At 38.6% G+C, this 288,358-nt stretch overlaps 1 protein-coding gene across 3 annotated transcripts; it reads left to right on the plus strand.

Annotated features, from left to right (window-relative positions):
• The first annotated feature begins 40,349 nt into the window (after positions 1 to 40,349).
• On the plus strand, positions 40,350 to 226,913 carry LOC149156811 (uncharacterized). 3 transcript variants are annotated; one of them, XM_089438616.1, is made up of 15 exons: positions 40,350 to 40,495; positions 56,209 to 56,645; positions 56,928 to 57,171; positions 57,519 to 57,820; positions 148,499 to 148,678; positions 149,314 to 150,111; positions 150,286 to 150,326; positions 150,467 to 150,529; positions 150,732 to 150,820; positions 171,913 to 172,623; positions 172,879 to 172,953; positions 185,150 to 185,220; positions 185,543 to 185,600; positions 200,486 to 200,729; positions 225,898 to 226,913. In XM_089438616.1, exons 2-15 carry the CDS (start codon positions 56,218 to 56,220, stop codon positions 226,593 to 226,595), a joined length of 4,002 nt encoding a protein of 1,333 aa, XP_089294742.1. In that variant the 5' UTR covers positions 40,350 to 40,495; positions 56,209 to 56,217; the 3' UTR covers positions 226,596 to 226,913. The 3 variants fall into 3 exon arrangements, with proteins under 3 accessions (XP_089294742.1, XP_089294741.1, XP_089294743.1); XM_089438615.1 differs by having other exon boundaries at positions 150,229 to 150,326; positions 225,898 to 226,912; XM_089438617.1 differs by lacking the exon at positions 148,499 to 148,678 and having other exon boundaries at positions 150,229 to 150,326; positions 225,898 to 226,912.
• Positions 226,914 to 288,358: the final 61,445 nt, after the last annotated feature.

Genomic DNA, 288,358 nt, shown 5'->3' on the forward strand with positions numbered 1-288,358 from the left:
TCCAAGAGGTTGGGTACCTCAAGGATCTTGCCCCTCCTCCTTGGGACAATCAATCCACATCACCCCACCTCCTACCTGGAGGTATGGATGCATGCGATCCCTCAGCCCACCTGGCTCGAAGTTTCCCCCTACTGGAGGTCTCTGGATGAGTAGATGTCTCTACTCCATCTCCACACAGCTTCCCCTGTTGTGGCTCCTCCACAACCTCCTGAAGTTGCTGCACCAATCGTGGCTCCTCCACAATCGTCTGAGACTTCTTCTGGCTCTGCATGTTGAGAGGTAATATACGCTCCCTCTCAACCACCAAGTCTCCATCAGTTGCCTTGCTGCTCAAGGCTTTGCATGCATCTTGAACCTCAAGAGCATACAGGTTCTTGACCCGTGAACCAATCTGCTTCACCTGTCTAGTGATGATGTGTCTAAGGAAAACCTTTCCCTTAGTAAAGACCACATCATATCCTCTGTCTTCCAACATCGCGATCGACACCAAGTTTCTCTTCAGTCCTGGTACATACTTGACATCGGTCAAGGTAAGGCGAGCTCCATGCTCCCTCTGAAAAATAACCGTGCCTACACCTGAGACACTATACTTCTCATCATTACCCATCCCTATGAGTATCTGGAGATCTTTCTCCTCCAAAGTACTGAACAAACTTTTGTCACCGGTCATGTGGAAAGAAGCTCCACTGTCAAGAAACCAACCACTTCCCATCATGGATGAAACCATGCATGCGAAGAGTGTGAAGTCCAACTCAAACTGTGAAGCAAGTGAGGTTGCCTCACCTTCAGATCCTTCCCCGGATCCCTTCTTGGACTTCTTCTTTGGGCAATTAGTAGCATAATGACCCAACTCATGACAACGAAAGCATCTCACCTTCGCCTTGTCAACCTTCTTCCCATCATTGGAAGAACTGGATTCGGAAAGAGAAACCTTCCCCTTCCCCTTCCTCGCCTTACTCGCTAAGGCACAGTTCTCCTCATCCTGCATGGATGAAGAACCGTCTCTGGTGCTCCGCCTGATCTCCTCCTGCACAAGATCCGACCAAAGTCTCTCCCATCCTGGCAATTTCTCCCGACCATTGACAGAGTCCTGATAGGAATGCCAACTCTTAGGAAGGTCAAGGAGTCCTAGACTCACCATCCTCATCATCAACAGTAACCCCCACACTTCCCAGCTCATCTCGACACTGAGTGAACCTCGTGAGATACTGGGGCATACTATCTCCATTCTCGAACTGAATGTTTCTGAGTTTTATCTCTTGCTTTGGAATTAAATTCGAATTCCACCAGCTCAAAACTCAACGGCTTCCGATCTAGAATTCGTGAGAACAAAATAGTAGATTTGATGATCAATCCTCGCTTGATATCCTGTAAAAATCTCTTCTACAAATCAAGCTGCTCCGATACCATGTAGAAACATTTTCTACAATTATCTAGCTCTGATACCATGTAGAAATTTTGAATAATATGACACATATTCAACAGAGATTATCCTAATCATACAATTTAAGCGGAACATGTATAATACATAATCTCCTCTACGTTGATCATCAAATTACAGAAGCAGAAACATCCACAGGCACACATAGAAGCATCAATCAAACTCATAAACACAGTATGTATCCCGGGGAAAGCATCTCGCTAAAAACCCCACACTATCTGTATATTATATTGATTGAATCATGTAACAATACAAAGCATAATACTTCTCACAAGTATCTCCACCTGTTACACACAATACAGCTCAGATTTGATCTCCAAATCTCTCCCGCTGCTTGCCTGCCTCCACTGCTCAAACCTGCTCGAGAACTAATGAGAATTGCTTCCCAAACTCGATTTTACACTGCAAAATAGTCACCCACACTATGTTGGACGTGAGCAACAGCTATAATATCATGAAGATACGTGAGCAAACTCATTGGCATACTCAATCCTTTGATTGTGCAAATCATCATGCACAGCTATAGTCACAACTGATAGCAATCTGATCCTCTAACACCTGTCCCTGCTGAACTGAACATGCACTGACATGCAACTGAGTTAACTGATGTATTCTATAGTTGCATTATGAGTTAATAACTTGTGAATTAATTAATAACTAATTCACCCAACTCATCTTTAGTCTATTGATCAGTTAGACTAAATACAACCAGTTTAACAAAGCTAAACTGAACACAACTCCATCAACTGTACCTCCAGTCCACTAAACTCAACTCACTTGAGTTCTAACTGAAGTCATGCATGCAACAACTCAACTGACTCATAAGAAAAACGAATTTCCTTCTGACAGCTGCATGTGCCACTTCCATAGCTCAAACTGAAGTGCTCCAAGAGAATAAGATTAAGTTTATAGTCCAAATATTATTGTGAGATAATAATATTTGACTTTTCTATTTTTGACTTTGATCACTCACACTGTGATCACTCACACTGTAATCACTCACACTGTGATCACTCACACTTTCATCAAAAATAGAAGTCCATCTATTTTTCCCAACTTGATCAATCATCCATAGACATGATCCATATGTCTAAAAATAGACATAGTCTAAAAATAGACTTGCGCCAAAAATAGCCTGCGGGCCCACTTAGTGAAGGCGACTCTTTTCACTAAGCTCCATCATCTTGTTGCACTCTCAACAAGCATTTCTTGTTGCACACTTTTCAACAGTGTGTTGTCTATTTATTTCAGTTGATGATCTCTAGATGGTTGAGATTGTATTTGTGTTTATTTCAATATTTATATGGTTAAATAGCTTGTTCAGTAATTAAACAAGTAGGTGAAATAAACCAGATAATACAAAAATATTTCTAACGGGTTAGACTTAGAGATTTCAACACCTCTTAGCCGTTGATCTAATCCTCCCATCCTAAGTGGTTCTCAAGCCTAGATTGGTGAATGGATAAGATTTCCTAAACTACCACACTCTCCTATAAATCTATAGTTGTCTACAACACGAGGGTTGACTTTTAGAGACTAATAATACCCTCATGTTATTGCCTTGAACCTAAGAGAGTTATCATCTTAATGCATTAGGGTGACATTGAGGTGTGCTTTGTGACAAGGCAAGACAAGTCAACTTGGGGAGATCTCTACAAGATCAACTACTATTCTTGGTTGTAAACTCTTTCCTATTCACCTTAATACAAAGAGTATATCATTTTCCTATATGTGTGATGTTATGTTTACATTCATATATTTCATTGCTTTGTTGATCCACTGAATAGAATGATACGATAATCCTACATAGATTTCATAGATCTTTGGCTTGTGTTGATTTTAATTACAGGTTCTAATTATAGCAATCAGAGCTACGATTGGAGCTTACAAGCCGAGAGGAGAGATGAGATTGCGACAGATTCCAAGTCAGCCTCTTTCCATTCTTCAATTTCTCTAAGGGAACTTTATATTCTTTGCTTTATGTTTTTCTAGATCAGGCCAATAGGTTTAGGGAAGATACTTTTGTCCACAGTTGTAAATTTTGCATAACAAATTGGCGGCCCCACTGGGGATCGATTCATTTCCTTTGTGGTTTCCTTGACCTTATCCCTTGTTACACCTCTTGAACAAACCTCCAATGCCTCACTCAGTCTAAATTGACCCTAGGAAGAATTTTCATTGAGTTGCATTTGATTTTTTGTGTGTCGGAAACTGGATTTCCCTTAATTTGTGCTCCCCCTAGTCTGCTAACAGAGCATTGTAGCGCTCTCTGGCCTTGTCTGCACCTGCATTGCGTAGCACTAGTAACCTATCTACACCTACACCAACCCCTATTTTATGCAAAAGTTTCCTTTTTATGCTTTGCTCTCTGATTAACTTGGTTCCAAATAGTCCTCCTTGTGTCCCTTAGTGTGTCTTAGTCTCTCAGAAACCTTCATCTTGTTTTCTTTTGGTTTTGAGTGCCTTTGATAAGAATTTGTTTATATTTTGCTTTGTTCTTGTCATTAGGTCATTAGAAAACTAATTGCTTGATCATTGGGTTGCTTGAAGGAATTGGTGTTTCAGTCATCATTTTGAATAATTTCTTTTATCAGTGATTAGGCAAATATCTTAGTTTTCATCTGAAAATTAAGTGGAATTGAAAATAAAAATCTTATGCATCATGCATTGCATCTAGAGTTTTGTGAGTGAAATTAGAATTAGGAACATTGCATTAGAGGAATTGCTTAACAATCTTGTTTGTTGCACATTCTTTGTTCTCTTCCCTCCCATAGATAAATTTTCTTTCAAAAGAGAAGTTTCATTTCATCATGCTAGCTTGCATTTTAGGATATTCAAGTGAAATTAGTGGTGAGCCTTGAAAACCGACACTTAAATTCAAGATAAACTTTAAAATTTATTGAATCAATCTTAAAGAGCATTTGAAACTTAACGACACGCATAGAGGTCTATGCTAGAGACGTTATCCAACGTCTTTAAACATAGAAGCTGTCATTTTTTTCCAACCTTACATTTCGGAGATGATATCTCATTCCACGTATGTAATTGTATCAAATCGTTCTCCACATACCTTAGGGTATATCGAATGGCGCTCCACGCATGAGAAGTATATGGGAACGCTCTCATCGAATAGTTACGTATTAGAAAACACTACTACATACTGCTCTTCCATGTACTGTCGAGTATATTTTGGAAGTCCACCATAGATTGTTATCCTCACTATAGGTAACTGATTCGGTCGCCTTGTACAATGTGATACACTGAATACATCATTCAAGGAGATTGCATGCACGTACATAAATCCTTGGTTTACCGAGGTGGTATATTGTAGTTCATAGTGACCTGGTAATCCTTTCTGCATAGTTTACCCCTTTTATCTTTATTTTGTGTCTTTAATTTATAAAATCAATTAATTAACCATATAACAACATCTTCCTTGTGGCACAACTCCTTAGTGGATCTTAGGTTGAGACTAATGGAAACAGTTCCTAAGTCTACCACTCAAGGGAACTCCTCTAACGAGAATCCTATTCCTTTTCCTCCTTTTGGAAATATTAGTGCTCCTTATATGGCAACATTGTCCCTTCCCATATTTACCATTGATTTTCCAGTTTGGTTGTTTTCGACCACTATGATCCTGAATGTCCAAATTGCTCCTCAACCAAGTTCTTCTCCACCTGAACAACATCAACCTCGAGTTGATCCTAAAGTTGACCCTTTACCTTCTTCGTCTATTGTTTCTTCATTCTTTTATTCCTCCTCACCTAGTCAAAGTCTTGATTCTAGTAACTAGGAGGCTAAGAATAAGAAGAAAAGGATGAAGGAGAGGAAGCAAAATAAGCGGGGGGGAAACCAAACAACCATTGATATCCATGCAATTAGTATGGAGGAACCTTCCAATCATCCCCGGATAGTTAAATTCCCTTACAAGTTATGTAAGGGTGACCACCTTCTTAGAGATTTCCTAGCTATTAGAAGTGTCGTCCATGGGATCATATCTACCTTTATCATCAGCCTTTGGAGATCATGTTGGTGATAAACCATCAACTAGTGATAGCAAGGTCCAGGAAAAAAGGGTAAAGTTAAGTTTCCCTATAAGTTATGTGAAGGGAATCATCCTATTCACCTTTGTCCTTATATGCATGAAAGCCTCAAAAGTGTTGGAAGACCTTACATCTTCTTAGCTTTGACTCCCGGATGGTTATCGAAAGCTTTCCCCTAATCCTCCACTAGTTGATGAAATGATTTATCAGAATCCGTCTCGTGTCAATCCCACTTTCTCTGAACATGAATCCCATGAGTTCGTTCCCAACAAACCATCAAATGAGAAAATCGTTGACTCAAGTCCACCTTCATTTGATTGTACCGTTCCCATAGTGAGTTCACTCCATACCTCTCACGTTCTTCTCATTTGTTCAGATTCTAATGAATAAGGGGGTGATCCTCTCATTCCTATGACATAGGCAGGCAATCCTCCCATTCCCATGGCACAGGGAGGAAATCCTTTCGTTTCTACGACACAAGGGACTAGTTCTCTCATTCCCACGACACAAGGGGGCAGTTCTCCTTTCCCACTACACAAGAGGGTAGTTCTGTCATTCCCACGACACCCCCTCCAAGTAGTTTGGTCACTTCCTTTGATTGGATTCAACTGGTAGGATAGTGGCAGGATATCATCTTCCTCCTTACATGCCTTTCCAGATCATAGTACAAGATTATAATATGCTCGTACCTGGCACAATCATATATGATGGTGCATCTGTTAGTATTTTGTCCTCAACTACTTGGAAAACTTTCGATTCTTCGTAATTTGTGCCCGTTACCCAGAATTTGTTGGACTTTGACAGAGGAACCAATCAACCATTAGGGATCCTTCCTCAATTTCCTATTACTTCGGGTGGAGATACTATATATATCAATGCAATGGTAGTCCAAGGCCCTTTGGATTTTAATTTACTTCTTGGGCATGATTATGTTTATGACATGGGAGCTCTTGTCTCTTCACTCTTTCATGTGATATGTTTCCCACATGAAGGAAGAATCGTAACCATTGATGTTATGAAAACAACTAACAAAAAGATAGAAAAGATAGATCAACAACTTAGAAATCAACCTCTTCGAGGGGGCAACCTCCTTTACATTACACAAATGAACAATTCTTGGATGATACAAATGACAAAACCTCTTTTCTATATATAAGAGTCTAAGGGGTCACAATATAACCAAAGCCGACCTAACAATAATAATATAAGGGCACAAAATAACAATAGTGGGCTTCTATGGGGCACAATAATAACAATATGGGGACAATAGGGGCACAACAATAACAATAAGGGAGACAATGACAATAATAATGGGGGAATCACTAGTATTATAGGGACCTAACATGCCCCTCTCCTTCAAAAAAGTGTTCTCCTCAATGCTTAAGTAGTTCTGGATTCTTCTGTATAAAATTATCGTCCTCCCATGTGGAATCTTCAACGAGTAAATTCTTCCACTTGATGAGATACTTTGAAATTGATCGATTTCGTAGTTGTCGAGTTCTTGTTTCTTTGACTGCTTCAGGTTCCAATATGATTTTTCCTTCCTCATCAATTTCTGGAAATATTGTTTGAACTGGTATCTTGTCACCTATAACCTTCTTTAAGAATGAAACATGGAAAATTGGGTGCACTCGGGAAGCTGCAGGAAACTCCAATTTGTATGCCATAGTACCTATCTTTTGCAACACCTTGTACGAACCATAATACTTTGGTGATAATTTATTATCCTTCTTAGCTTGCTTGAGGGACATTTGTTTATATGGTTGTAGCCATAGGAATACCCAATCACCTACATCAAAACTTCTTGTGCTGCAATGTTGATCTTCTTGTTGTTTCATTCTATTATGCGCTAAGGTGAGGTTATCCTTTAAGAGTTGGAGAACTTTTTGTTGATGCTCGATGTGATCTTCCACTGCTTGAACCTTAGAATTTTCTAATAAATATGATGTGATGGATGATGGATGACATCCATAAAGTGCCATAATGGGGTCATTTTTGTTGCAGTATGGAAGGAAGTGTTATACCACCATTCAGCCAGAGGCAACCATTTGACCCATTGTGTCTGTTTATAGATACAAAGAAACGAAGATATCCTTCCAAACATTTGTTTACTATCTCAATTTTCCCATTAGATTGAGGATGATAAGATTAGCTATGAGCTAACTAAGTACCAAAACAAGAAAATGATTTGTCCAATTTTTTTTAGTGAAAATGGGATCTCTGTCGCTTACAATAATCTTTGTGTTTCCATGTAGCTTTTGAATGGTTTCCATAAATCCAGTAAAATTGTACTCAATTTAAATGGATGAGATAATGCACAAAAGTGTGCATACTTGGTAAGCCTGTCAACTACCACCATGATAACACTCTTTCCTTCGGACTTGGGTAAACCTGTGATAAAATCCATTGAACCTCCTCCCAACTTTGGCTTGGAATGGATAAAGGTTGTAATAGACATGGGGTCTTAAGTGTTTCAATTTTATTTTGCTCGCAAACCAAACATTTCGCCACAAACTTTTGAATATCTGATTTAAGTCCATCCAAAAAAATCCTTCTTACCCTGTGGTAAGTTCATAGAAATCCTGAGTACCCTCCTAAGGGAGAGGTGTGCAATTCCCTAAGAATCTTTTGTTTGACTGGGGAATTCTTATTGGGATCTTGTTGTAACTTTTGAATGAGTGCCCACACTTCTTCGTCATTCTTCCATTCATCCCTTGCTTTGTTTATCCAGTTTGGTTGGATAATAGAAATGGTGCAAAGAAATTCTTCCACATCCCCATCCTTTCTTGAGAGTGCATCTGCCACAACATTTTGATTCCCTTTTTTGTAGATGATTTCAAAGTCATAACCCAACATCTCTGTGACCCATTTTTGTTGCTCTTATAAAGATAATCTTAGTTCTAAAAAGTATTTAAGATTATCATGATCTGTTTTTACCTTGAAGTGTCTTCCCATTAGGTAGGGTTTCCATTTCTTAAGTGCATGTAGTATTGCCAACATTACCTTCTCATAAATAGATTTGTGTAAATACTTTCCTTTGATTGTACGACTTTCAAAAGCAATGGGTCTTTCTCCTTGCATTAAAACAATACCAGTTCAATTTCTTGAGGCATCACATTCCACAATAAAGGTTTTTGTGAAGTCTGGTGTAGCTAAGACCGGTGCTTGGCACATTACCTCTTTAAGATGTTCAAAGGCCTTCGTTGCTTCTCGAGTCCATGAAAATGCATCATTCGTCAATAATATTGTTAGAGGTGTTGTTATTCTCCCATAATTCTTAACAAACTTGTGATAATACCGTATCAACCAGAGAAATCCTCGTAGATGCTTTATGATTGTGGGGATTTTCCATTCATTAATGGTTTTAATTTTGCTAGGCTCTACCTTACACCTTCATGAGATACAATATGACCCAGATATTCCACCTCTTGTACTTTAAAGAAACATTTGGAGCTTTTTGCATATAATTATTTCTCCTCCAATAGTTTGAGCACCATGTCAACATGTTGAACATGATCCTTCTAAGACAAGTTGTAGATTAGTATATCATCAAAAAATAATAACACAAATTTTCTAAGGAAGGGTTTGAAAATGGAATTCAACAAACCTTGAAATGTAGAAGGTGCATTGGTAAGGCCAAAAGGAATGACCAAAAATTCATAATGACCCTCATGAGTTCTAAATGTTGTTTTTGGAATGTCTTCAGTCTTCATTCTGATTTGATGATATCATGAACGAAGATCAAACTTGGTGAACTAAATTGATCCATGCAATTCATCAATGACAGGAATGTGGAATTTATCTTTAATAGTGAGCTTGTTGAGCTCCCTATAATCTATACATATGTGCCATGATCCATCCTTCTTATGAAACAATACTACTGGAGTAGAGAAAGAACTTTGACTAGGTTGAATTATATGAGCCTCTAGCAATTCTGCAACCATACGTTCAATTTCACTCTTTTGGGCATAGGGATATCTGTAAGGCCTTATGTTTGGAGGAATAATTCCTGGAATCAAATGAATAGCATGATCATGATCACGAATAGGTGGGAGGCCTTTGGGAGTCTCAAATACCTTGGAATGATTGTCCAAGACTTTTGGGAGATCTGGAGAAATAGATGATTTTGATATGGAAACCTATAGTGAACATAATTATGCAATTATGCCTTGTTGTTCTTTCTTTATAAGCTTTGTCATTCCGTTAGAGCTGATTATCTTTCCCGGTTTCCTTGCGATACCCCTTAATTCAACTTCCTTTCCTTCTCAAGAAAATTTCATGAAAAGTTATTGAAAATTAAAAGATATTGTACCCAAGGATTGTAGCCATTGGACTCCTAGTACAACATCAAAACCACCCATTGGAATGGAAAGCATTGGGCTATTCAATACATATTATCCCATGGCACTTTCCTGAGCAATTTATGGTTTCTCCACTTGCAACCATCATTTGACACTCTGGTGCTGGATATAGGAAGCAATTCAATTCCTTGGCTCTCTTACAATGAATAAAATTATGAGTACTGCCCGAATCAATCAACATTATTACCTTTTTCTTCTTGATATGCCCTTCTATCTTGGTAGTTTGAGAAGTGGTGATTCTGGCCAATGCATTACAAGATATGGTTGGATTCATTTCTTCTTTCTCTAGGGTTTGTTCCTGGTTTATATCCTCTTCTTTTGACGTTTCTTGTTCCTTTTCTTCCTCCTCTTCACAATCTATGTAAAATAATTTCTTCTCAGCACACTTATGACCTTTAGTGTATTTTCTATCACAATTGTAACAAAGCCCTTTTGCTCTTTTTTCTTCCAATTGTTGTGGTGTCAACCTTGTAGGTTGTGGATGGCTAGGGGCAACAACACTTCCATCTTTATGATTGTGAGTGGTAGGCTTCCTTGTTGCCATAATTTTGCTTTCCATTTTTCTTGCCAACCTGAATGCCTTCTCCAATGAATCAGGTTCCCAAAGGCAAACCTCATGTTGGATGTTATCCTTTAAGTCTCTATGAACACATCAATCCTATGATCCTCTGAAATATCTTTTACCCTTATATTCAATTTTTGGAAGTCCTCAATGTGCTCCATCATTGAACCCTTTTGTTTGAGATTTATCAATTGGCTAAAAAACGTGTTGCATTTTGTATCCTCATAATGTGCTATCACTTCATCCGTAAAAATAGCCCAAATGACAATTTATTTACAAGAGAAAAGCCATCGATACCATACAAATTGATTTGGTTCCAAATATAAAGTTGCAATGCGTACCTTTTGTGTGTTTTGCACATTATGGAGATCGAAAAATTGCTCCATCTGTAGTATCCATGATACAGGATCCTTGCCATCAAACTTCCTCATATCGATCTTTGGAACATGGTGGTTCTTCGATCCAACGTTAGAGTCTATGAAATCATGATTAACATTTATTTTGTTCTCATCATGAGTTTCCTTTACTACCCTTTCGCCATTAGTAAACATTTCTTGTAGAAACTTTGTCAAATCTATCTTCAAATCTTCCATATTAGCTTCCACGCCTTTCTTTAAATCATCCATCTTAGATTCCATGCCATCCATCTTAGCTTCCACGCCATCCATCTTAGCTTCCACGTCATTCATCTTAGCTTCTACGCCTTTCTTTAAACCATCCATCTTATCTTCCACGCCATACATCTTAGCTTCTACGTCTTTCTTTAAACCATCCATCTTAGCTTCCATGCCATACATCTTAGCTTCTACGTCTTTCTTTAAACCATCCATCTTAGCTTCTATTACTTTTTGTGCGAGTGAAATTTGTTGCACTTGGTCTCGTAATTTTGATATATCATGTTGCATTTCTTCCTCTTCTTCATGAGTCATGCTATAGATTTCAGGTTTCTTACTAGGTGTTTCCATTTTCTTTCTTCGGGGCATCAATAACTGATAATAATGCTTCACTATGCCATTTGAATTCCTTCAAACTAATTGTTCAAACCAAACTTATGCAAAAAAAAAAAAAAACAAACTACACACCTTTTTTCACTTTGTAGGAGCTCGATATTGAATCTATTGTATCTCTATAATTTTGGATCTCCAAGACCTGAAACTGCTTCTTGTGGTAACCCTCTGAGCACTCTTTCTAACCCCGCAAGTCTAATCAAGATTCGATTCTCCAATGAAGAGTTATGCCAAATCTCCCACGATGACCTGATTATAGACTAGTTCAGTAGAGCGAGCTTGTATGAAGTGCTACGTGTCACTGTTTTGACCTTAGGATCTGAAATTGATACATATAAAACTATAGTATGTCCTCTTTCTATAACCTCTTACGGAAGTTCAATCTGATGCTCAAAAAAAAAATTATGACGATTTTCCCCAGGTCACCTATTTGAGATATAATTCGGGATCCTGTAAAAACCCTAACTTCCTTGGATCATATCTCCTAAAATATAGCGAGACAAGATCTGAAATTTGGACTTGAGGTTCAAAGAGATTTTGACTCAAATGGGTTTTTGTTTTCGCTTTTGAAAAATCTCAGAAAAAAGTTATAGCGAAAATTCCACGATAACCTGTTTGGAGCAGTGAAACCTTAGAATCCAAGCTCTGATACCAAATGTTATGAAACAAACTCACAAAAAGATAGAAAAGATAGATCAACGACTTAGAAATCAACCTCTTCGAGGGGGAAACCTCCTTTACATTACACAAATGAACAATTCTTGGATGATACAAATGACAAAACCTCCTCTCTATATATAGGAGTCTAAGGGTCACAATATAACCAAAACCGACTTAACAATAATAATATAAGGGCACAAAAATAACAATAGTGGGTTTCTATGGGGCACAATAATAACAATATGGGGACAATAGGGGCACAACAATAACAATAAGGGATACAATGATAATAGTAACGGGGGAATCACTAGTATTATAGGGACCAAACAATTGACCAACTTTCATTCATTGGTCCTAATTTGACTCATAATCAACCAGCTTCGCTACATGGTCCTAATATGCAAGTGGTATATTCCCCGCAACAAGTCAATTATGTGGAAACCTGTCTCATGCCCACACCTATTGATGAAGATGAATCGTTCATTGTTTTCTCAACTTCTTTTGATCTAGATCCAGTAGATGATATGGTGCATCATTTTCTAGGGGCATTGGGGCCTGATATTTCCATTGGATCCCTTGATATGGATTCCTTTTAGTCCTCCCATTTGATGAGAACCTCTTGGAATCGATGATATGGGCCATGAACAACGTCCCCAGAGTAGAGTTCTTTTATTGTGTCAAACTCGTTAACAAATGAAACAAGGTGTCAGAGCATAGTTATTTTTCTTGTGTCAAGCTCGTTAAAAAATGAAACAAGGTTCCATGAGCAGAGTTCTTTTCTTGTGTCAAGCTCGTTAAAAAATGAAACAAGGTATCTGAGTAGAGTTCCTTTTCTTGTGCCAGCGAAACAAGGTTGTGGAGCATAGTCCCTTTTTTGTGTCAAGCTCGTTAAAAATGAAACAAATTCCCTTGAGCATAGTTCTTTTCTTGTGTCAAATTCGTTAAAAAAATAAAAAAATCCCCTTTCAGTTTGAGACTTTGATTAGATCTCGTAAATTCCCAGTCGATTCTTTCACTTAATATCGTAAATGAACCTTCATTCCATCCACTTATTAGTAACCAATAGTCTACTTAGGTGAATGAAATGAATCTTGGGGGGCATGTGCCTAGAATTGAGTCATTATGTTGGGAGCATGCAAACTTATTTCAAGCATAGTTTTCCTTTGTTTCAAGCTTGTGTAAAAATGAAACCATTTCCAAGCATAATTTCTCATGTTTTGAGATTGTGTAAAATATGAAACCATTCTCATCCTATCCTTTGTGATTGCTATTTTTATCAACTTGATTCTACCAGATGAGCCTTATTTTTCTCATTCCATCGTCACCATCTACTTGGTTAATCATGCACTTTCACTTGGTTTTTTCACCCTTTCCTGAGGAAAAACTGCAATGAGTTGTATTATTAGCCAACCTTTTGACCTTTGCGTGTTTTGAGCAGTTCCATCATCACTGGAACGAGTTGCTAGCATTTATAGCACTCATTCCTCCAGGAGGAGTCCTCTTTCAGCTCTTTTCACACTCCCAAAATATGAAAAGAATTTTGAGCACTTGACTTTTCGAACTCGTTAAATTAAATAAAAAGACGTTTACTCAATATAAGTTTAACCCTTTTCTAAACTGAGCTACACTATCTACGAAAAAGGAATACCTTAGTCAAATATGGCTAAGAGGTTCTCTTGAGTAGTGTTTTATGCCTTTTTAGACTCAAGAGACAATTTTACGAAAAGGAACCTTTGGATTTTTTTTCACCTCTTTTTCAAACTCTCTAAACATGAAAAAAGAGCCGAGTTAGACCTTCGCTCGACTCAAAAAAACATAAAAAAAAATGATGGAATCGTCGAACATGATGGACTGAACCACTCGTTCTTAGTGTTCGTTAAAGATACTCAGAGGGATTCAACCGAAGGATGAACTTACAGATCAAGCATATGTTATCCTTCTCAAGATTTTTTAAAAAATGAAGAGGTACCAACCATAAATGGATGGGCAAATTTGGAAAATGGGATACTCCACCTATTATGGTAGTGAGTCACTCTTGAACATGACACTCTTCCACTTCATCTTCGTGGCTGTTGGGTTGGGAAATCTTCTTGTTTTTGGTTCATCACACCATTTCAAAGCCTTCGTTTTCAGTTTTGGGTCAATGCTACCAACTCCATTCAATGTCGTCGATGTGTTCAAGAGAAGTCATTTAGTTAATATCTGCTACGATACTCTTAATACTTCATTCCATGTCTGTCGTTCCTGAACCAGTTTCAAATTAATGTCATTATGTCTCAGATCACGATACCTATTTCTTGTCGTTGATGGGAGATACATCAAGGCCTTCCTGCGATGGGTCGCTTCCTATCGACATCAACTCATTATCCAGGAAGTTGACTTAGAAGCTCTTCCTTCGGTACCTTGGAGTGTACATCAATGACAAGTTTCCTCACTCTTGACAACAAGTTTACATCATTGGCCTTCGACCAAAAAATTCTATGTGGTGTCCGACTTCAACTCATTCATTCACACCATATTGATTGTACTGATGTACCTTGAGATCCATTTAACGACTTAATCATTGGTTAGTGATCATATGGTGTCTAATATGTTCAACTCCAACTCCTTTATTCGCATGGTTAGACTCATATATCGTATGATCGAGTGAATGAGATAAAATACCCTGGATCAAGTTCCATCCATCCGGGTTGCAATTTCAGGATTAATGCAAGATTACAAAGCATGATGGCTATGATCATACATTCAACCAATCATGGATTTGAACTTCATCATTAGTGGACATGACTTCTTGATCATTGTACATGTCATGTTAGCTTATGTGTTAAGCATGCGTATGCCTCCCTCAACAAAGATATCACAATAAAATGTATTGCAACAGATGATCCTGTATAGTTGTTCTTGATCCGAACTTGTCACAAGGTAAATCATTTCAGTCATCAGCCAATGTTTATGACTTTGCGCTTTAGGGGGCAATCTATTATAGGCCATTTTTCCGCATCTGGTCAATAGGCCTGCAAACCAGATCAATCAACATCCGTGAACACTTTGTCATCATCCCTACGCAAAGCCCTAAGCATGACTCTCCCAAATCCCTTAGTTTCTAGGAATAACTGCCTCAAATCAATGCTTTTAAGGCCTAACACACCCTGGCCCTTTAAGGACCTACGTTCAATAGTAGGTTGCTCATTCATGCACTAGCGCTAATCAACAACAGGTTATCCCTTGTTGGGGGTGCGTTGATTCTAGAAATTTGGGAAAATTAAAAATAATTCCGAAGGTTCCTCTTCTAGAAGCTTCCATGAGTTGTTACAACCATTTATCTTGGATAAGAACTTCGAATCCTATCTGATCCTACCTTGAAGATTTCACCTCTTATCCCTTGAGCTCATCCTCCCATCAAGAGTGTATCTCAAGCCTATATTGGTAAATGGATAAGAATTCCTAAACTATCAAACTCTCCTATAAATCTATAGCCATCTACAACATAAGGGTTAGCTTTTGGAGACTAATCATACCCTCATGTTGTTGCCTTGAACCTAAGAGAGTTATCATCTTAATGCATTAGGGTGACATTGAGTTGTGCTTTGTGACAAGGAAGGACAAGTCAACTTGGGGAGATCTCTACAAGATCAACTACTATTCTTGGTTGTAAACTCTCTCCTATTCATTTTAATACAAATAGTATATTGTTTTCCTATATGTGCGATGTTACATTTGCATTCATATATTTCAATGCTTTATTGATCCATTGAATATAGTGATTGGATAATGCTAAATAGATGTCGTAGATCTTTGGCTTGTTTTGATTGTATGTGCAGGTTGTAATTATAGCAATTAGAGCTATGATTGGAGCTTACAAGTAGAGAGGAGAGAATAGCTTACGACAGATCCCAAGTAAGCCTCTTTCGATTCTTCAATTTATCTAAGGGGAATTTATATTCTTTGCTTTATGTTGTTCTAGACCAGGCCACTAGGTCTAAGGAAGATACTTTTGGCCGCAATCATAAATTCTGCATAACAAGGAGCATCCCCTACTGTTGTAAGAAGAGTCAAAACAATTTGGACTTATTTATTGAAGCATCAAGAGGTTCTCTCAACAAACATAAAAGCAACATTTATGGTTGGAATACTCCCCTCAATACCCTCGATGTATTTTCAAATTCTGGAGGTTCCTTGCAAATATGATTGGACCCATTTTAAATACTTAGGAATGCCCATTTAAAAAAATAAACATGAAAGTTGTGGTATGGGAAGAGATCATAGGAAATATGAAAAAAATATGCAATACTAGGGAACATAATGGATAAACCTGGCAGTTAAGGTAATTTTGATTAAATTAGTATTATCAACTCTTCCCATTTATCAGTATGCAGTTCTGCAAGCACTTGTCAATGTCCAAAAACAAATTGAATTTCTCTTAAGAAATTTCCTGTGGTAGGGAGGCAAAACCAAAACAAAAGAAATACAATCTTCTTAGCTAGAAGAAGGTCACAACCTCAAATGAAAGAGGGGGAATTGGCATAAAGCAACCAACACTCATGAATATAGATTTGGGAGTGAAGATCCTATGGAGATTAATTAATGAAGGACCAACCTGGTGGAAAATGATAATTGAAGGGAAATATTTGAACACCTCTCGCCAATACCTTCTCCATTATCATATCCCTTTTAGGCCTAGCTCTCTGATATGGAATTTGTGTAAAAAGGCCCTCCCTCTCATCAAATCTCACACATCCAAAATTCTGAGAGGTGGAAATGGAATAAATATCTGGGAAGACAACATTCTCAATAGACTTAACCTCTCTACCATTTCAAAAATCCAACAACTTAAGAACTAGTGTATAAGGAAACACATAACAAAGTTAACTCAAATATATTCTTGGGATCCAAATGATTTAATATGGAAAGAATGGAAGCCACCTCCTTTTCCAGCAAGGCTCTCTCAATAATGGAACACATTAGTCAAGCATCTCAAAGGCACAACCCTTGTCCAAATCACAACACAAGATGGGTTCAAGTGGAATCTAATAGGGAAGTATTATACATCAAGAGCAAGGTCAACAATGCCCTCTAGGAAGAGCAAGGTCAACAACCCATATGGGATTTCTGGAAGATAGTCTGGAAAGCAGAAATGTTTCCCAAAATCAAACTTTTCACCTGGACTCTCCTCAGGGGGAAATATTAACTACAGAAAGTCTAAAGAAGCACAACATATTTGGCCCCTCAAGATGCCCCTTTTGCATAAATTCCAAAGAGACAATCCATCATTTGTTCTTCTCCTACCCCTTTGCCTAAATGTGTTGGAAATATGTGATCTAGTCCCTTTCGGTCCAATGAAACTTCACCCTGAGCTTGGCTAATTTTTTCACTCATTTGAACACAATCTACCCTCTCACACTCAAAAAGGAAAATATGGTCAAGTGCTTTTGGTTCAACCTCCCAACCTTCCTCTATTGGAAACTCTGGCTAGATATAAACACAAGCGTCTTTGAGAGTAAAAAACAAAATAAAAGGAAGATAATGGCCAAAGTTTGGGGCCTCGCCATTGAAGCAATTTTATCAAAAGGAAATAATAAAAGAGATCTCTAGACATTGCAGGAGATAGAAGTCAAGTGGTTCCAATTGTATTGGACAAAATTCCTCAAAGCACCCAAAACCCCTAAAAAAATCCTCCTCTCCTCCAAAAATAGAAAATAAGACTTAACAAATTCAAATTTAGGCAATGGTTAACTTATTAGAAGAGAGTTTACTCTTCTTCGATGGTGCTTCAAAAAACAATTCGTGAAGAGATGGGGCAGGGAGAATTATCATTGCACCAAAAGGAGACGAACATGTTTCTTTTGAATGGGACCTCGAAGAAGAGTCAAACAATAGGGCTGAAGCATATGGTCTCCTCCTAGGTGTCTCAATCCTCAGATAGCTCCATATCTGAGATCTAATCGTCCTAGGCATCACCTTGTTGTCGTTGATAAGACCTATCTACTTTAAGACCAAATGACAAATCCAATGCCAACATTCCCAGAATTAATGATAACCCTTTGATCTTTGTAGATCAAGCTCCCCCTCTCTCATCAGATACTATTCGACAAGAAGGACAATTCAATCTGAAAAAAAAAAACCCCATGCCATCCACCTCTTGGATCATGTGCTGAGATCCTAATCTCTTGAATGCATTGCATGGTGCGACTCCTATAACCTCCAAATCAATAAATCTCCTCCTTTGTTTTTTATTCCCCTCGAACTTGTGCAACTCCCTTCCTATTTCCCCTCCCCAATCCCCCTCGACATGTGTCTCCTTTTGACTAGTGATCTATATGCAATGGATCCAGCTGAAAATTTTAACGCCTCTTGTAACCAATGCAGGTCTCTCAAGGCAGAGATGGATCAAACTAAAGAAATCCAAGAAAAATGGATCCAAGAATACATTAAATCCTTCAACACAGAGATCAAGTACTTGTAGGCCAATGCAAACTCAATCAGAGAGGCGATCAATCAAACCAACCAACATTGTTTCCACATTGAAAAAACAATCTCATCTCTTCGAGAGGTCATCGATGCACACCATGGGCGCATTGGAACGTTGGAGTACAACTTTTTTTTGTTGGACAGAAATAATGCAGGAAATTCAAAGTCCAACAATGCCTATAACAACCAAAACCAGGGAGAGGAGCGCTCTATCAACAAGTAACACCAAGAAAAAAAATCATCACATCCAAGAAGCACTGCCATACTTCCATGTAAAATTGTAACAAGCAATGAAGTGTACATATATCTTACTTATTAAACAATTTGTAAGAAACTACTCAAACAATGCAATAAGAATAGATAGTCTCCATATTGTAACAAGCATTTTTGCAATGGGTACTTTTCAATCAAGTTGCCTCCTCCTTATGTATTGTTAAACAACACAAAAGTAATGGGCATAATATGAAATATGATATACATTTATAATACATCATTATGACCGTTGATTCATATTCCAAGGTATCTTGGACTCCAGTCACTGTTCACATTCCTCCACACCAACCCTTAGTGGATTATTTGTCCAATATTTATCACTGTATGAAAGCCTCTCTAACCCTATTGCTTTGGAATTAATATAAAAATAATTGTTTTCGTTAATTTTTTTATAAAAGGAAAATATATAAGTTAAACATATATACATTTAAAAAGACATGGAACAAGATTCTTAATCATGAGATTTATCTTCACTTTACCATGGAGATACTTAACTTGTAAATAGCCTTTGTTACAATACCATGGCATATCAATACCACATGCAAAACAAACCATAACTCACTTTTTTAATTAATAAATTTAATAAAAATGGTGAAAAGGGCATAACAACTTTCTAGATAAATCTCAACTATTAAATTGTGTGTATTATTATGAGTATTTTAAAACATTCAAGGGAAGCTAAATCCCTATGATCCACCAAATAATTATTGTGTTATGGTAGAGATGTTGTAACTTAATGTCATGTTTAACATTTTGACTAAGTCAATTACATAAAACTAAAAATTAAATTAAATGAAAAAAAATTAATGTAATGTAATTTAAGCATTTCAACTCAGTGAAAAAAAACCTTATAAAAATAAAATGGTAATAAAAATAAAAATGACACATGGTAGTCACCCATGTTATTCATGTAGAATATAGCCTATTTAAAGGGGGAAATTAAACCAACCTAGATCCATCTTAACTCCGGATCTACCGAGAATTAGCAAGTGTTTTGGGCAAATTTAGTGTTCTTCAAACGCCTAACCCTCTAGACCTAGTAGCTAGCCTAGAAACACAGACAAAGTAATTCATTGCTTTTCCTATAGTTAACAGATAAGAGAAAGAAGAACAAAGGTACCAACTTGTAACTTTTGCTCGATCCCTCTCTCCTTTGACCGATTTTTCCACTCCTTTCCGTACTTAACTCGCTTGGAAAGTACCTGCACACAAGCTGAGACAGAAACCCATCAAAGCATACAATAATGATGATCTGTTAACTAAACATGTCTTTGAATCAAGAATACGATATACATCATATAAACACATGAATGGAAAAAGATGAAAATTCTTTATTAATAGAAGGAAAGATTACAACCCATGTAGATGCATGCTCGATTCAGTGTCATCCTTCCAACTTCAAACCCCTCTCTCCTCATGAAGCAACAATTTGACATCATCTCAATACTCTTGCAAATCTCACTCAAACAACATTTCCTTAGCTCAAGAAGTTCCAACCTAGACCAGCCTTTGAATGCTTGGTCCATTTATAGCTGAATGGAGGAGGTTAAGCCATTAATGGTCCTCATCAATGCTTTGCCAAAAATGGGAAGTGATTCCATGGAGGAAGGGATAATGGATTAAGGTTCATTCATCCTCTTCCTCATCCAAATATGAGCTCCATCCATCTGGAAACTTCCAGAAGAATCCATTAGATGAGGAATCCAATGGATTCATTTCAAAAATTTGATGAATCTCACTCAACGTGGGTGAAACAAAGGCTAGGTGCGATGCATAACACCCATACAGTGTAGTTCCTGCAATGCATTGCAGCCTAATAAAGGGCCAACTACGCTAATCTATCTAGGGGCACTTTTTGGATGAATGGTGCCATGAAACTCTTGGGAGGCAAGCATGATGTAGGATGACTTCATTAGGGAATGAAAGCAACTAAATTAGGGATTGATGGACCCTAATAATACAGATCTAGAAGCTGGGGTTGATGTGCCCAAATTGACCTGTAACAGTTGACCCCAAAAGCATGAAGTCAAAAATTAAAATGTCGAGTGAGATGCTTTACCACTTGGAGAGAAGGTTTCGAAACTGAAGGAGACATGCATCAGTTACAATACAAATATCATGATACTATTTTTCTCACAATTTTTTAGCTGAGGGAAGGCATACCCATGCTCAGCTTTATAAACTTTCATTGCATGTATAAATATTGTCGTCTACAAATGTAGACCCATGAGTGGATGACCATGAATGTAAGGCCATTATACATTTGATATAGTACTCCTGAAAATATATTGCAGCCCGGATGGATGAAACTAGATCCGGGGTCTTCAATCTCGTCCAATCTTTCACTTAAGTACAAGTCTAACCATGTGAATAGATGATCTGAAGTCGAACATGGAGAGACATCGTCTGATTACTAGCCAATGATGTAAATCATTAACAGACGCGAGAGGAATCACCAATAATGATAATGACCCTCAAGGTACTGCAATACATTCCGCATGGTGTGAGTAAATGATTTGATGTCGAACACCATACGAAGTCTTTCGATTGAAGGCCAGTGATGTCAACCTATCGTCAGAAGTGAGAAACCTGCCATTGATGTATGCAAGCCTCAAGGTACTGAAGGGGTGTTTCTAAGTCAACTTCTTGGATGATGTGTTGATGTTGATAAGAAGCGACTCGTCGCAGGAGGGCCTTGGCGTATCCCACATCAACAACACGAAACAAGGTAAATGATTTTTGGAGATGAAACATCGACTGATGACACAAGGTTCAGGAATGGCGGACATGAAAATGAAGGTTTATTGTATTTCAAAGGATGGAGTTTTGAACTGAATGACTTCTCTTGAACATATCGGCGACACTGAAGTGAATTGGTAGCATTGACCCAAAACAAAGTGATGGATGGTATGATAGACCAACGGTGTGATAACCGTCAAGTTGAATGACCCAACCCACATAGTCACGGTGATGAGGTGAAAATGTCATGTTCAAGAGCGACCTGCTACCATAAAATGTTCCCATCTTTTTCCTATTTTCCCTAGTCATTTCTGACCAGTTGCTCTTTATTTTTAATCAAGCTTACAGAGGATAACATATGCTTGTTGTATAATTTCACCCTTCGGGTGAATCCATCGCTATTTGATGTTTTAATGAGTCTAGCGAAGGTGAAACTCAGTCTTGTCTAGATGGACAAGTTTGTCGCTATTAAATGTTTTTTAACGAGTTTAATGACAAAGATAACTCGGTCCTTTTCATGTTTAGAGAGTTTGAAAAGGGACTAAAAGAAAACTCCACAAGTTCTTTTTCGTATATTTGTCTCTCAAGCCCGAAAAAGCATAAAACAATACAAGAGAGAACCTATTGATCATGTTTGACCAACGAGTACCTTTTTCGTAGTTAATCTGTCTCAGCTCAAAGAAGGGGTAAAACTATACTGAGTAGATATCGATTCTAATCCATTAACGAGATAAAAACGGCAAGTGCTCGGCAACCTTTTCATGTTTAGAGAGTCTGAAAAGAGCTTAAAGAGGACTCCAAGGGGGTTCCTTTTTCATTTTTAACAAAGCTCGAAAAAGTGATAAAAGTTTGCTTTGTGGTCAAAGATGTTCAATTTACACGTAAGCACATCATAACTGCTTGCCAGTTGTTAATCCTGCTCAAGATACCATCAAAAGATTAAACAATACATGTTCATGGATTAAATAAATGAAAACCAATGTTTACTCGATTAATGTGCAAGAAATAAACATAAAAACTGGTTCTTACCATTCATTTTCACCATCTCGTTTTTACCTTCTGATCTCTGGAGTAGTCTTTCCCGAAGTTCACCAGTTGATTGTGGAGGATTGAAGGGATCATTCCTTGTGTTGTTTGGACCAGGTAGGAACTAACTCGGTTCTCTTTCATTTCATTTATCTCCTGTTTTAGTCAAGAACATTTTAGGGTTTTGAGGTCCCTAGGGTTTCTTTTTCCAATTCAGGAATTTGAAATGGTAATCATATGGAGAGAACGAGAGCATGAAGAACAAGATATCATAACCTTGAGTAATTAGGGAACAATCGAGGCCCTAATAAATTGTGGATTGCTCAAGTATTTTAAGCTATCCAACATGCGGCAGCAGATGGATCTTCTACAATTTCTTATTTAATCATGGGATCCAACCGATCAAACTTTTCACATTCGAGACAAATAAATCCCTTTTACCATCGATGACATATACTTCCTAACTGGACTATCAAGGTGGGGTGCCCCCATTTCACTAATAGGTCTTGTCCACGGAGGTAGACCGATGAAAGATTATGTGCGATAGTTCTGTAGGCAAGGTGCTCAGCCTAGCAGAGATGGAAAGATACTTATCAAGGATGTTAGTGATTTACCGCTAAGGACGATCCTTTTTACCATTGCCAGAGTGGCTGGCAGTTCTGCACTTCATTTGGCCACCAAATCATACATGCAGTATGCCTTAGAATGTTTAGAGCCAAAAGTATTCAACTGGTGTGGGGTTGTCCTTTCATCTGTGAAAGAGCAACTGACCAAGGTGAAAAAAGGAAAGATCAAAAATTTCAGCTATGGATCAATCGTGATTTCTTTTGCCTTGGAGAGAATACCTCTCTTGTAGCCACAACTCATTTCATTGGTTGTATCTGGACCAAGAAACCCACGGATGCAGAGGTGGACAGATCTAATGGCTAGGCATGGTGCCCATTCTTCGATTGTATTTACCTCTACATTCTTTGAATGGTTCAATCGACAGGAGATGACCTTCACAGAATATCCATATTCAGGAATGGATTTCTGTGGCGATCCAGATTTACCACTACTAGCTGGAGCAATGTGGGGTGCTATTGGTAAACTGTTTGACCAAGTGTTTTTAATTTTTAAAGTTTTTGCATTTTTTGTGTTTTTTATTAACTCCAAGACTAAACAAAATCAATTTTTTATGTACATAGATATCAGACTTGTTCAACCTGTGGGAAACCCACGAGATGTAGCTGGACCAGCACAGAGATCTGTAGGGAGAGCGATTCTCTGAGACTTGGATTTGGTCGAGACTCTGGATGAATTGCAAAATCACATAGAGGGTTTAACCCTGGGTATTCTGGATATCCGGATCGAGGAGCTACCTATGCAATTGCAATGCCACACCATCGGTGTGCCGGGTCATTGGATGAGACTTTTGCGAACGATAGCATAGGTAGTGAACTACTATCATGAGCACCACTAGTTTACTAAGATACCATTTCTGCATACATTTTAGTTTTTGGGTTAGATGACCCATTTTCGTCTTGGACACAAACTGTTTATAAAAAAAATTTACAATTTACTTTCAGGGTTTTATTATGGTTGAGTGATACAATCTTATTCAACTGATGATGCTAATTGAAAATATTTACTTTACATGTGTTGCAAATGTCTATTTAACACATAATTTGCAAGAGAGTCGGTTAATGTGTTTAGACTTCTAGAAATATGGTGATATTGAATAAACTCAAAATACCTTTCCAAAATATGAACTCTAAGGAACATACGATGAATTGTTGGGTTTCGGACAGTATAAACGCCAGTAACTTGTATCACAACGAGATGTGAGTCCAGCGTAATGATGATTCGGCGAATGCCAAGTGAAATGGCATCAGAGAGAAGTTCAATCAACGCGCTATACTCAGCGATATTGTTTGTTGATCAACCAATACAAATCCCTCTAAAACTCATTAACTCGTCGCTCGGAGCGAAAATGGCCCATGTTGCAAAAGATAGGTTTTGCGTGCTACGACTAGCACCATCGGCATAACCAAAACATGGTTTAGAAAAGTTTGACATCTGCAATAAATGAAAATTGGATTACTTAACCAAATAAAAACCATAAAAGAAACACACTCACACATGCAATCCAAGCATATTTACATGAGTTTTACCATACTTAATTAAGCATAGTAACGTTTTACATACAACCCATTTCTAGGCTTAGACAATGGAATTCTGTCATAATCTACTAACTCATAGGTACCTTTCGTCAAAACGCGCTTAACAATATAAGGGCCCATCCAAAGTGGTTCGAATTTTCCTGCACCAATTTTATCTGACTCCTGATCGTAAAGCAAGACCAGGTCACCTTCTGAGAAGACTCGAGGCTTGACATTTTGATCATATTGCGCCTTTACCCGTTTCTTATGTGCTTTGTTAGCCAATGCGCATCACGATGGGTTTCATCCAGATGGATTAATTCCAAGAAATGTGCTTCTTCCTCAAAAGTGTTAGGTAGCAGGTCAATTGCAAGTTTGAGTGACGAAATTTCACATTGAATCAGCAAGACTGCTTCCAAACCATACACCAGCTGAAAGGGTGTGAATCCGATAGCATTTCTCACTGAGGTTCGATATGCCCACAAAGCCGAGTACAGGATTAAATGCCAATTTCTTTTGTGAACTCCAATCATTCGTTGTAACATGTGCTTAAGGACCTTGTTGATAGCCTCAACTTGTCCATTAGCTTGCGGATAATATGGAGTAGAACTATCATGTGACAATCCTAATTTGGCAGCTAACTCAACCATCATGTGATTACGAAAATGCAACCCATGATCTGTAACTATGGCCTGTGGTACACCAAACCTGGCAACCATGTGGTTGAAGAAAAATAACGCAATCTTTTCACCTTTGTTGTTTGATGTAGGCATCACCTCGGCCCATCTGGTAAAATAGTCAACAACGACTATTATATACCCATGCCCCCCAGTCGAGGTGGGGTTACATGTCATGAAATCAATGCCCCATTTAGCAAATGGTCCAACAACAACTACTGGATGCAAAGGTGCAGGTGGTAGTCTAGCTTTCCGATCGAATATTTGACATGCATGACAACTTCTGACGGCAATTATGCAATCTTTGAATATTGTTGGCCAAAAGTATCCAACACGGATAATTCTCTGTGCTGTTGCATATCTGGACAAATGTCCACCACACACACCTGAATGACATTCATTCAAATATTTCTCGGCCTCCTCATGAGTGAGGCACCTACGTAAAACTGTATCAATACCATGACGATAAAGTGTATCACCAATAATCAAATAATTTTTAGCTTGGTATCGAATAAGTCGTTGTTGAGACTGAGAGGTATCGAGATGGAAAGCTTGGGTCTGGAGATAGATTAGTATATCTCCATACCATGAATCACTTGATGAAATGAGAAACAAAGACTCATCCACGATTGATGTTTCTGATGTTGAATCGTTGGAGGATGAGGAAAGATCGGAACGTAGTTCGACAAATACAAGAGATTTCTTTGACTTAGATTTAACGAATTCCAAATCAAATTCATGCAATATAACTATCCACTTCGATTATTTTCCCCCCAGCAATTGACGTGACAAAATTTATGTCATAGGGTTGCAATCAGAGATAACTGGAGTTTTACGCAGGAGTATATAGTGACGAAACCTCTGCATAGCTTGAACAGACGCCAAAGCTAACTTTTCCACATAAGAATATTTTCTTTTTGTATCATTGAGATTACGACTCAAATAATATACAGGATGTTCTATTCCATCTTCTTCTTGGACTAAAACCTTTCCGATGGTTGTATCTGTAGCGGCGAGATACAAGTAATAGCCTTGTTGATAGTTTGGGGCATACATTAATGATGCTCTAATAAGGGAATCTTTAAGAGCACTAGAGGAAGCTTACACAACCTGATCCCAATGGAAGGGTACCTCTTTCTTCAACAGACGTCTAAAACCTTTAGCCATTTCAACATAATTTGGAATAAACCTCCTCAGAAAGTTTGCCTTCCCTTGAAGTTCTTGTAACTCTAATAAATTCGATGGTGGAGGCAAGTCAAGTATTGACTGAACCTTAGTTGGATCGAGTCGAAATTCATCTTTTGAGACCACGAATCCAAGCAATTGACCAGAGCCAACACAAAACACACATTTGTGCAGATTGAGTCTTATTTTGTAGTGTCGGCACTGTAAAAATATTGCTCTAAGATGTTGCGGGTGATCAGTCCGCTTTCGTGAATGAGCAGACAAATCATCAAGATATGGTTGTACAATGTTCTTAATTTCATGGAAGGCATAATTAATTTCCCTCTAAAATGTAGCCCCTACATTCTTCAAACCAAAAGGTAGCTTTCTATACACGAATGTGCCCCAGGGACAAATAAATGCAGTTTTTGACTGATCCTCTGGGCGGATATTGATTTGATTATAGCCGGAAAATCCATCCATGAATGAAAAGATTTCACATCCGGCACATTCGTCAATAATCTGGTTGATGAAGGGTGTAGGATAATTGTCTTTTGGACATGCTTTATTTACATCCCAGTAATCAACACACACTTGGATTTTCCCTTGTTTTTTCATCACAGGAACAATATTTGATACCCAATCAGTAAGAGGTAGAAGGTAAATGAAGCCATCACGCAAAAAATTTCAACCTCTGTCTTAATGGTAGCAACTTTCTTTGGATATACAGGTCAAAGCCGCTGTCGTACTGGTTTGACATTAGGGTACATTTTGATCTGTTGTTCAACAATGCTTGAACCAATGCCTAGCATCTCCTTGTAAGACCATGAAAATACATCTCCAAATTCACGAAACAGAGCACAGTAAATATCGAGTTCCAAAGGAGAACAAGATTTTTTGACGTGAATGTTTTCTACAACGTTAGGCTTGGTCGAAATGTCTATAGAAATGGTTTCTTCTATGTTAGACAAATTATGCTCAGAATCTACCGAATCTATTCTAACAGAATTCGAAAAGAAATCTTCAATCGAAGAGTGTACTAGTTCATCTGAATAATCTTCCTTGGAATCTGGAAGAAGGGAACGATGATGATAATCTTCCTAAGGTTCTTCTCCTATCATCATTGATTGGATGATTTCCTCATCTGTAGAATATATACAAGCAAAAGGATCGAAAGAAGTACCATATTTAGGAGAACAATCTACCCATACAATTGGGGATTGTGGATCTAGAAATGTCGCACAAGCAAGAAAAATTGATTGCTATACGAGTTTGATGGGACTTAGCGGCATAACCTCAACAAAACTCTCGTCTTCAACACTATTGGTGATCCTCTTTAAATCAGATGAGGTAGAGAATAACATATTACATGTCTCAACTCTCGCAACTTCTAATGTTCCAGATGATGGAGGAAGTGTGAAAGTACCCATTAAGGAGGGATCTTTAAAAATACCTACACCAACAGATTGAAGTGAAAGTGGGGGTCCGTTAACAAACGGAATGCTTCCCATAACTTGAGAACTAGAGGCAAAAAATGAGGTTTGGTTGATAACTGTTATTCCATCTTTATGAGGAAATGAAATCGTACGAAATCACTTGGAAACAACAACAACCATAACATAAACCCATGGTCATCCAAGTAAAATGTTGTAATCAAGGGGTCCATCAACCACCTCAATCTCAACAGTTACCGTTTTGCCCCCTAGTTCTACTTGCAAGTTATTCAAAATCCCACATGAAGTATAAGTTCTTCCATCTAAAGCCTTCAATGTGTTTGGTGATCTCAACAATGTAGGTGACCCTTGTGTTTTCCAGCAGCTCATTGACATAACACAAGTAGAGGCTCCCTCATCTATGATCGTTCGATGAATATTCTTGTTGAGAGCTTTAACCTGAATTAGAAGAGCTAATTGAGCTGGTAACTGTGGTGTATATCTCGAGTGATTAAAAACCACAAGATTAGAATCCACTGGATCTATTCCACCTATTGTTGACAATAAAGCCTGCTTCTGGGAGGGGAAATTTTGTAATACCTCAAGCATCAACATAGCAGAAGGATACTAAGCAAGATCTTCTACTATGTTATAATTTTGAGCAGCTCGAGCTCGAGGGTTAAACATTGATTTATGCAGAACTCCCTTAGGTGGCTTTATTGTTAACTCTGGTGCAATGGACAGTGGAATGTTTTCCGATGCGGTCAAAGTCGAAGAACCAGGTTGATCAATGGCCTGATTATTTGACGACGATGGCGGATTACCATAATCTTTACTATGTGTTTGAACCAAAATCTCATCTTTAGGTTTTGCGATGGATAACATTAATAGATGGGATGTGGAAGCATTTTCAATTGCAACCATATTGGTATCTGGGTTCAAAAACGGATCTGTCAACACTGCGGATGCGGTAGAAGTTTTTAACAACGTAGAAACTTTCGAGCGATGAGGACAATCTCTTGTAAAATGCTTGTCATTACATATTAGGCATGGATAATGAGGTTTCTTTTCCGGATTAGAGGAATTAGATGATTTCTCTTAAGGAGGGTTTTCAGTTTTCTTCTTATTTTTCCCTTTCTTCTTGCTTCCTGGTTGCTTTTGATTCTTACCTTTGTCAGATGACACAACATTAATCTCGGAAGCAGGAACCTCAAGTGCATTTATAGTTTGATTTGTGGCAAGTGATTGACCAAATGGTCTACTCGCCGTTTGCGTGCTCAAGGAACCGATCACACCGTCTCCGGCATGAGAGTCTTTATTCGATGATGGAGGTGGAATGGATTGATTCAGGCGCGGTGCATGTGGAATTTTGTCATAGAGCGTACCAGATTGCGTGTAAATTAAATCCAAGTATTGGGCACGAGCAATCACTTGCTCTTCTGTAACAACCCCTCCTTTAGCCACATCCTCAATGATGGATGCAAATAAGGACTTAATGAACCACTCAACTAAAAGATGATAAGGAACATAGGTTTTAACCATGCGACGATGACGATGCCACTCATGAATATGATCTGATATGTGAGTAGAAGTCGTTTGTTTAAAGTTGGTCAAAATTTCCATTCCAGTTTCATATCTGATGGGTAACTGGAAGTGGGTCAAAAAGGTAGTGGCTAAATGGGTGAAATTACTAAAAGAAGATCTCAACAATTCAATATACCACTTAACAGTCGAACCAGTAAGCGCCCTTCGGAAAAGACAGAGTCTTACCGAATCATAATTCAAGGAGTTCTAAGAACACCATAAACGATAAGTCATAACATGATTTGATGGGTCTTCTCCAGGATTTCCATTAAACATTGGAATATTAGAAGGCAACTTATGAGGAATTATCGGCCACCATGGAGCATACAAAATCGGATCATTGGTAAGCCGATTTAAATCTGGTAATTCTAGAGTTGCCACAAATGGTAACTGCCAATTCAAATCAGGTTGAGCATATCCAGGATAGGATGGAATTGCTTGTGCCATAGGCCTTTGCATACCCGCATAAGGCAAATATCCTTGATAGGGCAGTGGGACATATCCGGTATATGGATTAAAACCAGGTTGACCTTGCATTTGTCCGTAACCGAGTTGGGCTTGATACACAGGACCCTGATACGCTTGATATTGTCCTTGCCCAGGCTGAGCTTGGAAAGCAGGCCCATACTGAGGTTGGATATTCTGAAAAGGAGGCTGTGGATATTGTGGCTGCCAAGGTTGTTGGGGTATCGGTTGTGAAGTTTGATATTGCCCCCCAACGCCAGTTTGACCAGGCTGAGAATAAACTAAACCTGTAGCAACTTGAGTCACTCCAAATAATGGAACACTAACCTGAGGTAATTGTACCCCAGAAACAAGCGGTTGTTGCATAACAACCTGAGAAGTTTGGGTTTGCTGACTCGAAACTTGTGGTTGCGAGGTAGCAGAACTAACTTGCATAGGTTGAGATACAACAGGTTGAGCTTGTATCTGTGGTTCCATAGTTACGACAGGTTGGGTCGATATAATCGGCTCAGTTTGCATAGGTTGTGTTGGATACACAAGCCTTGGTTGTGGTGGCATAGTTGGCTGCCACTGACAGACTCTCATTTCAGGCTGACCTGGATACAGTGGGACATAACCATAGGGTTGTCCTCCTTGATAGGGAGGATGCGGTGAATAGGCATACTGCTGACCATATGGTGGCAGTCTAGTGTTAAGAGGATATATAGGTCTTTGTTCACCGAATTGCCCAGTTTGATACTGGTAAGCAGGATCAAACTGTTGTCCTTGATAAGAAGAACCAGGTAAAATTCCTGATGACGACATGGGTGATGACCATGGCAAAGAAGAAACCCCTGAGTGGATTCCAGACATAGACTGGTAACCAGCCGGGACGGACGGTTGTCCATATAAATGTGACTCAGGTGTGGTAGTAAACATCGAAGAAGTAGCAGCAAAGGATTCTGCCGCAGCTGCATCAGATGAAACAGTCTGGGATGTTTGCGGTTATTCTTCCATGGTTAACTGACCCAAAAGTTTACCTAATGAATTAAGTGGGATCCTCATAGGCAACAACAGAACGAGGAAAAGATTAAGAATAAAGATACAAATCAGGTCCAAAATGATGTGGAGTCCTGGGGGTAGAATCTTCCTCAGCTTCTTCCTCTACAACAATTAATCCAGGTGGAAAGATTTCATTGTCAGGTCCGAAAAAAACTTTTGGTGTTAAAGATGGAGTTTCAGGAACTACAGATGACTAAGGTATTTCAGTAACAACTTTGGAATGTTCAAGGTCAAAGTCCAGATGTTCTGGTAAAAGAACTTCAGTTTCGAGGGAAGGTTCGTGAACAATTTCAGTTTCAACTGTTATAGGTTCCGGATCAAATTCCAATTGAACAGGTTCAAGTTTTGAAGTGATTTCTAGTTGATTAACTTCAAGTTGTGGATCAACTTCAATTACTTGTTCACTTGTTTCCGTTATAGTGGCCTGAGGTAGTTGAGTAACTTCTTCTTGTGTAACAGATGTACCAAAAATAGTTGGAGTAACTTGAGGCTCAGTACTAGCCGTGATAGGCAGCTCTAGTAATTTAGATGAAGTACCAGACTCAGTTTGACGAGTCTGCCTTGACCGGATTGGTGTCGCTTCCGGTGGCAAGGGCGGTTTGCTCGTAACTCTCCTCGAATGACGGAGTGGAGGTTGATCTTCCTCCAGAATTGTTGATTGTTCTTATCAACCTAAACTCAACTAAGGAATAAGGATTTTATTCGCGGTCAATCAACTTTTACGACACTAGAACATAACTTTGCTTTTTCATTTTTAAAGAGTCGAGAAAAAACAAAAGATGACTCTAGTCGCTTTCGATGTTTAATGAGCCTGAAAGGACAAGTGCTCAGATGGACCTTTTCTTTTAAGGAGTCGAAAAGGAACGAAAGTGACTGCTCTGGAGATACTAGACAAGAGGGTTTACCAAAATAATCACAAAACTGCAATATACACCTTGGTGGTAAATGAAAGATAAATTACCAAGGATTTACCATACGGTAGTCAGTATTCCTGAATGTTGTGTTCGGTGCATTGTGATCAGTAAGCCGGTAGACTCAGCTTCCTAGGGATAAAGGATTTCAACCTATTGGGGTCTCCCACTATATACTCGACGATACAGGGAGCTCATGTCCATACTAGTACTTATCGAATTAGAGAGGAGGAATCACCCAACCTTAATGAAAACGAAAACCACTAGGTTTTAAGACGGCGGAACACGTCTCTAGCCTAGACACCTCTAGATGTTTGTGTTAAGCTCCAATGCGTTATTAGGTTAATTGATGTAAATTTTAGGTTGATCTTGCTTAAAATTTGCCTTTGAGGGTTCACCACAAGATGTTTTCCGAAATTCCTAAGAATGCAACTAGAATGAGAAGCACTCTTTCCATTTGTTTTCAACAATGAAAATCCTAGCTATGAGGGATAGAGCATACATGTAATTTTGGATCAAACAACAAAGAGCACAAACTAATGCAATTCCCTAAACCATTCCATTTGAACACAAAAACTCAAACTCTAAAATGCAATTGCATGTATTTCTTTTTCTTTTTAGTTCCTCTTAATGTGAATGATGCAATAAGAAAAACTAATGCACAAACAATTAAGAAATCCTTTTTCACAAAAAATGTCGATTTATGACAATTTCTCTTAAAGGGAAAGGAAGACTAAACGACACTTTCATCTTTTAAATAAATGAATATTTTCAACACTTTAAACAAAAATATGAATCAAATGCACAAATAGGTCAATCGATTATTTATGAAGGAAGACTTTACGACACTTCGTTTTTGACAAAACAATCGATCGAAACTACTTTTTGACAATGGATTACAAATAATAAAACAAATACATAAAAAAAAAATCAACAATCCAGTCTACATCGGGTTGAAACAAGGAAACAAAGACTGTTTTAAGAGACAAAACCTCATCTATATCCAACAAGCAATTCAAACAAATGAAAACTGACTAAAGGTTTCAGTTCCTGGATGGGAAAACTGATCCTAAAGGGATCAACGCAGGCCAGAGTTAGGGACAGTGCGCTGAATCGCATAGAATCTTTGTAGAAGGTGCAATGCAGTGCACTGTGTCAGTTACAGAGGTGCGTTGATTACAGAATGACAATTTTATACTCAAAACTGACTCAATTTTCAGTGAATTGAACTTGAATTCGATGAATAGCAGAAGGTATAGTATGTCAAAGTGTTTTAAGAGATTGATAAGCTACTATAAGGGATAGGATCGCTCCCCAGTGGAGTCGCCATTTTGTTTTGGGCAATTTTAGTGTTCTTCAAATGCCTAACCCTCTAGACCTAGTAGCTAGTCTAGAAACAACAGACAAAGTAATTCATCGCTTTTCCTATAGTTAATAGATAAGAGAAAGAAGAACAAAGGTACCAACCTGTAACTTTCGCTCGATCCCTCTCTCCTTTGACCGATTTCACCACTCCTTTTCTTACTTAACTCGATTGGAAAGTACCTGCACACAAGTCGAGATAGAAACCCATCAAAGCATAAAATAATGACGATCTGTTAACTAAACATATCATTCAATCACGAATACGATATACATCATATAAACACATGAATGGAAAAAAAATGAGATTTCTTTATTAATAGAAGGAAAGATTACAACCCATGTAGATGCATGCTCGATTCAGTGTCATCCTTCCAGCTTCAAACCCTTCTCTCCTCATGAAGTAACAATTTGAAATCATCTCAATACTCTTGCAAATCTCACTCAAACAACATTTCCTTAGCTCAAGAAGTTCCAACCTAGACCAACCTTTGAATGCTTGGTCCATTTATAGCTGAATGGAGGAGGTTAAGCCATTAATGGCCCTCATGAATGCTTTTCCAAAAATGGGAAGTGGTTCCATGGAGGAAGGGATAATGGATTAAGGTTCATTCATCCTCTTCCTCATCCAAAAGCGAGCTCCATCAATCTAGAAACTTCCAGAAGCATCCATTAGATGAGGAATCCAATGGATTCATTTCAAAAATCGATGAATCTCGCTCAGCGCAGGAGAAACAAAGGCTAGGTGCGATGCATAGCACCCAGACAGTGTAGTTCCTGCAATGCATTGTAGCCTGATAAAGGGCCAACTGTGTTGATCTCTCTATTGGCACTTTTTGGATGAATGGTGACATGAAACTCTTGGGAGGCAAGCATAATGTAGGTTAACTTCATTAGGGAATGAAAACAACTGAATTAGGGATTGATGGACCCTAATAATACGGATCTGGAAGCTGGGGTTGATGTGCCCAAATTGACCTGTAACAGCAGGAATCAAATCTCTTGAGATGAAAACCTCTTTTAGAGTGAAAAAAGATTTAATCCCTCTTGGTGCTTAGTAGATCCAGAGTACGGGAGGGATCAAATCTTTGGAGATGCAAACCTCTTTTATAGAGTGAAAAGAGATTTGATCCCTCTCGACACTCGATAGATCCAGAGTTAACATCCAGTATGGTAGAGATGTAATGTAATATAATGTTCTATAAACAATTTTCCTTAGTCAAAATAAAAATAAAATTAAATAAAATTAAAGAAATTAATATTATATTTATCAATAAAACATTTTTACTTGGAACCAAATAAAACTAAAAAAAGAAATATAAAATTAATAATTATTTAAGACTTGTCTAAGTAGGCGACAGTTTCGCCCAACTACAATTTCGCCCAAATGATAATTTCCTCACCAGAATCCATTGATTTTTTTTTTTTTTTTTTTTGAGGGTGAGAGTGTTTGAATTGTTTTTTTAATGTTGTAAATGGATTTGACACCCTCAAGAACCTCTGGAGCACCTAAATTTTGAAACTGACACTTGTAACTTGAATTTCCAAAAATTATAATTAATAAATAAACTAACCTAGATCCATCTTAACCTAGGATGTACTAAAGGTCCACACGGATCAAATCCCTTGATATGCAAACATCTTTTAGAGTGAAAAGAGATTTGATCCTTTCGACGCTTGGTAGATATGGAGTTAGGATGGATCTAGGTTGGTTGATAATTGCGTCGAAAGGTGTTCTCCAACCTGATATGATAGATATATTGTAATGTAAAGTAATGTCATGTAAAGTTTAAACATTTTAACTTGGCCAAATAAAATAAAAATAATTATTAATTATAATTACTAATAAAACATTTTGATTAGGTCAACTTACATAAAAATATATAAAAAATAATAAAAAAATAATAATCATGTTTATAATTATCATTAATAAATAAACTAACTTATATCTATTTTAACTCTAGATCTATGAAGTGTTTAGAGAGATCAAAACAAGGTAAACCCAAGCCAAAGCAAGGAGAAATTGAAGCTATTCCAACAAACAGAGAAGAGAGTAGTAAGGACACGTACAACACCACAACCTCTCCGTTGTTATGGTTGTCAAAGCTCTATGTAAGCGAACTCATAAACATGAAAAAAGAATCAAGTATATTGAGATAAAGGGGCAACATGAAGAACTCAAATTAAAAGAAAATTTGAAAACTAGTCAAAAGCTCGAAAGGGAAAATAAGGTTCTCAAAGAGCATGTAATAAACTTACAAAACAATATGGAAAGAGGGAAACAAGAGTTGATCACACTAAAACAAGAGGTAGAGCAAACAAAGGCAATAGAAGACAAAGACACAGGGATAGGTAAAATTGGCAAAGCAAATCAGATGGAAGAGTTTCAATCAACAATTGCAATCATAGAAATGAGAGAAAACGAACTAAAGCAACAAATAGAAGAAGCTAAATCTTGGGCCCAGGTGGTAAAGGAACCGATAGTTGAGCAAAAAGAAACCATTGAGAAACAAATCAAGAGACAAATAAGAGAATAAAAAGATAGGCAAGATAAGGCCAGAAACATCATTATCAAAGGCCTGAGAAACTATGGAGAAAAAGGAAGAACAAATATTCTAGCAAGGGATTTTCTCAAGGAAAAGTTGAACTTGATAGGTTATATTCAACAAGCAAATATGATTGGTAGAAAAACATAAAATGGAAGGGATAGGTGTGTCAGAGTTTCATTAAGGGGCATAGTAGACAAGTTGGATATCCTAAAGAATAGGGGGCCACTTAGAGGCACCCATATTTACTTATATTATGACTTGACATTTGAACGCCAAGACAAGCGAGGGAGGGAATGAGAGAAAGTGAAATCGACAAGAGAAGCAGGAAAATGGGTGTGGCTGAAAAATGGGAAAGCCCAAGTTAGCGAGCGCTTAACAAATAAAAAATAGGGATGCAGGGCTCCCCGGGAGCATCTAAACATGGTGAGTTTGAATTGTAGAGGCTACCCATGGAGGAGAGTACCGGGATTGGGGCCCATAGCAGAAGGGAAAGACATCATTATCCTTATGGAAACCCATGAGCATGAGGGTTGCAGGGTTCCAGAATTCGAAGGGTACAATAAAATTTCAGTGTGGAACGAAGAGACTAGTACAAGGAAAGGACGTGGAGCGATCACTGTTCTAATAAGGGATGGGTGGAGTGGAATAGTGAAATTGGAAAAAGTGGATCCAAATAAGCAATTTATACGGCTAAATATAAGAGACAACAAAGTTACATTCAGATTGGCAGCGTGTTACTTTACCCCACAAAACTCGAAGTTCTACAAGAAGACAAAGCTAGATAAAGAAGACCCTTATGTTGCTTTAAAAAGAGATATTTCTGCTTTCAGGAGCTTAGGAGAAATAACTCTAATTGGTGATTTTAATGTGAGGATGACAAAAAATCAATGTATTTAGTATGGAAGTGATGATAATTTGGACAACAATCCTCCTTGGTTAGAAATGAATGAAGAGAACATGTGGAAAAGGACTTCCTAGGATGGGAATGGGAGTGTGTCATAGTTTGGCGCTGAGTTGCTAGGCTTATGTAGCCTATATGACATTGTAATTTGCAATGACATGAAATCTTCACCAACATTTGGGGGCATCACATGTAAAACATAGAATGATCAAAGTGTGGTGGACTATGTATTCTCAGAGCTTTGTTTGCAATTTGTTAGAGTTCAATATTGAGGCGTGTCCTATTGAGATGAATTCTGACCATATGCCTCTTTGTATCAAGTTAGGCATACACACAAGGGAGATACAAGAAGGGCAGACCCAACAAGGTCATAAGAAAGTGCATGCAATTGGAAAAATCCTCATAAATCAAGAAAACCAAGAGTTATTTGTTGCTACTCTAAAACAACACTTTCAGTGGGAAAAAAACAAAATAGAAAACAAGGAAGACAATGCAGAAATAGAATGCATTAGCGAAAAAATATTGATCCCTCTAATCCACAAAGTTTTAAAGGTGTACAAAAGACAGCGGCCTAAGAAAAGGATCTCGAACACTTTCCCAACTAATCCCTGGTATGATGAAGAGTTTAAGGCTGTTAAAAGGTCCCTTAAGGAGAAGGAGAGAAACAAGGAAAGCAAGAAAGAGTATAAAAATTTGATAAAAACAAAAAAAGAAATTTATGTAACTTCAAGGAGGAATGAATTAATCTCCTTGGGAAAGCACAATCCCAAAGGATTCTGGCGTGAACTACTCAGATATTCATTGGTTGGAATATGCAAAACTCCTCTATGAAAGAAAACAAGAGAAAAGTATCCCCCTCGTAATCACCACTACAATCGAGCTATTTTCAATGGATGATGTCAAGCGTGGTATAAAAAAGTTAGCAAGTGGTAAAGCCCAAGACATTGATGGGCTACAGGTAGAATTTTTAAAATGGGGTGCTTAGATCTTGGCCCCAATCATCAAAAGGATCTTCAACAACATCACACAAGGCAATTTTCCAGTTGATTGGACAACAAGTGTTGCTATCCCTCTTTACAAAAGTGGAGACATTGATAATCCCTCTAATTACCACACAATTATGGTCAATCATCTTCTTGTAAAACTATTTGGGAGCATGACGGAGTGTAGAATCAACATTTGGGCAGAAAAAAAGGTAAAAGAGCTAAAGAACAGGCTGGTTTTAGGCCAAGAAACTCTACAGTTGATCATTGCATCACTCTTAGGCACTTTATTGAATAAGTATGGGACATTCAGGGGGGGAATCCTTTTGTTGCTTTGTTGATTTCAAAAAAGCGTTTGACACTGTTCCTAGATATAAGATTTGGAGAGGAATGGAAGAGTTTGGAATCCCAAGTGAATATAGGGTTGTTGTCCATAAGTTGTATGAGAAGGTTAGTGCTAAAATCAAAACTAAAGAGGGTTTTTCATAATTCTTTAGTAGTGATATTGTGGTCAAGTAGGGGTGTCCCCTTTCCTCCACTCTATTTGGTTTATATATTGATAAGTTAGAAGAATGGCCAAACAACACCAATGGAGAGGGGATTCAATTAGTGAGTTTCGTGGTGAAGCTACTTTTGTATGCTGATGATCTTATCCTAATTGCAAAATTTTCTCAAGGTTTGAGAGATAATTTGAAGGCCTTAAAGCTTTTCTGTCAAGAGGTTGGGATGTAAGTAAACACTAGCAAAACCAAAGTCATGATCTTCTCTTTAAAGAAGAAAAAGCAACAGGTTAGCTTTATATTTGAGGAAAATCCTTGGAGATAATGGAAGAATACAAGTACCTAGGAATTGATTTTTCACAACAAGCTCAGTTGGGAGACATGCATAACTAAAATGATACAAGGGGGATGGAGAGCTTCTTACCTCCTTCAGAACAGATGTAGGAAAGCAAAATTGTGGGACTGGAAAACCAAGAAAAATCTTTTTGGAGTGTTGGTTACCCCGGTTGTCCTCTATGGATGTGAAGTTTGGGGGAGCAATATGTCAAATCACAAGTGGAGACAACTAGAAATATTTCAAAATCACTTAATCATTAGTAACCTCAAAGTCAAGTCAACTTGTCTCATATGAGATCTTGTTAGCGGAGGTTGGAATGTTCCCAATGGCTTCAACAATAATTCGTTTGTTAAGTTATTTGAAAAAGGTGGAAAGCATGGATGAACACCGTTGGCCCAAGATGATTGTTGCAGAGGAGCTAAAGCGTAGGAAGAAAACTTGGAGGAAGCAAAATGACAAGTGGATGAGCAAATGGGGAATAAATTGGTAAGATTGTCCTAACTCTAAAGAGGAGATAAAAAAGTGGGTACTTGAAAAATTTAGGACTACCATGTGGGAGAAATAGGTTGGAAGAAAAAAATCGATATATGTCAAAAATTTCAACCCATCGAAGTCGCATGATGAAAATACTTATTTGAGCGCCGCAATCAAGGGAAAGGCTAAATTTTAATAGCACAGTTGAAGATCAAATCTCACCATCTTAGGTGCGTAACAGGTAGATGGATAACTCCTAAGGAAGAGTGGGAAGAAAGAACATGCATCTTTTGTAGGAAAGGAGTAGTTGAAACTGAATGACACTTCATCATGGAATGTCCGGCTTATGAGGACATTCGTAATCGGCTTGAAAATAATCTAAAGGTGGACAGTCTGAGCACTCTGTTCGAGGAAGCAAGGCTTCACAAAACTGCAAATTTCTTGATCAAGATTCATGGCAAAGGGAAACTTGAGATTGTGATGTTTTGTTTGGCTTGGAATATAGGTCCCTTAGACCATTGGGTCTCATGGACGTCAGTAAAATTCATTCAATTCAATTCAATCTTTTTTCACTTAAAAAATGTTTGTATCTTAAGAAATTTGATCATTTTAGATGCATAATAAATTTTGAATTAAGAAAGAAAGAAAGAAATTATTTTAACATCCACAATGCTAAAGATAGCCTATGGGACAGATTGCTTCTTCATCTGCTTGATGTATTCGACCCTTTTTTTCTGAAGCTTCACAATAAATGCTCCCAGCTTCTCGACAAACCCCTCGCTAAATAGATTATCCCAAGAGCTAGCTGCCAACATATCTGCATAACTTGCCCTTTTGTCTTTGAAGGCCTCACAATCTAAAATGAAATGTTTTTCTGTTTCCACTTTTCCGGAAGAACAAAAAATGCATACCCTTTCCTTCCACACTTCCTTTGGCCTTTTCCAATGCCTTGTTTCACAACAGAGTTGATGAGAATTAGTCCTTTATTGAACAATAAAAATTTTAAATTAAATTTCTAGAAATCCTATTCCAAAATCAAACAAATTGATAATATTATAAATTCAAAGCTTAAAAACTTTTCCTACCTTTATGTTATAGAAAAATGTATTTTCAAATATGTGGTTAATTATATATATTAAAATAAATAGTTTCATGGTCCGCCAATATCGCTGGGACAAAATGATAAACAAAAATTCAAAACGCTGACTCTCCATGTCTAACCGCTTAAACCCGGGAAAAAACAAACACTACTCCAACATAGAGGCCCTCGTTGATTAATAAATAATAAGATCGTTGTAAGTAAACAGTGTTGTTAGCATTAAGCTAATAAGTGTGATTGGCTTTGAATTTGGAGTTGAACGCGCTTTTTTCTCGTGCAGGACTGTCGCTTCAGGTGCAAAATTTTTAAATTCTTTACTGATTACATTTCAAAAGTTTGGTTTTGGGGCCTTTATTTCTAACCCTCGTAGATCGTCGAGTCTGCTGTACTGTTTTTTCTATCTGTGAATTTTGAAAATTTGGACACAGTGGGCCCTAGAAATGCCAACGCCCATTCCATTCTCAATTTGAGCTGCATGCTGCGTCACAGTTTTAACTTTCAGCTGAGTTAAAAAAATTGATGATCATACTTTTTATATCATCAAATGAGGCCCCAGTTTGCTCGTTTTTATTTCGGGTCGACGCCCTCGAAGAACACACTACCCAATTTCTCAGTTGAGGCCCTCGTTCTGTGTTTGATAACGTCTATTGTTTCTGTATTTCAAGCCCTTTAAAGGAGAACCCTTCAAAAAGAGTTTAATCCGTCTTTGGCATTATCCCGAAATGTCCATTGCGTGCCTGAACTTTTATTATCTACTAAAATTATCCTTACGGCTTGTTACTATTCACAAGTGTTTCGATACCATGCTCGTTCCAGAAATTCTGCCAAGTGTTTCGATACCATGTTCGTTCCAGAAAATCTGCCAAGTGTTTCGATAACAAGTGTAGTGTTTCGATACCATGTTATTACGGAAGGTAATAACACAACACCGTGAGAACACCGTGGCCGGATACATGTAAAGTGACTATGTGAGTCACGCTTAACCTGGTTGAGCTGTCTGTGCAGTTGTTGCTTGATGCTGGTGGTCCGATCTATCCATCAGAGCTGTGAATCAAAGAAAACAAATATGCCCATAACATGGCAATAGGTTCTCAGGGGATTTAACTTGAGTTTCTGTGAAAAAAGTTCACTCGAGTTGCCCTCACGTGAGCAAAAAAATATGCAGGTCTCAAGAAGGGGTGGGCTCTTGTTCACGATAAGTTCATAATGTCATGTGAGTGCCGTAACCCATGTGAGCAAACAAAATTGCAGGTCTCAAGGAGTAGAAGTGGTGGGTTCCTGTTCATGATATGGTCATATAGAGATGTACTCATGTCTAGGTGCAATAAGTTCAACCCTACCTCCAGGTGTCCTCATGATTCCAGGGAAAGACTTGGCCAATGGTGTGAATCTCCCTCCAACCCTGACATTAAGGAGACCACTAGGTAGACTTGGGTTCTTAATATATGCATATGGTATTCACCCTCGAAAGCCACACCTCTTGGTGCCTCACGACTACGTTAATGTATTGGTTAAAGCTTACTGGGATGAAACCTTGGAACATTGAACTGTGGTCTGAAACTCTCTGCTCCCCACCGTTAGCCCCAAGTCTGTTGGGCAAGCACTAAATCGATTTTTTTCATTAATAATAAATGTGTGCTGTCACCCTTAACCTCTTATTACTGCTTATCTTAGGTTAGGTTATCCTTGCAGTTTATTATTATTCTTACAATTTTTGACATTATCTTTGCACCAAAAATGCAATCTTAATAATAATTATGACACTATTTGTGCCTTAGTTTTGTTTTGCAAGGCTTGTTATCGTGGGCTATTTTAAGCATGGCCATTCTTAAGCTCATCACTATCACTTTAGGTCGCAATTTGACTTAACTCTGTATGTGTGTGTACGTGAGAGAGAGATTACAAGCTACCTAGCTATATTTCTAGGTATCAAAAAGTTAAATTGAAAGACTTGATCCCAACAAAATATAATTTTTTAAATTCTTTATCCCTATTTTTTATTTTTCTTTGTCTTTGGTTTATATTTTAAGAGTTTGATACTGAAACTTTGATAGATGAGTTCCTTGCATCACTAGGTTTGCAATTTTTGGATCTCCCATTCCAGAGTCTTCTTCCCCAAGTGAAGAATTTTGCAGTTACATATTCTTGGGAGTTTCCTATTTGCCAACAGATAGCCTAAAAGATGCGTATTGAATTTTGATAGGGTCTTCTTGATTTACTGAGGTAATGATACGTAAATCCACTTCCCCCCAGTGTCTCTCTCTCCTGCTGGTGATCAACTGTTGCTCTGGGAAATCTATCGTCTGGCTCTCCGGGCTCCCACTCCGACCCTTGCCTCTAAAACTCGACTTCTCCTCAGCAAATACGGATCTCCCTCTAAAGCTTTGCATTGCCTTTTTGCACTGCGTCAACCTCTCTGTGGAGTACATTGTCTCTCTGATATGCACTCCTCGGATCAGGAAAACTTCCTCTGGTCTACTATCCCTGCCCCTCTCTCACTGCAAGAAATCAATTCGAATCTCTCTCTGGCAACTGCTGTGTTGCTATCTTTAGAAATTCAATCTCTGATCTCTTACTCGATGAGTTTTCCAAATGCCCATCAAGCCTCCTCTTATAATCCTTCTGTTGAGAACCAACAACCCAGATTAGATTCTAATCAATGGCTTAGACCAATTTGGCTTGATCCTCGTCTTCTTCTAGAAGTTTCACCTACAATTTGATTAATACCGTTTAATTATTTTAATTCCCTAAGTTTAGACTTAGGCCTCGATTAAAAATAATTAATTATTTTAATAAAATTAATTTTGGGTGGAATTTCCCAAAATGATTTCTGGGTATTGTGGAATACATGTTTCCAAGCCTCCCTGCAAATTTTGAGGCTTAGATCACTTTCGATACTACCAGAAATCAACACTCCCTCTTAGCGAGGAATGTGCTTTAGTAATGCAACTTGCTAAAGCATCACCCTTCTTTATAACATCTTCCTCTGCATCGCTGATGTTTGACATTGCTGCCCACCAACTTCTGCGCAAATGCTGCATTTGTACTGCAGTTGACATTGCGACTGCCAACACTACATCTGTACTGCAACCCTCATGGATTCTACATCTGTGTTGTTGCTGGCATTGCTACTGCCAACACTGCAACCTTCTCCAACTGTTGCTTCTATTGCATCAACAACGGAAAAACATCCAAAATAACTGAACAGGTGTTCAGCATGATACATTTGTTGCTGGAGTTCTGACTGCTGCTAGTCTCTGCGCTGACCCTTTGAAGCCTCTGCGTTGTTGCTGACTCTGCACTGTGCCAACTGCACTGCTGCCAGCTCTGCTCTGTGCTGCTCAGTCTCTAGCGCTCCTAGCCACTATAACTGTCACTCCGACACTCCCTTGCACCAACTGACACTGGTTCATCTTGCTACTTTTGATCTGGGCTCCCATAGCAAGGTATTGATCCAAGAGGTGGACTTCCTCAAGGATCCTACCATCTGCAGTTCTTTCAAACTACAGTTCTATATCACCCCACCTCTGGGCAATCATGGCAAACTCCTCCTCGATCTATGTGGATGCAGCCTTCGGATCATGCTTCTCGTCTTTGTCCTTCTTCTTGAGAGGACATTGTGTAGCGTAGTGACCAAGTTCACCACACCGGAAGCACTTGATTTTCAAAACATCTTTCTTCTTCTTCCGTTGCTCCTGCTGCCCCTTAGATGCGAGGGTTGCATTCTCATCCTCCTCCTTTGGCTTCGTCCCACTGCTGCTGCTGCTACTATCAAGTTTGCACTTGACTAAGTCTCTCCTCATCTCTTCTTGCTGAAGAGCGGCCCACATCCCTTCCCAATCTGGCAATCTCTCTCTGCCCAGGATACTCTGGACAAACACTTGCCATTCTTTTGAGACTAAGTTCAGGGCCAACCTCACCATCTCGGTAGGCTGAGGTGTTGACCCCACAGCTGCCAACGAGTCTCGGATCTCCTGAAGCTTCGTAAGGAATGGATCAATGTGTTTCCCCTTCTGTATCTACATGGATCTCACCTTCCGCTCCAAGTACATCTTCCGTTGCTCGGAAGATCCTTCATACAACGTGGCCAAGGCTTCCCACATCTGTCTGGCAGTATCCTTGTCGGCAATGTGACATACTACATGATCCCTCACTCCGTCAAGGATCAACCTCTTGGCCTTCGCCATCTTTGCCTTTTACTTCTTGAGCGGATCTGGATCCGGAGGTACAACTACCACACTATTGACGTAAGTTTTGAGATCGTGCTCATCTAGAAGGCATGAGATCCTTGCCTTCCATATCACATAGTTGAATGCACCCTCCAATCGATCCTGATCTCGCAACCCACTAGTTGCCATCTCTGCCAACGAAATGTCGAACTGTCTCCTTTCTCCTTTGTGCTGCTGTTGGGCTAGCCTACGCACTCCTTGCTGGAGTTAGTAGATCTGATGCTGCTCAGCAAATGAAAATTCAGACTTCTTGGCTGGAAGTCCTCTGAGGAATAATTCCCTCAATAGTGTCTCTCTTCTTCTTTTTGACGTTTTTCTGCCCCAGCAATTGCTGTATAAAACTGCGTCACACCAGAAACCTCCTCTTTGCTGAAGCTTCTGCGCTGCTCCCTCTGACATTGGCAAGCTTCGATCTGGAAGTCTTACCTCTCCGTCGACTCACTCAGAGAGAGACCTTACTCAAATTTTGCCCTTCTGGCCTAGATTGCGCAATCCCTCCGGGGATTCGATTTGTTGCCTGCGCAGCACTTCGATCCTCCTCCTCTTCAGCGCCAGGTTCTTCCAGCTTTGCTCTCTTGCTTCACCTGCAACTCTAATACCATGTGAAAATTTGGAAGATTCAAATTTCTACTGCAGCAACTGATTAAGTTCCTTTTATTTGTTAATCACTGAACAAATTATTTGCTGCTTCCTACAACATATACCAAAACTAATACACTACAACCTTCACCAATTAAAATTATATACGGAAACAAGTAGCAGGAAAGAAATACACAACACATACACAATTATTTTTGGACAAATGTCCCCGGAGAAACCCAATGTGGGAAAACCAGTGCAGCAGCTGAGGGTTGTATTATTAAGCAGTAGTAATCTGAGTACAAATCCATGGATGCTTCAGAACTAGAAATCCATGCAGAGAAAATTACTGACAAACATCTAGTGAGAAAATTCTCACTTCCACCGATGATCCGACACTAACCATAGCTCGAGACTTTACGTCAGCCTACGTAGTTCTGCGTCAGCCTGCTAGGACCAATGTCTCTCTCTCCTGCTGCTGATCAACTGATGCTCTGGGAAATCGATCTTCTAGCTCTTCGAGCTCCCACTCCGGCCCATGCCTCTGAAAGTCGACTTCTCCTCAACAAATACGGATCTCCCTCTGAAGCTTTGCGCTGCCTCTCTGCACTGCGCCAACCTCTCTGTGGAGTACACTATCTCTCTGGTATGCACTCCTCGGATCAGTGAAACTTCCTCTGGTCTAATATCCCTGCCCCTCTCTGACTGCAAGAAATCACTTCAAATCTCTCCCTGGCAACTGCTGCGCTGCTCTCTTCAGAGATTCAATCTCTGATCTCTTACTCGATGTGTTTTTCAAATGCCCATCAAGCCTCCTCTTATAATCCTTTTGTTGAGAACCAACGACCCATATTAGATTCTAATCAATGGCTTAGATCATTTTTGCTTGATCCTCGTCTTCTTCTAGAAGTTTCACCTACACTTTGATTAATACCCTTTAATTATTTTAATTCCCTAAGTTTAGACTTAGGCTTCCATTAAAATTAATTAATTATTTTAATAAAATTGATTTCAGGTGGAATTTCCCAAAACAATTTCTGGGTATTGTGGAATTCATGTGTCCAAACCTCCCTGCAAATTTTGAGGCTTAGAGCATATCCGATTCTACCAGAAATCAACAGTTCTACCATTCTTCACTACTTCACAATAATGTGACAACAACCTCAAATTGTAGGGCAACCAAGCTTTCTACTTGGTCCGCTTTTAGGCTTTTTCTCTCCACACTGTGGATCATGTTGTAGGTGCTCCAACACCTCTCTACAGAAGAAGCGTTAACAACTTGTGAAAGCATCCTCATTGCAATTTATGTAGATGTCTGGTAGAAGAGCCATACATGTTCCACCATTTGATAGAATTCGTCCTATCTCGATCTTTAGTTGCATGTTGGTTAGCAAAGACTCCATGTTCACTGATATACTTGCTTAGTTTACTTCATACTTGAGCACACTCCTTTTCATTAGGGACCAACTTATCTAATGCAAATATATACTCATTCTGTACCCTTGGATATATGTGTGGTTTTGTCCACTTCCCATGCCTAGGTGTTGGCCAACCAAGACGGAGAATAATATTTGGGTGTGAGGACGAATGCTAGGGCATGGACTGGAACATTTAGATTATCCCACCTTTTTACCACTTGTTTATGAATACAATCATACACTATCACATCTCTTGGCTCAATAATATCTTTGATTTGGCCTAGGATGTTGTCCATTTGCTCATACACCTCATTAATCATCATGTGATCTATATTTGCAAAACCAAATATTATATAAATGGGCTTGGTGTGTTGTAGAACATACTTAACCCGTGCCCAAAATTGACCATCAAGAATTATGCCTTTCATCTCTTGAAATTCATGTGTGTTAGATGTAGATGCAACCTTCTCTTTCAAATCTTGCCATGAATCACTTGAGACTGTACTGTCCAATACCTCTATTTTCTTGAGAAGGAGCATGACAGTGAGGTGATAGCTAGCAAATTTGGTCTTTGCTACCTTTGGTAGTTGTAAGAGTGATTGTGGAAAATACTAAGATTCACTGGAACGGATACGACAAATTTTCAAAAAATCTGGATACGATACAACAAGGAAATGGCACACACACACATATATATATAACAAAATAAGAATTTCATATTACCATTCATCTTTCAGAATCTATATTCTATATCTAAAAATACATAATCAATTATCATCTATCATCATCATCAATTCAAGAATCAACATAAACATTGTCATCATCATTAATGATTATTATAACATTCATGATTCTTGATTCAACATTTCATCAAGTTTCTATTTCAAATTTCAATCATCAACGAACATGTTACAACATCATTACCAAAATTAATAATGCATGCTACATAGTACAAAGTACAAAATGAACTATGATTGGTAGTCTACTATCATTATTCATAATTCATATGGCATATTATGGTATTCAATATTCATTGCTCAAAAGTTTAAAAGTTAAAACTAAAACACCATCATAAATTACATTTACATATCATCAAATATGTCTATAACTTCATTCCTGTTACTAAGAACCACATCATCTCCAAAAGTGGGAGCATTGCTGTCATGTCCACTTGAAGATCCACCTATTGGTGCCTCCTCATCAAACAAAGTCATATGAGGCCTGGAATTCAACGTCATATCCAAGTCAGGCAACTCTAGTTCCACATCCCATAGTCTGGTGGCTCCAAATTTGTATTCGTCTTTCTTGTGTGACAAAAGGCTAAGGTTTGAATGAACATACACTAGTTCCTCAGCCTTCTTAGAGCTCAATCTGTTTCACTTCGTTGAATGGATGAAGCCATATGTACTCCAGTTCCTTTCTGTTGAAGAGGAATTAGCAACCTGTGACAAGATCCCGATGGCCAGTTTTTGGATATGTGGAAGTTCCCCACCATAGTAGTTCCACCAATCAATTGGACTTAACTTAGTCTTGTCCCGCATACAATCAATATCAAAATCCCAACCCTCTGATCCCACAAAATGAACAAACTCTGCACGAATCTGAATCCCAATTTCAGAATCTACAAAAAGCTTTCTAAAAGCCTTTTTAAATCCTTGTGAGACTTTTGGGTCTTTGCTTCATGCGGTTCTTTCTGGATCACTTAGCAACTTTGTAGCATAATATTTTGGATTCATTGCATAGGCCAAAAGGTGCAATGGGGTGGTCATCTTGTTCCACCTTTTGGTCAATATGTCTTTTACTTCTCTATAAAAGAATTCATCTGGGTCCTTCTCCTTGGCATTTATAACCACCTTTATCTTCTCTATCATGGAATCAATGCCCTCATACAAATCTGCCAAATTAGGCATATTTGTGTCACCCATGTTGGAGTGAATCCACAATTGGCTTAGTAAATGCTAAGAGGTATTCCACCCTATCCCACCGTTCATCATCGACAACCAACATTTTCACTATTTGTGCTCTATCAGATTGGGATTGCCTCCATTGATTCCAAAGGGAACTGCATACCATTGATTGTGATGCTTCTTTCAACTGCATAAGCCTTGTTAAGACTATTATGTGAGAAGCAAAACGAGTTTCGACAACTTGCAAGTGTCAAATTGCCAATGTTTCAACTTTTAATAAATTAAAAATCATAATTTGATTGAATAACTATTATGATTCACGAAACATGACATTTGAGAATCTGATTTACATATTTGAATTTAGAATCATAGAAATTAGAATTTATGAAATAAATTTTAAAGTTTAGGTACCTTAAGGAGCTCTAACTTCGCAAATTCCTTGTAGATGCCTTGGGACATGTGGTGGCTTGTGATGAAGGCTTGAATTTCTTTTGCCTCAAAAATAACTCGGATCCACTCAATTTGATTCCCCATCTTGCTCAACATGAGGTTCAATGAGTGTACAACACAAGGGGTCCAAAAGATGTGCTGATATTTGGTTTCAATAATTAGGCCTGCTGCTCTACACACCGTTGCATTGTCAGTTATTACTTGGACAACATTATTTGGCCTCACCATTTCAATTACTTCAATCAAGATGTCAACAATGAATTGGTAATCTTTCAATTGCCCCTCACAATCTACTGCTTTCAAAAACATAGCCCCCTTTGGGCTCTGAGCAATCACATTGATCAAAGGCCTATTCCTTTGATCTTTACCTCCATTAGAAATGATGGGCACCCCTCAAATGTGCCATGAATTACGAATGGGGCTTAATTTAGCCTCCAAATCTAACTTCTTAGCACTCAACATTATGGTCCGAATCTTCTCATATCCAGGGCTTTTGTACCCTTTTGGGCTTCATTCACTGCTTTTATCATCTTTGCCCAGTAAGGAGATCACACAAGGTTAAAGATAAGACCATTGCATAAATGCATTGACCTATAGCTGCATCTGCCGTCTCTCGAGCATCATTATTAAAACTCCTTTCAAGTAGTCCCAAATTAGACCACTCTGAACCAACAATTCCATGAGAAGGAAGTGGAGGCTTTGATGAAGATGCTTCCAACCTTGTTGGTTGTTTTAATTGAGAGGCGGGATTTGCCTCATTTGCTTTAGCATCTGCTTCGTCTTGTTCTTTCTGATATTTTGCAAGTTTTTACTTGCTTAAACCATTTCCATTTGTTCCATTCTCTTTAGGTGGGCCACTGCATATTCAAACCCAATTGCCTTTTAACCCAAGTAAATGTGTTTTAACCTGGGTGCATGATCCCTTATACTCCTTTTTACGCTCACTGCGAACCCATGCCAATGACCCCACTCCTTGGATCTTCCCAACAATAGTTACATATTTCCAAAGTGGTGACTTTGGATCAACTTTAGGGGCAGATTCAATTTCATGCTCCACTTCCTCTGCCACATGAATGGATGAACTTGAAGTTGCCTTGATGATGATGTAAATGAAACTGCAAAATAAAATTGACAAATATGTATTTCAAAACAAGTTACAAGCCTTGAAAAAGAACATTCATTATCAAAACTAGTGATTGGAGTCTGGACATGTAATCTATGTGACTTATTCACTATGTCTCAATGTCTCATTCTCTAGAGCTGCTTTCTGGTCCATGTCAATACCAAAGTGAAACATAGGCCATTATTTATCATAAATTGGATCATTTTGTTATTTGCTTGACACCTTAATGCCTTGGAAAGTGTTATGTTAAGGTGTTGATGTTTGGTCATACTAAGCTCACAATTTTGGAAGGAATCTGATGACCTCTTTCACCATTTACTTCTGGGTACTATTTATGACATGAGAAATACAAAGATTCTAATTCATTAGATATTGAGGTGCAAGTTTTTATGGTTTTCTAAATCCATAATTAAGGACTATTTTTAAAGGCTTAATTAACACTTAACATTAGTATATTTTATATATTTGGGACAAGGCCCAATCATACCTCTTCCTCAATGATACTAAAGAAATAAAATCAGAATACTCAATATGTTGGAGAATCTAAATATTTAGTATCCTTATTATATGGGGAGTCATGATAAAAATTGAATAAAATGGATATGATTTATTACATGTCAAATATATGGCTGCAGTGATTTTGGCTAAACACTAAGGGCTCGATATTAGGGCTTGGTCCATTTTGTGGTCTAGGCTATATTTTTGAAGAATATATGGTATGTGCAAGTTGGTCATTGCTCAGAGGAACACAATCAATCTTAACATGAATAAGCATAGTGTCTAGGAATGTTCTTTCTCAGTGGTTGGTGGAAGTGGGATAGCTTCACACATTGCAGTTTTAGTGTTTTTGAGTAAAAGTTGGATTCCTGGGAATCATTTTGACAAACCAAACCTTCTATAATTTTTTCCAACAGCCCCACGCATAATTTTTTTTTGTGACCGCAGAGTCGATGGAATTGAAAATTTCTTTGGGCATGTAATTATGAAACGACTCTTATTGACAAATTCTAGAAGCACCCCCTCCCCCCAACCGGTACCCTGTATAAAAATTTGATACAAAAACAAAATAAACATTTATTGCTCCTTAAACGACAACCAAATTGATCATTAATGGAAACCTTTATTGCAGATTGCTTAAGCCTTATCTGCTATCCTTTACATTCTTTTTACAAACACAAGCTTTTCATGGACTTTGAATGTTGAAACACAAAATTACATGAGTCATATTTACTATATGGCTAAAGGCTTTTTGCTCATTAAAGACATAACAACTATTGTTATTGCTATACCGCTCGAACATGGCATAGAGAAGCTTAGTGTCATACATGTGGTCCTGTGCTATATGGGTCAAACACTCCACTGAACAACAAGTTGCAACGTCTCCGGGGCTCCCACAGTTGAGCCTTGGCTCAGTGTAGTCTCCGTCATCTGACTCTCCACTGAACAGAGACACGCCGATGACTCCCATAGTTGGCTCATGGGCTCACTCTAGAGTCCACACTCATAGTGGGCGACTCCTCTAGTGAATATGATAAGAAGACAATTGGTAAATCTAAAAGTTACGTTGACTCATAAAATAACACAAAGTGAAAACAAAATAGAAAAACCGTTCCCGACGACCAAGAAATCGTGAAACGTATTTCACTTTGGCGGATCCGTTTTGGGAAATTGAGATACGTTTTTTTTTTCTTTTTCTTTTTTTGGCCAGATTTGTTTCTGGAAATGGTGAAACATATTCAAATTCACTGGAAATGGAGGATTTTTACCAAAAAATGCCATAAAAATGTTTCTAAATGTTGACTTTCTGTTTCCGAAATTTTGAAACGCAACAAATATGTATCTAAGCCGTTTTTCTGACGTTTCGTACCAGTTTCAGGATCCGAAATGACGAACAACGTTTTGGGGAAGTTTGACCAACGTTTCTGGTAACTTAGGAAAAATATGGTGGGCCATGCTATGATTGGTAATAAATTTTACGATTCTCTTCCCTTTCTTACACAATGTACCAATTCATTTATAATCATGGTCCTTCCTCTTAATAATATATGCATTAAGAGGTTCAATGTGTGAACCAAACACCTCGACCAAAATATGCTAGGGTACATATCCTCAATGATTGTTCTTATTGCCTTCCAATTAGCAGTGTTATAATTTCTCAGTGATGACTTGAATGACATGGTGCAACCCAATATCTTGTATCGTTTTAATCAAGGGTTCTGCAATATTAATACTAGTCTTGTAATGATCTAAGTAGTCATGGGCTGAAAGGAAGATTGCACTATTGGTAGACACACAAAGAATAGTTATCAATGGCTTGCCTCTAACATTTATCCAATCATTGGATTCAATGAATACTCCATATTCAGTCCAATCATTTGTAAATTGTTCTAGAGCACTCTAGATGTTAGCTATTTCCTTATCAAGTCTTATGGTTCTGGTTCTGTCATACCTAGGGCTTCCTTTAGGGGCATTGTTGATCGCTGATACCATTTCACGCTAATAGGGTGAGCGAAGAATAGTGAATGGTATGATACATGCATAGAGAAACCTAAATTTACATCATCCCTACAACCTTGGTCAAAGAGATCTAATATTGTTCTGTTCTCTAAATGCACAAGTGAGAATCCACTAGCACAGGAGCACGGGGATTGACCATTGAACATTCTATGTGAGCTTGAGGTCTTAGATTCAACCCTTGATTTTTTGAATTGGTTTTGTGTGGTTTCCTCTTCCTTCTTGTATTTGTTTCTATCTTTCACTAGCACTTGGTCATAGGTTTTGACTCCTATGGTCTAACCTTCATCATGTGGCATAATCCCACAATGATGCTTTCTCATGTTGTTTGTGAACCCGTGTAAGATTTATGATATTTGGGGCATAGAGATTGTGTGTTCCGCTTCCTTTCCCTCCCCCAAGCTTTGCCACATACTTCCACAAGGGTTTTGGAGTCTCTTCATGTTTCTGCTAGTCATCATTGTTAGTGTTGATTTGGGGTAGCATCGAATGTGCTCTAGCCACGAAATTTGGTGGAGAGGTTGGGGCACATGAGATCTTCAATACCCAGAAAGGGTTTGGATAGATTCTAAACAGATCAGGAGATATTAAAATAATTAATATTTTTAATGGAGTCCCTAAGTTTAAGCTTAGGGAAAATAAAATATTAATGTGTATTAATATGAATCTGTGTTAGAGTGGTCCAAAAGACATGGATCAAACCAGATCTAATCTTAGATGTTGGTTAGGGACTTAATCTCGGCCGTTGAGATGTCAATGGGAAAAGTATAAGAGGAGGCTTGACAGTCACTTGGAGACTACACTAGATGATCAGTCATTATATTCTCTAGAGCGGGGTTTGCTAAGAGAGATAGAATCAGTGATCGGGAGAGCAGCTGAGGGGCATTGCGTATAGAGAAACAGAGAAGGCAGAGATTGTACCGGGAGAGCAGCGCAGCAGCTAAAGAGGGTGTCGCAGAGCCAACAAGGGCTCACGCAGGGCCATGCAGAGGCAGCCAAGTGCTGTGCAGAGCACCAGAGGGGCCAGAGTGGCTGACGCAGAGGCTCCTAGAGCTGACATAGGGCCTCCTGGGGTTGATGCAGGGCCAGCGTTGGGCTAGGAGTGGTTGATGCAGCCCAGATTGGGCAGACGATGGGGTTGCAAAGCAGTTTTGTGCTGAGGAATTGTTGGAAGGGTTTTCCGGGGTTTCAGCCAGGAGATTTCTCTCAAACTTGAGGTATAGATGCTAAGGAAATTCTCTGTTGGGTAGACTAGTTTTGACACCCAGATTGTACTATGATATTGCTTAATAAGAAAACCCTCAGATAGCTGCACCGGTTTTCCCACATTGGGTTTTTCCGGGCACATTGGTCCAAAAATAATGGTGTCATGTGGTGTGTTTGTTCTTGTTTCTTTTAGTTGTTGATCTGTAATATGTTGAGCATGCACTGGTGTTTATTTTCAGTATTTACTTTATAAATAACTTGTTAAAGAAAAATAACAAGTAGGTAGGAATAAATCAGAAAAAGTGCATGAAGGGTTTCTAAACTAAGTAAACTTAGAAACTTCAATAGTTAGTTTCATCATCATCATACTCTTCCATTTCTTCCTCCTCTCCATAGTATGTGCTGCCTGCTTCTAGTTCTTCCTCATCATCACTACTATTTTGGCTTCCCAACACCACTATCATAATAAAAATGGAACCAAAAGGATACACCACATACCCATCATACTTCTTGAATCTTGAAAATAAATTGCTTCCCGGAATAGAATGATGGAGAAGGAGAAATGGGAAAGAGTAGGAGAAAAGAACTTTCAAGCATTCAACATAGTAATATAGTAGGCTACAACACATGGAAAAAAACAAAAAAAAAACAAAAGTGGGCTTTACAGCCTACCTCTTCAGCTTTCCAATGGTGGTTGAATGTAACTATGGCAGCCTTTAATCTCCCTTCCAAGCTCTCACAAATGACAGGCTTCAATCTCCCTTCCAAGCGCTCACAAATGTGTTCGTCAACAACTAGCAAGCAGCCCACTCAAAGCCCTAGCAAAGATGAGTGAGATGAGAAATAAAATGAGTGCTTTATCCACCAAGGAATCCTAGCCATAACTAAACCAACTTTTTGGATCCTTGTCTTGGTTCCTGCAAGCAAGGAAAATGCTCAAATTCACTCTCATGCACGGGATCAATCAGGGAATATTCGGGTACCCTTTTTTAAGCTCCTGGGAGTGTGTTCCGAAAATCTTTCTTAGAAAGAACTGTTTAGGAAGCATGCTCTTGAGGGCATTTTCTGAATGCTCCCTCTGGAAGTGAAATTCAGGGGTGAAGATGGGGAGGTTGGTTGCTCCCTCCCTGCGTAGTTCCTTATTCTTAAAGCAATGTTTTAGTACTTCTGTTATGAATTTCTCTAATATGTTGAGGTTTTTGGTTGATCAGGTTAATGCATTATGTCACATTTAGTTCAGCCTGTGCTTTTTGGTCATGGGTGTTGAACTCTGACTGTTCGACATGTAAGGGGATATGGATTATTGAGGTAGAAAGTGGGATCCTCTACAAGATGATTGCTGGCTATGTTGAAACACGAAATTTCATCTGCCCATACACTTATTATTTCCTCCCAAATCTGAACATCTGTTTCAACTTTACAAAAGTGACCATTCGAGGGCATAAAAAGCATTCATTGCATTGTTCTTTAGGTAAAAGTGGAATCAAGCTGGCACCAGCTACTGATTATGCTATTTTTCCAATTCATGGGATTACCCGAAAAACAGTAAATAAAATAATCAAAGAGCGTTACAAATGAATAATTCAACTAAGAACACAATACCCTTATTCTCAAAGACACAAACTAAACTTAACCGAGACAATGCATCCTTACATCTATTCTGTTCCCCATAAGATTGCATCTCAGTCCTTCAAATAGGGAACTTTGCCCAACAATTTTCTAAATATAGCTCCTTCTAAAACCCAGACTTCTAAACATAACTGTTATCACTACACTGACTGCTTGTTAATATCCATATATCGAAAAACAAAAAAATTCTTTTATTAGCATGTCAAAAGCAGACCCCTAAAAGAAAAAAACTTTTTTATTTTGCAATTTCTTTCTATAAAAGCATGCGTTTGCATCATTTGGTTAACTAGAAAATACTAATAAAATCCTTATGGTATGTGTACAAAATGTTATATTGTTTTGGCTAAATTATTTCTCTTTTTGTAATCCACCAGTTTGTTGATTTATGTGCTGCTAACAGATATGGATGGGAGAAATGTTCATATATTCTTTTTATTCTTAAAATGGGCTTTATAGATAACCATCATAGGCAGTACACCACAGTCTGCTTTTGCATTTCAGTGATTTCAATAATTGATGTTGACTTTTTGCATGTGCGAGACTATTCTTACAGAATAAATTGTAAGATGATGGCAATAAGGGCCTGGTTTCAAATGACTAGATGCATTTGGTTCATGGTGATACTGGATTATGTGAAAGTGTCATGATACGGGATTATGTGAAAGTTCATCAGTGTTTGGTGATAAGTCATCGTGTGGAAGTTTAACAGTATCATTGGCATTAAACGTTTTTCGTAGCAAACCCTCTGCTTTAATTATATACTTTTCAGGATCTTTGGTTTCCATATTGCATGTGATGCATGTCATTGATAGATTTCAGTGATCCATTATTGCAGCATTTCCTAATTATTACTGTCATTTGTTCTGGAGTTAAAGAGATGCTTGGGGGAATACATGGAATGAGGCATCCATGATTTCCTGATTATTATTAAGTGTTTTGACTTTTTGAACAGCTAAGCATAATGTCTTCCAACCTGACATCTGAGCAAACCTCCAGCAACCAAGATAGATCCAAATTGTTTGCTGGTTATTCAAATGGACAACGAAATCATTTCTCAAGTTCTTCCAATCTGGGTAGGTCAGGGAGTTTTCGTGGAAATCAGCAAGAAAACCGGATTACAACTGCAGGAACCATTCTGCCTGTTCAATCTATGCCATCACATACAGAACCCTTGCCACTTTCACAGGTTCTATCCTTGAATATATTGTCTCTTGATGATCAGAAAGATGGACATAAGGTGGAGTTGAGAAGGTTAATAAATGCTCTGATTGGCCCACCTACAAAAGTTTCATCTTTTGGGAAAGTTCAGGCAAAGTCTCTTGCTTCCCTGGGACCTGATGAGCTCAAACAACTCAAGGAAAGCATCAGTGAGGGCCATATAAGAGCAAGGTGATGGGTTTCTTTCCATAATGATTCAAAGTTTCAAAGACGTAGCAATTTTGAAATCAGCACATATTTTCTTCACCTTATTTAGATTGCTTCCTTTGAATATCAGTTTATTTGTTCCTCATCTTTTATACCAGTGAAACTTAATAATAATGGGAACAATGATCTTTGGGCTTTAGCAACACATCGACACACAATTATTTTAATTTCAGAGACTGTAGTCTGCTCATGTCAAATTCAAGTTATAAACAAGAATGTCTACGTTTATTTTTTCCTCTGCATCAGGGGGCGTGTGAAATTTCTGGATGAAGCCATTACAAAATTGGATAAATTCAGATCTTCCCTGCTATCAAGAAGGCGGTCTCAACCAAAAATCTTGGCAACTGGGCGACCAAACAATCCAGGGCCTACTTCCTCCCAAAACCAAGCCAGTTCAAATTCTACAGATGTGGGGTCTCATATAACAGAAGATAGAAACAAAATGGCAGTACCTAATAAGCGACTTCGTACATCAGTTGCAGACATCCGGGTGTGTATTGATCATTTCTTTGTCAAATTTCTTTTATTGTGCCTCTTTATACCCCCCAAATTGCATTTTTGTCTTTTTTGGGGAAGAGTTTCTTCTCTTTTGTACACACTTGTCTGCCCTATCATCCTTACACCAAATAGTATCTTTATGTCTCTGTTTCTCTAGGAGATTTTTTCTCCTGTTCTTTATTTCCTTCATTACTGCTGGTTCATGTTTACCTTCTTTGAAGAGCATGTATTGGTGGTTATTATTGTTTGCTTCCTGTTAGACATTTTGAAATGTCCTAATGTTGGAATAGTGCTATTATTGGCTTTTGATGACATTTTCTGATTCCTAAATGTTTTCAGTTGGCAGGATGTCTCAACAATGCTAATTTGCCCAGACCATCTGGATTACCAGATCATGGAAGAGATTTTTTAAAGCCCAGAAACTCCAGTTTGAGCCAGACAGAACGTAAGGATTGTGTGCTACCTCCTGGAAAAGGATGTTGGGAAAAGCTAAAAATGAAAGGCAAGCGTTCTGGAATCAAGACAGATATTTCTTCAACTTCAGTGATCAACAAACCTGAAGACCAGGAGCATAAATTAGGTGTTCTACGTAACAGTAATAATGAGAACCAAGCAAGGGCAAGTGAAAACCCTCGTTTCAGGTATTATTTCTAATGTGCCATAGACAAAGTGAGCTGATTTATGATTCTAGCTTGGCTTTCTTAGTAGTTTATCTTTGTTGAATTATGCCAAACCAATGGTTTTGGTGGCATATGTTTGTGTTTATATCATTTGTAGTTTTTTGTATTCTCATGGATATCTGTTTTGAAGTTCTATGGAATTCCATCTAGGAATCTATCTTTCTTTCTTGAAATACATATCCTGCAGAAACCCACCTGGCACTCCCCTCATTTTGGGGATGGTATCCAAGGTAAACCAGATTTGGGAGAAGCTCAAGGCTTTGTAAACACAGAGCTCAAGGCTGTTACGACATATACTCATTAAGAGCTCAATCTGTCACTTACAGGAATTGAAATTGGGTAGAGAAGATAACATACCTCACAACTGTACAGGTTAACCCAACTGATGTCTAGGAACCTACGTTATTACCAGCATGCAAAATATTTAGAGACTATCTATTGTTGACATAGTGAAATGGTTTGCTTTGACAAACATTAAGGCATTTTATTTTTTGCATAAAAAGTTGCAGGAATTTTTTTTCCTTTCCATGTAATTCATTTTTTGTGGACAACCACTGGGCACTTCCTCTCATTCTGAGGATGGTACACAAGGTAAACTGGAAAGTTAGGCAATGCCTGTCAGTAGAGTCCAGCAGTTCCACTCGACGGGTTTGTGGCAGTACCAGAAAAACTTCTTTTACCAAATCACATTTTTGGTTCAATTTTGAACAAAAAGCTGTGAACAGATACCATAAATCAATTTTATACAATATGGAGGGAAGGAGGGTATATAAGTCACATTTTAAGCTGTGTCCTTTTGCACTAGAAATCCTGTTTACATTTTTTTTCCTTTTTTTTTTTGTTTCTAAACAGTATTTTTCCAGGTTTTATACATTGTGGGGCCCCATCAACAATGAATCATAAAAAGACCAAGGAAAGAAAAGAAAGGTTTAGCCTTTCCATATAGGGAAATGTAGGAAATGTCTGGAAAAATACAAATGTTTTCTATCCATTTCTGCACTCTCTGTACCAGAAACGTTTCTTGCCTCCAAATGGCTACAAATTACTGTTTAAGTTACATAGGGTTTAATATTATATGAAATTTTTGCTAGTGAACAGATACCATGAATCAATTTTATACAATATGGAGGGAAGGAGGGTACATAAGTCACATTTTAAGATGTGTCCTTTTGCATTAGAAATCCTGTTGTTTACATTTTTTTTTTCCTTTTTTTGTTTCTAAACATTTTTTTTCCAGGTTTTATACATTGTGGGGCCCCATCCACAATGAATCGTAAAAAGACCAAGGAAAGAAAAGAAGGGTTTAGCCTTTCCATATAGGGAAATGTACGAAATGTCTGGAAAAATACAAATGTTTTCTATCCATTTCTGCACCCTCTGTACCAGAAACGTTTCTTGCCTCGAAATGCCTACCACTCACTGTTTAGGTTACATAGGGTTTAATATTATATGAAATTTTTGCTAGTGAACAGATGCAATGAATCAATTTTATACAATATGGAGGGAAGGAGGGTACATAAGTCACATTTTAAGCTGTCTCCTTTTGCATTAGAAATCCTGTTGTTTACATTTTTTTTCCTTTTTTTGTTTCTAAATGTTGGACACCTAATCCTAAATGGGTTAGTGTGGAAGCAAAGTAGTCCAAGAGACCTTGGGATGTGAAACCCAACGGTCACAACATGTACTATAAATGTGAATCTCTTGTTAATAAAAATCGTATTGTCATGTTATATCTTTCATATTTCTCTTGCTGCCCATGTGTGTTTAACATGGTATCAAAGCATGCGTATTCCTGCCCTGCATAATTAATTTGAGCCATTTGTTTTATGGCCTTTCTGTGCAGTTTATTTCTGCCATGAACTTCATGAATATTGCTTCAGCTAAATTTTAGCTGCAACCTGTTAATACCGCTGCTGGTGTCTGCTCTCCATATAGAAGCGCCTCCATACTCCTGACACTGCCTACGTTGCTCCTCCATATAATTAGCTGCTCCTGACACTGCATGCGCTAGCTCTTGAGAATTTTTTGCCTGAAATCTGCTGCTGACTGACATCTCTGACCTCTGCTCTCTGGTGGCCTATGTAGGTTGTGGCTCTCTTCTGCATTACCTGCGCCCTCTGTCTTTTACAGTCCTGACCCTTGAAATTAGACCTGCGCTCTCTGGCTGTCGTGACTGTTTATAAACGTTTCATAAAATAAGCGTTGTCCATAAACGTTTGTTGTTCTGTCCATAAACGTTTGCTGTTGCGACATCTCTCCTGTCAAGAACCGAAATCCGAAACGATGGCACGTCTTCCGCCCTCACTGTCTTTCCGCAGACCTCAATTTTCAAGAATCGTTTTTCAAATCATCCACAGCCAAAGCAACTGTGCTCTTGCAGCCCCTTCCTCGGTCGAGAACTTCTGTTTTCCGTGTTGATGCGATGAGATGCGAGGCGAGTTGAACTTTAGACGCGGTGGTGCTGCTTCTAATCTTTCATTGGATTGAATCGGAGAATATCCACATTCCAAACCCTTTTTCATGTCTTTAATCATTTTATGAAAAGTTGCAGATAATTTATGCCTGGAGCTAGCTGTTAGTGGTTCTAATACACATCGACTTGTAGGACATTCTGTATCAATCCTTTGATATTGTATGCCATCGTTATCATCATAACTGTTGTGTTTTTTCTGAAAGTGGCAATGGCATGGATGGCCTCACTGCTACCTGCATTGATGATTTCTCTTGGACAGCATGATCACGTTGGATTTGATATTGTTTTATACCCAGTTCATCAGAGATAGCAACAGAAAGCTCCACGTATTTTCTAATCGGTTTAGCTTGTAAGGAAAATGTTCTGGCGTCAACAGCAGGGTCCGAACCGGTGCGGGCGAAACCTGAATTATCATTTCCAGACTATGCAATTTGCATTGTCTTGACATTGCATACGTTGTATATGGAGACCTAGATGTGGTTTTAGGTATGTTGACTTTTCTTGAAGGCCTAAATACGTTGGAACAAGTTCTTATCGGGGACTGAAAACAATGAATTGTGTATGCGTTGAATGCCTTGGTGCGGTGTGAATCCTGCATTCATTAATATATTCGTTAATCCTAATGCAGTCATATAAAAACCTGTGTATCTGTTCTTTCTTGCCCCGTGTTCATGGTTGTGTTGAATTTTCTGCCGCTCCTGCGCGTTGAGCTCCAAAAAATAAAAAAATCGGTTCATATTTTTATGATTGTATCAGCGCAGAGGCATTAAGGTTAAGTCTTGGAATGGTGTTGGTTCATGTGCATTGAAAGGAGTAGTAGTTTATCTTTGTGTGCTAAATGTTGAGACTTTGACTGGCCGTGGTATACATCGAACAAATTTTCAAGGACTGTGTTGAATGGTATGGTTGTGTACAACTCTTATGTGCATTAAACCGTCATTTACATGTTGTTTGCTTTTCGTCGCTGAGCCATTGGAATGGTCAAATGTTGCTACCTTAATTAACATACCGATTTTCTTCAAAAGCGAAGGCGTTGGGGTTGAAAGAAATTTAGTTATGCACGTTTAATCATCAAAACAACAAAGCCAATGTTGATCATGAAAATGTTGAAGAAAGTCCATGCATTCATCCCAAGAAGCATTGAATGACAGATCTCAGAAAATCATTTAAATTTTGGTAAAGGAATCTACACAGGGCAGAGACACGAGCTATCACTATAGCTATAGTTGCTCCAAGTTTCCAGTCCTTCATAGGCTTGGAATCGCTGGTAACTTTGGGCAAATTGATCAAGATCTCAAGTTGAGGAAAAGAAGACATTGTCTGTCCGTAGTTCATTTGGAGTCAAAGGGATTATTGATAAAGGGACGTGGACTTGTCCTATAGCGAATCATGAACTAGTTGCAGAGTGGCACCTCTGGTAGCAGCGTACATCACTACAAATATCTTCATGCAATTATTACATAAAGTTGAAGTGGACTATTGTTTTCTTTGAAGAAAGTGGAAAGATCAGAGAATTGTGTTATAATTGTGAAGTATTGATAGCCATCATTTAGTGAAGGAGTATTTGAAGGATCCAAGCAAGTTTGCAGTTGCTGCTGCCCTAGTTGTGGTATTAAAACTCATTATAGTATTTGTCTACATATATATGCATTGATTCCTTGATTCATTTGCTGTACATTTATAAAGGATATTGTTGCGTACTGTGAGTGGGTATTACTTTTCTGCACTGAGTAGTAGTTGTGATCAGCTTTTAAGGTGTAAATCTGACATTGAAAAAAAAATGGCTAAGATCAGTGAAGTATTAGAGTTCCTCAAAACTCTCATATTGTCTACAAATCATGAAACATTAAAAGTCAACAAAGTTTCTCTCACAGACATTCAAGTCTTTCTACAAAATGCATAAGAGAATATTGAGTTTTTGCAGCTTGAGAGAAATCTACAGCAGTGGAGTCATCATTCTGAACTTGTTTTTGTTCAGAAGATTGAAATAGACTCCCATAAACAGCAAGACAATAATGTTACAGTTCATTCAGATTTAGTACCCCATAAAGCAGCAGTTGTACATGCAGATGCAGAAACTCAGTCTGCGATTCCCAAGCCCATTATCAGACCTTGGGAACAGCTTGTCCACAACAAGCACAGAACTGGTCTTGGCTATGACAAGGACTTGTCCTTTCATATTCCAGACTACTCCAAGCCCATTCAGTTTTAGAGTGCTGGATTCATTCATGACAGTTCCCCTGCTCCTCATGACAGTTCATCTCTAGCTGTTCCAGATTCTGTCCCTCTTCCACAGCAACAACAACAACAACAGATCGTGAAATGCCAACACTGTGACCGAGTTGGCCATTTGAAAGATCACTGTTTTGATCTTCATCCATGTAAGCACTGTCATAAAACCAATCATTCTTCACACAGATGCTTCAGAAATAAACGTCCTGCAAGAACAAAGATTCATCTTGGATGGATCGCTTCTTGGCAATGGGCATCAATAACCAAGAAGATATTCCAGTCACATGTCAGAACATGTTCCAGAGTATTGAACAGTCTTGCAGTTGAGTTTTCTCCATCATCTCACCTTGTATCTGACAGGGGGGAAATGATCGTCATCTACAAGCTTCAAAGTCACATCAGTGAGCCTAAGCCACAACCTGCCATACCAGATTCAGAGTTGTAGCCAGAGACAAAGATGCCCGTGAACATGCCTTCAGTTGGTAATCTTGGACACTCCCTCTAGCAGAAGACTTCAGCTTCTTGCCAGTTTTGGAAGAATTCCAGGAACACAATTGAGAACACTTCCTCTAGCAGAAGACACCAACTTCTTGCCAGATTTGGAAGAGTTCCAGGAATTGCATTAAGCATTCCAGAGTTGTTGGTCATCCTTAAACCATCACAGGTTGAGACTTCCCTTTTTAGGTTGAAGTTCTCCCTTTTATGCGGGGTGAGACCTCCCTTTATTGGTTGAAGGTTTCCCTCTTCAAAACAATAGGAGCACTTCCCCTAGCAGAAGACTTCAGCTTCTTGCCAGTTTTGGAAGAGATCCGGGAACTGCACTAAGCGTTCCAGTGTTGGTGGTCATCCTTAAACCACCGCTCTTTATACCAACATTTCAAAGAGCACATTCAACCTAGTGCTGCCATGCATTTTTGCACATTTTGTATTACAACTCTCTTCTTGGACTCATACATAACCCTTTAGATTAAGGGGGGAATGTTGGACACCTAATCCTAATGGGTTAGTGTGGAAGCTGAATAGACAAAGTAGTCCAAGAGACCTTGGGATGTGAAACCCAACGGTTACAACATGTACTATAAATGTAAATCTTTTGTTAATAAAAATCGTATTGTCATGTTTTATCTTTCATATTTCTCTTGCTGCCCATGTGCGTTTAACACTAAACATTTTTTTTCCAGGTTTTATACATCGTGGGGCCCCATCCACAATGAATAATAAAAAGACCAAGGAAAGAAAAGAAGGGTTTAGCCTTTCCACATAGGGAAATGTAGGAAACATCTGGAAAAATACAAATGTTTTCTATCCATTTCTGCACTCTCTGTACCAGAAATGTTTCTTGCCTCGAAATGGCTACAAATTACTGTTTAAGTTACATAGGGTTTAATATTATATGAAATTTTTGCTAGTCAGAGCCTGATGTTTAATATAAATCTCAACACTGTTCATTGTTTATGACCCAACAACACATTATGATACTCATAGTTTTAAAACTTGGAACTGATTTTGATTTGGTCACCTATCAACTTGGTTTCGATTCAGACTTGGATTGTTTGGGATTCAATGAACTGGTTTCTAAAGAATGCATAAATTAATTAAATTTTAAATGAAAAAAATATTTGGGTGATTCCAGACCATTATAGACAAGATGCAAAGTTAGCTCATCTATATACCATGTAAGGGTGACTATATCGAAATGGCATCAAGTGCAATACATATTAGCAACAAAATACATAATCACTGAGGCTCTAAATGTCCTCTAGAGTCCAAAGCTACTAGGCCACTGGCCTACTAAAAATCAGTGATCAACATGATCACTCATCAAACTCATTTGATGTGGGAGCTTAATCTGAGGGTTAGGGCACAGAACAACCAACTAGATCGTTTGTAACCCCTAGGGAGGCAATGCTCATTGTTAACACCAGAGTTGCTTTTGTAAGTCTTAGCGTCAGTTTCAGGCATTTGTTAATCGATATCATTGAAGGTGAGCAAATTTCCGAGTTCACCATTTGACATCAATGGTTCGTGAGTATGTTAGTCATATAGGTACATGGTTTCAGAGTTTTGTTCCAGCCTTACCCATTCTAGAGTTATATGAGTTTTCATGACTCAATGGTGTTCAGATCAGTGTTTCAGTGGAGTAGCATATCCTCTGCTATTATCAGCAAAGTTTTCAGTTTAAGCTTCCAATATTTTATTTATAGCAATTTTTCCCAGCATATGGTCTGTGAGCTGCTTGGCTGCTTCACGATGGGACCAGTTAGTTCAGACTAGTTTGTACTGGTTTACAAACCAATCCATCAGTCTGGGTTGTTCACTGGGTTGATCCTTGGCCCTATCCCACCGGCCAGTTTGATGGGTTTTGGTTTGGACTAGGCTGGTTTTTAAAACCATGATGATACTATTATGCATAGTTCATACTGTTGAAAATTGTAACTAGGTTTGGTCTTCATTATGATGTAATTGTAATCGTGACATTGTATATTCTTTATAAAGAAAGAAAAAATGAAAGAAAGAGAAATTTTATTTTATTTTGGAGTATGAGTTTCATACTCAAGTTCGAGTCAAAAGCATGTTCTTCATGCTTTAGGTCTTCTAGGTATTTCTAGGGTAAAGAATAATTTTGGTCATATGTTATAGTCCCATTCAGACTCATTGTAATGAAGAAAATTATATATTCTATCAAGAAAAAGTCATGGATAAGCCCAAGACCAAGTCGGCCCAATAGCAAGATCAAGTCGGCCTAAAGGAGGGCTATTTGACCCTCAAAAAAGGCTATATAAAGGAGTGCAATTCGACTCATTTGGTCAATCATCTCAAGCAAGTTCGATTTGCAATAACGAAGGAGAAGAAGAGTAGCTACGAGGTCGAAGAGGAGCCAAGGTTGAAATTTGTCAAAGAAGTCTTTCTCTCTTGTCTTGCTAGGGTTTGTGAAGTTGCTAGTTACAGGAGGTTGAATTTTTGTCGCAGTTATAGGGGCCCGAAGTTGCAGGGCCAAAATTTTGTTGCAGGGGTCGAAGCTGCAGTAGAAATGTAGTAGTATTGAAGATCTGGAAGTTGTCTTGAAGAAGATTTTGCTGGGGGCTTGCTTTGGGCTTGGAGGGTTTATTGGTTTGGGTCTTTGGGTCTTGGAAGTCTCTTTCGTAAGCAAATTCTAAAGAAGAAGATAAACATTTTTTTTTCGGGTTTTCCCCTTGGAGGGGTTTTGCCCTGGCTTGGATCCTATATCTTGTGTACTTTGTATATTTGTGATCTTTTTGAATTGGTAATTGCTTGATGACATTAATCATATAAGTAATAAAAGAGCAACTAACATCACAAGTAATTATCAAGCCAAGGAAAATAAGTTATAATCATCAAGTCTCCGTATTTTCCAACATGGTATTAGAGCTAAGGTTCAAGGACATTGAAGATCACAAATTTGTTGACTCTATGTCAAGGGCTATGAAGAATGGTTTCAATTTTCTTAGAAATCTCACTATCTCCATAAAGAACTACATAATGAAGATCATCTCCAAGCTAGCAAAGGAATTAGTAGAAGGAAGTATGTTCTCTGCTTTATTTGAAACCTTCAAGGACGAGAATGTATGGGTTATCGACAGTGGTGCCTCTAGACATATGATAGGAGAATGCAGTCAACCTTAGACCTTGTTAAAGGGAAATTCATCTCACTCAATTGAACTTGGAGACAACAAGAGCTATGTAGTGAAAGGCATTGGATCTACATCATTGGAGCTCGAGTCAGGAGGAAACAATCACCTCAACAACATCTTATATGTTCCAGGTTTGAAGAAAAACTTACTGTCTATTTGTTGTCTAGATGATAAGGGTGATAGAGTTGCTTTTGTTGATGGGAAGGTTTTGGTTTGGGGTAAGGGCTCTAGTATTAATGAAGCAAGAATGATTGGGGTTCGTGAGGGAGAATTTTATTGACTCTATACATCTCTAGTTCAAGCCCTAGTTCACTTAGAAGTGAGCCCCTCCGAACTATGTCATAGAAGATATGGACATCTTCATTTTAATATTTTGCCATCTCTAAATCAAATGGTCAATGGCATCCCCGAAATAAAGGAATATCATGAAGGAACTTGTAAGGGATGTTACTAGGCAAGAATGTAGAGAAACCATTTGCAAGTAGCGAATCTAGATCTAAGGAAATTTTAGATCTCATACACTCATATTTATGTGAACCAATGACAATCAAGTCTCTTGGTGGGCATCAATACTATGTAACCGTCATTGATGATTACTCAAGGAAGACTTGGTTATTGAGCCGAGAGGCTCATTCTACAACCCAGTGTGAAGGCGATGTGCAAGTATGTCCATCCCTCTTAAATATAAAAATAAAATATTCTCTAAATAGAAAAGCAATGTTGGCTATAATAAAAATAAAATATGCTATGCATATTTAATTAGTTGCCCATATGACCTAATATAGTTTCGTGTAAAATAATTAGAAGTAAAAAAAATTGTGCAAGTAAGATTTTTAACACGTAATATCAACTTCATATATATCTATACATAGAAAAAATTTTAAAAGTTTTTTTTTTAATGTTGTATAGAATGAAATATCCAATGTGGGTTATGAATAAAATATTTAATATGAATTAATATTGACGTATACTTAAAAATATATTAATAACAAAAAATGCTATTTTAATGTGCACTGATAAAATGGCTCAATGCACATGTTATGTAATCTCTATAACATTCAAAAAATAATTTAAACATTAAAAAATTACACATTGTTTTTTGCACTCTAAAATAAGTTTTGAAAAATTGTACTATTGAAGAATGTTTCAGAGCTATGCTGCATGATCAGGATATCCCCCAATTCCTATGGGTAGAGGCATGTATGACAACTGTTTACTTGCAGAATCGAAGTCCTCATAAGATCCTCAACAATATGACTCCGGAGGAAGCATTTACATGAAAGAAGCCAAGTGTGGATCATTGTGGATCATCTTTGTATATTTGGGTGTCCTGTATATATTCATGTGCCCAATGATAAAAGGAAGAAGTTAGATCCTACCAATATAAGGGGCATCTTTTTTGGGTACAATGCTTCATCTAAAGCATACAAAATCTATATCAAGGAGTATCGTCGAATTGAGGTAAGAAGAGATGTCATCTTTGATGAAAGCATAACTTACAAGAAATTGAAGGATGTTCCAGTTGACTCTGATGAAGAAGAAGTTCCTATCTTTGATGATATCTCTAGGGACAATGATGGTCAAGAACCAGGACCATCTCAAGAAGATGCTGAAGGTCCTTGTGAACCTATACAACAAGTAATTATTCCAGAAAATCGGAAGAGGTCTGTTTGGTTAAAAACCACTCTTCAAGAGGTAGAAGGACATACAACATCAGGGAAATCCAGGGAAAGTAAGAGACCAAAGAGGTATTCTAGATATGCTGCATACATGACAAAGCTGATTGAGATAGAACCTTCGTCTCGTGAGGATGCAACTAAGCATCAAGAATAGAGAAATGCAATGCAGGAAGAATACCGGTCCATAATGAAGAATGATGTATGGGAGATTGTCCCTAGGCCAATTGACAAGTCAATAGTCACTTCAAAATGGATTTATAAGATAAAGCATGCTGTAGATGGGAGCATCGATAAATATAAAGTAAGGTTTGTAGCAAGGGGCTTTTCACAAAAGGAAGGGATTGATTATTAGGAAACCTTTGCTCCCATAGCTAGGTATACAACAATAAGATCACTTGTCTTGTTGGCTGCTTCCATGGGATGGAGCATCCATCAAATGGATGTTAAGACAACTTTCTTGAATGGGACCATTGATGAGGAAGTCTATATTAAGAAGCCTCAAGGATTTGAAATAAATCATAGGGAGGCTTATGTCTACAGGATGAAGAAGGCTCTATATGGCTTAAAGCAAGCATTGAGAGCATATTATGCAAGAATGGACGCATACCTCTTGAGATTTCGTTTTACCAAGAGTTCTGAAAATCCAAACCTATATACAAAGGTGGTCCAGGGGGAGCTAGTTATTATACTCTTGTATGTGGATGATATACTCGTCACAGGTGTAGAACATCAAATTTAGGAATGCAAGAGGCAGTTAGCAGCCGAGTTTGATATGAAGGATCTCAGAGTTATGCATTATTACTTGGGCCTAGAATTATGGCAACCGCCGGGAGAGATATATCTTGGTCAGGGTAAATATGTGATCAAACCTATGATGACTCCTATGATTACAAATTTGAAAAGGTTGTGGAGTTTAGAGTCTAGTTCGGTAGATCCCACTTGCTACAGAAAATTGATTGGGTCCTTGATGTATATGGTGAATACTAGATGGAAATTTGTTTTACAATAAATGTCCTCACTCAGTTATAGATGGAGCCAAAACATGATCATTGGATTGCAGCTAAGCATATCCTAAGGTACTTGCGTGGGACCATACATCACTCTCTCAAGTATATTGGGAATGAAATTCAACTTTTAGGATATACAAATTCAGATAGGGGAGGCAGATAGGGGAGGCAGTGAGACAGATGGAAGAAGCACAATGGGAGGATGTTTTAGCCTTGGATCTTCCATGGTTTCATGGATGAGCAGAAAGCAAGATACAGTTGCTTTGAGTAGTATTGAAGCTGAATATGTTGTTGCTAGTGAGGTCTATCGGGAAGCAGTTTTGCTCAGGAGGTTGTTATCAAAATTATTCGAAGGATTGCTCAGCCCTACATGGATACATTGTGATAATCAAAGTTGCATAAGGTTGACTGAAGACTCGGTCTTCCGTGCTAAGATGAAGCATATAAATAACAAGTACCACTACACCAGAAGCTTGGTACGAAATGGGGTTGTGGAGCTGCTCTATCTACCTATAGATGAACAGGTAGCTGACATATTGACTAAAGCGTTACGAAACAAGAAGTTTGAGTACCTGAGAGTCAAGCTTGGCTTGGTAGATATCTCTTCCCTAGTTGAGAGGGAGCGATATTAGATTGTTCTGACTTTATGAGTCAAGCATTGGACTAGGACTAACAACTGTAAGTCTTAGTGAAGGCCATAAAGAAAGAATGGAGTTCGAAGAATTGGATAAGCATCTAGATGGGAACTTCTTATGGATTGAAGAATCCAAGGAAAGAAGTTGATGATTGATGCTCTTTGAAGATGAGGTAGGGAATCCAAGATAAGAGTAGTCGAAGAGGACCGATATTCTTTGAGGACCCAAGTTTTGGGAATCCAAGATAAGAATAGTCCTAAAAGGACATACCTTGTAGACATCCGGATGGGGTATGTGCCTTGAGAGGTAGTGTGGCAGCTCACATAAAGCCTCCTAGCATAATGCTCATAACTAAGGATGAGGTTGTCCAAGTTGATGCCTTCTGGGACAATGCTGGTTATGATATGTATAGATGCATGACAAAAGGATGGCTTATCAAAATGCTTCAAGATTGAGATTCTGTGTACCATGAATACATCCCTAGTTAAGAGGGAGTGTTGAAAATTGTAACTATGTTGGTTCAGTCTTCATTATGATGTAATTGCTATCATGACATTCTATATTCCTTGTAAAGAAAGAAAAAATGAAAGAAAGAGAAATTACATTCTATTTTGGATTATGGGTTTCATACTCAAGTTTGAGTCAAAAGCATGTTCTTTGTGCTTTTAGGTCTTCTAGGTCTTTCTAGGATAAAGAATAATTTTGGTCATGTATTATAGTCCCATTCAAACTCATTCTAATGAAGACAAATATTTATTTTATCAAGAAAAAGCCATGGATAAGCCCAAGACCAAGTTGGCCCAAGAGCAAGATCAAGTCGGCCTAAAGGAGGGCTGTTCGGCCCTTAAGGAAGGCTATATAAAGCAATGCTATTTGGCTCATTTGGTCAATCATCTTGAGCAAGTTCGATATGCAATAGCGAAGAAGAATAAGAGCAGCTGAGGTCGAAATTTGTCAAAGAAGTTTTTCTCTCTTGTCTCGCTAGGGTTTGTGAAGCTGTCAGTTGCAGGAGGTTGAAATTCTGTAGCAGTTGCAGGGGGCCGAAGTTGCAAGGGTCGAAGTTGCAGTTGTAGTGTAGCAGTATCGAAGATCTAGAAGCTTTCTTGAAGAAGATTTTGCTGGTGGATGGATTGGGGCTTGAAGGGTTTGTTGGCTCGAGTCTTTGTGTCTTGGAAGTCTCTTTTGTAAGCAGATTCTAAAGAAGAAGATAATCATTTTTTTCATGTTTTCTCCTTGGAGGGGTTTTGCCTTGGCTTGGAGCCTATATCTTGTTTACTCTGTCTATTTGTGATCTTCTTGTTCTGGTAATTGCTTGATGAACATAATCAAGGAAGTAATAAAAGAACAACTAACATCACAAGTAATTATCAAGTTGAGGAAAATAAGTTAAAATCATAAAGTCAATGTTGAAGGAAATGTAACTAGGCTAGGTCTTCATAAATATGATTTTGATATTTTATATTATTTGTCAATGAGTTTCTTGCTCATTGAAAATAGGTCAAGCACATTTTGAAGTGCTTCTAGAGAGTCAAAGTCAAAATGTATTTATGATAAGACCCTTTGAGGGCATGTTACATCATGTATGTCAATGTACAAGGTCACGGGAACACCTCCAAGATAAGTCAAATCCTCTCCTAGCATCAATGAAGTCTCCAAGCAACAAAACAATGGATAAAAGATGGATTTTAGTGTAACTGTCATGTCGGCCTAGACGACAGTCAAGTCAACTTAAAGAGGAGGGAGAAACCTCTATTTATAGAGGCTGTCCACTCCTCATACAACGTACAACTTCACTTTGAAATCCACAAGCAAGAAGAGGGCTAAAAGGACGAAGAGAAGACAAGAATGAAGGCTACAAGGGCAACATAAAATGAAGACTGAAAAACGAAGTAAAGGAGGACATTTCTGAAGCAACTACAGTCACACGTGCGAGGTCAAGGAAGGTTTGACTGCGGCCATAGCAACAGAAAAGTATAGGTCAACATATCTCACTGTTTTGGGTGCAAACAAGGTCTACTAGGCCTCTCCCTACAAGCGAAGGAGAAGCTCTCATATACGAAAGAAGAAGGACCAAGATTGAAGTAAGGGACCGTTTTCTAGGGTAGAAAACAGTCACATGTGCGAGAATCAGGACTCTGTATGCAGTCATAATAGCCCTACATTCAAGCTAGTTGATTGGTGGAAAGAAGAAAGGAGTCATCATAAGAAGAAGGGTCTCATTAATAGTGTCTTCTCTAGAGAAAAGTGCAACAAGGTTACTAACAAGTTGAAAGGAGAACGAAGTGCTACGGAGCAAAGTGCCGAAAGACAGAAGTCCATGTGTCGAAAGTTATAGTGTAGAAAGAGGAAGGATTTGACCTATGCTTGGTGGATATCCTAGTCAAGGGTCTAGGGTTTGGCAATTGTTCAAATAAGAAGCTTCAATAAGAGAAAACTTACCAAGGGTTTTCCTCTCAATAGTGGAGATGGTTTGTCCTTGGCAGAGAGCCAAACTTTGTGTTCTTGTTATTTTGTTTTGGTAGAAATTTGATGAAGTACACACATATGCACTAATAAGAAGAGGAAGAAGCATAAGCTAACAAGAGAAGTAAAAAGACTCCACAAATTGTTATCAAGTAACGAATCACACTACACTACTTTGCCCTAGATTCTTAAACATGGTTTCAGAGCGTTAGGTGACACATCAAAGAAAGGAAAACTCAAGAACACTCATCAAGGGGAAGCATTTGCAAAGTTGAAGCATCAAGCCTAGAAGTCTCAATCACTTCAAGGACAAGAAGGGTCTACAATCCATCATTCACCAAGGAGGTCTACAAAGCTAGAAGAAGAGCCTTACATAAAGGCACCTACAAAGAAGAGCAGATTGGAGCAGGACCTACATCAAGCTACAAGTCATCAAGCAAATCTCATCATCAAGCAAGTCCACTTGAAGAAGGCAACTTGAAGAGCATCAAGATCCAGGGAAGACAAGCCACCAAGCCTTCAAGGAGGAAGCAATTCCATTACATCTCAAAATCTATCAAGTAAGTACATGTCCCCTTCTGAATATATATCAATGTCTTTTTGCAAGGAAAGCAATAAATTGGTAGGTACCAATAACTTTCTTGCATGGAAGAAGAGGACTGATCTACTACTCAAGGAGAATGAACTCCTAGAGCATGTCAAAGGGAATATCACTATCCTTGCTAAGGAGCAGACTCAAGCCTTAGCCAAGTACAATAAGGATGAGACAAGAGCTCAAAGGATTCTGATAGAAAGACTCTCTCATTCCTTATGTCTCCAAGTTTGAGACATCCAAAGAAATTTATGATAAGCTAGTAGAGCTATTCTCGATATCCACAACTAGAGAAGTAATATCTCTGAGGAATGAATTGTACAAGATGAAGATAACAAAGGAAGGAATAGCTCCCTACTTCATGAAAATCTCTGAAATGAGAGATCAACTTCACGAGCTTGGGGAAGTCATGTCTGACAGAGAAATGACAAATGTTGTACTCAATGCTCTACCTGAGGAGTGGGGAAACTTCACATCAAGCATTTATGCCAAGAAGGAAGCAACCACTCTCAGTGAAATGTGGTCTCTATGAGGAAACCAGACTTAAGGCAAAAGAAGATGTGGGATCAAAGGAGCAAGCATTTGCTACCATGGCTAAAAGAAAAAACAACAAAGATATGTCCAAGATCCAATGTTTTGGATGCCAAGAATATGGACACTACAAAAGGAATTATCCTAAGCTTAAGGAGGACAACAATAACAAAAGGAAGAGGGAAGAAGCTCACATAACTCAAGAGATCAAAGAAGAAGGAAAGAAGCAAAAGAAGGAAGATCCTCCGGATCTCTACTATGACTAGGTTAAACTCTTTACTTCTAGATTTCTTTCAAAGTTTTGAGTAGAATAGGAGAATGTAGGAATAAATTAGATTGCATGGCTAGAATAACCCTCTAGAATCTAGCAACATAATGTACATAGAGTTCTAGACACTCATTGTAGCATTTGTGATAAGAACAAAAATGCATAAGTAGAAATATCTTCTAGAATATAGGAGCATGGAAAATATAGCTCAAGATATTCGTGTAGAAGAAGCATACCTAGTATAAGACCTCATATATGATGAAAGAAAATTTATCATGATAAGAATCTTAGAAAACCTACATCATCAAAAAGAAAGGAAACGTTTGTAAGGCAAGGATCTTTAAGATCCTACGAAAGAATCTTCAAAAGAAGGTTCATGGACCAAAGCAAATGTCTCATTGGGAATCCCATTCATGGGATTCAAGAAAAGGATTATATGCAGGCAAGCTAAGATGAAGCAAGAAGGGCCACACCAAAGGATGATCAAAGGAGAATCAAGATGAGGTATGTATGCATTAAAGTTTAGTCATGTTATCATTTGTGTATTATTGAGTCACGAGTATAGTTCTATAACATGATCAAGCATGAAAGAATCTCTTTCACCAAGAACATGCTCGAAGGCATGTACCATAATGCAATGAAGGTCAACAAAAGAATATGCTCACATAAGGAGCATAAGATTGCTGACTAAGAAGCAAGAAGAAATGCTGACAAGTCCAGAAAGCAAACAATGAAGGAATGCTCTCACAAGAAGCATTAGATGGTTGACCTATCTATTTGAAAAGAAGCAAATGAAGAAAGAGATCAAGCATGTGAAGAACAACATGATCACCAAGAATCACTATTTGACAAAATGCCTTGAAAGATATCTCCTGAAAGAAAGTAGGACAACTTCGATAAAGGAAGAAAGGACCCTTGACACCTATGAAGACCTTGAAGATATAAAGGTGTAGATAACTGATTCTAGTCTACAGAGATGTCGTGATGAAGAAGCCATCCAACAAAAGAAAAAGCAATGTTGAAGCAATATCAAGATGAAGTCATGATGTGCTACTAGGTCAAAGCATGTAACCTAGCAAGTACTATGAAGCATCCATGAGAAGAGTATTCCGAAGCATGGACTAGATGACAAAGGAGTAGCCAAGATGACAAGAAAACCTGATAGTCACTTTCCACAAAGCAATGACATGACAAACCAAGAAGGAAAGTGATCGATGGATGGTGCCCTACCTAGAAAAAGTTCGAACAAAGACTTCATGACATCGAGAAAGGAAGGAGATCAAGCAGCCGAAGGACCCACGAAGAAGAAGTTGTTGATGAAAGAAAGAGTCTCAGTTAAGAGGGAGCTTTGATAGGTCCCTGATCAAGAGAGAGTTTTTGGATCACCCCTTATTACAAAGGAGTGACAATTGTGTTTTCCATTTCATGGGTCATGCAGTAGACCAGGACTAACAATTGTAAGTCTAGATGAAGGCCATGAATGGAAATGTAGACACAAGATAGACACAACATTTTTGTCTTCACGTGGGAAGAAAGAATGTGAGGATTAGGTAATCATCTAGCACCCAATACTTTTTGAGGATGTGTAGGGCATCCAAGACAAGAGTAGGCAAGAGGACCGATATTCTTTGAGGGTTGGGAACCCAAGATAAGAATAGTCCTAGAAGGTCATACTCGGAGAACACCCGGGTGGGTATGTACCTTGAGAGACAATGATGAAGGTGTCTATAAATCATTGGTCTCGCTAGCATTGTAGCTCATGGTCTCGTAAAGAGATGGAGCTGTTAATCAAGTCCTTGCACTATGACAATGCTGATGGATATGATGCTATAACAGATGGATTGCTAATCCGGTTTCTCTTATGTGAATTCTTCAAAATTGAAAATTGCCAAACACCTTATAATGTTGTATGAATACCTCCCTAGTTAAGAGGGAGTGTTGAAGGAAATGTAACTAGGCTAGGTCTTCATAAATATAATTTTGATATTTTATATTATTTGTCAATGAGTTTCTTGCTCGTTGAAAATAGGTCAAGCACATTTTGAAGTGCTTCTAGAGAGTCAAAGTCAAAATGTAATTATGATAAGACCCTTTGAGGGCATGTTACATCATGTATCATGGGAACACCTCCAAGATAAGTCAAATCCTCTCCTAGCATCAACGAAGTCTCCAAGCAGCAAAACGATGGATAAAAGATGAATTTTAGTGTAACTGTCATGTCAGCGTAGAGGACAGTCAAGTCGGCCTAAAGAGGTGTGATAAACCTCTATTTATAGAGGCTATCCACTCCTCATACAATGTACAACTTCACTTTGAAATCCGCAAGCAAGAAGAGGGCTAAAAAGGACGAAGAGAAGACAAGGATGAAGGCTACAAGGGCAGCATAATAAGAAGACAGAACAACGAAGTAAAGGAGGACATTTCTGAAGCAACTACAGTCACACGTGCGAGGTCAAGGAAGGTCTGACTGCGACCATAGCAATAGAAAAGTATAGGTCAACATATCTCATTGTTTTGGGTGCAAACAAGGTCTACTAGGCCTCTCTCTACAAGCAAAGGAGAAGCTCTCATATACGAAGGAAGAAGGACCAAGATCAAAGTAGAAGGGATTGTTTTCTAGGGCAGAAAACAGTCACACGTGCGAGAATCAGAACTCTGTATGTAGTCATAACAACCCTACATCCAAGCTAGTTGATTGGTGGAAAGAAGAAAGGAGTCATCATAAGAAGAAGGGTCTCATCAATAGTGTCTTCTCTAGAGAAAAGTGCAACAAGGTTACTAACAAGTTGAAAGGAGAATCAAGTGCTAAGGAGCAAAGTGCCAGAAGACAGAAGTCCATGTGCCGAAAGTTATAGCGCAAAAAGAGGAAGGGTTTGACCTATGCTTGGAGGATATCCTAGTCAAGGGTCTAGGGTTTGGCAGTTGTTCAAATAAGAAGCTTCAATAAGAGAAAACTTAGCAAGGGTTTTCCTCTCAAGAGTGGAGAGGTTTTGTCCTAGGCAGAGAGCCAAACTTTGTGTTCTTGTTATTTTGTTTTGGTAGCAGTTTGATGAAGTACACACATATGCACTAATAAGAAGAAGAAGCATAAGCTAACAAGAAAAGTAAAAAGACTCCACAAATTGTTATCAAGTAACGAAGAATCACACTACACTAGTTTGCCCTAGATTCTTCAACAGTCTCCATATTTTCCAACACATACCATAGTCTATAGGTTTACGCATTGCCACCCACTTGTTGTAATACTTTTTGCTTCTGATTGTGCCATTGTTTATCATGGTGAATCAATGATTTTGATTATCCTAATTATTGGAAGGAGATTGAATTTATTTTCTACTTTTTTGTTGTATGGTGGTTAGGACCTGAAAAACAACTAATTATCTGTGCAACCTCTTATTGTAATCACTAATTATCTATAAAATAGATAGTTTATAATCAAAGTATATGATTACTTGGTTAACAAAATTTATTAGTACTTATGCTGACAATATGATGAAATGGCCATTATTGGAAAATGAAACTAAAGGTACATAATGACTTGTTAGTGTCGTGTTTTAAATCTATAGATTTTCCCTTACCTACTTACATATCAAGTTTATATAGTCCAAATAATACCATTGAAAAGAAAATAAATAATGTCCATGCATATATGGAGATTCAATAAAAGAAGAATATGATGTGATATCAGACACATAAGTCCAACACATATATAGCCGACCTTTCGTTGTTAAAATGAAAATACCCCTTATATCTATTTTTTTTGTTGACAAGGGAATCGACAACTGGGGTAGCCTCGTAACTCACTTAACACGAAGTCGATTCTGGCTGCTACCACAATAACCCCTGGGAGACTGCGCCCGCCCCTCTCGACAGCTCCGGGTTAGTCGGGGGGATTTGAACTCGTGACCTTCAGTACGGAGCCCGCCTTTCTAACGAACTTCACTGCAATGTGATTACCAACTCGCCTACCCTCGTGGGGCTAAAAATACCCCTTATATCTAGATTCTCTAGCTATTTATCAAATAAAAGTGGTTACAACCCTTCAACAGTAATTTAGAAAATACTTGTCAATTTCCAACCCATATGCAACCAAGTTAATAATAGTTCAAATAGAGAATGTATGCTTCATTGCATGAGGCATGTAGTAAGGGTCCATCTCCAAGGCTTAGGTGTTGGATTTCTCCTCTCATATTGTGTAATTTCCTCTTCTGATTAATTGCCCAAGGGAGGACAATGTAGCCTATCCAACCTCGTAGGCTATAGTCATTCATAAAGGGGGAAACCCCATTACTCAATGTTATTGGGATAACGTTGGGTAACTTGGGTAATTGGAGGAAAACTTGTGGAAGAAGCCAAATTTAGGGCAAAATGGAGGGAAACTTGTTAGCCCCTCAAAATATAATTAGGAGGGAGGACCCCAAAGGGAATCTATAAAAAAAGAGAGAGGAGAATCATTTTTCTCGTCATGGATTGCTGATCTTTTTGATTTTTGAGTTGAGGGTCTTGAGGGTTTAAAGATCCCTTTTATTTCTGATTGGTTTTGATGGTGAAATATTCCACCCTAGCCGATCCCTTCTCGCTACTATGCTTAGCATAATTGTTTGAAGCATCATTCATCTGTGTATGGAAATCAAGGGTCCCGAGTGAGTAAATCCATGGCAGCAAGGCTCTGTGGTATTGTTAAGCAGTGCAAGACTGTTTTGAAGCAGCATAGGTCAGTTCAAGGGGTTGCTGAAGCAACGACTCACCCTTTGACGTTTCCAAAAAGAATCCTGTGGCAACGTGCTAATTCTAGTGTTGGATTTGGACATTGAAACCACTGTGACATTATTTGAGGTTGAATTTGAGGCTCAGTTGATAGCAACGAGGGTTTTGTACTTCTATCTATGAAAACGACCCACCTTGAGGGCATTTTCGTTGGTATCGTAGACTGAGAAGACCAAATTTTGAGGCAACATGATTGATTTAGGCACTGTTTTGTGCAGTAAGGGCCTCTGAGGGCACCTTGAGTTTGAGACACCTATTCTAGGAAGCGAGGTACCATTCTGTGGTCGTGGCCACCCCATAAGTCTTGCGCAGGGTAGTAAATTCTCATTAAAGCAACATCTGAGCAACGAAGCAGAGTTAGGCAATGAGGGTTGAAGGAGGCAACTTGAAGTAGTGATGACCCTATCAAAGCAACAATAAAGGCCTTAGGCACCTTTGGAAAACAACGAGACCTATCAAGGTTCTTATGGGCCACAACAAGATGTGATTAGGCTTTCTGACAAGTAATGAAAGAACCAAATAGGAACATCCTCAGGGGCAGCCAAATCCATTAGAGTGTTTTCTAAGGGAGTAAGTGAATCAAACATTTTGTAAGTTGATTAGTTTATTTGTGTTGCAGTGTTGCTGATAGGGAAACTGGTGTTGTAATCCTTGCTACTGTTTATAAATTGTTGAGTGTTGTAAAACAAACTCTGTTGGTGTAACAACCCTAAGAGTGAGACTATGAGACTTGTAACTTGATGTGTATAGTTGTTATTGTTGAAAGTCTTCTACCTGTTTATATTGTTGTGCATTCAATTTCATCTTGGTTGAATTGAAAAAGGGATATTGTGATACTGGTACAAATTTGTCATATGTTCTTTTAACTCTAAGGGTAAATTCTCCTAAGGAATATTACATCTTGTAGGCGAAGACAATTAAGTTCTATGCACTGAAAATATAAACAAGGTAAGCATGCGATGCGAGGGTTTTGGCGATAACAACTATAATGTTCTCACTTAAAGGCCCAAACTATACACAAAGAATGTAAGAGCATACAAACATTGAATTATTCTTTTCGTCAATTTCCCTTAGTATAAAGTCAGAAACCATCGATAGGATCCACATTTTAGGATTTGGTCTCCTGGGAAGTTTGAGTATTTGCCTTTAGGAATCTACATGTAGTGTAATGTTCCTTTTTCTGGTGTTCCTTATGACATGTTTAGGATGGGCTTTCAGAGTTGGGGGCAGACAGGTCACAAGTGCAAGTTGGTGTCATTAGCGAGCCCAGGGGCTTTTGGAGGGGTGTTGAGGAGATTTTGTGAGGTCTGATGGCATTCGCTTGGTCTAGTCCATCATCCACACAATTGTCCTTTCGTTCCAAAGCATCCTGACAACTTTCAGAAAACAGACTTATTATTGGGCCTGACTCAATTAATTACACTTAAGGTGGCATTCTGGGAGGAATACTTGACATAACACCTTAGTGTAATAGCTCGTTGGATCAGAACGAGAAGATCTACATGATGGGTTGGTTAGATGTGAGTTTCAGTGACCTGAGGAGACATGGTGGCCAATTTTCCCTTTTCCCGCATGAAAAAGAATATTTAATTAAAATAAAAGAGAGAAAAGTGCTCCATGATTAAAATAATCATAAAATAGGAGGTTTTAGAGGGGTCCATCAGATCTATAAAAGAGGAGGAGGAAGCCATTGGAGGACACCTTGGATTTGATATTTCTTCTTGTATGAGAGGTTGGGAACTTGGTTCTCTACTTTCTTGGTAGCCCCAGGACAGAAACCCTCGGGTGATTTAGTGAGATTGGGTGAGCACCCATCCCCTTGGTGAATTCATCTAGAATTCACAGGAGAGCTTAGCAGTGGGAGTCAGTTCAGTTTGGGAGGCCGATGCATTGCATCAGATAATCTTGGAGGCCAGCGTTCATCTCAGCTATTTTGGTTGTATATGCATGTAATCCTAGTTCATCCATTATAATAAAAGCTAAGAATTTTCCTGTTCATTGTGTCATTGGATTGTAGTGCTCTGTTTGTTTTATTTTACATGGCAATCTTCTGTTGAATGAATGATAATTTAATGAAGAAATTTGGGTTGAGTTCAATTTCTGCAAATTTAGCAAAATATCCTGTTTGGGACATTACATGTAGGTTCCCTATTCTCTTAGTACCACCTTTTGGGTCTCCTATATTAGACTTTTTTGTCGGAGTCAAAATGTAGAAGCAATACTACTTCCTATAGCCTAGGAGACTCATAACGATATTAAATTCCACTTATAGATCTAAGATTCAAGTCAACATTACAAGGTGTAGTGAGTAACTCTAGGAATTTTTGTAGCAAAACTTTCCATGCACAAGAAGATGGAATGAACATGAGAAGAGCCAAGAGTATGAAGAGAAATGCAACATCGAAATGTGCATGTCTCACCACTTGTATTGTGAGTTGATAATGCAACTATCTTAAAAGCAAAATGATTCATAGCTTAGTTTCTAAACCATATTCATTGATTTACTTCTCTTGTCTAGACTCTAATGTTGAAAATAGTAGCGAGAAAATGATTCCTTGATTTGTGCCCTAATTCAAGGAGTCAAATTCGAGTTCCTTCTTGTGCATGATCGAGTTCCTAAAAAATAGGAGATTCCTATAAATTAGGACGAGCTCCTAAAATTTAGGAATGTCCCTAAAAATTAGGGATGTCCCTAAAAATTAGGACGAGTTAGGTTGCATTTAATTGATGTGTTGAAATTGAAAGTCGATTTTTTTGATTTTCTAGTGTGAGTTGATTGAGGAAAACAAAAGTGATTGAGTTTCAAGTGGTTGACTTGAAATAGGACGAGTTGCATGAGCAATTAACTCATGATAACTCAATCAATCGCAAAATCATTCCTTAATTAGAAAACTCACTAATTTTAACCATTTGAAGTACTTTTAGAAGGAGGAACGAAGGCACAAGTTTAATCATTGTTTTGCTGAGCACGAGTTGGTGAGACCAAGCAATAGAAAACATGAATTTGTGCCTAGAGCTTGTGAGAGAAATAGTATGCAAGAGAAGCTTGTGCATAGGCTGGTAGAGGGCATCAGAGATCAAGAGTCTTTCAAGGTTTTCAAGCAGGAAAGATAAGTGTGTCTTTCAGATTGAAACAATTGTATTTTTGTAAGAGATCAATTGCTTAGTTTTTTCTATCGATAAAATTCTCTTCAAGTAGAGGGTTTTCCCAGTTGGGTTCACTAGACACTTCTTGTTTTTGAATTGTGTGATTATGTTTATTTCTGTTCCTATTCCGCTGCAAAATAAGTAGAGAAATTCTGTGTCTATATGAAAAGAAATTAGATCTCAGATTGTTCATATTTGCAGTTGCAGAATTTCATGGAGCTTCTAAACCTAATTAGTGAAAAGCATGTTTGTCCAAAAATAATGAGGTACATATAGCATAGACTACTTGGAAGCGAAAAATATCCCTTAAAGCATTGAATATTGCATCAACCATTGATGATTGTTTAACATATAACAAGCATATCAATTAAATGCCATTTTCCATGGGATGAGCAACTCTTGTAGACGGAGACCCCTAATATGAATATAATTGCTAACTGGGTTGTGTCAATTGATAATTGTTCACCTAGACTTGTCCATGTTAAATGTCTCTACTAGTGTGTGCCCATTATGTTCGATAACAATTTAATGAAAATGTGTTTATGCAGTCCCCTTTTTAATGGATTGACTATCTACATATAACCACAATTACATGACCAGGGCTCTATAATGACTTGAGAAATCTTTTGGGTTATTTGATATTATCTCCTTCAGTAACTCTTTAAGGTGTTTGGGTAAATCATTTGTTGGATCATGTGGGAAGTGATACCTTTTGAATTGTACTTTAGTAATAAAAGTTCTAATCCACAAGGTACAAGCCAAGAAGAAAGTACTAGTACAATCACCATTGTCACCTAACTAAAGCCATGAGGGAACAATTAACATGGTCACTACTGTAAGTAACCTATTGCCTTCACTTTAGGCTGGCTCTCCTCTAGCTCAAGTGGGGCATTCCCTAGTAGGATTGCTTGTAATGTCCTCTACAAATAGAGGGCTTATGGAAGATGTAATAGCCTATCTAACATTGTAGGCTATAGTCTTGTTAAAGGTGTAAAACCCAATTTTTTCGTATGTGGGTGTAACATTGGGAAAAATTGGGTCGGTTGGGGCTAAATTAAGGGTTGCACACACATTATTGGATGCCTTGAAAAAAATCTACAAATAGAAGAGGGTTGAGATCAAATGGAGCATTAGTGTGTGGATCAAATCATTTGTTTCTTGAGCATTAACTTGGAGGGTTTTAAGACCCCTTTTTCTTGTCAATTTCAGTGGTGAAAGATTCCACTCTAGTTGACGCCATTCTATCTTTTCTCTCTGTTCTGGCACAGGAGGACTTCTGGAAGGGTAATGAAATACTGTTGATTTTGGATCCTTGTTTTGGCATAGGAATACCAATCTGGAAGGGCAACAAAACTCTATTTTAATTCTTTGTTCTGGCATAGGACAATCATCTAGAGGTAACAAAGTTTTTCTATCTTGTTTCCCTTGCTTTGGCCACAAGAAGCCCTCCAATTAAATCAACGTGTTCTAACGAAAATCTGTTAGAGTTTGCTTATGTCTTGAGGCAGGGTTTTTGGATAGATCAAAGTTTTGTGAGGGAAAATTGAAGGAGACGTCATCCCTAAAGCCGAGTTTGATCCATTCGGAGGGGCATAGAGCTAAGAAACCCCCCTTGCTTGAGTCATCCTAAGGATTTCAGAGGCTCTACTGTGGGACAAAATCCCTTTTTGTAGTTTTCATAGGAGCCTAGGTTGATCTTAAGGCTCTATGAAGAACATGAAGACTTAATAGACCTCGCTATAGGTGGAAATAGGCCTTGGAGGCTGGATGGAGCAGTTAAAACCTTCGTTGTTGTTGGAGGCAGGGTTTGGTGGTTAGACAAAACACTCTCTGAAGGTGAAGTTCGAAATCTCAACGAGCAGGGACTGAGCATCACGTCTACTTGGTTAGATTAGTAGCAAAGTAGACAAGGTTTTGATCTGTAGTTAGCTTTTCATTTTCTCTAGTCAGGTTCTAATTTCACAATATTGTTAAAGCTGTAAAAGGGTCGAATTATATTTGATTTCCAGTTTTTGAAAAACATTTGAAATTTATGTAGATTGGTGAGATTATATGAGCATCGAATCTCAATTAAGAAGTGTATTTGTTTGGATGAATAGTAATGTTGTGTTGAATGGTTGATTGTGAATGCTAAAAATTACATTATGTGTTGGCGTTGTTTATTTATGAATTGCAAAGGAAATTGTTGCACAAAACCTAGCTGTGAAAGTAAATCTAGGGAAATTACCCTAGTCTGTTACATTGCTAAAGCTAAGTAATGAGGCATAAAGTGATATGAAAGTAACTTTAGTAAAACGATGCATTTATGGTATTTTAGGATATAAAAGAGGCGATGGGAGGAAATATAGATTAGTGCTAAATGCAACAAGGGCAATGGGGTCATGGGGAATTTGAAGGGGCTTATTTTATTATGTATTGGAAATGGAATTAGGGCCAAAGCTCTCAATGATTCCACATTAATCATGCTGTAATTTAATGCATAAATTATAGTTGGAAGGGGCCCAAAAGGATCAACCTTCAATTAGTTACACCAACTATACACTAGTAATTGAATCAATAACTTTGCTAGTGATTTTAGAGGATAGAAAAGAAAACAAGCTTGACATGTACTCTTGAGTCCTGCTCTGTTAGATTGGAAAGAAATTGTTGGGTTGATGTCATATGACGAGGTGCCCCACTTCCCACATACCACTCATTTCTCAGAATTGTGCTTGTAGAAAGACATGATACCAATGAGAATTATTTCTTAAACTTGGCAACAAATTTATTCATTTGAGTTTTTACTAACATTGCTACCTACTTCTACTGATGCTTCCTTTTTCCCTTCATTTATGGAAATTGTTATGCATACTGTCTGGACTTATGAAAAATAAAGCACTTGATTTTACTCAAGTCTTTCTTTCCTGAATGTGAGGTTGACTCCTCACTCTTTCCCTTTCCCTTGCTAGAACCTTTTACTTTTCCCTTCTTTGTCTAACTAAATAGGGCTAGGTTCTCATCACTACCCTTCTTGGTGGCCTTTGACTCCATTTGAATCTCCTCCTGGATGCAATCATTACATAATATTTCTAAATTTGTAAGTTTCTTGCTAGCAAGAAGGCCTCGGAAAAATGGTTCCCACAAAACTAGGAATCCATTTAGTGCTATGTTCACTAATTCGATGTCTTCCATCTTCTCCTCGACTACTTGTTGATCCTAGTTAGTTCCACTATAACTGGGAGTCAACCACCAACCCACAACCAACCCACATCATCAAGATGGATGACCTAGACACAAAGCGCTGACTGATTGAGTTACCATCATAGTCCGTTGTAGATTGGTGCAATGATTCTTCATAGTACGGGGCTTGAGACATTACACGAGAGATTTTTACAATTTGGAGGAGATTGAGTAGCCGCATGGCACATGCATTGCTACGAAGATCATCTTCATCACTTCAGGATTCCAGTGTATACTCACATGTGACATGCAAACACTTTCAGTTTTAGTTGAGTTTTCATGCATGCATTCTGTTGCGTGGTGATTTTGATACCAACTTCGGATTTCTTTTGGAATTCCAGATCCAGTGGTGGTATTGCATGCAACATGCATGTATTTTTAGTAGTTTCTGGTATGGCTCCATATGGCTCGCATGTGACATGCATGCAACATGCAACAAATTCAAACAGTTCTGAGACACATGCATGGGTATGGGATAATGCATGCATATTTAGACAACACTGGTGGACTCCCCATGAAATTTTGAGTTTGAGTATCATGTTGTATACATGCATGACAATTCGAGATTGCATGCATGAGTGACACATGGTCCCACGCACGGGTAACGTGTGGTGCTCTGCATGGATGAGAGGCTTCCAAATGGTGCCTCATGCATGGGAAATGGATGCATAAAACAAACAATAAAATAAAAAGGAGGGAACCTACCCTAACTCAACTAAATTCCCACATACATGGCACCCTCTCCACATGCATGCCACCGTGCCGTCACTTCACTTTCAAATAGGGTGCACTTCATTTGCATAACCACCTCTGTTTCTTAAGAGGGCGCCTTGCCACCTAACTACTCTTAGCCCCTAGTTCACTCAACTCCCCCACGCCACATCTCACTGATTCACTCCACATCTCACTCACTCTAGCCTCTATTCGCTTCACTTAACTCAACCATCATGCATGAAGAAGGGGGGTGCCCCCTATGGCTCCAAAAAACTATAAATACGAGTTCTCTCTTCCCCATTCATCATTAGAAATTATTTGGCATTCTCCTATACTTCTATCTTTTTCTTGTCTTCGCTATTGTACGAAAGGAAGATCTTCGTTACCAGTTTGTAATCGACTATCATGGTTGGCTGCAACCTTTTGGAAAGTTATGAATAGATATTGGTTTGGTTCTTAGCTATTGCGATCTCCTATATTGTTGGTAACATTTTGTTGAATTTCGTGCATTGTATAGATTAAACGCTTTTCTTAAATTTCTCCTTCATTCGAACATATCACATTTAATATTTGAATATCTTTTAAATTTTTGTTCACAAAATCAAAATTTCAATCAATCTAGGATCTTAGTTTTAGTTTTAGGTTTTTTTGTTGGGGTTAGATTTTTTTTTTGTAAGCTTGGTAGGACTCTGCAATTTTCATGTCCATTACTCACCCCGCTACGGGGGAAGGGTAGCCCAAGATTTGAACCCAAGACTTCCGGTTCGGTGAGACTTCATTTCCACGGCCAGTGCCACTTGAGCTACCCCATGTGGACTTAAATTTTTTTTTTGGTAGGTAAGCACCCACGGGGGATTTGAATTGGTGACCTATCGCAAGGAGTGCCTTAACAATGCACCCATTCACCATCAATCCAAAGCCCCATGGGCCTGTTGGGGTTAGAGTTTTTAAGTTCCAAGTGTAGATGACTTTATTTTTGCAAATAAAAATTGGAAAATGTAGAAATTTCTGTTTTCCCACCCCGGTTTTCAGTTTCTCCTTATTTCTCCCATGTAGTTAAATGCCCATTCCCATAACCATACATTTAACAGACTGAAAAAAATAAATATTGCTGAAAACACAAATTCTGGAAATTTTTCAGAATGTTGAAATTGCAGAATTAAAAATCAGCAATCAAAAACAGCCATTAAAACGCTGATATTTTTGGTCAACTTGACCCTGAAAAACCCCCTACAACTCTTGGGGAAAACCAGTTTGAGAGCTCTTCTTTATTTCTGAAAATTGTCTTTTTACAGTGAGAATTATTCAACAAAAAATCAGCAAACAAATTTACAACTTATCTCCTTTCCCGTGCCTCACAGCAATCTGGAAATTACAGCAAACAGGACAACAATAAATGCTGTACGACCTCCGTTTTGTGTGCAGAAAAATCAGCAAACTGCTCTTCGATTTTTGTGCAAAAATCTGCCTTTCACTATGTGCTGAATCAGCTGTACAAATCTGCTCAACTGCTGCCTTGGAATGTGTGCCAAGCTGCTGTCTCCTTCTCCTCTCTGCTCAGAAATCTCTCTTGCTCTCTTGCTCTCATTCTCCCAATCTGCTCATGAAAGAATGAATGACCTTTTCCTCCTTTTCCTCCTTTAATATAACTCCAAGTGACTTTTGGGTGATCCAAGTGACTTTTGGGTGATCTCTAAATCCAATGGCTGAAATAGATTTAAATCAATGGCTGAGATTAAATGCTCATTTAAATCTCACTTTCTATTTTTTAATTCACCCCACTTTAATAAAGACCCACTTAGTCATTTATTTCCAAAGTCACTTTTCCTTTCTAATTTTTCATTTACTTTAAAATTAGACTTAGTAACTTTATCACTTAAAGTCACTTTTAAATTAGATTTAACTTTATAAAATTATAAAGTCACTTTAGGAGAAAAATTAAATTCTTTTGGACACTTTTCCCTAGGCCAAAGATCAAAGCCTTAGGGAACCACCTGTCCTCCGGTACCAAATTTCAACACTCCCTCTTACCGAGGAAGGTGTTCCTCACCACACCGATCTTGTCTCTGAAGTAGACATGCTTGCCCCGTGGTAAGGCTTTGGTAAGAATATCTGTAACCTGCTCATCAGTGGAAATATACTCAAGCTTCACAACTCCCTTCTGAACATAGTCTCTGATGAAATGATATCTGATCCCGATATGCTTTGACCTGTCATGAAATACTGGATTCTCCGTGAGTTTAATGCAACTCTGATTATCACAGTAAATCACTGAAGGTCTCAACGGCTGACCAAATAAGCCAAACAACATCTTGCGAAGCCAGATGGCCTCACAACTAGCTAGACTGGCTGCCATATACTCTGCTTCCGCTGAACTCAGTGCTACTGACTGCTGCTTCCGGCTGAACCATGACACTACTGCTGAACCCAACCCAAAACAACACCCTGAAGTGCTCTTCCTATCAGAAGCACAACCTGCCCAATCAGAATCAGTGTATCCTGCCAATCTCACTCCATCTCCCTGCCTGTAGTCCAGACCATAATCCACTGTCCCCTGCAAATACCGCAAAATGTGTTTTGCAGCCACCCAGTGAACCTTCCTAGGCTCACACATAAACTGACTCATCGTGTTGACTGCAAAACAGATATCTGGTCTAGTGTTGACCAAATACATCAAGGAACCAATCAACTGCCTGTACAATGTGGGATCCACCAACTCGGAATCCGAAGCATGAAGCTTCTTCCAGTTGGTGATCATCGATGTCGACATGGGTCTACAATCCTCCATGTGGAATCTGCTAAGGATGTCCACAATATACTTCCCCTGCCCCAGGAAGAAATGCCCCTCCTCCTGCCACACCTCCAAACCCAAAAAGTAATGCATCAAGCCGATGTCCTTCATCTCAAACTCCGCCGCAAGATCTCTCTTGCAGTGCTCTATGAGTCTCTCTACACCTGTAATGATCAAGTCATCCACATACAGCACCAGAATGAGAGGCTCCTCACCAATCACAATAAAGTAAAGGTTCGGATCTGCCTCACTCTTTGTGAAACCCATCCCCTGCAAGTATGCATCTATCCTGGAGTACCAAGCTCTGGGAGCTTGCTTCAGGCCATAAAGGGCCTTCTTCAGTCTGCACACATGGGACTCCTTCCCATGCACCTCAAAGCCCTGTGGCTGCTCAATGTACAACTCCTCCTGTATGAAGCCATTGAGAAATGCGGTCTTCACATCCATCTGGTGGATCTTCCAACCCATCTCTGCTGCTATCGATATAATGGAGCGGATCGAAGTATATCGAGCCACGGGAGCGAAGGTCTCCTCATAATCAACTCCCTCTACTTGGGAGAACCCTCTAGCCACAAACCTCGCTTTGAATTTCTCAATGCTGCCATCTGCAGCATGCTTTACCTTGTAAAGCCATCTGGAAGTAACCACGGATTTGCCCTCAGGCCTCGGCACCACCTCCCAAACATCATTCTTCATGATAGAAGAATACTCCTCCTGCATGGCCTCTCTCCAGACCTGCTGGCTAGCTGCCTCCTCATAGCTAGAAGGCTCAGAGTCAAGGATGCTGGTAACCATCGCCATATAGCTACAGAACCTCTCAGGTGGTCTACTCTCTCTGACCGGCCTCTTCGGCTCAGCAACAGATGTGGCATCTCTCAAGGTGTCCTGAAGCCACTTGGGCTTCCTCTTCCCTGAGCATGCTTCTCCCATAGGAGAATGAAACTCCTCCTCCTCATCACCATCAGTAGCCTGAACTCCTGACTGTCTGTCTGCTGTCCTCCTGCCTGCACCTGAACCTGTAGAAGCTGAGGTACCGTGTGAACTGTCCATCAGTGGACTCCCTAGTGAACTGCTCTGTGAACTGCTCTGCATGCTGCCCGGAGCACCACCCCTCTGGCTCGGCGAGCCACTGCTCACTGATGGACCTGACATCCTCATAGATGTACCTCCGGATCCTCCTGATCCCTGCCCACTGGATCCCTGCGACTGACTCAACTGCTGCTGAGGGTCTGGCTGATCCAGATACTCTAACTCCCGTGACCTCCTAAAGGCCCTGTCCTCCTCGAACTTCACATCCCGTCTGACAACAACTCTCCTCTGTGCAGGAATGTAAATCCGAAAGGCCTTTGAGGTCTCACTGTAGCCCACAAAGATACCCTTCTCTGCGGTGGGCTCTAGTTTGGTCCTCTTCTCCTTGGGTATATAGGAGTATGTAATGCATCCAAAGATATGAAGATGACCAATATCAGGCTTCTTCCCAGAGAAAGCCTCCTCCGGGGTCATGTGCCCCAAGGCACGATGCGGACTCCTGTTCTGCAAGTAAACAACTGTGTTGCAGGCCTCTGCCCACAAGAACAATGGCAACCCCTGATCATATATCATGGCTTTGGCAGCCCCTATGATGGATCTGTTCTTCCTCTCCGCAACCCCGTTCTGCTGGGGGTTGTAAGGAACAGTGAACTCCCTCCTAATGCCTGCCTCCACACAATAATCAACAAACTCTCCAAGGGTGTACTCTCCTCCATTGTCCGACCTCAGGGACTTGATCTTTCGACCTGTCTGAGTCTCCACAAGAGCTCTGAACTCCTGAAACCGCTTGAAGACCTCACTCTTGGTCTTCAAGAAATAAATCCAGGTCCTCCTGGAGTGATCATCAATGAATAAGACATAGTACTCATATCAACTCAAGGAAACATGAGACATCCGACCGCTCACATCGGAATGAATCAAATCAAGTATCCTCGTCGCTCTGCTGTCACTGCTGGGAAAAGGGGATTTGGCAAACTTGCCCTTCGCACAACCTCTGCAAGTATCAAAGTGATCAGTACTGAAATCTGGCACACCTGTAGTGATCTCCCGCAATGTCCTCAAGGCTCCATGATACATATGTCCCATCCTGCGGTGCCAAATCTCACACAACTCAGAACTGCTAGCTCTGCTGTCGTTTCTACTGCTCAATGCCAAAAGGGGCTGAAATGCAAACTTGTACACCTTTGCATGGCGTACACCTATCACTCTAGCTGAATCAGCTGGAGTGCCCCTGGGATACATCAACACCTGTCCTCCCCTGAACAGTACCTCATATCCTCTGTCCTCCAAAGCTGAGACGGATATCAGGTTCTTCCTCATCCCTGGCACATAAAGAACCTCTGACACCTTCAAGGGAGGTTTGGACTCCCTCTGAAATGTCATTGTCCCCACCCTGACTGCTCTAACAACTCTGTCATCACCGAGTACTACCTCAATATCAATGCCACTCTCTGAAAGCTCTGAGAAGTACTCACGGACTCCTGTCATGTGACGTGAAGCCCCACTGTCCACATACCAAATACCTGTAGATGCTCCGCTAATCGAGGGAAAAGCATGCTCCCTCTAAACCTGTGTGGCAGGTGATCCTGCACTAGAGGACTCACACGTAGTGAACGCAAACTCTCGGTCAAAACGACCAGCAAAGTCCTCAATCTCTGCTGAAGCTGCCACGTCCTGGTTCTTCCCCTTCTTCTTCTTCTCCGGACACACAACTGCATAGTGTCCCATCTTTTGACAATTCCAACACTTCACCTTGGAATAGTCCTTCTGTGTGTTCCCCTGTTTACCTTTACCTTTGCCTTTGCCCCCACCACCACTTGTGGAAGCCTGCTTCTTCCCTTTGCCTTTCTTGCCTCCTGCCACCAGTGCTACGTCCTCATCCTGCTCAACTGGCTTGGCTGCCCCAAGCTGTCCTTTCCTGATCTCTGTCTGAATACAATCATCCCAAAACCTCTCCGACGTGGGAAGGGTCTCACGTGCACAAACCCCATCAACAAAGTTCAACCATGAACGGGGGAGGCCATTCACTGCAATACGCACCAACTCAGTGGATGGAATGGCCTCTCCAACCGCTGCCAACTCATCTCTCGCATTGGTAATCTTTGTGAGATATCCAGCTGCACTATCATTCCCCATCTTAATGTTCTTCAGCTTCTCCTTCAGGACCATCTTCCGGTTCTCATTGGTACTCTGGTAGAGATTGGACAAAGCTGTCCACATCTCATGGGCATTGCTCTTTCCTCTCACATGAGGAATGCAATGGTCTTTGATTCCGTCTAGAATCAGCCTCTTACCCTTATTGTTCTTCTTTTTATACTCAGCCAACTAAGTAACATCAGTGGGCACAACAACAGGGTTCTGTGCGGTATGCACCATGATATCCCAGACTTCTGCCTCCTCAAAGATACTCTGCATTCTCTCCTTCCAAACACTGTAATTTGTATGCCCATCCAACCTATCCTCCACCCTCAATCCCAATGACATCCTGCTGTCCTAAAACTGAAAAATAACACTGCTGTAGTAAAGATAAAACTGTTGTTTATGAAAAAATCAGCTTGCTGGAATTTTCTGAGTGAAAAATCAGCAACTGTAATTTTTCCTTTTGCTGTCCCAAACTGCCCTTCAGCACTCAAGCTCTGATACCATGTAGAAATTTCTGTTTTCCCACCCCGGTTTTCAGTTTCTCCTTATTTCTCCCATGTAGTTAAATGCCCATTCCCATAACCATACATTTAACAGACTGAAAAAAATAAATATTGCTGAAAACACAAATTCTGGAAATTTTTCAGAATGCTGGAAATTGCAGAATTAAAAATCAGCAAATCAAAAACAGCCATTAAAACACATTAAAACACTGATATTTTTGGTCAACTTGACTCTGAAAAACCCCCTACAACTCTTGGGGAAAACCAGTTTGAGAGCTCTTCTTTATTTCTGAAAATTGTCTTTTTACAGTGAGAATTATTCAGCAAAAAATCAGCAAGCAAATTTACAACTTATCTCCTTTCCCGTGCCTCACAACAATCTGGAAATTACAGCAAACAGGACAGCAATAAATGCTGTACGACCTCCGTTTTGTGTGCAGAAAAATCAGCAAACTGCTCCTCGATTTTTGTGCAAAAATCTGCCTTTCACTATGTGCTGAATCAGCTGTACAAATCTGCTCAACTGCTGCCTTGGAATGTGTGCCAAGCTGCTGTTTCCTTCTCCTCCCTGCTCAAAAATCTCTCTTGCTCTCCTTCTCCCAATCTGCTCATGAAAGAATGAATGACCTTTTCCTCCTTTAATATAACTCCAAGTGACTTTTGGGTGATCCAAGTGACTTTTGGGTGATCTCTAAATCCAATGGCTGAGATTAAATGCTCATTTAAATCTCACTTTCTATTTTTTAATTCACCCCACTTTAATAAAGACCCACTTAGTCATTTATTTCCAAAGTCACTTTTCCTTTCTAATTTTTCATTTACTTTAAAATTAGAATTAGTAACTTTATCACTTAAAGTCACTTTTAAATTAGATTTAACTTTATAAAATTATAAAGTCACTTTAGGAGAAAAATTAAATTCTTTTGGACACTTTTCCCTAGGCCAAAGATCAAAGCCTTAGGGAACCACCTGTCCTCCGGTACCAAATTTCAACAGAAAATGCTAATTATTGTAGCTAGTTCTCTTTTGATTTTGGGAATAAAATACTTTGCTGTAGCATTATTTTGCACCAGGTGAAGGTGAGAGAAGCAAAGTATGATTTTTTCAGCCATGTGAAATGCTAACTTGGCATCCCATTGACAAATTCCAATTATTGGCCTAGATTCCTTATTTCGAGAGGACCAAAATTGACCTTTGAAGCATTGGATTTGGATAAGGGAAAGTGGATGTTTGAAGTGAAACCCACAATGGCACATTTTATTAGGTCGATCTAGAGTCAAATTGCCCCATAAAAGTTGCATATAATTACAAGTGACCTCAAGCTCATTTGGATATCATCATGACATCATTTTCTTCTTCTTTTGGAGGTTTGTTCTATCTGAAATCGAAGGTTGAACAGGAAGTGTGAAGGTTGAACAGGAAGTGTGAAGCTGTCACGGGAAGTTCGAAGGTTGAACAGACAGTGCGAAGGTTGAACAGGAAGTGTGAAGGTTGAACAAGAAGTGTGCGGGTATCTTTGATTGCTATTGACTTTGACCATAATTGCAGATTTGACAATTTGCTAGATTTGACTTTTGGGATAATCTTTTGGAACATTGGATATTGGTTTTGTTGTATGGTTAAAGATTTGACTATGACATCATTGTTGATGAAATGGATCATTGTACTCTTTGTTGAACATTTGAAGACAATCTAATAGAAGAAGAATTTTGAAAGGGTTTCCCCCCTTGTGGGGTTTTTCCCCAGTCTTTGACCTATCGGTGTCTCTTGTTGATGAGTTGATTGTCTCCTATTTGTCATTGTTTTTACTGTTCTATCGTCATTTACTATTGATCATTGGAAGATGTAATTATTGTTAAAAAAATTACTTATTGAAGAAGTTAATTGGGCTAAAAGTATTTGACATAGCATAGAGCAGTGTAAAATTAACATGAAATACTACTGTGGTATTTTTTTGGGGCAATTTTATTGAGATCATCCAAGTCTACATGTTTTGTTGATCCTACGTTTGAATAGGGAATCCTCCCTTGACTTGTAAGAATGTAAACGGAGAAGGGGCTTATCAAGTGACCATAGGGTGAGCCTCTTATTTGTTTCACATTTGTCATACTTTATTTGCCAAACTCGTTATTTTAGGGTGAAGGAAGATGTGACAACACCACTGCAAGTTGATTATGAATTTGTGTGATCTTAATCAGGTAACTGGTAAAGGTCAAATCTGGTTATCTCTGTGAAGTTGAGTATGTTTCACAAGATCATCTTCCTATTAATGTGTTAAATTTCCTGTGAACCTAGCGCCTAACATTCTATTAAGTATTAACCTAGTAGATTGTGATCTACTAAATAAATGCACAACTAATTTCTTAACATAATCAGTTGAAGCAAAATTACAAAACCAATCTCAATCACAAGTGATAGAAACAAATTTTGTCCAATCAATAATGCTTCATTAAATTCAAACTTACTTGGGCTCTTATCATGGGATAATGGCCCAACTAAGGAAACTATAGATACAATATGCCTTGGATTTGATCCAACATATTAGGCCTTGGATCTATCCTTGATCTCCTTGGTTGATTTGGATCTCCAACGTTGCACGTCTACACTTCCTTGGACCTGACACACTAGAATGGAAGTCCTTCACTACTCTCCACTGAGATGGTTCTCTCAATGTCTTGTGCTGTTGTATGGTGTGTCTTTCTCCTCTCCTTAGCCTTGCGTTTATAACTTTACATTGAGCTAAATCTCTAACTCCAATTTTGAGAGTGATTGATGGCCAATATAAGATCTCACCTCACTTGCGATCAATGGCTAAGATTAAAACCTAATCCGTAAAGTAAATTGCTTTACCTTTCTAAGTTACTTTAACTCAATTAGCCAACATAATTAATTATGTGCTTTTCCTAAGTTAAATGTAGGAGAAGTTACATTAGCAACTTGCACACACTTAAGCAATGGTCCTAAGGAGATCTTTGGGTGACTTTTGAATGCCTTGACATTTATGCCCATGGAAAAGTATCTTCTTGAGCCACAAACATCAACGCTCCTAAGTTGAAGATAGGAGAAGCTACATTAGAAACTTGCTCACTCTTAAGAAAGGGTCCTAAGGAGATCTTTGGGTGACTTTTGCATTCCTTAACACTTATGCCCATGCAGAAATATCTTCCCAAGCTGCAAACATCAACACACCGTCTTAGCGATTGAGGTTCTTCTGCCCCTTGGAATCGACTTCGATCGTGGAACTACATCTATTGCCATGACTGCTCCCTTTGAGTTGGAAGCCTTCCTTGTCACCTAGTTTGAAATTGTCCTTGAAGACATGATCCCTTTGGATTTGATCCCAGAAGCCTCTTGCTCTTGAACATCTTGTAAGGTCATCTCATACCAAGAGACCTAGATAGACTTGGAAGGATTTCCTAATTGCTCCTCTCCACTTGAACTTCAAGGCTAACTCCCTTTGAACTACTTAACCTTTAAAGCTTCTCGCTCCTTGTTCTCTGTCACTGCTATGCTTTGTTCCATTGCTCGAATAGGTTGGCCCTTTAGCCTATAAATGGTTTTCTCCCAAACGCCAATGGTGTGGCCCTCATTAGAGTTAGATCACATGGGTTTGATTAGTGCTTTCCATCCTGAAATACTACATACAACACCTTCTCTATCATAGATATTGAGGGCGAACTTCACTTGAGTTTTGGCACCCAGTGTACATCCTTGGCAAGTTGGAATATCATTGTTCCAACCCCATTCACTGCATGTTTGGTATCAACACCAAACTCCACATGCAATTTGAGTCCCACTTGGTTATGCTGTCAAACATCTCTCGTGCCCCTGTCATATGTTGTGTGGCTGCACTGCCTAATACCCACACACCAACTAGTAAGTGTAGGAATTTACAGGGTAAGTTCCTCAGAAAGAACACCAAAAGGACACCGCTCACAACCAGATCACAGATCAATACACCAATATTTTTGACGTGGTTAAAACCCTCAAAGAGGGAAACAGTCCATGGCCTGAGCCAACGCGGCCACTTCAGGCAATTTATTAATCAAAGAATGAAAATTTACATAAGCTTATCTCATGCACGGATTACACTACAAATGACCCTCCATGCGCTTTAAATAGAATTCATGGACCAATCGGGTGTCAAGCCACGGATCAAGTGTCGGTAATACCAAGGAGAGAATGAACCGTCGGATCACTACATATCGTGACCGTCGGATTGTAAGTTACAAAATGTACAACGGTAAAGAAACACACTTTACCTAACTCTATACCTAACTCTACACTAGACCAAGTTGTACTTAACTATTTCCTATGTGTCGGAATATCCTAACATCCCCCCTTAAGAACAACTTGGGATAGGATTGAAGGATTTACAAATATGACACAATAGGAGAAGGAAGGAGGCACTAGAGCCTATCCCCCCTTAGTGACAACTTCCTGAACTCCAACCATAAATCGAAGTTTAGTGAACTTCGCCTCTGTGAGAGCCTTTGTGAAGATGTCTGCAACTTGATCATCTGTTGAACAATATTGCACTTCAAGAACATGGTCGTGAATGAGCTTTCTGATGAAGTGCATGTGCAGTTCAATGTGTTTGTTGCGCTGATGTTGGATTGGATCTTTGCATAGCTGAATGGCACTTTGATTATCACACCAAAGTGTAGTCGGATGCTGCTGTTTAAAGCCAAACTCTGACAGGATCTGACGAAGCCACAAGGCTTCCTTACTAGTTTCTACGGCACCACGATACTCTGCTTCTGCTGATGAAAGAGAAATGGCACCCTGTTTCTTGCAAGCACATGTAATAGGTGCTGAACCAAGAGTGAACACATAACCGGCAGTAGACTTCCGATCATCAGGGTCACCAGCCCAATCAGAATCAGTGAAACCAACCAATGGAGGAGCTGCTTCGGCACTGTAATGAATCCCAAACTGAACTGTACCTCGAACATAACAAAGTATTCTTTTAGCTGCTTTTCAATGACTTTCACGGGGGTTTTGCATAAACCGAGCAACAAGGCCAACAACAAAGGAAAGGTCAGGACGAGTATGGGTTAAATATAAGAGTTTTCCTACAAGTTGACGGTATAATGTAGCATCAACTTCAGGAGAAGTACAAGTGATTGAGAGTTTGACTCCAGACTGAAAGGGAGAAGGGGCTGGCTTACAGTCTTCCATGTGAAAATGACGTAGAATATCACAAGCATACTTGGACTGGGAAAGGGAAATACCCTCCTTGGATTGCAAGACTTGAAGACCGAGAAAATAGTGTAAGTGTCCTAAGTCTGTCATTTCAAATTTCCTTTTGAGGCTAGACTTCACATGGTTTATAAGGTTGGGATCACTACCAGTAAGGATAAGATCATCAACATAAAGAACAAGGATGATAAGAGAGTTGCCCACTTTCTTGGTGTAGACAGTATTGTCAGAATGACACCTAGAAAAGCCAGATTCTAAAAGAAAGCTATCCATTTTGGCATACCAAGCCCGAGGAGCTTGCTTGAGACCATAAAGGGATTTCTTAAGTCGACAAACAAGGCTGGAGTCTGTTTGTATGAAGCCAATGGGTTGTTCCATATAGATTTCTTCATGCAAGTCCCCATGCAAGAAGGCAGATTTAACATCCATCTGATGGAATTCCCATTTGAAAGAGGCAGCAAGGGAAAGAACAAGGCGGATAGAGTTCATTTTGGCAACAGGGGAGAAGGTTTCAGTGTAGTCAATGCCTTCAACCTGTGAAAAGCCCTTAGCAACAAGACGAGCTTTATGTTTATCAACTTTCCCATCTAGTCCATACTTGGTTCTGTAAACCCATTTGCATCTAACAAGTTTTCGTCCCTTTGGTAAAGGAACAAGATCCCATGTATCATTTGCCAACAATGAATGATATTCTTCATTCATAGCTGCTTCCCAATCTGGATGGCCTGAAGCTTTTGCAAAGGTGTCAGGATCATAATTTACTGGAGCTTGAGCCAGTAAAGAAGAGGCTCTCTCGAACTGAGAACGTGTGCGTCGCTGATCTGTAGGATCACCGGCAAGATCACCTGCTGCATCTCGAGTAGCACGAACCCATTTTGGAAGCTCAGGAGCTGAAGGAGGATCCTGAGATGGTGGGGGAGGATTGCCATCCTCACTTTCATCATCTGAAGAAGAAATGTTTTCAAAGGTAGAAGAGATAGGGAGAGGTGGCACATCCGCCGGAGTAGGCTCACAGGCTGATATATTTTCATCAAATTTTACATCTCTTCTAATGATAACATTTTTGGACTTAAATGGAATAAGTCTATAGCCTTTGACATCTTCAGAATATCCAACAAAAGTACATTTTTCACTCTTAGGTTCTAAAGCTTTATGCTTTTCATCTGGAATATGGGCCCACGCTTCACTTCCAAAAACACGAAAGTGACTTACATCTAGTTTGATTGAGCTCCATGCTTCTTTTGGAGTGATATTCTTTAAAGCCTTAGTAAGAGTGCGATTTATTATGTAATTTGCACAGTTAATTGCTTCTGCCCAAAAACTAAGACCAAGTCCTTTAGATTGTAGCATACAATTAGCCATTTCCTTTAAGGTGCGATTCTTCCTTTCAGCTACACCATTTTGTTGTGGAGTATATGGAACAGTATGTTGCATTTGAATTCCATTCTCAGTGCAATAGTTGATGAATGTGTTTTTAACATATTCTCCGCCATTATCAGATCTTAACTTAAGAATTTGATGTCCAGATTGTTTTTCAACAAAGGCCTTGAAGGCCAAAAAAGTGTTAAATACTTCACTCTTGAGTTTTAAGAAGTATACCCAAGTTCGTCTGGAGAAATCATCAATGAAAGTTAAGAAATACTTGCAACCAGAGAATGACACAACTGGAAGTGGACCACATAAATCACTATGCACAAGCTGTAAAGGGGCTGAGGCGTGCCAAGAGGCACGTTTTTCAAAACTGTCCCGATGATGTTTTCCGAGTACACATTCGGAACAAACACCATCTCTGCAAGATACCATAGGAAGACCTGTCACCATATTTTCTTTACATAGATGCTGAAGGGAGCGATAGTTTAAGTGACCAAATCGCTCATGCCAAAGTTTGCTCACTTCATCGTTATGAGCAACAAATACTGAGGGAAGATTTGATGACCCAAAGTTGTGAAACTTATACAACCTTGTAGAATCATCAGCAATGCCAGTAGCCAAAATCTGTTTAGGATCTTTTAAGTCCTTGATTACAACATCATGAGGTGAAAATTCAACGATTTTACCTTCACCTGAATGAGTTATCTGATATACAGATAGAAGGTTGCAGGATAAGGTTGGAACACATAATACATCATTAAACTGACCATTGTCTAGATGAACAATTCCAGTCCCTACAACATTAAGAGATCTATCATCACCAACATATATATTTTTGGTGTTACAATCATTTAAAGAAGAAAACATGGCTTTGTTTTTGGCCATGTGATAAGAAGCTCCAGAATCAATGAGCCACTCATGAGAATGAGAAGAAGAAGATACATTTAATGCATAGCCAGACCGAGATGCTTGACAACCACATGCAGAAAGTGCCATTCCTGAAGATGAAGTTGAAGTTGAAGATTGCCCCAAATGGATGTTATGCTTCTTCATTGCTGCTTCCAAGGCTTCCATCTTCTTAAAGCATTTTGATTCTAAGTGCCCATCTCGATTACAAAAATTGCAATGTCTATCAGTCTTCTTTCCTTTGTTTTTATTTGTCTTATCATTTTGTTGAAATGATTTTTCATTTTGGGGCTGAAATTGCTTAGGACCCTTGTTTGGTTTAGGACCATTCTTTTTAGGATATGACTTCTTAGGATTCTTTGAATTTGGTTGCTGCTGGGCGGCTAACGCTTTCTTGGAAGAGTTTCCAAGATTAAGAAGACCAAGGTGTAAGAGTTTTTCTTGTTCTCTTATTAGAGAATCACAAAAAGAGTCAAAGGAAGGGGGCTTGTAGTCTTTTCCTTGAGAAATGAAGGCCTCTCTTGTAGAATGGAAGGCGGAAACAAATACAGAGTAGGCTGGTCCCAACTTAGTAAGGATGGAATAAATAAGGTTACTATCTTCTTTCTTAACCTTAACACCTTCCAAAAGATATCTAAGGGTCTTGAACTTAGACAAGAAATCTTCAATGCAAGAAAAATTATTAGGGTCCAATGTAGGAACTCATTTTCAAGTTGATGGGCTCTAATTTCATTTTTAATCCCAAAAACTTTATTGATTTGTTCCATTGCTTCATGAGGAGTTTCAAGTTCTGCAATATGGAATCTAAGATCTGGAGAAATAAACATCCCTATCAAACCACGTGCTTGATCTTGTCTATTTTCCCATTTAGCAGCCTTGTCTTCATCTTTCGGTTTCTTTTCTTGGCCTGTGGCTATTCGGTAGAGACCTTTACTTCTAAGTAAATCCTCCATGTAGGACAACCATTGGAAGTGGTTGGTGCTGTCAAGGGTAACTTGGTATTGACTTTCCATTTCAGCAGAAACTGAAGCTGAAGATGCTGAAAGTAAGTGTTCCAATGGATAGATCTCGAAAAATTAGGCTGGTTTAAAAAAACGGCTCTGAAAAAGGCTTCCGGATGAAGAAGTTATGGCTTTTTGAAAAAAAGTTGTTGAAGTTGCCGACGAAGTGCGGGAATGTGCGGAAATGAAAAAGTCCGCCCCACAAAATGGAGACTTGAACCCAAGACCTCTAGTCTCTTAAGATAGCTTTGAACCAATTGATATATACAAAAAATTTGAGAGAGAGAGAGAGAGAGAGAGCGAGAGGGGGGGGGGGCTTGGGTTGCGTGCTTGCTTTGAGAAAGCTCTTTTTCCCTACAAAACAAAAAAACACAAAACCCAACACGGACATGCAAAGAAAACGAACCTTACGGCTCGAAGTTAGCTTTACCCAAGAAACTAAATATTTTGAAAAATGAACCTTGCGGCTCAAAGTTAGCTTTAGCCGGAAAACTAAATATTTTTCTCAATGTTTCTGATTTTCCGAGATCACACTAAGGTGCAGGGAAAAGAGCATACGCATGAGAAAAATCCTTCATTTCTGTTTCTGATTTGCCTAGATCGCACAGAGTCGCAGGGCAAAGAGCATACGCAGAAATGAAAGGTATAGATCCGGTTAAAAAAAAGCTAAATAAACCGAAACCGAAATAAACAGAGAGAAAATAACAGTAAACTGCAAATAAACACTGTATACCTCCAGATCTTAAAAATGACGCAGCTAGGGCTACCGGAAACCTTTTCGCGTGAAACGAAAAGGGTTCCTCGCTGGAACAGATGCTCCGAACACAACAGAGCAGTCCTCTCGGCCCGAAAGCAGTCAGAAATAGCAGATCTAGGAAACGGCAGTGGGATGCAGTTCTACCGGCTTCAGATTTGGATCACCAACGAACGCGGCCCTCAAATAGCTCTGATACCATGTAGGAATTTACAGGGTAAGTTCCTCAGAAAGAACACCAAAAGGACACCACTTACAACCAGATCACAGATCAATACACCAGTATTTTTGACGTGGTTAAAACCCTCAAAGAGGGAAACAGTCCACGGCCTGAGCCAACGCGGCCACTTCAGGCAATTTATTAATCAAAGAATGAAAATTTACATAAGCTTCTCTCATGCACGGATTACACTACAAATGACCCTCCATGCGCTTTAAATAGAATTCATGGACCAATCGGGTGTCAAGCCACGGATCAAGTGTCGGTAATACCGAGGAGAGAATGAACCGTCGGATCGTGACCGTTGGATTGTAAGTTACAAAATGTACAACGGTAAAGAAACACACTTTACCTAACTCTATACCTAACTCTACACTAGACCAAGTTGTACTTAACTATTTCCTATGTGTCGGAATATCCTAACAGTAAGGTGCTTGAAGAAAGGTAGGAAGCAATTGTGAACTTAGTTTCAAACTTCCTAGCAAACTTTTCTTGAGATTTTTCTGAAACATCTATAGTTGAGTACATACCCTTTCCACCCTACTTCTTTGGACACTACGAAGCATACTGTCCAATCTTGTGATAGGCAAAACACTTGACCTTAGTCAAGTCCTTCTTCTTCTTTGCTTGTGAGGTTGACTCCTCACTCCTCTTGCTTGAACCTTTTCCTGTGCTTTTCATTGCTTGACTGACAAGAGAAAGGTTCTCCCCATCCTCCCTCTTACACTGTCTTCTAGACAATGGCTCCTCCCAAATTTCCTTCTAAGTGAATTCATCCCATTGTCTATGCCAATCAGGTAGTTTCTCTCGTGCAAGAACACCTGTCACAAAGGTAGCCCATTTTTTTGTGAACTCGCTCCAGACTATCCTTACAAGCTCCTCAGTTGACACGACTAAATCAACAACTCCAAGCTTATCTCAAACATGTTGATTCCTAGTGAGATATGATGACACCATGTCTAATTCAATCTTTTTGTTGTTCCTTAACTTTTCCCTCAACACCAATTTTAGTTCTAGTTATCACTCTGGTATAAACTCATCATAATGGTCCACATCTCATTGGCACTCTTCTTTCCTAATATGTGAGGGATTACATAATCCTTCACTGAATCCATGATGATATGTTTGGCTTTCACATCCTTCAAATTATGGGCGGTTAGTGTTGTAGCATCTATAGGAGGTATAACTTGAGTTTTTGCAAACTCGCATAGACTATTCTCTATGAGAATCAACGCTATTCTCTTCTTCTATGGACTGAAGTTATAGGTGCCCTAAAACTCGTCCTGAAACCTCATACCGATTGTTGCCATCTCCAAATCAAAAAATCAATTGAAAGGTTTCTCTTCACACCCTTGATTGGTATGTATTCTCCCTCTCTCCCTCTGAGGGTTGACGTCTGCCAATCAGACTGATTGCAAACTACTCAACCCTGTACACATGTTGCATTGGTTTGGCTACTATCTGATATGTTCCTCCAACACAACACCTCACATCCACTCTGACGCCTTTTGTGATGACTGCTTTGCCGACCTATAATGTTGTGCTCGTGTTTTGTACTCATGGTTTAGCTACTGCTGGATTTATCAACATCTAACTGATGCCTCCACTGTCCCGTTGGCTTGTATAATGCTGTACACCCTACAACCTCTGTTGGCTTGACTGTTGTGTGTGGCTGGCACTAGTGCTAGTCTACTGCCCCTACAACCACATGCCAATTGTTGCTGGTTGGGTCCATTGGTTAAGGCCCCACACGACGTCCGTGTAGTTGCCACAACTTGGACCATGCCGGCTTAACACCTCTTGGCTCGAGCTGCCTCTTGTGCTGTGATACATTTATGGTTTTGCGGGCTTGATTTTGCTGGCCCAACTGGCCTATGTAGGTGGCCTGGCCCTCCTCCACATACTCCACGAAATTTTGTTGTAGCTGTCATCCCACTACTTTTCACCTTGCACAGTTTTCATATCAGCAGATTGACCCAACATCCGCTCGCGGATTGTTGTTGCAGTTCTGTTCATTCTTTGTTGCCTACCATGAATCTCAGCTATTGTCCCTTGCTAAACTCTCGTGTCTCTCAACTTGTTACGCCTAGCTAGGTGCTGCTTGGCAATTGGGTGGGTTCTGACGGCCTATGCAATGGGCTGTTGGCTGGTCCCTCTCATGAGTTCTGCAATCGCTCAACCCTTTTTAATTTTTATTTTTTCAAACTTTTTCCTAGCTGCTGTATAGTCGTATGGATTTTTTTTTTGTTTCTTTCTTTGGTACCATTCTCAACAGTGCCATATGTTGTATGACCTTCTTTACTCGCAAATAAAATTTTACAACTTGTACAATCACGATTGGACCTGGTTCTGATGAACCTTGTACGAATTTGGCTTCTTGTGTAATTTAGTGATCAATTTTTGGAGTTTATGGCTCAGATACAAAATGTTAAATTTCTTGTGAACCTGGTAATCGACATTTTATTAACCTAGTAAATTGTAGATCTATTGAATAATTGCACGAATGAGTTCATAACATAATTAGCGGAAGCAAAATTACACAACCAATCTCAATCATAGGTGACACAAACAAATTCTGCCCAATCAACAGTTCATTAAATCTAGCTCCCATCCTGGGATGATTGTGTTGGAATCTGGTTGTCATGGATGTCAACCCAAGCAACAACCAGAAGAAGCCCTACTTATGAAGTAAATGACAAGGAAGATCGGTGTTTGTGCCAGTAAGGCCAACATCATTTGATTGTCCTCGTTGTGACAATTCCAATGGTATGTGGCACGCCACTTAACTCTTCACAGTTGAAAAGATACGTCTCGTCAAAGTTGGAGCCCCCATTGTGTGGTTAAAGTGCCCCAAAATGAGATGATAAAGGTAGCTTAATGTCTGGTTAAATATTGGCTTTATATTCAAGAAAATTTGATTAAATTATTTGGGTCTTATCAGCCCTCAAAATAAGGATTTTTCTAGTCCAAAATTGGCTTGCTAAGGAGGTTCATATCAGGGATTTTTTATTATGAAAATAATTCAAAAATAGTGATCAGGTTGGCGCAGTCAGAATGTAAATTTGAAATTTGAAATCATTGTTTTTTTGGGTCAAGTCAGCTCCATGAATTAGGGGATGTTGGCCCCCTTTATGGCTCCTCTTTCTACTATAAATTGAGGACTTGGTCCCTCCTCAGATCATAAAAAACGATCATCTTTCTAAGTATTTTTTGTCTGATCTTGTGAGGGCTTGCATTACCTTGCCTATCTATGAGAGTAAGGCCAAATTTTGAAGAGGCTTCATGGTGCAATTTTCTCTGGTAAATTTGTTGGCAAAGAGAATTTTGGACGACTGTTGAAGATTAAATCTGCATATCTATGTTCATCTTTTGTTTGGCTTTTCGTTGGTTTTCTAAGGCTCAGATCTGTCATTTCCTGAGGCCCATTTCGGTCTGCCTAAGGCCACCATCTGAGGCACTGTTTTATGAAGTGTTGGGCTATCTATGAGATTATTTTCGGTCTCCTTTTGAGCAGTTCCAAGGCCGAATTCAGGGTCTGTTCAGAGGTTTAATCTTTGGCCTCCTTAAGGCCTGTTCTGTGGACAAATTTCTGAGGTTCTTGTGGTAGCATTGAAGTCGGATTAGAGGACTATGTAAGGATAATGTGCATCTTGCTTGAGGGCCTAGTCCGAAGCTCATCTTGGCCCCCCTTTCTATGACAGATTCAAGGGACATTTTTGGTCGCTATGAGTAGGAAAAAGCTGAGGCTCTTTGGCCCTGTTGGAGAAGATCCCTGAGGCTCATTTCAGATTGGTTGGAGTAGGTTAAAGGCCATCTCCGAGGCCTATTTCGTGCCTATCTTTAGGCCTAATTTGGCACATCTTCAAGGCATTATTCAGAGGCATTTCAGTGGCAGATCTTCGCTCCTCCTTCACGCAGTTTCTGGTTTGATTAAAGGAAAATTCCATGGCATAACCAAGTTGTATTTTCAGAGGCTGTTTGAGGTACCTTTCGCATTGGTTTTGAGGCATACTTTTGTCCTCTTTCTAAGGCAAATCATTGACTTGTTTAAGGTATTCTTAAGATGGAATTTAGGGTGCATTCTGAGGCTGATCTCAAGTCTGTTTAGAGCACTTTCTTTGTCTTATTTTAGGGCTTCCTAGACAGACGCTATCAGAAGCCTAATTCCCTTGGGGAAAATTATTGAATGTTGAGGCAACTCTACATCTTCTAGTAATATTTCTTGCTAAACAGAGATCAATGGATGAAGAAGTCGGAGCCCTCCTTGAAGGACATACCCCAGGACAAGGTTCCAAGTAGATCAAAGATCCAAATTGAAGCAAACAGTTTTAATAGAAAGCTAAATCAATGACTGTAAGTTTGAAGTTCTTCATCTTATGTGGTATGATCCTTTCAATTAATTAAGGTATGAGGTAGAGTTCTATGTTTGTTTTTGTATATTGAAAATTGAAGTTTGAAAAGCAGTCTTGAAGATTGAGAGCAATATTATATAAATCGGACAACAATAAGGGTTGTTTAAATATCTTTGTAAGTGGGTCATTGTCCCTTCTACGGGATCCCATAGAGTTCTAAGTTTGTTTTTGTATATTGAAAATTGAAGTTTGAAAAGCAGTCTTGAAGATTGAGAGCAATATTATATAAAACAGACAACAGTAAGGGTTGTTTAAATATCTTTGTAAGTGGGTCATTGTCCCTGCTATGGGATCCCACAATTATTTTTCAGGGTGGTTGGGTGGCGCAAGGCGGAGAGTGAAGTTTCCCTCAGGTTGGAGCTTGAAAATACTTTAGGGTGGCAGGGTGGTGCTAGAGCAAGTTGGAACTTGCAAGGTGTTGGAGCATCCTTTCGGGAGTTGGAGCTTCTTGATAAAAATAATGCTTTTCTAGAGTACTAGGAAGTTGGGACTTTCCCTTCAATTGGAGTTAACAAATGTTGTACTTATAAGTTATATTAGAAAAATGTTTGGTGGTTTTTCTCCCGGAAGGGTTTCCATCTAAAAATTTCTTGTGTATTGTTCTTGTGATGTGATGCTGATTTATGTTTTTATCTGATGTTAATGAAATTTAATGCCATGAATATTTAAGGTTTATCTAATTGAAGTGAAATACTAATTTCCCCCCCCTTAGTATTTCCAACAATTGGCATCAGAGCAGGTTCCTTCACAAGCAATCTAACCATTGGAAGGAAGATCATGGATTGCAGCAAAATGGAATTCCACTGTTTGATGGACAAAGCTATGCATTTTGGAGTCGAAGGATGAGAGCATATGTGTAAGCTCAGGGATTTGATATCTAGCACTTTTTAATAAGTGGATACAAGGAACTTTCTGCTCCTCCAATAGATGATGCCGATAAGAAGCTTTATGAAAGTAATGCAAAAACCATAAATGCTATTTTAAGTGGTCTAACTGGTTCAGTTTATGTTAAAGTAATGCATTGCACATTTGCAAAAGAAGTTTGGGATATGCTTCAAAGCATATATGAGGGAGATAAGAAAGTCGAGGTGGCCAAACTTGAGACCTTCAGAGGACAATTTGAGTAGCTGAAAATGAATGAAGACAAAAATATTGCAGCTTATTTTCTCTGTGTTGATGAAATAGTAAACACCATGAAAGGATTGGGAGAACCAAACATGGTAATTGTTAGAAAGATACTGAGATCTCTTCCAATGAGATTTGACTTTAAAAGTTTAAAGTCTCAGTTCTAGAAGAATGATCAAACTTAGAAATTGTCAGCATGGATGAGCTACATGGTGTTGGAAATACTGAGAAGGGGGGTGACTCAATATTTTCTTTCAATTGTGATTATTACCAGTTTAATTCTTCACAATTTAAATAGAGAAATGTATAAGTATAATTTTATTGAATAAAATATAAATACAATATAAATGTGTTCCAAGCTCCAACTTGGTTTTGATGAGGCTCCGACCTCTAGGGCTTTGACCCTCTCATATCAAGGCACCGACCTTGGATTTAGGAGCACCAACTCCAAGGACACCAATCCTTCCAATTTTGAGGCATCAACCCCAAGGGCTCCGACCCTATCTTTCAAGATGAATTAGGTGAAAAGATTGTCCTCCCACTCTATCTTCAGCTTCCTTCTTAGCTCGGCCTTCGTCTTCTACATCACCTTCTGCGTCAGCCAGACCTTCGGCTTTATCTTCTTTCGTTGGATCTTTCGGCTTCATCTTCTTCTGTTGGACCTTTTGGCTTCCTTTTTCTTTCGCTGAACCTTTCGGCTTCCTTCTTTCAATTTTTCCTTCGACTTCCTCTATCTCTTCAAGTTCACGAGTTGTGAACTTCTTTATGTTCTATTTGTTGCCCGAGGTAGATACTCAGCATTGAAGCGTTTTAACTCATTTTTATACGAGTTTCACCAATGACCAAAGGACACGTCTATTGGAGTCCGACTTGTATATTAAAAATATATATTGGAGAGTCTTTTATCCATAGACTTGATTATTCACGGAAATCCATATAAGCGCTGCTATAACCATATGGAGGTCCCACATACTACGTCATTACCTTTAATCGCAATCACAACTTCATGAAAAATCGAAGTTATTCCTTTAATCCCGCAAACGAACGTTGGTCCCACCTGAATGCACAGGACCGGACCCCAAATAAAATTAAACCCGTGTCCATAAACTTCTTGGGTCCACTCAGTCCCAAGTCCTATCGGATTAATTCTCCATCGTTGATCTCATAATTAATCCGACGGTTGTTGATCCACTCGATCAACAAACCCAATTGCTGATCCTCCACCGTTTGATCAAGGCGTGCTAGATCCAATGGTTCACAATGATATCGACCAAGGAACTTGCGCGACGCTTAACTGCCTTTGCAGAGCCGATAAGGATTATAAATCCTTGATCTATAAAAGTTCAGGTTCGTTTTTAGATTTAATGTCTGATCACTTTATGACCCGATAACCATTGGATATACGAGGTCATCAAATCTACGGCCTGCGGGTCTTCAACTAGCACACGGGCTAAAATAGAGATCGACGGCTAGGATTTGAAGGTGAGATCGACGTAAGCGTTGACTGTGATGTAAGCGTTTGAACATCCGTACACTCCTATAACTCTATTTATGCTCCTCCGCTGTTTTCTTCCTTTCGGTTCTTCTTGGGCATATATTACATGTGATACTTCCAATATGGCTCCTCCGATGTTTTCTTCTTTACTCCTTTGTTATCGTTGTTTGCTCTTTGTTCTTTTGATAACTCTTACCCTTGGGCATATGCGATAACCTGCTTCTCTTGCTCCGATGACTTGCTTCTTTGATGGCTTTCGATAAACTCTTCATCTTACTCTTTGGCTTCACGATGGCTTCTCCTCTTTGGCTTCTTGCTCCTGTTGCTTCACGGATCTACTGCTTCTATTCTGTCTGTATATATATCAAACTTTCATCACTATGGTGAAACCCTGGGCAATCATGTATCAAAGAATTTGCCATCACAAACACTGCTATATTGACATCAATGACAACCTAGATTAACACATAGAATACTTACAACATACGAAATGAGAACAGAATAGGAGAACCCATGTAAAAGAGAAACAAATTTTACAACATCTAAGAAGTAAGGGAAGAACAAGAAATAGTCAAAGCCAAGCATCAGTTGCAGTTGTAGCGAGATCTCAGATGATGAAGTAGGTAATTTTGTGAGGAATTTGAAGAGAGGAACCGACAAGTACAAAGGTATGCTCCTCTTGAAGTGTTTTAATTGTGGTGAAATTGGTCATTTAACTTCAAAATGTCCTTATGCAAAGTGTTTAGGTAATGATGAAGAAGACGTTCCTAAGAAGGTAAAGAAAAATAAAAAACGATACAAGAAACAAGGTAAAAAGAAAGTCCTCAAGAAAATTATTTATTCAAAAAAAGACAATTCTTCATTTGATGAAGATAGCGACAACAACAATGACAGTGACTTAGGAAGAGTGTTATTTATGGAAACGAACAACTGAAAGGAATTCCCTAAAGATAATGAAGAAGAAAACGAGGTGGACCATGAAAGAGAACTGGTTAGTGCTTTCAAGGATCTAAAGGTAGAAAGAAAGAACATCAAGGCATTAGAAAAGGAGTTGAGCGAACTAAAAGAACATTCTAAAGTCTCATCAAGAAGGAGAAGAATCAAAGAAGATCATCATCAACTTGAAAGTCAATTTAGAGGAAGCCAGAAAGATTGAAGAAACACACAAAAACCAGCTAGAAGAAAATGCCAGGGAAAATTTGGAAGCAAAGATAGTCTGTCTAAGAAAGGAAACTCAAAAGAAAAATGTCCATCAGAATTTGGTTAACAACACCAAAATATTGGATGAAGTTATTAGCAATTAAAGGTCATTCGATGACAAATTTGGATTAGGATATAAGCGAACCTATGTTGAGAAGGGTTTGAGCTCCACGATGACAGGAAATGAATTCAAGAAGAAAAGTTATGCAAATAAAATCAAGGGTCTTATCAAGAAGGAGGAATGCATGCCCTCAGAAGAGAAGGATCAAGATCAAAAGACACAAAATCAACAACCAACAATGAAGAAAACTCAAGAGGAAGGTTTTTGGAGAGTTGCCCCACATAGAAGATCTCCTCAGTATCAAAGTATCTTCCTTGGTGTGCGTTATTCTTACAACAATTTTGGGCACAAAGATGTGGATTCTAAAGCTTATTCTAGGAATAGAAGCAACATTGGAAGTTATTATAGGAATTATTATCCTAGAAAACTTTGGGAAGTTTACAACCAAAGTTATAACATGTTTGGATCTTTAAGTAATGAAGTGGAGTGTTACAACTGCAACAATTTTGGACATATAACAAAAGATTGCAGGTTGAAGTTTGAACACTCCTCCAAAGGAGCCAAAGCATGGTTCAAATGTTCCTCCAAAAGAGCCTTCAAAAGTTTGGAAGAAGGATGAAAGTTGTGCGATTGCTTTATGAGCTTAAAGCAAGAAAAGTGTTTGGTATGTTGACAGTGTCTGTTTAACACATATGATGGGGGGAAAATACAAATTTATATCTCTGCAAAAGGAAGAGGATGGAATGGTTTCATTTGGAAATGATGGTTTAGCCAAGGTTTTAGGAAAGGGTATTGTCAAGCTTGGAAGCAAGAATGCCATGGCAGAAGATGTTTTGCTCATTGAAAATATGAACCATAACCTACTAAGTGTTAGTCAAATGTGTGATCGACACATGCTTTTATTTGACTCAAAGAAATGTGAAATAAGAAGGGAGAAATTAGGAATATTAGTGGCAACAACATCAAGCACCACAAATACCATATACACCTTGGATGGAATTGGAAAAGAAAGTTTCTTTTTTGCAAAGGAGGATGAAAGTTGGCTTTGGCACAAGAGAATGGGTCAGATGCACTTTGATAATCTAGTCAAAATCAACAAAAAGGAAGCAACAAGAGAGATGCCGAAAATTTCAAAACCAACAAGCATCATGTGTAAGCATTGCCAACATGGAAAACATACAAGGGTTGAGTTCAGGGCCAGGGAACACTACTTAAAACCATTAGAGTTGGTACACACCGACCTATTTGGACCGATGACAACTAAAAGATTGGAAGGTGAACAATACTTCATGCTGTTTACCGATGATTACACTAGACTTTCGAGAGTGAGTTTTATGAAGAAAAATTCAAAAGCATTTGAATGCTTCAGAAATTACAAAGAGATGTTTAAAAATAAAATTGATTTGAAAATAAAGTGCCTAAAATCAGATAATGGAGGATAATTCACGTCTAAAGAATTCCAACACTTTTGCGAAGAAAATAGAATAAAAAGATAATTCTCGACATAGATGAAGGTATATTTGTTGGATACTCAAGCAAAAGCAAGGCATACAAATGCTCTAATATAAGACTCAACAAGATAGTGGAAAGCATAAATGCAACAATTGATGAAATGCACAAGCAAAAGACCAAGCAGGGAATCACATCTTCAAAGGAGAAAGAAGTAGAAGAACCAGGGCAAGAAGGAAGAATAAAATAAGAAGAACAATTAGAAGAAGAGCCAACTGCCAACTAGGAAGAAACAAAAGATAATCAACAAGAACCTTCTAAAACTCCTAAATGATGGTATCAAAAGAATCATCCATCAGAGCAGATCATTGATGATATGAATGCAAGAATGGGAACCAAAAGAAGTCAACAAATACACATGCCAGAACAAGGACATCTTGCACTATTATCCACAGTTGAGCCAGGAAGCTTTGAAGAAGGTAGTCATGATGAACACTGGATCAAAGCCATGGAAGAAGAACTGGATAAGATTGAAAATAATGAAAAATGGGAATTGGTTCCAAGACCTAGTGATAAAAATGTCATTGGTACAAAATAGGTCTTCAAGAAAAAGTTGAACGAAGATGGACAGTAACCAGGAACAAAGCAAAATTGGTATGTAAAGGGTATGTGCAAATTGAAGGGATAGATTTCGAAGAGACATTTGCACTTGTTGCTAGGATGGAAGCTATTAAGATGTTCTTGGTGTATGCTTGCTTGAAAAAGATTAAGGTATACCAAATGGACGTCAAAGCAACTAGAAGGATTTTTGCTTACAAAAAAGAAAGACAATGTGTGTAGGTTGAAGAAAGATTTATATTCTTTCAAGCAAGCTCCTAGAGCTTGGTATGCACATCTAGATAGGTATTTACAACAACAGGGATTCAAAAGAGGAAGTGCCGATAGCAACTTATATATAAAGATCGAATGAGACAACTTGACCATCATTGAAGTATATGTGGATGATATCATATTTGGAAGTGCCGATTGCAGGTTGAGTAAGAAGTTTGCCAACGATATGTAGAGTGAGATTGAGATGTCCTTGGTGAGTTGACTTTCTTCTTGGGACTCCAAATATCTTAGGAAGATGATGGAATATTCATCTCTCAAACCAAGTACATTAAAGAAATGTTGAAGAGGTTCCAAATGGAAGATTGTAAACCAATTAACACTCCCATGGTGAGTAGTTGCAAGCTAAGCAAGGACGATGAATCCAAGGAAGCAGATTAGAGATTGTACATATCAATGATTGGCAATGTATTGTATGTGACAGCTTTGAGACCAGATGTGATGCAGGCAATTGGACAAGTGTCAAGATTCTAAGCCACACCAAAAGAATTCCATGTTATTGCAGTGAAAAGGATCTTTGGATATCTCAAGGGAGCAACAGATTTTGGACTATTTTATCCGAAAGGGAATGAATTGACTATGATAGTTTATACAGATGCAGATTGAGCAGACAATGTTGATTATCGTAAAAGCACTAGTGGAGTAGCCTTCTATCTAGGTGATTCTCCTGTATCATGGTTGAGCAGGAAGCAGTCTTCAATATCCTTTTCCACAATAGAAGAAGAATATATAGCCGCAACATGATGTTGTACTCAAGTCCTCTAGATGAAGCAAACTCTGTAGGATCTGCAAGTGAAGTTTGATGCGACCATTTTGATATTCTATGAGAACACCAATGTCACAAGTCTCTCCAAGAATCGTGTAATGCATTAAAAAACGAAACATATTCCTATTTGATATCACTTTTTTTGAGAACAGGTTGTAGAGAATAATATCAAGGTAAATTAAACTGGGACAAAGGATCAAATGGCTAACATCTTCACCAAATCTCCACCACGAGAGACATTTGAATATCTTTGGCAGAGTCTTGGGATTATGCCAAGTACAAATTGATATGCATTCCATAATGCCAAGCAGACATGGGGAGAAAAACATATTGCAGGTTGTTAGAGGAAGATATTTTTTCAAAGGGAGTCACCCTTTGCCATAGATATCAAAGGGGGAGAGAAGTCAGGAGAGGATGACCAGATGCAGGGAGATAGGGGGAGCAATAGGCGCAGGGAGAGTAGGTGTGTTGCCATCAATGCCAAAGGGGGAGAGTGTTGGAATCTGGTCGTCATTGATGTCAACCAAAGTAACAACCAAGAGAAGCCCCACTTTTGGTGAAGTAAATGACAAGGAAGATCAATGTTTGTGCCAACAAGGCCATCAACATTTGATTGTCCTCGTCGTGTAGATTCCAACAGTAGGTGGCACGCCACACAACTCCTCACGGTTTGAGGAGATATGTCTCGTCAAAATTGGAGATCCATTGTGTTGTCAAAGTGACCCAAAATGAGACGATAAAGACAACTTAATGTTCGGTTAAATATTGGATTTATATTCAAGCAAATTTGATTAAATTATATGGGTCTTATCAACCCTCAAAAAAAGATTGTTCTAGTTCAAAATTAGCTTGCTAAGGATGGTCGTATCAAGGGTTTTTGTTAAGAAGATAATTCAAAAATAGTGATAAGGTTGGCTCAGTTAGATGTAAATTTGAAATTTGAAATTATTGATTTTTTTTTTGGGGTCATGTCGACTCCATGAAATAGGGCATGTCAGCCCACTTTATGCCCCCTCTTTCCACTATAAATTAAGGGCTTGGTTCCTCCTCAGATCATCAAAAACACTCATCTTTCTAAGTATTTTTCGTCTGATCATCCGTGGCCCTGCATTGTCACACACATATATGAGAGTAAGGCTGAATTTTGAAGAGGTTTCATGGTACAATTTTCTTTGGTAAATTCGTTTGGCAAAGACAAAATTTTGGAGGAATGTTGAAGATTAAATTTGGGCTTCTATGTTTATCTTTTGCTTGTCTTTTCGTTGATTTTCTGAGATTCGAATTTGTTCTTTTCTGAGGCCCATTTCAGTCTTCCTAATGCCACCATTTGACGCACGGTTCTGTGAAGTGTTGGGCTGTCTCTGAGATTATTTTTGGCCTCCTTTTGAGCAATTCCAAGGCCGATTTCAAGATTTATTCAGAGGTGTATTCTTTGGCCTCCCTAACGTTTGTTCCATGGAGAAATTTTTGAGGCTCTTGTGGTAGCATTGAGGCCAGATTAGAGGACTATCTAAGAAGGATGTGCAACTTGCTTGAAAGTTGAGGGCCTAGCCAGAGGCTCATCTCGGCCCTCCTTTCTATGACATATTCAAGGGTCTTTTTTGGTCTCTGTGACTAGGGTAGAGCTGAGGCTCTTCGATCCTGTTGGAGAACCTCCTTGAGGCTCATTTTCGACTGGTTGGAGCAAGTTAAAGCCATCTTTGAGGCCTATTTTGGGCTTGTTTGGCACATCTTTAAGACAAAAATCTAAGGCTTTTTTGGGCAGATCTTCGATCCTCCTTCAGGCGATTTCTAGATTGATTAAGGGAAAACTCCATGGCATAACCAAGTTGTAATTTTATAGGTTGTTTGAGGTACCTTTCACATTGATTATGAGGTAGAATTTTGTCCTTTTTCTAAGGAAAATAATTGACTTGTTTAAGGAACTCCTAATACAAAATTTAAGGGGGCATTTTGAGGCTGATCTCAAGTCCGTTCAGACTCCAAAGCACTTTCTTGGTCTTATTTTAGGGCTTCCTAGACAAACCTTATTAGAAGCCTAATTCCGCTAGGGCAGATTATTGAATGTTGAGGCAACTCTACATCTTCCAGTAATCTTTCTTGTAGAATAGAGATTAATGGATAAAGTCTGAGCCTTCCTTGAAGGACAAACTTGAGGACAAGGTTCCGAGCAGATCGAATATCTAGAGTGAAGCACACAGTTTGAATAAAAGGTTAAATCAGTGACTGTAAGTTTGAAGTTATTCATCTTATGTGGCATGGTCCTTTCAGTTAATTGAGGTATGAGGTAGAGTTCTATGCTTGTTTTTGTATATTGAAAATTGAAGTTTGAAAAGTAGTCTTGAAGATTGAGAGCAGTATTGCATAAATTAGACAATAGTAAGGGTTGATTAAATATCTTTGTAAGTGGGTCATTATCCTTGGTACTAGAGCTCACAATTATTTCTTTATTTTCAGGGTGGTTGGTTGGTGCAAGGTGGAGAGTGGAGTCTCCCTCAGGTTGGAGCCTGAAAATACTTCAGGGTGGCAAGGTGGTGCTAGGGCAAGTTGGAGCTTGCAAGGTGTTGGAGCTGATAAAACCAGGGCATTGAAGCGTCCTTCCAGTTGGAGCTGGTAAAACTAGGGTGTTGGAGCATCCTTTTAGGAGTTGGATCTTCCTGATAAATATAATGCTTTTCTAGAGTACTAGGAAGTTGGAACTTTCCTTTTAGTTGGAGCTGACAAATATTGTACTCATAAATTATATTAGAAAATCGTTCATGGTTTTTCTCTCGGAAGGGTTTCCACCAAAACATTTCTTGTGTACTTTACTTGTGATGTGATGCTGATTTATGTTTTGATCTAATGCTAATGACATTTAATGCTTTGATAATTTAAGACTTTACTTTACTTGTGATGTGATGCTGATTTATGTTTTGATCTAATGCTAATGACATTTAATGCTTTGATAATTTAAGACTTATATAATTGAAGTGAATTACTGATTCCCTCCCCAATCCCCCCTCTTAGTATTTGCAACAGATGGTCCAATTGAGAAAATTACAGATATAATAGCTCTAGATTTGATCCAATAGATCAGGCCCTAGATCTATCCTTGATCTCCTTGGCTGATCTGGATTACCAATATTGTACTTCTGCACTTCCTTACACCAGATACACTAGAATGGAAGTCCTTCTCCATTCTCCACTAAGATGCCTCTCTCAATATCTTGCCTTGCTGTATGTTGTGTCTTTCTTCTCTTCTTACCTTTGCTTTTATAACTTTGCATTGAGCTAAATCCCTATCCCTAGTCTCCAAAAGATTGATGGTTGAGATTAGATCTCACTAATCAATGAATGAATTGAATTGATTTACAATGAGCAATGAAGCTCAATAAATAATACAAATGTATTTACAGAAACAACAAGTTTCTACTAAGAAACAGAAACAACAAGTTTCTAATAAGAAACTGCTAATAAGATCATAGATGATCTTATCCGAATAAAATACATAAATGAGCATTAAACACTAAAATAGCATTATTCTAATACCCTCCCTTAATGCTCAATCTATTTACAACACCTATAGACCCTCTGAATTTTACAAACTTATCAGGACCAAGGGGCTTGGTGAAGATGTCTGCTAGCTGCTTCGTTGTGGGAACATACAACAACTGAATGGATCCGTCTTCAACAAGCTGCCGAATGTAGTGACAATGGGTTTCCACATGCTTTGTTCGTTCATGGAAAACTGGATTCTTGGCAAGTTTGAGCACTCCTTGATTATCACAGAACAAGGGAGTAGGACCTGCTTGGGAAACATGCATATCCACAAGCATACGTCGAAGCCAAACTGCCTCACAAGATGCCTTAACTGCTCCCCGATACTCTGCTTCTGCAAGGAGAGAGCCACTGCCTGCTACTTCTTACTAGTCCATGTGACAGCACTGGATCCCGGACTAAACACATACCCAGTTGTAGATTTATGATCATCAACCGAACTTGCCCAGTCAGAATCTGTGTAACCACTGAGTGTAGGATCTGAACTCCGAGTGTACAGAAGTCCATAATCAGGAGTGCCACCCACATAATGCAGCACACATTTTGCTGCTATCCAATGATCAGCCTTAGGAGCTGTCATGAAGCGTGAAATGTAGCTCACTGCAAAACTAATATCAGGTCTAGTGGCAGTAAGGTAGATGAGGCTGCCCACTAATTGCATGAATAAAGATTCATCCACAAGTGGCGAGGATGGTTGAGCTGAAAGTTTGAGCCCTGGTTCCATAGGAGTTGTGGCAGGTTTGCAATCCTGCATTCTAAACCTGTCCACAAGACTTCTGGCATACTTGGACTGAGAGAGAAAGATGTTGTTCTTAGTCTGCCAGACTTCAACCCCCAAAGAGTAATGAAGAAGTCCCAAATCTGTCATATCAAAAGTGCTGCACAAATCCTGTTTGATCCCGTGGATCAAATGTGCTGAACTGCCAGTAATGATAAGGTCATACACATAGACGACCACAAACAGAATATCATCACCAATATGCTTGATATAACGGTTTGCATCAGATGAACTCCGCTAAAAGCCATGATCTGTTAGGTACTTATCAATTTTCATGTACCAAGTCTGAGGGGCTTGTTTCAGACCATAGAGTGCTTTGACTAATCTACAGACTTTCTGTTCTTGACCGGCAACCTTGAATCTTGGAGGCTGTGTCATGTAGACTTATTCCTGTAAGTCACCATTCAGAAAAGCACTCTTTACATCCATCTGATGGACGTTCTAACTGAACTGAGTTGCTAAGGCAAGGACGAGTGTATGGTACTCATCTTGGCTATAGGAGCAAAGGTCTCCTCATAGTCTATGCCTTCCTTTTTTGAGAACCCTCGAGCAACAAGGTGAGCCTTATACCTGTCTGGGGTTCCGTCAGCTTTGTATTTCACTTTATACACCCATTTGCAACTAATGGGCTTCTTCCCTGTAGGAAGATCAGAAAGGGTCCAAGTGTGATTCTTCTGAAGACTTTGGAATTTAGCTTCCACAGCCTATTCCCACTCAGGTATACCCTTAGCCTCTGAATAGGTTTGAGGCTCAAAAACACTATGTAGGTTAGCCATAAGAGCAAAATTTACTGTAGGCTGCTGTTTGCTCTTATTTCTGGAAGTTCTACCTTCAAGGAGCTCATTATCCCGGAGATCACCAATAGTTTTAGCCCACCATTTAGGCCGAAGAGTAGAAGAACCAATATCTGGAGTAGGTGGAGGAGGCTCAGGAACAACAGGAGCAGCGAGAGGAGGATTATTTTCCGGAGGGAACTCAGGTAGTGCATCATCAAATACTGATGCTGCATCATCCCTCCCATCAGGTGGACCTAACGGAAGAAGAACACTGTGAGGCTGATCCTCAGAACACTGCTCAGAAGGAGGGGACTGAAAGAACCCTCTATCTTCATCAAATACTACGTCCCGACTGAAGATAAGACGATCAATGTCTATATCTATCAACTTATAGGCCTTGTGGTGATCACTGTACCCTGTCATCATGAGTTTCTGGCTTTTGGAATCCAACTTAGAGTGCTTAGCAATTGGAATACAAACATATGCAACTGAGCCAAACACTTTTGAGGTGATTGATCTTAGGCTTACGGCCAGACCAAACCTCTTCTGGAGTCTTTCCCTTAACAATCTAAGTAGGTGATCGGTTAAGAAGATAGACAGCAGTAAACACTGCTTCAGCCCAAAATTTGTTCGGAACACTCCTGTGTTGTAACATGGAACGAGCCATTTCAACAACCGTACGGTTGCGACGTTCTAAAACACTGTTCTGCTGAGGAGTGTAGGGTGTAGTTAACTGGCGTTTGATGCCATGGGTATTACAGAAGTTGGAGAAAGCAGAAGAACAAAATCCCCCCCCCCTGTTATCTGTCCTAAGAGTTATGATACTACAACTAGACTCTTTTTCAACTAAGGACTTAAACTTCTGAAAGATACTAAATACATCAAATTTATGTTTTAGAAAGTACACCCACATCTTTCTACTGAAGTCATCTACAATAAGCAAAAACTATTTGCAACTAGTAATTGAAGATATATTTATAGGACCACAAATATCAACATGAATTAACTGGAGTACCTTAGATGCGCACCAAGATTCTCCATCCTTGAACGAAGATCGATGTTGCTTGCCAGCTTGACAGGTGCCGCACACTCCCAAATGCTGAGTCCTTATATCAGGTAACCCTGACACAAGTCCCTCCCGAGATAGCTGAGAGAGATACTGAATATTTTGATGCCCATATCTCTGATGCCACAAAGTGATGATGGGAGAAACACGAGATGCTAAAGCCACTTCTGGAGAATCACCAGTGTCAAGAAGCCTGTATAGGCCATGATCCTCTAGGCCAACAGCAACCGTAAGACGAGTTTCCCTGTCAATAATGGAGCACTTGTGCGCAATGAACACCACATTGAGCTGAGGAGAGTTCCTCATAATCTGGCTAATAGACAGCATATTAAGTTCCATACCAGGAACATAGTACACATTCAGGAAGATGAGTGTGCGCCCATCTGACTAGATCTGAACTGTACCTCTGCCAACCACTGTGTACTCCTCACCTCCGTCGAATATCACGAAATCACTGAAAGATGAGAAGTCAGTAGACTAGTCACGCCTGTGAGAGAAATGACGTGATGCAACACAATCAATGTACCAGGCAGAAAATGGGGCATGATCTGAGGACCTCTTAGCCATAAAGGCGTAAAAGGCAGATTCCTTCCGCTCGGAATGTTCTGCAACATTCGCTTTTTGATGAGACCCTTCCTACTTCTTCTGTTCAGAAGCAATCCTCTGTCGGCAATATTTCTTCATGTGGCTGAACTTGTGACAGTAATTACACTACACATTTTTCTCCTTAGCAGGATCAGAAGGAGAACAACTGATTCTTTAGAAAGAAAGCTCTACTCTTGTTAGATGTCTCGTGCAATTCCTTCAAATGTTGCCAAATTTCGGCAGTTGTCTTGCCGAAAGGAATCTGTGGTAACTGATCATCAATCACAGAGAGTTTGAGAAGCATAATAGCCTCTCGATTTCGATCATCAAACTTATCTTGATTTGCACCAGGTGTACCAAGACTGAGCTCTTTGCCCAAAACGAGCTGGTTAAGACGCCTATATTAAAAAATGGTCAACATTCTCTGTTTCCAAATGTTATAATTGGTGCCATTAAAGCACTGTCTGCTTTCCAAGATCAGGTTGGTTAGCGAGGCCATCTGCACGTTTCCCAAGACACAGAAAACAACAAAGGAGTCCAGCACGGATTTCAATGCAGATGCCGGCTGATCCGGACAAAATCTGATAGGTGCTGGTGCAATATGAAATAGAACCAGAAATCGTTCTGAGAAGCTTAGGCAAGGAGAAACTTGGAGGATAATTGCATGCCCAGAAACTAACGTGTATGCAAAAAATCTATGTTTTTTGAAGAACCAAAAACATATACTGAGAGATTGATACGGGCAGGCGTGGGCAAAATTTGAAAGTCAGAGCTACCAGAATTGTCAGGGGCAAATTGGGAGCGATACCAGACGTAATTGAGAGCAACGAGACCAATCCCTCGCAAAAAACTTGACCAACGATCGAATTACGGCAATGGCAGACGTCCAATTATATTGACATTTCCGGCCGCTGCAAAAACAGGCACCGACTGCACGTGTAATCCGAGACTTATCCTCTCGGCATCGCGAGCCGCCTTGTCCAAGTGCAAGAGATACTGATTCCTCGGATGATAAATCGCCCGCAGGAGCCTCTTGACCCTCTCTCCATCACCGTCAGATCCCGATATCAGATACGCCAGTCTGGACGCAGCAGGTATCCCGTCCACGCTGGATTCGAATTTGAATATGAGCTTGCGTGGCGGCACCTCCGGGCGGCGGGAGTACTACGTGGGTCACAAGGGCAACGCCAAAACTCCAAGCAGAATCCGACCTCGAAGCAACAGGCACCAACGAACGTTGTCTCACCACCACCACCAGCAGATCGAGGTTTTCTGGGCCAACCAGATGCAGGAAATCGAGCACGCTGTCGATTTCAGAAATCACAGTCTCCTTCTCGCGAGAATCAAGACGATAATGAAGTCAGATGATGAGAATGTCAGGATGATATTTGCGGAGACTCCCGTGGTGTTTGCCAAGGTCTGCTTCGAAATCCCAAATCGCAAACTAACTCGCACCCGTGCTCTGATACCATAATCAATGAATGAATTGAATTGATTTGCAATGAGCAATGAAGCTCAATAAATAATACAAATGTATTTATAGAAACAAGTTTCTACTAAGAAACAGAAACAACAAGTTTCTAATAAGAAACTGCTAATAAGATCACAAACCATCTTATCCGAATAAAATACATAAATGAGCATTAAACACTAAAATAGCATTATTTTAATACTCACCTCACAATCAATGGTTGAGATTAAAACATTATCACTAAAATTAATTACTTTACTTTTCCTAAGTTAGTTTTAGCTCAATTAGCCAACTTAATTAATTATGTGCTTTTCCTAAGTTGAACTTAGGCTAAGTTATATTAGCAACTTGCTTACACTTGAGCAAGTGTCCTAAGGAGATCTTTGGGCGACTTCTGTATGCCTATTTAGTTAGGCTTGTACAAAAGCACTGACCCGAGCTACGAACATCAATATGATGTTCTTACTCTAGTAAACGCTTACTAGTTTGTTGAAGATCTCCTTAGGAGTATTCTTCTAAGGTATTTGAGGGATCAAGTGATCTTTAGTGGCATCCATGATTATCCACTTGGCTTTCACCTCCTGATTATTGTGGGTTGCCGACTATTGTTGATTCATCAGTGGTGTCAACACATCTATCACATTGTCTTAGAAATCATTCTCTTCCAACAAGAGAATAAACATGACCTTCCAAGATAGAAAATTAGAGGCACCATTTAATCTGTCCTCAAACCTAAGACTAGGTGATGCCATCCCTGAAAGCACACAAACTACTACTCTTCAATAATTTAATCAAAGTAACTTTGATACGATGTAAATTTTTGAAATCCTAGGTGATTGCTGTCCTATGTTTCTTTATAAACTTAATAATAGAAATAAAAAAATATTATGGCCATGCATCAATCACAAAAATGGCTAGAAAATTCAACCAAAATATAAAACATGAAACACAATCTATCCTTCAAATCAGCTCATCATTAATGACTCAAAACTTACAAGGACACCTCAAAAATGAGTATTTTTGCTTACTGAATGAGAAAACTGCAAAACAATTATGAGAAACTTGTGGTATGACTCTCTCGGCATGACTATATAGACTATATGAACTACTCGTATGGATGTATGGATTCGTATGGTTTGTCTGTACTATTGTACGAAATTCACTATGCATATAGATTTGTAGCCTATAATGATTGCTGGGTTGCTCTTCTAACCGTTGCACTGTTTTCTCCTTTCCTAGACCTCTTTCTTTGCCTTCGAATGAAATTGTTCTTGTGAAGAACCAATGTGTCTTTTCCTTTTAGTTTGTCCTTCCTTTATAGTTTTAGTGGATGATCTATTTTTAAGATTGCTCCTAGTCTAAGTCATGCATGAAATACATTTTTAGACTCGTTTTTTTTTACTAAAGTGAATTAAAAAGTAGAATTATCTTTTCCAAAATACTTTTATAAAAATCTCAAACTACTTGTATGTTCATAGTGAGCATGTGTGAAGGTTTCTATCCAAGCTATAATTCTCAACGAGGATGACCTAGCTTATGTCCTCACCAACCTCACGGTTGGGAGTTAGAGTGCATCTTTTCTTGATATAAATTCCAAGAGCTCCCCCCTTCTCCTAGTATTCTTAGAGTGTAGGAGATGATAAACTATGGCTATGGTATTTGTCTCGATTTTACTCATTTCTTTTGAATTCTTAGGTGGTTTCCTCCTCCTGCTATGATGACCCCCTTCCTTTATCTCTACTAGAGCTTCAAAAATCAGCTTGGTAGGACTATATTCGATATTTATCAAAGCTTATCTTTGTTCTTGTTACCTTGCATGTCAGTAGGGGTACATGAAAGCTTTTGCAACATTTTATCACCACCATTGTAAGCCCAAGGTCACAAGTCAAAGCATTATATAAACCGTGTTGAATTTCCATGAAATTCTGCAACTATTGTAGTGAACGAATCTGAAACTAATCGTTGCACCAAGACACAATTTCTCTACCAATTTGCAGTGTAATAGAACATAAATACGATCACACGATACAAAAAACACAAAATTTTCTAAGGAACCCAATTGGGAAAGCCCTCTGATAGTTGTAGAAATTTTATTGACAAAGTCTAAGCAAATAGAATTATTACAAAGCAAATCGTTTCTCTGGAGAACAAACTCATTCTCCTTGCTAGTACTTAGCTCAAAACCTTGCTTGTAAGAACCCTATCCTTAGCTCCTAAATCCCTATGTTGGCCCTAGAAAGTTCCTCCTATTTCCTACCTTGTAGGAGGCTTTTATTTTCGAGGAATTTCTCCTAATTCCTAGCCCACACCAACAAGAATTTTCTCTGCCAAAACACTGCGTATAGGCCTCTCCTTCACGCTCTTCCTAACTCGGTTGGCTCACACACAAAGCTTGTGCTCACTATTGTCTTGTCTGTCACAAAAACAATGATCCAATTTTGTGCCTTCGTCCTCCTTATAAGCAATTCACATCAGCTAAATCTGGCAAGTTTATTTTGGAACTCGGAGTTGTGATTGCTAAGTTAACTGAGTCTAACTGACTCATGTAACTCGTCTTGCCTCAAATAGAAACTGAAGCTCACTTGCTTGTCCTTTTCCAAAGATAAGTCGCACTGGTAGACAAACGAATTGAGCCTCCAACTGCTGTGCTTAAGTCAAACTGCTCTATGACTCATCCTAATTTATAGGAACTCATCCTAACTTATAGGAATTTGTGCATGCTAAAGGATTGCTTGTGGTCTCTTTGACTAAGGCACAAGTCAAAGAAGACCATACTCGTTACTATTTTCAACACGTGAAGTTTTGTATTAAGTATCCCATGCCTATGTCCCATTTTTTAGTCTGTATCTTGTTGTCTTTGTTCGACCATGGATAGTCCCTTGTAGTTCACTTGGGCCGCATCTCGCCCTATATAGGATTGGAAATTCTTAGGCAATCTTACTTGAGGACTCATAGTTTTGTGGGACGTTGCTTCTGTAGGGGTGATCGCTGTTATATGGTCCAGTCTAGCCAATGTCAAGGTGCATTGTTGAAATTTGATGACTTAAAAAAAGTTTCTTGCAAGCCAAACTTGGTTTTAATTTTACCTTATCACTCCGATTCAGTTAAATGCCCTTTCCCATAAACATACATTCAACATATACAATTCTAGAAATGAAATTTCCAGATTAAAAGACATGGGACTGCCAACACATGTTGAAAATAAATATGGACATAACCAGACCAGCAACACATAAAAATACATATAGGTTTTTGGTCAACTTAGACCTAGGCAAAACCCCTTCAATCTTCTCTGGGGAGAACCTATTAGAGAGCTCTTCAAATTTATTTGTCTTTCAAGTTCAGGAAAAATACATTTACAGGAAAAACAAAACAAAAAAAAATACAACTTATCTCTTCAGCCCAAAACTCCTTGAAAACTGTGCCCACTTTGCCTTGATTTCCATGCCCACTCGAAGCTGAAAATATGTACTGTATGGATACAATAGTGCATACTGTACTGTACAGACTTCTTTACTGATGTACGAACTTTTTTTTCAATTTTTTTTCAAAAACTTCTCTCAAACAGCGTGCAGCTCATATCATTCCATGTTGTTCGTAACTTCGTACTGTACCTTCTGCTGTCTTCTATGCCTTGATTTCCATGCCCAACTTTCCCCAGAAATCACTCCTTCAGCTTGCTGCAACAAATTTCTCCTTCAAAACTTTTCTCCAGCTCTCAGCCTCCTTTCTCCAATCTGCTCATGAAGAATGAATGCTGTCTCTCTTTTCTTTTCCCCCTTTTGTTTCCCTAACTGACTTTTGGGCAACCCTAAGATCTAATGGCTCAAATTCATTTTGATCAAGGGATGAGAATAAATGTGCATTTAATTCTTACTTTCTATTTTTTAACTCACCCATTAAATAAAGTATCTACATTGTACTTTATGTCTAAAGTCACTTTTCACTTTATAATTTAACATTGACTTTACCACTTATAAAGTCACTTTCACTTTATAAAGTCACACTTAGGAAAATAATTATTTTTGGACACTTTTCCCTATGTAGAGACTAACCCATGGGAAACCACTTGCCCAACGTACATTAAAAATCAACACTCCCTCTTACCAAGGAAAGTGCTTCTCACCACACCCATTTTGTCCCTGGAATGGACATGCTTGCCTCTTGGCAAGGACTTCGTGAAAACATCGGCCACCTGCTCATCTATTGATATATACTCCAGCTTCACTGCCCCCTTCTGAACATAGTCCCTGATGAAATGATATCCGATGTCAATGTATTTTGATCTGTCATGAAACGCTGGCTCCTCCATGAGTTTAATGCAAGTTTGATTATCACAGTGAATAACCGTCGGTCTCAGCTCCTGGTCAAATAGGCCATACAACAACTTGTGAAGCCAAATGGCCTCACAATTAGCCTGACTAACAGCCATATACTCAGCCTCAGAAGAGCTCAAAGCAACTGACTTTTTCTTTCGATTGAACCACAACACAACTGCCGAACCCAATCCGAAGCAACACCCTGAAGTGCTTTTCCTGTCAAAAGCACAACTTGCCCAATTTGAATCTCTGTAACCTGCCAACCTCACTCCATCTCCCCGCCTATAGTCCAGACCATAATCAACAATCCCCTACACGTAGCGAAGCATGTGGTTTGTAGCTACCCAGTGCACCTTCCAGGGCTCAACCATGAACTAGCTAAGTGTGTTCATTGCAAAGCATATATCTGGCCTAGTGTTGACCAGATACATCAAGGACCCAATAAGTTGCCTATACAATCTGGGATCCACCAAACTAGAATATGAAGCATGAAGCTTCTTCCAGTTGGTGATCATAGGTGTAGACATGGGTCTACAATCTGTGATGTGAAATCTGCTCAACACATCCACAACATACTACCCCTGCCCTAGAAAGATATGCCCCTCCTCCTGCCACACCTCAAGCGCCAAAAAGTAATGCATCAACCCAATGTCCTTCATCTCGAACTCCATAGCAAGATCCTCCTTGCAACCACTAATCAGTCTCTTTGCCCCAGTAATGAACAAGTCATAAACATACAACACAAGAATGAGTGGATCATCCCCTACAACAATGTAGTATAGGTTTAGATTTGCATCACTCTTTGTGAAACCCATGTGTTGCAAGTAAGTATCAATCCTCGAATAGCAAGCTCTCGGAGCTTGCTTAAGTACGTAGAGTGCTCGCCTCAACCGGCATACATGGGTCTCTCGCCCAAGTACCTCAAAGCCCTGTGGCTGCTCAACATACACCTCCTCCTCTATAACTCCGTTCAGAAATGCGGTCTTCACATCCATCTGATGGATCTGCCAACCCATTTCTGCAGCAATAGAAATAAGGGACCGGATAGAAGTGTACTGAGCTACGGGAGCGAAGGTCTCATTACAGTAAACTCCCTATATCTGTGAGAACCCTCTAGCCACAAACCCCACCTTGAACTTCTCAATGCTGCCATCCACAACATGCTTGATCTTGTAGAGCCACCTGGAAGTCACAACTGACTTGCCCTCAGGCCTAGGCACCACTTCCCAGACATTGTTATTAATGATAAAGGCATACTCCTCCACCATAGCCTCTCTCCATACTTCCTGGCTGGCAGCCTCCTCATAGCTAGTAGGCTTAGAATCAACAATGCTGGTAGCCTTGGCTGCATAACTACAAAACTGCTTAGGTGGCACACTCTCCCTGTTCACCCTCTTCGGAGGACCAATGGACTCCGCTTCCTTCAAGGTGTCTTGAAGCCACTTGGGCCTCCTCTTCCCTGGAGAAGCTTCCCCATAGGGAACCTCATCCTTTGCCACCTAGTCTGGTGAACCTGAAGGTTTTACAACTGACCGTGGTGTGCCTGTACCCAACAACTGTCCTCGAAGAACCTGTACTGGCACCAATGCCTATGTCAGCTGAAGTGCCATGTGAACTTTGTACCAATGGAATCCCTAAAGAAGTGCTCGGTGAAATTGCCACTGGTGCCCCAGATGTCACTGACATTGAAGTACCTCCTGTACCAGTCGATCCAGAACCCTGAGGTCTTGCTCCCTGTACCTGACCTCCCTGCTGAGGAGAAGTCTGTGACTCTCTCTCATCATACTCCCGTGATCTCCGATAGGTCCTCTCCTCCTTGAACTTCTCATCCCTTCTAATTACCACTCTCCGTTTAGAAGGAATGAAGATTCAGTAGGCCTTCGAAGTCTCGCTGTAACCCATAAAGATGACCTTCTCTGCCACAGGTTCCATCTTCGTCCTCTGCTCCTTGGGGATATAAGAATATGTGAGACATCCAAAGATACGAAGATGTCCCACGTGAGGCTTCTCTCCAGTGAAAGCCTTCTCTGGAGTCATATTCCCCAATACTCTGTGAGGACTCTTGTTCTGAAGATAAACATCAGTATTGCAGGCTCAACCCACAAAAACAAAGTCAACCCTTGATTATGAATCATCGCTCTAGCAGCCCCAACAATAGCTTTGTTCTTCCTTTCAGACACCTCATTCTACTGGGGGTTGTAAGGAACTGTGAACTCTCTCCTAATGCCCTCTTGTGCACAGAAGTCAGAAAACCCACCATCAGTGTACTCACTGCCATTGTCTGACCTCAAGACTCGAATCTTCCTACTTGTCTGCTTTTCCACAAGAGCTTTGAAATCTTTAAAGCGACTGAAGACCTCACCCTTGGTCTTCAGGAAATATATCCAAGTACTACTAGAGTAGTCATCAACGAATATAACATAATACTCATAACCACCTAAAGACACATGAGACATACGACCATTAACATCAGTATGAATCAAGTCTAGTATATCTATAGATCTTGTTATAAATCTGACCTGAAAATATATGACAATACAAATATACCCAAGAAATAACAAGATCTGAATATAGAAATGATTCACTTTATTAATCAAACCCTTAAGGTAGGGCAACACCATACATTCACTCCTTAAGGAAAGAGAACACTCCACACGCCATATGCCTGTTCATACAATAATCCTTGACATCTCTCAATGGGGAGTCTTCTAGTCTCTATATAGGCCTCATACATACAATACCATGGGTCATTACCATGGTTACATTATTGTTAACTACTTGTGGTCCCTTACATGATACAGGTTAACCATTTTATTTATTACTATGGCCCATCCCGTTATTACATTATTCCCTTGGGTACCTCCTTATGTACCCCATACTATCCCCCCTAGGTATACTACATTCCACCCCCTTAAACATGTTTCGTCCCCGAAACATAAGAATAACACAAATAATGAGATCTACTCAAAAGAGTAGTCCACTGGTACCATGCATGTGCATCTAGCTATCCAAGAGAAAGGTGAACCCTCGATTTAGCTGGTGCCTCGCTCCCTTGAGATGGAAGTTGATCCCGACGGTTCTTCTGTGTTGATGTGGAGCAGGTGGATCGTCGCCCCTCTCTATTTGTCATGCAGGGGTTTTTGTCCCTGTGGCTAATTTGTTGCCATCGTGTTGGTTGTTTTCTTGCGGGGTGATGTGGGTGGTGATATGCTGAAGTTTTAACCAACAGTGTATCTTTCTTTAATTCACCACCTAATGGAGCCTGATTGGTATCTGGTAAATGTTGTGGCGTTTTCTGTTGTTGCTTATCTTCCAATATTACTTCAACCATGGATTCCTCATCTGATGTATCCGTACCTGTAACATTTTCTGCTTCAGCCTCCTTGGACTCTACCTGTTTTTCTTGTACTTGGTTTGATGTTTGTGTTTGGTTGTCGACCATCAAGGGCTCATCATCTGATGTGTCAGTCCCTGGAACATCTTCTGCTTTAGCCTCCGTGGACTCTACCTATTTATTGATGGAAATATCTTGTAATGTAATTTTCTTCTTTTTATACTAGAGCTTCAGGAATTTCTTCTGCACATTAATATTGATAGTACCCACAGATTCCATCCAAGGGTATCCCAAAACAACATCCACATTAGCCATATCTGAAGCATAAAAATCAGAATGCAATACATACTTGTCCATAGAAATCTTCAAATTTTTATAAACTTGAACATTCTCATTATCAATCTGTGTAGTTTTAATGTGTTTTGCTGGAACTTGCAGTTTTTTTGCCAAATTAACACTTATAAGATTTTGCTTGCAACTAGGATTTATAGACACAATGATCTTATCCTTCTGAATATATCTATGAACTTGTAATAATGAGATACCATCAGAAAATAGCCCCTTACAAGTCTCATTCCCCTGTTTTCTAGCATGAGACCATTTTTCTAAAATGATTTCTTCTATTTTTTCATGAGGAAGTCGCAACACTGAATTGTCAAGTGAGTACCACCATTTAGCAGCCTCATCTTTTATATTAAATAGTAGGCAACTTGTCCAAAATTGTTTGCGTCGAGACTTGTGATATTTTATAAATTCTTCAATAGTAGGACCCTTATCGTTCCCTGTAAAAAATTCCTTGCTAGAAGCCATGAAGAGGGTTTTTGAAAAAATTCACTTATTTGGCGAAAATTTGAAATGGCCACAATTTAGTCAATATTGCTTAGAATCCCTATTATGACCCGTTTTCGGAAATGGAACAACCATTTTGCATCTTCCCGTGTGATAGAAATCTCGATTTAGACACTGGAATTTCAGATTCGCACTGCAACTGTACTGCTGTCACAAAAAATTCTGAAAAAAGAACTGATTTTAAATCAGCGATATCTCCCTCATCCGGACTCCGATTTGACTGATTTTTTTTTTGAAATTGGGTATTTTTTGCAAATAACCCAAATCTATAATTAGATTTTGCAAATTTTGCACCAGAACGTACAGATCTGATCTGCAAACTCGCCGCCCCGAAAAAATGTCTGCAACACCGCTGATTTTTAAATCAGCGATATCTCCCTCATCCAGACTCTGATTCTGCCGATTTTTTTTTTCAAATTGGGTATTTTTTTTGCAAAGAACCCAAATGTTCAATTATATTCTGCAATTTTTGCCACAGAACAGAGAGTGCGTGCTTCAGAATAGAGGAGGTCGTGCGAGTTAGCCAGAATGCAGATCTGGGCAACAAATTGACTTCCAGTTGTCGGAGATAGGTGTCGGAGAAAGTATGAGTTATCCAGTGTGAGTTGCAAAGCGAAGGGTCCCAACTAGGGACTAGGCTTGAAAGGAGATAGTTGGGCACCAAATCCATGTGGAGGATGAGCTTGATACTCCAATGTGGTAGATGGGCAGGCTACATTGAGGAGTCCATCTCATCGATCATCACCTGGCTATGGGGTCCCACAATATTCAGTAGTAGGATGGATCAGTGGCAGTTGATGCAGTCAGTACTAGAGTGACAGCTGCAAACTAGTAGTAGTTAGATACTGAGGAGCATAATGCAGTGTTGGCAACAAAGCAATTGGCTCAGTAACAAATCCAGCAACAATGCAGATTTTTAAGGGACAATGTAGATGCTAGTAGCAGTCAGAGACTCAGGAGATAAATGCATCATACTGAACACAATTGATTCGGTATTTTGGATGTTTCTCAGTTGCAGTAGTTGCAATTGCAACAATAACATATGAGAGGTAGTTGCAATGCAAATGCAGACTTCGCAGCAATATGGCAGTGTCAGCAGCAACACAAATGCAACATCATAGTTGCACAGTGGTTGGTGGGTAGTATGGCCAAACATCATTAGCGTGACAGGAGGTGATATAGAGATAGGGCGTTGTGGCAGGATGTGCAGCACTAGAGAGAACACATTCCTCACTAAGAGGGAGTGTTAGTTTTTGTATCATCAGATGTGTTCTAGCCACAAAATTTGGTGGAGGCTAGAATACATGAGATCTTCAAAACCCAGAAATCCTTTTTGGAAATCCCACCTAGAGATAGCTTAATTAAATTATTAACCAGTTTTAAAATATTTCCTAAGTCTAAACTTAGGGAATATAGTCAATTAATCAGAATTAATTAAGTCAAGGTGCGGATCATCTAGAAACTCACATGGATTGACTCCAAGATGATCCTAGCCCTTGATTAAGATTTAATCTTGGTCGTTGGTGCTCCAACAATGGATTATAAGAGGAAGTTGATGGGAACTTGGAGAACACACTTGAGAACACGAGAAGTTCGATTTCCTTGGCAGATCGATTTCTAGAGTATCAACAGTTAGATGCTGGATATCCAAAGATTGAAGCAGTGAGTGAGGGGCAGGGACAATGATCCAGAGGAAGTTTTCCAGATCCGGAGAGGCAACAACAAGTGATAGAAGTGGTCCACGTAGACGTAACGCAAAGTTTGCGCATAAGCTGACACAGAGCAGTGCGATTTAGCTGAGGAGGAGGTCGATTCAGTTTCCAGAGGCCGGGAAAGTCTTCCAGAGTGCTAGAGAGTCACTTCCAGCAGTAGAGGCAGGCTAGATGGCTTGCTCAGAGGCAGATTCAAGCCACACGTGTGAGAGGCGGCACATAAGGGCTCACACTAGGGTTTGGACAACCAGTTTTTCTGTAGAAGCCAGTGCCGGGATTGCTTGTGGGGTGAAAATTTTCTATCTAATTATTTTTGTTAGATACTTGCTAAGTGGATTTCCAGTTGAGAATCTATAGATTGTATTCAGATTTCACTACTGCTTAATAATAAAAACCCTCAAATGCTGCACCAGTTTTCCCACATTGGAGTTTTCCTGGGACATTTATCCAAAACAACATTGTTAATTTTTATGTGTGTGTGTGCTAGTATTTTCTCAGTTCAACTGCTATTTATTTCAACAATTTTTATTTGTGAAGGTTGCAATGTGTTTATTTTGATGTTGTCGTAGCAATAAAATGAATAATTAATTTATTAGTTAGAAGAAATAATACCAGCTGCTGCGATATGATTCCAATTTTCGGAATTTTCACAGTGCCTTGTCCATTAGGCAATCGAGTCCTTTTTCTGCAAAGTACAACTGAGTAGGTAATATCTAGTTACAACTTGTTAAAACTTGGTTAATAGGTCAAGCAGGTTTCCAGGTGGAAGAATAGGGGTAGCATTGGGAAGAATGATGCACGCATTATGTGAAAAGTGGTTTGCTCAACAAGAGGAAAAAACCCATGTTTTAGATTTTCCAAATCCTCAAGGGCATTAGAGATCATCCCCTTTCGCTCAATGACTTGATAGGACAAGTTTCTAGGTGACATAACAGGGTAGATTTTGATAGAATTTGACATGTAATATGTCAAAATTGGCTTACAAATAGGAGGAACAAAGCATGTCTCAGTTTCTTCAAATTCCTAGGGACGTTAGAGATCCAACACTAGGCTTGATGATGTGGCAACAAAAGGCATAATTTGGGAAAACAAAGAAAGACCCACATGAAATCAGGTTGAGTTACAACAAATCTAGGTGGCGGAATTGGCAAATTCATTAAGGTGTTGGAGAACTAGAAAGAGGTGGTCAAGTTCAAGTCAGTAAAAGAAAAATTCAATTCAAACTAGCCATTGGACAAGTCTATTAACCGTTAGAGGGTTTACCTAACCATTGGAGACTTCATATATCGAGTAGTTGAATAATGGACCAAGAAAGTAGCCGTTAGAAGATTGAGTCGAATTTCCTCCAAGGTGAATAAGTGGAACATTGAGCCACTATTATGTACTATTTTTCTTCTTTGACCATATTGGGCCATTAGCAAAGAGATTCATGGACCAAATTGGGAAATCAAATGAAGTCAACCCCTGGGGGGGGGGGCACATTAAAAATTGTAAAGAATTAGTTTTTGAAAAAATTTACTAAGTCTTCAACTTGTGGATGACTAGTAAAACAATATTTTGAGGTGGAGTCCAACCAGCTGTTAGCCAATCTTTATCTAGCCATTGCAAATTGTTCTACAAAGGCTAACCTCTTGTCATTGTATTGTTGTTGTTGGCATATGAGATTTGTGCCATCGAATAATAAAAGAGCTAACTTTTGCGAACCATTGTCTATAATTTTTATATACATTATGTGGAGTGGTTTTTATGTTCATTTTTTTCTTGTTCATATGCTATTGGGGTTTACTCAAATAATTCAATAATAAGGAAAATCACACAGAGGCCAATATGTTGTGCCATTGAGGGGCTACATCGATGGCATGCTAGGGGGCCAACCCCACTTGGCCTTTTTGTTTTTTATCGGATCAATCGAAGTGACTGAACCATTCCATAGTGGAGTTCAAATAGTTCAGGACTTTGTCTTCATCTTCACACATTATCTAAAGACCCTAGATGCCACATTGGAGGCACCACTCCTAGCTAGGTTCGAACCTTATTAAGGGTATTAAGTCAATAGTGGGGGCAACTTCTCTTTGAGACAAAACCAACTCTCTCAATTTATCAAGCAAGGGCGAGGTAAGTTGGGTACAGGTATTAACTCAACAACCATTTTTTCTCTAAAAATTCGAAATGCTTTCTTTTAAGCATTAGTTTGTGATTTATTGCTTGCTGGTTTCTTCATCTCTTTATCTATTTCACAAGCTTTACCTTGGGGAAATTGATTAAAATTGCTAGAGTTGACCAAGGATAGTCACAAGAAATGTTATATTCACATTTTACGCTTGTACATAGTTGAATTATCTTGCAGATTTAAGGATTTATTGGCCATAGCAGATATGATCTGCAACAAAGATAGAGATTTCAACGCTTTTTTCGAGTAAGTTACACTTTTATAAATCTCTTCCTTAACTCTCCTTTCTAATATTGCTTATTTCACTATTTAAAGTTGAGTTTATTTAATTTCCAACTACATTTAAAATTAAAATTAAAATTTGGAAATTCTTGGGCCATTTTGCTGAGGAGAGTTTCACCAAAATTGTTGAAAAATAAATTTTCAGCTTGCTGGAAATTGGCTTTTTTAGCTGTCATAGGTTGAGGATAGTCCTCATAAACCTCTATTTTTATCCTCAAGCCTCTCCCCCGGTAGACATAAAATCTAGAAGTGCTGAGGCACTTGCAGGGTGGCTGATTTGGGCTTAACAGGTTGATGTCTCTGTTTTTATGCAGACTTTACAGTTTGTTTTTACATAACATCGAGCTATTTTGACCCATAAGTCTTTATATGGTGGAAACATAATTACATATTTGGTTAGACTCTAGAGTAAATTTTGTAGACAAAAATAGACTAATTACATTCTATATTTTGAATTTTCTGTATTTTGGTACTTTTAAATCCCCTGTTTAGTTTTTTATGTACAGTGACATTAAAAGCCAGCTAGACAGTTTGGGAGATTAACAGTTCCACTCCAAGTGACCCTATCTAATGCATTGATCTTATTTGGGACTGTTGATTTGGGGTAGCATCAGATGTACTCTAGCCACAAAATTTGGTGGAGAGGTTAGGGCACATGAGATCTGCAATACCCATAAAGGGTTTGGGCAGATTCTAAACAGTTTGGGAGATATTAAAATAATTAATATTTTTAATGGATTCCCTAAGTCTATACTTAGGGAAATTAAAATATTAATGTGAATTAATATAAAACTGTGTTAGAATGGTCTAAAAGACATGGATCAGGCCAGATCTAATCTTAGCCATCGATTAGGGACTTAATCTCGGCCGTTGGTATGTCAACGAGAAAAGTATAAGAGGAGGCTTGAGGTTCACTTGGAGAACACACCAGAGTGATCAGTCATTCTATTCTCTAGAGTGGGGTTTGCTAAGAGAGATATAATCAGTGATCAGTTGCAGCGAGGGGCAGTGAGTACGAGGCAGAGAGGCAGGGATAGTGCCGAGAGACCAGTGCAGAAGCAAAAAGAGGCAGATGCAGAGCTAGAGGGAGCCATGCAGAGGCATCAAAGACTGCGTAGAGCCAGAAGGGCTTGCGTCATGCACGCAAAGGTTGCAAGAGTGACGCAGAGAGCCAGAGAGGCTGCGCAGAGCTTCAATAGGTTAACGCAGAGGGTTTCAGGCTGACGTAGAGGCCAACAGGGCTGACACTGAGCTTCAGATTGTGCTGGAGAGGGATTTTGTGGAACAGGATTTGCGAATACTTGTTTCTGAAGAGAGGTATTGCTGCCAGGTTTTTTATCTCTGTTGGGTTAGCTAGTTTGGCACTCAATGTACTCAGAAAAGAGCTGCTTAATAATAAAGCCCTCAGATAGCTGCACTGATTTTCCCGCATTGGGTTTTTCCGGGGACATTAGTCCAAAAATAACAATGTCATTTGTGTGCTTGTTTCTGTTTCCTTCAACGGATGATCTGTAATGTGTTAAGCATGCACTTGTATTTATTTTCAGTATTTACATGGTAAATAACTTGTTAATAAATAAAACAAGTAGGTAGGAATAAATCAGTAAAGTGCATGGAGGGTTTCTAACTAGTAGACTTAGAAATTCCAACAAAGACTCCTCCCTTGACCATTTAGGAGGTTATTGGGGATAAATAGTGGGTGCTTGGGGTGGTGTGACAATGGGTTGCTGGTCTGCATGTGCCCATCTGGCAGATTGCTAGGACCTTAGCAATCCTGCTAATTGGATCGGTAACAATTTCCTAGTTTGGTCTCACCAAATCAACCAAGCTCGACTAACTCGCTAACTAGATTCTACCAAATCAAACTATGCTAAATCCTACAGACTGTGCCAAGAGTATTCAACGAGGGAAGTCACATTGATTGGTTTGGCCAACCTCCTCAAACTTTCTAGATATTAAGTTCTGTGATCAATAGAGTTGGATGGGTTTATCTCATTATGCAAAATGATGATGTTTAGGTTATTCTGTGTTTCTTGGATGTGTATCTCATGTTGGTTGATATGACTGGTGATACCTTTCTGTAGTATGGCAGGTGCCATCTTATGCTTCTCTATCATCTCATTCGGGAACTTCATTATTCTAATGTTGGTGAGTACAGTCATTCTAATATCTAAATTCTTATGATTCGTTCATTTTAGTGCCCACCTGAAGTGCACTTCAGATGGAAGTGCTCAGGGAGCGACCTTGGGAGTGGCCTCCTACAAAAAAAATCACTCCCTAGCTTTTCTTCTCAACAAAGAATTTGCAAAGACGTCCCAAACACAATTTTTTTCAAAGAAACAAGAATTTTTGAGTGGAGCAACCTAATATTCAAGCCTATGGCCTTAGTATTGATATGCAATTCATGGTAATGTTAAATTCTTAAAGTAAAATTGTAATGACCCATCTTGAGTTATAGGGAGAATAAAAATATTAGCATGCATACGAGGCATACATATGATAGCTACATATGCATGCATCACATGCACTGCAATAGTATATATACTAACCAATGTTTTAAAAACCATAACCGGTGACTGGACCGGTGCGCCTAATTAGCCGGGTTACCGACCGAAACCAGTCGAATCGGGACTGGTTAGGTTTAAACGAATCGGTTTTAGAAAAATACATTAAATAATTAATTTTTAATGAAACAAAACTATTTTTAAGATTTAAAACCATGATTCCAAGCCAATAGAGACAAAATATGCAAAGTTTGCTCAATTATATACCATGTAAAGGTGAATATATGAGAATGGCACCGAGTGCAATACATATCATCGACAAAATAGTAAAATACGTAAGCAATGAGGCTCTAAATGGCCTATAAAGTCCAAAAACAATGCTGCAAGCTATGAGGCCATTGGCCTACTACAAGTCTACGGTGTACACATGATCAGTCATCAAGTTCATCACCACTACTAGACATAGGATCATCATCAAGAGCTACATAGACATCATCTGGTTCAGAGTCTGAGGATGCCTCAACCTGATCTGCGACCTCATTAACAATGCCACCAATAACAATAGAAGTGGACCTAATGGAAGCACGAGTTTGTCGACCTACAAGACTAGTGCCTTCCATTGGTTCTTTTCCTTTCCTTGATGCCGCTACTGAACTTGGTTCTGATGCTACCACAAAATCTGCTTCATCCCCCGCTAATGCCATGTCGATATCAAAATCAGCCTCAAACATAGGATCTTCAGTCTCCTCCACCCGTTCTGATGTTGAATCATTATCATCCAACACAATGGGATCTAGATTAGGTGTTTTGTTCATCATTTGGTTCCTCCTTAGTCAAAGGTTGTGTTGCACGAAAACAAGATCATTTAACCATTTTTGTTCCAAACGGTTTCTGTTCTTCGTGTGTATGCACTCAAAAACAGGCCGATTGCACTCACAACCTGAAGCACTGCAAGTTTCATTGAGGACTCTAATTGCAAACCTTTGCAATTGAGGACACTGGCCACCAAATGACTCCCACCAATGTGCTGCAAAGAAAAAGACATTAATTAGTAGTTTTAATTTGAATTGTAAAGAACGTAAACAATTTTAACTTGAAAAAAAACAAATTGGAAATTGGAATTGCTTACTTGGTTGATCAACATCTCTTGCCATCTTTGCCAAAGGTACCACCTGCCATATTGAAAACAGTAAGTTGTCTATGTATTTCCAACTGGTCTGCATGGGTAGGGACCATGCGCTCTAAGCAATCAACCAATCTGGCTCTGACCTCCCCATCCTGCAGATCTCCTAGCCAATCTTTATAATGATACTTTGGGTTCAAAAAATGCCCAACTACATGTATAGGACGATGGAGTTGATTGTTCCATCTGTTATCAATGATCTCCCATTTACGACCATATTTAGCTAACTTGTCCTTGTAGGCTGCCCATATCTGCTCCTTTTCCTGATCCATAGCCTCATAAATGTAGCCCATGGCCAATTTTTCCCCATCCACCATCCTTAGCACCTTTACAAGGGGCTCGGTAATTTCACAAGCTCTACAGACCTTTTCCAAAAATAATTGTCAAACACTTTCTTTTTGGTGTCTTTCCCATCTTGTCTACGAGCCCACCGAGATTTAGACCTTTCATCAGAAGAAAAACATTTTCTGCAAGTTTTTATGTTTACCTTTGAGACATTGCAATGTGAGGAATCGAGTTGCAAATCTCGTAATTGCAGGCCTAACAAGCCCTTTGCCCCTAATGTTTTTCCTCATTAGGTTCAATACCCATGAGTGGTTGTAAATTTATTTTGTAATGCACTTGGCATGCTCTACAATGTTTTTTAACCACTCCACTTTGCCTATGTCCTCAAGCATGAGGTCTATGCAATGTGAAACACATGGAGTCCAAAATGTGGTCCTATATTTGGACTCAAGCATCTTTCCAGCAAGAACATAGTTTGAGGCATTATCGGTGATGACTTGCATAACATTTTGCTCCCCAACTTCCTAAATAATGTCATCCAAAAGCTCAAATAGAAGGGCTGCATCCTTCACCTTATCAGATGCATCAACTGATTTCAAAAACATGATTCCTTGAGGGCAAGAAACAAGGAAATTAATGATAGTGCGGTTCTTTCCATTGGTCCATCCATCTGACATGATGGAACAACCTGTTTTGAGCCATGAATCTTTAAACTCAACCAAATACTCATCAATGGAAGATATATCTTTTTGCAAAAGAGCTCCCCTCAAGTCATGCATACTAGGGCCTTTGAAGCCCTTTCTTGCAACTATAACAGATCCCCACATAGCTTGGTAATAAGGTGAGCGAGCAGCATTAACTGGGATATCTGAATCATACCACCATCTAGCAATGTATTGATGAGAAGTTTCTTTGCATTGTTTTTTTCCAATGTTGATCTAAAGTGGGTTGACGACTTGGCTGGGAGGAAGTGGGATTAGAAGAGGCAATGTTGGCAGAAGATGAGAAATAACTTTGGATGTTTGTTCTCTTTGTTCCTTTTGATGGTTGGCCAAATGAAGGATGAACATAGTGAAAGGGTTCATTGGTGGAAGGGATAGAAGAGGAGTCTTGAATCTCATAATCATCATACCCACTCTCTTTCATGGCTTCTAATAATTCCCTCTTCCTTGCAATGTCATCTTGGATGGCCTTCTCCCTAGCCTTATCCTCATAAAACTTTTCAAGCTTGGAAATGTATTCTGCCCTAATAGGACCTAACACTGCATTTGGTGCATCACATGGCTTTACTTGGCCTCTTACCCCAGCCAAGTGTTGTTTCAATCTAAGAATACCCCCACCTCCAATAGATTTATGGCATAATTTGCATATCATTTTTCCATCAATTACATCACAATGAGCCCATGCACTGTCTTGTCCTTTTGGAGCCATGTTTGCTTGAAATAATTACAATTTGCAAAGAAATCTTCCATTTAAAAAAAAAATTACAGCTAAGAAACATGGAATACCAAAGCTAAATTTAGGAAAACAAATGCACATGTAGGCTACAAAATTTGATAGCATAGAACTAGAGATTTGATAGCATAAACGATAGAAGTTAGAAGTTTATAAATTTATAACACATAAAAAAATTTAATACATGGACAACGGTCAAATGAGGATTTTTCAAGTGAAAATCCTTACCTGGAAATGAAAACTAGCTTCCTTAGCCTCCTCTTGGAGATGCCAACTCCATTGACAGCTACAAACTATCTCCAAAATAGCTCCAACTCCAACTCCAAGCCTCCAAGTTGACTACTCCAACAAAAACTCAACACGCTCCAAGCTCCCAAGCAAACTCACAAACACTCCAAATAAGATGTGTGAGAAAAATGAGAGGGAGAAGGGCCTCTTAAAGGCTTGGAGAGGGTGTTTTTGGAGGGAAAGGACCCTTACTTTCCCTCCAAAAACCCTAAACCACCTTGGATAAGTCGCTGCGTGGGTCCTTCGCGGCCGTGGCAGTTAACCGACCGGTTAGGGCTCAAAACAGGTGAAATGACCTTGCTGACTAGGTTTTTCAGCTTGTTCGGACTGGTGGCCTTGCTGACCGGCCGATTTTAAAAACACTGATACTAACCTATTACAAAAAAATTTGTCAAGTAAAAAACAATCGAACTAATTATTGAAAATTCTAAGTGAACACCTAACTCAAAATATATATGTTGAATACATTTAGTAAGGTACTTAATGCGTGTATCGCTATCATAATATATATAACTATACAACAGAGAGGATAAAGGCGATGTGTTTTATAAATAGCAAGGGAAGTACAAATAATTATAATATATATTAATTATTATACAAATTAAAAATAAAAGAATTATAATATATAATAATTATTATACAAACAAAGTGGGAAATGATAATATACACATACTGTACAAACTACAAGGATTTATAACAAATGATATACAATAAAAAGGCATTGACGTAAACAAATCACCAAAATATTAACAAATAATGGATTATAATAGTTCAAACTTCAAACTAATCCCTTGAATACGTGTAAGTACCTCTACATTCCTGGCTATCATTGTTAAAGCCAAATCTATGAATATCAGAGGTAGGGGGATTAGTGACCACCTCAGAGCACCTTAAAAGGCCATTGCACAACAATGGCAAGGGGGGAGAAAAATGGGGATTCTTGAACAAGGGACCATGAAAGGAGAATTTTAAGGATGGAATTGACTGAGAAATCAAGATTTGAGTATTGTTCTTGGGGTTTTGGGCACGGGTGCTAGAATTCTTCAATTTCAAAGTCTTCTAGATCTAGGAACCAGATAAGTTGATCCTAGATAGGCAAGGTGGATTCGGTTGGTTTTGTAGTAGGAGCATGAACATTAACAAACCGAAAATGCCTTCAAACGAGATTTTCAGGTAAGTACTTGTAAATGAATTCTTAAATTTAGAATATTTGGTTAAATTGCAAAATTAGGGCATCCATAATTGATGTTAAATTCTTAAATTTAGGTTCCCCGGTTAACTTCCAATTAGGGTATTAGAAAAAGGATGAAACTTTTACTTAAATTTTTAACATTACCATGAAATGAATTAGGATGTTCAAGTGGTTCCGACCTCATTGGATTTCATATGGAGAAAGTAGAATTTTAGATCTCACTCAAAATCCAACAAACTTATCAAATTTTCAAGATTTAAGGGTTGGGGGGATTGCAATATTTCGATTGGATTTTGTCATGTACTAGGGTATAAAACTCGTTGAGCCGAGAGACTCATTCTACAACCCAGTATGAGGGGATGTGTAAGTTTGTCCGTCTATCCGTTGAGTTGACACGTGTCCTTTTAAAATAAAAATAAAATTTACACTCTAAATAGAAAAATAATGTCGACTATAATAAAAAAATGAATATGTTGTAAAGTAATTAGAAGTAAAAGAAATGTGAGTAAGATGCTTAAACCTTACTATTTAAATAAACTATTCGAAGATCTATGTTAACTAATTTATGTCGATATTAACTTCATATATATGATTATCTATAGAAATTTTTTTGTTAAAGTTGAATATTTTAATGTTGTATATAAAATAATTTTCAATGTGGGTTATCAATAAAATATTTTAATACCAATTAATATTGAGATATACTTAAAAATATATTAATAATAATAAACCAATTTAATTTGTCTTGATAAAATGTCAATTATGTAAAATATTTTAATGTCAATTATGTATATATTATATATTGTTTTAAAAAAGTTCTGTATATATTGTTTTAAAAAAGTTTTTATGGTTAAAACATTTATTTGGTCCTATATATACTCCATATAGCATTCAAAAATACAATTTAAACAATGAAAAATTACATATTGTATTTTGCACTCTAAAAACGTTTGCACATGAAGAAAATTGATCCCTCGGCTCATGTTAGATCCGTATTTAAGATGGATCTATGCTGGTGTTTAATCAAGAGCACCAACCCTCTATGTGCCTTGATGTTAGTGATATTGATTGTCGAACTCCTCTATCATGACTCTACTAAAAATGTACCCACCACTCAAACCAAAATATTGACTTGACATGCTACATTTTTCTACCTTATATTAATGCTTAGAGGGTGATATTAATGACAAAGATCCCAAGATAGGTGTCAGACCAGGAGTAACTCCAGACTAGGCAAAAACTGATTCGTTTATTTCATTAGGTAGCTATTGTTTATATACATGAATGTGACTGATCAGTTCATCTTCTTGATGACTGTTCACATTCCGGGTTCACCCAACCGCTAAGGATTAGGTGTCAACATTCCCCCCCTTAATCTGAAGGGATGTTGGTGAGTCCAAGCATCGTTCTGAATCTTTCAAGCTTTTCTCTTCCAAGCGCTTTGGTGAAGATGTCTGCAATTTGCTCATTTGTGGAACAATGACGGAGATGGATTGTTTTGGCCTCAACATGATGTCGGATCAGATGATATTTAGTATTGATGTACTTAGTACGATCATGGAACTTTGGGTTCTTGGCCAACTTTATTGCAGAGGTGTTATCAATCATGAGTGGAGTTGATTGTACTTGTTTTACCTGCAAATCTTCAAGAATTTTCTTGAGCCACACAATTTCTTTCGTTGCTTCAACTGCTGCCACGTATTCTGCTTCTGTTGTGGAATCTGCTGGAACTGATTGTTTGCGTGATCTCCAAGAGACAGCTCCTGATCCAAGACTCATAGCATATCCTGAAGTAGATACCCCAGTTTCTTTGTCTCCATCGAAGTCTGAATCAGAGTATCCATCAAGCTGAAGTCGTCCACCTGTGTATACTTGATTCCAAGGTCTTGAGTTCCCTTCAAGTACCTTAGAACTCTTTTTGCAGCAGACCAATGTCCCTCACAAGGTTTTTGCATAAACCTGGAGAGGATTCCAACAGCAAATGAAATGTCTTGTCTTGTAGTAGTGATGTAGATGAGACTTCCTACAAGCTGTCTATACTTTGTTGCATCCTCAAATTCCTTTCCTTCAATAGATGTGAACTTTAAGTTTTGTTCCATTGGAGTAAAAAGAGGATTGCACTCTGTCATGCCAAATCTGTTTAACAAATCTCCAATATATTTCTTTTGAGAAAGAAATATGGATTTTGGATGTTGGGTTACTTCAATGCCAAGATAGTAATGAACATAGCCCAAATCAGTCATTTCAAAACTTTTTCCTAATTCTTTCTTTATGGATGCAATATAGCTTTCATTGTTCCCTGTCATTAAAAGATCATCTACATACACCACAAGATATACAACTGTTTTGCCAACTTTCTTGACAAATAAAGTTGCATCATCAAGATCAAAATGATTGAAGTTGAGTTTCAGAAGATGCTCAGTTAGTTTTTCATACCAGGCTCGTGGTGCTTGTTTGAGGCCATACAAGACTTCACGAGTTTGCATACTTTATGTTCATGTCCTTTCACAGCAAATCCTTCAGGCTGGGACATAAAAACATTCTCTTTTAGATCTCCATTCAAGAATGCAGTTTTTACATCCATTTGATGGACTTTCCAACCGTTCTGAGTAGCTAGTGCAAAGAGTGTCTGGATGGTGGCCCATTTTGCTGTGGGGGCAAAAGTTTCCTCATAATCGACCCCTTCCTTCTGTGCAAAACCTTTTGCCACAAGCCTAGCTTTGTGCTTGTCAAGTGAGCCATCAACTTTGTATTTGTTCTTGTAGACCCACTTGCAGCCAATTGGTTTGGTTCCAAATGGAGGATCAACCAGCTTCCAAGTGCCATTCTTTATGAGGGCATCATACTCCTTTTGCATCGCTTCTTTCCATTCATCATGAGAAGCAACTTCTTTTAAGGAAGTTGGTTCAAAATCTGTAGACAAGTTCAATTCACAATCATAAGTAACATCCATATCAACAGGTGAATTAGAGTCATCTACATCACCTCCATCTTGTCGGTTTGTATTTCTGGTTCCTGTTTTTCCAATTTCATCAGGATGAACACTTTCAAGTGTCTTTGTCAGCCACTTTGGGGGACCTTTCTGAGATGGTCCAGGCTGCTTTGTTGATTGAGTTGGGACTGAATCAAGATTGAGTCTCCCAATTCTATCAATTACATCACTTAAAGGATCATCCGGTGTTGGAGTTTCATGCAGGGGAGATTGTTCTTCAGAAGAAGATTCCACATGTTGATCTAGTATAGGAATCCCCCCTTCAAGATGTGGAATCTGATTATCAAACTCTTGAAATGATTTCGTTTTTGTGAATCTATCCAAGTGATCAAGTTGCCGCTCAACAACACTGTCAGATTTGGATGATTCAAGAAAAATGACATCTCTAGATACAACAAACTTTTTATTTACTTCATCATAGAGATGGTATGCTTTAGAGGTGTTTGAATACCCCAGGAAGATACACTTACGACTTCTAGCACCAAGTTTGTTTCTATGTACTTTTGGTATCAAAGCATAACAGGTGGAACCAAAGATCCTGAGATGTTTTACCGAAGGAACATGTCCATACCACAATTCATAAGGAGTCTTGTTTCTTATAGCATTTGATGGACATCTATTTTTTATATAGGCAGCACATAGAACAGCGTCAGCCCAAAACATTATCTTTACATTTTTGAAGAAAAGCATGGATCGTACCATATTCAAGATTGTTCTATTCATTCTTTCTGCTACACCATTCTGTTGGGGATTATAAGGTACAATTGTTTGATGTTTGATCCCATGTTGGCGAAGATAGTTGTCAAATTCATTTGATGTATATTCTTTTCCATTATCAGTGCGAATAGACCCAATATGAGATTGTGCATCATTTTGAATCCATTTATGAAAATTCTTGAATGTTTGAAAAGCATCAGATTTGTTCTTCAATAAATAAACCCAACACATTTTGGTGTAATCATCAATAAATGTCATGATATATTTATTTCCATTTGCAGAGGGAACAGGCATTGGACCACATAAATCTGAATGAATGAGTTCAAGCTTCCTATGTGCTCTTGAATGTGAATCATGAAAAGACTGTTTGCTATGCTTTCCTAGAATGCAAGCATCACATTGCTTATGTTTTCTAGGAATTGTAGGTAAACCAGCAACACCATTTTTCTTCAATAAGCGGAGACTGTCATAGTTTAAATGTCCAAACCTAGCATGCCATAATAAACTTGATGGAAGTGTACCTTCTTCATGATGAGAAATATATGAGAAATGTTGTGCATGAGCAGAGGTTCCTTGCAGTTTGAGAAGCCTTTCTTCTTCTATTCCCCTCATGACAAGTGAGTGGTCAGAAGCTTTTCTTACCTCAAACTTGTCATCAAACATATGAATGGAGTGACCTTGCTGGCGGATGTGGACCAATGACAACAAGTTTCTCTTGAGCTGTGGGAGATATAGAACATGATCGAGAAGAAAGTCTGGAAGACCAGGCAATTTAAGCCTGATTGTGCCAAGCCCTGATGGCTTGATTTTTGACTGATCTGCAAAGTACACTGCTCCATCAACATTGTCAGTGAAATCTTCAAAAAAATCTTTCCTATGAGTCATATGACAGGTTGCTCCTGAATTAAGCAACCAATCATTTTTTGAAGAAGCAAGTGAAGCATTAAACAAATCTTCATTTACTCCAATGTTACATTGTGCCTCAATATAGTGAGCGGATTCAGGTGCTTTACCTTTGTCTGTATCATCAGTTTTACCTTTCTGCTGGTTTCTTTTCTGCTCAATTTTGTCCCATGGTAGCTTGCATGTAGAAGCATCATGTGATCCATTTCGTTTGCAGCGAATGCAATGCAGATCTGCCTTTTCTCCTTGAGAATGTCTGCCCCCCTGCCTCTGAAGTATCTTCCTCTTCCTCTTCGTCCACCTCTTCCTCTTGTAGAATCTTGAACAGGACACTTTTCTTTATGAGCAAGGCAAACCGTCTCTTTAGAAGATTCAGGGACTGTCTTCTCTCCAAAGGCTTTCTCTCTTTCAGCAAACTTTTTCACAAGAGAGTCAAAGGTTATATCTTTAAGATTTCCATTTGCTTGTAAAGACTCAAGATAATTGGAGTAAGTAGGATAGAGTGCCTTGAGAAAAGCAATAAGAGCGATATCCAACTCAACCTCAGTGGATTTGATATCATGCATTATGGATTTAACTTCAGATGCAAGAGCAAGAGGATCATTATTTTTCAGTTCAAGAGTGAAGAGTTTAATCATGAGCTGAACAACTTCAAGTGCAATATGTGAGTCATAGAGTTCTTTGAGCTTTTGTAAAGCTTCAAAGGCAGTTGAATATGATGAAATATGGCGACTTACTTCTTCATTTACAGATGGTGCGATTAATGCATATCCTTTGCTGTTCTTGTTATCCCAAATGACGAGCTCTTTGTCTGATGTAGGCTGTACTGGGTCATTGTCTCCTTCTCCGATACACACTCATTTCCACAACTCATTGAAGATGAGGGTGTGTTTTATCATTCGGGACCATTCAGGATAGTTCTCCTTGCCAGTGAGAACTATTCTTACCATAGAGATGATTGAATGCATTCTGTAAAAAATACTTCTGCTGATAAAAAAAAAAACTTCCTTACGTTACAGCCTTATGCACTATATTTTCTTGAAATATTATGTACATATCAATATTACATATCACTTTATGCTTCAACACAGCATTACCATTCAAATGATAGAAAAAAAAACTGTGCAATACTACTATGTCACACCATTTCAAAAAATAATACGTCCACCAACAGCTTCAATGCGGTTCATAAGCAGCTTCAATGCGGTTCATAAGACTGCTCTGGAATTTAAGCATCAACCATACCTCAAAATACTTAGTCACAATAATATTTTGTCGTAGTCAATAGTGGTAGAGGCTAATAATTATTATTGCTAGTGTTAACGGAGCAGAGCAGAGTTCAGTTCATATTGCATGGTCAATGCCATGAAATTTTTCCACTTAAAAGAACAAATATGGCGTAGACACTAATGTTTGCGTTAGCGAATTGTAGCCTTGCGGGCTTCCATGGACTTTCACCAAACATGAATAAAAATATATTGATACGTTAATAATGCTGCGCATAAAACGTTAATACCACTGCGTCGATGGAGGAGGATCCGACAATTGAACAGGCGCACGAGGATCTGAGGTTCCCTCCCGTGTTGTTGATAGAGTTTGCAATAGACTTCGCCCGGGAATTAGATTTCCCAGGTTCCAAACCTCTTACGACTTTATGATGCTCAGCGGTGGGGTAGAGCAGGCGGTGGACCGTGCCTCTCCCGATCTCTCTGCAGGTGCTCCGTTCTGCTATCCCTGATATTCTTCAACGAGTAGATTTTAACACTGCAACATTCACCGAGCGGGCTACAAATGTACAGAAGAGTGGTGGGTTTGGCCTTATCAGGGCTGTTGCTCACGGGGCGAAGACGATTGCTCTCTTCTGATTTTTTGGCCGAGGGTATAAGCGGTTCGTTGCAGAGAGGCCAATGGCAAGTAGGAGGCGATAGACTTACTTAAAAATGGAGGTGTCTGCGAAGAAGCGAAAGGCGGAAGAAGCGAATGACATGCTGTTGGTTATCTATTCTGAGATAGTTCATGGGTCGATTCAGAAGTATGGGGTTAGTGAGGGCCTTTATGCTTCTTTGAATACAGACAATTGGCCTGGCATAGACTATTTGATGCTCGATGCCCAAGTTCAAACATTAAAACAAAATGATACAGATAATGCAAGCGTAAGGATAATCAAAACGATAATACCACATTTCCGCTGCATGGAATCCCTCAGAACTGTGATGGCTCGCCTTCGAGCTCGAGATCAGTTACCAATACTGTCGAAGCATCATTTTACCAACGCATCTCTGGGTACCATGTCAGTCCAGCGACAGAGGCAGAGCAGCGCTCAGCACTGAGGCAGTGGCAGACTATTTCAGGACAGAGGCAGTGGCAGAGATGAAGGGAGTTACGACTATTTTTAGGACTGGCTCTGATACCATGTCAGACCAGGAGTAACTCCAGACTAGGCAAAAACTGATTCGTTTATTTCATTAGGTAGCTATTGTTTATATACATGAATGTGACTGATCAGTTCATCTTCTTGATGACTTTTCACATTCCGGGTTCACCCAACCGCTGATAAAATGTCAATTATGTATATATTATATATTGTTTTAAAAAAGTTCTGTATATATTGTGAAAAAAAAGTTTTTATGGTTAAAACATTTATTTGGTCCTATATATACTCCATATAGCATTCAAAAATACAATTTAAACAATGAAAAATTACATATTGTATTTTGCACTCTAAAAACGTTTGCACATGAAGAAAATTGATCCCTCGGCTCATGTTAGATCCGTATTTAAGATGGATCTATGTTGGTGTTTAATCAAGAGCACCAACCCTCTATGTACCTTGATGTTAGTGATATTGATTGTTGAACTCCTCTATCATGACCCTACTAAAAATGTACCCACCACTCAAACCAAAATATTGACTTGACATGCTACATTTTTCTACCTTATATTAATGCTTAGAGGGTGATATTAATGACAAAGATCCCAAGATAGGCAATGATTTTGATGATATGTAGGTATTTGTTGTAGCATGATTTTTTTGGATGCTAGAGGCCATCTAGAGCCTGTTTGTTGATGCATTTTTAGTTCAGAGATGGATTAAACTTGATGCTATTTTGGTTATGTGCACCCTTATATGCTATATAAATGAGAACTTGTAATTTATGGACCTGTGGTTGATGAAGATTATAACTACTAGATTATTGATGTTATATGGTTTAATCCATGTTCTTATGCTTTTTATAATTAATCCATCACTCTACATGCTTTTGTTGACATATATGCATCAAAATATATAAAAATATATATTATATAGAATTTGCTCCCGACCTAGAAGCTTCTGAAAATTGTCGCTCCCCACTCCCACTTCCACTTCTGCTCCCTGCTTCCAAGCTGCCTTGGGTGTGGTTAGATTTAATGTGCAAATACCAGAGTGGTGTTCTTTCTATGTTAGCTTCACAATTTGCATAAGATAATTGTTTTATGTTGCCTGCAAGGATCATAAAAGCAAAGTGCTGTAAGCAAATTGTTTTGAATATGTATGGTTGGCAGGTCTGGGTGTGTTCGTGGAGTTGCTTCCATACAGAAGCTGGAGAATTCTAGGCAGGAAAATGGACCAAATGTGTGTGTTGTGACTAGAAATGAACCTGATAGAAGTGGTTTTGCTACTGAAAAGAGGGAGTGTTCAGTTGGATCAGAGAAGGATCAAACTTTCCTTGAGAGCACTACTAAGTACATACTATAAATCTATTCCTTAAATTTTCTTTTCCTTTTACTTTTATATTCTGGCTTGATTACTATCACAATGTCCATAAATAATAGCAGTTTCTTCTCCATATGAAGATGAAAAGTATAAAAAGCAATCAGCATGATGGCTCGAGCATGATGATTTACTCTATAAAACTGCATTGATAACTTTTGATAGTGATAGGCTTGCCTGGTCATATTTTGATGTAAATCATATAATCTAATTATCTTTGTGCATCAATATTATATATAAGATGCATTTTCCCTAGGAAAAAGAAACACGATTACTTCTTAGTCTACGGGAAATGTTACGTGCAAGAGGACCTAGTTCTCATTGGGTTTGGTATTTACTTTATGGGTTGTACTGTTATTTAGATTTAAATGTTGATAGTGTCTATTTCTTGTATTATGAATATTTACACTAGCTCGAGAAACATAATTCTCTTTATAAATGAGGCCAATCATTGAGAATATAACACGTCCACATTCTACCCATGCCTTTACATATATGTATTCCATTAACTTGTCTTATACAGATGATAACATCCTTTCTGTTTTTTCTTTCATTGCTTTATTGGGTTTTGGTTTGAAACATTTCTATTAATTTCCTGTTCCTTTAGGTTACCTATACATGAAGAGAATCAGGCAGCTAGCTCAACTGCAATAATAAAGGGGAAGATGTTTCAAACACCACGATCTAATTCAGCCACGTCAGCCATTTCTTCACAATGTATTGTTCGTTCGTTGCCTATGTCTGATGGTTTGGAACAACATTCAGGTGTAAACAGGATCCACTTTGCCCCTGGGTTAGGCAATTGCAAGCGTCCAGCACAAACCATATCTTCATCATCTTCAGTAGCACAATGGGTTGGGCAGAGGCCAGTAAAGACAGCTCGCACTGCAAGAAGAGTTAACATGCCTCCAACTGCAATTCAAGTTGATGATAAAAGTTTTGCAGAAGTTTTTGCTTATAATGACACTGCTGGTGGTAAGGGTGCCAAACCTGATTCCCATGCAATCTTGGGGCCAGGTGTTGCAGGACGTTTACCAAACTGTAACTCTTTGATCCATGGCAAAGTAAAGACAGAAAATCTGGATTCCTCAACTGGGTTATCAGAAAGAGGGCATCTAGAAGGGGGTGATAAGAGCAAATCTATTGACAAGAGCAAGAAAAATGCAGTTGTAGGGGTAACATTTAAACAAGCTGATGCAAGTCCTGCAACACTGGTTTTGCCTACAAATAATTCAGAGGACTCTTCTAAAGAAGGCAATAAAGACGGCATACACAGGCAAGGAAGAACCAGGAGGGGTTTAGTTTCTGAAAGGAAGAGGGTATGTAAAGATGGTGACAAAATAGATGTAACTTCAAACACAAAACGGCTTCGAAGTACAGGGATGGTTTCTGATAAAGTGGAAAAGTAAGCAGTGATTTTGTATCAAGATTAATTATAGTCTATAGATAGTATATTAACATCACTTGGAAAAAAATATGGGCACAAACTGATTATCAAAATACATTTCCTTTTTCTTTTCAGCAAGTCAAGCCAATTTTTGACTAAAAAAATTTCATCTGATTGCAAGCCCTTGACTAGATCCAGGCGTGCAGTAAATAGTGGGTCATCAGACCTTACAGGTACACTGCCTTAGTTCTCCCAAGTTAATTTTCAGTTGGTCTAGAAAACTTGGACATTATATATATGATAAAATGTTGTATATATTATTATGTACCTTATTTAAAGTGGATATCATAATTTGGTATGCATGCTTTTGCAGGGGAAATGGATGATGATCATGAAGAAATTGTAGCAGCAGCTGAAGCTGCTATTAATAAAAGCTGTATGTTTTCAACTTCAAAAACCTCTTAAATTAATAACTGGCATATGTATATATGTTTATTTGATTTCAGAGTACTGTAGTTGTAGAGTTACTGTACGAGGTTCATAATTGTGCTGCTTCTTCATTTGATTGACTCTGTGTAGCTTTTGTAAGTAATTGTTTTTCTTTTGATTTATTTTGTCTTTTTGCATGGTTGCCACAGACATTGCGTGTTCTGGGCCATTTTGGAAGGAAATGGAGCATTACTTTGCAGTCCCTACAAAAGTTGATATAGATTACCTGAAGAGATATGTAATTTATCTTAGCACATACCAATTCATTGTGTTTCCTGCTTTGGGCCTGATGATATACATGCTAAATATTTGATATTTGATTCTCCTTTTATTTTATTTCATCTAATTCTTTGATTCCTTTAAACTCATAATATGGTAGATCCTTCGGCTGATGTTAACAAGCTGCCTGTAGGAATTGTTAGATTTCCAAGGGCATCTATTATTTTCGGAAAATTAAAAATTTTACTACTTTTCTGAAGAGGGTATCCACTGCTACCACTGTTATAGCCAGTTTTATCAGAACTGAGCTGGTTTTGCCAAAACTGAACTGACCAGTTCCACTGGTTTACAAGGGTTGTCAGTTCAAATCAAAGGTCTAAAATTTAAATGAGAAATGGCTGGTTCTGTAATGAATTGGTCGGTTTTGTGATGGAATTGGCCAATTTTCTATGGAACCAGCCTTAAATGCCTGAACCAACTGGTTTTGTATGGAACTGACTAGTTCCATACTATAATTCATACATTAGTCTTTGGATGACAAAATTAACCCCAAAATTTAAAAAACGAAGCAAAATCCTAGTAATTAATGATAATATTAAATTCTTAAAGTAAAAGTTGATATTCCCTTTATCTTTGTTAACGTTCTTTGATATATGGCCACGGACTGGAGGAGTCAGGATGCCTCTGAGAACCACCCATGTGCATGACCTGTAGCCTGGTTTGAAACGAGGGCCTTTAAGGATCAAGTGTTAGGTAGGGGTAATGCCCTGTCCCCGCCGTCAAGTCCAGGAGAGATCTAACTCTGTGGAGGAAAGGAAACTCTGCCTGGGTAATCTACTGTGGAACTGTACGTTTGCATCTTATGATGCATCTAAGAAGCAAGGTCTGGACTCTCTCCATCTCATCCCAATCCCTCTGTACCAAGCTTGGCCCCCATACCTAAGAGCCATAAAGAACTGTAGGTCGAATAATCTCCTCCATGAGGTGGAGTTTGGATGGGACGTCTTCAAACTAAGTCTGGAAGCACTGTGTCTCAATAAGGGCAAGGGATCCATACCCTTGGTTGAGCTGGGTCTAGAATGCTTGTCCCATGCCAAAATGAGGACCTGTGTATGAAAATTCCAAAACTAGAATTCTATTGTAGGAACTGGTATTATTTCTTCTAACCGATAAATTAATTATTTAGTTAATTGCTACGACAACATCGAAATAAACACACTGCAACATTCACAAATAAAAATTGCTGAAATAAAATAGCGCTGGAATTGAGAAATGCTAGCACACACACATAAAAATTAACACCGTTGTTTTTGGACAAAAGTCCCCGGAAAAACCCAATGCAGGAAAACCGTTGCAACAAATGAGAGTTTATTTTATTATGCAACAATGAAATCTGAGTACAATCTATGTATGCTCAATTGGAAATCCAATTAGCAAGTATCTGACAAAAATAATTAGAGAGAATAAATTCTCTCACTGCACAAACAATCCCGACACTAGCTTCTACAGAAAACTGGTTGTCCAAACCCTAGTGTAAGCCCTTTTGCGCTGCCTCTCACATGTGTGGCTCGAATTTGCCTCTAAGAAAGACGTCTAGCCTGCCTTTGCTACTGGAAGTGACTCTCTAGTACTCTCGAAGACTTTCTTGGCCTCTGGAAATTGAATAGACCTCCTGCTCAGCTAAATCTTACTGTGCTTCTTCAACCACTGCACAGTCCCTGCGCTGCTTTAGCGCGAATCACATTTGTCACTTGCCGTTGTCTCTCCGGATCTGGAAGACTTCCTCCGGATCATTGTCCCTGCCCCTCACTAACCCTGCTTCGATCTCTGGCTCCTTGGCAACTGCTACTGCTCTCTTAGAATTGACTTGCCAAGGAAATCGAACTGTTGGTGTGTGTTCTCCAAGTGCCCATCAACTTCCTCTTATAATCCACTGTTGGAGCACCAACGACCAAGATTAAAACTTAATCAATGGCTAGGATCATCTTGGAGTCGATTCGTGTGAGTTTCTAGATGATTCTCACCTTATTTCAATTAATATTGATTAATTAACCATATTCCCTAAGTTTAGACTTAGAAAATATTTAAAACTTGACTAATAATCTAATTGAGACACTTGTAGGTGGAATTTTTAGAAACGATTTCTGGGTTTTGGAGATCTCATGTATTCTAGCCTCTCCACCAAATTTCGTGGCTAGAACACATCCGATGCTATAGAAACTAACACTCCATCTTAGCGAGGACTGTGTTCTCTCCAACTAGTGCTCAACAACTCATGTTGCAATCTACTGCTTCTTGTTGCTACAACACCCTATTTTTGTATCACCTCTTTCACGCTGTTGATGTCTGGCTACTACTGCCCACCAACCACTGCACAATTCTAATGCTGCATCTGTGCTGTTGTAGACACTGCCATCCTGCTGCCAACATTGCATCTGCACTATAACTCCCTCTCATCTGTTGTTGTTGCAACTGAAAAACATCCAAAATACTGAATCAACTGTGTTTAGTATGATGCATCTGTTTCTTGAATCTTGACTTCTACTGGCCTTTGCATTGTCACTAAAGTATCTGCACTGCTATTGACTCTGTATTGTGCCACTCTGCACTGCTACCAACTTTTCACTGCATTCCTCAGTATCTGATTGCTGCTAGTCTGCAACTTACACTCTGGTTTTGGCTGCATCAACTGCCACTGATCCATCTTGCTACTGAATACTGTGGGCTTCCGTAACAAAGTTATGTTCCATGAGGTGGACTCCTCAAGGATCTTGCCCAATCTCTGTAGCTCTTTGGGGCTACAACTCCAAGTCATCCCACCTCACTCTTGGAGGTATGGCTGCCATCATCGCGAAGTCTTCCTCTAGCCTGGAGGACGACTTGTCGATCTCGGTTGACGCTGCCTACTGGTCCTACTTCTCCGACTTGTCCCTCTTCCTGAGAGGACACTGCTTGCTGTAGTGACTGCTTTCATCACATCTAAAGCGCTTGGCCTTTGACAAGTCCTCCTTCTTTCTCTGCTCCCCTTGCCCATGACTGAGATCCTTACATGCTAGGGCCACATTCTCCTCCTCCTTCACCACCTTCTGCACACTACTACTGCTACCACTGATGGAGCTCTTCAACATAGCTCGTCTCAATTCCTTCTCTTGCAAATCAACCCACATTCTGTCCCATCGTCGTAGCGTGTCTCTGCCCAATATACTTTGAACGAAGACTTTCCAGTCTCTGAGACATTGTTGAGTGCAATCATACTTAGCTCTGAAGGTTGAGGTGCTGCCCCAACAATTGAGAGTTGGTCTCAGACTTCCTGAATCTTGGTGGGGAAGGGATCTATGCCTTCCCCTTTCTGCATCCTGATGCATCTCAACTTCTCCTCTAGGAACATCTTCTGCTCGAAAGTACCCTGGTACAACATGGAGAGAGCATCCCACATTTTTTTGGCTGTTCCCTTTGCCGCTATATGTGAGACTATATTGTCCCAGACTCCATCCAAGATCAACTGCTTCCCCTGCGCCATCTCCTTCCAATATTCCTTGAGCTGGTCTGCATCCTGAGGAACTGCTGCTTCATTATCTCTGTAGGCTTTCAGGCCATATTCATCTAGAAGGAAGGACATATTGGCCTTCCAGATGACATAGTTGGATGATCCATCCAACCTATCCTGATCTCTAAGCCCTGCAGTGGCCATCTAGAAAATTGTCGAAAATCTCCTATTTCTTTCTGCTTGGTTGCTGTTTTTCTACTCGCACTCCCTTTTGGAGTGAGAAGATCTGCTCACAACTACTGCCAATCTGCAAGGGAAAATAGAACTTTTGAGACTTGAATTTCCCTGAGAGAAATTTTCCCTTTGCTATGTGTGCTTTTCTCTTCCACCTGATGCTAGTCCTGTTGCAGCAAAATCCCTCTGCAACCATTCGGATATCTGCTCAGCAAAAATTTGAGCTGCAACTGCGCCCTCTGACTGCTGGAATCACTCTCTTGGGCAAGTCAAATTTTCTGCACTCCTGCAACTGAAAATCGAACTGCTAGCCCAACAATTCAACTTGCTTGTCTGAGTACTGCGCTGCCTCTAAGAATTTCGGCATGTTACTCCCTTTAGCAGCGAAATTCTTTCCTTTGCTTCAGAACTTCCCGATTGATTACTCACGTTCTGATACCATGTGAAAATTCCAAAACTGGAATCCTATTGTAGCAACTAGTATTATTTCTTCTAACTGATAAATTAATTATTCAGTTTATTGCTACGGGATCATCGAAATAAACACACTGCAACCTTCACAAAAAAACTGCGGAAATAAAATAATGCTAGAATTGAGAAATGCTAGCACACACATAAAAATTAATACCGTTGTTTTTGGACAAAAGTCCCCGAAAAAACCTAATGCAGGAAAACCGGTGCAACATGAGGGTTTTATTTTATTATGCAATAGTGAAATCTAAGTACAATCTATGGATGCCCAATTGACAATCCAATCAGCAAGTATTTGACAGAAATAATTAGAGAGAAAAATTTCTCTCACCCCACAACAATCCCAACACTGGCTTCTACAAAAAACTGGTCATCCAAACCCCAACATAAACCCTCCTGCGCTGCCTCTGCGCTACCTCTCACTCGTGTGGCTTGAATCTGCCTTTGAGCACGCCATCTAGCTTGCCTCTATTGCTGGAAGTGATTCTCCGACACTCGTGAATACTTTCTCATCCTTTGAAAACTGAATCGACCTCCTCCTCAGCTAAGTCGAACTACTCTGCTTTAGCTATTGTGCAGTCCCTGTGCTGCTTCAACGTGGATCACTTCTGTCACTTGTTGTTGTCTCTCCGGTTCTAGAAAACTTCCTTTGGGTCACTGTCCTTGCCCCTCACTGACCCTGCTTCGATCTTTGGCTCTCCGACAACTGCTGCTGCTCTCTGGAAATCGATCTGCCAAGGAAATTAAACTACTGGTGTGTGTTCTCCACGTGCCCATCAATTTCCTCTTATAATCCACCATTGGAGCAACAACGACCAAGATTAAAACCTAATCAATGGATAGGATCATCTTGGAGTCTATCCGTGTTAGTTTTAGATGATTCTCACCTTATCTCAATTCATACGGATTATTTAACTATATTCCCTTTGTTTAGACTTAAGAAATATTTAAAAATGGCTAATAATCTAATTGAGACACTTCTAGGTGGAATTTCTAGAAACGATTTCTGGGTTTTGGAGATCTTATGTATTCTAACCTCTTCACCAAATTTCGTGGCTAGAACACATCCAATGCTACATAAACTAACACTGTGAATTGGACTCTCAAGTAAATGTAAGATGCGGTGATACCATTGTCTTCTCCCTAGAAATAAAAATGCAAGTATGTAAGGGATCTCCTCGATGTGTTGAAGATCATAACCTTGGTTTTACCTAGGTTGACCTTCAGCTATTGAAGGTCATAGAAATCAGCTAGCACATCCAGTTGTCTCTGCAGGCCCTTGGGGTTAGAGGCCAATAAAACCAAGTCGTCATAAAAAAGGAGTAGAGAGATCAACACTTGATGTAGAAGGCAGCCATCTCGATCCTAAATGTACTCCTGGAGGAATGACTTGAACTCATCGATATAAATCTCAAAAAGGGTAGGCGAGAGAGAGAAACGATGATTAACACCAATGGTACTCTGAATGAAATCTGAAAGGTTGTGAGCCAACTTAGTCATCCAATAACATGCTCATACAATATCATGATGGCTGCCAAAAGGGTTTCAGAATCCCAATGTCATGGAGTCTCTGAAAAAGTGCCTCCCTCAGCACTGTGTTGAATGCTTTACAGAAGTCAACAAAGTGACTGCAGACTCTCGAAGAATGATAACGCGCCTCCTCAATGATGGATCAATTTATAAATATGTGGTCAATCGTCTGGTGGTTTGGATAGAAACCCGCTTGTCCCCTGGCTTTGAGATTTTGTCGCTCTAGTTTTCATTTAAGCAAAAGAGCACCATGTCATTTAATCAAAAACCCCAAGTCTTTTATGTCTCTCAATGTTGGCATTGATTGTTGAACTCGTCTGTCTTGACCCTAGCAAAGATGTACCTTTCACTTAAAAAAATCACTAATTAATCAAGTTTAGATTTTTCTACCTTATTTTAATGCTTAGAAGGATATATTAATAATGAGGTTCCCAATATAGCCAATGATTTTATGATATGTAGTGATTTGTTGTAGCATGATTTTAGTTGGACTCAAGAGGCCATTTAGAGCATCTTTGTATATGTATTTGAGTTCAGATATGGATTACATTGGATGCTATTTTGTTTATATGCACCCTTGCTGTATACATGAGAAAGCTTTACATATCTAATGTTTTGGATTCATAAGATTGTTTATATATATAAACTTGAATGTTTTATGTACTTTTTGGTTATTTGTTTTTTTCCTTGTTTTTTCTAGTTTTGACAATTTCTACTTGTCAGGGTTCACTAGTTCGGTGATTGGTCCAATTCTGATACCATTGGTTATAGTTGAAGAGTCATAAGATTGGTAAGAATCAGTTTGGATTAGAAGCCACCATTGAAGGGTATTCACTCCATCCAAATCACCAAAGACATGCACCCAATCTCAACCAGTTGTCACCTAGAGGAATTTATCTTTAGTGGCATCCATTATGGTGTATAATGGGCAAGGTCAAATTATTAATACTAAGTAGTGGTATCAAAGCCATGTTAAAAGCTTTTATTCAAAGGATGACATTGTAAAATATTGTAAATGAATTCCTGATTCCTTATGACTCCAAGAAGCAAAAATATCTAAAGTAATTGACGTCTACTATACCTAAGGAAAAGTTTAGTGTATTGGTAAAGAGTAATGGCTGCACCTTTTGAGGATAATTTGTTTCAATACACATTGCAAAGCCATTGATAAGATTCAAGAACTCTAGGAAGAATCAATCATAAGGAGTATGATGTTCAAATGCAGTTAAGTAAATAGCTTTGTGAATATATACAAGTGATAATGATGTAATCACCTGCAATGGTGATGACCTTGTAAGCAAGAAATACAAGGATGTGAAGAAGATCAATTTTCTTGAGTATGGTTGCTAGGGTATTGGGTTCATCTTTACATCTTGGGTTAGGTTAATTGGAACTTATTACCTTCCACGAAGATCTGATGAAGTTAGAGGGGATGCCATGTTGTTTCTATGGAGATTTTGTATGGCTGCGTAACACACTTCAACACATAACTGTGGAGAATAATAAATGTCAAATTATATTAATGCTGCAACAAGGAGGTTGAGGTAGTCTACCCACACACATTAAACACCCTCTAAACTTTATTACCTTAGATTACACCATTTATGAGGATCCTAAGTTGGTTATGGTGGTTTAAACTTTAACCACCTAAATGCTAACATTAATGTTCACTATTACATTGGCCATGTTACAACAAAATCTAGTGCCCTGAAATGATGCAAAGTCCTAAGCATCTAGGGGCTAGTTTTGTGCACTTAGGTAGGCTATCCACTATCACCATAGTAACTCTTCTTCACACATTTGATTGGCTTTTCTCCACATCAAGTGCTTCCCTAAATATAGCATTGCTAAGGATATAAAGTGGAGGCTCAAGGTAATTTTGTGAAGAGTAGCCCAAACAAATGAATGGTTATAGCAAAGTAGAATAAATGAGTGGCGTGGGAAAGAAATATGAAGGTGTTAACCCCAAGATCAAGTGTCTAATCACGCTTTGGGCAAATGGTATCATGATAGCATAGATAAAAGTGGGCAAGTGCATGAGAATGTAAGGCAACATGGGCTGCCATGCATGGTGCAAGTTAGCCTTATCTTGCTGGTTTTTATAGCAAAATATCACCTTGGGAGGTTAGAGGTGTCATACTTAAGCATTTGTCATGAATGTGAGGTTATGTTAATCTAGCAAAAAATGGGTTTATTATATGGTAGAATAGCATTACAGCAATAGAAATAAGAGGGTTAAAGCATCACATTATCCAAAATGAAGTATGGTTCATTATAAAGGCCATCTCAACATGCTACAAGAGCCTTCTAATACAAAATCAACACATTCGGTAGGGCTGACTCTTTGCTATAGATTATGACGTAAATATGCCTTTGCAGTTATCCACTTGGTCTTTGCACCATATCCCGTCACTATTTTAGAAAATCAAGGATCAGACCATCCAGTTGACAACAATATAACAAGTAAAGAGATATTTCCATGTGAATCCTAGGTAGACTCAATATTGATGGCACAATCTACTAAAAGGATCAGTTGACTTGAGACCCACGGAAGATTTGTTGTAACTTAAAAACTCACTTTTTGTGTTCTTCAGGTAAGGAAATTATTTGTGCAGGTGTAAGACTCATCACTTGTTGCAATAAATTCTTTTCCTAATCACATGGTAGATGATAAAGTTGTTGCTATTGTTGTGGTAAGTGCTTGAGTTTGTGCCCCATTCAATCATTGAGAATGAACCATATTTGATTCTCCTATGTCCAGTAGTTTTGTATTCATTCCCAGTCGATTGTCCAATAAATTTAGTCATGCCCACTATCAAACCATGATGCTGCCACAATTCTACTAGGACAGATGAATAAAATGGAACCTCTCCTATAACAATAATACAATACTTCCTCCTAGGGTTTGTGATTTGTTATACAATCTTCTTAAATTGATGATTTGGTTAGCTCATTTTGAAAAATTTGGCTTCTTCACAAGTGTAGCATGAACCTAATTGTACCTCCATTGAAACCAAGGGGTAACAATGGGCTTTGATGACCTTGCAATAGTTTCTTCCTCCAACATACTTGCAAAATGACAAATGTCTTATACTAATTTGATGGACCCACCTAAGAATAGATAGATTCAAAATTGAAGCAAAGCTAGACTAATCTCTTCCAATTATTTTCCAAGGAATACAAATGAAGAGGAACACTCCTTACATAGATAAGGTGCATTATGAAACCATGGGTGAATACTATGTGCTAGATACAAAACCATGAGCCAATACAATGTGCTTAGGTAAAACCATATGGAAATAAATGAATGCCCTGAAAATCAACAAAATCCTCCCAAGTGAGAGTGCCATTCATAAAATGCTCAATCATCAAGAGCTAACCACACTTGTCCAATATATCTCATGAACAAGTGCATCCTCCCAAAAATGTGCTAACAACCTCCAAGAATACGTGCATGGTCAAAAGAAGGCCTAAGAACAAGGGTGCCCCCTCAACAATCTGCATGATGTAAGGGATGCCGAATCTCAAGGTGAAGTGCGCCCTAAAGGAGGATGACATCATGTACCTCATAAAGTGAAGCCCTCCAATAGTAAGTGGCATGCGTGGCACAATAAATAGGGTGCTTCATCAATAAGTGGGAAATTGGAGTTATAACCAACCAATACTAGCTCATAACACTCTATAGCAACTTGTGACTACCTCATAAGTGACTCGAACAACCTCAACAATCCCACACATGTGGTTATCAAGGCAAAATAAGCCACATGTGTGAATATATGTCCAAGAAGGCAAGTGCACCCTCCGAGAGTGGTCCATGTGGCACATGATGATGAGGTAGAACCCTTGTCATCATCAAATATATTGTCATGAACCCCATTGCAATGATACATATCCCAATGTAGTACATTGATCTCAATGTAAATGGCACAAATCCCATTTTAGTACATGAATCTCAATGAAATGGTATGGATTTTGATGTAGATAGATATGACTGTATATAGCAACATGGATCCCAAGGCAACAACATGGATCTCAATGTAATGCCATGTATCCCAAGGTGACTATATGAATCTCGATGCATTATACACAAATCCTAAGGCATAGATGCTAACCCTTATGCATGTACATGGATGCCAATGCACGACGCCAACTTATAGTGGTAGGTTTAAGTCCTTTACAAGTCATTACATGATGCATGTGTAGTGTTTTCTTCCAACGACAAGATAACACAAATTAATTTTATATTTAACCAAGTTTTACAATGTGAAGACAACATTAACCCTTATACATGTGACAAATCATGAGACAAGAGGTGTTTCTTTGACCACTAAGTTAAATGTAGGTGATATAATGGATACCTTATGGAAAGGGAGGGGAAACTTCATATATTAACCCTCAAAGTTATGTAAGATGATAATGTATAGGTCTTTAATATTGTCTGACTAGCTTTCAAGAGCTAGACATCTTCGACACACTAGCTTTTAAGAGGGAGCTTTAGATTTGGGTTATCATTTCATTGGCACTATTTCTTACGGCCCATTTCTTTAGCTTTTCCCTTGTTTCTTTTATTGAGTCCCTTTTTCTTTAGATATGCATTGTTAAGCATGGGACTATGGGCATTGGCCTCATAACGAGGTCGCATAGTTCGACCTTTATCATTTTTGGCTTTTAACTATTTTATTTTCTCTTCACTTCGAATCTTTTTGACTTCATTTGACTTAGGCTTTCTTAGTTAGACCTTGTTGAAGACACTTAACACATCAACGATGAATGGGAATACATTTTTTATAATGAGATGTTAATGAATGGGGAAGACGTAAAGTGTTATGTATAGTGGGCATATGGAGCAGACTACCTCAACTTGATCACTAGTAGTATAACCTATCTCAAGACATGATGACACTTCTAGAGGATAATTATGTCCTTATGATACGGTAAAGGAAGTAGTAAAATCATTAATGTTATGATGTTTTATTCTATTACACTTTAACATTTAACACATTTACAACTAGCTTAGAACTTATAGCACCATGTATAAATGTCAAATTCATACAAAAGTACATAGCATAGAAAATGATGCAAACAACCTATACTAAAGTACGATGACCATGTGCAATGAAAGCATAGTGTACCATTTGCTAGTGAATGTGTCATTTGAGGTGTAAGATAAAAGAGTTGATATACCATGGCTGAAGAGGGGTGTGAGGCAAGATCATCATGAATATGAAGGAGAAAATTACCAAAGTAAGTTTGAGTTCGGAGAATATCAGCAAGAGAGCTCAAGCAAGCAGCAACACGACACTCATAAGAGAGTGGCTTTGGAAGTAGTTATCCTTGAGGGGGCAACAAGAAGCATAGTTTTGAAACTCAGAACTAGTCTTTGAACTGGTCACCTATCAAAGATGGGTTTCAAATTGGACTTGGATCAAACTGGATTTAATGAACTGGATTTTTGAAAAATACATAAAATCTTATTTCTAATGAAAAAAGTTATTTTTAAGATTCCAAACCATTAGAGACAAAATATGCAAATTTTGGTGATTTATATACCATTTAAGGGTGCAATACATATCGGTAACAAAATACATAATTAATGAGGCTCTAAATGGCCTCTAGAGTCCAAAAACCACGCTACAAGCTATTGGGCCACTAGCCTACTACAAATCACTAATCAACATGGTCTTTTATCAAACTCATCACCACTACTAGAAATGGGATCATTAGCATGAGCTACATACAAATCATTTTGCTCAGAGTCTTTAGACTCATGTTCCTCAACCTTATAATATGGTAGAAAAAACTTGTAGCAAAATACATAATCAATGAGACTCTAAATGGCCTCTAGAGTCCAAAAACCATGCTACAAGTTATTGGGCCACTAGCAAACTATAAATCACTAATCAACATGATCTTATCAAACTCATCACCACTACTAGAAATGTGATCATTAGCATGAGCTACATACAAATCATTTTGCTCAGAGTCTTTAGTTATGTTGCAGGAAACGTGGGGTAGGAGGGCATTTCCGTACGGAAACGAGTACGAAACGTTGAAACGCGTTTGGTACGGCCCTGAAACGCTGAAACGTGTTTGGTACGGCCCTGAAAAGTGTTTCAGGCCGTACTGCCACGTTTCACGAAACTGAAACGTGGCCAGTACGGCCTGAAACACGTTTCAGGGCCGTATGACCCACGTTTCAGGGCCGTACGACCCACGTTTCAACATTTACTTGTGTTTTTTTTTAATTTTTTATTTATTTATTAGTTTTGTAATCTATTCTTACGTTAGCCTAGTGACTTCTAGTTGCTTCCAGATGCCTGTCTAAAGTTATAAAATTGAAATTTTGCCCTAGTGTTGATATGTAGTTCATGGTAATGTTAAATTCTTAAAGTAAAAGTGATATTCTCCTTTATTTTTCATTTTCATCCTTTTACTTAAATTTTTAACATTACCATGAAATGACTCGGGATGTTTGAGAGTGGTTTCGCTCTCATTGGATTTCATATCGAGAAAGTAGAATTTTAGATCTCACTCGAAATCCAACAAACTTATCTGTTTTTCAGGATTTCAGGATTGGGGGATTGCAATGTTTCCATTGGATTTTATCATGTAATAGGGTATGGAACTTGTATTTAATCGAGAGAACAAAGCCCTCTATGCAGGGGAGACTCCCAATAATCAAGAGAATGTAGGGTACTAGGGTATGAAACTTGTATTTAATCAAGAGCACTAAGGTCATTCGACTATGTAGGAGGAGACTCCCAATCAATCACGAGACAAAAAATTAGAAATTTCTCGTGGCTGATTTTGGATATTTCTATTTTCATTATGTGATTATTCATGAGTAAATGATGTAAATTTAGATACTTATAGTTTATGCATTGACAATTGACAATTTTATCATAATGTAATAAATTAGAACGTATCATATATGCTTTATGATTGCACATATTTCTTAAATGTCCTAATATCTATATATATATATATATTCGCGTTTCCCCGTTTCCAAAATTTGGGGAGGTTGCGTTTCGTATCGCTTCCCGTTTCGGAAACTCGTACCCGTTTCCCCATTTCGTGCAACCGTGGTCTTTAGACTCATGTTCCTCAACCTTATAATATGGTAGAAAAAACTTAACATGCCTAACTGGGGATTTTGGTTTGAGTGAATGGTTCATCTCCTCAACTTTATAACATGGAAGAAATTTTTTTAACACGCCTAACTGATGATTTTGGTTTTAGTGAAGGGTACATTTTTCTTAAGGCCATGGTAAAGGAGTTCAACAATCAACACACCAATATCAGGTACATAAAGGGCTTGGTGCTCTTGATTAAATATCAATCCCATACCCTCACACATGATAGAATTCAATGAGAATGTTTCAATCCCACCTATCCCAAAATCCTGAAATTCTACGTTCTCCTAAATTTTGAGTTGGATATGAAATTCTACTTTCTTCATATGAAGTCTAACAAGGTTAGAACCACTTTCAAACATCCTGAAACAATTAATAGTGATGTTAAATATTTATTACCGTTGATTGCCAGCATTGCTAGGGTTTAGTAGTTTTTTACGACATGACTGGTTCATGATGGGACCGGCTGGTTTGGACCAGTTTAGAACCACTTTCAAACATCCTGAAACAATTAATAGTGATGTTAAAAATTTATTACCGTTGATTGCCAGCATTGCTAGGGTTTAGGAGTTAGTTTTTTATGACATGACTGGTTCATGATGGGACCGGCTGGTTTGGACCAGTTGGTACTTGTTTGGTATGAAACTTTTTCACTGTTCTGAGTTGGTGGCTGGTTTCACTGCAGGCCCTATCCAACTAGCTGGTTTGACTGGTTCTGGTTCAGACCAGGCCTGTTTTTTAAACTATACATTTTCCCCTCCAATTCGGTAAGTGAGAACATTGTGTGACTTCCCATTCCTTTTGTTTCTTTTGTCTTTGCCTTTGGCTTGCATATGTGTTTGCACGGTGAAAGTCAGGGATTGACCTACTATTCTGTTTTTCTTCCTCTCGGGATTTCTGTAATATTCTAGGTTAGCAGGACCCCCATCCTATATCTCTGGAGCAAATGCTTTTAATTTTCTTTTATTTATTAGTCATAGGAAGTTTGTTGATCCATATTGGGAACTTACTGATTAGTTTAAGCCCCACTGAGAGTTATCCTAAGCTCATGTTTTTATGACTCTATCTTGACTGTTGGGGCAAGTGGAGTTTTGGCAAATTGACAACTCCGAAACATTTTTGATTAATAAAGAAGAAATATTTCAAAGTTCTCAAGAAAATCTGTGTCATCTTTTCTGTTTATTTACCTCTTGCAAAGACAGTCATTTTCAGTGGCTTACATTGTTCGGGTGGGGGCAACACATCTATGTTTTGCGCAATTGAACTTATTATAAACCCTTCTCGTTAATCTTTACATGTTGCCAATGGATAAATCTGCCTGTTCATCTCTCAGGCAGGATTGTGCTTCAAGATTATTTGGTTCTATGAAGAGCGTTGTCTTTTTTATCCATTTATTAATTCTTTTTTGAGTAAATTCAAGAAGGAAAATCATCATAGGATAAAGAGGAGTTTTACCTATATAAAATGTAGGAGGGTGCTTCTTGATTTTCCAAAGAATTCTTCTCAGGTTGATCTTTTCCTCCACAAAGAAAAAATGATCAGGAGTCCATAAAAGCAAGCAATTCAAAACAGTGATGCTATAAATAAAGCAGCATGCCTTCTTCATCACGGGGTTCTAATGGCTTCTGCTGCTGCTTTAATGTCCTTTCTAATAAGCCTCATAAGCTGTGGAATAATTTATGGAATTGAGGGATTAGTGCTTTGGGTGTGAATCTGGCAGTTCTTTTATCTTCACTTTTATGCAGAGTAGCGTTCTTCCTTTTATCTTCAACGTCTGCCTAAATTAAAAGTCGATATCAAATGAATTTTCTTAAAGGTGACATGCAGTATCATTTAAATTTTGCTTTTATACGTGACTCAGGTCATAAACCTGCATTATTATGGCGTGAATGGATAATTAGTATAAAGTTTCTGATGTAGATTATTATCTATGTTAATTTCTTGATGCACAGATATTTTTTCTCTCGAACTGTTTCGATCTTTCCTGCAATTTCATGCCCAGGTTGATGTCCTTTGTATCAGACTCTACTTGGGTTAATTTTTTGCCATATATTTTGCACATTGTACACAAAATGTGTTTGGTTTTGTAGCAAATTGTTAAATTCTGACCCCAGCGATTGACTGATTATTAACCTAGCAGGTTCCTTGTAAAATTTAATTATTACACAGAACCACAGAATAAAAAACGCTGCTGGGATTTTAACACAAATAAAAAGATCAACAGTGGAAACAAAGAATATACCGATCTCATATACATGCACATACAGATTTCTGCACTTCAATTCTGTTTTTTCATTAATAAGTTTTGCTGACAATTTTTGTATGCGGTAGCCCTTCTTAGTTTCAAGGTTTTGCATAGGTTTAATGCCCAAACCCCATCATAACATATGAGCTGATGTATATGTTAGCATGCATTTAACTCAAAACATAAAAGACTACTATACATCTTTTGTTTTCACAGCTGATGTAAGAAATAAATGCAAGCACACACACAAATTTTACACCATATTTTTGGTCTAATGACCCTGGAAAAACCCACAAGAGGAAAACCAGTTCTAAGGAGGATTTTAATTGCTCTTGAGGAAAATATATACACAGCAGAGATTAAAACAACTTATATCCCTTTTTGCTTGCTGAAGTCACTGTTAGAATTACATAGGTAATTGAGCCCCCACCAATCATATATTCAAACTGATACTTGCCTTGTTTTCTGTGCATAATCTCACTGTCAGTGCCTGATTTTTGCAAGTACAGTAGAATTCTTCCAGAAATTTCTGCCTCCACACTGCCTTGATAAAACATGCTTCTAGGGCCTCGAATTCCACGTCGACAGACCCATAAATTAGTGCAGGAACAGGCCTTGGTTTCTGTCCAGATTCCTGCCCTTATCCTCCACAAGTTTCAGCTGAGACTCACACTCAGCCAACCACAAAACACAGCGCTGTCTTCAGCTATATTCTCGGCCTCCTAATCCCTGAAACTTGGCCTGGTAAACCTGTGATAGTGGCTAATTTTGGATATTTGCATCATGTAATCATCTATTGGAGTTAATATAAATTTGGATTTCCTTCTAAAATGTCATTTATATGTCTCATAATATCACCGTATATAATATCGCCGAAAAATCGCCGATTTTCGCAAATATCGCGATATTTTCGCGGAGACGAAGTATCGCCGAGGAAATATTGTGATATTTTCTCTCCCCGAAAATATCGCGATATTTCTGAAATATCGCGACGACCCAAAATATCGCTGGGTGGGTAAAAAACGCAGTGCGGCGGCTAAAAAAGGCGAAATTCGTTTTTTTTCCTCATTTTTGTTTTTTGATTGTTGGAGAAGGAAGGGGAGAGCTTTGTGCTTGCTATCAATGTCATCTCTAGTTCCTCGAATCAAGAAACTACTTTAAGAGTTATAATTGACGTCTAACTCTCTTGTCATTATTAACCACTCATGTTCTCCTTAATTCGAGAGCATTTACAACATTTTCATAACATCTAATTAATTCTCATCCTACTCACTCAAAAGCCTAAATATTACATTAATTCATCACTTAGGAATCCAACTTCCTTAAAACACATGACCCCCTATGTCTACTAAAATACAATAATTTTCTCTTGGGTCGAATGCTCTTACATCATGATCTTCTTGTTTTTGGTAATTGCTTGATGAACATAATCAAAGAAGTAATAAAATAACATCTAAAATCACAAGTAATTATCAAGATAAGGAAAATAAGTTATAATCATCAAGTCTCCATATTGTCCAACATGACAATGGTACGATCAACTCTTCCTTTCTCCTTAGGAAATAAGCTAAGTCTCACAGTGAGCTATCCAACAAATCAAAGAAGGTTTCTAGCATAAATCTCTGCCTGAAATCCCTGAAACTCGACCTAATAACCAAGCCCGAAAATCTCGGGATATGTGTAAGTCTTAAGAGGAAAACTCTCTCGAAATTTCCAGGCTATGTGCCAGACTTGTCTTAGTTGAAAACTCGGGGTTTAACTCCTTGCTATACATTGTTTTCCTTCCTTCAAACCTGCAACAAAGACCTCCTCTCAAGCTCTCCTATGCTTGGTCTCAAATCCTCATGAGAACAATAATGAGAGAGCTCCCCTTAGTTTGCAATGCAAGCATCCTCTCATTGCTTTTACGCTCTCCTTTCTCCTCTTCTACAATCCTACTCATGAAGAATAATGAGATAACCATTGCCTTTTTCCTTTTTGTCTTCTCTTAGAGTAGGAAAATCTAATTGTTGAAGGGATGAGATTAAATCTCGACCCATGAGACCAATGGATGAGGTCAAGTCCCCCACTTGACCTCTTCTCTCATGTGGTCCCCCTCATTTAAAGAACTCATAGTCACTTTAATATGTTTTGTACTATGTGCATTTTTTCTCTTATAAAGTCAATTTTAAAACATAAAAGTCACTTTAATAATTAAAGTCACTTTGTACTTTTTCTCCCTAAAGTCGCATTTAAAAGATAAAGTGACTTCATTAAAAAGTACTTAGCACATGTACCACCTCATAAATAGACTTAACTCCATGTCATTAATATAACTCATAATGTCTCATGACAAAAAGGTCATTAAAGTGTTTTCCTACACAAAATAGTCAATGCACTAGGAAACACTTCCTTGGTACCATTTTTCTCGACAAGTTTTGAGCATACAAGGGCTCTCTTACTAGGATAATGGCCCTCTAAGGAAAAATACAAATACAACAAACCTTGGAGAAACTGTAGCTGATGAAACCCTCTACAGATTTGCCCTTTCAATATTGCTTGGCTGATCTGAATCCTTCTCCCTTGCTGCCCCTTGCACTCTTCCTTGAACCCTGCACATTTGGATGAAAGTCATTCACCCAATTGCTGAGATCTCACTATCTCATTGTGTCTTGTGCTCAAGATGCATGCCTTGATTTTTAAAGTTTGAGTTATTGACCGATTCAACAACACTAATCTCGAAAATGATAATGTTTAATATGAGATCTCAACATCATTTGCGATCAATGGTTGGGGTTCATCTAATTCACCAATAAAAATAACCTTTGCATTTCATTAGATTAACTCACCTTTTCTTAAAAAAGTCAATTACTTTAATAATTCCATTAATTGCCAATGTTAATAGACCATTAAATTGCTTCCACATGTCTAGACACCTAGACTTGTGCGGAAGTACCTATTTGATGCCACTATCATCAACACAAATATCAGTGGTGAGAAAAGTTACACTATGTTACTGGATCCGTCAAAGCTAATGGCTGGATCCGCGGATCCCCGGATCGGAGACGGATTCGGATTTGGATTCACAAAGATCCACCCAACTTCTCTTGGGTAAAAAACCGTCAATGTCAACGCACAAATCTGTAGCAAATGTTAGCACAAAATTCCAAAACAGAAAATTTAACCGTCTAGTCGCAAGTCAATTAAGGAATGATAAGAAATGGATTAATGAATCGGCGTCTACGAAAATAAACTAGGGAGTCGGCGAATGACAATTTATTATTTTTATGTTATTTGACCATATTATAAGGTTTAATACAAGACATTATAAACTTTAAAGCTTAATGCAGGTGACATGAAGTTTATAATCCACCCATATTTATTTAGATATTTTAAAGTTTAAAAAGTAAGTTTTTATTTAGATATTTTAAAGTTTAAAAACTAAGTTTTTGTTTTAATCCATTTTAAAGTTTCTTTTCAAGTTTAAAAAGTAAGTTTTCTAAAATAAGTTTAATAATTTGCTTAATATAAATATTATAACTAATAATTAATGTTTAAATATGTATAAATGATGTCTTAATTATTATGATTAAATTAATAATTATTTTTAAAGTATTATATTGAAGTTATATATTTAAAAATTGACATATGTTTTTTTATATAAAATTAATTAATGTTTAATTAATATTCAGAAATGATATATTAAGTTTGGAATTATTTATATAATAATTATTTATTTTATGTAAAAATTATATATTTAAAAATTAGCATATATATATATATATATATATTTATTTTTATTTTTATTTTTTATTTTTTTTATTTTTTTTTTTTTTCTGAATTAGTCTACTTCTATATTGATACAAAATATGCTTACAGCGAGACGAAGGTCTCGAGAGTTCTAGCCCATGAAACGGCATACTGACAATGAACATTTGACAAACTATCCCAAGGACTTACAAAAAAACTAGCTTTAGGACTTGGAATCGCTAAATCCATAACGAATGACGTAGAATCCAGACAGTGACCTAGATAAGACTAGTAAACCACCTTAGCCAAAACATTAACCAACAGACAGGGAATGCTGCCCACGCAGGGGAAACCAACCCTCAAAAAGAGTTGAAAAAACCTGATACTGGGCGCTACAAACATAGGATGAACAAAGCCTCTTTCAACAGTTGAACAAAACCAAAGACACGCAAACCTGAGAGGATTGAACAACCGCTTTCGACAATTGAACAAAAGTTAAAACCAAAGACATGCAAGCCTGTTCAGTCATCATGCTGATTTGGAGGCTGCTTCTCAATAATGCGACATCCAAAAAGATCTGGTTCTTCAGGCTCCGCGGATTGTCCCTCTGTTCTAGCAAGTTCTTCTGCTGCAGGAGCGCTCGGGCCAGCTGGAGTGGGCGAATCCTGAATTGCACAGCCCCCAATATCCCGTCTTTGCGCAGTCACATTCGTCGAGGGAGCATTCCGGTGTTCCATCCGCTGGTGCTGAGGAACTCCTGAGCCGACTGTCTCCGAACCCCCAGCTTGCTCATTCAGCTCAACAGTGACCGAAACAATGAAGGAGGAATTACCAAGTCTACAGGGGAGGCGGAAGCGAGCCGTGTGCGTTCTGGAGTGCTGAGAGCTCACCTCTGACATAAACTGCCTCCTTCCTCTGCCACGCCCGCTTCTGGTCGCCGGATAGCAATAAAAACTGAAGTCCGAAGCCTCAGACGAAGGGTCCGAGGTTGTTGAGGACGCCTGGCGGAGGACCCGGCCACGAGAGCTGCCTCTTCTGCAGCCCATTCTGGGGCGCTCTCTGGGCATGTTGATATGAGCTATGGAAGCGAAACAAACAGTCAAAGAGGGGAATGCGCAGTGGCTACAGGGGAGAATTCGAAGCGGGTTAATTGGAGCATGAAAGCCTGGAAAAGTGTTAGCTTCTCGCACCAAAGCCAGACAGTGCCTTGAACTGTCTCTAGCACAAGAAGCTTTGACCTTGCTTTGCTAGCAAAATCAGATGAGAAGAGCGAAAATGAGAACCATGCCGGGCATCGTTGCAGTTAGGTTATCAAAATGCCGCGCTTGGGAGAGCTGCATTAATGCAGTAATAAAGTTTAATGTGTGAACTATTAACTGTTGCGTCCTGCAGCTCCATCTGGCTGCGGTGAGCGGCCACGCGCCTTCCCACCAAGCCATCCTCGTACTAAGTTCTAGATTGATCACCCGCATCCAGGAGTTTTTATTTTTATATTTATATAACTTTAAATTTTAAAATATTTTATATTTGCTTGTACTTGCCATTTCCGGATCCTGGTTTTTCAAAAAACTGGCGGATCCCTATCCGTATACGGATCTGAATCCTGGTAACTTAAGAAAAGTATGATTAGAAAGTTATATTGGTCCATAGATTTACTATCATGTAGTTTCAACTTTCCATTTACTGAATAAGTAAAATGCATTTTCATATTTTTGTCATGTGCACGCAGCTTAAGTTTTAAGTTTTATGGGTCATTTTGGCATTTTAAACATCTAGTTTTCTGCTAGTTCATTGCATATCTAAGATTCTAATCAATATTGGGAGTGTTTTGAATTAGTGTGTATTACTGTTTCCCATGTAGGAATTTATGGTGTACGCATTCACCCTCAGTTGTGGATAGAGAATATAAATGATATCTTTCATTAATAATGCTGCAGCAATACATCTTTCCTACAGATATCAGGTCTCGCTTTACATGTTCATAATATTCCTAGGTTGTTAAGCTGGTTTATCCACCTACTTGCTAACCCTTAACCAGTAACCGATAATTTAAATGTTCCATATGATCACATATCTTACATAAAGTGGTATATGTATTGATGATTCTTATTGTCACCATTCTAACATCTAATAGCATACCTCTTGCATGTAATGCTCGCTCCATAATTGGTTAATGCTATTGGTTCTCTGAAATTTGCTTGGCTGTAAATGTTATGCCTCTGCTATGATTTTGTTTTTTCACAGGCTGCATTCTAATGATATTTATTTTAATCTGATGTTAGGTTGATTTTGCTTGTAAGACAACACCAACATGCCAAACTCAAACTTCTTCAAGCCAACCCACATGCTTGTCGAATAAAAAAATGGATAACGATGCTTTGGGGCACTTTGGTAGACTGAACTATAGACAAGATATGAAGCCATCATATCAGAAATGTGTAGTTGGTAAATGGCTTGATAAACTGCCATCATTATCAGAAATGGTTCAATCTGCTTTTATTACTGAGGATGCGACTGAACTAAGGGCAATGATTGAAGATGATGGTGAACAGCATGACAACTTTGATTACATGTCCGAGTTGTTACCATCTGGAAATTGTAATGATATTGACCATGGGTCAAGGGTTTCTGGCAGAAGGGATACAGATACGGGAGCACAAGTGAACAGGGATGATGATAGAATAAGCAGGTCTTATGCATGTTCTGCATCTGGAAATGCCCATCAACTATATTTATCAGGAGTCCTTATACAGCATGATGAAACTGGATCAGAAGGAGATGTTGTCGAAGATTTGGAGTTGGATACTTTTGATGAAAAGCACACTGAAGTCTGGCAGAAGAATCAAGATGATCTGATATCTGGTTACCAATCTGATAGCATGGTTTCTTCCATATTGACAGATGCAATTGAGTGCAAACAGACGTGGACAGAATCTCTAGATAATAGGATTCTGTGGGAACTTGAAAATATGAATCTGTTTCTAGAAGCTGTGGTATTCACCCCCCCCAACTTATGTTCTTTATATTTCTGTTGTAAAAGGTTGTACTCTCTAGTCTCATTGACCTATTTTGGTCGTTGGTGGACATATAGTTTTGTCAGTTCTGTATTCACAGTGGTAGCCATATTCTTATGTGACAGTGCCTATACTACACATTCATAAGTGCAGCTACCATCGGTGACCTGCTCAATTTATTATTAGGTTTGCAAATAGTTACTTTTGGCTTACTTTCTGGTGTTTGTACTGCAGCCTGATCTAGCATTGAGAGATGATGATGAAATAATGGAGGAGCTTCACAAACTTCAGACTGAACTTCAACGACAGGTGGTTCTTTTCCTAAGTTTTTTTATCAATTTTTAAAATTTGCTTCAGATTTCTATTGAATAAAAGTTGAATGTTGTTGTCCTTTTTTTTCTATTAAAAATCAACAGAAAGAAAAAGGTTCTCTGTCCTTCTGCCCAAAGTTTTTCTCACTTCCTGCCCAAGAAAGAGCTTTGATACCACTTTTAGTAAAATTTGATAGATATGAGAGTGAATAAATTATGAATGTTATGTTTATTTATACTTACTCCTGAGTATTTCTATGGGTTTGTCCCAAATACCCTTTATTATTATATTATTTCCTTTTAATTACATAGTGAGCCTATTCTATTATTATGGCATACCTACATAGGTAACCTATATTATCCTCACTAGGTACATTATAGATATAAGAATAATTTTTCATTCCATTAAATACTTAAGAGTTATGTAAACATCAATTTCCCTAAGCAACTAATCCTTTTTGTGTACCTCACCAAGGTTCTTATAGTTATGATTGTTGATGAACATAATGACAAGGGAGTAGGAGATGTCTTCATGTCATGGTTCAAATACAAGAATGAGAACTACAAACATGATTCTATGCTCTACCACTTCATGAGATGGTCCTGGTGCTAGATGCTGATATGGTTGATGTAGTTGGGCACTTATACCATCAACCTTGAAGAACAGTTCACAGCATTTAATTGTCAAGGACAGCATTATAGATTATATGGGGTTGAAAGCTTCCATCACAAGAAAAATGATTTTGGTATAATGAAAAATACAGATAAACATACAACAACAAAAGCAAGAAAAGTATTTTATTGAGGAGCATGAAAGGTTCATATTAAAGGCCCAGGTCAAAAGACTGATAGACACTACAAAAGAACCTTGTTAATGCTCAAATTGGGCACTTGGTGAAGCTTCTACATCCAGATAAAGATGACACCATCAACAGATCAAGCTAAATTACAACGAATCATATTTATTATGATTTGAGGACAAAACATTCTTTAAGGGGGTGGCAAAGTGCATATAATACTAGAAATAATAATGATGAAAAGTCAAAGGTCACACACCCCTTCAGTTCAGGATGTTATGTAAAAATTAGTTCGTTTAGGTTTATTATTTAATTTTCAGTTAAATTAGATGAAAGGGCACGATCATAAGATCATGCCCTTTCCCCAAAGGGTGTCCATGGCAGTATATAAGCCAGGAACCCCATTTGTAATCAGCGTCATCTGTCAGTTAATCAATAATACATATTTATATATATACATTTCTTTGCAGATCAGACGTTTTTTTGCTTCATCTAGTATCAGAGCAGGTCGATTCTCTACCTGCAAAACACAAATTCCCGCATCCGCCATCCCTGCATCGTCTTCATTCATTGTCCCTGCGTCCACCACCAAACCAACGTTCCCCATGCTCGAATCTTCCATTTTTGCACTCTGCAGACACACTAAAACCGCTGTCCAGCGCACACTGTGACCACCTCCCTGTTTCCGCACTTCCCTTATCAGGCCCACCCATAACCGTAGCCACTGCGTTGAGACCTAAAATACGTTAAACATATGGCGTTGCGACTTAAACTGCTTAAAAATCTGCGTGGGAGTAGTCTCCGCAGTGATAGCCGTGTTCTGTTCATTTGCGGTGAGCAGTAACGGTGTTATCTGTTCGAAAACTTTATTTTGAATGGTCAAACTGGAGGTGACCCCTACCAGCAGACGTGGCTGTCAAGCGGAAGATATATATATAATATATTTATAACGAAATTATAGGTATAACGTTTATTTATATATAATATATATATATACTATATAATATAATTATATATATGTGTGTGTGTGTGTTATATAATACTTAACTTAATTTAATTTAATTAAAAGTTATATATATATAAGTTAATTTAATTAATTAAATTTATTTTAATTAATTAAAATTTATATATATAAAATTTATTTTAGCTATAAAAAAAAAGAAAAAAAAAGAGAGGAAAAATATTTTAGCTGGCAAATAAATACACGCCACCGCAAACCTGCTCAATGTCCACAATAACAATGGCGGATTTCCAAAAAAAATTGTTGGACGCGGAGCATAAGATAAATAACAACCACGATGAGGTCAGTGAAAGATTAAATGAATTCCAGATCAAGCTTGGGGAGCAAGCTAACGAAATAAAAAATCTTCGCGATACAACGAATGGAATAGAAATAAAGATGGAAAATCAACATGTCCAAACAGAAGTAAACATCAGAGATGCCTTAACAATGCTGAAACTTTTGTGTAAAAGGTCGAATTGTACACCCGAACAACTACTAAAAGAAAATGAAGAGAATCAAGAACACATCTCATCAGATTCAACAAAGTCAACAGACTCTCATGAAAAAGTTGAATCCCCAAGAAAATCAGCGACACCCCACCAAGAAGTGAGTAACACAACCTTTACAAACAAGCAACTCTGGGATAACTTTACCAATCAACACCCTTTTTTCGCTCAACCATTAGCAACATACCAGCGAAGGGAAAAAGTCGAGATGCCTAAATTCGATGGAAACGAAAAAAACAATGTTGCATGGATAAATAAAGTAGAAGAATACTTTGAGATATATGACATCAATGACGATGACGAAAAGCTCAGGCATGCATCCATGAAAATGGAAGGAGAAGCATATAACTGGTATATGTGGTGGAAAAAGACAACACACGTCATTAGCTGGAGGAAATTTAAAGATGCATTCTTTAAAAGATTCCAAGGTGTAAAGGAAGAAGAGTTCTTTTCAAAACTCATCAAATTACGACAAAAAGGAAGTGTGGACAAATACACTCAAGAATGGGAGACCTTAGTAACACGAGTACCTGGGTTATCAGAATCTCGTCTGGTTCAATCATACATCTCAGGACTCAAAACCCATTTACAAGTAGAACTTGAGATGCATGACATTACATCAATAGAAGTAGCAAGACGGAAAGCAAAAACAGCTGAAAAGAAATCCGAACCAATATTTTGGTCAAAAGCAGAAAAAACATATTCAAGATGAAGGATACCCCAATATGTGGATTCAAATAATACAAGATATGTTCCACCACATCGCCGTGAAGATGAAAAATCTAATGTGGAAATACAAAGGATTAAAGAGGGTAAATGTAAACGCTGTGGTGAGAAGTGGGACCCCAAACATAGATGTGCTAAAGGTAAAGAACTAAAGAACCTATATAATTGTGAAGCAACCAATGATTCAAACAGTGAAGGTTCTGACATAGAAGAAATAGAAGATGCCCCAGAATTCTCACCAGAATTAGATGACGGGAGTATTCCACAAGTGTCATTATCAGCCATGACAGGTATATCACAACCTCAGACCTTAAAGTTAAAGGGACACATAAAGAAGAACAACGTAGTGGTTCTCATCGACTCTGGAAGCACACACAATTTTTTAGATGCAACTGTGGCAAAGAGACTCAATATCTTTTCATTTCCCTTACCAAACATGAAAGTGATGGTAGCTAATGGTAAGAAGATTGAAAAGGTGGGGAAATGCCATAAGGTCAATTTGCAGATTCAAGACTTTAATTTAGAGTCTCCGTTCTTCACGGTACCGTTAGGAGGAGTAGATGTAGTCTTAGGTATCCAATGGCTACGAACTTTAGGTACTTATGCCGCCAACCATCAAGTACAATTTATAAAATTCAAATGGGGAGGTCAGAAGTACAAACTACACGGATTCCAAGCACCAGAAAATCAAGTTGTATCATCATCTCAGATGATGAAGCTGAGTCGAAAAGGAGCACCTGCTTATGTAGTACAATGTCACCAATTAGAAATGTTATCTGCAAATATGACCAAAGAAGAGTCACCAGAGATACAAGATCTAATTCAGAATCATGAAAAAGTAATTCAAGACCTACCTATGAAGATGCCGCCTAATAGGGAAATTGAACATAAAATAAAAGTCAAGGCAAGATCAGACCCCATCAACATCAAGCCATATCGATATTCACATCACCAAAAAATGGAAATTGAGAGATTAATCCAAGACCTTTTAAAGTGTGGGACCTTGATCATCTTGGAATATCTGATCAAGTGGAAGAACTTACTGAAGAAAATGCTTCTTGGGAGAATGAAGCATTTTGTCATCAACATCCGTCGTTACGTATGCTTTGAGGACAAAGCATTCTTTTGAGAGGAAGGCAATGTTATGTAAAAATTAGTTAGTTTAGGTTTATTATTTAATTTTCAGTTAAATTAGACGAAAGGGCACGATCATAAGATCATGCCTTTTACCCAAAGGGTGTCCATGGCAGTATATAAGCCAGGAACCCCATTTGTAATCAGCATCATTTGTCAATTAATCAATAATACATATTTATATATATACATTTCTCTGCGTATCAGAAGCTTTTTTGCTTCACAGGACCACTCATTGCATGTAAGTATACTATCATGAGGCTTATTGTAGTCATTAATTCTTATCATTCAATCATTATTGAGTATTCTAATATACAATCTTAGAATGCTCATTCAATCTCAACAATAAATCGATATTGTTTATTCAAACATCCCTTTAGACAATGAAACATTCAACAGACTAATTCCTCTGCCAGCTCCTTTGGATCGTCTTTTATTAGGAGTTTCTTCTCTTCGGCCTTGGATTCTATAGGAGATGTATATACAGAGGTGGATGACCTGCAAGGCAGGGTTCCCTCCTCTTCTGTTAATTTTAGGTATGTTCTATGCTTAGAGAAATTTATTTCAATTTTCACAGTTAGCTCAATATCTTTTCAAGATTAGCAGTCACATCAGCATTAAAGTAAATTGCAGATAGAACATAAACATAGATCGCAAAAGAAGGGCCAAGACAAGAGGACACAAGATGTGGTGCTAGCCAGGGACAAACCCTATTGTGGGAAAACCCTTGATCAATTCTTCTTATATGTTCTTCAATAGTTCAATAGAGAGAGAGAGAGAGAAAGAGAGAGAGAGAGTACATTTACAACAGAAGTCAACACTTGACTTATCTAAATAAGAGCATATATCATCTCTAAGAAGATGATACATGAGATAGCTGATCTCAATTGAAGACATGCGGCTTCAACTGATTCTCCAAGGTGACTCCTTCACCTATCATTATGCTGCACCTCGTCATCATGCTGCATTGTGCTGCACCCAACATCACTACGCTATACCTCATTATCATGTTGCACAACTAATGCTGCACCTTCTGATACTGTGACATCGCGCTGTACCTTATCATAATGCTGTCACTGCTCATACTGCTGCATCATGGTTGCTTGTTGTCCCATGAACGCACCATGTCCTTGCTGACCCATCTATCATGCTCCACCATGATAGCATTTGCAACACCTTACTGTTGCTGCTGTCCTATTGTGCCATCATGCACCATGCCATTGCTGTTGTCTCATTGCATCATGCCATCATACTACAAGCACTGCTGTCCCATTGTTAGTGACATTGCTTCTCCTATGTGGCAGTATCCAACACCTAAGAAACCCCTCCACATGGCCGCTATCAGATTCTCCAATTGTCTAATACATCAATGTATAATCACTGTAGATGCTGCCATTGGTTAGGGCATCTAACCATCAAGTCTGCCCCTCCACTTTGGCTACTACGGGCTGCAAACAAATCCCATTCAAACTGATCCAAAATCATGGACCCAACACAAGTCATTAATGGAGAACATACATACCTTTGTACTGCTGTTCATGGGCAGAGTTCTGGTCACTAGTTAGGGCAATCTATAGTCTTATATCCAACCTTCAATTCAGCCTAGATCTGCTGTTAAGGAGTGTGGTTTCCCTTTGTTAGGAGGCTGACCCTTCTTGCTGTGGTTTTGGGTAGTCTAGTCCTCTTTAACAACCTCGGCCTGCCTGTAACTACTGTGGCACCCTACAGCAAGACTGTGTAGGGTTATGACTGCCTTTCCATGGATTTTCACCCCTCCAAAGTGCCCTCAAAATGTCTTATGGTTGCGGCTCTTCTAGTAAGGGAACTCAGCCCTCCTTCACCCTAGCACACCGCATATTCGGCCTCCATTAGGGCAACTCAGACCCCAAAACTATCCTTCTATTCCACGCTATTCCAGCCTCCTTATGCTATGGCTAGGGCATGTTATGACTGCGGCTAGGTACAACTCGTTTAGGGCCTCCTCTATAGCGCTATTTCTCCATCCTAGAATTGCGGCTAGGTTCCTTTAGGCAACATATAGTTGCTGCTAGATCATCCTCCTTAGAACTGCGTTAGGGCATCCTCCTTAAGACTACGTTAGGGCTTGTAGAGGACAGCGTGTAGGCTTCCTTCCCTCCTGCGTCTTAGGGCTACTTCCTCCTAGATTTCTCACACTAAAACCCAAGACAAGTGGAGAGAAATCAAGAGAGAAGTGTGTGTGAAAATGACTCTCAAGTCATCTCCTTTTATACTAGAACGTTGAGCACATGTGGGGGTTATTTGGTTGCTGGCCGACCTTGACGAATTGTCTTATAACACAAATAAATTCATAACTCCATGAATACTTATCAGAATCAGATTATCTTTAGATCAATCCTACACCTCTCAATGAGAGGGATCCAAGAAAAATATCAACGGCCATAGACAAGATGACCCACATGGAGTTTAGCCCTAATTGCCAATTTTAACACTCCCTCTCAACTAGGGAGAACTCCATCCGTTGATCCATCTGTCCTACTGTAATATCTCTGCCATTAGTGCCCCGCACTGCTCTGCTTTGCTGAACCATGAAGAAGAAGAATTGATCGAGAATGTCTCATACCATTCTCTACTAACCTGAAGTCAGTCCCATCTGAGGAGAGTGTGTCATACCACTCTTACTGATCTCAGATCATTTCCAAAAGAGAGTGAGTTATATCACTTTTATTGACCCGAAGTCACTTTCATTGATCCCAGATCAATATCACAAGAGAGTGTCTCAATCCACTCATACTGATCCCAGATCAGTTTCATTGATTCCAGATCAATGGAGGTCATCCTAGCGTAGGGAGTACGGTAGATACAACAATGTGTCCATTGATAGTACTACTATGGTCCCTAACCTCATTTCCCTACTCATTCGCCAGATGAGAGGTACTTCCCATGAGTCCCAGACTGCATGGGTAGGATGCCTCGATAGGAAAACCACTCATCCTGTCCATAAGTCGCCATGGGGTATCACAGGGGAAGGTTGAACCATTCACCCTGTACACAACGCACCATTAGGAGAGGGTGAGTCGCCTTATGGTCGCTTGTTGCTCCAAGAAGTACCCCAAGCCCCCTGGAGCTCCCAGAGCTCAATGCATGCATCATGCAGGAACCTCATAAGAGGGTCTCTCAACGACTGCAAGTCATTCGGGAAAGTCACAAATTTGACCTTTCCTCGGGGCTTCGACAGAATGTCTGCGACCTGTACATCAACCTCAATGCGATGGAGCCTCCTCGCTCATCGACGTATCATATCCCAGATAAGGTAGTATCTAATGTCTATATGCTGGAGCTATCATAGAATACGCAATTCCTCAATAATAGAATCCCCCCTATTTGACACAGAAGTTCACGGTGGTATCCATCATGTGTACAAACAACTCACTGAAGAGCTTCCACAACTAGGTAGCTTCACACGAGGTCATACTCGTAGCTATGTATTCGGTCTCAACGGTGCTCAAAGCAACCGTCTTTTGCTTCCTGCTCATCCAGGATGTCGAGCATTACCCAAAGAGAACCAACACCCAAAAGTTCTCTTGCGATCCTCCACTCTGCCAGCCTAATCATCATCAGAGTAATCATGCCGCTTCACATTTCCGGCAGTGTATCTCAATTCATGCGAGATTGTGCCCTGAAGATATCTCAAGTGATTCTTGGCATCAATCAAGTGAGGCTGAACCAAATATGAGCCCAACATGCTAACTGCAAAAATATATCCGGACGGAAGTTCACCAAGAATATCAATGCGAATTATTTTATGAAACTCAGAGGCATTTCCCAAATTTGGTCCAGCAGTGATACCACATAACTTCTGAAAGTTAAGCTCCATTGAGGTAGTCACGGGCTTGCAGTTCACCATTCCAAATCTGGAATCCAACTCCCTCTTACTTTTGCAAATGAGAGGGTCTGCACCTGTCAGAAAGAGGTTGTCCTCAAAAGGTGCCGGTATGAGAGGTCTATCATCCACAACCTTCAAGCAATGGTTTGGATCGACTTCACTCCTAGTGAATCTCAGCTTCATCAGACAACTATCAATCCTCTCATACTATGCTCGGGGTGTTTTGCTTCAAGCCATAGAGGGCTTTCTTCCACCTACATACATGAGATTCCCGATCATGAATCTCAAACCCCTCGGGTTGTTCCAAACCTGTGGACCTACTACATGAGGGGAATGGTCCCCTTGTAAGATTTTCCTTCGATACATCTCAGACATGTACCTTCATGCTCTTTTTGAATTCAGGCATCCTTGTCACCATTTGACTCACATTGGGTAGGGCCCCATAAAGTAGACCTTTGGTGCTATAGATGAGATGTGTCAACTGACATGGTCCCCAATGGAATTCCTCCAACTTGATACAAATTGCCAACCCTGAATCCATGAGTAAAAACATCTTTGAAAATTCTATTTTCAAACATGTACCTTTCCATCGATGAATGCCACCCTGAAACCTTTGACTTCCATTGCCGAAATGGACACCAGGTTCTTCTTGCAATCAGGTACATAAAAGAGATTCTGTAAATGAATCGAGTTACCCTTATTCAATTGATGGGTAGCATTCCCTACACCCTTTCTGGGATAGGTGGCATCGACTCCAAGTATAATCCCACGATTGTTTCCATTTCTACCAAATTAAAGAGAGCACCCTTCTATCCAATGAAGTGCCTTGAAGCACTGCAATCAATAAGCCAGATTCCCAAAGAGTCTGAAGGAGAGGGTAAATACAAGATAACGCTTCTTTATCTTATCAGAAACAACATTTAATTCCTCATACTTGGGGTTCCTTGCTTTCTTTGAAGAGTCAACCATTTCCTAGATGATCTGCATTCCTTCGATCATCCCTGGAATGATTGTTATCATCATCAAGTGATGTGTCCCTACCATTCGGACACTCCTCAGCATAATGTCCGAACTTATTACAAACAAGGCATCTGCCTTTCCTTCCACCCTAGACCTAGACTTCTTATTGAATTGATTTTTAGGTAGGCCATCAGAGGTTTCTGCTGCGCCATACTGATGATATTCTTTGCTTCGACTTCACCCTTGATGAATTTGAAGAGGAATGAGGAATCCATTGATCCTTTTGTCCTTTCCCAACTATCTTCGGTGATTTCTCTTTCACTCTCGCTTGGGCTTTGTCTTCACCTCAGCTTTGATACCATGTTAATTTTAGGTATGTTCTATGCTTAGAGCAATTTATTTCAATTTTCACAGTTAGCTCAATATCTTTTCTAGATTAGCAATCACATCAACATTAAAGTAAATTGCAGATAGAACATAAACATAGATCGTAGAAGACAACCCAAGACAAGAGGACACAAGATGTGGTGCACCGTGCTAGCCAGGGATAAACCCCAATGTGGGGAAACCCTTGATCAATTCTTCTTATATGTTCTTCAATAGTTCAACAAAGATAGAGAGAGAGAAAGAGAGAGAGAGAGTACATTTACAACAGAACTCAACATTTGACTTATCTAAATAAGAGCATAGATCATCTCTAAGAAGATGATACATGATATAGCTGATCTCAGTTGAAGACATGCTGCTTCAACTGATTCTCCAAGGTGACTCCTTCACCTATCATTATGCTGCACCTCGTCATCATGCTGCACCTCACCGTGCTGCATCGCGCTGCATCCAACATCACTATGTTGGACCTCATTATCATGCTACACACCTAATGCTGCACCTTCCGATACTGTGACATCGAGCTGTACCTTATCATAATGTTGTCACTGCTCATACTGCTGCACCATGGTTGCTTGCTGTCCCATGCAAGCACCATGTCCTTACTGACCCATCTATCATGCTCCATCATGATAGCATTTGCAACACCTTGCTGTTGCTGCTGTCCTGTTGTGCCATCATGCACCATGCCATTGCTGTTGTCTCATTGCATCATGCCATCATACTACGAGCACTGCTGTCCCATTGTTAGTGACATTGCTGCTCCTATGTGGCGGTATCCAACACCTAAGAAACCCCTCCACATGGCTGCTAATAGATTCTCCAAGTGTCTAATACATCAATGAATAATCACTATAGATGCTGCCACTGGTTAGGGCATCTAACCATCAAGTCTTCCCCTCCACTTTGGCTACTACAGGCTGCAAACAAATCCCATTCAAACTGATCCAAACTCATGGACCCAATGCAAGGCATTAATGGAGAACATACATACCTTTGTACTGTTGTTCATGGGCAGAGTTCTGGTCACTGGTTAGGGCAACCTACAGTCTTATATCCAGCCTTCAATTCTGCCCAGATCTGCTGTTAAGTAGTGCGGTTGCCCTTTGTTAGGAGGCTGACCCTTCTTGCTGTGGTTCTGGGCAGTCTAGCCCTCTTTAACAACCTCGGCCTGCCTGTAATTATTGCGGTACCCTACAGCAAGACTGTGTAGGGTTACGGCTGCCTTTCCATGGATCCGCACCCCTCCAAAGTGCCCTCAAAATTGTCCTATGTCTGCGACTCTTCCAGCAAAGGGAACTCGGCCCTCCTTCACCCTGAAACAAGGCCCTAAACCAATAGTGTTTAGCCCTTAGGGGCTTGGCCTAGCACACCGCATATTTGGCCTCCATTAGGGCAACTCGGACCCCAAAATTGTCCTCCCATTCCACACTATTCCAGCCTCCTTATGCTGCGGCTAGGGCATGTTATCACTGCGGCTAGGTACAACTCGTTTAGGGCCTCCTCTATAGTGTTATTTCTCCATCCTAGAACTGCGGCTAGGTTCCTTTAGGCAGCGTATAGTTGCTGCCAGATCATCCTCCTTAGAACTGCATTAGGGCATCCTCCTTAGGACTGTGTTAGGGCTTGTAGATTGCAGCGTATAGGCTTCCTTCCCTCCTGCGTCTTAGTGCTACTTCCCCCTATATTTCTCTCACACTAAAACCCAAGACAAGTGGTGAGAAATCAAGAGAGAAGTGTGTGTGAAAATGACTCTCAACTCATCTCCTTTTATACTAGAACGTTGAGCACATGTGGGGGTTATTTGGTTGCTGGCTGACCTTGACGAATTGTCTTATAACACAAATAAATTCATAACTCCATGAATACTTATCGGAATTGGATGATCTTTAGATCAATCCTACACCTCTTGATGAGAGGGTTCCAAGAAAAATATCAGCTGCCATAAATAAGATGACCCACATGGAGTTTGGCCCTAGTTGCCAATTTTAACATCTTCTTTTGGCAGTTGGTCCAGGGGGCACTGATCTCCTTGTACCCTCCTTTGTGGCATCTGTCCATGGAGTTTTTGACTTTGGAGTCTTGGACTGTTGGTGGTTTTTGTATGTATCCGGTTTTTTCCAGCTGCACTTTCTTTCCTAGTTTATGGAGTTTGGATCTTAAGCTAGATATGTTTGTGGCTTTTGTAGGAGTGGCATTTGCATTTCTGCTTTGTATTGATCCTTTTGTATGTACTTAGCAGTCCCATTGACTTATTTGTGGTCATTTTTTGGACCCTAATAAAATTATCTTATCCTATCCGTCAAATCATGTGGGTCTAGTGCCACCAATGTCATTTTTGTCTTCTAAAAAACCCCATTGGTTTGTAGCTTTCTTCTTTGCTTTCCTTAGAAGAACCTTCCTCAATCTCCCTTGGCAACTTGCAAGTAGGCAGTTTCCTCTCTTGAATGCTCAACTCTCAGTTAGAAACCCTGAGGATGTTCTTTGCAAAGCCACAATCTCGCCCTGATAAGCAAAGGTGAAGATTGTTCACCTGCAACAGATGCCCCATTGTTGTACTAAACGCATCCTATTCTCAATTTGTATTTCCTATCTTTGGCTGTTAATTAGACTGATTTCTTCCTCTAGTAGCTAGGTTTCTTTGTTTTTTTTAACCTTGGGGAAAAATGCTAAACATTTATCCTAGTGATAATTGTTCAATGTTACTATGCTTTATTTTAGAAGTTAGAAGTCTTATAAATTGTGTCCTAATTCACAGTGAAGATGTATATATCGTGTATGACTAGATTACTTATGAGCTTTATTCCATTTCGTAGGAATCCAAAAATAAAGCACAAATATACGATCTGGAAAAGGCTGTTTTGAGGAAGCTGCAATTTGAAGTCAGGTAAACTTCTAGTGAATTATCATAGTCAAGATTAGACTATGATCTTTGACAATATCTGATTGAGTATTAACCTTTCACAAGTTGTGTGGTAGTAGTTGGGAATGCAATCTGTTCATGTCCCTTAGTTGTTTATGGTTATTTGCAATTTAATTGATTTTTCTATATTAGCATCAAGTGTGCAGTTGTTACAGTGCAGAGCTTAGATGGTTCATCTTATCATGGAACTTTTGGATAGAAAATAAACAGAAAATTAATATGTGAAGTGGCTAGCTCCATATTGTGATAGATTGATGTTAATTTTCAACTTTTGTTTATTTTTCAGCGAGCGAGAGCGTCATGCCATGAACAAGCTTTTGGAGAGAGCTTTTAGTCAACGCACGGTGAGTGTGCTTTGCTTCCATAATCCTTCTTAGATTCTTCGTTGAGATAATATTATGCTTCTGACAGTAAATTTGAGATCTGAGCTGTTTGAGATCACATCTTTATCTTTGATGTTTGCTTTTAGCTGGATAATTACACTCTCATTTGATGTCTTAATTTTGGTCTTGTTGGTGGCCCAATTGACTGTTTTTGGAAATCTGCAGATATTAATGTGATTGTTTTCTTTATTTCTTCTTTCTGGGATTGGATAACCATCTTTCAAACACTGCTTGATGCTTGTGATTTTTAATAATTGATTTTGTTTTGCTAATTGCTGTTCATAATGTAATGACACTGACTGTTACTGCTTATGCGAATTATTTTGAATGAAGTTTAAATCGATTTATTTTTCCATCGTTGCTGTTTATATCCCTGTTTTGTTTTGCAACTTCTTTGGTGGGTCAAAATCTGCTTGAAACTGTTTCTGGATGAGCTAAACCTATGGATATGACTTATGAAAGTGGTCTTGTTTGTTTCAACATTCACCTGTTCTTCAAGTGCTCTAATTTTTGTAATGTAATTTCATCCAAACGGGTTTTTAGGAGGTGCGAGATTTGTGTTTATTGGAATTAAATTTCAAATACCAGTGCACATATATTTATACTTCAACTGTTTTTATTCCCAGAAAATTATTAAATAAAATTCTGAATTTCTGTGAAAATAAAGTCACTGGTCTTTAACTTTTAATTGCAGCGGACAAATAAAATCAGAGAGATCAATTACATTACAACACTAAGTATACACCCTAACAATTTGTTGATTTGGGGTAGCATCGGATGTGCTCTAGCCATGAAAGTTGGTGGAGAGGCTAAGACACATGAGATCTCCAAGACCCATAAATGGTTTGGACAGATAGTACCTAGTTTGGGAGATATTAAAATAATTAACATGTTTAATGGAATTCTTAAGTCTTAACTTAGGAAAAATAAAATATTAGTGGATATTAATATAAAATTGGGTTAGAAGGGTTCAAAAGTCATGGATCAACCAAATCTAATCTTAGGCCTTGATTAGAGATTTAATCTTGGTCGTTGATGGATCAACGAGAAAAGTATAAGAAGAGGCTTGAGGGTCAGTGGGAGAACACACAAGAGTGATCAGTCATTCTATTCTCTAGAGTGGGGTTTGCTAAGAGAGATAGAATCAGTGATCAACAGTGAGGGGCAGTGAATATATAGCAAAGAGGTAGAGTTGGTACCAGAGAGACAACACAGAGCTCGGAGAGGTTAATGCAGAGGCACCTGGAGTCTACGCAGAGGCAACCAGGAGCTGCGTAGAGCCAAGAGAGGCCAACATGTGAGATGCAGAGGGTCTAGGGGTTGACACAGAAGCTTCAGAAGCTGACGCAGAGGCTAGCAGAGCTGACGTAGGGCCAAGAGGTAGCGCTGGGAGGATTTCGTGGGACAGACTGGGAGCTGGTGAGCCAGATAGGGTGACGCAGTCCCTATCAGAGTGACGCAGAGCAGTGGAAGCCGCAATTGTTGCTGTGGGATTGTTCCTCTGGTGATTAATCAATCGGAATATTTGTCTCCGAGGAGAGGTACTACTGCCGAAGGCATTCTTTGTTGGGTGAGCCATTTCTGGCACCCTGGTTGTATTATGAAAACTACATAACAATAAAATCATTTGAATAGCTGCACCGACTTTCCCGCATTAGGTTTTTCTGAGGACATTGGTTCAAAAATAACGGTGTCACTTGTGTGCTTGTTTTCTTTAAGTTGATGATCTGTAGATGTTGATACTGTACTTGTGTTTATTTTCAGTATTTACATGGTAAATAACTTGTTAGGTAATTAAACTAGTAGGAAGAAATAAACCAGATAGTATAGGAAGAATTTCTAATGGGTTAGACTTAGAAATTCCAACATGGTATCAGAGTGTGGTTGCAGGTCACAGGATGACTAAAGGCATTAGCTAGCAGAGCAGTAGCAGCAGAAACAACTGTCTCGAGTGATAGAAGTTGTTCCTAGCAGAAATTAGCAAGGAAGGGGTGATGTAGAGGGCCTGCGTCATCAGTTCGAGCTAGGAGGAGGATCAGCGCAGAGGCAGAGAGGAGTAAACCTGACCTATGTAGTGCTTGATCATCTTTCTTAGTCAGGAAGGATCGACGCTGTGGCCAGGAGGTGCAGATTTTGCTGGTGCCGGGATTGCACAGAGCCTAGAGGCTCAGTCCTTCAGTTGCTGGGGCATAGGAGGCTGTGGGTAATTTACGGAGCAAAGCTGGTGGGGTACAGTGGTTAGAACAGTACCTAATAGAGCAAGACCAAGGAGGAGGGAGTTGCTGCCGAGGGGGATTTCTAGCCAAGGAATCCAGATCAATGGTGCAGTTGCACAGACGATCAGAGTGGGGCAACTTGACGTTGGCAAAAGGATTTCCAGAAGGGAAATCGAGACTCAAAGGGAGTCGAACCGAGAACTTCCAGATGGGAAGTTGAGAGACTTGGAGGAGTCGAAAGAAGAGCAGCGAGATGGTCGTGAATGGGCTGAGAGATCAGGATAAGTTGGACGGAGCGTCCAACTTTGTGGTCTGGAAGGCCAGGATCTTGTCCATTCTAGACAGATATCGCATCAAGGACTTCCCTTGAAAATGATAGCGATCCCAGTTGACCTAGCTGATAATGAGAAGTACGAGGAGGTAATGGCCAGCGCGAAGTGCATCATTCTTGATGGGGTCAAGGATCATGTAATACCACATTACCGAAAAGGACATGGAAAATGCGATGTGGGAGGCCCCGAAGAAATTGTACCAGCATACTTTCATGCAAAGAAAGATGTTACTTGAAAATTAGCTGCGGTCATACTAGATGTAGAAGGGAGAGAAGATAGATGTCTTCCTTGATCGATTGAAGGAGATCGGGACCAACTGACTTCCATAGGGGCGATGCCAGATGAGGAGATGTTGGTGAGGACCGCACTGAATGCAGTTTCCGAGGATTGGGAAGTGTTTGTCCAGAGCATACTGGGCAGGTCGAAGCTTCCAGATTGGGAAGAACTGTGGGTGGATCTTCGTCAAGAAGAGATCAGACGGCTGACCAAGGCGGGGAGTAGCAGTAAAGGGGTCAAGATCAAGAAGGAGGAAGAAGAGGATGTGACTCTAGCATTTGCGAGAAAGCAGGAGAAGCAGAAGAAGAAGGACCTCTCCAAGGTCAAAGCTTCCATTGTGGGGAACTGGGTCATTTTGGGAACTAGTGTCCGAGGAAGAAGAGCAAGGGAGAGGCTTCCGAGACCAAGGCAACGCTAGTGAGGGCGGAGAAAAAAGTCGAGGAGGATGATGACTGTGCCATGAGTGCTCATGTGCCACTTGAGAAAAAGTGGGGAGACATTGAGCTGTAGTCAGATGGACTATAGGCGATGAGGGGCAGGATCCTTGAGGTACCCAACCTCTTGGATCATACCTTGCTACGGGAGCCTCGAAGAGGAGTAGCAGGACTGGTAGATGTCAGTAGAGATGGATGCAGATGGAGCGACAAAGAGTGCTACAGTGCAAGAGTCCTGAGATAGCTTGAGGCTATAGTGCGAGAAGGACGAGAGTGTTGCACCAGTGCAGGATGGCACAGAGAGGTATGCAACGATGCGAGATGCATGGAGTTGTTGCAGCAGTGCAAAGGTCAGTAGAGGGAGCGCTTGTTAGCGGTAGAGGGAGCTTCAACATCGGGAGTGTTTCTAGCCTAACAGGGATGTTAGATGTTGGGTGGATTAGTTACATCCTTCTCAGTAACTAAGTTGTTGTGCAGTAGCAGTATGCAGTAGCACGATGCAACATGAGGAGAAGGGGATGTAGTGCAGATGCAGTGCTGGGTGTATGGACCAGCGACAACATGGATGCAGAGGGAGCTGCTGTACGGATGCAACAGTGGCAGTGGCAGGGCCATGGGCAACAATATAGGATACATTAGTGCAGAGGATGTTGGGTGGGGAGGCCTAGCATCAACACAGGGATCGATGCTGGATAATTAGGGTAATATTCAACGAGTATTACTAGAGCACAATCCTCGCTAAGAGGGAGTGTTGATTTGGGTAGCATCGGATGTGCTATAGCCATGAAAATTGGTGGAGAGGCTAAGGCACATGAGATATCCAAGACCCGTAAATGGTTTGGATAGATTGTATCCGGTTTGGGAGATATTAAAATAATTAATATTTTTAATGGAGTTCCTAAGTCTAAACTTGGGAAAAATAAAATATTAATGGGTATTAATATAAAACTGGGTTAAAAGGGTCCAAAACTCGTGGATCAAGCCAAATCTAATCTTAGTTGTTGATTAGAGATTTAATCTCGGTTGTTGATGGACCAACGAGAAAAGTATAAGAAGAGTCTTGAGGGTCAGTTGGAGAACACAAAAGAGTGATTAGTCATTCTATTCTCTAGAGTGAGGTTTGCTAAGAGAGATAGAATCAATGATCAACAGCGAGGGGCAGTGAATACATAACAGAGAGGCAGAGTTGGTACCAGAGAGACAACATAGAGCCCGGAGAGTTTGACGCAGAGACAGCTAGGAGCCACGCAGAGCTAGGAGAGGCCAACTTGTGAGACACAGAGGGTTTAGGGGCTGACATAGAAGCTCTAGAAGCTGACGCAGGGCCAAGAAGTAGCACTGGGAGGATTTTGTGGGACAGACTGGGAGTTGGTGAGCCAGATAGGGTGATGCAGTCCCTATCAGAGTGACGCAGAGCAGTGGAAGCTGCAATTGTTGCTGTGGGATCGTTCATCCAATGATTTATCATTCAGAATATTTGTCTTTGAGGAGAGGTACTACTGCCGAGGGCATTCTCTGTTGGGTGAGCCATTTTTGGCACCCTGGTTGTATTCTGAAAACTACATAATAATAAAACCCTCTCAATAGCTGCATCGATTTTCCCGAATTTGTTTTTTCTGAGGACATTGGTCCAAAAATAACGGTGTCACTTGTGTGCTTGTTTTCTTTCAGTTGATGATTTGTAGATGTTGATACTGTACTTGTGTTTATTTTCAGTATTTACATGGTAAATAACTTGTTAAGTAATTGAACAAGTAGGAAGAAATAAACAAGATAGTATAGGAAGAATTTCTAACAGGTTAGACTTAGAAATTCCAACACAAATTTCCTTCATTAAAATCCTCAGGAAATTCTGGGCCTAGACCCACAGAGAAAAATAAATAGAAAAATGCACTATTGGAACCTGTAACTCAGCCCTCATTGGAAAAATTGGCCAACCAAAAACTTAACCTCCTAAAGAACTCGACCCTAAATAAACTTGGCCACCACCAACAAATCGGCCCTCCTTGTATGACCCGTGCGAACTCAAGAAAAATTAGCCTCTGCACACCTTGACCTCCTTTGCGCCTCAACTACTCGTCCTCTCAATTTTCTGAACTCGGCCTCCTGGAAATACTCCTGAAATTTTCCTACACTCTTCCTCCCTTCTCTTCAATCTAGCTGAGCCTCTCACTCTAGAGAAAATCACTTCCTCCACTTGTGTGTCTTCACCTCTCCCTTAGGCTTATTTTATAACTTCATTAAGCCAAATCCATAGCCCTAATCGACTAAGTGATTGATGGTTGAGATTAAAACTCGCCTCACTTGAGAACAACAATTGAGATCATATTTGAGTCACTTAATAATTTTATTATTTATCCTTATTACTTTGGCTTAGTAGTCCACAAGTACTTTTCCTAAGTTAGACATAATAAAGAAGTCACAAATCACTTACTCGATCAAGAAAGCACTTAAATAGGCAATCAACCATCTCCTATATGCTAAAACACCAAGATCATGTAGAAGACCTTTCAAAGCTACTAAAAACTTCAACACTCCCTCCTAGCAAGGAAGGGATCCTTCACCACTGCCATCTTGTCCCTGTAAAACATGAACTTCCCTTCCACTAGACGCTTGTTGAGAATATCTGCCACTTGCTCCTCTATGGAAGAGTATTGCAATTTGACGACACCTCTTTGGACCTTGTCTTTGATGAAGCGATATCTGATCTCTATATATTTGGATTTGTCATGGAACACAAGATTTTCAGATAGCTGAATGCAATTCTGATTACCACAATGAATCACTTTGGGATCCAACTCAAGACCAAATAACCCTGTGAGCATCTTGCACAGTCATTGGGCTTCACAACTCGCCAGACTCGCTGCCTTGTACTCTGCCTTCGTTGAGCTAAGTGCCATAGACTGCTACTTCCTGCTACACCATGAGATCATGGTTGATCCCAAGTTGGAACAACATCTAGATGTGGATATTCTATCCATAGCACTTCCAACCCAATCTGAATCTATGTACCCTTGCAAATCTACTCTACCAACTTCAACGTAGCTCAATCCAAAGTCCACTGTACCACGCAGGTTTCTCAATACAAGCTTTGCTTCCACCTAATGAACCTATCTCGGCCCCACTATGAATTGGCTGAGTGTGTTCACAATAAAACAAATATCTGGCCTATTGTTAACTAGATACATCAAGGACCTGTTCAATTGCCTGTACAATGTGGGATCTACCAACTCACCCTCAGAAGCACTCAACTTCTTCAAGTTGGTGTTCATTGGTGTAGACATTGACTTTTAGTCCTCCATTTGAAATCTCCTTAGGATCCCAATTGCAAACTTGCCTTGCCCTAGGAATATCTCTCCTAGCTGTTGCCACACCTCCAATCGCAAAAGGCAATGCATCCTGAGTTACCGGAAACGTCCCTACCAAACCCCAGAAACGTCATTCGACGTTTCTGAAATGAAAACGGGCACGAAATGGCATGAAAATGGCATGGAAGCGACACAAAAATGTTTCGGTTTTTTGGAAATTCAGGATCCTATTTTTGAAACGTTTCCATTTTTTTGGAAACACAGGATCCTATTTCTAAAACATTTCGAGCATTTTTAACGGTTTTGTATCCTTTTCCAGAGTTTCTTGACTTGGATATGACGTTGAATGCCATGCCTAATATGACTTTGTTTGATGAGGAGGCACCAATAATTGCATCTTCAAGTGGACATGGCATGAAGACATATTTGATGATATGTAAATGTAATGTATGATGATGTTTTAAACTTTTGAACAATGAACATTGAATTATGAATACCATAATGTCATATGATAGCAGACTACCAGTCATAGTTCATTTTGTAATTTGTACTATGTAGTGTGCATTTAGCATTATTAATTTTGGTGATGATGTTGATGATTGAAATTGGAAACAAAAACTTGATGATATGTTGAATGTTATAATAATCACTAATGATGATGACAATGTTTATGCTGAATTGATGATGATGATTTGTTTATGTGGAATTCATGATGATGATTATGTATTTTTAAATATAGAATCTAGATTCTAAAAGATGAATGGTAATATGAAAGTTTATTTTGTCACGTATATATATATATATATATATATATATATATATATATATATATATATATATATATCCTTTCCTTGCCATATCATATCCAGATTTTTTGAAAATTCGTCGTATCTGTTTCAAACCCTATTTCTGTATCCATTCCCATATCCATTTCAATGCAACTTAGAATGCATCAAGTATTATGAATATAATTCATAACAATTAGATAAATAAAATAAATATTAATTTTAAATAATTAAATATTATTTAGGTTAAATAGTCATTAAATTAAGTGCAAAGGCATGTCTAAAAGGCATGCCCATTCACAAAAGGTCACCTGCGAAGGTATAAAAGCAGGGTCCTCATTGTATAATCATATATCATCTTATAAATTTTATATATAATAATAAATTATTATTATTAAATACCTGTGTCTATTTTACAATTAAATCTATAAGCTATTAGTCTTCTTGTTTCAGCGTAAGTTTTTATGCTACAGTGGTATCAGAGCTATGGCACACGATATAATCATGCGGGCCTTTGAACATAGTTCGCCGCACAATGTGCCATTACGTTCACATCTTGATTATGTTGAACATTTTAGTACTCAAGAAGCATTTCAACGACTAGAAAAATCTTTTGCAAAAGTTAAAGAATGTCGAAACAAGATTAATAATAAGGGAGATGATCTAGGTGAGGATTCAAATAAAGTTGATCGTGATGAGAATGACGATTATCTAGACCAAGATAATGATTCTGATGACATTGATATAGATCAAAAAGATTTTGTTTAGAATAATGATATAAAACATTACACAATGAGTGAACAAGCAGGATCTGATATCATATTGCAAAAACGCGGTAGTCTAGAAATACCTAGAAGCAAAGATTTTGAAACCAAAAGTTAAAATAGTTATAGAGATGCAATAGCCACCAGCAGAGTCTCGGAAATCAACTATACAAAATATAGAGATGGGAAACCGAAACAAACAGATATGAGAACTGGCCACAGATCAACAAAACTGATGTTGCAGATGATAGGGTGTTAAAACAATACAATATAAACGAACATGATGGAGAGGCATCTGAGATAAGCCTGCATGACAACTATAGTGTTGAAGTACCTAAGAGGTTACCATTTGTTTCTTGGTTGTTTGACCATCTTGCCTCCAACAAACAGCCTTACACATCTTCACAACCGAAGATGCAATTTGCTGAGCAAAGCAATATTTCCGCCCAGACGAGAAGCCAAATTGATGAAACCGAAAGCAGTGTTAATGCTAAATCATTAGGAAGTTCTTTGGTTGGCTCAGCTAAACACGTTCAACAAATCTTAACAACATTGATGGAGAAGTTTTGGATAATAATACAGAGATCGCAAGAAAAAGCATAGTTGAAGGGCTGGGTGATTTTCATGAGAGGAACAAGAATTTTGATGTAGAAGTCGCAGACAGAAACAAAAAGAGATCCAGACCTGAGTCTCCAACTTCTGAGGATGGAAATAATAGAATCATAAGCGACACTGATTTTCCTACAATCAAAAGACCGAAGCTACAATTTAAGCCAGAGTTGCCTGCAACTCCAGTTGTATCTACTTGCCCAACAAAATCTATTAAAAGGTCGGCTACTACCAACAAAGTATTTGGAACTCCCAGAAATACCATAAACAAAGAAAAAAGAGGTTTTGTGTTCGATAGGTTAGGGGAAAAGATCGATCCACAGACGAAAGGACAAAGCAGAGTAGCTGCCAATGAAGTACCCAGCAGCGTAGATTCTGAAAGTTCTAGCTGTCAAAATAGTTATGGGGAGACGAAGAACAGGAAAACCCACGAAGCCCTACCCTTCGTCCATTGCAATTACTCTAAAAAAAAGGATGGCAACTGCGATGGAGGTGATGGAGTAGTTGACGCGGACTGGACATGCGTCGACAACCAACACATTGGGCACATAACTATTCGAACGGCGGGAATGGTTCAGGCAATTACAACCGTGTTTGTTCGGGCACCAAAAGACTTCGGTCAACCGACGCAATTATGCAAATCCCTCCGATGCCTTTTTTCAGTCAACGTTGCAACCGGTCTCGGTCAACCGTACGTCGTCCCTCATCAGAAATAAAAAAACGAAAGTATAAATCTCTTAATAGGAAAAAAAAACGAAACTATATATATATATATATATATATAGAATTTAATTATATGATTATATGTTATATTATAATTAATATATAGTTTCTAATTAATTATTAATTTTTTTAAAAATAAAATAAAAATTATTATAAAAAAAATATTAAAAAAAATTAAAAAATATATATATTTACTTGAGTTATTATAAAAAAAATTTTGAGATTTAAAAAAAAAAGAAATTATACAAGTTGAGCAGTGACATCAAGTTACTTATGCCAGGGTGATAAAATGCAAGTAATGCAAGTGAAGAAAATTCTTCTGGATTAGGGCGAAGGAAACTTCCAACAATATAGCTTTGAGGACAAAGCTTCTGAACAGAGAGGCTATGTTATGAATATAATTCATAACAATTAGATAAATAAAATAAATATTAATATTAAATAATTAAATATTATTTAGGTTAAATATTCATTAAATTAAGTGAAAAGGCATGTCTAAAAGACATGCCCATTCACGAAAGGTTTCCTGCTGAGGTATAAAAGCAGGGTCCTCATTGTACAATCATATATCATCTTATAAATTTTATATATAATAATAAATTATTATTATTAAATACCTGTGTGTATTTTACAATTAAATCTACAAGCTATTGGTCTTCTTGTTTTAACGTAAGTTTTTATGCTACATCAAGCCAATGTCCTTAATCTCAAACTCTAAAGCAAGGTCCTCCTTGCACATTCTTATAAGATTCTCTGATCCCATCAAGAAGAGATCATCCACATAGAGGACCAAGATAAGTAGTTCACCCTCAATAAGTACATAGTACAAGTTGGAGTCTTCTTCACTTTTCGTGAAGCCCAAACCAAGAAGATATCTATCAATCATAGAATACCGTGCTTACGGAGCTTGCTTCAACCCATAAAGGGAATTCTTCAACCTGCATGCATGATACCCTCTACCATGCACCTCAAAGCCTTGAGGTTGCTCAATATACACCTCCTCCCTAATCATGCAATTGAGGAAAGCAATTTTCGTATCCATCTGATTTATCCTCCAGTTCATCTCTAAAGCAATAACTATGATTGCCCTAGTAGATGCATATCTGGTGATATGAGAAAATGTCTCCTCATACTCCACTCCCTCCTTCTGGGAGAACCTTCTCGCCACAAACCTCGCTTTGTACTTCATGACACTACCATTAGTTGCATGCTTTCTTTGAATATCCATCAAGAAGTGACCACAAACTTTCCCTCCAGCCTCGACACCACGTCCCACACATCATTCCCTGTGATGGAGCTAAACTCCATGACATCCCTCCATACCTACTCATATGCAACCTCCTAAAAAATGGAAGGCTTAGACTCACTAACGCTGCTCGATAAAGCCAAATAACTGGAAAATCTCGCTAGTGGTCTACTCTGCTTGAAGGTTCTGCTAGGTGCTTCCACATTCTCCTGAACATCTTTCAAGGTCTGTTTAGCCCATCTTGGCTTCCTCCTATTAGAGCTTGAAGGAGCATTTTGCTCATCCTCCAAATCTACAGGATGTGTCTCTGCTACTAGTTTTGCTGATACCTGCTCAACCTTAGGAGCCTTTTTCTCTTGATCTTTTACCCCTATTGGCTCTGTACCATGAGACCTCCTAAGGGTCTTTCCCTCCTCGAATCTAGCATCCCGATTGACAATGGATCTCCTCTCCCTTGGAATGTAGACCCTATAGGCCTTTGATTCCTCATTGTAGCCTACAAAAATGCCCTTCTCTGATGAGGGCTCCAACTTAATGCTCTTCTCTATAGGAATGTGGACATAAAACAGACTACTGAAGATGCATAGATGACTCATCTCTAGTCACACTTTGGTAAACATCTCCTGAGGAGTCTTGTCCTCCAAAACTTTGTGAGGAATCTTGTGTTGCAAATAAACAATTGTATTATAGGCCTTTGCCCACAAAAACATAGGCAAGTCTTGATCATAGATCATTGCCTTCGTTGCTCCCACTATAGTCTCGTTCATTTTGTTGAGGGTCGTAACTTGTAAGACACTATGAGTTCCTTCTTGATCCTTGCCTCCCTGCAGAAATCTTGAAACTCATTGGATGTATACTCACCCCCATTATCAGATCCTAGTACTTTAATTTTCTTTGGTTTGATTCTCCACAAGAGCTTTGAACTCTTGAAACTGACTGAAGACCTCTCCCTTGGTCTTTTGGAAGTAGATCCATGTCTTCCTAGAATGGTCATCTATGAATGTTACAAAGCATCTAGACCCCGTGATTGATTCCATTGACATAGGACCGCATATATTGAATGTAGCAAGTCTAGTATCCCCTTTACTTGGTCTCACTGTGAAGAAACATTGCTTTGGCATGCTTGCCAAGCGCACTCCCTTTGCACACTCCCTTCCGCTCCACCTTGATCTTTGGAAAACCTGTAACCATCCTCCATAACATAGGAAGAGCCATCTAGTGTCGGTGCCCCAACCTCCTATGCCAGAGCTCACTTTGGTTATCACTCTCATGTACAAAAGGCTTCATTAATTGTCCTCTCAACAAATATAAGTTGTTCTCCCTACTCCCAAATACTTGCCTTTTACTGAGATCATCTTCTTTTGCCTAATAGCTACTTCACTTCCCATGAAACGAACCTCTAGTCCTCTGTCCTCCATGGTCGAGACTGAAAGGAGATTAGTTTCCAACCTCGATTACTGTAGATGTATTTCCCTTGCTCTTCTTCTTATTTGGACATTGTCTGGCAAAGTGACTGAACTTACAACATGCAAATCATTTTACTTTGGTCATGTCCTTCTCCTTTTTACTTTGTCAAGATACCCTCCACCCTAGTTCTTCTTGGCCTTCCCTTTGCCCTTCTTTTCTTGCACAATAGAGCAAGTTTTTCAACCCGACCACCACTCTTATGTTGTCCACCAGTTATTGAACTCTCCCATTTTTTTTGGGTTAATTCATCCCACAACCGCCTCCAATCAAGGAGCTATCTTCACTAGCTGCGAATAACTCACAACTTCTTCTATAGCTGACAACTCATCACAATCCTGCTAGATCTTGGTGAGATATGAGGTTACAGTCTTTGATCTGTTCATTCAGATGCTGTTGAACTTTTGTCACAACACCATTAATCTTATTCTCATTTTTACTCTGATAAAGACTAGTTATGGTTGCCCATATCTAATGTGCTATGTCTTCCTTATTATGTGAGGAATTATATGATCCCTCACACCATCCAAGATAATATCCATCACTTTCACATCCTTCAGATTGTGCTTGACTGCTTGGGCAGGGTCAGAAGGAACCTGGATCTTTGTGCTTGCAAAATCCCACAAACCATTCATTTTCAAAACATTGGTGATCCACTCCTTCCATGGACTAAATATAGTGTCCCCATCCCACTTGTCTTCATATCTCAAGCTCATTGATTCCATTTCATAAATTGACCATGGCCACAAAACCCTAGTTGCAAAATAATTTTTATTTTGTTGTAAAAAGGATCAACTTCTTGTAAAACTCTTGTGATCTCAGATCTCTCCCTCAAAATTTTTGTAGCTCTGATACCATGTGAAATTTCCAATACAAGTCCAAATTTATTTATACCACAACAATTTTTATTCCCAAAAAATCATTAAATAAAATTCAGAATTGTTGTGAAAATAAAATCACTGGTATTTAACTTTTGTCGCAAAACCCTAGTTGCAAAATAAAAAATCATCTGCTGTAAAAAGTATCAACTTGCTGTTGTAAAACTCTTGTGATCTCAGATCTCTCCCTCAGAGTTTTTGTAGCTTTGATACCATGTGAAATTTCCAATACAAGTGCAAATTTATTTATACCTCAACAATTTTTATTCCCAAAAAAATTATTAAATAAAATTTTGAATTGTTGTGAAAATAAAATCACTGGTATTTAACTTTTGAAATAAAATATTTGCAACAGAAAAATAAAATTAGAGAGATAAATCACATCACAACAGTGATATACACCCATAACAATTTTACTTCATTGAAATCCTCTGGAAAATCTGGGCCTAGACCCACAGAGAAAAGTACACAGAAAAATGCACTGCTGGAACCTGTAACTCAGCCCCTGTTGGAAAACTCAACCCACCGGAAAATTGACCTCTTGAAGCATTCGACCCTTTAGGAAACTCACCCTCCACCACTAGCAAATTGGCCCTCCTCACACGACCCTAGCGAACTCAAGAAAAATCAGCCCATTGGATAAATCAACCTCTCCACAACTCAACATTCTTTGCGCTTCAACAATTCGGCATCTCTACAACTTGGCCTCCTTTGCGCTTCAGCGACTCGGCCTATCGATCTCTTGAGCTTTGCCTCCTGCAAATACTTTTCAAATTTCCCTATACTCTTCCTCCCTTCGCTTCAGTCTTGCTGCGCCTCTTGCTCTAGAGAAAATCACTTCCTCCAATTGTGTGTCTTCACCTCTCCCTTAGACTTATTTTATAACTTTATTAAGCCAAATCTCTAACCTTAATCTGCAAAGTGATTGATGGTTGAGATTGGATCTCGCATCACTTGGGATCAACGGTCGAAATCATATAAGTCAATTAAATAATTTTGTTATTTATGCTTAGTATTTTGGCTTTATAGTTCACAATAATTAATTGACTTTAATTATTGTACTTTTCCTAAGTTACACTTGAGAAAGAAGGCATAAATCACTTATTCCACCAAGCAAGCACCTAAAGAGGCAATCAACCATCTCCTACATGCTAAGACGCCATGCTCATGTAGAAGACCTTCCGAAGCTACCAAGAGCTTCAACAATTGGGACCAGATGGTTCCATGGATTAATGGGTACATCTAAGTCGACATATTAATGATGAGGGAGAGGTTGTCCTGGTCGTAGTACTTATTTTACTGCTCTAATATAACTATGTGCCTGACTCAGCTTACTAGACTTTACATTGGCAAGCTTGGGTTGAGTCTCTCTTCAGTGGTATTTGAAACCTACACACATCTGCTATATCTTATGTGAATATCTTGTGTATTATTCCAATTGAATCAATTAATGTGAAGCCTGGATCTTTCAATCAATTAATAAGACTTCAACTGTTGTAGATATTGATAAACAAATCTTTTTTTAAGTGCTTTTGATGTGTCCCATTTTGTGCATTGATATTTTTAACAAGATATGGTAAATGGCTGCAATGATGCGGGCATAATTTGACATCCTTGCTTAATATCAGAAGATTGAATTTTGTTATGTCTTCCCAATTTTGGTTTCTGGGAACTTTGCATTGGACATATATGACATTTATAACAGTATCAGAATTGAAGAGCATGACAATGAACATATGTTTGATAGATAAGTTATTCACAGTTTCTTTCCAAAGACAATCTGCTGATAGGTAGCATTTTTGGTGATTCAGGGATGCCGAGGTACAAATGTATCTGTGAAGAGCTCAGGGAGCAAGGTTGCAAAGCAGGCTGCCTTGGCTTTTGCAAAGAGGACGGTAGAAAGGTGTCGAAACTTTGATGCAACGGGTAGGAGTTGCTTTACTGAAGGCACTCTGAAGGAAAAGCTTTTCTGTATAAATTCCAAGGAAACAGACATAAACTCTACAGCAGATACAACTGAGTGCAAGACTCTCCCAGCAAATTTAAATTCTGGAGGTACTCCAAGCCACTTGTATATGAAGTTATCGGGTCTAGTTCTTGAATTTTCATATCCAATCACAATGTTGTTTATTGGAATTATTACTGAAATAGGCTATTGTAGAAAGATTATATCGAATTCTCTGCTTTGAAGCTCTATAATTTCAGCTCGTATGTGGAATCGTCTGTCACACCCTACTGTGAAAGCAATCAGATGCAGAAATTGGTGAAGGAAAATCTGTTTGTGCTAACTCTACTGGTGTGGAATTCACGAGTATTCAAGCCTTTGCATCCTTAATCATCAAAGGCTGTTTCCTTGACATTAGAAGACCACAATTTAAATTTTATTGGATTCCAATATTCTATTGTGGGGATTGACTTGTTTTTGAAGCTGTGGATGCTTGGTTTTGACCTTCGGATAGAAACAACAAACCACACTCATATCTGGCTGGTGCTCATTTTGTTGTGGAATATTGGGTCAAAATCAATTCTGGAGATCATAGGTATCAAGATAGGCTACATGTTAAGGTTCTTGAGCCAATTCAGGGAGCATAGGCTAATGGATACATCAGACAGTGATCGGTGTCTATGTGGAAGTAGACATTGACAAAGGTAAGCATTTGTATGTAGAGATAAAAATGGGTGATATGACAAGGCTACAATCCATAGCCTTTGGGAACATATGGTTTACATATATATTTTGTAGGAATATGGTCATTTCTTAGAGGGCATGCTACATAAACCTTCTGAAGAACTTGATGATGGCTTCATAAAATTCAGGCTTTAAAAGTAGCCTTTAAAAGGGAATAAAGACCCCAAGATAAGATTATTTTATAGTGTCTAACAAATGACCACAAATAGGTCAATGGGATTGCTAAGTACACCAGTGTCATTACAAAGCAAGAGTGCAAAAGCTGACCCTATAAAAATAACATACAAGCATATTTAACCTATAAGATCTAAGATTTAGAGTCTCAGATAAAAAAGGATAATACAAATCAGTTCTGAAAACATGAAAATGCTAGTGTTGTTCAGAGCTAAAAGCTTGGGAACAAGAGTGTCTAGCATGGGAGTACTTGAGAGGGAATCTCAATTACTCTTAATGTAGTCACTCGAAAATGAACAGGAGGACAAACTATCAGCCAAGATGTAAAATTCCCAACCAACAAGGGAAATATTTGTATAAATCAGGAAGGCTGCCAATTGTTACCTCAGTTGCTCTTCTCCACACTTAGGTTGGATCTTCTCCAACACAATGTTGAGAAACAAAGTGCTGGATAGATTAAAGCTTGATTACTCTTACTTGATAATTACTTGTGAGTGTTAACAATCTTCTTTTGATTTATATTGTTCTCATCAAACAATTATACAAAACCTCAAAGCATAAAGATCACAAAGAGACAAAGAACACTAGAAATTAGGCTCCAAGCTAGGGCAAAGCCCCACCGGGGGGGGGAGGGGGGGAGAACTCAAAAACTCCTTCTCTTATAGAATCAGATCAAAATGAGATATCCAAGACCCAAGACCAAGACCAAGACTGCCACAAAGATCCAAGTCAACCCTCCAACCAATTCAAAGTCAGCAAAAGTCAATGCTGGTCAGACCTTCTGAAATATGGTCAAATTGTAGAAATTTCAGACCTGCAGTGAAGGGAGAATTTTGGACCTGTAATTTTCACAAAGTTGCCCCAGAAACTTTGCGTGTGTGAGCAGAAACAAGCTAGAGACACCTGAATTTCACTCTTCTTTGACTTCTCTCTCTCTTTTGACTTTATTCCTTTTCTTCTTGTCTTTTGGCACATAAATCGATGTGATGATGAGTGAGTGAATGAGGTCGAGTTGACTTGTATAAATACATGTCCAAGAGGGTCGAGTAGCTGCCTCTAGGCTGACTTGTCCAAGGAGGGCCGACTTGGTCTTGTGTTGAATTTCTGACTCAAAATAAAAATCTTTTTGTTTTCTTTTACAAAAAGTCCAAATTGGGACTTGACTCAAATATATTTCCTTTGACTTTTTATAAATTCTTTTTGACTCAATTGACTCTATAAGCATGAAGAACATGCTTTGATAAAAAATAAAATAATAATAATAATGAATATAATCAATGATAAAAATTACATTTTATTACATTATGAAGACCGACACTAGTTACATTTTTCAACACTCCCTCTTAACTAGGGAGGTATTCATAATGACACAACAGGATACTCTCAAGTTGAAATATTCATATAAGAAAGGATCTATATTGGTAAACATCAATGGTGATTTACATCATCATAGCCAACATTGTCAAAAATAGAAAGGCCTTGACTAACAAGCTCTATCTCTCTATTAGGTCAGAGCACAATGCTAGGGAGCATAAATTTAGACACCGTCGCATCTTAGGTACATACCTCATCCGGGTGTTTCTAAGGTATGACCTCACAAGACCATTTCCTAATCCAAGGAAAGGTATGTCCTTCGGACCATTCTTTACGAAGTCCATGTATCCAACTTAGGATGCTAATCCTAGTCAATCACAACACATGACTCAAGAATGTACGTCCTTGATGCTTATCCAATCCACCATTCTCCAAGCTAGTGCCTTTACTAGGCTTGTGACTGTTAGTCTTGGCCATAATACATGACACATGGAGAATACGGTGTCCACCCTCGTTCCCTCTCAATCAGGGAGGAGATATCAACAAGCCCAATCTTGTCTCTCAAATACTCAAGTTTCCTGTTAGGAAGAAAATTTGTCAATATATCTGCTATTTGTTTGTCAGTGGAGATGTATTGTAGCTTTACGATTCCATCCTGCACCAAACTTCAAATGTAGTGATATTTGATATTAATGTGCTTCGTCTTTGCATGGAAAATTAGGTCCTTTGTCAACTTTATGCAACTTTGATTGTCACAACATATGATTGTAGAGTCCAGAGATCCTTCAAACAAGCTCTGTAAGTAACTTACAAAGCCAATCTGCTTCTCAACTAACTTCACTAGCTGCAATATATTCAACTTCAACAGTACTTGATGCAATTGAGTCTTGTTTTCTACTCATCCATGAAACCATAGCGAATTCCAAACAAAAACAACCACCCGTAGTACTTTTTCCATCTGCATCACTGCTTGCCCTATCCAAATCTGTGTAGCCCAATAACTGAATCTCATTACCTGCAACATGTCTCAAGCAATGATGTATGATCCCATGGAGATATTTTAAGATATGTTTAGCTACTATCGAATGGTCATGTCTGGGCTCCATTTGAAACTAAGAGTGTTCATTGCAAAACATATATTTGGCCGAGTGTTCACGAGGTACATCAAACAACCAATTAGTAGTTGGGAGATTGTTGGATCAACAAAACTTGAGTCTAAACTCAGCTTCTTCAAATTGGTGATCGCATGTGTTGTCATAGGCTCTCACCACATCTCGTGTTCTCTTCTCTTGGCTTGTCTTTTGCGATTTATGTTTATGTTCTACCTGCAGTTTACTTTAATGCTGATGTGATTGCTAATATGGAAAATATATTGAGCTAACTATGAAAATTGAAATAAATTGCTCTAAGAATAGAACATATCTAAAATTAACATGGTATCGGACCTAAGGTGAAGACAATGCCCAAGCAAAAGTGAAAGAGCAATCACCGAAGACAGTTGGGAAAGGACAAAAGGATCAATGGATTCCTCATCCCTCTTCAAATTCGCCAAGGGTGAAGTCGAAGCAGAGAACATTATCAGAATGGCGCAGCGGAAGCTTCTGATGGCCTACCTAAAGACCACTTCATTGGGAAGTCCAGATCTAAGGGTGGAAAGAAAGACAGATGCCTTGTTTGTAATAAGTTCGGCCATTATGCGAAGGAGTGTCCGAATGGCAGGGACACATCTCTTGATGAAGATAACAATCATTCCAAGGACATCTTCAATGATCGAGGGAATGACAGGTAATGCAGGTCATCAAGGAAACGACCAACTCTTCAAGAAAGCAAGGAACCCTAGGTATGAAGAATCAAATATTGTTTCTGATAAGATAAAGAAGCGTTATCTTGTATTGGTCCACTCCTTCAGATTCTTTGAGAATCTGGCTTATTGATTGTAGTGCTTGAAGGCACTTCATCGGATAGGAGGGTGCTCTCTCTAATTTAGTAGAGAGGGAAACAATCATGGGATTATACTTGGAGCCGATGCCACCTATCCTGGAAAGGGTGTAGGGAATGTTACCCCTCAATTGAATGAGGGTAACTCGATTCATTTACAAGAATCTCTTTTGTGTACCTGATCGCAAGAAGAACTTGGTGACCATTTTGGAAATGGAAGTCAAAGGTTTTAGGGTGGCATTCATTGATGGAAAGGTACGCATTTGAGAATGGAATTTTTCATAGATGCTTTTGAGTTCAGGGTTGTATCAAGTTGCAGGAGGTCCATTGGGGATCATGTCAATTGTCACATATCATCTATAGCTCCGAAGGTCTACTTATCATGGGACCCTACCTGATGTGAGTAAGATGATGACAGGAATGCCTGAATTCAAAAAGAGCATGAAGGTACATGTCTGAGATGTATCGAAGGAAAATCTTACAAAGGGTCATTCCCCTCATGTAGCAGGTCCACAGGTTTGGAACAACCCGAGGGGTTTGAGATTTAGAATCGGGAATCCCATGTATGTAGGTGGAAGAAAGCCCTCTATGGCTTAAAGCAAAACACCCCGGGCATAGTATGAGAGGATTGATAGCTGTCTGATGAAGCTGAGACTCACTAGGAGTGAAGCCGATCCAAACCATTGCTCGAAGGTTGTGGATGATAGACCTCTCATACTGACACCTTCTGAGGACGACCTATTTCTGTTAGGTGCAGACCCTCTCATTTGCAGAAGTAAGAGGGAGTTAGATTCCGGATTTGGAATGGTGAACAACAAGCCCGCGACTACCTCGATGGAGCTTAACTTTCAGAAGTTATGTGGTAGGGATACCAGACCTGATTTGGGAAATGCCTCTGAGTTTCACAAACTCATACTAGCATTGATGTTCTTGGTGAACTCTCGTCCGGATATATGTTTTGCAGTTAGCATGATGAGCTCATATATGGTTGAGCCTCACTGGATTGGTGCCAAGAATTATCTGAGATATCTCCAAGGCACAATCTCTCATGGATTGAGGTACATTGTCAGGAATGTGAAGCTGCATGATTATTTGAATACTGACTGGGCAGGCATTGTGGAGGATCGGAAGAGCACTTCTGAGTTCTGGTTCTCTTTGGGTTCTCATCGAGAGGTGTAGGATTGATCTAAAGATCATCCAATTTCGATAAGTATTCATGGAGTTATGAATTTCTTTGTGTTATAAGACAATTCGTCAAGGTCAGCCAACAACCAAATAAACCCCACACGTGCTCAACGTTTTAGTATAAAAGGAGATGACTTGAGAGTCATTTCTCACACACACTTCTATCTTGATTTCTCTCCACTTGCCTTGGGTTTTAGTGGAAGCCCTAGATGTTGGAGGAAAAGAGTCTGCCCTAGACGCAGATAGAAGGCAGCCCTAGACGCAGATGGAAGGCAACCCTAGACTCAGATGGAAGGTAGCCTTGGATGCAGATGGAAGGTAACCCTAACACTATCCTAAGGTAGCCCTAACCTATGCTATCTCAAGTGTAACCTAGCCACATTCAAGATAAGGATATACGCTGCCCTAATAGGTCCTAGCCGCAACAAAGTCATGGGTCTTTTGGAGGACTGAGATGCTTTTAGGAGGGCCTAGGAGCTGGGCTAGAAGGTAGCAATCCAAGGCCTACTTCAACGAAGGAGAAGGGACATTAATGTCACCCTTGTGACCACTTGAAAAGGAAGCAAGGTCCATCTGAAAGCCGCAGGCCTGTAAGTATTGTTTTGATGGTCAAAACAACCCTCTACATGGAGCTGTAGGTGTCTACTCAACCAACGAGGTCACCTACCTTGTAAAGAAAGGGTGGTCACATAATTCAAGGTGAGTTATGGGATGATCGTAGGACTGTTGTAGGTTACAGGAGGGTGCCCTAACTAGTGATCGAATTTTGTCCATGAATAGAAGTACAAAGGTGTTAGATACTGCCACATAGGAGCTTCAATGTCACTAACAAATAGGACAATGGGACAACAACATGTTGGGACGACAACTTTGATGGGACAACCCAATGACATAGGACAACTAGACAATTGTGCAGCAGTGGCACAAGTAGGACAGTTGCTAACTAGTGCAGCAAATTAAATAGGACAACAAGGTACGTAGTGTTGTATAGATGCATGGGACAACAAGGTGCATAGTGATGTATAGATACATGGGACAGTTGTGATATCGCAACAAAGGTACATGGGACAACAAGCATGGACAACATGGCAAGCATGGACAACAAAAAGCATGGTGAAGCATGGACAACATGGCAAGCATGGTGCAACATGGAAAGCATGGTGCAGCATGGCAAGCATGGACAACATGGATAACAGTGGCAAGCATGGTGCTGCAAACACATGAGACATGCTGTATGACAACATGGTTATGACACATGTGACAACAATGCAGCATAAGGTGCAGCAGTATGATGTGTACAACATGGTCATGAGGTCCAGCGTTGTGATGATGGGTGCAGCATGGTGCAACACGGTGAGGTGCAACATGATGACGGGATGCAACGCAATGATAGCTGAAGGAGTCACCTTGGAGAATTAGTTGAAGCAGCATGTCTTCAACTGATCTCATGTATCATCTTCTTAGAGATGATCTATGCTCTTATCTAGATAAGTCAAAAGTGTTGACTTCTGTTGTAAATGTACTATCTCTCTCTTTTTCTGTTGAATTATTGAAGAACATAAAAGAAGAATTGATCAAGGGTTTCCCCACATTGGGGTTTGTCCCTGGCTAGTGCCACATCTTGTGTTCTCTTGTCTTGGCTTTCCTTCTGCGGTTTATGTTTATGTTCTATCTGCAGTTTACTTTGATGCTGATGTGATTGCTAATCTGGAAAAGATATTGAGCTAACTGTGAAAATTGAAATAAATTGCTCTAAGCATAAAACATACCTAAAATTTACAAGATTTTCATGTTCACGTGTCATATGCCTTGAAGTTCCACCATCAATTACCCACATGCTTTCATTTTCAAATAAACCTGTAAGGCCCATTATAGACTACCATCCTTGAATTCTGAAGCGAACAAAGTTCCTTCTACAAATTAATTAATCCAAAAGACTTGGAATATCAAGATATCCATTAAGGATATAAATATTATATTAAATATTAATAAGAATGAGAATAAGAATGATAATGAATGATTTACAAATGAGAACGAGAGGCTTGCTTATATATCAAGCAAGTGTCTCTTCATGAAGAGTCATGTCTCATTTAGACATGCCTCTTCAACCTAATTACTACTTAACTAATAATTAATTATGATTATTATCATTTATATTATATTTATATTATTTATATATTTTATTCGTTACATTGCCTCCTTCCTCAAAAAGCTTTGTCCTCAAAAACTTGTCGATGAAAAACGACTCGATCGCTTTTTCTGCTTTGAAAGTCTTTTTGTCTCGGAACAATCATCTTCGTCGATACAAGCTGATATGATCTTCTTAGTGACAAACAAAATTGTCGCACTGAGAAGGGATCCGACCATCCAAGATTAATCTTCTGTATAGTATTTTGATCACTGGAATTTTGTAACGACTTCTCAACATAAGACAGAATTGATGTTACTTCATTATTCTCTGAAATATTAATTTGTTGTCTTGGTTCTGACTGGTTCAAATATGTATCATGGTTGATTCGTCTGTTCTCATGATTCAGATGCCGATATGGAACTTATTTGGTTTGATTTCTCCATACTGGGCATGTGCCAATTTTTATATTTTCTTCTGGCAAAGATGTTGTTGAGATGGTTATGGAAGATTCACTTGGGATGTTCATTGTTTGAACTGCAACATCTAAGTGTGTCATTTCTTTAACTGATTTGTCTTCTTGAGTTGTCATATTCACTCGATCAGTAGTTGTCATATTCACTCAATCGGTATTTGTTGTTTTATCATCAACTTGAATTCCTATATTTGATGTTTCTTTCTCGATAAATTGTTTTACCTTGTTTTCTAATGACTTCTTATCCTTCTTAAGTTTCTTAATTTGTGATAGTAATTTTTCGCTATGGTTTTTAAATCGAGAAACTTCTTCATTTTTGTCAACATTGATTTTGTCAATTTCTTTTTGCATATTTTGTAATACCTTTTTACCTTCTTGAGACATTACTTTTGAAATATCTGAGATATCTTCTGGTGTTACTGAATTTGGTTTTAGTGTAAAATCTTGGAGCGTTATTTTCTTCTTCTTGTAAGAAAATGTTAAAAACTTCTTCTTTGTATTTAGAATAAAGGAACCTAGAGTTTCCATCCAAGGTAACCCCAAAACAATGTCACTATCGTCAAAACGTAAGGTTTTCACGGTGAATTTTGAGGTAAAAGTATAATCTCCAATATTTAGGTGTAAATTGCTTATATCATATTGTTTGCCAAAAATATTTGTTTCAACTATATTTGATTTAGGAATCACCAATTGGTTAGCACATTTAGGACTAACATAATTACTTCTTTCAACAGGACAGATAGAGATTATGATGTCCCTTCCTGTGAGCGATCCTTTGATTTGAAATAATGTATCAACATATTTACCAAAGGTTTCAGGAAACCTTTCATCTCTCATTTTTGGACTACACTCAATTTCTTTATCATCAACGGTTGACTCCATTTTTACTTTGTTAAGATGAACTTGGGAATTTTATTTTATTTTATTTTATTTTTCTTAAATTTTTGAAATAATTCCTTTATTTTTTATCAGTGTTGCGGGGGAGCGCCCCCCCCCCCCCCCCTCGCTCCCGCTCCCGATCCGCGCTCGGGCGGGAGCGGGTCGGGAGCGCGCTCCCAAAATCGGATTTCGGGAGCGCGCTCCCTAAAAATTTTTTCGCTCCCTGCCTTTTCGGGAGCGTTTTGCCTTTTTTGCATTTTTTTTTTTTGTAGTAATGTTCGAAATGCAATTTTTTTTGAAAGAAACAAATAGTTTTTGAGTGGGGCAACTTAATGATCAAGTCTAGGCCCTAGTATTGATATGCTATTCATGGTAATGTTAAATTCTTAAAGTAAAAGTAACATTTTCTTTAATTTTCATTTTCATCCTTTTACTTAAATTTTTAACATTACCATGAAATGACTCAGGATGTTTGAGAGTGGTTTCGTCCTCATTGGATTTCATATGGAGAAAGTAGAATTTTAGATTTCATTCAAAATCCAGCAGACTTATCAGTTTTTCAGGATTTCAGGATTGGGGGATTGCAATGTTTCCATTGAATTTTGTCATGTATTAGGGTATGGAACTCATATTTAATCAAGAGTACCAATCCCTCTATGTACCTTGATGTTAGTGACATTGGTTGTCGAACTCCTCTATCATGACCCTTCTAAAAATGTACGCATCACTCAAACAAAATCTTGACTTGACATGCTATGCTTTTTCTATCTTATGTTAATGCTTAGACGGTGATATTAATGACAAAGATCCCTATACAGATACAAAGGTAATGACAAAGATACCTCTGGATATTAATGCTTGGAGGGTGATATTAATGACAAAGATCCTGATTTTGCAACAAGACTAAAAAATTAGACATTTCTCGTGGTGGCAAGAGGCCCAAGCATAAGAAATAGATAATAGATTTACTTCTCTTCTCTAGTTTCTAGTAGCTTTTATAACTATTGACTCCTTCATATTTATTATGATATTTTTTTAAACAATATATGACAATTTAAGTTTGAAGTTGGCAATTATAACTCATTAGTAATGAATTATGAATATGATGCTTCATGAAAGTTGAAAGTTGTTTCATTTCGTTTCATTTTATAACATTTCATTTCATGTTAGATATTATTTGTTGTAATGGTTACACTTAGCTTACAAGTACAACTTTGGTGATCAATGATCATTGATGATAAATGTAATATATTGAATTTTGAAAGCTTGAAACTTTAAGATTGATGAATCATGAGACTCAATATGTTGTATGTTACTAACTTGCGGATGTGGTTGATGAAGATTATAACTTCTAGATGATTGTTGTTATATGGTTCAATCTATGCTTTTTTATGTTTTTTATATCTAATTCATCATTCTACATGTTTTTGTTGACATATATGTATCAAAAATTAAAAAATATAAAAAATATATATATTTTTTAAAAATCGCTCCGGGATTCGCTCCCAAACCGGGAGCTTCTGAAAATGGTCGCTCCCGCTCCCGCTTCCGCTCCCGCTCCCCGCTTCCGCTCCCGCTCCCAAGTAACATTGTTTTTTATATATCTTTTTTCAAATATTCTTCTTTAATGTGGATTGTTAAAAACTTGAATACCCTTTTATTAAAAAAATACTCCTTTATATGGTTGCCTTCTATATATGTATGTATTTCTTTATACTAAGACCCCTTTTCAAAATAACTTTATTATCTTATAATAATAATAGTTTCACTTCCCTTTTTTTTTTAATAATAAATTGGTCCCTTTTTTTATATACTTAATTATTTCCTTGATAAATTTTTAATGTCACCCCACTTAATAAATATAAAGGTCACGTCTTTTCATATGACACGGTCACGATGTTAAAATACCATGGGCTATTACCATGGGTTGTTTTTAAAACCTCCTGTAAAAAGTAATATTTACCTTTCATGTAAGAGCTTTTGTATTCCTGTTTTTTCTTTAACTTCTAAAATACCATGGGCTATTACCATGGGTTGTTTTTAAAACCACGGGCTTCTCCACGTAAAAAGTTTTAAATATACTTGGTATGAGATTTTGTATCCGTTTTGTTTTTTCTTTTACCTTTTTTTTTTCTCTTCTTTTTCTATTTCTTTTATTTACTTATATATATGTATATATATATATATTTTTTTTTGGTTAATTTTTTTTTAATGGCCAAAGGCCTAGAAAAACGGAGAAAAGAAGAACTCCCAAATTCTGAGCAAAATGCTTCACTTGTACGGCAACACGGTTGATGAATTTCGATAGCCAAGGACCTGGATCAGACAACGAGCTCTGTGCACCGGTTAAGCAACCTAGAGGATCGAACTGCTCTAATACCAAATGAAGCGAACAAAGTTCCTTCTACAAATTAATTAATCCAAAAGACTTGGAATATCAAGATATCCATTAAGGATATAAATATTATATTAAATATTAATAAGAATGAGAATAATAATGATAATGAATGATTTACAAATGAGAACGAAAGGCTTGCTTATATATCAAGCAAGTGTCTCTTCATGAAGAGTCATGTCTCATTTAGACATGCCTCTTCAACCTAATTACTAAACTAATAATTAATTATGATTATTTATCATTTACATTATATTTATATTATTTATATAATTTATTCGTTACAAATTCCTTAGATAGTTTTGAGATGAATTTGGTGATGTATCCTTTGATGGATTCAAAGTGACTCCTAAGAGCCTTGAGACCTTCCTTCATGTACTTTTCCATTGAAATGAGAGAGTGAAGATATCTACTACAAAGATTTCTTCAAATAAGAGTGCCAATAAACTCTAATCTTCAAGCTTCCTTCCTTCACCTTCGCTTTGATACCATGTTGAGAGACCAAGTGCTAGATAGATTAAAGCTTGATTCATCTTACTTGATAATTACTTGTGAGTATTAGTTGGCTTCTTTTAATTTATGTTCTTCTCATCAAGCAATTCTACAAAAATTCAAAGCATAAAGATTACAAAGAAACAAAGAACACTAGAAATTAGGCTCTAAGCCAGGGCAAAACCCCACAAGGGGAAAAACCCAAAAACTCCTCTTATAGAATGAGATCGAAATGAGATATCCAAGACCTAGGACTAAGACAAATATTGCCACAAAGATCCAAGTCAACCCTCTTCCAATTCCTCCAACCAAGTCAAAGTCAACAAAAGTCAACATTGGTCAAACCTTCTGAAATTTGGTCAAATCGCAGAAATTTCGGACCTGCAGTGAAGGATGAATTTCATACTTGTAATTTTCGGAGTTTCCTTGAAAATTCACATGTGTGAGTACAAACAAGCTAGAAACACCCGAATTTCTCTCTCCTTTGACTTTCTCTCTCTACTTTGACTTTGATTCTTTTCTTCTCGTCTTTTGGCACATAAATCAACGTGATGATGAGTAAGTGAATGATGTCGAGTTGACTTGTATTTATACATGTCTAGGAGGTTCGAATAGCTGCCTCGTAGGCCGAATTGTCCAAGGAGGGTCGACTTGGTCTTGTGTTGACTTTTTGACTCAAAACAAAAATATTTTTTTCTTTTACAGAAAGTCAAAATGGGAATTGAATCAAATACATTTCTTTTGACATTTTATAAATTCTTTTTGATTCAATTGACTCTATAAGCATGAAGAACATTCTTTGACGAAAAATGAAATAGTAATAATGAATATAATCAATGATAAAAATTACATTTTATCACATTTTGAAGATTGACACTAGTTACATTTTTCAACACACAAGGGGAGCTTCCCTTAGGTAGGATTGTTAAGGCTATGAGTAGAGGCTTTAAGTAAAGTTTGAAGAGTAAGCTTTAACAAAACAAAGGGTTGTGGTATAGTATATGGAAATGGAAATGGGGAAAGAAATATGGAAAAGCAAGAAATGGTAAGGAGAAAAGGGAATGAAATAATAGTGAAAGGTGACTGCTGCCTAATGATTTATTGGGCTAATGGAGTTATTAAATATTGCATAATGGAAGGAAATATTTACTACATTCATGATCTAGATTGGATAATTATATTGTTTGTCATCTACGTTGATGCTTTTAGGGTGTACAGTTAAGAGAAATCAACTTACAAGAGTAGTTTTAGTCATGGGACCTTGTTTGGAGAATTGGTGTCAGAAATCTTCTAGGGCCAGTGTGAGGCCTTAAATGATGTTTCCTGGGGATAAGACTTTGTCTCTTATGTGCCACACCTTGTACACTATTCTACACTTGAAGACATTTCCAATGGTGTAAGAATTATGTCAATCATAGTTCGGATGCAAAAGTTATGCTTCTCGAAAGTTGATCTATCGTGATTGACAACCATAATTGAGAGGACACCACATCAGGCCTTATTTCTCATGGGAAAGGGGCTAGCCATGTGGGCCCTATGAAGAATATTTTAGAAGGGTCAAGTTGGAACTAATGTTGAGGGATGAGTGGGTCAAATTTAACCCCTAGTTGGCTATCAGACTATGTTATAATCAGGCCACTAGGAGGAAAGAGGTTTTGTTCTATTCGAGTGCATTTTGTTCCACAGTAGAGTAGTCATGTGTAGATAGAGAGAGAGAAAAGAACATAGGGAGTTTGTATTTTGTATCACTCCACTTGCCATAGGCTGTAGGTAACTCCATGGAGAGTGCCTTCCCCTTTTTATTTGCATAATTTCCATTCAGACAAAAGAGAGAAGAGCAACCTCACCTTCCAACTATGTTTTCTCCCGAAAGGGTTTCATAGATCATATCTCAGTGTTCATTGTGATTAGTGTGTGCTAATATTTCATTGTTCTCTATTTTTTGCATATTATCTATTGCATGCATAACTAGAAAAACAGTAATTAATAATTCTAAAATTCTTTGTAAAATTAACCCTCATAGTATATATTTCAGATGTTAGTTTATTTTTACGAGATTAGTTGCGACAAACTATCCAATGGAATATCTACAACAATTTCCAAATCATATTAGTATTAGAGCATGTTCTTTGGGTATTTTGTGGGAAGTTGTAGGGGATCACATCGATTTAAGCAGAAAGTCATAAAACCCCAATCATGATTGACAAATCAATTTAATGTTTGGAAGTATAGAGGATTGTTTTGCGTGGTTGGAAGTGTAAGTTGTATATATAAATCATAATGTGAGCCTCCTCATGGCGACCTCAACCAATAAGCTTGGGTTGTTCGAAGAAGATGGAAATTCCAATGTAGAGGTTAGGTTAGAGGGAAAATAGGGGGATTAGGAAGAACCAAAGAAGGATTCCATTAAATTTGAAAAAGAACTACCAAGTTTGAGCGCCATTAACCATTCACAGTCCTGTTGAAAACTGGATGTTCTATGCTGAAACAATTACTTAAAATAAAACTTCTTCCAGCTGCAAATTCAGTTAAGCAATTGTAGATAGAACATACACCATATAAACCATATGGAAAATAGAAGACAACCAAGAATGCAAAGCGACACAGAAATTAGGGTCCAATGACCAAGGCAAAATCAATTAGGGGAAAACCCAACCAAATACTTCTTTTATTAGAAATCAATTGTTCAACAAAGAGACAAAATACAATGAGAGAATGATGAAGTTCATCCAAATATGAAGAATATCTCTGATAGTTGTAGTGGATGCAAACACTGAATCACTTTGGCTCACCAAGTTCTGCTCTTACTCCCCAAGTCTCTCTCTCTCTCAATCTTTTACTAGACTCTCGAACTCTCTTTCACAATTTCAAAGCCTCCTTTCACAATGCACATGTGAGTAAGAGTGAATATGCAAGGCATATATATATAGGAGAGCACGGAGTTCGAGCCATGGAGAGAAGTAACTCGCATGCCTTGAGGGGGTGTTATATATGCCATTTAGGGAGGAACACATGCCTTTGTAACTCATGCAATTAAGGAGGTATGCCCAATGTTGCACGAAGCGGGGACGTTTTTTGGAAGCGAGGATGCGGAAGCATCATTTTCCAAAAATCTAGGAAGCGAAGCGTCTGCTATATATATATTTTATATTTTTTTTGCATTTATATTCAAAATAAACATCCTAAATACCAAATTAGTTGTAGAAGACATGAAAACATGCATATTTTTACGTAAATCAAGATAGATATGGCATCCATGATTCCATTGTCGTTACTAGTATGTACATCAATGATTAATTATTCGAGCATCAATCATCTATATTCTAGCAATTACAAACATACATCAAATTTTTAAGCATATTATAAAACATAAAACATTTAAGCATATTATAAAACATAAAACATAAAGCATATTATGATTTATCTAGCAAGTGAGCAACTGTAAACATTTGTCATGTCCAAAATTCAAATAATAATGTTTACAAAATAGGTCACTTGGTCACTGCCAAGACAAAAAGTTTCAAATTCACAAGCCTACAAGTCTAATGATTAATCTATGACAAAAGTAGTAAATTGTGAATATATCTACTAATCTCTCCTCCTTCCACCACGAAGAGAACGTGGCGGCAGGCCTCCATGTGGTGGCAATGAAGAAGATGGTGCTTGTGGAAGTTGTGGCACTGAAACTGATGAAGACGAACCCCTTGCTGTTGGTGTTGAACCATGGAACCTAGGAACCAAGGGATCAGATGAGCGTGGCATCTCAACTCTATCATCATCATCCTGGAATCACTAATTGCATGCATGCTCCCAAATTGACCAGTGCTAAGCATATAGTTGCTCAATTATCTCTGTTTGAAACGCGAAACGCGTTTCCAAAAAACAAAAACATGGATTCAAAAAACCGAAACGCAGATCGGAAAAAACGAAATGTGTTTCGGAAAAAACCGAAATGCGGATCGGGCCGAAAGGTTCTGAAATGGCAAGAACCACATTTTTCAACCCGAGTTTCGGAGGGCGAATCCCCCACGGATCGCGGATCGGGCTTTTGATCTTTTGGGGGGGGGACGTTTCCTGCAACACTGGGTATGCCTGCCTTTGTAAATTATGCCATAAAAGAGGTACTCCTACCTTTGTAACTCATGCCATAAAGAGGAGTATGCATGCCTTGAAGGAAAGAGTGTAACTTATGTATTGAAGAGTGCGTAATAGGAATCTTTTATGACAAGACTTTAATGTGTGTAAGAGGAGTGCTTTGACGAGTCTTTAGTGCACGTAAGAGAGTGTAAGAGGGGTGCAACAAATCCATTAAGTGAAAGAGAGAGGGGGGTACGAGTGCCATCAAGGAGAGAGAGAGAGGTATGAGAAGCATGATTGAGTTCCAAGTAGGAAAGGTGACATGTATTTCTATTTTGATAATAATATTATAGTATTGCGATTCACAATTATAATAATAATAATATTAATGATAATATTGATGATTAAGTAGAAATTGAACAATTTATATTGATTAAGGATAAGTTAAGTGATTTTCTATCATTTATACTTGATTACCAATTGAAGCAAAGTGATTTACTATTTTTGGAAAGTCATGTTTGAAATGATAGACATGACTTTCTATTTTTGGAAAATCACTCTATAATTGTTAGAAATGAGATTTTTGTGCAAGGAAATTCATCCCTTAACTACTGATTTCAACAAGTCCCACTTCAAGATGGAAGCAAAGGTGGACAACAAGTCATATCAAGGTGAGATCGATGCTTTGAAATTAAATCACTGGTTGCAACAATTAGAGGTTTACTTTAGTGTTCAACACATAGATGTGGAATAGAAAATTTTATTTGCTTGTTTGAAATTAGAAGCCATGCCTTGACCTGGTGGGAAAGCCACATGGAAACCATGAGGCTACAGTGGTATCTTGTTGTAGCTAAGTGGGAGGGTTTTAAAGCCCTCATAAAGTCCCAATTCTACCTATTGGGTATGTAGAGGACTAGTGGATTCGGTGGTAATTTGATTGGATGGAAGGGGCAAGGATAAAATGGATGCATCACCGGAAGGTATGCAAGATCATTCAACAACTACAGGAGGACCCAAGTGCATTAGATAAGTTTGCGTGGAAGAATGATTTGCCATGGTATCAATATCGTTTATATTTATGTAAGAATCCACAATTCAAACAATTCAATGGGGTGAAGACAACTTCAGACCTTCACTTCCTATTCAAAGGGGAGGAGTTTGAGATCAGCAACATGTATATTTACTTGGGGGTGCAATTATTAGGTCCCTGCTTCAGTTTGCAACCATCGCTTCAGCCTCGGCTCAACAAAGGATATGGATCCTTAGCCCTTCTCAAGAGACAGTGCTTTCGACATCACTTTTAGGACATCTTGTCCAATATGAGCCTCATGGACACCTTGATCCGTCCCATTGTTCTATATGGCTTAGAGATTTGGGGACTGTCTTTACTTGAGTCAGATTGGGCTTCAGCTAAGAGTGCCTAGATTCTTCTTGTCCGTCGCACCATTAGATGCAAACAAACAGTGTCTCAGCACATCATTCTTGCAGAGTTTGTAGCTCAGCCCTTTCAGCTTGAGACAGTCTTCAGATTGGTTTCATTCTTGAATCATGCCCGAGGCTTTGTAGACTCGATAAAGAGTAGGGATTGATATCCTTACTTGGCATATTTCTCTTCTGAGACTATTGCATGTTCCACTCCCTCGAGTTGGGCCAGATTTTGGTTTACAGGAGTCTTAGATCTCTTAGAGTAAGTGGGCAGTCAATTGGAGCGTTTCCCTCCTTTCCGATATTCCTTAGATGCTCCTGGTCACCTTTTACCTACTAGACAGGAGCTGATCAAGATCATTAGGGAGGACATCTACAGGAAGTTCGTCCAGGTTACCTGGGTCAATCCTCCAGGAGGGTTGTGCCCAAAGATGGCCTTCTACGCCGAGCACTTCATGGAGTTGAGACACAGGCACATTGCGCTGAAGTTTCTAACTTTACTTAGTTTAGAAACCCTTCATGTACTTTTTCTAATTTATTCCTTCCTACTTGTTATTATTCTTTAACAAGTTATTTACAAAGTAAATACTGAAAATAAACGCTAGTGCATGCTCAACATATTAGAGATCAACAACTAAAAGAAACAAACACACCACATGACACCATTATTTTTGGACCAATGTCCCCGAAAAAACCCAATGCGGGAAAACCGGTGCAACTATCTGAGGGTTTTCTTATTAAGCAATATCAGAGTACAATTTGGGTGTCGACACTGGCCTACCCAACAAAGAATTTCCTTAGCAGTTATACCTCACAGTTTGAGAGAAATCTCCTAGCTGAAACCCCAGAAAATCCTTTAGGCAGTACTTCAGCACAAAACTGCTCCTGCAACCCCAGCATTTGCCCAATCTGGATTGCGTCAGCCCCTCTATGTCTCACGCTAGCCCTGCGTCAGCCCCAGGAAGCCCTGGGTAAGCTTGGGGAGCCTCTGCGTGTCAGCTGCGCTGGCCCCTCTGGTGCTCTGCGCAGCACTTGGCTGCCTCTGTGTGGCCCTGTGTGAGCCCTTGTTGGCTCTGTGTCACCCTCCTTGGCTGCTGTGCTGCTCTCTCGACACAATCTCTACCTTCTCTGTTTCTCTGTACTCAATGCCCCTCAGCTGCTCTCCGAATCACTGATTCTATCTCTCTTAGCAAACCCCGCTCTAGAGAATAGAATGACTGATCATCTGGTGTATTCTCCAAGTGACCCTCAAGCCTCCTCTTATACTTTTCTTGTTGACATCTCAACGACCAAGATTAAGTCCCTAATCAACGGCTAAGATTAGATCTGGCTTGATCCATGTCTTTTGGAGCATTGTAACACAGATTCATATTAATACACATTAATATTTTATTTTCCCTGAGTTTAGACTTAGGGACTCCATTAAAAATATTAATTATTTTAATATCTCCTGATTTGTTTAGAATCTGTCCAAACCCTTTCTGGGTATTGCAGATCTCATGTGCCCTAACCTCTCCACCAAATTTCGTGGCCAGTGCAGATGTGATGCTACCCCAAATCAACACATTGTTTGACCCCAGTGTACGTTTTGCCACTGGATGCATGCTCTTCGCATTCTTCTAGGTCAGTTTAGAGTAGGTTCTCATAGACTTTAGGTAGAGATGGTCTAAACAAAATCTTCCAAGTATGTCATTTACAAGAAGTGGAGACCGAGGTGCACTTCATTTTTGAATGCCCTGTCTATTACGAGATCAAAGGAAGGTTCCATTGCTTGTTCCTAAATTCTTAGATCCTCGTTGACTTTTTCAGTTATCCCGACCAAATATGTTTGGCCCTATATATGAAGGAGGCTCTTAGGTTCCGAGCGCATATTCTTCAGATTCCCATTAGACCAGACCCCACATAAAGGATCATGTCATTTTTCACGGTACTACCTTCAAACAGGGGCACCAAGAGACTGATTGATACTAGTACTCTCCAGACTCTAGATCAGTAAGCATCCGTGGGACCTCACCCCGCCACGCGAGATCTCATCAGCAGATCCGTCCCTGGGTGACGGACTAGGTCCTCGAGACATCAACAACACACGAACTCCCCCAGGCAATGATTTAATGGACAATATGCACTTTCCACCGGCTCTTCATCCAGCCAACAGACTTTGTTGCATTTCTTCAGTGTTCTTCATTCAACCTCAGATGTTAGGAGAGATGGGTTTGATCCTCAGACACATTAGCTCCTAGATCTTCTCTGCCAAGGCATTTCATGAATTGTATCTTTTATGTTCATGCATTTTATCTTTATACTTCATACATTGTATCTTTTATATTCATGTATTGTATCATTTATAAGAGACCGTATGGTTCTCTTGCATCGTATGGACAACATTGTACTCAAGAGTCCCTTTGACCTACTTTGTGGTCAATAGTTGTACATAAATATAATTATCTTATCTTGCAGGCTTGTAGCTTTGCGTAGATTACAAAAATGCCTTTAATAGTGGTTTTTGGGCATATTCCACTCCAAGCAAATATTGTTTACCTTGTGTATCCCTCCTTGATGGACTATGATGGATATTTGAATTTGTTCAAGGTGTCTGGCGTGTGAGCCATGAACAGGTTTGTCTTGGAGATGAGGTGTTCACGCTTGTGAGGATGTTTATTAGAATCCTAATTAAGATAGTATTTTGTTTAAAGCTTTTGTGGGTATTGCTTGTTAGAGAACCTGCAATACAAAGCTCGTAAAAATTTTCCAAAAGAAAAGAAAAAGATAAACACCGAAGCCGATACCAGAATACAACCCAATACCGATCCAACCATTGTTGAAATAGAAGATCTGGGAGCAAAACAATGTCCTGAAATCACAACACTTGGACCATTTGAAATCCACGATGGTAGTATCTAGCAAATGATTGCTAAATGGAGGTGCAGGATTGTACTCAAGTTGTGAGGTACTAGAGTTTAGTTGGTGCTGTATTGCAGTGCACAAGCAATGCTCGAAAACCTTAGTAGCAACTTATCTTGCCAATGGTGTTATCACTCGTAAATGATGGCTGGTTCTATTTAGTGAACAAGTCATATTGGAAGGATTTATAATGAGCAAAGAAGTCCGATTTGCAACAATCGCTTCATTTATTCCAGGCTATAACCGTTAGACATTATTGTGAGCTCAGAGTACCATAATATCGATGGAAAGCACAAAAGAAATATACTATTGAGCACGGGTCATATTTGTAGATGGTTATATACATGGCACCTGCCACCATCTATTCGATTCGATTCATAGATTCCATCCCCCAAGTGTCCATAGACGACTTTGATAGAAAAGAAGTGCTGAGCATCGCCTACGATCTTTCTATTTGTCGTTTTACAACCTTGTTACCAAACAAGGGTTGTTTGAATCCAACAAAAGTCGAGTGGAATTTCCTGACGTTTAAACCCATAATCCATTTAGTGGGACGAGGAGGAAGATGAACACATGGCTTGTAATAATGGTCAATTTGATGTGACAACTCCACGTTCCTCCTTACATAGTCTGGGCATGAATATCATCTGCTCCATTCGCAAATTGGATGAGACTTCCTCTTCTCTGTGAGTCAAGCACCGGGGTTTCCTAGGATGCTTCACTCTGCTTTTTCTGAAAATTAGTGCTTTGGGATCCCGCTTCCTGTTTCTATTCTGTGCTTTGATCTTGCTCCCAACAACCTTGGGCTGCCCACATGGATATCTGAATCTCTTTCAACAATAAAAAATAAACGTAAAGATGTTCAAAATCCGTGTATTGTTAACATCACGGGGTAATTTATATAAAGAGGAAGAAAATCTCAAACATGTGCACTAACCAGGAGAAATGGGATACTCACATGGAACTCTAGCTCAAATTTCTTTCAAAATTTGGAAAAAATATAAAGCTACATAAAATCTGTAGCTTCTGAACAACATTGGACAATTGATATAAAGAGAAAAAACTTTCAAGTTGGTTCATAGTTTGGTGTTTGAGTAAGTATTTAGAATAAGATTAAGATAAGATAAGATAATTATATTTATGTCCAACTATTGACAACAAACTAGGTCAAGGGAACTGTTGAGTACAATTATGTCCATACAATGCAGGAGAACCAAACAAACTCCTATAAAAGATACAATGCATGATTATAAAAGATACAATGCATGGAGTATAAATGATACAATGCATGAACATAAAAGATACAATTCATGAAATGCCCTGGCAGAGAAGATCCAAGAGCTAATGAGTTTGAGGATCAAACCCATCTCTCCTAACATCCGAGGCTAAATGAAGAACACTGAATAAACTCAACAAAGTTTGTTGGCCTGATGAAGCGCTGGTGGAAAGTGCGGATTGTCCACTAAATCATTCCCTGGGGGAGTTCGCGCGCTGCTGAGGCTTGGAGGACCTAGTCTGTCTCCTAGGAACAGATCTGAGACGGATTTGCTGCTAAGATGTCATGTGGCAGGGTGAGGTTCCACGAGTCCTCACTGATCTAGAGTTTGGATATGTACTGGTATCAATTGGTCTCTTGGTGCCCATGTTTGAAGGTAGTACCCTAAAAAATGTCATTATCCTCTGTGTGGGGTCTGCTCTGATGGGAGACTGAGGAATATGCGCTCGGAACTTGAGAGCCTCCTACATATATAGGGCCAAACGTCTCTGATCGGGATACTTGAAAATGTCGGTGAGGGTCTGAGAATCTCTAAACAAGCAATGGAACCTTCCTCTGATCTCGTAATAAATGGGCATCCAAAAATGAAGTGAACCTCGATCTTCGCTTCTTGTAAATGACATGCCTGACATATTCTGTTTGGTCTATCAATCTGGTTGTCCGTCTCTACTCGAAGTCTATGAGAACCTACTCTAAACTGGCCTAGAGGAATGCGAAGAGCATGCATCTAGTGGTGAAACATATATCAGGGTCAAACAATGAGCCCGTCTCTCAACTCCATGAAATGTTTAGCGTAGAAGGCCATCTTTGGGCGCAACCCTCCGGGAGGATTGACCCAGGTGACTTGGACAAATTGCATGTAGATGTCCTCCTTGATGATCTTGTTAAGCTCCAGGGGCATCTAAGGAATGTCAAAAAGGAGGGAGACGATCTAACTGAATGCCCATTGACTCTAAGAGATCTGAAACCCCTGTACCAACATCTGGCCCAACCCGAGGAAGTAGAATGGGCAATAGTCTCAAAAGAGGAATATGCCAAGTAAGGATATTGGTCCCTACTCTTTATCAAGTCTGCAAAGCCCCGGACGCGATGCAAGAATGAAACCAATCTTAAGACAGTCTCAAGACGAAAGCGAAGAGCTCCAAACTCTGCAGGATGATGTGCTGAGGTATTGTCTATTTGCATCTAATGATGTGATAGAGAAGAAGAATCTGGACTCTCTCAGCTGAAGCCCAATCTGACTCAAGTAAAGACGGTCCCCAAATCTCTAAGCCATATAGAACAATGGGACAGATGAAGGTGTCCATGAGGCTCATCTTGGACGGGATGTCCTGGAAGTGATGTCGAAAGCACTGTCTCTCGAGAAGGGCTAAGGATCCATATCCTTTGTTGATATGACATTGAATCGTTGGTCACACACTGAAGCCAGGACCTGAGAATTGCACCCCCAAGTAAGTATACGTGCTAGTGATCTCAGCCTACTCCCCTTTGAATAGGAAGTGAAGGTCTGAAGTTTTCTTCGCCCCATTGAAGATCATAACCTTGGTTTTACCCAAGTTGACCATCAAGTGTCGAAGATCACAAAATAGAGCTAAGGCATCTAACTGGCTCTGTAATCCTTCCAGGATGAGGAGAGTAGGACCACGTTGTCAGCAAAGAGAAGAATAGATATCAAAACCTGGTGAAGAAGGAAGCCATCAGTGTCCTGGATATGCTTGTGTAGAAATGCCTCCAACTCATCAATATAGATCCCAAACAGGGTAGGGGATAGTGGACAACCTTGTTTAACCCCAACAGTGCTTCGGATGAAATCAGAGATCCCATGAGCTGTGCGAAGACGGCGAAGGACACACTCATATAGACGCATAATAGCTATCAATAGTGTTGCAGAGATGCCAATATCTTCGAGTCTTTGGAGTAAGGCTTCCCTTGGAACAAAGTCAAAAGCTTTCCGAAAACCTACGAAACAACAATAGACTTTCGAAGAGCAGGGTTGTGCCTTCTCAATCACGATGTGAAGGGTGAAGATGTGGTCAATGGTCTGATGAGCTGGTCGAAAACCTGCCTATCCCCTAGCTTTGAGTTGTCTCTGGTCAAGATCACTGGGGAGCTTCCTATGTAGAACAATAGCATACAACTTCAAGAACATGTGGCCCACCCTGATCGTTTTGTAGTTATTGTGATTTGAGCTGGACCCTGATTTGTGGATTAGATGGATGATGTGGTGTGACCATGCCAGTGGAAAGCCTTCACAGGCTACATGGTTGAAGAGATCAGCCAAGTAGCTAACCAAAGCATGAAAACCGTGCTTAAAGAACTCTGCTTGGTACCCTTGCTCATTGGCTACTTTGTTGTTGTTCATCACCCAAATGGCCTCTCTAATATCTCTGTCTGAGAATAGGTAACAGGGAGAGGGTGGGGAGGTAACATGAATTTGGGCTTGCCCAGGAATATCATAAAGGTTGGAAGTGTGAGAGAACATGGATGTAGGGTCAAAGTTAGAGGGAAAAGGGGAGCGTGTGGGAAGGATGACGTGCCATAATTGTTTTGGGGAGTGGGCAAGGAGAGCAAAAAGTTCCTGTCTTCTATTAGAGACAAAGAGTCGTTTCTTGCGACGAAGGAGACGACGATAAGAGTATTTGAGGTCGGAGTGGAAGGGTTGAGAGTGGGTGAAGGCATATCGAAGTTCTCGATGTAGAGTCTTGCATTCGTCATTGTACCATTTGTTCATGGGGCAAGATACAACTTTTGGGGAGATGGAAGTGGAACGAGTGGAGTGGGGGAAGGAATTGAGCGCTGCTTCCCAAATGGCAGATGAAAGGCAAGTGTATTTAGTGGAAGCATAATCAACCAAGGAGAACTGGGTCTCCGATGGGAGCATCCTGTGTAGGGTAGAAGAGAAGATGTCAGGGTCACCTTAGTCAAATCGAAAGATGGTTTGGGGTGGGCCCTGTGCGGAAAGTTGGGATGGGAGGGGAGAGTCATACCAGAGAGAATGAAAGAAGTGCATGATCGGGAAGGGGGATAGGGGAGACTAAGAGATGGCAAATAAAAGGGAGAAAGTTCTGGCTAGCGAGGACATATATCAACTACACTAGCACCCCTGCCATATGGCCGGCATGTGAAAAAGTGGGAGTCTGGGGAATAGGGGAGACCATTTAAAATCAACAACTCCTGGGATTCCCCCAATTGCAATAGATGCTTACCATAAACTGTAGTGGGCCCCAAAACATCATCTGACATCCCGTTAAGCCCATTATTGCAATAGAATAATGTATTTTTTTAATATGTTTTTGGCTAGCATTTATAATGGGGTCACGTGTTCTATTTTTGGGTAATGGGTCACCTTTTTGGCTGGGGGCACCCAGTCTTCCATTGACAGTCTTTAGTGATTGATTGGTGTCATTGAGACAGTCAAATGATGTCGGGAATGTACCCTTGGCCATTCGAGTCAACGGCAATGCTCCTTGTTGACAGCCAGTGATTTAATTTCAAGGACTAATACATCATATTAACATAGGGGAAATGAAAAGATGCAGAAGCAAAGATATGTTTTGAAATTTGAGATTAGCTATGGTAATAACTCTGAAGTGGTTTTTATTCTGTTTTATTTTGCTTTGCTGAAGGGAAAACTATTATTTTCCCAATTTTGACACTCTAAGCTGCCTGAGAAAGGTTGTGATAATCTATTTGTTTGGATATATATGTCATATTCATTTAATGGATTTGTATCTTCACCAGTTTCATTCTAATTCTTTTGGATAGCCTCAGAGACGTATGACCCTGTTCACAATAGCAGAATATGAGACGTGTGTCATCCTATTTTTTTTTCATGCTCTCTAAACTTTCCTTGAATACTTTTGTTTTATGTGCAGTTGTTTCTACTTTGGCTTCCGAGAATTCTGGTGATCTTGTAACTCAGCAGGTGCAGAAGGACATGGAAGACAAGGAACAATCTGACTCATGCCATGTAGCTACATCTTCATTAGAGCTAACTGGTGGAAAAGATGATTCAATCTCTTTACGAACAAGAAAGAAGGAAGTGCTCCTTGAGGATGCAGTTGGAGCCAGTGACCTAAGAGATTCATCTGTTCTTGGAAGTTCTCTTGTTGGAGGGAGAAAGGGCAAGCGCATTGATAAGGAGACCATAGGCCGAATGAACAATGTTAAGAGTGGTCAATGCTGTTTACGGAATGTCAGGAGAGAGAGAAAAACGAAAAGAAAACCAAGGCAGAGAACTACTCAGCTGTCCAAGGAAGTGAACGGTGTACCCAGGAAGCCTACTGAAGCAGAAAACCAATGTTCATCAAAGTTTAATGAGAAGTCTAGCAATACAAGCATTGAAGCGAAGAGTGGTATATCTCAGGATGTACAATGTGAATCTGAGATAGCCATTGATTTGTCTCACTTGCAACTCCCTGGCATGGAGGTATTTGAGGGAAATGGGGGTCTGGGTAACCAAAGTGTTGACTTGGTGTCATGGCTGAATTTCGAGGAGGATATCTTTCAAGATGCAGTTGGTGATGATTGTATGCATCTTCAAATTCCCATGGATGACATATTTGACCTTTAGAATCACCTGAGAACAAATTTTCTCTTAGGTCTTAAAGTTTTATGGCTTTAGTTTGATTAGATAGCTGTACAGCACGGACAATTAAAGAAACGAGTGTAATATGCGGCGTAGTAATGCTTTTTATGTAAAGTATAAACGATAGCAGAATCAGAATTTATTGTAACAGGATAAAAATAATATTGTCTTGTCTTTTATGCAAAATGTAATTGATAGCAGAAGTTATTGTAACTGGGATAAAAAGGATATGATTACTATGTAGTCTTGTTTTTTATGCAAAATGTATTTGATAGCAGAAGTTATTGTCACTGGGATAAAAAGGATATGATTACTATGTAAACAATTGTTTATATTTAGAAGTAGAAGTTATTGTAACTAAGATAAAAAGAATATTATTACTATGTAAAAATTGTCTATAAAATTTTTTTAGCATATTTTTCTAGTTATATTACTATCTTGAGTAGCAAAATTACTTCTATATTGCTGTGTTAAATGGAATGAAAAACAGATCAACTTGTATATTGATCCTTATGCATAAAATTATTCTTATAGAAATAGATGAAATTGTTTTGTAAATCAAATGTTAGTCTATAAATTATAAATAAATTAAATTGAAATAATAGAACATTTTTAAATTAATTTTGTAACTATCAGTGTTATTGTGAAAGTATATCATAATTAATATATTTTAAATATTTCAAGTATAATTTTAAAACAGGCCAAAGATACTATTCAAAGTAATGAATTATTTTATTATGAAATTAAAAAATTAAATATAATTTAATTAATTTTTAGGAGATATAGAGAGAAGTATGTAATAATTTTATAGTGAATTTCTCATATTTCATTATAAAATAAAAATAAAAGTCTCTTTATCTATAATTTCAATCAAATTTTATTAATATATAAATTAATTTAGAAATAAAAATTGATTTAAAATTGGTTTTTGATTTTTGTTAAATTAAAAAAAAAAAATTAAAATTTAATTATATATCAAATTTTGATAAATTCATAATTTATTTAAATTTTATTAATAAATTAATTTATAAATATAAATTGATTTAATATTGATTTTTAGGCTTTGTTAAATTTTTAAAATAATAATAATTTTTTTGTAATCATAAATAAAATCTCTATTTTAGAGCTATTCAAGGGGATGGTCTATGGAGCCGGCTGATTAAATCCAAATATCTTGCCAATAAGGATTTGGATGTATGGTATCGAAGAGGCAAATTAGGTGTTCAATATGGTTCCCCCATTTGGCGTAGTTTTCGAAAAGTTGAGGCTATCATTCTGGAGCAGCTGATATGGCAATTTCATAAGGGCAACAAAATCATTATTGGCAAAGATCGCTTTAGGTGCGGATCAGAGGTTATTGACATCCCTAGCTCTCTCATTAATCATCTCCATAGAGGCGGTATTTTTTTCTGGGATAAGTTGATCGCTGCCTGGGATGGTCCTGTGCCGCGTTGGAAAGATTCTTCAGTCCTGAACATTCCAAAAAACTATGAACAGATGTGGTACAGCATAGTCCGTCGTCTTCAGAATGGGGGTATCACCTGCACAAGAGAATCACTTTTTTTAGCTTGGGACATTTCTGGTGATTCGGAAAATATATCAGTCAAAGGTTTATATCAGCTGATGATTGGGCAACATTCCTCCTGGTCCCCGTCATTCCCTCTCATTTTCTGGAAGGATGGTTGTCCTATGAAGATGGTCCTTTTCGCCTGGCTCGTTTTCCATAATCGGAATTTGACCTGGGAAAACTTATTGAAGAGAGGTTGGTTTGGTCCTAATGTTTGTTCTTTATGCAGGGAAGAGGCGGAATCGAACCTCCACATTTTTCTGAAATGCAAGCATTCACTTCATATATGGCAAGATTTAGAATAAGCCTATGGTTTCAATCTTGATAGGCTGTTATCAATTCAGGAGTGGCTCATTGATTGCAGCAAGAAAAAGATATTATGGCGTAGAATAGGCATCTTATCTTTATGGTTTATTTGGAAATGGCGTAACTCTTGCATCTTTAACCATTCCAAATTTTCCCCAGCTAAGGTTTTTGATTTAATCTCTGCTTATGTTGAATCGTTCCCTCAGGAACCAACGAAGATTTAATCTCATCCTCAGACAGGCTTTCTATTGTTCGTCTTCATCAGCCATCAGCCTTTTTCGATGGGGCAGCTCAACAGGGTCAATGTGGATGCGGCTTCCACATAAAAATTTCTGCAAACTCTCACTTCTCTGCTTTTTGGCATGGGGGTCAGGGATCCAATAATATGGCGGAAGCCATGGCTCTCTCAGGCCTCCTGAAATTTTGCATATTCCTAGACATTCAGCAGGTGGTTTTTTATGGTGATTCAAAGCTATGGGTTGATTCAGTTAATCAGAAAAACTACATTCAGGCTCATCATCTGTCTGGTTGGAGAGATAGGATACAGTTCTACCGGACCTGCTTGGCGAATTGCTCTATTCAGCATATCAAAAGGGAAGAAAACAGTATAGCAGATGGTCTTTCAAAAAAGGGACTCTTCTCTACTTCAGAATATTGGCATCTCGAAATTGTATCTGATGATTCCCATTATCAGCTATCTGATTTTGCCCTTCCAGACTTGTAAAGCAATATACATGACTGTCGTATTTTTTTTTTGAGTTTTTGATATCAGACATTATCAGAATCGAATCCAGCGTCATTTAGCTCTTCAGATTATAGGTTTTTTCCTCCTCATATACTTATGGGATCATATCTCTGATCTGCATAATCAGAAAAAGAATGTATTATTCAGCGCTTATATCTTTCATATAATACATAAAGCCTTTTTTCTTTGAAAAAATAAAATAAAATTTCTATTTTGTTAATCTTAAATATAATTGGAAAAAATATTATTAAAAATTAAATTACTAGGACAGCACGCGAGCATGTGAATTTGAGGACTTAGTATGGCTCTAGAACAAGTGAATTCGAGGGTGTAAATTAGATTTACCATATATGCTTGGTGGCATTAGACATATATAGATATGACACTAAGCAAAAGTTATTGATAAATAATATTTATATAATAATTATAAAAGATAAATTTGTAATTTTTTTTAGAATATTTATTTAATATTAAAATAAAAATAAAAAATCTATTTTTCAAACCATTCTTAACCATTTGAGAATATTAATTTTTTATAATTAAATGAGCTATAATTTCTTAAACAAATTTTTTAATAAAACATACCTATAATTAAATTCCAACGAAAAATTTGTATTTTAATAAGATACCAACAATAACTTACTGGTACTAGTTTTGGACTGCGCTCATATAATCATTGTTGATAGTGGGGTTGTCCAAACTGGTTTGTAATCCTAGTTGCTCTTGCCCATGAGTTGCAGGTGTGTTGGTAAGAGCACTAATGTACTCTGCACTCTGTGTGGGCTTGGAGTACAACCGTAATGGGGATATGAAAGGTTGTTAGAAAGGTGAATTAATTGATATTTATACTAAGATAATAGTGTAAAGTCATTTTTGACTTATGTTTATTTAAAAAAAAATAAAAAATAAATATTAAATAATATAATGTATTTAATATATTCTCTAAAAAAATTAAAAAATTATTACATAATACAATGATTCTTATTGTTATTACATGGTAAATATAATATTTTAAATAAATTTTTTAAGTTAGATAAAAGAGATAATTATATATTATATATAGAATTTATGTTTGTATCATTTAAATTAAAACCTAATCCAAATAATTGTGTGATATAATATTTTTAATATATTAAATAAAATAAATAAATAGAAGTTTTGCATAGTATAACAGAAAATATATTATATATTTAATGTGAAATAAAAAAATGTTAATTGTAATGGGTGTAAACAAAAATCATATGATATAATGTAAAATGTTTAATATAAGTTACATTACATGGTATAATGCCAGGTTTATAATGAGATAATTATTTGAAAATAAACGTCATAGTATTTTACACAAATTCAACCAAAAGTATAACTCAAACAAGTATGATTTTTCTCACAAAATACACTTGAAGTGTCAGTAATAAAAAAATGTATTACATAATACAATGTGATACTATAAATGTGATGTACTTAATATTACTACATAGTAAATATGATATCTTTAATATATATTTTAAGTTAGATAAAAGACATATAATTATTAAAAAATGAGATAATTATATATTAAACATAGAATTTATGCATCATTCCAATTAAAATATAATCTAAATAATTATGTTATAGAATATTTTTAAATAAATAAATAAATAATTTTTTTTTACGTAGAATGAGTTTAATATATTTTATAAGTATTACAAAGTATAACATAAAATATTTAATATATTTAAGCATAACGTCAAATAAAAAAATGCTAGTTGTAATGTGTGTAAACAAAAATTACATGGTATAATGTAAAATATTTAATATAATTCAACTAAAGCGCATTACATGGTATAATTCCATGCGTGTAATGAGATAATGATTTGGAAATAAATTTCATAATATTTTACACAAATTCAATAAGAAGTATAACCCAAATAAGTATGGAGCTTCATACAGAATACACTTGGAGTGTCGGTAAAAAGAAATATACACGCTTGAATGCATAAAATGCAGAAAATAAATATACATGCACAAATGCATATAATGTAGCAAACAAGTTGCACAACATGGTTTTCCTCATATTCAATGATATGCACTTCCCAAATATATATTTTACGCCGTTGAATGTAGAGCATTAGCTACAACGTGCAGAGAAATGAAATGGTTTTTAATGACGTCCACGAGACCTCACGGTTTAAAGGACTACCCATTAGCGCTTAATCCATATTCAAATTATTTTCTAGGTTGATTATGCTATTATGGATCTTGAGTAAGAAATTCGTTGTTTTGTGAAGCCTTGTCTCCTCAAAAGTCTCACTAAGATTGTTCACCTTTAGGCTTCTATCAAACTGAGGATGGATCACTTCATACGCTGCACACTCTTTGATAAAATGTCATTCTATTTCTACCACCCCTTTGTTGCAAAAAATGCAAGTTTGTTCTTCCCAATCTTCTGTAGGGACTGCCCATCTACTAACTTCACATCTTAGATGATGGGAGCTAGTTCTTAGCCGAACAATTAAATTTTTAGTTGTTCCCTTGATTGAGGAACTCAAATACTCTTTATCATCATGTGACGTTGGTTTAATTTTTTTGACATAATATGCTTTCTTTTTGCCTACCTGCTATCTCCACACAACAATGCTAATTTTTTCTAACACCCACCTTTTTATCTCCTCCTTAGCATGACATAAATCATGCAGATTTATGTCCCATTTGCCTAACCACTTTATGTTTTGTTTCATCCGTGTCTTTTTTCGATGGTTTAGCTCTTCTTCAACAACCAATTTCGGCCATCGATGCTTAACCATATTTTCAACCTTCTTCAGGTAACTTAGCAAATGAATGATTGATGACGCCTCAATTGAAAACATACCAACCTCAGCGAAAAGGATATCATATAGGACCATTGATTTAACTTTGATGCTACTTGTGATTAGGTGCTTTTGAATTCTTTCTATTTGTCGCTATTTGCAGCTTGACATGTTGCTCCCCCATATTTCACAACCATAGAGGATAACTGGCACCACTAGTATACCAAAGAGAGTTTTCTTAGTCTTCCAATCCCATAGTTCTACCTGTCTACACATGTTTCAAAGGAGGTAAGAAGCTTTCCACCCTCCTTGGATTCTCTTTGATCTACATGTCTCCCAGCTAAGCCTATAGTGGAAATCAATTCCTAAATACTTGTACTCATCTACCACCTCCAAGGGGTTACCCTCAAAGAGAAAAGTACCCTGATGTTTCTTTATTTTCAAAGAAGAAATCACGACTTTAGTTTTGTTCATATTTACTTGCATTCCCACCTCTTGAAAAAAGAGTTCAAGAGCTTTCAAGTGTTCTCTCAAACCTAGTGCTAATTTAGCGATAATAATAAGGTCATCTGCATATAAAAGTAGTTTCACCATATATCTTGCCAGTTGGATGCCTTCTCCTTTAGTATTGTTTATCCACTCTTCAAGCTTATCAATATATAAACCAAATAATGTGGGGGAAATATGACAACCCTATTTGACTCCTGTGTCATTGTCAAAGCATTCAGACATGCCTTCCTTTGTTTTGATTTTGGCTCTAAACTTCTCATGAAACTTACGAACAACTGCCCTATATTCCTTTGAGACCTTTAACTCTTCCATTTTGTGCCATAGTTTATCTCTAGGGACAATATCAAAGGCTTTCATCAAAATGCTTCCCCATCTTGGTTGTCCCAAACCTTTTCGATGAAGTGTCTTGGTTGTCCCACCTTGGCTTATAAGCTCGCTATCATGTAGAAGTACTTTGTATACTTAGCACTTCAATTTACTATACATAATGGTGTTGTTTAAACAAGTCATTTTTTGGATTTTATGGTTGGAATTTAGTGAATTTGTTTTCAACTAAATTTATTTTTTTTGTTATTTTCAACTAGCTTTTGATTGTAGATATAGATTCAACATCTTAAAAAATCTATGGGTCATTCAAATTGTAAAATGTTTTCAACTCAAACTTATGACTCCAAGAAATTTGTATTAAATTTTAGCCAAATTAAACTATTTTTTTTTTTCAAAACATAACACAAATAGACTAGCATTGCCCAACTTTAAAGATAAGGTTCAAAGCAGTATAAAATGTGGTGAAAACACCTATACATCACTGGGTCCCATCAAGTTGTCACTTTCGCATTTTGATACTTCCATACATAATGCCAAAAACGTACACATTATAAATGACATTAAAATTAATTTAGCTTCTCGAGGAAAATATTTTAAAATCGTAAGCGAACTTAAATTAATGTAATTTTATATTCAATCTGATAAGTTCTTTTTGAAATTTGAGGAAAATAATTTAAAATCGTAAATGAACTTAAATTAATGTAATTTTATATTCAATCTAATAAGTTCTTTTTGAAATTTTAGATAGGAAATTACTAACATTAATATTAATAAAGTTTGGTCCATTCTCCTCTTTCTCTCTTGACAGGAAGAAATTTTCGATAGATAATAGCTAGCATTAATATAACTTTAAGGCACGTCATCGAAAAATTTTGGGAGAAAAAGGAAGAATTCTTTTGTTACTTTGTTGATTTTAGAAAAACGTTTGGCATGGTTCCTAGGGATAAGTTTGGCAAAGAATGGAAGAACTTGGGGTTCCTAAACATTTGAGAGTAGTTGTGCATAGGCTGTATGAAGATGTGAAATTCAAAATTAGAACTTCAGTAGGCATTTCTGAAAGTTTTAGAAGCGATATCAGGGTCAAGCAAGGTTGCCCACTGTCTCCTACCCTTTTTGTTTTATATATCAAGAAGTTTGGGGAGTGGTTAATTCGCAAGGGGGTGATGGTATCTATTTGGGCAAGTTTGTTATAAGGTTTCTTTGTATGCAGATGACCTTATTCTCATTTCTAAATTGGCTCTTGGTTTGCAAGAGCACCTACTATCCCTTGAGCATTTTTGTAGAAGTGTGGGGATGCAAGTCAATATTAGCAAAACAAAAGTAGTGGTTTTCTCTAAAAAAAGAAAACATAACCAACATAAGTTCTACTTTGAAGACAACATTCTCGAAGAAGTTGTGGATTACAAATACCTCGAAGTTGATTTCAACAAAAATCTAAGCTGGGATGGTTGTAAAAAGAAAAGAACTTTGGGGGGTTGGAAAGCATTTTAATCTTGTCAAAATAGGCGTAGAGAGGCAAAGTTATGGGATTGGAAAACCACTCAAACTCTTTTTGGGCTTCTAGTGATTCTGATGATTCTCTATGGTTGTGAACTATGGGCCAACAGTACATCCAACATGCAATGGAAACTAGTTGAGAAAATTCAGAAGCATTTGATTACAAACAAATTCAAGATTAAAAGTGCAGTTCCTTATGCTACCTTGTTAAGTGAAACAGGGTCTGCTCCTATTGAAGCAATTGCTATGGTGCGAGTCATAAGGTATTTAAAAAAATTTGAGAAAATGGAAGAGGGTAGATGGCCTAAGGTTGTCTTTAATGACATATTGTGCAACAGAAAAAAGATTTGGATGCAATAAAATAACAAATGCTTTAGTAAATGGGGTATTTGCTTGAACACTTGTCCCATAAACATCAAAGAGATAAAAGCTTTTGTTATGGATAAGTTCCACACACGTACTTGGGATAAGGAGTTAGGAAGAAAGAAAAAGTACTATATTGAAGTGTTTAATCCTACTCATAGTCATCAACCAAAAGCATACATAGAAACCAATATCTCTTGGAGAGAAAAATTCGTATTGCTCAGTTAAGGACTAATTCTCATCAACTTCGTTGTGAAACAGAGCGCTGGAAAAGGCCAAAAGAAGTGTGGGAGGAAAGAGTATGCATTGTTTGTTCTTCTGGAAAAGTGGAAACAAAAAAGCATTTCATTTTGGAATGTGAGGCCTTCAAAGACAACATGGAAAGTTATGCAGATATGCTGGCAGTTAGCTCTTGGGATAATCTATTTAGCGAGGGGTTTGTCGAGAAGCTGTGAGCATTCATTGTGAGGCTTCATATAAAAAGGGCCAAATGCATCAAGCATATAAAGAAGCAATTTGTCCCATAGGCTATCTTTAGCTTCGTGGATGTTAAAACACTTTTCTTTCTTTCTTGCTTTCTTATATTAACAAAGTTTGGTCCATTCTCTCTCTTGAATAAGAAGCATACATTGAATTTGATGTCGTGTATCTGTCTCCATCAGTTCTTGGAGTTTACTTGATTTATAATTAATTAGGTTAGTATACAAGAAGGATATATATATATATATAAGTTATGAATTGTGCATCTGTGTCCATCGGTACTATATATATATATATATATATATATATATATATATAGTATAGTATATAGTTTATATATAAATATAAATACTTGAAAACATAATTTTTAAATTTTATTTTTTTTAATTAAATTTATTTATTTTTATTTAAAAAAATAGTCATTTTATTGTCTTTGTCTACTCAGAAAATTAAAATTTATAATATATATAATTATCAAATATTTAATATAAAACCATTAATTAATTATTAAGATATCTTTTGCTGATGAATGCCACTTGTACCATGGATTGATTTTGTTAAGAGTTTCATATGAGTTAGCTATTTGTTCAGAGTGCATTGTGTGTTTCAAAAAATGCATGCATCAATTGCCCGTTTTTCAAACATTGATTGTCATTCCTAACTTTTCTCTGTATAATGTTGCATCCTCACCCAGTTTGTGACAAGAAAGAAAGAAATACAAGAAAATTATTTTAATGTCCACGAGGCTAAAGATAACCTATGGGACATATTGCTTCTTCATCTAGTTGATGTATTTGACCCTTTTCCTGTGAAGCCTCACAATAAACACTTCCAGCTTCTCAACAAACCCCTCGCTAAACAAACTATCCCAAGAACTAGCTGCCGAAATATCTGCATAACTTTCCCTGTTGTCCTTGACTATAATTTTCTCTTGCGTTCACATTAACAACTGGTGTTTTCATCTTATCTTCACTCTGGCATGTGTCACCTTAAATTTCTTTAGTGTTTGCAAGTGTCGCTTCCAATTATTTTCACTCTTGTATGTGTTGCACCTTTTCACATCACTAGAGGTAGTTCTAGTACTCCTATACATTAGATGGTCCTTTATATAAAGATAATATGTTCTAAACACATTCCTACAACTTTGCATACTTTCTGGTCATAGTTGACTCTTCGGTCGCTACTTGTATTCCAAGTGTTGCAATGTGGCGTTTCAGCGGTCACACTTAGAAATAAGTGTCACTTTGTTGTTTTTTCAAGGTGTGACTATTGTTCATGAGTCCTGTGCATTCCCCTGGATTGTATTGATGGCACTCATGTGTGTGATCCATGTTTGAGCCTTGTTTGGATGCTTTTCCTGCTCTTACTCTATTGGTCCCACACTTAGCCATTTTCGAGCTCTTCTTGGTCCTCTTGCCTAGTGCAAGTTGTGAATACATGAACACTCTCCAAGGTGATGAGCATAACCTATTCATGAATCTCATTGATTAGATATCTTCCTCCCAAACTTGTGAACCAAGCCTCTCTTAAGGTCACCTCCTTTGATTGCAAGTTGAGAATCTTCAAAGCATAGTCACCTAACCCTTGTTGCATGCAATGACTTAGTGCACTGAGTTTTGATCACCTCTTCCATCCATAGCGCACAAAGAACTTCTAGCTAACAATAAGGACCTCTTCCATCCCCTTGCAAAAGAAAAGTACACAATGTAAAGGCCCTCCTCCCCTCACAATGTAGTGAGGACCCTTCTAGGAAAAATGACTTACCTTTTACTGCCTACCTCAGTGAACTGCAAAATATCTTCTCCCAGACAACCTATATAGAAGAAAAGTGTGCTAGCATAGGGCACAAAGTGCATTCCTAGTGGAAAATCAACCATTGTTGAGCTAAACTACGTTGGCATAGAGGTTTTCCCTTAAGCCCAACGCATGGCGCAGTAACAATGCTTAGTCTTGCTCCCGATATTGAATGTGGTCCCTCTTTGTGCCTAATACTTGTCTTGCCTTGCCTCCTCAGTGCATGGCATAATTTTTGTGAGCAGTGGGGTCATCCCTTGCTCACTGTCCATCTCACTTATGTTGTCACTACCTTATCCTCCCTTAAGCCTAGCGAAGAGCGTAATTCTAGTAAACACGTCCATCACCTTTGTCCCTTGTACTTGCCTACTACGTTGGACCCTGAAGAGCTCCTCCTCATAGAGCATGGAGTAATTTTAGTGAGCAGTGGTGCTTTCCTAAGCCACTGTTGAGCTTAATTACACCTTCCTCATCAAGCCCTTCCTTCTCAGTCCTTTCATAGGCCTATCATAAGCAACTTCTTCCATGAGAAAAGTAGTGATAGAATATATGGTTTTTTAGACTGATCTTTCCATTGTCATGAGTGATTTTGATTGGCGGGTGTACCATCTCAACATGAAAAGGTTGATTCTCAAGGAAGGTGCCAAGGAGAAGAACTAGAGAAGCACTTGCAAAGAAGAAGCACAAAAAAGGACCATCATGAAGACATGAAGAGATCCTGAACCATGACAAAATTGGCGGGTGTACCATCTCAACATGAAAAGGTTGATTCTCAAGGAAGGTGCCAAGGAGAAGAACTAGAGAAGCACTTGCAGAGAAGAAGCACAAAAAAGGACCATCATGAAGACATGGAGAGATCCTGAACCATGACAGAATGAAAACATTTCATGATGACCCAGAAGGCCCCAATGTTGATCCAACATCCTTTTGGAGGATGAAGAACAAAGCAACTCTTTCATGAAGATTGAAGAAAAAGTAGAAAGAGAGCACCATGGCATTGCCACGTCATCATGAAGTTCCATGTTGTTAATGCCAATTCATGGTTTTTACAAGTCTCATCACAATGTCATATGTGTCAATGTGTCTTGCCACATCATTTGTGGATATAATGATGTATTTTCAAGGAAATGATAAAATGTAATATGTGGAAGTCCAAGAGTCACATGTGGAACATGAAAAGTCACATGTGGACAAATGAGTCAAATAGAAGTCAAAAGGTCACATTAGGATTCCAAGAGTCATGAGGGTATCTCAAGAATTATAGGGGATATGAAAGGTATTTCCTCTTGTTATAAAAGAAACCCCATAACTCAAGTAAAGGGATTTTGGAGGCTTAGGAATTGGAGAGCTAACCTTGGCTTCTCTAACTTGACATATGATCGAATATTAGTCCTTGGAGAGGCAAGAAGTGACATAATGTTCCACTATTGGAACTAGTGTCTTACCATTGTAACTGTGTACTTGGATCTTTCACTTCATAATGAAAAGCTCATGAGCCAACACATTTTCCTGCATGTATCGTTTATGTTGTAAGACTATTATTTAGATGTTTGTGGTATATGTTAAGTTCATATGTACTAAAAAGATTGAACTACTTCATTAGATTTGGTACTCATCTTGTCAAATGTGTGTTGTAGTTTCTTTAATGATCATTATGTCTATGTGAACTATTTTTCTAGATAACTAACAAATATTTCCTTGCTGTCGTGCGCCTCTCTTAGGATACTACTATTTATTTCCTTCTAGAGACTTAGCCTTGTCTCCCTATTGTGAAGGCCTCCTTTTACACATTGCAATTGGTGTTTCACAATGTCAACTTGCTTGTTCAAAGGTTATGTGTATAATCTCTTATGTTATCCATTGAAACCAAGGCAAACCTTAGAGTTATGGTGGCCGTGACGATACTCCGGATGTGGCTCCTATTCCAAATGATGTGTGGTCTAATTGAGACTTCACATCGGGGAGACCCCCTGTATGTTGGTGGTATCCAACACCATGAACACATGGGTCATTTTTATTTTATTTTTATAGGATTATTTTTATTATATTTTGATTGAGTTAAAAGTTTACATTACATTACATTAATATTTTTATTAAATTTATTTATTTATTTTTATGTAATTTGACTTAGTCAAAACATCAAACATTATGTTACAACAAGTATACCATACAATATGAAAATTAAAATTTAAAAAAGCATACAAATTATGTTGGAATGTGGTTGTCAGTGATGTCAACTCAAACAACAACTATAAGAAGCCCCATAGTTGTTTAGGTGAATGAATGGGAAGATCAATAAATTTTCAAGTGAAACCATCATCATCTAATTGTACTCATCATGCCATTTATAACGGTAGCCTGTAGCATACCATGTAACTCAGGGTTGTGGAGATATTCATTCCCAAAGATGAAGCCCCAAATGTGTGGTTATGGTGCCGAATGAATGTTAAAGGCAACCTTCAAAACATGGAATTAATATTTAATAAATCTTGGATAAATTATGTCGACCATATTAGCCTCAAAATGAGACATTTTATCATCATAAAATCGACTTCATATGAAAGATTAAGGTCGGCTTATAATACATTTGAATTTATGAATATAATTTGAGCTTATAATCGAGTTGGCTCCATGAATTTTAGGGCAAGTCGCTCCCCCGAAACCCAGCTTCCCCCCTCCCTCTCCCACTCCCCATCTTGGCCCTTCGTCTTGTATATATAGCGAAATCATTTCCCTCCTAAAGGTATAAATTCTCAAGTCTTTTCAAGCAATATCTTGTGCATTTCAACCGAGGCCAAAACATAAGTGATTATTTGAAGAGGGCCAAATTCTTTAAGAGGTATATGAGCTTGATTGTTTTATCTTTTGATTGATGTTTTTGACTAGGACAAAGATCTTTTTTCTGAGGCAGGTATGAGGCCTATTTCACACCTATCTGAGGCATGATCAAAGTTATTTTTTCAGCTTTCCTGATGTTGACGTTTGTAGTTATGGTCGGTATTCATATTAAAATAGTTTTATGTACTTGTTTAAGTAAAGCATGTTCTTCATGCTTAATTTTTTTTATAGTATTCATGAACTTATCAAAAAAAAAATCGAATTTTATTTTTGACTCCATAAGTTGTCCAAGTTATCCCTCAAGTCTTCAAGTCAACCCAACCCTCCATGGCACTCGTTCAGCCTATATATATATATATATATATATAGAGAGAGAGAGAGAGAGAGAGAGAGAGAGAGAGAGAGAGAGAAGCACCATTCGATATGAGAATCAAGTATCAATTTCTTCTAGCCATATGAAATACAACAAGGAGAATAATGAAGAGACTAAGGAGCTGGTCAAAGATATCAAAAGTGTAAGACTAATCTCTGTAAAAAGAGTCGAAGGTTTTGTAGTTGTTACTTGTGGATCATGCCCAATATTCTATGGTGAATTCTCTGTGGAAAACGGCCGAGTTATCAATGGTATAATCTTTGAAAAATGGTTGAGTTCCTTGTGGTATAATTTTTGAAAAAGGGTCGAGTTCCTTGTGATATAATATTTGGAAAAGGGTCTAGTTTCGTGAGGAATGATCTCTTTGAAAAGGGTCGATTTCTCTGTGGCATAATATTCGTGAAAGGGCCAAGATTCCTGTGGCATAATCTCTGTGAAAGGAACAAGATTCATGTGGCATATTCTCTAAAAAATGGCCAAAGTTTAGATCTTTGTTGCAGACCCTTGACCAAGTTGACTAGAGCATATAAGGAGGAGGGCTTGACTTGGAATCTTTGTGTACGTTTTTGCTAGTTAGTTTTTCCATAGTCTTGACTTTGATATATCTTGTTGAATTGGTTCACTAAGGAAAGAATTACTGGGTTTTTACCCCAAGTGGGTTTTCCAGGGTAAACATTGTGTTGATTGTGTCCATTGCCTCTACTTTTGTTATTCTTGTATGGTTGAATTTCTAAAGTATAATTGCTTGATGAAATTGTAAATGCTAAAAGAAGATATATAATCATCAAAAGTAATTGTCAGTATTCAGAAATAAGTGCTAGACTACATCACATTAAGTGCTAGACTACATCACATTTTATTTTTCAACACATGAAAAGGCAATCTTTCTTCTAACCTGAGGCTCATCCACGCTGAGTTTTTGAAAGGGCTTCTAAGCTTAATCATCTTATCATTTTGTAGTGTTTTTGTTGGAAAAATATCTCTATACTGAGGCAAATTTGGTCCCATCTGAAGCAAATTAAAGGCCTATTTTGAGGCCTATTTTTGTCCCCTCCTGATGCCTAATTTGCGCCCCTACCCCTCTTCTTGAGTCCAAATTAGGGCTTCTTTGATCGATGTCCGAAGGTGAGTTAGATAATTGTTTCAGGGAAACGTTCAAGTTGTAGAAAGAATACATTTTTTTATACCTGATCAGATCATAAATACAGGTGAATTAGGTCTTGTTTAGGCCATAGAAGGCATCCTCTCCTAGCCATAGAGGAAGGGATAGTTAGGGATTTCTTAAGGTTGAATTTAAAGACTGACAAGGGCTTGATTATGTTACAAATCTAAGTATGTTTCAAGATCGATATTTAAGGGTAATTTTTTAATGTTGAAATCAAAAATGGGGAGCCACAATCACATTGTTAAGGGACTAAGTTAAGGCTTGCTCATGCCATAAAGGAAAGACTGCTACTAGGTCTACTAAGGAAGAATTTGTGCTTACATAAAAAGAAGAATTGTAACACAATTTGAAGAGCTAATCAAAGGTATAATAATGGCATAACTTAAGGGCTGAGTTAGGTTTAGTTGAAGACAAATAAAATGACACTACAACAGTGGAAGGACTGATTTGAGGACATATATAAGGGGTGTAATCTTAGCCCTATTTCATTCCATATTCAAAGTCAAATTTTAGGATAAAGTAAGGGCATCTCCAAGGGTAGAATTCTAGAGAAAGTCTACAACACAAAGTAGTAACAGAAAATAGATTAATGGTAGCAAGGTTTAGGTTCTATTATTCTATGGTATGAGCCATTACATATTCTTTAAGGAATGAAGTAGTCTCAGTTTTGTTTAATTGTTATGTTATGTGTATTCCAAGTTTAAAGTCAAATCTATAACAACATTTGAAAGGTAGTTTGTGCAAGGTTGAGCCTAAGAAGTGATAAGACATTAATATTTGAAAAGTTTGTTAATGAAGTGTCGTTGCATGTATTAGTATAGGCAATAGTAAAATTCTATTTGTATATCATTGTAAGTGGGTCATTATCCCTAGCACGCGAGCCCCCAATATCTTGTTATTTTATCTTCAATATTTAGGGTGGAAAGATGGTGTAAGCCAGAGATTGAAGTCTCCTTTAGGTTGGAGCCTAAGAACACTTCAGGGTGTCAGGGTGGTGCTAGGGAAACAAATTGATACTTGTAGGGTGTTGGAGCATACTTCCAGTTAGATTTGGTAAAAACCTGGGTGTTGGTGCATCCTTTTAGTTGGAGTTGATAAAACCAAGGGGTTGGAGCTCCCTTTTGATGTAATTTTAAGGACATATTAAAAATATTCAATGGTTTTTCTCCTAGAAGGGTTTCCACCAAAAAATTTCTGATGTATTGTTCATGTGATGTGATGTGTTTTTTATTATCTTATTTGAATTGTGGAAATGATATTTAATTCTCTAAAAATAAATAAAATAGGTGAAACACTGATTCACCCCCCCCCCCCAGTATTTCAAACAATTCGAATCAAAGTAGGTTCCTTCACAATCAGTCTAACCACTAGAAGGGAGATCATGGATTAAACCAAGACTAGGACTCTTCTGTTTGAAGGAAAAAATATGTGTTTTGGAGTGGAAGGATGAAAGCATATGTGCAAGCACATAGATTTGATGTTAGGCACCTATAGTAAGTGGGTACACTGAACCTCCTGCTCCTCTAACAAAATGATGTTGGTAAGATACTTTATGAAAGCAATGGAAAATCCAAGAATGCTATTTTAAATGGCCTAATAGGTCTAGTTTATGTTAAAATAATGCAATTGAAAATTTGCATAAGATGATTGGGACAAGCTTCAAAGCATATATGAAGGGGATCAAAAATTAAAAGAGTCCAAACTTCAAATCTTTAGAGGGAAATTTGAGTAGCTGAAAATGGGGGAAGATGAAAATATTGCAGCCTACTTCCTCCATGTAGATGAAAGAGTAAATTCTTTGCAAGGATTGGGAGAACCAATGGAGAAAAGAGAAATTGTTTGGAAGGTTCTAAGATCTCTTCCGATAAGATTTGATTCCAAGGTCTTAGTTCCAGAAGAAAGATCAAATATTGCCATGCTAAACATGGATGAATTGCATGGTATACTTACAACTTATGAAATGAGAACATAATAGGAAAATCCATATAAAAGAGAAGTAGCTTTCAAGGAATCAAAGAAAACAAGGAACAACAAGAAAAAATCAAAGTCTAGCTCTAGTTGTAGTTGTAGCACTGTTTCAATGAAAAAATAACAAACTTTGTGAGGAAGCTAAAGAAAGGAACTAACAAGTACAAATGTAAGCTTCCCTTGAAATGTTTTAATTGTGGTGAAATTAGTCATTTTGCTTCGAAATGTCCTTATACAATATGTTCAGATAGTGATGAAGAAGAAAAATCTCCTAAGAAGGAAAATAAAAATTAAAAAAAGAGACGAGATACAAGGTAAAAGAAAAATCTACAAGAAAAGTCTCTATTAAAAAAAGGACGGTTCTTCATCTGATGAGGAAAACAACAACGATAATGACTTACAAAGAGTGTTATACATGGCAATGTAAATTAAAAAGGAAACCCTTGAAGATGATGAAGTTGAAGGAGAAGTAGATGTTGAGAGAGAACTAGTTAGTGCCCTCAAAGATCTAAAAGAAGAAAAGAAGAACATCAAAGCATTAGAAAATGAGTTAAGTGAACTAAAAAAACATTTTAAAATTCTCAACAAAAAGCCTGAAGAATTAGAGAACATCATCATTAGTCTAAAGGTCTAATTATAGGAAACCATAATGATTGAAGAAACTCTCGAAAAATAGTTGGAAGAAAATGCTAAAATAAAAGAAACTTTGGAAGAAAAAATAATCTTGTCACTACACAAACTAGCAAGGGTCCTGACATTAGAGAAATTTTGAGGTCTAAAATGGGCCTCTTGAGGAATACTATAAAATAATAGAAGAAGATTAGATTACCTCATCAATTTTTGGAAGGGAAAAAAAAAACTTTTTCAACTCATATTTCCAACTTATCTCCCTATGATTTTATTCAAATTTCAAGCGGGAGCACTTATTGGATTCATAATTTAATTTTGCATCCGAGTACTCATGTTGCATACTTTTGATGAACCTACACAAAAAAATGTGAAATACATGAAAAGACGTGATTGCAATCACATTTTTTCATGTATTTCACAATTTTCATGTAGTGGGGTCCATAGAAAGTATGCAACGTGGGTAGTACTTGGATGCAAAATTAAATTCTGTATCCAACAAGAGCTCATGCTTGAAATTTGAGTAAAATCATAGGGAGATAAGTTGAAAATACAAGTTAAAAAAAAAACCTTTTTATTTTTTTAATCTTTTTATCTTTTTACTCCAAAAACGGTGAATCATTCCCAATGGTTGACATCATCATATTGAATCCTATTGGTTTATATAAAGTTTATTTTTGTTGTACTTCTTTGTTTTGAGACCCATTTTTGACCTCAAAATTTCTCCAATGAGGGGAACCTAAAGGGGCTACCACTAGGGCACAACAATAATGTGCAACAAAGGTCCACTGTCACCACAACCTATGTCCCTTTATCTTCATGAATTTTAACCTACAAGAGGACTCCCAATATTCATCACTTGTGATAGATATTCCTAGGAGAAGTTTGAAGTGAGGCAAGGCAACTAATTCAATGGGAAGAGTCAATAAAGGTGCAAGTTTTGGGAGAAACAAGAAAGGCGTTGTTATAGCTACACGAGACCTAGGGTTGATATATATGCCAAAGTATGGGCTCATCCAGGGTTAGGGTAGATAAGAGAAATTTTTGTATGATGTACTTCTATTGAAGAATCTAGGGAAATTAGGTGTAGAGTGATCCTTTAGGACTAGGTAACAATTTGTGATGTATTTTTACTTGTATTGCTAGCTTAATCTTCTTATTTGCTTTTTAATGCATGTGTGTGTGCTTCATCAAATTGTTATCAAAACATAGAAAAAGAACACAATATGTTGTTTCTTTTCCAGGGCCAAAACCTCTCTTCTCTTGCGAGGAAAACCCTTTAGTAAGTTTCTCTTATTGAATCTTTTTATTGACCAATGCCAAACCCTAGACCCTTGACAAGAATATCCTCCAAGCACAAGTCAAGCCCTTTCAAGATTACTTCTTCTTGCAACACTTTGTCCTCCTCCTTCTAGCACTTAGTCTTTCTTCCTTCGACACTTCTTCTGGCAACTGTAGAGACCTTTGATTGTATACTTTAGAGTGACCCTTGATCTTTTCTTCCCTTGCTAGTGATGGAGCCTTTCAAACTTAAGGAGATGATCTTGTTTCCTCCCAACCGAGCCTTCTTCTCTTTCACAAATATTGCATAATTTCGAGAAACAATAATGCAGCCCTAGTTCTTCGCACATGAGGGAATACCCTCACAAGAATTATGTTAGACTTCTCCTTATAGTTTTGCTTGTATAGAATTATTCCACACTTGAGAGAGAGACCTTATAGGCCTAATGATCTAACCCAACCAACAAAATTATATGACTGTTATAGTGGTGTTGTTCTGACCATAGGTAGGGCTTCCTTTCTTCGCATGTGTGACTGTAACAACCCTTTAAGTCTTCGGTTTTACTTCCTCCTTTCTTCGTTGCCTTGGAGACCCTTTACTTGTCTTATTTTTACCCTTTACTTGCCTTCCACCTTCGTTGATTTCCAAGATTATGAATGCGTTCTCTTTAGAGGAGTGGAAAACCTCTATATATAGAGGACTGTCCCTCCTTTAGGCCGACTTGTAGGCTGACTTGCTGCTTTGAGGCCGACTTGTCTTCCTTTGCTGCGATAGGTGCTTTTAATGGTGCCATTGCTTCTTTTGATGGCGTATTTGCTAGGAAAAGACTTGACTTTTCTTGGAGGTATTTTTTTGACCCTAATACATAATCATACATGGTGTAACATACCCTTAAGGCCTTCAACATTTCCTTTTGAATATTTGACTCACCTATAGCACTTAACATGTGCTAGACCTATTTCAATGAGCAAGAAATTCATTGATATATATTATAATTATATTTCTTTTCTTGAATAAGTGAAAATATCAAAAGTACATTTATGAAGACCGAACCTAGTTACATTTCCTTCAACACTCCCTCTTAACTAGGGAGGTATTCATACAACATTACAAGGTTCTTGGCTACTATCAATCTTGAAGAATTCACATAAGAGAAACCAGATTTGCAATACATCTATTATAGCATCATATCAATCAACATTGTCATAGTGCAAGGCCTTGACTAACAACTCCATCTCTTCATGAGATCACGAGCTACAATGCTGGAGAAACCAATGATTTATAGATACCTTCATCATTGTCTCTCAATGTACATACCCACCCGGGTGTTCTTTGAGTATGACCTTCTAGGACTATTCTTGTTTTGGGTTCCTAGCCCTCAAAGAATATCGGTCCTCTTGCCTACTCTTGTCTTGGATGCCCTACACATCCTCAAAGAGTATCAGATGCCAGATGATTAGCCAATCCTCCCATTGTTTCTTCCCAAGTGAAGACAAGAATGTTGTGTCTATATTGTGTATACATTTCCATTCATGGCCTTCATCTAGACTTATGGCTGTTAGTCCTGGTCTAGTGCATGACCCATGAAATGGAAAAAAAGAATTGTCACTCCTTTGTAATCAGGGCTGATCCAAAACTCCCTCTTTATCAGGGACTTGTTAGAGCTCCCTCTTAACTAGGGAATCTTTCATTCATCAACAACTTCTTCTTCGTGGGTCCTTTAGCTGCTCGATCTCTTTGCTTTCCTTGATGTCATGAAGTCTTTATTCGAAATTCTTCTACGTAGGGCACCATCCATCGATCACTTTCCTTCTTGGTTTGTCATGTCATTTCTTCCTTCATGGAAAGTGGATTTATTGTCATACATCAGGTTTTCTTGTTATTTGGCTACTCCTTTGTCATCTGTCCATGCTTTGGAATACTCTCCTCATGGATGCTTCGCCGTACTTGCTTGTATACATGCTTCAACCTAGTAGCCCATCATGACTTCATCCTGATATTGCTTCAACATTGCTTTTTCTTTTGCTGGATGGATTCTTCATCACGACATAGTCGTAGAGTAGAATCAATTATTTGCATCTTTCATATCTCCAAGGCCTTCATAGGTGTCAAGGCTCCTTCCTTCCTTTGTCAAAGTTGTCCTACCTTCTTTTGGGAGATATCTTCAAAGTATCTTTTCAAATAGTGATTCTCGATGATCATGGTGTTCTTCACATGCTTGATCTCTTTCTTCATTTTCTTCTCTTTGGATAAATTGGTCAACCACCTTATGCTCCTTGAGAGCACTTATTCATTTCTTGCTTCCTTGACTAGTCAACATTTCTTCTTTCTTCTTAGTAAGATATTTTATACTCCTTATGTGAGCATATCCTTTTGTTGAACTTTATTGCATTGTAGTACATGCCTTCGAGCATGTCATTGGTGAAAGAGATTCTTTCCTACTTGATCATGTTATAGAACTATTCCCATGACTCAATAATATACAAATGATAACATGACTAAACTTTGATGCATGCATACCTCATCTTAATTCTCCTTTGATCATCTTAGCTTCATTTGGTTGTCCTTGGTGTGGCTTTTCTTGCTTCATCTTAGCTTGCCTGCATATCATCCTTTTCTTGAATCCCATGAATGGGATTCCTAATGGGACATTTTCTTTGGTTCATGAACCTTCTTTTGAATATTCCATCATAGGATCTTAAAGACCTTTGCCTTGCAAATGTTTCTTTTCGTTTGATGATGGAGGTTTCTAAGATTCTTAATCATGATCAATTTTTATTTCATCGTGGATGAGGTCCTATACTAGGTATGCTCCTTATACATGAATATATTGAGCCATATCTACCATGCTCATATATTCTAGAATATATTTCTAACCATGCATTTTTTTGTCATTAAAAGTGCTACTTCTTCATGAGTATCTAGAACTCTATATACTTCATGCTTCTAGATTCTAGAAGATGTTTCTAGCCATGCAATTTTTATTTTATTCTTACATGCTCCTATCCTACTCAAGACTTTGAAAGAAGACTTGAAGTAAAGAGTTTTACTTAGTCATAGTAGAGATCCGGAGGATCTTCCTTCTTTTGCTTCTTTTCTTCTTATTTCACCTCTTGAGTCATGTGAACTTCTTCCCTCTTTCTTTTGTTGTTGTTGTCCTTCTTAAGCTTAGAAAATTCCTTTTGTAGTGTCCATATTCTTGGCATCCATAACATTGGATTTTGGACATTTCTTTGTTATTTTTTCTTCGTGGACCAAATTTTCCAAATTTACCCTTTCTCTTGGCCATGGTAGATAATTATTTCTCCTTTGATCCCACATCTTCCTTTGCTTTAAGTTTGGTTTGCTATATCTTGCATAGAGACCACATTTCACTTAGTGTGGTTTCTTCCTTCTTGAAATATATGTTTGATGTGAAGTTTCCCTAATCCTCAGGTAGAGGATTGAGTACTGTTGAAGGATCTAGGGCATGCATAATTACATTGATTCTTCGCTACATGATAACGATTTGTGAAGTGTTTAAAAATTTTATCTTAGCTTGATGTTTACTTCATTATTAGCATGTGTATATTGATTTCATCAAACTATTATAAAAAACAAAAGAGACAAGAACACAAATGTTTGGCTATCTGCCAGGGCCAAAACCTCTCCATCTTGGAGAGGAAAACCCATGCATAAATTCTTCTTATAGAGATTCCATTGATGAATACCAAGACCATGACCCTTGACATAATTTGCCTCTCCAAGACCAAGCCATCAATCCTCTTACCCAAGAACTACTAAGATCATCATCTTGTTGCTCCTCTAGCTAGGTCAATGCAGCAACATGATTGGTTCATTAAGGTCTCCTTAACTACTGTAGCCTTCATCGAGGTTATGATCTACAAGAACAAGATCATAACTGAAGTAGTTTCATGATTGTGCATTAATATAGATTGAGATAATCTTATATTATGATGAGATCCTTTCATCATCATGTTTAGTCACCAAGACCTTGACACTGCTTCTTTTCATTATGGCGAGGTTGATCCTTCCCATTACATCGAAATTGGAATCACTAATATGCAAGATCAATATCCATCACTGATATTTGTAGCACGTCAAGGCTATATCACATTTAATCAGAATGTTGTGGTAACCAATGAGTCTGTATGTCTCTCCTCACAGGGATGCCGAGGGTTTCTGCCACATGTATGCCGAGGTTTTCTGCCATCATGGAAACTTATCGAGATCATATAGTTCTACACCAATATAGCTGCTACCAACGTGATCTTTATTGAGCCAAGACAGGTTGAGGATAGTCCATCTGCTGTGTATGCTGAGAATGAAACAGTGAAATTACTTCATCATTTTCATATGCCCAGATCTCATACAACCCTACTCTATTGATCTGAATTTATCTCCTTCAGATCATAGATATGCTGAGAAGGGATATGCCTTGGTTCTATTGCTCCTTATACCCATCCGAGGAGGCAACTTAACCTTAGATCTATCCCACAGAGAAATGTAGATTTGTTGTAGCTTTTTACTACGACTCCTTGAATTTGACTGCGGCTCCTTAACCTTGATTGCGGCTTACTGCGACTCCCTTCTCCATTGACTGCAGCTCCTCTTCCTCCATTGGCTATGGCTTAGCCTTCACTGTGGATCATTAGAGACATTCGAAATTTTATATGTGATTTTTGTCTACCCTTCATGGGTATTTATAGTGGTTATCCATATATGTAAGCCGACCTTAACTCATGAACCGATGTGTCCATTATTTCAAGCCGACATGACATGTATTTATACATTTTAATTCATTTCTTTGTAGCTGACATGATCATCTCCTTATTGCTTTGCTTGCAGACTTCGGAGGGCTTGATTTGAGGCATTGATCTTGGTCTTGGAGGGCTGCTACACTAGTTGAAGACTTGTACACATTTACATGGACTCATGACATGATTCTTTGACATAGAAATAAATTCTAAAGACATCAAGAAGAAGTGTTTAATCTAATAACACCTCTTGCTCATGAAACCCAGGTAGCAATATTACAAAGATAATTTATTCTCTTTTATTACATCAAATACAAAGATCATGTCATTATGAAGACCAAACCTAGTTACACTTTCTTCAACACTCCCTCTTAACTAAGGAGGTATTCATAATGATACTTGGTCATTTTAAATATGAAGAATTTCTCATAAGAAGAATCAGATTTGCAATCCATCTTCTATAACATCATTTTATCCAACATTGTTTCCATTTAGCAAGGCCTTGACTAACAACTCTATCTCTCACTTAGATCAGAGAACACAATGTTGGCGAGACCAATGACTGATAGACACACATCATCATTGTCTCTCTTAGGGTCGTACCCACCAGGGTGTTCTTCGAGTATGCCCTATTAGGAGTATTCTTATATTGGGTTCCCAACCCTCAAGAATATCGGTCCTCTTGTCCACTCTTGTCTTGGATTCCCTACCACATCCTCAAAGAGTGTCAGACGCCAGATGATTACAAAATCCTCCATTCTTTCTTCCAAACTTAAGGCAAGCATGTCGTGTCTAACTCTCCCTCTTTATCAGGAACAAGTTCCAAGTTTCTCTTTTCTTAGAAACTTGCTCAAGTTCCTTTACCCATAAGAACTTTCTAGAGCTCCCTCTTACCTAGGGACTCTATCATCAGTGCTTTATAGGGTCTTCTAGTTGACTGACGATCCAAGACTTTGCTGTCATTAATATCTTCACCTTTAGGGTTCAACCATCCATCACTTTCCTTCGTCATGGCATTCCTTTGTTCCCAGAAAGTATCCTTCTTGGCTTTACATCTGGGGCTTCCTTCATAAGCTCATCTGTCTTCACCTTTCTTCAACAGTGTTTTTTTTGGATCACAAGGTACATAGTTGTGACATACTTCACAAATCTCCTTTCCTTGATCCTGCACACATCCCAGATTTTTCCAAGAGGCCAGACACTAAAAAAAAATCACATATTACCTTTTGGTGATGGCCTTCTTCCAGTGACATATTCTTGTAGGCATCAATCATCCTGCATTCATGTTGACACATCTCCCAATGATATCTATTGTCAAGGGTCCTCATCTTTTCAGACTTCCATTAGAGTCTTCACATCATTCCAGGATATTTCCTGTTCAAGTCTTCCCGATCCTCTGGATGTTGGCTTCCTTCATCATGGTTGCACGCTTCACGATATCTTCCATCCTCTTTTCATTCCCAGGAGCTTTCATAGTTCTTCAATGGTCATAAATTTCCTCATACATATTATGTTGATTTCATCTAGTCTGACTTATGTCCTTTTGCATCCTTTCAGAGGATGAGATCTATTCCCTTTTGATCATGCTTGATCTATTTTATTTGCAACCACATGACATGACATTACAATATCAAATGAAAATGCAAATACAATCATACGTACCTTATTTTCCTTCCGGTTTTTTCCTACAGCTTCCTTGATTGAAAAGATCTTCAATCCCTTGGTCTATTCCATTCTTCATGTCATTGAACCACCAAATCATGATTTCTAGGAGTTGGAATTTCTGACGATACATTTGTTGCCTTCCCCGAATAGGAGATCCTCCGTTGAGATATCTAGTAGAGATCCTTCAGGATCTAGTATATCCCCATCTGGCAAATGTTTCCTTTGCCTGAATGACTTCTTCCTTTTCTTCAATGTATAACGAGATTCCCCAAGGCTATGTTCTTCAAGATTCCATATGAGCTCTTGATGCCACGATGCATATTACTATGCTCATATCTACTGGGTCTCCTGATAGGATCCTTTTGAGAGAGATGTCATTTCATCCATAGTGGAGATCCATTATTCCCTCTTTCCCTTGATCCTTTCCTCAGCGTCCCTGCACTTATTTGTATCTTACACAACTTTCCTTTCTCTATATGACATAGAGACCACAAATTTTTGATCGAGGTGACATTCTTGTTCATAGACATTGGTCACTTTGCTTATCAATGATGTTTGTCTATTCATCATTTATGAAGATATCTCTTCTTTCTTCTTTACTACATTTCAGATAGTATGTCCTCTAGCATTTCATGAATTCTTCCTATGTCTCCTTTCTTGTTTCATAGAACCCTACAAGTTCTTATGACTTCGAAGGAGACTTTGATGTACTGACTTCTCTAAGGATAATGACAATCCTCCTTATTCTATGCAAGACCCTTGATGACCCATCCAATATGTAGATCTTCTTGCAATCATGAAGTCATAAAACAAAATTTGATTATGAAAAAGGTACTTACTTGATTGTGAAGATGTAGTCTTCACCTTGATCATGTTGGCAGGAGTTGAAGCAAATATATTGGCTGAGATCCTTAGATTGCCTTCCAACAAACTACTGATACATATTGAATTGAAGTTGCTTGTCACGATCCATAGAATAGCTTCTGATTTGAGTACTGTTCATATACATTCTCAGATCTGATATCTAAAGAAGGATCCAAACTGAATTGTGGATGATCTTGTCAAAACTATTGTTGAGATCTGAAGAATATTAATATCTGAAACCCTTTCTGCTGCATACTAATCTCTGATCTAGGGTTTGATCATGACTAGGGTTTGATTCCGCCATGTAGATCTTCAGCTGCTTTGATGTCTTGATTCTTGAATGTCTCTTTTTTGCCCTTATTTTTGACTACTGAAACCATTCCTCTGATACCATGTTGAAGAATCTAGGGCCTACATATTACATTGATTCTTCACTAATGATAAAAATTTGTGAAGTGTTTAAACAATTTATCTTAGCTTGATGTTTACTTCATTATTAGCATGTGTATATTGCCTTCATCAAACTATTATAAAAAACAAAAGAGACAAGAACAAAAATGTTTGGCTATTTTCCAGGGACAAAACCTGTCCCTCTTGGAGAGGAAAACCCATGCATAAATTCTTCTTATAGAGATTCCATTGACGAATACCAAGACCATGACCCTTGACATAGTCCGCCTCTCCAAGACCAAGCCATCAATCTCCTTACCCAAGCACTGCTGAGATCATCATCTTGCTGCTCCTCCAGCTAGGTCACTGCTACACCATGATTGCTTCATTAAGGTCTTCTTCACTGCTGTAGCCTTCATCGAGGTTATGATATACAGGAACAAGATCATAACTGAAGTAGTGTCATGGCTATACATTGATCTAGATTGAGATAATATTATACTATGATGAGATCCTTTCATCATCATGTTTAGTCACCAACACCTTGACACTGCTTCTTTTCATTATGGCGAGGTTGCTCCTTCCCATTACATCGAAACTGAGATCACTGATCTGCAAGATCAATATCCATCACTGCTCTTTGTAGCACATCAAGATTGTATCACATTTAATCAAAGTGTTGTGGTAACCAATGACACTATATGTCTCTCCTCACAGGTATGCTGAGGGTTTCTGCCATAGGTACGCCGAGGGGTTCTGCCATCATGGAAACTAACCGAGATAATATAGTTATACATCACTGTAGCTATTACCAACGTGATATTTATTGAGCCAAGACAAGTTGAGGATAGTCCATCTGCTATGTATGCCGAGAATGAAACAATGAAATTACTTGATCATTTTCATATGCCCAGATCTCATATAACCCTTCTCTATTCATCCGAATTTGTCTCCTTCAGATCATATGAGATCATAGATATGACGAGAAGGGATAGGCCTTGGTTATGCTACTCCTTATACCCATCCAAGGAGGCAACTTAACCTTAGATCTATCCCATAGAGAAATGTGAATTTGTTGTAGCTTCTTATTGCGACTCCTTGACTTTGACTGCAGCTCCTTAAGCTTGATTGTGGCTCCCTTATCCATTGATTGCAGCTTACTATGGCTCCTCTTCCTCCATTGACTGCGGCTTACCCTTCACTATGGCTCATCAGAGACATCGGGAATTTCTATGTGATTTTCGTCTACCCTTCATTGGTATTTATAGTGGTTATCCATATATGTAAGCCGACCTTAACTCATGAACCGACGTATCCATTATTTCAAGCCGACATGACATGTATTTATACATTTTAATTCATTTCTTTTTAGCCTACATGATCATCTCCTTATTGCTTCGCTTGCAAACTTCGAAGGGTTTGATTTGAGGCATTGATCTTGGCCTTGGAGGGTTGCTACACTAGTTGAAGACTTGTACACATTTACACAGACTCATGCCATGATTATTTGACATAGAAATAAATTCTAAAGACATCAAGAAGAAGTATTCCACCTAATGACACTTCTTGCTCATGAAACCCATGCAACAAGATTACAAAGATAATTTATTCTCTTTTATTACATCAAATACAAAGATCATGTTATTATGAAGACCGAACCTAGTTACACTTTCTTCAACAAGTACTACAATTGTCATTTCTCTGTCACAAATGACTTCCACAAGCTCTTGAAGTTGATTCCTCATCTCAGAGATCTTCATGAAGTAGGGAGATATTCCTTCCTTTGATATCTTCATTTTGTACAAGTCATTTCTTAGCGATATCACTTCTCCAACTGTGGAGACTGAGAATAGCTCTACTATCTTATCATAAATTTCTTTTGATGTTTCAAATTTGGAGAAATAAGAAATGAGAGAGTTCTTGATAGATTCTATTATAATCCTTTGAGCTCTTGTCTCATACATATTGTACTGGCTAAGGCTTGAGTTTATTCCTTAGTAGGGATAGTGATATTCCCTTTGACATGTTCTAGGAGTTCATTTTCCTTGAGAGCTAAATCAATCCTCTTCTTCCATGCAATAAAGTTATTGGTACCTACCAATTTGTTGCTTTCCTTGCAAAAAGACATTGATGTGTATTCAGAAAGGGACATATATTTACTCGATATATTTTGAGATGTAATGGATTTGGTTCCTCCTTGAAGACTTGATGGCTTGCCTTACTAGGATCTTGATGTTCTTCAAGTTGCCTTCTCCAAGGGCACTTGCTTAATGAAGAGATTTTCTTGGTAACTTGTAGATGATGTAGGTCCCTTTTTGATCTAATCTTCTTTGTAGGTGCCTCTGTGTAGGTCTCTTCTTCTCTTTGAGTAGATTTAGCTTAATGCTTCAATCTTGTAGATGCCTTTCCTTCATGAGTGTTCTTGAGTTGCTCTTTCCTTGATGTGTCACCTTTGCTTTGATACCATGTTGAATAATCTAGGCTAATTAGGTGTAGAGTGATTCTTCAGGACGAGATAATAATTTGTGATGTCTTTTTACTTTTCTTGTTAGCTTAATCTTCTTCTTTGCTTATTAATGCATGTGTGTGTGCTTTATCAAATTGTTATCAAAACATAGAACAAGAACACAAGATGTTGGCTCTCATCCAGGGCCAAAACCATTTAGTAAGTTTCTCTTACTCCAATTCCAAACCCTAGAACCTTGACAAGAATATCCTCCAAGCACAATTCAAGCCCTTTCAATATTACTTCTTCTTGCAGCACTTCGTCCTCCTCCTTCTAACACTTAGTCTTTCTTTCTTTCACACTTCTTTCAACAACTATAGAGACCTTTGATTGTATACTTTAGAGTGACCCTTGATATTTTCTTCCCCTGTTAGTGATGGAGCCTTTAAAACTTAAGGAGATGATCTTGTTGCCTCCCAATCAAGCCTTCTTCACTTTCACATATATTGTAGACTTTAGAGTAGTAGTAATGCAACCCTAGTTCTTCACACGTGTGAGCGAATACGCTCACAAGAATTATGTTAGACTTCTCCTTCTAGCTTCGCTTGTATAACCTTCTTCCACGCTTGAGAGAGAGACCTTATAGGCCTAATGATCTAGCCCAACCAACAAAATTATATGATTGTTATAGTGGTGCTGTTCTGACTGCAGGTAGGGCTTCTTTTCTTCACACGTGTGACTGTAACAACCCTTTAAGACTTCGATTTTACTTCCTCCTTTCTTCGCTGCCTTGGAGACCCTTTACTTGTCTTCTTTTTACCCTTTGCTTGCCTTCCACCTTCGCTGATTTCAGAGGTTATGAATGCATTCTCTTTAGAGGAGTGGACAACCTCTATATATAGAGGATTGTCCCTCCTTTAGGCTGACTTGTAGGCCGACTTGCTGCTTTGAGGCCGACTTGTCTTCCTTTGCTGCGATAGGTGCTTTTAATGGTGCCATTGCTTCTTTTGATGGTGTCTTTGCTAGGAGAAGACTTGACTTTGCTTGGAGGTATTCTCTTGACCCTAATACATAATCATACATGGTGTAACATGCCCTTAAGGCCTTCAACATTTCCTTTTGACTATTTGACTCACCTATAGCACTTAACATGTGCTAGCCCTATTTCATAAGCAAGAAAATAATTGATATATATTATAATAATATTTCTTTTCTTGAATAAGTACAAATATCAAAAGTACATTTATGAAGACGAAACTTGGTTACATTTCCTTCAACAACTTCAACAAGTAGTTAAGCATAAACCTTCAAGAAATCCCCAAGTCAAGGCAGCTTCAAGGGTTCCCACTTGGTATGAAGGATAGGGAATCAAATATATTGAAATATAACTTTGAGAATGACACCAAAACTGGAGGAGACTTAGATGAGACACTAGTGCAGAAGACTGTCAGATTAGTTTTGCAAAATATCACTCCTTAGGAATCTCATACCACGCCCTAGAGGGGTTGCCTATTCTTGAAGTGACGAAGAATGAGGAGAAGAAAACATGGTGAAATAATGATGTTTTGTTAAGTGATATGATCATCAAGGATTTCTAGACCAGTGCCTGGCCCTTGGGAATTCAAGGGTCATGAAAGATTTTAATAAAGGCACTTCGCCCTTCAAGGAGACCTAGAAGCAGCTTTGCTTGCTCTAATGAAGCAACTACACAACACTTCTAGATATTTACACTTCGCTGGCAATTCTAATGGAGTTTCAAGGAATATAAAGTGCATTAATTTCCCTATGAACATTCATTTATTCGTTATCCATGAGTAACAAATGCAAAATTCATAATAGCTTCAATTTTCCACCAAAATTTCATTAATTAGGGCACATTAAAGACCATGAGAAAAATTCCATGTATTAGACATTTATCAAAATTAATAAATATAGCATTAAACATCACTTACAGGACAATGAAGCATATATCCATCCATCATAATGCCAAAGAGGAGCTCCAAGAGAGAGAAAAAATATCCAAATATCAAAATTCATTCAAATTACTCCAAAAACATTCCACAATTGCAAGTTCGAATTCCTCTAAGGAGGTCGAAAACCCAAGTGATGATGATTCAAAATGAGAGTGAGTTTCTCATATTTATGCAATATCTAGTAATTCGAATTCCTAGTTAGAAATCCCTTAAAACATGACAAATGATGTGAAGACCCTTGGTTACAAGCCAACCAAGATAGCTTAAACATTAATCATTATTTAATTTTTCCTTTAGCCCATATAATTAAAGTGAAATTCCCTCCAATTCTCGTGTTGAGGCATCATGTGCTAGGCATGAGGGGAAGAGCCTAAAAAATGATGTCCAAGTGGGAGATGCCCTTAAATGCTGCAAAACATCTCTAAACCCCAAGTTGGGCTTAATAAGGCCCTCGATACTCCATCCATAAGGGCCATAATGATGATATAAGCCCTCCCATGTCTCCCTATGTGAGACAAAACCCCATATGGGCCCTGGATCATATGCCAAGTTTCTAGTACAAGTATGTAGCTGACTAGGCAATGTGGTCCAAATGCATGATCATCTCTGCATGAGTGGGGCACAAGCAAGCCAATGTGGAGCTAAAGGATCCATTGGTGTGGCAATCAATGTCTTGCTATGGAGGAGGCCCATGGCTCTCAACGCTCACCCTACAAGAGCCATCATGACCCTCTGGAGGGCTTGGACCCATATGCAATCCTGTATAAGATCCAATGCGTCTCCTCACCTTCTAGTACAACAATTCATTAGTGAAATTGAGTAAATATGCTTACAAATCAGGGAACCAAGTGGACACTTCATAGTGGCATGCCATTTCATAATGGGCTTTAGAATGTACAGGTGTCTCTAGGGAGGTTAATTAAGGACCATATTAGGTGGTTTCGACCTTTAAGGGAGAGACATGTCCATGGTACATTCTTTAAATGGCAGGTGTCATGTGAAATAATTATGGAACATAGTGGGGCAATAGGGGAGGCTCCAAGCCACATGCCATGTTACAAGAGTAGATATAATGAGGGAAGCCCACACATGGGTGTATAGATGTAGGAGAGAGAAATCATGGTACACAAGTTACCCTGGCCTTTGTTTTTCCACCCTTCTTCATATGAGTTTTTCCTTTTATTGATTTTACTTCCTTTTAACTACTCAGGGCTCTAGGGAATGAGAGCATGATGTGTATGATATAACAATAATTACCCCCTTAAGGTTGGGCAGTTCATCGCCCACCAGAGGTTGGGACAATCATGGGTTCCTTAATGATGCAGGGGGCTAATATAGGAGCCCTAGGAACTAGGGTGATGGCCATAATGATAAGGGGTAGAGCTCATGTTTGGCTTTTTCCCATGTTCTAAATTTTTATGTCTCGGATATCTTTTGCATTTAATGGTACATTTCATATTGCGAGTGGATAAATTATGCTTTTAACTTTCTTTTTAGCTGCATCAACCTCTAGGGCATCGTTCCAGGTGTTGAAGAAAATGTAACTAGGTTCGGTTTTCATTATGACTTGTAATTATAATATTATGTAAAAGAAGAAAAATTATTATTCCTTGCATCATGGGTTTCATGAGCAAGATGTGTTTACCATAGGTCAAAGACTTCTTCTTGATGTCTTTAGGATTTTATGTCTCATCATAAGTATTATAAAATTCATAAGGTCAAAGGATTACGCTCCAAGAACAAGTGTCACTATCCTTGTGCAAGTCAGCTCTACAAAAAGACAGTGATCTCCTTGATGATATGTCAACCTAGCGTTAAGGCACTCAAGTCGACTTAATGTACCATAGTTGATCGATATATATAAGGAGAAACGTTGAGTCAATAAACAAGTCTTTAGATAAATTGATAATACAGTCAGTGAAGAAGATATACATACATAATGAGCAAGGGTAATATCTCGGTGAAGTCTCTACATATATATCGTGTCAAGATCTCGGAAGTCTATATAGAACTCTCAGAGGTATATATCCGCACACAGTGATAGCTCTCGAAAGTATATATATCCACACACAGTGATAGCTCTCGGAAGTCAGAACATTACTCTCAAAGAACTGTATATATATATATATATATATATATATAGAATGACTGCTTTCGGTATAGCTCTTGGTGGTGACTTGTCTAACCATTATCATAAACAAAGAGCATGAAGGACTATCTCATGAATGGAGTAATATATTCCTAAGCAGAGAAGTGTGGCAACTGAGAAAGAAGGAACCGATGACTGTGACTAAGAAATAAAGGAGTACATTGATATCAAGTCTATACTCTGTGGATTATAGGCCAACCAATGCATAAGAGACCAAGAACTGAAGGAGTACAGTGATATCAAGTCTATAGACTATGGATTATAGGCCAACTAGTGTAGAGGATAGTGACAAACATCTTGGAGGTAATCTAGTGTCAATTTTGTCGAGGGTCTTGGTATTCATCATGTAAATATCTATAAGAAGATATCCAAGGTTTTTAATCTCAAGAGGAGAGGTTTTTCCCTGGCTTGAAGCCAACATTTCGTGTATGTGCACTTTGTTGTTTTTATTGTTTTGATAACTGTTTAATGATTAAAGAACAAGCAAACACAAAGAAGTTAATGTTGGCATTATGATACATATGTTGTACTTGATGGCTACCCACTCATCTCAGATGATAAATTATAGTGCAGCAAAGTTCACGCACTTTCATGAAGATAAAAGTTTCTTTCATGTAGAGAAAAGTTCACGCACTTTCATGAAGATAAAAGTTTCTTTCATGTAGGGAAAAGTTCACACACTTTCATGAAGATAAAAGTTTCTTTCATGTAGAGAAAAGTTCACGCACTTTCATGCAGAGAAAAGTTTCTTTCATGTAGAGAAAAGTTCACGCACTTTCATGCAGAGAAAAGTTTCTTTCATGTAGAGAAAAGATCACGCACTTTCATGATTGGTTCATGGTATTAGCCGGACAGTTTTTGATCCTATGGTTTTGGTCCGTGGTATTGCATCCAAAAGTGTTGATCCCAAGTATTGGGTCCATGGTATTGAATTGTTATGGTTTTTGGTCCATGGTATTATGAAAGGCCTAAGGCTATAAAAAGGAAAGGAGATCATTTGGCTACACACTTATGGGTTGAATATCTTAAGGTGAGCTAGATATGAAATACTTGTGATCGGTTGGTGAGTGATAGCTAGATCTGAATGGGTCGAGATCTCCATGGCGCATGATCAGATCTGTAGATCTGATAGTCTGGGGTATGCTTGAAGACTGAAAAACTATCTATACCCGCAGGATCGCAGGTGCAACGCAGTGCAGGTGCGGATACCCGCAGAGCAGAAGAGTGTGTAGGTGTGGATCCAGCCGTAGGACCGACACGGTGCAGGTGCGGATACCCGCAGAGCAGAAGAGGGTGTAGGTGCGGATGTAGCCGCAGGACCGCAGGTGCGACACGGTGCAGGTGCGGATACCCACAGAGCAGAAGAGTGCGCAGGTGCAGATACTCGCAGATAAGAAGACTGTGCAGGTGCAGATACCCGCATATTAGAAAGCAACACAGATGCGGATGTTCGCAGATGTCTTTCATGTAGAGAAAAGATCACGCAATTTCATGATTGGTTCATGGTATTAGTCCGACAGTTTTTGATCCTATGGTTTTGTTCCGTGGTATTGCATCCAAAAGTTTTGATCCCAAGTATTGGGTCCATGGTATTGAATTGTTATGGTTTTTGGTCCGTGGTATTATGAAAGGCCTAAGGCTATAAAAAGGAAAGGAGATCATTTGGCTACACACTTATGGGTTGAATATATTAAGGTGAGCTAGATCTGAAATACTTGTGATCGGTTGGTGAGTGATAGCTAGATTTGAATGGGTTGAGATCTCCATGGCGCATGATCAGATATGTAGATCTGATAGTCTGGGGTATGCTTGAAGACTGAAAAACTATCTATACCCGCAGGATCGCAGGTGCAACGCAGTGCAGGTGCGGATACCCGCAGAGCAGAAGAGTGTGCAGGTGCGGATCCAACCGCAGGACCGACACGGTGCAGGTGCGGATACCCGCAGAGCAGAAGAGGGTGTAGGTGCGGATGTAGCCGCAGGACCGCAGGTGCGACATGATGCAGGTGCGGATACCCACAGAGCAGAAGAGTGCGCAGGTGCAGATACCCGCAGATAAGAAGACTGTGCAGGTGCGGATACCCGCATATTAGAAAGCAGCACAGATGCAGATGTTCGCAGATGTCTTTTGGTGAAGTTGCGGACCCTGCTTGAAATTTGTTTTAACTGCCTTTGACTATTCTGCAGGGTTTTGGGTGCATAATTGATGTCTGGTTACTTGTATTGAGTTTTGATAACAGCATGATTATGTTTAGCTTCAGTATTGATGGTTGAATGGATCAAGTTCTTAATGACTTATCTTTATGTGATCTGATGGACTAGATCTGGTTGCTAACTCACATATTATCCTTGTATATGTATTGATCTGGTGTTTGGGTGATTAAGAAGATTGATTGATTATGTGCTTCAATGATATTAATGGGTCTAGTATGTAAATTGGATGAAACGTGGCCTTTCAGATTGTGTTGTGCTTCAGGAGTATCCAGTATGAAAATGTATGAAACGTGGTACCTGGAGGAGAGAAGATTGTAGGCCGACGCCTACGTACTAGTATCTTAGCTAGTACAAGAGCTAAGGGGGTGGTAGCTCCCTTCCAGTAGCAGTTGAAAACTTTGGAGCATTGTAGCAGGTAGCAGCTTGCGTGCTAGTAAATGGATCGGCTAGTACAAGAACTATGGGGGTTGTAGCTCCCTTCCAGGAGAGACTGGAGAACGAGAGAGGGTTGTAGCTCTCTGCAGGTAGTAGCCTACGTACTGGTAAAGGACTGCACTAGTACAAAAATTTTGTAAAAGGATTTTCTTATTAAGAAGAAGATTGAGATGACTTGCAGCAGGTGGTTTTCTCCCACATTGAGTTTCCACCTTACATCATGGTGTTCATGTGTGTGGCTTATGTGTGATGATTTGTTCTATTTTATTACACTTGTTTACTATTAATATGGTTAATAATGTTCTAATGTAGTCATTGAAGATCAATTAACTGAATCAGAAGTTTACTGAATATACGCGGGTATTCTTAACTGAAGCAGCATATATGAATCAGAGTATGGAAATGAAAAAGTTTTATTGACTTTAGAATACTGATTCACCCCCCCTCTTAGTATTATTTCCAACAGTTAACTCAAGAAAATAAAATACAATACAAGCAGTTGCTAATGATGGAAGAATAATTTTCCCTAGATTCTTCAACACTAGGCTCAACCCAAACTGTGGACAAGGGGAAGGGGGATGTTGATTTTTGGGTAGCATTGGATGTGCTCTAGCTCCAAAATTTTGTGGAGGGTTTAGAACACATGAGATCTCCAACACCCAGAAATTGTTTGTTGAAATTCCACCCGGATTGTATTTTATTAAAATAATTAATATTTTTAATGGGGTTCCTAAGTATAAACTTAGGAAATTTAAAATATTAATGAGTATTAATGAAAATATGGGTGAGAAGATTCTACGAGACAAGGATCAAGTCTAATTTAACCTTAGACGCTGATTAGGGATTAGATCACGACCGTTGATATCTCAACATGAAAAGTATAAAGGAAAACTTGAGAATCATTTAGAGACACACTGTGCAAATACTCAGTAACCCAAGGGAAATCGGTTTTCAAGGAGTAAGAGTTCATTTTCAGAGGGAGAGTTGCAAGGTGAGGGAAGAGGAGGGTATCAACATTAGTCAGAGACTGAGGAGGGGACACAGTGCATCAGAGGGATAACGTAAAGGGATAGTTCAAAGAGGCAATGCAACAAGGGACACAACCCTCACACAGAGATGACGTAGAGGTGATGTAATGAAGGCTGAAGGGTCTCTTGGGTGTCATAATTTCTCCAAAGGGTGGAGAAAAATCATCTCAGGTGTTTTATCATAGGTTTCCCTATGTTCTGCAAATCATTCCTTATAAAGAAATTGTTGCTGAAGAATAATAAATAAACCCTCATCTGCTGCATCGGTTTTCCCACATTGGGTTTTTTCGGGGGCTATTGTCCAAAACTAATTGTGCTGATGTGATTGATTCTTGTGCTTGTATTTCACTATTCTTTTCTCTATGCTATTATGTGACAACTGTAGTAGAATTTACTTTGATGTTTACTGAAGGGTTTTGTAAATAACTTATTCTGGAAAATAAGTAGGAGAAATAAATCAGTTAATGCAATAGGATTTCGTGTTAGAAATTTTCACATGGTATCAGAGCAGAGATCGGGCAACAAAATTAGAGAATCTACAATGAGTTGTGAGCATGATATTGGAGCAGGAACTAAAAAGGACTCACATAGTTATCTCAAGAAAGAGGAAAGCATGAAGAATATAATGGATCATGACAATTTTGTGTTAGCTTCCAGACTGGAAGAAGAAGTTGATTGCTTGTCAAGTTCTTCTTTCTCTGAGGTTTGGTATCTTGATAATGGAGCTTCTGCGCACATGACGGGAATACGAGAATGTTTATTGAGCTATCAAGAAGAACATATGAACTTCCAAATCATCATGGGAAATAAGTCAAAATGTACCCCCGTAGGAAGAGGTACTGTAGTTTTTCAAACCGAAACAGGGGATTGGCTTTGAGCTACCAATGTGTTGCATGTGCCTGGATTGGGGGATGAACTTACTCTCTGTATCTCAGTTATAGAACGAGGGCTATGATGTTTACTTCATTGGGAAGAAAGTATATGTCAAACATCCGATTTGGAAGAAGAAGGCCAAATTGGAGTCAGAAGTAACAGACTGTATAAGTTACAACTAGAATCTCTAATGGCACTTATAGGCAGCAATGGCGAAAAATATTTGAATGAACTATGGCACAGAAGGATGGAGCACTTACACCATGGGTCTTTAAGAATTCATAGAAGAATCGTCACAGTTGTTCTAGAATTAAGTACCAAACAAGACGATGTATGCAGAGGTTGCATACTGGACAAGTATGCCAAAGTGGCTTATTCTAGAAGTAACAGTAGGGAAAAGAGTGTTTTGGGATTGATACAATCAGATATTTGTGGACCCATGTCCACAAAACCTCTTAGTGGTATTGAATACTTCGTCACCTTCATTGATGACCATTCCAAGAAGACTTGGATCTACTTTCTAAAAACCAAGGATGAGGTTTTTGATCGATTCAAAGAGTTTAAAGCTCTGGTTGAGAATCTGACAGGGAAGAGGATTAAAGTGTTGCACTCAGATAATGGTGGAGAATATATTGATAAGGAATTCACTGATTTCTGTGCAAGGGAAGATATTAGAAGAGAATATAAAACTCCATATAATCCGGAGCAGAATGGAGTAGCAGAGAGGAAGAACATAACTATTGTTGAAGCTATTGGTTTGGGGTAGCATCGAATGTGTTGTAGCCATGAAAATTGGTGGAGAGGCTAAAGCACATGAGATATTGAAGACTCGGAAATGGTTTGGACAGATTGTACCCGGTTTGGGAGATATTAAAATAATTAATATTTTTAATGGAGTTCCTAAGTCTAAACTTATAAAAAATAAAATATTAATGGGTATTAATATAAAACTGGGTTAGAAGGTTCCAAAAGTCATGGATCAAGCCAAATCTAATCTTAGCCATTGATTAGAGATGTAATCTCGACTGTTGAAGGACCAACATGAAAAGTATAAGATGAGGCTTGAGTCTCAGTTGGAAGACACACCAAACTGATCAATCATTCAATTTGTTAGAGCGGGGTTGCTAAGCAAAGTCGAATCAGTGATCAGCAGTGAGGGGCAGTGAGTACTAGACAAAGTGGCAAAGATAGTTCCAAGAGACCAACGTAGAGGCAAAGAGTGAGACGTAAGAGCTAGAGCAGGCCAAGTAGAGCTCAACAGAGACATCGCAAAGGCCAAAGGGCCTGCGTCAGCCATGTAGAGGGAAATAGGAGTGACGGAGAGGGTCCCAAAAGCTGCGTAGTACCTTAGAGGGCTAATGCAGAGGGTTATGTGGCTGACGCAGAGCAGCAGGAGGCTGAAACAGTGCTTCAGAGTTGCTGGAGAGGATTTCATGGGACAGGTTTTCTGAATACCTGTTTCTGAATAGAGAGGTAGTGTTGCTGGTTTTTCTTCTCTATCGAGTGAGCCAGTTTGGCACCCATTTGTACTCGAGGAAATACTGCATAATAATAAACCCTAAGAATAGCTGCACCAGTTTTCCCACATTGGGTTTTTTCGGGGACGTTTGTCCAAAAATAACAGTATCACTTGTGTGTTTGTTTTCTTTCAGCTATTGATTTGTAGATGTTGAGACTATATTGCGTTTATTTCGTTATTTATATGTTTTAAATAGCTTGTTCATCATTAATAAGTAGAAGAAATAAACCAGAAGAATACAGATTAAATTTCTAACGGGTAATACTTAGAAATTTCAACATGGTATCAGAGCGTGGTTGCAGATCACAGGAGAGATGAAGGCATCAACTAAGCAGAGTATTTGCAGTAGAATCAGTTGTACTAAGTGACAAAATTTGATCCTTGTAGAAAGCGACAGAAGAAGGGTTGATGTAGAGGGACTGCGTCATCAGTCTAGGCCAGAGAGAGGCCAGCACTGAGGCTGAGGAGGGAAAAAAAAGGCTCACGTAGAGACCAGGAGGGTTGACACAGTTGGCTGAGGGAGTTGTTTTTCCAGTGACAGGATTTCATAGAACCTAGAGGCTCAGTCCTTCAGTTGCTGGGGCATAGGAAGTTGTGGGTAGTTTGTGGGAGCAAATTTGGTTAGGTACTATGGGTAGAACAATACCTAATAGGGAAAAACCAAGGTAGAGGTAGTTTCTACCAAGGTAGATTTCTAGCCAAGGAATCCAAATTAGTGTTGCAAGTGCACAAAAGATCGAAGAAGTGAAAATTGACAATTGGCAGGAGGAATTCCAGAAGGGAAATCATGACTCAGAGGGAGTCGAGTAGAGAACTTCCAGGTAGGAAGTAGAGAGACACAGCAGGAGTCGAAGAGAGAACTTCTGGAGGGAAGTAGAGAGACTCAGAGGAGTCGACAAAAGAGTAGAGAGATGGCCATCAATGGGCTGAGGGATCAGGACAGGCTGGACGAGGCATCTAACTTTGTGGTCCCAGAGGCTGCATAGTGCCTCAGAGGGCTGACGCAGAGGGTTATGAGGTTGACGCAGAGCAGCAGGAGGCTGACGCAATGCTTCAGAGTTGGTAGAGAGGGTTTCATGGGACATGTTTTCTGAATACCTGTTTTCAAATAGAGAGGTATTACTGCTAGTTTTTTTTCTCTATCAGGTGAGCCAGTTTGGTACCCATTTGTACTCAAGGAAATACTGCATAATAATAAACCCTCAGAATAGCTACACAGGTTTTCCCACATTGGGTTTTTTCCGAGAATGTTTGTCCAAAAATAACGGTGTCACTTGTGTGTTTGTTTTCTTTTAGCTGTTGATCTGTAGATGTTGAGACTGTATTGTGTTTATTTCATTATTTATATGTTTTAAATAACTTGTTAAAAATTAATAAGTAGAAGAAATAGACCAAAAGAATACAGATTAAATTTCTAATAGGTAATACTTAGAAATTTCAACATGGTATTAGAGTGTGGTTGCAGATCACAGGAGCGCTGAAGGCATCAACTAAGCAGAGTATTTGCAGTAGAATCATTTGTCCTAAGTGATAGAATCTGATCCTTGTAGAAAGCGACAGAAGAAGGGTTGACGCAGAGGGACTACGTCATCAGTCTTGGCCAGAGAGAGGCCAACACAAAGGTTAAGGAGGGCAGAAAAAGGCTCATGCAGAGACTAGGAGGGTTGACGCAGTTGGTTGAGGGAGCTGTTTTTCCAGTGCCAGGATTGCATAGAGCCTAGAGGCTCAGTCCTTCAGTTGCTGGGGCATAGGAAGATGTGGGCAGTTTGTGGGAGCAAATTTGGTCGAGTACTGTGGGTAGAACAATACCTAACAGGGAAAAACCAAGGTAGAGGGAGTTGCTACCAAGGCAGATTTCTAGCCAAGGAATCCAAATTAGTGTTGCAAGTGCACAAAATATCGGAGAGGTGCAAATTGACAATTGGCAGGAGGAATTCCAGAAGGAAAATCGTGACTCAGAGGGAGTCGAGCAGAGAAATTCCAGGTAGGAAGTAGAGAGACTCAACCGGATTTGAAGAGAGAAATTTCGGAGGGAAGTAGAGAGACTCAGAGGAGTTGACAAAAGAGTAGAGAGATGGCCATGAATGGGCTGAGGGATCAGGATAGGTTGGACGGGGCATACAACTTTGTGGTCTGGAAGGCCAGGATCCTATCCATTCTAGATAGACATCGCATCAAGGCCTTTGCCTTGAGAAATGTGGCAATCCCAGTTGACTCGACTAATAATGAGAAGTACGAGGAGGCAATGGCCAAGGCGAAATGCATCATCCTTGGTGGGGTCAAGGATCATGTGGTCCAACATATTGCTGAGAAGGAGACAGTAAAGGAAATGTGGGATGCCTTGAAGAATTTGTACCATCATACTTCTGTGCAGAGGAAGATGTTACTTGAGAATCAGCGGTGGTCATTTTAGATGCAGAAGATGGAGAAGATAGATCACTTCCTCAATCAGTTGAAGGAGATCTGGGACCAATTGACTTCCATAGGTGCCACACTGGATGATGAGATTTTGGTGAGGACCGCACTTAACGTAGTCTCCAAGGAGTGGGAGACATTTTTCCAGAGCATACTAGGCAGGGCAGATCTTCCAGATTCAGAAGAATTGTGGGTGACTGTTGGGCCTCAAAATAGTCCCTATTTTCACTCCATTATTCACCAATATCTTCACATTTTACCTTCATGTCACCTCCATTCCACCTCCATATCATTACATTTACCTCATTATTGGGTTATAACAATGCTTTTCCAAAGTTTATTAATTCTTAACATTTTTAAGTGAATTTATGGCTAAACTTTAGAAAATAATATGCTTATACTTATACCTAACAATTAGAATGAGTTTGTTGACATGTCTAGGTACAAAGGAAGTTTCCAGGGCATCTTTATGTGGCCTTGAATGATCAAATTCGAATTTGATAAGATAAGCCTCATGGAAAAGATCATGGAGAAAATCATGGACCTCATGGAGGAGATCATGGAGGATAGGGTTATGTGTCTAGATGGTTGAGAAATGTATGGAACTAAAGAGAGATTAGTGGATCATCATTATGAGTTTGTTATCTCATCCCATTGTATAAATAAGAGTACCTCCTCCATTCCAAAGGAGAGGACTCTTAGAGCATGTATCCAGCTTATGATGGAATAGAATAAAGCTCCATTTTACATACATTTCCATTATGTAGTTTTTAGATATAAGTTTCCTTAATGTAGTATATGGAATAATTTGTCTTGTTCTTAAGAGAATTGAGCTCACTCTAAAAGGATGAGAGAAACATGTTATTTCATATTAGATCTTATTTCATTTAATTGCTTAGATGTTTGATGTTTGAGGATTTGTTTGAGAATGATGAATGAGTTTTAAATTAGAATCTTATCAGCATATGAGAGAACAACCAAGGGTCTAAGTTAGGCTCTCTCTCCATTTGCTTTGCATGATAATTGAAATTCATTCTTTTGCTTTTATGTTTCAAGTATCATATGAGGAGATACCAAGAGTCTAAGTTAGGCTCTCTCTCCATTGATTTATATGGTAATTGAAATTCATTCTTTTGTGCTTTTATGTTTCAAGTCATTTCATTTCTTATGCTTATGAATGAAACTTAGTTTAGTTTGGATTAGTACATGAGAGGACAATCAAGAGACTAAGTTAGTCTCTCTCTCTACTTGAATCTGAACAATAACTAAGTTCATTCTCTTGTCTTCATTTCAAGTTTCTAGTTTTATGTAATCATTGATTTCTCGATGATACTGTAGGGAAGGACAACCAGGACCTCCTTAGTTAGGAGCCTCTTCCCTTGCATATTGTATTGAATCATAAATCATTTAGTTAGACATAGAGTTAGTTGCCTACTCCTGCATATATTTTGCTGGCATCATCACAAGCTCACGAGTTTCCCTGGTCGATAATTTAATGCAGCAATTTAAGCCCAATAAATTGCCCAACAGTGACTCTTCGCCAAGAGGAGATCAGGTTGTTGAGCAAGACGAAAAATAGCAACAAAGGAGTTCGGATCAAGAAGGAAGAGGATGTAGCTCTGGCATCTACGGGAAAGTAGGAGAAGATGAATAAAAATGACCTCTCCAAGGTGAAATGCTTCAACTGTGGGGAACTGGGTCATTATGCGAACCAGTGTCTGAAGAACAAGAGTAAGGGAGAGGTGTCTGACTCTAAAGCAGCGCCAACCAAGGCAGAGAAGGAGGTCGAGGAGGATGACGATTGTGCCATGAGTGCTCAGGTACCTTTAGAGAAGAGGTGGGAAGACATCGAGCTGTAGTCAGGAGGACTACACACGATGAGGGGCAGGATCCTTGAGGTACCCAACCTCTTGGATTATACCTTGCTACGGGAGCCCCGAAGAGAGAGTAGCAGGACTGGCAGATTTTTTAGAGACGAATGCGGATGGAGCAACAGAGAGTGCTACAATGAAGGAGTACCCAGGCAACGTGAGGCTAGAAGGATGCAGCAGTGCGAGAGGCACAAAGAGTGTTGCAACAATGCAGGATGGCACAAAGAGGTTTGCAGCAGTGCAAGATGCAAGGAGATGTCGTAGCATCGCAGAGGCCATAGAGGGAGCACGTGATAGCGAAAGAGAGAGCTTCAACATCGACAATGTTTCTAGCCTGACAAGGATGTCGTAGTTGGGTGGATCAGTTACTTACTTCCAAGTAACTGAGTTGTAATGCAATAGCAGTTAGTAGTGGCATGTTGTAACATGATGAGAAGGGGTTGCAGTGCAGATGAAATGCTGGGAGAATGGACCAACAACAACACGGATGCAGCGGTGACAGTGGCAAAGCCGTGGGCAACAATACAAGATGCAGAGGTGCAGAGGATGTTGGGCAGGGAGGCCTAACATCAACATAGATACCGATGCCGTATAATCAGAGTGATGCTTAGTGTGGAGTATTAATAGAGCACAGTCCTTGCTAAGAGCGAGTGTTGATTTGGGGTAGCATCGGATGTGCTATAGCCATGAAAATAGGCAGAGAGGCTAAAGCACATGAGATCTCCAAGACCTAAAAATGGTTTGGACAGATTGTACCCGGTTTGGAAGATATTAAAATAATTAATATTTTTAATGGAGTTCCTAAGTCTAAACTTAGGAAAAATAAAATATTAATGGGTATTAATATAAAACTGGGTTAGAAGGTCCCAAAAGTCATGGATCAAGCCAAATCTAATCTTAGCCGTTGATTAGAGATGTAATCTCGGCCGTTGAAGGACCAACATGAAAAGTATAAGAGGATGCTTGAGGGTTAGTTAGAAGATACACCAGAGTGATCAGTCATTCGATTTGCTAGAGCGGGGTTGCTAAGCAAAGTCGAATCAGTGATCACCAGTGAGGGGCAGTGAGTACTAGACAAAGAGGTAGAGATAGTGCCAAGAGACCAGCGCAGAGGCAGAAAGCGAGACGCAACATCCAAAGCAGGCCAAGAAGATCCCAATAAAGACAACGCAAAGGCCAGAGGGCCTGCGTCATCCACACAGAGGGAAACAAGAGTGACAGAGAGGGTCCGAGAGGGTGCACAGTGCCTCAAAGGGCTGACGCGGAGGGTTATGAGGCTGATGCAGTGCTTCAGAGTTGCTGGAGAGGGTTTCATGGGACAAGTTGTCTGAATACCTATTTCCGAATATAGAGGTATTACTGGCGGTTGTTTTTCTCTATCGGGTGAGCCAGTTTGGCACCCAGTTGTACTCAAGGAAATATTGCATAATAATAAACCCTTAGAATAGTTGCACTGGTTTTCCCACATTGGGTTTTTCTTGGGATGTTTGTCCAAAAATAACGATGTCACTTGTGTGTTTGTTTTCTTTCAGCTGTTGATCTATACATGTTGAGACTTTATTGTGTTTATTTCGTTATTTATATGTTTTAAATAACTTGTTTAGAATTAACAAGTAGAAGAAATAAACCAAAAGAATACAAATTAAATTTCTGATGGGTAAGACTTAGAAATTTCAACAGAAGCAATGAAGGCAATGTTGTATGATCAAGATATGCCCAAATTTCTATGGGTAGAAATATGCAGCGCAACAATATATGTATAGAACATGACTCCTCACAGGGCATTAGGTAAGATTACTCCACAGAGTGTCTTCACTGGCAAGAAGCATGAAGTGAGTCATTACAAAATATTTGGGAGTCTGGCATACTTCCATATACCCGAAGAAAAGAAGAAGAAGTTGGATCAAACTGCAGAAAAAGGATATCTTGTGGGATATAGTGAGAATGCTAAGGCATATAGAATCTACATTCTGGGAAATAGAAAGATCGTAGTACGATGAGATGTAAAGTTCATGGAGGACAAAGATTTTAGGAAATCACGAGAAATTCATTTTGAAGAACATTCAAAGGATGATCCATTGGTCTAGTTACTTCGACTAGCAAAAAGCAACACCAGTATTTCTCCAAAGGAAAAGAATCCAGAGGCATCACAGCGAGTGGAATCTCAGGAGGAGGATCTAAGAGATCTACCCACTACCAGTGGAAGAATGAGTCGAAAACTGCGATAGATACTATGGATGTAGAGGATATCATTGGAGCTCCTAAGAATGAGAAAAAGGAGCGTAAACAACCAGTTAGATACCAAGCCTTAATGGCTCAGGTTGGAGAACCCTCCAGCTTTCAGGAGGTCGTTCAACATCAAGTATGGGTATATGCTATGGTGGAGGAATATAGTAATACTGTTCCATAATGATCAATGATGTCTGGGAAGTGGTACCGTGGCCTCAGGATAGATCGGTTGTAGGTTCAAGATGGATCTGCAAGGTCAAATATGCTGCAGATGGTAGTGTGGAAAAATAAAAGACAAGGTTCGTGGCTAAGGAGTATGCTCAGAAGGAAGGGATAGACTACGAAGAAACATTTTTCCCAGTGGCTAGGTATACTTCTATTAAATCTATGATATCCCTTGCATCACAGATGGGGTGGGAGATTCACCAGATGGACATCGAGACTATGTTCTTGAACGGGGTGATAGAAAAAGAAGTATACATTGAAAAACCAGAGGGTTTTGAGACACACAAGAAGAAAACTCATGTATGTAGGTTGAAGAAAGCCTTGTATGGGCTTAAACAAGTGCCTAGGGCATGTTACAATCGAATTGATGGTTACTTGAAGAAGATGAGATTCGTCAAGAGTGACACAGATCCCAACCTTTACTATCTGATTGTAGAGAATGAGCCTTTAATTTTGGCGTTATATGCGGATGACCTTTTCCTAACAGGTTCATATAGGCTCATCAAAGATTGAAAGGAAAACCTAGCTACAGAATTTGACATGAAGGATTTGGGATGGATGCATTATTTTCTGGGGTTGGAAGTTTGGCATCAAAAGGGTGGAATTTTCCTTGGACAAGGGAGACACGCTACATAAATTTTAAAAAGGTTTAGACTGTAGGAATGTAGACCCTTGGCTACTCCAATGATTATCAACTGGAAGAATTTTGATGCTTCTGAAGATAAAGAAGTAGATCCCACCTTGTACAGGCAACTCATAGGGTCCCTGATGTATCTAGTCAATATCTGGCCAAACATTTGTTACGTCTTCAACACCCTCAACCAGTTCATGGTGGAACCGAAGAGGGCACACTGGGCAGTAGCCAAGCATGTTCTTAGATATATATGAGGAATAATCGAGCATGGATTAATGTACACCCGAGGCAATGATATTAGGCTGAGTGGGTTCACTAACGCAGATTGGGATGGAAGTTCAGTAGATCAAAAAGGTACCACTGGGTATTGTTTCAACATTGGATTAGGAATGACCTCCTCGCGTAGTAGGAAACAAAAATCCATAGCTCTAAGCTCAGCTGAAGCTGATATATGCTAGCTAGCACAACATCATGTGAATCCATATGGCTTAGGAAGTTGTTTGTGAATCTATTCAGGAGAGGGATGGAAGCGGCCAATATTTTGTGTGATATCAGAGTTGCATCAAGCTCTCTGAGAATCCAGATTTTCATGATCGGTCGAAGCACATTGACATCAGGTGTCACTTTATTAGAGACTGTGTCCAATGAGGGGCAATACAATTACAGTACACTCCGACATGAGAATAGGTAGCAGACATTCTCACCAAGGCTCTAGGAAGAAAAAAGTTTATTTATTTTAGGGAGAAGATGGGGATGATTGAGAATCCGTTTCAATATCAAAAACAAATAGCGCAGAGAGTTGCAGTGCAACAATTAGCAGTGGCAGTGCTATGAGCAACATGATGCATCATATTGAGAGCGTGCTCTAGTACAGATGTAGCAGTGTCAGTGGTAGGGTCATGGGAAACAATACAGGTTGCAACAATGCAGTGGATGAGGGGCAATAGTCCGAGCATCAACAGCGCAGAGGACTGATGTCATGGATCAGTGTGATACTTCTGCTGGGAAGTATTGCTAGAGCACATTCCTTACGAAGAGGGTGTGTTGATTTTTGGGTAGCATCGAATGTGTTTAGCTCTGAAATTTTGTGGACGGGCTATAACACATGAGATCTACAAAACCTAGAAATCATTTGGTGAAATTCCACCCAGATTGTATTTTATTAAAATAATTAATATTTTTAATGGGGTTCCTAAGTCTAAACTTAGGAAAATTAAAATATTAATGGGTATTAATGAAAATATGGGTGAGAAGCTTCTAAGAGACGAGGATACAGACTAATTTAATCTTAGCTATGGTTAGAGATTAGATCACGAACTTTGATATCTCAACTGGAAAAGTATAAAGGAAGACTTGAGAGTCAATTGGAGACACATCGAGCAAATACTCAGTAACCCGAGGGAAATTGATTCTCAAAGAGTAAGAGTTCAATTTCAGATGGAGAGTTGCAGGGTGAAGGAACATGAGGGTATCAGAATTAGTCAGAGACAGAGGAGGAGGGGAAATAGAGGGAAAAATCATAGAGGCAACGCAACAAGGGACACAATCCTCACGTAGAGATGATGCAGAGGTGACACAATGAAGGTTGAAGGGTCTCTTGGGTGCCATAATTTCTCTAAAGGGTGGAGGAAAATTATCTCAGGTGTTTTCTTAGAGGTTTCTCTATGTTCTACAAATCATTCATTGTAAAGAGATTGTTGCTGAAGAATAATAAATAAACCCTCATCTGCTGCACCGATTTTCCCGCATTGGCTTTTTCCGGGGACTATTGTCCAAAAATAACTGTATTGACGTGATTGATTCTTGTGCTTGTATTTCATTGTTCTTTTCTCTATGCTATTATGTGACAACTATAGTAGAATATACTTTGATGTTTACTGAAGGTTTTTGTAAATAATTTATTGTGGAAAATAAGTAGGAGAAATAAATCAATTACTGCATTATAATTTCGTGTTATAAATTTTCGCACAGTATCAGAGCAGAGATTGGGCAACATGATTAGATAATTTGCAACGAGTCATGAGCATGATGATGGAGCAACAACTAAAAAGGACTCATGCATTTCTCTCAGGAAAGAGGAAAGCACAAATAATATAATGGATCACACCAATTATGTGTTAGCTTGTAGGTTGGAAGAAGAAGTTGATTGCTTGGAAAGTTCTGTTTGTGGACCTAATGGAAAAATGTGGACTTGGATGAGAAATATGTGAAAATGGGTTATAATGAGCGGAGGGGAGCGATGTATGTGGTGTCGAGAATCAGGAACACGCATCCAAAATTGAGTTTCCCATGCAATGTCACTCCTAAAGCTAATATCCAATAAAAGAGATCCCATGGGATTAGGATACCAGACTAACCACGAAATTGGACAAGGGGACAAGAGTACAAAAAAAAGTTCCCATTCTTTCCTCTGAATGCCCCCACTAATCTATGTTCATATGTGTCCATGATAAGTAAGCAAAAATACCCAATTACAAAATGAAAGCCATACCCTCGAGGTTGGAAGGCCCACCTTCAAACATAAGATCATAATAGATAGGTAAGGGCACATAATAGTTTGTTGAGGTGGTGGATAATGGTGGAACATTGAGCTATCTAGTGGTTTCAAGGGGTTGCTGGCTACCAGCGAAAGGCAAATCTAGGAGAAAAACATTCTCCTATGGGTGTCACCCACTGGTGGTGGATAACAAGTCTCACTAAGAAAGGTAGTACAAAAGAAAAATATTCAACATAATTTTGTACACATCACCAAAATGTTGGATAAAATGATCAATTGTCAAAGGCCATGTGATGACAAATCTAGATTAGGATACAAGCCAACCTATGCTGAGAAGGGCTCAAGTTCCATGATGATAGGATAAGTAGAACATAAGAGTTATGTAGGTGTCATCAAGGGTTCTATCAAGGAGGAAGGAAAGCCCTCATAAGAGGATGTTCAACTAGTAACAATTCAAGATCAGCCAATCAAGAGAACACGAAATCAACAACCAACAGTGAAGAAAACTCAAGAACAATGGTTTTGGAGAAGTACACCACCTAGAGAATTTCCCACATCTAGATACCCCAATATATTTCCTGGTTATTATTTTTCATGTACTAAGAGAACATGGAATAAAAACCCAACAATGAAGAAAACTCAAGAAGAAGGCTTTTGGAGAACTACATTCCCACATCCAGGTATCCCAATATATTTCCTGGTTATCATTTTTCATGTACTAACTTTGGGCATAAGGCTAGGGATTGAAAATCTAATGATAGGGATGATTATCAAAACCCTAGAAGCAATTTTGCAAGAACACAAGGAAGATATCCAAATGGCTTCATCAGTATAAAGTATATGTCAATTGCTCCATCATTCAGGTGCCACATTGAGTGTTACATATGCAATAACTATGGACATATAGCTTGTGATTGAAGAAGCATGGTGAATCCTTCCATGAGTGAAAACAATGATATCAAGTACAAGAAGGTTTGGAGAATAAAGAAAAAGAAAGAGGAACATGTGAATGAAGAAATCCCATAGGTCATGCTCACAAGATTTGTAAAGTCACAAGACCATGATGAATATGAAGGTACAAAGGAATATGTCAAGGTTCAGAATGATCCTACAACAAATCAAGTTCATATATCATTTTAAGCAATCTAGCTTAAGGACTCCCAGTATTGTGAATGTTGAAGAGGGGGAGTATAACTAGCGGCGACTATAAATTTGAAGATCTATCCTTTGGGCAGTTTAATTTGGGAAGGAAGATTCATAATGGCTTGATGATAGTGTTGTGAAATGTCTTGATTTATTCAGGTGGAATTTGTTAGGCATGCATGATCAAGATAGTTGTTGTCAAGGGGAGATGGTTGAAGGGTGTTGTCATTGATGTCATAATTAGTTATGAGAACACATCCTCTTTGGGAGAAACAAAGAAAAGGGAGCAATTCTTGACATGAACGCTTTTAATATGCATCCGTGAATTGCATTAATTGGAAGTTCCAATACACAAGAAGCCCTATAAGAAGAAAGAGGGAGAAAGGCATATTGCAAGATGATAAAGGAAGATACTTCGTCATGGGGAGTTACAATTTTCTATTGATGTCAAAGGGGAGAGAAATCAAGAGAGGAATATCAGAAGCATGGAGACAATTGGAGCAATAATCATAGAGGGAATATGTGTGTGTTTCCATCAATGATAAAGCAGGAGATTGTTGGAATTTAGTTGTCATTGATGTCAACTTAAGCAACAACAAGAAGAAACCCCACATTTTTTGAGGTAAATGAATGGGAAGATTAGTAAATTTGCAAGAGAGAAACCATGATCGAATGATTGCACTTGTCATGTCATTTCTAATGGTAGGTGGCATGGTTGAGGAGATATTCATTCTCAAAGGTGAAACCCTGAATGTGTGGTTATGGTGTCCAAATGAATGTTAAAGGCAACCTTATTACGTGCCTTATTATGTGTCAAAATTTGGGATTAATAACTAACAAATATTTGATAAATTATATTGAACGTATTAGCCTCAAAAGGAGACATTTTCTCATCATAAAATGGGCTTCATATGAAGGATTAAGATTGGCTTATAAGAAATTTGAATTTATGATTTTAATTTGAGCTTATAATCAGGTCGACTCCATGAATTTTAGGGATAGTCCCTGTTCCACTTCGTGCCCACCCCCCTATCATGACCCTTCATCTTGTATATATAGGGCATTTGTTTCCCTACTAAAGGTATCAATTCTCAAATCTTTTCAAACAATATCTTGTGTATTTTGTTTGAGGCCAGAGCATAAGTGATCATTTGAAGAAGGTTGAATTGTTTAAGGGGTATCTAAGATTAATTGTTTTATCTTTTGATTGATGTTTTTCGTTGGAATAAATACTTTTTCTGAGCTGGTATGAGTCCTATTTTAGACCTATTTGAGGCCTAATCACAGGTGTTTTTTCAACCTTCTTGAGGCAATATTTTGTTTGATGTGAGGCAAGGTTATAGTGATATTAAAGGATGAATTCATATTTCTTTTGTGGGTTTGTCTAAGACTAAGCTTAATCCTCTCATCATTTTACAGGTTTTACTAGACATATATCTATATACAAAGGCTAATTTGGTCCAATATTAAGAAAATTTAAGGCCTGTTCTCAGGCCTACTTCGACCCCCACCTGAGGCCTATTTCAGCCCCCCCTCCAGAGGTTGAAATAGTGCTTCTTTGTTTGATGTTTGAAGGCCGAGTTAGATCACTATTTAAGGGAAAAGTTTAGGCCAAAAAAAGGATACTTTTCTTTTGTCTAATCAAACCACAAATATGGGTGAATTAGGGCCTTGTTTAAGCCACATAAGGAAATCTATCGTAGCCATAGAGGAAGGGACAATTAGGGCCTATTTAAGGCTAAAATTAAGGAATAACAATGGCCTAATTATGCCACAGATCCGAGCTTTTTTTAAGATCAATCTTTAAGGGTAATTTTTTGAGGTTGAAACTAGAAGCGGGGAGCCAAAATCACACTGTTAAGGGACAGAGTTAATACATGCTGAGGCCACAAACTAAGGACTGCTACAAGGTCTACTAAGGAAGAGTTTGTGCTTACATATATGGAAAAATAATACAATTTGAAGAGCTAATAAGAGGTATAATATTGGCAGAAGTTAAGGGCTGAGTAATGTTTAGTTGAAGATAGAGAAAATGACACTTATTACAACAGTGGAAGGATTGATTTGAGGATGGATCTAAGGAACAATCTCAATCTTAGGCCTATTTCATTCCCAATTCATAGTTAGACTTGATGATAAATTTTAAGGGAATCTCCAAGAGAAAAATTCTAGGCAAAGTTTGAAGCACAATGCAACAACAAAAGGCAAATCAACGACAACAAGGTCTAGGTTCTCTTCTATCGTATGAGCCATTATAAATTCTATGAGGAATGAAGCAGAGTCTCTATTTTGTTTAATTGTTATGTATATTACAAGCTTAAACTCAAATCTATAATAACATTTAAAGAGAAAATTTGAAGGAAGTTTGTACAAGGTTAAACCTAAACAATGATAAGACATTAATATTTGAAACGCTTGTTGATGAAATTGTTAGTATAATTGTCATTAATGTCAATATATCAAAGAAGGTGAGGACATGAAGATGAAGAAGGCAAGGACATCAAGGATATTAAAGGCAAGGACATGATGATGATATGATCAAGAAGGAAACCATGAAGAAGCCTTCGGTTCTACAGTAATAAATGATCAGTCACATTAAATAATATTTTTCTCCATATTTGAGGAAGAATATCATCATGAGACCCAGACCATATTTTAGAGCATATTTTTAGCTTTCTAATGAGCTATCACGTGCCCCGAAACTCCAAATATTTTAAGAGATATGAATTTTTAAAGATAAGGGTATAATTCTGGTTAGTAAGCCGACCTGAACTTGTCAAACTCATGTCGGCTTAGCTAGGAGACACATCCCTTTGTTTTTGCACAAAAGAGTATATATATATATATATATATATGGAAATTCACACTTTTGGAGGACAGAAAACTCGGATTCATCAAGCTAAAAAGGACGCAGCAAGTTCACATCTCGTGAACTACACAAGCCCAAAATTGTAGATTAAGGCGGAGTAAGGTCTTGGTTTAGGGTTACAAACTTGCTCAGAACTGTGGACTATTACCTAGAATTGTAGACTATTTTTTTATTGTGGATTAGGGCAGAATAAGGTCTATGGTTAGGGTATAAGACCTTGCTCTGAACTGCGGACTATGGTTCAGGATTGCAGATTGCTGTGACTGCGGATTAAGGTCTGTGTTTGGACTGATATAACTACGGATTAGGGACTGAAATAAGGTCTGTGTTTTGGGTTATAAATACCTTTCCCTCTATTGCAATAAGAACATACATTGCGGCTACCATAGTGTTGTTTGGAGGGTACTACAACAAGCTAGTGTGATGACAATCCTCCTCTAAAACTACTGATTAACCTCTACCTTGATTGCAGACAATGCTACTGCAGATAGTGCTCTCTTGGCTTAAATTGGACAGTGACTAGGTGTCCTCTTCAGTATTCATTAACAATTGCAAGGTTATTTCTTTTGTAGAAAATTGTGGACAGTTCATATCAATTTACTTTGAGGATTATGAGCAGCAATTGTTCAGGACAATGGTGTAACTGAGATACATGACTAATCTAAAAAGAGACTTGTGTGGATCAGCAAGTATTTGAGTTTTCCTGTGGGACAGAGGTTGAAGACATGACATCTCTATGACTGGACAACTTATAAGGATGATACAAGGTGGTTGAGTTGGCAACAGTGATAGACTTGACAAACTAATGAAGTGAAGTGATACGTGAAGATTCTCATTACATATTTTCTAATACAAGCACTCATAGGATTGGTGTCCTTGGAGTTGGTGCTCCTAAACTCAAGGTTGGTGCCTTGGATAGATAGGGTCGAAGCCCTAGAGGTCAGAGCCTCATCAAAACCAAGTTGGAGCTTGGGAACATATTTATATTGTATTTATTCTTTTATACTCAATAAAATTATACTTATACGTTTCTAAGATTTAATTATGAAGAATCTAATTGGTAATAATAACAATTGAAAGAAAATACTGATTCACCCCCCTCTCACTATTTCCAACAATTGGTATCAGAGCCAGCTTCTTCATAATTAGCCTAACAGCTGGAAGAAGGATTCTTAGTCACAATGAAAAATCAAGAAGTGTCAGGAAGGCTTCCTTTGTTCGATGGCACAAATTTTGGTTTTTGGAAAAAAAGAATGTCCTACTACTTAATGTCCCTTGGACCTGAAGTTTGGCATTCGGTTTTGAATGGGTACACTGCTCCTTCCACTCTTCCAACTGATCAAGATGAAAGGAAAGCTTACATTGCAAATGCAAAAGCCTTAAATTCCATCATTAGTGGAATCATTGATTCTAAATTTACAAAAGTCATGAATTGTGACTCGGCCAAAGAAGTATGGGATAAGTTGGTTAGCTTATACGATGGGGACTCCAAAGTTAAGAAGGCAAAGCTTCAAACTCATAGAAGGCAATTTGAAAGTATGAAAATGGATGATGAAGAAGATATTGCATCATACTTTCTCCGAGTAGCTAAAGTGGTCAACTCTCTTAAAGGATTGGGAGAAAATATTGAAGAAAGCATTGTTCTTCATGTTAGGATATTCCGACACATAGGAAATAGTTAAGTACAACTTGGTCTAGTATAGAGTTAGGTAAAGTGTGTTTCTTTACTATGTACATTTTGTAACTTACAATCCGACGGTCACGATATGTAGTGATCCGACGGTTCATTCTCTCCTCGGTATTACCGACACTTGATCCGTGGCTTAACACCCGATTGGTCCATGATCTTTATTTAAAGAGCATGGAGGGTCATTTGTAAGGTAATCCGTCTATGAGAGAAGCATATGTAAATTTTCATTCTTTTATTAATAAATTGTCTGAAGTGGCCGCGTTGGCTCAGGCCGTGCACTGTTTCCCTCTTTGAGGGTTTTAACCAAGTCAAAAGTACTGGTATATTGATCTGCAATCTGTTGGTGAGCGGTGTCCTTTGGTGTTCTGTCTGAGAAACTTAACCTGTAAATTCCTACATGGTATCAGAGCTATTTGAGGGCCGCATCCGTTGGTGATCCAAATCTGAAGCCGGTAGAACTGCATCCAACTACCGTTTCCTAGATCTACTGTTTCTGACTGCTTTAGGGCCGAGAGGACTACTCTATTGTGTTGGGAGCATCTGTTCCAGTGAGGAACCCCTTTCGTTTCACGCGAAAAGGTTTCCAGTAGCCCTAGCTGCGTCATTTTTAAGATCTGGAGGTATATAGTGTTTATTTGCAGTTTACAGTTATTTCTCTCTGTTTATTTCGGTTTTCGGTTTATTTAGCTTTTTTTATTACCGGATCTATACCTTTCATTTCTGCGTATGCTCTTTGCCCTGCGACTCTGTGGGATCTGGGCAAATCAGAAACAGAAAGGAGGGATTTTTCTCATGCGTATGCTCTTTTGCGCTGCGCCTTAGTGTGATCTCGGAAAACCAGAAATATTGAGGAAAATATTTAGTTTCTGGCTAAAGCTAACTTCGAGCTGCAAGGTTCGTTTTTTAAAATATTTAGTTTCCGGCTAAAGCTATCTTCGAGCCGCAAGGTTTGTTTTTTTTGTATGTCCGTGTTGGGTTTTGTGTTTTTTGTTTTGTAGGGAAAAAGAGCTTTCTCAAAGCAAGCATGCAACCCAAAGCATCAACCCCCCCCCTCTCTCTCAAACTTTTTGTATAGCTCACTTGGTGCAAAGCTAATTTATGAGAGTAGAGGTCTTGGGTTCAAGTCTCCATTTTGTGGGGAAGGATTTTTTCATTTCCGCACATTCCTGCACTTCATCAATTTTTTTTTCAAAAAGCCATAACTTCTTCATCCGGAAGCCATTTTCAGAACCGTTTTTTTTTTAAATGGCCTAATTTTTAGAGATCTTTCCATTGGTACACTTAGTTTCAGCATCTACAACTTCAGTTTCTATTAAAAATGGAAAGTCCATGCCAATTCATTCTTGATAGCACTACCTACTTCCAATGGTGGTCCTACATTGTGGATTTACTTAGAAGTAAGGTCTTTACAGAAGAGCCACAGGCGAAGAGACCAAACCGAAAGATGAAGATAAGGCAGCTAAATGGGAAAATAGGCAAGACCAAGCACATGGGTTGATAGGGATGTCTATTTCTCCAGATCTTAGATTCCATATTGCAGAACTTGATACTCCTGATGAAACACTGCAAAAAATTACTAAAGTCTTTGGAATTAAAAATAAACTTAAAGCCCATCAACTTGAAAATGAATTGCTTACATTGGACCCCAATAATTTTTCTTTCATTGAAGATTTTTTGTCCAAGTTCAAGACCCTTAGACTTCTCTTGGAAGGTGTTAAGGTTAAGAAAGAAGATAGTAGCCTTATCTACTCCATTCTTACTAAGTTGGGACCAACCTATTCTGTGTTTTTTTCCACCTTCCGTTCTACAAGAGAAGCCTTCATTTCTCAAGGACAAACCTACAAGTCCCCTTCCTTTGATTCCTTTTGTGATTATTTAATAAGAGAACAAGAAAAACTCTTACACCTTGGTCTTCTTCATCTTGGAAACTCTTCTAAGAAAGCGTTAGCCACCCAGCAACAACCAAATCCAAAGAATCCTAAGAAGTTGTATCCTAAAAAGAATGGTCCTAAACCAAACAAGGGTCCTAAGCAATTTCAGCCTCAAAATGAAAAATCATTTCAACAATATGATAAGACAAATAAAAACAAAGGGAAGAACACTGATAGACATTGCAACTTTTGTAATCGAGATGGCCACTTAGAATCCAAATGCTTTAAGAAGATGGAAGCCTTGGAAGCAACAATGAAGAAGCATAACATCCATTTGGAGCAATCTTCAACTTCAACTTCATCTTCAGGAATGGCACTTTCTGCATGTGGTTGTCAAGCATCTCGGTTTGGCTATGCACTAAATGTATCTTCTTCTTCTCATTCTCATGAGTGGCTCATTGGTTCTGGAGCTTCTTATCACATGGCTAAAAACAAAGCCATGTTTTCTTCTTTAAATGATTGTAACACCAAAAATATATATGTTGGTGATGGTCAGTTTAATAATGTATTATGTGTTCCAACCTTATCCTGCAACTTTCTATCTGTATATCAGATAACCCATTCAAGTGAAGGTAAAATCGTTGAATTTTCACCTCACGATGTTGTAATTAAGGACCTAAGAGATCCTAGACAGATTTTAGCTACTGGCATTGCTGATGATTCTACAAGGTTGTATAAGTTTCACAACTTTGGATCATCAAATCTTCCCTCAGTATTTGTTGCTCATAATGATGAAGTGAGCAAACTTTGGCATGAGAGATTTGGTCACTTAAACTATCGCTCTCTTCAGAATCTATGTAAAGAAAACATGGTGACAGGTCTTCCAATGGTATCTTGCAGAGATGGTGTTTGTTCCAGATGTGTACTCGGAAAACATCATCGGGACAGTTTTGAAAAACATGCCTCTTGGCACGCCTCAACCCCTTTACAGCTCGTGCATAGTGATTTATGTGGTCCACTTCCAGTTGCTTCATTCTCTGGCTACAAGTATTTCTTAACTTTCATTGATGATTTCTCCAGACGCACTTGGGTATACTTCTTAAAACTCAAGAGTGAATTATTTAACATGTTCTTGGCCTTTAAGGTCTTTGTTGAAAAACAATCTGGACATCAAATTCTTAAGCTAAGATCTGATAATGGCGGAGAATATGTTAAAAACACATTCATCAACTTTTTCACTGAGAATGGAATTCAAATGCAACATACTGTTCCATATAATCCACAACAAAATGGTGTAGCTGAAAGGAAGAATCAAACCTTAAAGGAAGTGGCCAATTGTATGCTTCAATCTAAAGGACTTAGTCTTAATTATTGGGCAGAAGCAATTAACTGTGCAAATTACATAATAAATCTCACTCCTACTAAGGTTTTAAAGAATATCACTCCAGAAGAAGCATGGAGCTCAAACAAACCAGATGTAAGTCACTTTCGTGTTTTTGGAAGTGAAGCATGGGCCCATATTCCAGATGAGAAACATAAAGCTTTAGAACCAAAGAGTGAAAAATGTATTTTTGTTGGATATTCTGAAGATGTCAAAGGATATAGAATTATTCCACTTAAGTCAAAAAATGTTATCATTAGAAGAGATGTAAAGTTTGATGAAAATATATCAGCCTGCGAGCCTAGTTCGGCGGATGTGCCACCTCTCCCTATCTCTTCTACTTTTGAAAATATTTCTTCTTCAGATGATGAAAGCGAGGATGAAAATCCTCCCCCGCCTTCTTAGGATCCTCCTTCAGCTCCTCAGCTTCCAAAATGGGTCCGTGCTACTCGGGATGCAGTAGGTGATCTTGCCGGTGATCCTACAGATCAGCGACGTACACGTTCTCAGTTCGAGAGAGCCTCTTCTTTACTGGCTCAAGCTTCAGTGAATTATGATCTTGACACCTTTGCAGAAGCTTCAGGCCATCCACATTGGGAAGCAGCTACAAATGAAGAATATCATTCATTATTGGCAAATGATACATGGGATCTTGTTCCTCTACCAAAGGGACGAAAACTTGTTAGATGCAAATGGGTTTATGGAACCAAGTATGGACCAGATGGGAAAGTTGATAAACATAAAGCTCGTCTTGTTGCTAAGGGTTTTTCACAAGTTGAAGGCATTGACTACACCGAAACCTTCTCCCCTGTTGCCAAAATGAACTCTATCCGCCTTGTTCTTTCCCTTGCTGCTTCTTTCAAATGGGAAGTCCATCAGATGGATGTTAAATCCGCCTTCTTGCATGGGGACTTGCATGAAGAAATCTATATGGAAAAACCTATTGGCTTTATACAAACAGACTCCGGCCTTGTATGTCGACTTAAGAAATCCCTTTATGGTCTCAAGCAAGCTCCTTGAGCTTGGTATGCCAAAATGGATAACTTTCTTTTAGAATCTCGCTTCTCTAGGTGTCATTCTGACAATACTGTCTACACCAAGAAAGTGGGCAAGTCTCTTATCATTCTTGTTCTTTATGTTGATGATCTTATCCTGACCGGTAGTGATCCCAACCTTATAAACCATGTGAAGTCTAGCCTTAAAAGGAAGTTTGAAATGACAGACTTAGGACACTTACATTATTTTCTCGGTCTTCAAGTCTTGCAATCCAAGGAAGGTATTTCCCTTTCTCAGTCCAAGTATGCCTGTGATATTCTACACCACTTTCACATGGAAGACTGTAAGCCAGCCCCTTCTCCCTTTCAGTATGGAGTCAAACTTTCAGTCACTTGTACTTCTCCTGAAGTTGATGCTACCTTATACCGTCAACTTGTAGGAAAACTTTTGTATCTAACCCATACTCGTCCTGACCTTTCCTTTGCTGTTGTCCTTGTTGCTCGGTTTATGCAAAACCGACATGAAAGTCATTGGAAAGCAGCTAAAAGAATACTTTGTTATGTTCGAGGTACATTTCAGTTTGGGATTCATTACAGTGCCAAAGCATCTCCTCTATTGGTTGGTTTCACTGATTCCGATTGGGCTGGTGACCCTGATGATCGGAAGTCTACTGCAGGTTATGTGTTCACTCTTGGTTCAGGACCTATTACATGGGCTTGCAAGAAACAAGGTGCCATTTCTCTTTCTTCAGCAGAAGTAGAATATCGAGGTGCCGTAGAAGCTAGTAAGGAAGCCTTGTGGCTTCGTCAAATCCTGTCAGAGTTTGGCTTTCAGTAGCAGCATCCGACTACACTTTGGTGTGATAATCAAAGTTCCATTTAGGTATGCAAAGATCCAGTCCAACATTAGTGCAGCAAACACATTGAACTGCACATGTACTTCATCAGAAAGCTCATTCACGACCATGTTCTTGAAGTGCAATATTGTTCAACAGATGATCAAGTTGCAGACATCTTTACAAAGGCTCTCACAGAGGCGAAGTTCACTAAACTTCGATTTATGGTTGGAGTTCAGGAAGTTGTCACTAAGGGGGGATAGGCTCTAGTGCCTCCTTCCTTCTCCTATTGTGTCATATTTGTAAATCCTTCAATCCTATCCCAAGTTGTTCTTAAGGGGGGATGTTAGGATATTCCAACACATAGGCAATAGTTAAGTACAACTTGGTCTAGTATAGAGTTAGGTATAGAGTTAGGTAAAGTGTGTTTCTTTACTATGTACATTTTGTAACTTACAATCCAACGGTCACGATATGTAGTGATCCTACGGTTCATTCTCTCCTCGTTATTACCGACACTTGATCCGTGGCTTAACACCCAATTGGTCCATGATCTCTATTTAAAGAGCATGGAGGGTCATTTGTAGGGTAATTCGTCTATGAGAGAAGCATATGTAAATTTTCATTCTTTTATTAATAAATTGCCTGAAGTGGCCGCGTTGGCTTAGGCCATGGACTGTTTCCCTCTTTGAGGGTTTTAACCACGTCAAAAGTACTGGTGTATTGATCTGTGATCTATTTGTGAGCGGTGTCCTTTGGTGTTCTGTCTGAGGAACTTACCCTGTAAATTCCTACACTTCAAAAGGTCTTAAGATCTCTCCCTGATAGATTTGACTCCAAAGTAAGTGCTATAGAAGAAATAAAGGACCTAGATACACTCAAGATGGATGAACTTCATGGAATCCTAATTGCGTATGAGATGAGAAAAAGAATCCCAAGTTCCAAAGATGCAACATTCAAGGCCTCTAAATCAAAAAAGGGGAAAGGATGGAATACCAGCAGTGATGATTCTGATGTTGAATCCGAATTGGTGCAATTCAGACGAAGACTAAAGAAGGGATCCAAGCGAAAACGAAAGTACCCTCTTATTTATTTCAAATGTGGAAGAATAGGTCATTATGCTGCAAAATGTCCTCATAAGCATGATAGTGATGATGAGGAGGATTCTAAAAGGATGGTATACAAAAAAAAGGGTTTAATAAGAAGAATTTCTTCTCTAAGAAAGATGAGTCCGATGAAGATGAATTTGTAGGCATCAAAAAGAAATCAACTAATCATTTCCCTCATCACAAAGGAGGTAATGATGAATCATATGAAGAAAATGACTATGCTGGAAGCCAATAAGTATTATTCATGGCATTCACAAATGTTGATGATTCGGGACTAGAAGGAAATGTAGATGAATTGTTAATGAGCACCATTGAAGAAAATGAGAAATTACAAAATAATTCTCTCAAGGTAGGAAACGAGGATAAAAAAGAAGGGAAGACCTCTTGAAAAATAAGCTAAAAGAAAAGGAAGAAATTTGTGAAAACTGTGATGCTGAAATAGTATCTATGAGGAAGGAATTGGAGCAAGTCAAAAAGAGTTGGGAAAGCTCTCAAACACTTGACATTATCCTAAATGCTCAAAAACCTCAATATGACAAATCTGGGATAGGTTTTAAAGGAGAATCATCAAGTACTAAGGATAATGCGAAAAGCTATGCCAACATACTTTCCAGCAACCCAAAAGAAGAAAAATCATTTCATCAAAGGCCCATATCAAATCCAAAGTATGAAGAAAGAGTAACTCCAAGGAAGAATGTTGATTCAAATCATGGCTATTACAATAGGTACCAAACTATCTTTTTTGAGCATTGTTATTATTGTAAAAATTTTGGTCATCAAGCTAAACATTGCGTGGCTCGTAAGAATGAAACACTAAAATTGAAGGATCAAACAAACAAACCATATGGTCTCAAAGGGCAAGGAAAAATCAAGACCTACAACTCTTTTGGTCCTTTGGCCAAATTTGATCCAATTTGCTCATTATGTAATGATAATGGACATAATGAACAAAATCGCCCCCTCAAAAGAAGAGAAGCAAAATATGAGAATCCCAATACGGATAAATGTGGCCTAGCTCTATGTGCTCACAGTGATGAAAATC

Source organism: Pinus tabuliformis, chromosome 9 (assembly GCF_031772625.1).
Source record: "Pinus tabuliformis cultivar Carrire ecotype Pingquan chromosome 9, CPIR1, whole genome shotgun sequence".
Classification (NCBI taxonomy): Eukaryota; Viridiplantae; Streptophyta; class Pinopsida; order Pinales; family Pinaceae; genus Pinus; species Pinus tabuliformis.

Bases quoted from the DNA above. Each gene is read 5' to 3' on its own strand.
- LOC149156811 (XM_089438615.1), top strand. From the start codon at position 56,218: ATGTCTTCCAACCTGACATCTGAGCAAACCTCCAGCAACCAAGATAGA. The intron at 57,821-148,498 runs GTATTATTTCTA...TATGGTTGGCAG, and splicing joins AGTGAAAACCCTCGTTTCAG to GTCTGGGTGTGTTCGTGGAG. The intron at 172,624-172,878 runs GTATTCACCCCC...TTTGTACTGCAG, and splicing joins ATCTGTTTCTAGAAGCTGTG to CCTGATCTAGCATTGAGAGA.